Below are 288,358 nucleotides of genomic sequence, written 5' to 3'. Positions count from 1 at the left end.
GGAGACGGCGCGGGTAGCTTAAAATTCACATTTTTAGATTTTTTAGATTATGCAATGAAACTATACTTCAGAAATTGGCTTTCGGTCGCCAGCAGGGTCGCCACTAGAGGAGGTACACCGCAAATTTGAATGGTTGAAAAAATTCAGCCATTTCGGGCTCTTAATAAAGGGGCGACAAGACTTACATTTTCTGCCCCCCTCCCGGGAGAAGCGGTCACGGTACGCCACTGAGCACTGAGAGTGAGACCCACGCACCAAAGAGGTATATCGCGTATGAGGGTCTGCCGATTAAAAAAAATAGATTTGTCTTATGACCCCCGCGCATTAGATTTATGCTGCGCGTTTACTCATGAAAAATTGCAGAAGTTGGAATTTTATTTTTTATTTTATTTTTCATTTAATCTAAAATTTTGCTGAAAATCTGCTATAATATTACTGTTCAGTTTTAAATTTGAAATAGGCGCATCATGGATAGTTTTAACCCATGAAATTGCAGTAGTGTAGAGTGAAATGCCATTTCAATACAATTCTGTAGACCCTACTATATCCTACATGGGGGTATGACAACACTATAGAATTGCATTTGGGTCACTCCATATGAAATCAAGGAGGCTCCCCACCTGACCCCCTCAGATTTGCTTTATATTTTAGTCATATGTTATACCTGTAAAAAAAATAAAAACCTGCAAATTTGAGGTCTGTAGCTCTTACGGATTTTCTGTGGCAGCCATTTAAAGTTGGAGTAAGGAGGTCTAAATTTGGACTAAAAAGTTGCCCTTTAAATAAATTTCATCTTTGAGAGTCTGTGCCTTCTTTATAAAAAAAAGAGAGAGTCTGAAACCTTGTATACACACTAACTGCATGCCCAATTTGTCAAAAAGTAAAAAAAAAAAATCTGTAATTGCGTGTTGTGTCACGGGGTCATTAAATATGCAAGAAAAAATGTAATATTTTGTAAACTGGCAAGTTTAGCCCCCTAAATTCAAATTTTTGTCAAATTAATTATTTTTGTTGTCACTGATGCTATATATAGGATAAATACAATGCATATCAAAAATTGAGGTCACAACTCATTTACATTTCGAACAGCGCCCTCACGAAGATGAAATTTATTGCAAATTCAACATTTTCAGGGGGCCCAAAGTCGATGTGGTCCACCTTCAAAATTTATAAAACATCACTTTTATATGACTACTAGTCTTATATTACAACTTTGCTAAGTCCTAGTAATTGTCTAGGTTGACTTCATATAAAACGACAAGCCCAAAGTTGACCATTTTCTTATGATTGCATGTACTGCAAATGTGCCGAATTTGGAAGGCTTAAAAGTCAAATTGGCCACAATATTGAAAATAAATGATTAGATGAGTAGTTATTGGCCCTATTTACTTTTATTTCCATTTTATTTTCAATATACAGATTTTCTATGGTAGCCATTTAAAGTTGGAGTAGGGGGATCTAAATTTGGACCCAAAAGTTGCCCTTTGAATAAATTTCATCTTTGGGAGCCTGTACCTTCCTAATAAAAAGAGAGAGAGGTCTGAAACCTTGTATACACACTAATTGCATGCCCAATTGATCAAAAAGTAAAAATAAAAAAAAATCTTTAATTGTGTGTTGTGTCACGGGGTCATTAAATATGCAAGAAAAATGTAATGTTTTGTAAACTGGCAAGTTTAGCCCCCCTAAATTCACATTTTTTGTCAGATTAATTGTTTTTTGTTGTCACTAATGCTATATATAGGACAAATACAATGCATATCCAAAAAATTGAGGTCACAATTTATTTACATTTCGAACAGCGCCCTCGCGAAAATGAAATTTATTGCAAATTCAACATTTTCAGGGGGCCCAAAGTCGATGTGGTCAACCTTCAAAATTTATAAAACATCACTTTTATATGACTACTAGTCTTCAATTACAACTTTGCTGAATCCCAGTAATTTTATAGGTTGACTTCATATAAAACAGCAAGCCCAAAGTTGACCATTTTCTTATGATTGCATGTACTCCAAATGTGCCGAATTCGGAAGGCTTAGAAGTCAAAATGGCCACAATATTGAAAATAAATGACAAGATGCGTAGTTATTGGCCCTATTTTACTTTTATTTCCATTTTATTTTCAATATTGGGGCCAATTTGACTTTTAAACCTTCCGAATTCGGCACATTTGCAGTACATGCTATCATAAGAAAATGGTCAACTTTGGGCTTGTCGTTTTATATGAAGCCCGGGGGGGCCACTGGTCATTGACAAGGGGGTATCATGCGTGGCCATGGAGTTTCAAAAAGCACCCTAAACAAGTATGTGCAACGACTGAAAATACACCCCTAAATAAGTATAACAAGTGTAATATCCTACCCTAAACAAGTATTTGCGTTTTTTTACCCCTTAGCAAGTAAAACATATTTTTTCGACAATCTAAGCAAGTAGGCCCTAATAGGCCTACTAGGCCTACTTGAAGCTCCATTTTCAGTGATTTCTTTAATAATAGTAACTCAGAATGGCTGACTGCTACCCAGGGCAGAATATGGCTATTTTAAAATGACAAAATAAACGTTACATTATTTTAAGCAGATTTATAGTAGGCCAATCAGAGAGCCTGCGAGGGTATTAAATGAAAAGAAAATTTACAAAACTCTAAGAAAAAACAACAATGAAGAAAAGAAAATAGAGAAAAAGAATCATCCAAATATTATTATAGACCTACAAATCGTGTTTCAAAGTGAGACAAAAATCATAAAATAGTGGTCAGATTGTTTTATGACCTAGGCCTTTATTGCGAAAAGTGCATTTAATAATTTATTTTAAAAGCTTAAAATAACAACAATTAAGGCCTACTTCTGGAAGGAATCGGATGAATAATAGTGGTATTATTTCATAAGTTGAATAAAGTATTAGGATGAAAACAAGTCGGTAAAATAGCGACTGAGATGCATGGTGCTCAAACAGTTCAGCCAAGACTTGCAGGATTCGTGTATGACTGCAGAATTTGATACCAATCCAAAAACGTATTTTAATTCTGCACCATATCCATCTTACCTTTTAATATTCATTAGATGTTTTCACATTTTATTCAAAAGTTTAAAATTTGTTTTTTAAATAAAATCAAGATCACTTATTGTGACAAAATTCTGACAAAAATCTGATGTTTTTGACGATAATAACATGCATGTTTTTATTTATTTATTCAGGTGATAATAGGTCACAGGTCAAGTCAATCAATCCTCTTCCATAGATATTTGTGGTTAAATAATTGTATACAACATGAAAATTAGCTTGAAAATCTTTATTTTTATCCATAATACAAGATAGAAAATTCAAATATTAAACAGTAAAAATATTTTAAAATGAAATGAGAAACTTTGGACTTTATAAAGGAGAATTGAAACTCTTAAAATCAGAGTATACACGTGCTGTGCATGTACAATGTACATTGTACATGTACTGCATGTGTACATCACCATTGAATGTTGTAGGGTTGTGTAGCATTGAATGGGTTAATGGAAAAAATATTAACAGGGCCAGCTGGGCGAAGTCGGCAATCTTTATGGACTTAAAGAAGAGACTAAACAGAGAACTACACAGTCAAGTCTAGGGATAAACATGAAGGACATGAAACTTATGAAGGACTCGAGTCTGGACGGACCCTAAATACGTAAATCTGTTGTGAAAAAGATACCCTTTTTCTCTGATTTCCATGTTTTTGACCCCCTATTCACGATACGTACGTACAGTGCCTGATCGTGAAAAAAGACCCTTTTTACGTGATTTTTTGGCCACGCATGATACCCCCTTGTCAATGACCAGTGGCCCCCCCGGGATATGAAGTCAACCTAGACAATTACTGGGACTTAACAAAGTTGTAATTTAAGACTAGTAGTCATATAAAAGTGATGTTTTATAAATTTTGAAGGTGGACCACATGACTTCGGGCCCCCTGAAAATGTTGAATTTGCAATAAATTTCATCTTCGTGAGGGCGCTGTTTGAAATGTAAATGAAATGTGAGGTCAATTTTTTGGATATGCATTGTATTTAACCTATTTATAGCATCAGTGACAACAAAAAATAATTAATCTGACAAAAATGTCAATTTAGGGGTCTAAACTTGCCAGTTTACAAAACATTACATTTTTTCTTGCATATTTAATGACCCCGTGACACAACGCGCAATTACAGAAATTTTTATTTTTTTACTTTTTGACAAATTGGGCATGCAGTTAGTGTGTATACAAGGTTTCAGACCTCTCTCTCTTTTTATAAAGAAAGCACAGACTCCCAAAGATGGAATTTATTTAAAGGGCAACTTTTGGGTCCAAATTTAGACCCACCTACTCCAACTTTAAATGACTGCCACAGAAAATCCGTAAGAGCTACAGACCTCAAATTTGCAGGTTTTTAATATTTTTACAGGGACAACCTATAACTAAAATATAAAGCAAATCTGAGGGGGTCAGGTGGGGAGCCTCCTTGATTTCATATGGAGTGACCCATTTGGGATTTAACAATACCACAAATTGATTTCGACGTCGAAATTTCAACCTGATTTCAACGTGATTTCAACGTCAGTTATGCCCACTGGGTTGCGTTTAGCGATAGAAGATTAAAACGATCGTCTTTGACACCTATATTCTTCAAGAACACCCATTCGTCGAAGTTGTGCATAAAAGGAAATTTTTTTTATGGTGCGATGGTAGCCGATAATAGAAATATAAGTCAACCAATGTTCTATTCGCCAACCCACAGATCACTCAGCACATCATCTGAAAAAACAAACAAGGGTAATCCGAAGTTTTATGTTGGTTTCATACTTTCTGCCGCTTGTCGCTAAGTGTGACGTTTCATCATACCGCTTGCACTTGTCTGCAAGCGGGCGGCACACCAATGAGCGGCAGCGACATGACTCTGAAACTCTGAAAGCTCAGCACCGCTCCAAAATTGCATTTTGTTCTCATACGTCAGAGCGGCACCTCTCCGAGTTGACTTGTTTTCAACTCTCACTGCCGCTTGGGAAAAGCGGTAGAGTGATCGATATATCGGCTTGCCGCTGGTCATCGCTAGCGTTTCTGGTGCGACTGCGCAGTGAAGCAAAATCGTTGTCAAAGCGGCAAGCGGCAGGAAAGTATGAAACTAGCATTATACAGAGTTTGTTGCGATTTTGTGTTTAATTAGCTACACCAAGACCCTTGTATGGTCTCTTCTTGCAATCAAATGCTGCATGATATTTGGTTAGGCGTCATTGCGAGTTAGATTGGATTACGAATTTGACGCCACAATTACTTAAGACGTGCATGGCATTCAGGTAAAGACCCATTCAGTGAGCGCAAGTGTAAAAAAAAAAAATTAATTGCTTAAAGGAGCATTTCGTGATCCTAGCATCCTCTTTTTATGGCAGTTTGCAGTACATATTCACGAAAAAAGCATATTCCCAAAATTTCAGTTGATTCCAATATTGCGTTTGCGAGTTATACATGATTATGTGTATTACACTGCTCCATAGACAATACGTTGTAATTTCCTTCTGGTGCACCAGAACGAAATTCAAAGTTCACGATATCTTTGCTAAACGAATTAATCTGCAAGAAATATTTTGTACATAAACATTATGTAGCCAGAGGTTTCCAGTGATATAAAAATCTCAACTTTTTTGAGAAAAGTGGGGGATGAGGCTGTGGATCACGAAATGCTCTTTTAAAAGTGAAGTATAGGCAGAAGTCATTGAAATTGATATTTGGTATTTTTGACATGAAAACAGCAAAAAACGAAGAAAACAGCATTGATGAAGTTGAATCCCCATTCATATACATATAGCTAATTTATATACTGTCAGTATATAAACTACAGATTCATGTAAATGCCTTATTTTGTCTTAAATACACAGCTTGTGGCTGAACCAGGCTATATTAGCACATCTATGACAATCCCAGTGGGCACACGGGTCAGTTTCTGACGTTGTATCGACGTTGTATCAACGTCCGATTTCGACGTTGAAATAAGGTTGAAATCACGTTGTATTTGCAAATGGGCATCAACCTTGATACAACGTTGTATCGACGTTGTATCAACGTCGAAATTCAACCTGATTTCAACCTGATTTCAACCCGATTTCAACCCGATTTCAACCTGATTATATCCCGATTTTAACCCGATTTTGTAAATTATCATTCAAATATAGGGCCTAATTACTAAATAATAGTAATAAATTGATACTTACCCGTGTAGAGTTTCATAATCGGCCGGCCGGTGTATTATATCATGATTATAGGCCTGGTATCGCCCTGGGGAATTGCCACGGGTATATCGCCCGCATCGTAGTCGGTGCAGAATGCGCAGTTGGCACTCATACGCGGGAGCCAGCGGCGGGAGGCAACCCGGCGTGGAGTTGGTAGGTCGTGCGCAGCGGTCATGCGTTGTTGTCGGTGCAGAGGGCCCCCGTGCAGTAGGCACCCATACGCGGCAGGCAACTGGGTGTGGAGTGCCGTGTGCAGCGGTCACATTTTGACCAAAAATCACATTTTGACTAAAAATCACATTTTGACCAAAAATCTAATTTTTGGCCAAAATCTGATCTTTGACCAAAAATCTGATCTTTGACCAAAAATCTCATTTTTGACCAAGAATCATTTTTGACCAAAAATCTCATTTTTGACCAAAAATCTCATTTTTGACCAAAAATCTGATCTTTGACCAAAAATCTGATCTTTGACCAAAAATCTCATTTTTGACGAAAATTCACAATTTTGACCAAAAATCTCATTTTGACCAAAAATCTCATTTTTGACCAAAAATCTCATTTTTGACCAAGAATCATTTTTGACCAAAAATCTCATTTTTGACCAAAAATCTCATTTTTGACCAAAAATCTCATTTTTGACCAAAAATCTCATTTTTGACCAAAAATCTCATTTTGACCAAAAATCTCATTTTTGACCAAAAATCTCACTTTGATCAAAAATCTTATTTTTGACCAAAATCTCATTTTCACCAAAAATCTACTTTTTGACCAAAAATTTACTTTTTTGACCAAAAATCTACTTTTTGACCAAAAATCTCATTTTTGACCAAACATTCACATTTTGTCCAAAATTGACCAATTTGTTTTTTCAAGATGGCCACCACTGAGTAAACCTGCAACCTTGTGCTAAGCCTCAATTTGATGATTGGACCTACTTTTAACCTTCAAATCCTAAATGGCCGCCAAATTTATCAGCTCACATTAATTAAAGCACTGATCATGATGAATTGAGGGTGCAAAATACACGATACCCAGTTAAATTGCACTACATGCAAGCATTAAATATTGATTAAAGTATTTGAACAAAAATACAGCAATTTAATTATTTTCAGAAATTAATCTGTAATGACTTCCACATAGATGTAGGCCACCTTTTAAATCTTTCAGACCGTTTCCGCCGCACCAAATCTGTATTCGCTTCAACAAACACATCTTAAAAACCAAACATTACATTTAATAACTTTTATTTTGTAGCCAAGATGTAAGGGTATAATCATCCCAGCAAACACAAAAACGTTTTAAAAACGTTTTAGATAAGTTATATTTTGGCTTTTGGCTTAGGTAAAAACGTATTTATAACATTAAAATGTCGGGTTATATAAAGGTCATGAAAACGTTTAAAAACGTTTTTGTATAAAAACACACTACAACAATATTTTAACAATGTTTTCAAAATGCTATTGCAAACTATTAATGCAAACATTTTTGCCAAATATTTTGTCAACACTTAAATAACTAATTATGTTAAAATATTTGCATCCAGCAAACACAGAAATGTTCTTAAAATGTTTTTTTAAAAACGTTTTAATAACATTTAAATGTCGGGTTATATAAATGTCATGAAAACGGTTTTAAAACGTTATTGCAAATATTTTAGGCAAACATTTTTAACGTTTTTATACCCTTTATATAACCCGACATTTAAACGTTTCTGTAATACATTTTGTGTTTGCTGGGCAGAAGATTATCAAAAAATGTTTTTTAATGTTATGAAAACGTTTTATACCCTTAATATAACCTTTATAACCCGACATTTAAACGTTTTCTGACAACCTTTTATAACCTTTTGTGAATGATCTCGAAAACATTTTGTGTTTGCTGGGATGTTTAATTTCAATTGCCTGACACGTAAGATAGAGAGGTGACGATGGAGGTAGAACTTTTTGAATGAACCTCGTATTTAATGTTAATAAGGGGTTTCCCTGGCTTGCGCATTTGGAATATCCATTCAATATTAACTTGAAGAAAACGCGTAAAATCTTCTTTTCACGTTACAACTTACTTAAAACTTCTGATACCATGCAAGGTATCTTTAAAATATGGTTTCTAAGTCTTGACTTTTGATACGCTAACTAAACTGGAAATTGTTGACATATTAGGCCAAGTAACAAAAATAACATGTATATCGTCCAGACTTTTTCAAAAAATCTGTGAGGGAGGTCCTTATTATTTGTTATTGTGTTATTTTTTTACCATTCATTTCTGTGTAAAATTGCAATTGCAAAGTGTTTGTCAACACATCATCAAATCGGTGAGGCCACCAGATATTTTTGTTATTTCCCTAAAGCCCTACCTCTAGCTTGAAGTTGTGTTTGCAATGTGTTTATAAATGATAACCAAGAACTTCTGAACATGTCTTTTATTCACAACAATTTTAGAAATAAAGTAAGGGAGCAAATAGGAAAAATAACAGAAATATTTGAAAATCTCCAAAAATCGGTGTTGGTGGGGACGATATACATGTTATTTTTGTTATTTGGCCTTATACAACTAAATACTTTTATTTTTCTCATGGAAGAACTTCACACTAACTTTCTTAGACTGATGATCAGATCATACAGAGAATGTGATCAATAGTTTTGGAACTGTTCTGCGCTTGCACTCCACCCTTCAACACATGTTCAAAGAGCCCCCATGTCACAAGGGAAAACGCGGTAAAATGAACGAAATCGCCCAAAAATGCTAAAGTCGCCAAAGATCATCACAATATCTGGTAAGTAAGCTTAAAGTCTTCAAAATAGTGGAAAAAGAGGAGAGATTCTGCAAATAATGCGCAAATAAGCGCAAATAATGTGCGATTTACCGCGTTTTCCCTTGTGCCATGGGGCCTTTAAAGGATCCTTTTCGTGCTCAGTTTTAGCTGAAGGAGATAAGCATCGAAAACGTCAACCCTATCAGTAGGCTTATTTCGCATTGATGATGTCATCACTACCAATATCAAGAAAATCTAGACCAGAATCTGTATTGCTTGCTTAGTTGTTCACCTTCTTTCTTTGTATGTTAAGACACATATCAAGGCAATAACAGCTGTTATCATTAAGCTGATGGGTTGGCGCCTAGATTTGAAGCTGGTCCGTTTCACAATTCCTGGAATTTGAGGCGGGAGTACATTCCATCTGCGGGATATAGATGGAATGAAGGACCCTTTGACCCTTCATGACTAACAAGGTTAGAACTTAAACTGATGAGTAGTACGTGGCACTAACTGCTCTACGATGGACCCAAAGGCAGAATTTGCAGGAAGAAGGAGGGTTGATCTAGGAGTTGCTCCATGCCATTCTTTTAAACTATAAATGGCTCTCTCAAGTGACCAGTTCATCCGAAATCTTTGGCTGCATCTAACCTTTCTGATGTTAAGTCAATTTTCTTGATGCTTTATACATTGTACATTGTCATGGACTATAGTCTGTCTATTGCATGGCCAATCTTCACTGATCTTGTTTTGATTCCTTTATCATGTGGCGCAACGACACGTCAGCTGTAACGACAAAAATAACAATTTAGGGATTATCATTTAAAATAAAAACACAACTATTTCCATAATTTACACAGAAACATTATATTTGGCATAGATATGCAGTAGGATTAAATATACGTAATGTATATATCAAAAAATCAAAAAACTTGACGGAGTTACAAACCTAGACTCCCCTACCGGTAACGTAAGGTAAATGTCTAAATATAAAATCATTTAATACACGACCTAGCACATCATGCACATGCACATGAGTGACATGAACATGACTAGGACGTAGTCTAGGGTCTAGGGTTCACCTATCTATACTCCCATCAGTACCAAGCAAGACCTTTTACTGTACGAATACAGTACGATATGACTAGTGCTAGGGGCCTAGCATGCCTAGTTTGTTAATTACCGGTACATTTACATTGCTCAGCAAATATTACAAACTGACCGAGTCTTCTACAAAGTAGGCCTACAAGTCAAGGCACTGTCATGACTGTATCGTGTCTGTCTAATGGTGCATTCATCGTATATACAGCATGCAGCAGGCATGTTGCTCGAAAAACACTAGCAACGAATTTGCTCACGGATACCCTCGCATTGCGTTAGAGAATATGCTCGAACAACATGAACAACAGGCATGTATCTTAACTGCTTAGTAAGCTTAACTATTTTAACATATCCTGATGATACAAAATGGAAAAACAAGTTGAAATATACATGCTGCAATATGTCCAAAATTCAAATAGACTTTTAAAGAAAATTTAAATGTTTACTAACCTGTTTTATTTGCAAATTTAGGCCTCAAGTTCATGTACGTAACTCGTACGTGTGTATAAACTCCATTTACTTTCACTGCTGTACATTGGGCAATATCCCATAGTGTTGGGCGAAAGCGATACGTACTTGCAAACACCTGCGCACGCGCGTACCCGAAATAACTTTTGAACGCAGGTGCGTATCCATAAACACTTGCACATGTGCGTGCGTACCCATAAACACCTTCGCACACGCTTGCGTACTTGCAAACACTTGCGAACGTGCATGCGTACGCATAAACACTTGCGAACGGGTGTGTACATGCAAACATTTGCGCACACGTGTACGTACTTTCAAATACTTGCGAACGTGTTTGCGTACTCGCAAACACTTGCGAATGGGCATGCGCATGTATGCAAATAACCTGCGCACGCACGCGAGTACTCATAAACACTTGCGAACGCACATGCAAACACGAAAACACTTGCGAACACTTGCGAACTCGCATGCCAAATGCGTGCCCATAAACACTTGCGAACCTACGTTTGCAGGCCTACTTGCAAGTACTTGTGTACGCGCGTGCGTAGGCTACCCGCAATAACTCGCGAACGCATGTGCGTACCCATAACACTTGAGCATGTGCATGCGTACCCATAAACCGCAATACAGAACAATCAATATATTTTATTAACATTCACCAAACAAACTGGTATAGTTAATATTTACAAATACAAATATTTACAATATTTACAATTATAGAAGAAATATAAATTAGTCTTAATAATAATAGACAATATTAATAGTGGCGCTCAAGTCCATGTTACATTGAGCCTATATAATGAAAATATGACAGGGGGTCGCTGCTCTAAGCCCAAATGGGAACTTTGTTATTATCTATAAGTCCATGTTCGTTCGTGAATCAAAAGCTGATTTGACGAATTTGGTTATTGGTTATCATATAACCACTTGAGATTGCGCATGCGTACTTGCAAACACTTGTGCACGCTCGTGCGTACTTGCAAACACTTGCAAACGTGTGTGCATACCGGTAATGTTCGCAAGCGTACGCATGAAAACTTCCAAACGTGAGTGCGTACTCGCAAACATTTGCGAACCCGCGTGCGTACTCACCAACACTTGCGAACGCGTGTGTGTGTAGGGCCTACCGGCAATGTGCGCGAGCGTACGCACCCACCTACAATAGCTTGTCAAACGTGCGTGTATAGGCCTACCTATAACGCTTGCCGTCCCATGAAAAAATTTGAGAGAGTGCGTTCCCCCTCCCCTGCTTTCGCTGACTATGATCGACAACATAGAGGCCTATGATGCGGCCGGCTCCAGCCAGGGGCTAGGGGCCCGACTACATGACCGCTGCGTACGGCCCACTCACTCCACACGCGGTTGCCTCCCGCGTATGGATGCCGACCTCTGCATCTCTGACGCCGGCGGCGATACCCATTACCCCGGGGCGATATCACGTGTTAGTAAACTGGTTAAAAGAATATGCGAAATAACAATAGGCCTATTAGGGACCGTTCAAAACACTTGTTCAGGGTCTGATGCAAAAAAAATTATCAGTTCTCAAATAGTTCAGGGTCCCCTTTTTGACATAAAAATTATGGGTCAATCCCATCGAAAATCATGTAAACTCAATTTTCACAGGGAAATTGTTAGTTTATTTTTTCAAGGCCACCCCCCTAGAAGGGTCAAAACTTTTAAGCACCCCCCTTTTTTTTTTGCATCCCCAACAAGTGTTTGTCGCACCAACTTCCACCAAGTTGTAGGAATTCCCATATCAACATCAGCCCGCCAATTGAGCGGCGACGGGGCCGTATAGCATACCCCGTACCACCCGGTGTTTTCGCGTAAGTCACAAGTCATTACATGCTTGTTGGAGGTAGTGAACGCCGCGGCGGGCCACTTTTGAAGAAGAGAAACGGAAGTACGGTATAAATCGGGAGATCATGCGGCATGGATATAATTACTTTAATCATGTTAATATACTAAGCATATGCCTATTTCATCCTAATAATATCTTATGTATTAAAAAGGCCATTAAGTTGTGCGTTGAAACATTGGTTGAAATCAGGTTGAAATTTCAACGTTGTATCAACGTTGAAGTTCAACCTGATTTCAACCTTCTTAATTTTTTGCATTGAAAGTTGGTTGAAATCAGGTTGAAATTTCAACGTTGTATCGACGTTGAAATTTCAACCTGATTTCAACCAATCTCTAGGTTGAAATCAGGTTGAAATCTGGTTAGGTTAGATTTCGACGTTGTATCAACGTTGATACAACGTCGAAATCCTAACCTGTGCCCACTGGGAAAGGTACCAAAATCTGAATTTTGAGGATTTTTACGATCATCCGGATGAGCAAATCACTGCCTGAATGGGCCTTTAAGTTTAATCAATCGAAAATCACAGGAATTGTAGTCATTTTATATCATTGTGAGTCCCGACAGTCCGTTTTAAACAGTTCTCAGCATCTAGACAACTGAACCGCATTTGTGTGTATATGCGCCCGGCGAGCGAGTTGAAAATACCAATACACGCATGGCGTTGATACTCTCAACTTGAGACGACATTAAAATATATAAATAAGGAATATCTCAAAGTGGTACGCGCAGCTCGCAGATCCTTCAAGTAAACTCACGTAGTATTTACCTTGCTTCACAAGTTTACACAATCCTTCGTGCCCACCCCCTGCACCGAAAGAGTCATCACCTTGAAACTAAACAAAAAAATGTTTGACGATTTAAACCCAGTTCTGTCACCAGCATCTAGACAACTGAACCGCATTTTATACGCCCGAGCGATTTGAAACTGCCAATACCCGCATGGCGTTGATACTCTCAACTTGAGACGAGACTAAAGCAGAAACAGCTCAAAGCGGTACGCGCAGGCCCTTCAAGGAAACTTATGCTTCACAAGTTTACACAAACCTTCGTGCCGATCCCCATGTCAAAAAGAAATCTACGCCACTGGAAGTTTGCCTACAGACTGCGACCTTGATGTTTGCTTTGTACTTTGTTTGCCAAAACAAAATCATGAAAATAGAAACATGTGATCGAATTCAACCAACGCGTTTTACACCGTGTTATGACTTACCTCAACGACCGTAAGTTTCACCTAAAAAACAAAACAAAAAAGCGGGAAAGTTTGACGATTTAAGATAAGATTTCAAGAGAGTTTGTTTACACAAAATGATACCGTAGAAACAAATTAGTTCGATCTTTCGATCGACCATCGATACTTGGTCGATACTTACATCAAAATCGCTCGAGCAATGAATGAACAACTCCCAATATGAAAACATACTGTTTTACACATGAAACGATTGAACCCACCTTTTGAAGTGGTTCCTGCTGTACGCAATTTCAGATCATTATGCATTAAATGATATGCCTAACAGCTCAATTACGAACCAAAGAAGATTATATCACCATAATTTTGCAAAAGACCATAAAACTGGTTCCTGGTGCATGTAAGTTCCCCGGGTAAGTTCCCATTGAGCATGTACAGTAAGGAAAGCTTTACCATGTTTACAGCAGCAATCATTTAACAAGTCTATTAATGTCAAGGGAAAAATCCCCCGATATTTATGTTTCAATAATGAAAATTAATGGCATTGTCGATTTTAGAACATTTCAAAATCCCGGATGGTTAAAAAGAATGTGAACAAGAATTCTAAAATTAATGTAGTAAGTTCTCAAAACAGAGCAAATTAACCAATAAGGATACTCAGGGACATTTAATTATTTTATTGATTTTTCACCCAGGTAAGATCTAACAATAAATATGGCACTCTCGGCTAATGGCTTAATCTAGACGCACAAGCTGTTTATGGTTATTTCGAAGCTACGAAATTTGACCAAAGTAAGACAAAGGGTCTACTACGGATTGAATAGGACTTGATAGAAAAGGTTACAACTATTATCATCTGAATACATATCTGACAGGTGCAATGTCCTTTATTATGACTGAAATTTCATGGCAGATTTTATATATGAAGAGAGTTGTCGTAGGGTCTCTAGTGTGCTGGTAGGCTATTTGCCTTCAAAGAGAGAAATGCAGGCTGTGAACTAGTCAATTTGCATAGCCAATACGGGGACCCGCGCGAAGCGCGGGCATGGGGCATCCCGCTTATAATACAAAATAAAAGAAACATGTGATCAAATTCGACATCGCTTTTGTGTGCTTACCTTGTCCCGACCATCCTCTTTCACGAAGAACACCGCCTGAAAATAGACAGGAACATAATGATGGCAGATTTGCAGGCTATAATTAATATCTGAGAACATAAATTTCTTTAGCAGCATGTGTGTCGTATAGTATCCACCCAAATGTCCCCCGTGGTTATACCATGGAGCAATTCGGTTATACGTCATCATCCCGCGGGATTATAGACGAATCCAACGAGCCGATTGATGGTTAGAACTTATTTGGCCAATTAATAGTGGGTCCCCTCCGCACCAAACTGGTGTTGTTACTGCCCGATTGGATTGATTAAAGCGTGTATGTCTACGTGTAACACGGGTGGTGGAATGCAGTTTAAAATTCCCGCAAGGCCGCATCATTTTGCATTTTAGGTGGGATGGACACGACAGGGACCCAGCTATGGCTGCCACTGAGGTGTCGGAATGTGTGAAATTGGATTCGTCTATAAGGTAGTCCATTAAAACCCTGATTAATCGTTATATCAGTATGCCATCTGTTTAGTGATTCGATCCTCCCGTTTAGTGTTTTAGTGGTCGAAAATAATTCAATCTCGTATTTTGTTCTTACCTTCTTCATTTACACGAGAAGTCCCAGCTGAAAATAGACAGGAACATAATTAATTTATGACGGTTAGTGTATTTAGGCAGGAACTGCCTTTGTTTAATGACTTTGAATTTGCTCTTGGCACCCAATTTTGAATTTGCATTTGGCTCCCAATTCTATTAGGCAAAAAGGTGATAAAATGAACCTGAATGGACGACAGGTGTAAACATTTATAGGTTAATAAATGAGTATCACTTGTTTGGGAGAGATATTGTACAAAATAATGCACGCGTACTGAGATGTTGATGCGTCTAATGCACGAGCCCCGAAGTGGGAGTGCATTAGACGCATCAACATCTCAGTACAAGTTTTGGCTACATAACGATTCTTTTTTAAACGCATCTATGCACAGTTTCCACCTCGATACACCTGAACACACAATTTCGTCCACTTGAAGAACTTCTAAGCGAGTAGTGCTTTGTCTCTACACACTCTGTGTTTACACTACACGGTTGAGTGCATAGCATCATAGGAGCTGTGTGAGCTTCTAGCTAGTGGAAAATACGCCATCTGCGATTGGTTTTGTCAAAACCCCGAATGTTCCCTTGATCCAATCGAATTTGTTTTATATCGAACTAAATGTGCAAAGGGGGGCGTCAAAGATTTTTTGGCAGGCTGAGAGGGGAGCAAGTATTTTTTGGCACGCCGTTGGAAATTTTAACCCTGGGCCAGTAATTATTGCACAGCCCCTAATGATTTCAAAAGAGAAATGCAACCATTTTATGAAAACAAAACAAAACAAATTATAGTCTTAAACAAAATAGGACCCCTATTGCTTTAATTTTTCTTGCACAACTTTCATGTTAATCAATAAATTAATCAATCAATTAATCAAACAATCAGTATGAATAATCATTCATTTTCGATCAATAGACTTAAGCCATCAAACAATGAATCAATGAACTAGTCGATCAAACTACACCAATCAAGATCTCGATCATATCAATATTAATTTTATGACTTGTGAGAGAGAAATGACTGACAGATTAACTGATTGCTTGCTTGAATGATATTGATTGATTGATTAATTGATTAATCGATTGATCGAATGAAGTGTAAAGGTATAATAGTTAAATGAGTGGATGCCAGAGTGATTTAGAGGAGGGAGTTGATTGATTTACTGATCACATATTATTTTGTGAGATGGATGAGTACTGAATGTATCAATCATTATAGAATAGATCGGTGGTGACGGATAGATTTCTTGGCATTGGGGATGAAATAACTTTTCTGAAACAAATGCGAGTTTGACGTTATACAGGGTGAGTCAAAAAAAGTGCAATAGAGAAAATAATCCATTTTTATTAAAGAACTGATTTGAACCTTTTAGGTTTGAAAACATTTTATATATGATATATTCATTAGCAACCTTGTGTGAAGAAATAAAGGAATTAGCATTTACCGTTTTGTTTTTATGACACATTTTATAGCGATACCCAATTTTAATGTTTGTCCAAGAGACATCTAAAATTTGAATGTCAGCGCACTCTGTGTAAGGTAGATTTGGAACAACTGCCATTTTCTTAACCTCATTGGCATTGAAATTAAATGGAGCACCCAAAGTGTTATTGCCCTTGGTCTTTTTTAAGGAAAAGAAACATTATTTGTTGTTATTTTCATTTTACCTTTACTTTAACGATGTTTATTCTCAATCAAAAACATACCAATTTGTAGGCGGGTTTTTTCAAATGTCAAAATAAAATGCGCGCAAATTTAAGTGGAGTGAATTAAAAAAATATCAAGTAAGTTGGACATATTGGGATTAACACACTGGACTTGGAGTCGAGTGAGGTATGACGGACTTAAAGTAATGTTAGAAAATGTGTTTGAACAGAAAAAAAGAAATTAAAATAACGCAAAAATCAACCTTTTTTAAGCTAATGTCAGTTTCAGAGCTAATGCATTTACCTTTTCATTGTCAGCTCTCATTCAAAATACATGGTATCTCGTGGACAAATAACGAAATTGGGTATCGCAGCAAAAGGACTTATAAAAATTAAACGGTAGTCGCGATTCACTTCATATTTTCACGGAAGTTGACTTTTGAGTGTGGCATTTATAAAAATTTTCAATAATGGGAAAGTTTGACTTGGTTCTTGCATACATATCGATTCTTTGCTCTATTGCACTTTTTTGACTCACCCTGTAGTCTAATATTATTCTAATAATATTTTTAAACTGGAAGAAAATTGTGCGGAATGGGGGAGGGTGATTGCATTGCATCATACCTTCTCCTTCAATATGTAAACTCCGGAACCCTGTATCAGCGCCTATGGAAAAGAGATGGTGTTAATTAATCAGAGTGATCGATCAATTGATTATTGCTCATACTATAATATAATTAATCGGGTTGTTTGGTCATCAGAAGGAGATTAATTTTGAGTGAGTGAGTGAGTAAGAAAGTGAAGTATGTAAGTGACTGAATAATAAATAAATAAATAAATAAATAAATAAATAAATAAATAAATAAATAAATAAATAAATAAATAAATAAATAAATAAATAAATAAATAAATAAATAAATAAATAAATAAATAAATAAATAAATGCCTACACACATACTCGTACACACATAATTAAATAAATAAATAAATAAATACAATACTAAGTAATAAATAAATACATTAATAAATAAGTGCCTACACACATACTCGTACACACATATTTAATAAAATAAATAAATATAGTGAGCAAATAAAAAAAATACATCCTTACCTCCTGCTCCATTTTGCTCCATGCCTAAAAATAAACAGGAGTACGAGCATAATAATTATTATGGGGATGAAATAACTTTTCTGAAACATTATTAAACAATACTTTGATGTGCAAGGGGGGGGCGTCAAAGATTTTTTGGCAGGCTGAGAGGGAAGCAAGCGATTTTTGGCAGGCCGAGAGGAGGGAGCGAGTATTTTTTGGCACGCCGTTGGAAATTTTAACCCGCGGGCCAGTAATTATTGCACAGCCCCTAATGATTTCAAAAGAGAAATGCAACCATTTTATGAAAACAAAACAAAACAAATGTTAGTCTTAAACAAAATAGGACCGCTATTGCTTTAATTTTTTCTTGCACAACTTTCGGGTTAATCAATAAATTAATCAATCAATTAATCAAACAATCAGTATGAATAATTATATAATATTCATATTCGATCAATAGACTTAAGCCATCAAACAATGAATCAATGAACTAATCGATCAAACTACCAATCAAGATCTCGATCATATCAATATTAATTTTATAACTTGTGAGAAAGAAATGACTGACGGATTGACTGATTGCTTGCTTGAATGATATTGATTGATTGATTGATTGATTTTCACATACCCCCCCCGTTTGTCAAAGTGAAAATCACATAACCCCCTACATTTTCCCGGCCCCCCACATTAATTATGAGCGGTCCCTTATCTTACCTGCTCGACGTACAGATTCTGCTGAAATGACCATGGTAACCAAAACAACGAAAAACACCACACGAGCCAACATCATGTAGGAAGAGGCCTGTGGGAAGCACGTGAGATATACCGTATTATTTACGTGGTTTATTTGATGTAGATTAAATTTAACATGTTTGATGATAAACACCCAAGAGCTTTTAAAGGTCATGTATATTGCTCGGACAACATCATATCATTGGTAAGCTAATATTATGACGACAATGAAAATGACTCTTTTTTTTTTGAGAAAATAAGACGTTTAAAATTGATATTCCGCAAAAACCAACTTAAGCGATGAGTTCCTTCGAACGAGACAGATTTGACCTAGAAAAAGTTTGACGTCATGAAATGACTATGCCTGCTTTGCGAGAAGAGACTATAAACATTCCAAATGCACAGAACGTATACTGTTGTTGTTCACAGAAAAAAATCTGAATTAAGTATTACAAATTTCATGGTTTTTAAACATATGGATAAAATCAGCCGCTTCTTTTTTTATGTATTGGTGAATTGTGATATTACAATTCATATGTATATCAATATCAAAAGAAATATTTGTGCTAAAAAATAAAAAAATAATTTGAGCTTAGAATTTCAGCGTGATCAATCTGAGACTAGCATATAAACCGTGTTAAGTCCACAAACTCATGTATCTGATTTCCCTGTGCGATATTGCAATGCTATAGTTATTATAGTTTCAGTTGGATGAAATATTACAAAGCAAACGCATAGTAACAATACTGGTGAGGCTTTGTTTCCCAAATGAGAACAATGGTCTGCATATTGGTATGGTAAATAATAGTACAACTCATTGTTGCTAATGTCAAACTTGTCAAAGTGATTGTGATTGTGTCACACAAGTAAATGAGAGCATGATATAGTGTCCGCTTCATTAGGTCATAGCCCGCTGCCTTAAAAATTAATTTCGCTTCAAACATATCAAACGGGGGAAGAACACGTACGAGCCATAATTAATTTTCTCGGTCAAATGAAAAGCAATATTTTTCATTTCTTCGGTAAATGTCAGAAAAAAACGATAATGCTTGGTACTGTATATTTTTTTCAAACCCTGTGGTGTTAAACTTAGGTGTGAAATTTAGGCTTCTAGTGTAAGATTTTCGATTTTCACAGGCTTCATTTTGCCCCGCGAGCTTTTTCTGGGGTCAACGTTTTTGCTTTTCAAAGTAACATAATTCGCTAACGAAAGATATTTCCCAACTTTCTAAAGAACATCATATAGTGCTATATGTCATAGTTTTGTCAGAATTTCGATTTTGATCGTACCATTTTTCAATTCCGACTACCAATTTTGTGAATGTACCCATGGATGGATGATATTGCAAGCCACAATAGAAATATCGATTATTTCTGCTGTTTATATTGGGAATGAAGTACTGGTTGGACATTTAGTGGAATGTGGAAAAAGGTGAAATCAAAACGGATATTCTGGCAAAACTACAATATATAGACCCACACGATGTGCTTTACAGAGGTTGGAAATATCTTTCTTTACCGAATTATATTAGTTTGAAATGTGGACCATGAATTCCGAGAAAAGCTCGCGGGCGAAGTTAAGGCATATAAAAATCCAAAAATCTTACACTAAAAGACACAATTTCATGCCTAATTTTAACACCAGGATTTAAAAAAAAATCATCAAGCACTATTTTTTTAACTGACATTATTGAAGGAAAAATTATTGCTTTATATATGACCGAGATAATTAATTTCATAGAAAAAAGGTGTATCTCTGAATTGTGCTGATTTCAACATGTATGGATCGACTTTTAGCGCGACTATGCATAACCAAAGAAGCTGGTGACCACCGTTCTGAGTGTGACAAAACAAAGTTAGGCAATATGTCTATAATGAGAGCCCGGGTTCTCTACCTTGGGCAGTTGTTAGGACATTTTTGGGTCATGACAAGTATAATTAGAGAAGATTTTTTCCTATACAAAATACCGGGCAAAATAATGCCTTAGCGAAACAAGATCAAAGATAACCGCTGATGCGTGATCATGGAAGTTAAAGGATTTGTCATTGATGGTGGGGATTAGTTTGTTGCATATTTTGAAGTGTGTCAACACCTTCAAAGTTTCATTTTTTTTTTTTTTATTCTGAGCACAAAGAATCTCTTTTTTCAGCTAACTTCCACTATATTTATAAATACGTATATTTATACGCACGTGACCTATGGGTACGACATACCAAGACCAGCAAGCATGACCAAATCCTCATGCCATTGAAAAGGATAGGAACTCTTTAGATAAATATCATCAAATTTAAGTATTAAAGGAAGTCTCCGGCAATCACAACATTATGCCTAGAAAAATAATTATCAAGCACGAATCACATTGTTTTTTTTGGTAAAACAAGTAAACTTTTTTGAAACAATTTTTGAATATCGCGTGTTGAGAGATGGCTGTTTTTGTTTGTTTTCATGGTCAAATAAAACCACGTGATCCGTGCTTGATAATTATTTTAATTATTTTTCTAATATATGAGGCATAATGTTGTGAATGCCGGAGACTTAATTGAATAACAAAATTATTACACATGAGGGGTCCGCATTTATAATATGTTATCAAAAACAACATTTTGAAAGTATTTGCCGACGGATAAATATTTATCGACGGATAAATATTTATCGACGGAAACATTTACAATATAATCACGAAAAGCTGAACTAAATTGGCAATATTATTTTGCTGCAGGAGACATACTGTCTATTCAAACTGTTATGGCAGCGCGGAGGTGGTCACGTGCGTATTTATAAATATGGTCGAACCATACTTTTTTTCCATTAAACAATATTTCCAAAGATTTAATTTGTTTGTAGCGCGTTCTCTAGGCATACGTATAAGTTGTAACAAAAAAATGTATACAATTTAGAAAATAGTATTAGGCAAACATGTCACATTTTTGTTGTATTACATTTGATTTGGCAGTCAACAATGGTCAAGGTAATAGCTACTACATAAGCTTTGATTCGATAAAATCGGTAGTCTACAAGCGAAGATATGGCAAATTATGTAAAGTAGCCCTAAAACAGCTTGGGCCACTTTTGTGTCTTTCTGTAGCAAAAGCGACTGAATTGAGTCAAAACATGAACCATCTGGTCGTGGTCGGTGTTCTTAAGATGGGCAATTTTATTTGACGTGGTATTTAATCATAGTATTTATTTACTAATGTCAATTAAGTGAAAGAAAAACACGAAAAACCTTTGCTTTTATTTTGAGACCTTTGACGATAAGCATGAGAGTTTATTTTACGCGGTACAAACCGAACTAGTAAAGAAGTCAAGTAAAGTTTTTCCGTTAGCCAAGAAGAGTTGGGCGGGCCATTTTGGACATTTTCGCGCATATTAAGCATGCATTGCGTATAATCAACTGTCATGATCAGCAATTGCATCTTTGCTTTTCAGAAAACAATAAAAGAAGTTATAGCGTAAATGTGATATGCAGTAGAATCAATAATATCTTGACTAAAGTGTCTTTACCATTTCAGGTTCAAACACGACGCCCGATTTTACTTAATAATTGCCCGAGTTGGGCCACTTGTTACCAATTTCACACATCAAGTTTGTACCGCGTAAAATAAACTATAAGTGCCGCCGAGAGCCATTAAAAATGAACGCACGGGCCCTTTTGATCATGACTTCATAAGTGGGTGTGTGTGTGTGTGTGTGGGGGGATTAGGCAACATCAGTGGCGTAAATTTCTTTGTGACATGGTTTTTTTTTAACAACTTCCACGCGAGGTGCAGAAAATCAACTTCAATGCCAATTGCAATTCGAAAGTAGCGACTTTTGCTCCCAGACTGAAAAAATTGTCAAATTTACCCTAAATGTTCAAATAAAAAAGGACACAATGCGGGCGAAGCGCGCAAAAGTTTGCATTTTATGTACCCATGATTAAGCTGCAATCCCCTGATTTCTTGAAGTCTTCATTTTATCGAGGATGGAAATTGTGGCAAAAGCAGATGATTACAAAGTGTGGGTCAATGGCTATCTTGTATTAAGATTAGCTCAATCGATAATGGTGCGTTCGACTATGGTGCGAGAGGTTGCAGGTTCGAACCATGGCGGTGCCTAGTACGCTCTCGTGGAAAAAATGAGTTAGCTTGAAATTCCCCTGGACAAGGAACTTACTGCCAATTTGTCTCGTTGTAACCCGTACGAAACTCGGGGAGCTGATCCTGGTTGTGAAGGTTATTTGTGGAATGCCTAGGGTATGCGCTCTTGGAGCAGCAAAGTCCCTGAATTGTTTAATGGTTTGTGGAATGATGTGGGCCGTAGTGGTCAGCGACAACCCGTGTGCTGAGGCTTGTGGATCAACGTCTTGGCGTTGGGCCTGTGCGTAGCGCACTATAAATCACTGCGCTTTTTTTACTCCTGTAGTATGGATTTACACCCATCCCCCTCCTTGAGTTAGCCGGCACTTTTGGGAGGGTCGTAAGTTCATTTTATTCTAATTAGCTGAAAGAGCCGATATCAACCCTAAATACGTCATCTTCTGTCGTGGTCACGAAAACCATTAATATGCCCTACTAAGTTCTTTTTGTATTGTTAGTTTATTCTGTTTTTCTCTGCAAAATTATTTGAAACTTTTAAACTAATTCACACAAGCAAAATGAAAACTCAATTAGAAATTTTCGTGACTCATCCGAGTTCACTTCTTAAGCTGTTGTGACTGCTAGTTGACGTTAGCGGTACTGGAGTCACGTGATCGATCTTGTGATGTCGATCTATCTTGTATTGTTAATGCATGTCTCTTTTCTTTTTTCTTTTTTACGGGCCCGCTACTTTGTTTGATTTTTTATGGGCCGTAAAAGAGCGAAGAAACCATACCTTAGAATGGACCCGTCAAGGCAACATATCAATCTGTAAGCGCTCTTTTGCAAAGTCTTATTTCATTGAATTTACAACCGTATGACAAAACAGGCGGAAATAGTAAATTGTTGCAGATTTGCAAATAAAAGAGAATTGGCCATTGTCATTCTAATAAGGCTAGCATGTGGACAATATAAGTGTGCTCTTTCATTTGATGACATAAAAATTGAAAAAATATTGTAAGGAACACTGGGGGTTTTGATTTTAAAACCTACATTTTGGTCAAAATTTGTGATGGGATAGGTCGTTTTCAACAGATTTACCACATTCGCCTTGCTATAAACATTGAATTGCGTTATCTGTTGACCTAATGAGAAAAAGTGTTTTTAGGCGGAAGTGTTAGCTTTCGTTCGATATAAAAAAATCTAATTGGATGAAGGGAACACTTGAGGTTATGAAAAAGCTGATCACAGATTTGCACTTCCCACTATATCTCACACAGCTCTTATGATGCTATGCACTCAACCGTGTAGTAAAACACAGTCTGCGTAGAGTCTACTCCTTATTCCAGAAAAATACAGCACTAATTTTTTGGGATAAAAAAAATATTATCCCGTTTTGCCAAATGAAACATAGCTAAATCCCAATCCTTTAGTTAGTCCTAACTGGCAATAAAAGTAAAATTTTAATATTTGGCCAATTTTTGGAAATAAGGGCCAAAAACATGCGTTTTAGGGTGTTTTTCGTATGCTGTGACAATCAAGCTCAAAGACTTGTACTAAGACTAATTTCGGTTTATGCATTCTCGTTATTGGAAAAGACATGTTTCATTTTTATAACCCATTATTTAATTATAGTAACACAAAAAAGTGGGAATTATTGCAAAATTGCGGCATCTACTCAAGATTTTGAATGCTTAGACTTGTTCCAAGTCTTTGATTTTTGTGACTCAATTGTCAGAAAACATGATGCATGTTTTTGGCTCTTTTTCAAGAAATTGGCCAAATATTAAAATTTTACTTTTATTGCCAGTTAGGACTAACTAAAGGATTAGGATTTAGCTATGTTTTATTTTGCAGAACTTGATCATATTTTTTTAATCCCAAAAAATTAGTGCTGTATTTATCTGGAATGGGGAGTAGGCTCTCTGTGCTGGGAAATTTCTCTGTGATCGGGTGTATCGAGGTGGAAACTGTGCGTTGATGCATTTAAAAGAGAATCGTTTGTAGTCAAACCTTTTTTATATGAGAAATAGTTCAAATTCGTGGCCCACAGGCCAAATTACGTGAAATATTACAGTTGCATTGTTCACATTAAAATACATAAAAAACATGTAAAATATACATAAAATCACAATAATAATGGATACAGTTTACAACCTTACATTCTTACCTTAGATACCGTATTCTTAGATAGAAGGATATATTGTAGTAAACACGTAGTCTATACGTTGGAACGAGATTGCTAGGATCACCTACTACTTGACTGTTGTCTCGTCTGATGTAGAGTGGTTTGTCGCAGCTGCTTATTACTCTTTATATACTGTTTTGTTGTGTTTTAATATAATATTATTGCTTTGGTATTCATAATAAAATTAATTATGGACATTTGATTGTTTTTGATATTTTACGTGCTGATATTTGTGAAATTTTTAATAATAAATTTACTATTCATCAAGAAAATGCTTTATAAATTAATATTTTAAAACACGTGTTCATATATCTTTATCAAAAGTTTTTATTTATTTATATTTATTGTACAGGGTTATTGACCGTAAGACCGCGTGTTACTATCCACCTCTCTTTGATTTTTGTTAATCATTTCATTTGTACAAACCTTTCTGTTTTCTTCTATAGACTTGGAGCTGATTCATCATGTACTCCAGTTTCGGGTAGTAAGAGTAATTACAAATTGGCATATTTAACCCGAACAAAATCTCTACCCTTGGTCCTCACAAACCGGCAAATGAACACCCGCATCCGCACACACTTCCCACATACACACCCACCCCACACCCCGTGGCGGAGGAAGCATTTTTGCGCCCGCGAATTTGAATTTCAGACTATTTTAGGCCCAAATGAAGGTGTGTTTTGCTATTTGATGGGCCAGTGCGAGAAAAGCCCGCCAAAATTTTGTAATTTTACCCAATTTTGGTCCATATTCTCATGTTTTCTATTATATTGCTGTGTTTGGGTGCTGTTTTTGGAAATAGGCATGGATGTTTTTAATTCTATGTTTTCTATTATAGTGCTGTGTTTTCGTGCTGCGTTTGGAAATACACAGCATGATTTTTCCAGTTCTTATGTTTTCTATTATATTGCTGAGCTTGCGTGCTGTGTTTAGAAATACAGCATGGATTTGTTAAAATTATGTTTTCTATTATAGTGCTGTGTTTTCGTGCTGCGTTTGGAAATACACAGCATGATTTTTCCAGTTCTTATGTTTTCTATTATATTGCTGTGCTTGCGTGCTGCGTGTTTAGAAATACAGCATGGATTTGTTAAAATTATGTTTTCTATTATAGTGCTGTGTTTTCGTGCTGCGTTTGGAAATACACAGCATGATTTATCCAGTTCTTATGTTTTCTATTATATTGCTGTGTTTGCGTGCGTGCTGTGTGTTTAGAAATACAGCATGGATTTGTTAAAATTATGTTTTCTATGATAGTGCTGTGTTTTCGTGCTGCGTTTGGAAATACACAGCATGATTTTTCCAGTTCTTATGTTTTCTATTATATTGCTGTGCTTGCGTGCTGTGTTTAGAAATACAGCATGGATTTGTTAAAATTATGTTTTCTATGATAGTGCTGTGATATTATGGATTTTTCAATAATATTCTTGTGCTTTATAATATCATAGTGCTGTGTTTTCGTACTGTGTTTGGAAATACCGCATGGATTTTTGAATTCTTATTATAGTGCTGTGTTTTTCTGATGCGTAACACAGCACGCAAACACCACACTATAATATAAAACATAAGAATTTAAAAAAATCCATGCTGTATTTCCAAACACAGCATGTTATGTTTTTTTTTTATGATAGTGCTGTGTTTGGAAATCCATCGTGGATTTTATCAATTCTTATGTTTTCCATTATAGTGCTGTGTTTGCGTGATGTGTTTGGAAATACAGTACGATTTTTTCAATTCTTATTTATTCTATTATAGTGCTGTGTTTGGGTGCTAATGTTTTCTGTTATAGTGCCTTGTTTGGGTGCTGTGTTTGGAAATATTATTTTGTCGCAGTTTACTGCGTATAAGAAGCACTTTGAAACAAATTGCATTGATTTAATAATTGTAATTGTACCCAGAGATGTATTGGACAAAAACACTGTCAATTCATGGGTACAGCTGCGTCTGCAGAAGGATATCTCGCCCAACAAAGTGCTGATGAAATACCAAAACTGTGCTGGTTTATCATGTTTATTTTCACCAGGATACGAGCTGGTAATGAATCACAGTATAATACCCTTTTTGGCTGTTTGCACCACAAGATTTGGGCATTTTTTTGTGGGGGGATGCCATAAAACTTAAATCCATGCTGCATTTCCGAACACAGCACCATAGAAAACATAAGAATTAAACAATCCATGCTGTATTTCCAATCACATCACGTAAACACAGCACCACAGGGTGTCCCAAAAACAGAACCCTCATTGTGCCCACTTTTTCTCCTATTAAAAAAAAAATGCTCAAATATATTTTGGTATGTAAAGAAACCTTTAAGGGAGGGGTCATGGGCAGGAACCTGGTTTGGATTCCAGAGGGAGTGTGGTTGCAAGAGATACAGCAATCAGAAAAGGAATAGCTGAGATCGCGCGCCAAATAAGTTGGCAGTTCAGAAATTGATATTTTTCCCAGCCTTGAAAAAAATTAGGCAGAGCTGGGAATCGAACCCGTGACCTCGCGGTTCTGAAACTCAATAAGTTTGATAGTAGTCCTTGATATTGCTGAATAGAATAAATCAATACTGATATTTATCTAATGTACGATGTCAGTAAATAAATCAATAGACATAGGACCCGTAAATAAATAAATGAATACATAATGCAGAATGCAGTTAGTATTTTAGTTACTAAATTCCAAACATTCTATTATTTATAATTTTCTGCTATACACGCAAAGGAGCTGTGCATTTAATATCCGCGCCTAATCAATAATGGGTATTTCACTACATAGTCAAACAGGTGTGTGCCCTGACGGATTATCCATTGACCAGCTTCTAAACCAATAAGTCTTTTATCTGTATGCTTTATAACCATGATAACAGATTAAGAGTCTGTAACAAGGTCGGTCATTGGCGGCTTGCTAATCGGTTCTGGCATTATACAAAGAGCAGCACCAATCACAGCACCAATCACAGCACATGTTTGATAATGGGCAACCAACGTATCCATAATAGTATAGTTTAGAAGCTGACGCAAGCTTTCATGCGGGAAATATGAACACATTCTCGCTAGTCGTACCCTATTTCGAGATATTGATACGGCGCTAAAGGCCACGGCTTTTCCATGTCACAGCGACGAACCCTATAAACAGAGGTAAGTTATCATCCTGTTACAAGGAATTCAAAGTAATTTTATCATCAATAGATCCACATAGAGGAATACGGCATCTATCGTGAGCCAATCTGCATTCTGTTGCCTGCAAAAGCCGACGATCAGGTAAAAATTCTAAAAGCAGCGTGAGCAGATATTTTTCTTAATTTCATGATAAGCTTAAATTGCATTGAAAACGCCAAATTGCAGACATAAAATATATAATATTACTAAATCACCCAAGCAGATGGTAATGTAGGTATGTGGAAAAGAACTGCAATAACAATAACAAACTATGTGCTCAAAGAGTTGTCTTTGGCATGTCGCTTCTTTGCAATATCCCCACAAATATCAAATTTTGGGAAAACGACACAAAATTTAAAACAAACACGAACCTTCCAAATTAAATATATATTAGCACTCGGCGGCCCACTGACTACCTGCCGCTGTGATTTGGGGTAACTCGTTGCTTCCCCTCTCCAGATACCTGTACTTCAAGTTCGCCCATACCCCACGCCTTAATCATTAGCTTTAATAACCCGAAACAAATATTTCAAGCGGCTCACAACTTTTGAAGATATGCTTTTTTGTAGATATGTACTCGTTTTTCACTCTATCCACGGAGGAGGTTGGCTATCTCAAAAGTTCTAGATTGAAAAGGAGTTTACGTACCATGCATGAATATCAAACATTCCTCAATGATAAATTATTAAAATAGCAACTTTATTTTTGGAATGGGCTTTACCAGTGGATTTATTATGGGCTATGGATTTTGTATGTGTCATTAATTTGTGGGCAAAATGGATGTGGGATGGGACTTCTTTTGCTATATTTATTTGGTTATTTATGCCTTTTTGTTTTATTATGCTTATTACTTTCTTACTTTGTTGTTTCTTGCTTTCTATTATTTACAACATAAGTCATTTCCTTCTTGAGATAAATGGTAGCCCTGAAAAGGGCTGTTTGGTTGGTGAGTTCACTGTGCTGAAATAAAACATCGGTCAATATAAGTGGAAACAGGGGACAACTAGTACAGGGAATCCATACCGTAGTAGTCTGCTTAAATAGGGCAGCACCAATACGAAAATGTCATACGGATAAATAACATTTCTGTTTTGGCCGGTTTTTTAAGTTTGCATTGCGAACTTGGGGACAACTGCAACGCAGGCTGTTTTCCAGAAGAAATTGTGTGAAAGGTGAAATTAGCACCATTTTGGATTTTATGCAAGGATTATGCAAAGGATATAAAAGTCTTCAGTAAACTTCGCTGAACAGTGTGATCTTTGCTTTGCAAAACAAGTGAATCAGGATATATATACACCAAGAACATTGAGAAATAGAGCATTACAATCAACAAAAAGAAGGCGGCTGGCTGGATATGATTGATTGTATATTTGTTATGGTCACCAAAATGACCCAGGCCAAAATCACCTGCTTCGGGTTCACGCAACACCAAACACACAAACACACTGTTTATTACTTAAAACACTTATGATTATTTATTAATTAGTGCAGTATGGCTATCAATCAATCCTTATACAATATTACAACAATTATGTAAGATTATGATAAAGACTTCTTTATGCTATGGTTACTTAGCTAAGCCTGGAGATCTTGATTGGCTGGCTTTCTGATGAGATTCCGTTGATGGTCTCAGTTCTTGATCCAAGATCCGGCAATGTCCGCGATCCTATCTACCACAATCTCAGTCCAAAGTCCTGATGACTATACTTTCACTACCCTAGCTACCCTGCTAGTGTTCTCCAAGTGGTCTTCTATGTTGACCTTAAGCTCCTCTCTCGGAGATCTCTTGAGCAAGCTTTCTGCTCCACTTGACAGACAGATAACACTCTATGCTAGTCCAGCAAAATATCACAGTTCGGTGATGGAGATACTTCAGTCTGTCACTTCTTTGAGTCGAGAAATAATAAAGCACTATTGGCTTTCACTACCGCCTTTGGCGTAAAGAATTCTCTCCAACACGCACACACAAGAACCGCGAACCGAAGTTTGAAGACTTCAATGGTAACTTTGTACCAATACTGGCTAACATAAGCCGGGAACATAAGTTTCACAGAGTTTCCTCTTACACCTCAAGACTGCTGCCTCCCAATCATTCAACCTCCAGGCTTTTATCTAAATTTTACCTATTCTAGAATAATCTGCATAAATTACATCATTTAATCATCCCATATATGGCATATTACATTACCATAAAATAGTGCATGAAATCACCACAAGCCAACCAGGCTCATAACACTGTATAATTAGTTCTAAAATATAGCACGTTACCTCAACACAAACCAATCAGATTTCATTAGTGTATATAGATGGTTACTGTAATAGAATGTTCTAGAAGCTTCTAGGGCACTCATGATTGTTCTACCAATACAAATGCTTCTAGAACTTTCTCCATATTACTAGATGTGAATTTCTTGCTCACTTTAATCATTAGCATTCCAGAACATTCTATGAATCTCCAGAATATTCTAAATTCAAACAAATGGAGTTAAATATCAAAACAAGTGAAAATTAATGTTTGATGACAAAATACATAACTCTTAATGAATATTATGGAATATTTTGGGGCGCACATAACATGTGTTTATGTTGACTCACACAATTTCTTTTGATTATTAAGACTTAGATATTGTTAACTTAATTAATCAGTGTGTTTTGTTGTGCATTCTGAAGTGAATTTGGGAAAAAGGTGGTTTTGGTCCAGAGCACAGCAAAGAAGTAACGTAAACAGCCGTGGATCTCTCAGCAGACCTTAAACCTAGCTGATGACAGGAAGAGAGCAAAGGCAGATGGAGGAAATGAATAATGGGCAAACTTAAACAAAGATGTTTCCAAAAGTGTTAAGGAGGACAAAGGAAACTACATCGAAAGGAAGTGTGTGGAAATGGAAAGATGTCAGGGTGACTCAATCACCGGACCATCAGCCTGATTTGTCATGCAAGTATAAAGTGCTTCTGAAGATCATCATCAAGAGAATGAAGAACAAAATGGAGCAAGAAATATCTGATGAGCAGGCAGGATTTCGTGAAGGAAGGGGGACTAGGGACCAAATTGTCAATATCAGGAATGTGATTGAGAAATGTAGAGAGCATAGACTCCCTCTTTACATGTGCTTCATAGATTACAGTAAAGCTTTTGACTGTGTTAGCCACCTTAGATGTGAGAAACTATGAAAAAGATGGGTTTCCATGTCATCTTGTGGATCTGATCAGCTGCTTATATGAAGACCAAGAATCGGCAGTCAGAACAAGTAGTGGAGACACAGATTGGTTCAAGATTGGAAGAGGCTTGCGAGACGGCTGTGTCCAAACCTATTTAACATCTACTCTGAAGACATAATGAGAACAGGTTTGAAGGTGGAGTGAAGTTTGGCGGTACAAGAATTACTAACCTGAGGTACGCCGATGATACCACTCTTATTTGTAGCAGCAGAGTAGAGCTGATTGATCTTTTGAAGCGCATCAAAGAGGCCAGCGAAGAAAAACACCTTCTCCCAAAAATAATGGTTGTAGACAGAGAGCGGAAAAGTTATGAGTTTGTGATAGATGGAGAGCAGTTTGAGGAGGTGAAACAATTTGAATATCTGGGTTCAATGATTAACAACAGTGGTGACAGCACAACTGAAATTAAGAGAAGACTGGCTATTGCAAAAGGACAACTGTGCAGGGCATGTCAAGCATATGGAAAAGCAGAGGCCTATCCATTGACCTCAAGGTACGCCTACTTCGTGCAACTGTGTTTTCCATTGCGACTTACGGATGCGAGTCTTGGGCTATGACTAAGAATGATAGGGAAAGAGTACATGCTTCTGAGATGTGGTGTTACAGGAGGCTTCTACAAGTGACATGGAAAGACATGAGAACAAATTCCTGGATCGACAAGGTTGGTACAAGTCTAACCATCAGAAACGGCATAATGGAGAGAAAGCTGAAATACTGTGGCCATATTGTCAGGAAACATAGAGGTGTAGAAAAACAGATTTTGCAAGGGGCTATGGAAGGCCGACGATCGAGTGAGATGGTGTACTCTTGTGAATACCACAGCAGCGCCACCTGACACAGAGAGAGGTGGTTTTGGCCTTGAGTCATTAAGCGACTCGTAACATCTATTATAGTGCTGTGCTTGCGGGCTGTGTTTGGAAATACAGTATGGAATTTTAAATTCTTATGTTTTCTATTATAGTGCTGTGTTTGGCTGCTGTATTTAGAATAACAGCATGGATTTGTTTAATTCTGATGCTTTTTATTACAGTGCTGTGTTTGGGTGCTGTGTTGGCAAATAAGGTATGGATTTTTACACAAAATATATGCTGCAAACACAGCACTATGAATAAAACATAAGAATTTTAAAAATCCATTCTGAGCCATTCCATGTCAACTCCAGGGATGTGCACCGCAGCACCTCTTCAATTTTTTCTTTTTCTATGTGGTGGTAGATATTAATGAGAAAGTAAAATCCTGAAAATTTGAGCTTCATACTCCATTTCGTTTTCACGTGGCAAAACGGTGGCATCAATTTGAAATTTAGGGGGGTCAGCGTAAAAATGTATCGCAACGCGAAAGACGATGTTTGGAGGTCCATAAATGTATAAAGGGAACCCCCAACAACTTTGAAAAGTATGAATCCTGGGGTAATTTTTTTGTGTAGAATTCAAATCTGGCATCAGAAAACTTATGACTTCTTTACTTTAAAAGATATGGGCCCTCAAAATGTAACTTCGTCCATCCAGGACCAACTTCAAGGGGGGGGTCAGAACTCCAAAAGTAAAAATAATTTTAATGTCCATTTTTTTGCCAGTCAGAGCCCTTTGGTAGGACATTACTCTTATCCCATATTAAGCCTATTAGAATACTTTTAGCTGAGATATTACCCATGCAAAACTCCAATTGTACATTGTTTGTACATTTTGACCCCCCTGAAAACCAATGTCAGAAATTTTGCCCCACCATCAACTTCAGGTATGTTGAAAATATGTTATTGGACAACATTTCTGAGAGATATTGGTTTGGGACTCGATGACTTTGCTTTAAAAACATCAGTTAGGTTTGCCTACTCACATATATGTCATTCCAACCACATCAACAAAATGGGTTGGTTGGGCAGTGGTCATCCCCTCAAATTTTACTGAAAATCATTTCTAGCATACCTCTATGAGCATAATGAACACATGGAAAAAATGAATGCTCCACTCCAAGCGGTTTTGTGGTTAATGTAATTTGTTAAATTTTAAGATGTATGTCTTTTTTTACAAAAGTTTGATTTTGAGGAAATTAGACAAATTGAGCAACAGACGAACCCAAATAAGGCTAAAAAACGCTCCATTAAGTGACAGAGTGAAGTCGTTTACGTTTTACCAGATCAATTTTAAATTTTACACTTTGGATGGGGGAGGGGGAGTAATGCATTGTGCATACATTGTGGGTCTGCAATCAACCTTGAAGTCAAAACAAAAATGGGAAAATGTAAGCCTCAAACATTGTTACACCTGTAATCATCTCTTCAAAAATGTTTCATCAAATGAGCTCTGGTTTGCTGCAAATGATAGCTAAAAAATGTGGTTTTCAAATAATGTAAACACTATATCGTTATGAATTCGGAAGATGGCCAAATCCGGATTCGGTTTTTGGTAAATTCATTTTATGCATGCATTACTTTTGAATTTGAGAACAAGGGATCAATACTTTACCTATAGAGGGCAGCATATCGACTTTTTAACGGTTATCGTCGTTGACCGTACTGCGATGCACCGTTAGCTTACCCTGTATCCTAAAAAATTGATATGATGCCCTTTATGTACAGCATTAATCCCTTGTTCTCAAATTCAAAAGTAATGCATGCGTAAAATGAATTTACCAAAAGCCGAATGCGGATTCGGCCGTCTGCCGAATTCATAACGATATGATTGTTGAAAACATTATTAAAGTTGCATATTTGAATGCTTTCATACCATTTCCCTTCCGCAACATTGGACGTTTTCGGGGGGTGGGGGTCATTAGGATGACCAGCATCTCCCTTGGCCATGGCTCCCCAAGTCATTTTATTGCCTAATATTAAAATGACATTGTGTTCCAAAACTTGCTAACCCCCCTTGAATTTGACCCACCTTTTTGGCACCCACAACGTTGACTTGCATCCTCATAAGTTGCCCAGGGCACATAAAAATTTGAAAAGTTATTCTTGAAAAGTAATTAATAAAAACACTAAGTTGTTGTTTAATGTAATTTTGTGGAGTGGGTCAATCTTATTACACGTGTTCTTTTTCTTCCTTATCATCCTTATTGTCTAACGGGTTACTTGTAAACGTGCAATCTCTCATACTTATTGTCTACAATCGACATTAATAATCACATCTTGCAATTGTATTCAAGTTTTCTATTTTTCTTTATTATTTGAAGACAATAACATACATTAAATAGAAACGGAGTGAGTAACAGCCATAATATCTCGGCTACACGCGCGACATAATTGTTCTAACTTTACATGCAAACGATACCTACTTGACATGATAACGGGCGCTTTGTCAATTGATATAAAGAAATCATAGAATATTCTTTCATTAATAATATTAATAAATAAGGTTAAAAAAAGGATTTGTCTCAATGCTTTTATAATGAAAGACAAAGATAAAAAGACTAGTTTGCGTCTGACGTCATCTGTCAATCAAACTCCGAGCAGGGTTTGTTTACAAGTGTCGTGATGATATGAGTTGCTGAACACGGCGGTAAAACCGGGCGCCTTATTGTTAATTTTGCACCTTTAAACATACAAACCATCTCAAAAGTTAGGTCTTTATACTAGGAAACTTTCTTTGGTGAAGGCACCATGTCAACAATGCCTAGAAAAGTTGCTTTTTGCCTTGTAAGAGTACGTAATTTTTCGAATTTTTCGCCATTCACTGCTATTCCTTTTCTCCGATTGGCACCAATCAGATGAATCGACCTTCCTTATACGCGCTATTAGCGAATCAAGGATCGTAGAGAATTTGATTGACAGTGACGTCAGACGCAAACTAGTCTTTTTTTATCTTTGTCTTTCATTATAGTCGCCAACAGGGTCGCTGCTAGAGGGGGTGGGGTATTGTGGGGGTAGACACCGCAAAATTTTTATCAATTAAAAAAATGGTTGAAAAATATTTGGATCCTCACCCCCGAAACCAACCCCCACCTCCCCACCCCTCTAACATTTTAGACTTTTGAGCGCGGTGCTGGTTGGAAAAAATGGGTCAACGGCCTTTTGGGCTGTTGATGGAAGGACGTTAGGCGTTTAGCGATAGAAAATTAAACGATCATCTTTGACACCTATTCTTCATTATATGTCACAAAATACACCCATTCGTCGAAGTTGTGGATGAAAGGAAATCTTTTCATGGTGCGACGGTAGCCGGTAATAGAAATATAAGTCAACCAATGTTCTATTCGCAAACCCACAGAAATCATTCAGCACATCATCTGAAAAAAAAAAAAGAGCAATCCGAAATTTTATACAGTTTGTTGACTATGATTTTGTGTTTAAATTAGCCACAACAAGACACTTGTATGTCTATGCTTGATCTCTTTTTCCAATCAAATGCTGCAGGATAATTGATTAGGCGTCATTGCGAGTGAGATTGCGATTTTGACGCCAACAAAATTACTAAAGACGCGCACGCACGGCATGCAGTTTAATCAATTGAAATCACGGAATTGCAGTCATTTGGTATCGTTGTCAGTGCCGACAGGTTCTGCCACCAGCATCTTGCAGAGCCAATGTGGGGTAATCTAGTAATACAAAATAATAAATGTTTAAATAAATATAAAATAAATGTTGGTATTTATACTGCGCCTTTCACATGTGCACATGTACCAAACCGCTTTACATTTATTCCGCTGCCAATTAGAATACGTCAGCTGCCACACAATGCCCAAGGCATGCTCATACCTTTGGGCGGTGCTCAATGGACAATATTCATACCAGCTCCCCGTTTCATCCCTGGGAAGAGAGAGGCAAGTAAGGTAAAGTGCCTTGCCCAAGAGCACAACACGGTTTCACCGCAGAGCCCGTACCGCTACGCCACTGTGCCCTTATTGGACCTCGCGTTTTGTGCTTACCTTAAGCCTCCTCCTCCGCCAAATCCTAGAACACCACCTGAATATAGACAGAAACAAAACGATCGCTGATTTTTAGGCTTAAGTATTTGGCACTCAATTTTATTAGCAAAAGGTGATAAAGGGATAGTGAAGGTATAACATTAAACACTGTCCACCCCATCCTTGACCGAGAGGCATCGTCTGCCATCTGGATGCCCGTTCTGAAACGGAAACGACCCATGCCTGCCCAACGACTTCGTGAAACGGAACTGCCTTTACTAGAAGTGAACATCAGAGGACTATAGGTTCAAACACAGGTGAGCTGTCCAATCTGTGCCATGAATTAAAGCCGTCCATTATTGTCATCGTGGAAAGCTTCTTGGATGCTACTGTGAATGATGGTGCTGACTGCACCACTATACCAGGATACCGTAAACGTTCGCCTAATGGCGCTATGGAGTTTATAGAAATGAGAGAGCGCTCTCCCTGTAAAAGCCCAGTATCATCACTGAAAATTAAGGGCGCGTGTAGTTAAAGCGTGAAATCTATCAACACATTCAATTATGACCTAGGTCAAACAACGATATTCATGATAATGCGGTAATCATTCAGCTATTACGCAGTGGCCCAGTTAGCAGAGCATCAGACGAGGATAGAGGGAACTTTAGATCGTCTCCCATCCAGAAATTTCTGACAGATTTGCTTTAGAATGTCTGTCAATGTTTATTTTTTTCTAATTTGGGGAAATGGTACGGTATCTCTTTTTGTTTAGAAACTGTTAATTTCTATTTGTCTAGGTATTTTTTCTCTATTCTGATGATTTTATCTTTATCGTTTTTGGCTCCAGCGAAGCGTTTGGAGCCATGGGCATCAGAACCGTAGGGTTACACATACGAGGGGCAGTCAGTATGTTTTAAGAGTTGACTCGTGACGTCATTTGTGGATTGTTTTCATGACATTTCTCAATGATTACATAAACACTGTACCTTTGTCTTTCATACAACACATGTAAAAATTATATCATACACATGATTACGTAACAGCATTAGCATAAAATCAATAGTCTAGGGACACTGCCAAATCACGCAAATCCAAATTATCCTTCTTAGCCATAATAATATCCAAAATATCCAAATTATCCAAAATAGCCCTAATAATATCCATAATAATATGAAAAATATCAGAAATATCCAAATTATCCTAATTAGCCATAATAATATCCAAAATATCCAAATTATCCTAAATAGCCCTAATAATATACAAAATATCTAAAATATCAAAATTATCCTAATTAGCCATAATAATATCCAAAATATCTAAATTATCCAAAATAGCCCTAATAATATCCAAATTATCTAAAATATCCAAATAGCTGAAATATCCAAATTATCATAATGACCCATAATAATATGAAACATATCAGAAATATCCAAATTATCCTAATTAGCCATAATAATATTCAAAATATCTAAAATATCCAAATTATCCAAAATAGCCCTAATAATATCCTTAATAATCTGAAAAATACCAGAACTATCCTCATTCTCCTAATTAACCAGAATAATATCCAAAATATCTAAAATATCCTAATTATCCAAAATAGCCCTAATAATATCCAAATTATCTAAAATATCCAAATAGCTGAAATATCCAAATTATCCTAATGACCCATAATAATATGAAAAATATCAGAAATATCCAAATTATCCTAATTAGGCATAATAATATCCAAAATATCTAAAATATCCAAATTATCCAAAATAGCCCCAATAATATCCAAATTATCTAAAAATATCTGAAATATCCAAATTATCCTAATGACCCATAATAATATGAAAAATATCAGAAATATCCAAATTATCCTAATTAGCCATAATAATATCTAAAATATCCAAATTATCCAAAATAGCCCTAATAATATCCAAATTATCTAAAATATCCAAATAGCTGAAATATCCAAATTATCCTAATGACCCATAATATGAAAAATATCAGAAATATCCAAATTATCCTTATTAGCCATAATAATATCCAAAATATCTAAAATATCCAAATTATCCAAAATAGCCCTAATAATATCCAAATTATCTAAAATATCCAAATAGCTGAAATATCCAAATTATCCTAATGACCCATAATAATATGAAAAATATCAGAAATATCCAAATTATCCTAATTAGCCATAATAATATCTAAAATATCCAAATTATCCAAAATAGCCCTAATAATATCCAAATTATCTAAAATATCCAAATAGCTGAAATATCCAAATTATCCTAATGACCCATAATAATATGAAAATATCAGAAATATCCAAATTATCCTAATTAGGCATAATAATATCCAAAATATCTAAAATATCCAAATTATCCAAAATAGCCCTAATAATATCCAAATTATCTAAAAATATCTGAAATATCCAAATTATCCTAATGACCCATAATAATATGAAAAATATCAGAAATATCCAAATTATCCTAATTAGCCATAATAATATCTAAAATATCCAAATTATCCAAAATAGCCCTAATAATATCCAAATTATCTAAAATATCCAAATAGCTGAAATATCCAAATTATCCTAATGACCCATAATATGAAAAATATCAGAAATATCCAAATTATCCTTATTAGCCATAATAATATCCAAAATATCTAAAATATCCAAATTATCCAAAATAGCCCTAATAATATCCAAATTATCTAAAATATCCAAATAGCTGAAATATCCAAATTATCCTAATGACCCATAATAATATGAAAAATATCAGAAATATCCAAATTATCCTAATTAGCCATAATAATATCTAAAATATCCAAATTATCCAAAATAGCCCTAATAATATCCAAATTATCTAAAATATCCAAATAGCTGAAATATCCAAATTATCCTAATGACCCATAATATGAAAAATATCAGAAATATCCAAATTATCCTTATTAGCCATAATAATATCCAAAATATCTAAAATATCCAAATTATCCAAAATAGCCCTAATAATATCCAAATTATCTAAAATATCCAAATAGCTGAAATATCCAAATTATCCTAATGACCCATAATAATATGAAAAATATCAGAAATATCCAAATTATCCTAATTAGCCATAATAATATCCAAAATATCCAAATTATCCAAAATAGCCCTAATAATATCCATAATAATATGAAAAATATCAGAAATATCCAAATTATCCTAATTAGCCATAATAATATCCAAAATATCCAAATTATCCTAAATAGCCCTAATAATATACAAAATATCTAAAATATCAAAATTATCCTAAATAGCCATAATAATATCCAAAATATCTAAAATATCCTAATATCTGAAATATCCTAATTATCCTAATTAGCCACAATAATATCCAAAATATCCAAATTATCCAAAATAGCCCTAATAATAGCCAAATTATCTAAAATATCCAAATATCTGAAATATCCTAATTATCCTCATGACCCATAATAATATGAAAAATATAACAAATATCCAAATTATCCTAATTAGCCATAATAATATCCAAAATATCTAAAATATCTTAATTAGCCATAATATCTAAAATATCCAAATATCTGAAATATATAAATATCCATAATATACTTGATAATATCCAAATTATCTAAAATATCCAAATATCCAAAATATCAGTAGGTGCAACTATTATCCAAATTATCCATAATATCCTTTAATAATATCCAAATATCTTAATAGCTAATAGCTGAAGCTAATTGGATATTTGTCAGGATATTTTAGATAGTTACAATCCCGCACCTTAATGTCATAGTATTACTAGCCACTGAGTGAATTCAATCACCAAACCAAACATCCTTTTTCAAGGCTACAACTTTTGAACATATCAACAACAAAAAAAAGAAAAGATTATTACGACGTCCCAAATATTTTCTCAAACATAAACATAAATGCCCAAAGACAAGTAATAATAATATAATATTGAATAAATTATGCCCACTCCAGAACTCTAGTTTTGAATTTGTACACGTTCTTACGCATTCCATGCTAGAGTGCTTTGCTATCGTTTTTCAGGCAGACAGCGGTGCAATTTTTTGCAGTTTGCACCGGAGGTTCATTCTGTTAATGTTGAAACTAAATTTGGATGAAATCATGAAAGTTATTTCGATGAGTCAACTGCATCTTTTGAGCAAGATTTGCCTTTTTTGCCGAAGAGTGAAGTGTAATTTTAGCAACATTTTTGATGCAATCGCCTGTTGTGATCGGCTGTGTTTACTTCTGAACTTCCATTGCTTTACATGGTGTCATTCTACAGCGAATCCGACTAGATTTTGAATGCAATGGTCTCTAGTCTACAATGTAGAATGTGAAGCTATCGGTGAGTAAATTCTTGGCTGGACTTCTCGAGCAACTGTAGACTGCTTATTTTTTCGGAGACTAGGGGTCGCGTGTTCCTCAAACTTGGTGGGTGGGTGCATCTTGACCCGAGACAGAACAAGTTTGTTTTGGCAAATGGGTCAAGGTCACTCGAGGTCATTTGAGGTCAAATTAGTAAAACTGTCATGGCAAGAATTAGAAACTTAGTGGGTACAGTCAACATTTAGAGCCACATTTTTGGAAGGTCATTTCGGGTCACCAGCTGAGGTCAAATTAGTAAATACTGGTGACCCTAAAAGGTCATTTTAGGGTCACCAGAGGTCACACGAGGTCAAATTAGTAAAAACTTTTGAACGGGCATGAAATTTGGTGGGTACAGTCAATATATAGAGCCAAATTTTTGGAAGGTCATTTCAGGGGTCAACAGAGGTCATCTGAGGTCAAATTAATAAAAACTTGTATGGGCATGAAACTTGGTTGGTACAGTCAACATTTAGAGCCAATTTTTGACAGATCATTTTGGGGTCACCAGCGGTCATCTGAGGTCAAATTAGTAAAAAGTGTTGGATGGGCATGGCAGGTAGTCAACATTTGAGTCAAATTTTTGGAAGGTCATTTTGGGGTCACCAGGGGTCATCTGAGGTCAAATGAGTAAAAAGTGTTGGACGGGTATGAAACTTGGTGGGTACAGTCAACATTTAAAGGCAAATTTTTCGGGTCACCAGAGGTCATCTGAGGTCAAATTAGTAAAAACTGTCATATGGGCATGAACATTGGTGGATACAGTCAACATTTATAGCCAAATTTTGGAAAGGTCATTTCAGGGTCACCAGGGGTCATCTTGAGGTCAAATAAGTAAAACTGTCAATGGGCGTGAAGCTAGGTGGGTATCGTCAACATTTGAAGTCAAATTTTTGGAAAGATATTTGGGGGTCAATAGGGGTCATCTGAGGTCAATGTAGTAAAAACTCTCGGACGGGCATGAAACTTGGTGCTGGTGGGTATGTCAACATTTAGAGCCAGCTTTTTGAAAGGTCATTTCAGGGTCACCTGAGGTCATCCAGTGTCTATCTGAGGTCAAATTAGTAAAAACTGTCATATGGCCATGAAACTTGGTGGGTACAGTCAACATTTTAGAGCCAATTTTTGAAAGGTCATTTTGGGGTCAACAAGGGTCAATTGAGGTCAAATTAGTAAAAACTGTCATATGGGCTTGTAAATAGGTGGATACCGCCAACATTTATAGCCAAAATTTTGGGAAGGTCATATCTGGGTCTCCAGGGGTCATCTGAGGTCAAATAAGTTAGAACTGTCCTATGGGCATGGAACTTGGTGGGTACAGTCAACATTTGGAGTCAAATTTTTGGAAGGTCATTTTGGGGTCACCAGGGGTCATCTGAGGTCAAATTATTAAAAAACTGTCGGATGGGCATGAAACTTGTTAGGTATAGTCACTTTTTAGAGTCAAATTTTGGGAATGTCATTTCAGAGTCACCAGGGTCATCTGAGGTCAAATTAGTATTAACTGTCATGAAACTTGGCGGTACAGTCACCCAACTAGAGCCAAAGCCTTATTCAGACTAACACTATTCTTGACATAGGCCTACTCGCCTGTATATTATATTTTGATCCGTTTTGGCCCATTTGGACTCATTTCCACCCATTTCGATCCATGTCGCTAATTCCCTAAATTGATTGATGTATCATTGTATGCTCTGCAAATGGGATAGCTACCAATCTACCAGATGTACCTGTTGGGGAATGTGATCTGTCACATTATACTCAAATGATTTCACCTGTTGCCCATTCGACTCCAAGAACAATTACTTTCACTGTCACCAAAAAGCGCAGAGCCACAGCGCCATTGGTGCTCTTGTTTATTTGTTTGTGTCTTTTTTCACGATTCTTTGTTTCTCTGTTGGTTTTATCTCTTTTCATTTTGCTTTGTTTCTCTTGTATTTAACAATTGATATGGAGAGTAACTACTATGGTATAATGGGTTCGCCCCTGAAATTATATAAAAGCAACATTAATTATTATTATTGTTGAGTTCGTCGTTTTTTATTAAAATAGTATAAAACCCATAAAACCCTCACATATCAAATTCGTACCGACTTCTCTATACATGTTTGCACCCAGATTCTTTTGCCGCGAGCGACAAGTCTTTCAATTCGCTCAAGTGTCTTTGACTATGCTTCAGTGGTTATGAAGAGATTCAAAAGATAACCTTTGCCCTAATAATCCCAAGCTTTTGTCTGAAACTGCTCCACGGATGATGTTTCATTATAGTTAAGTCTTCGGTTACATGTAAAGCGATTATCATTATGGACTAATCACGCATTAAGTTCTGAACCTGGATCATAAAGCTGGGCATACCTGAGGAAATTTCAATTGCAAGGCCCATTACTTAGTGGGTCAGTTATGTGCTCACTGACCATGAAGCTGTGCAATTGATCAAAATACACGAAGAAATGCTGGGTCTTGCAATTCCTTGAGCGTGATCATAGGTTTGGGGATATACTCAAAACATAAGTAGTGGTTAATGATTTTCGTTCTCTACACAACAGGCGAGTATCAAAAAGTGACAAAATACAGTCATGTGTAAGGGCAGTCATGTATAAAGTGGTACCATTGTTCTCACGAATCCCAAATGTGTGCTTGTGTGGGTCTGAAGTCTATAAAGGAGGCTTTAGCTGTCGATGCAATCATCTTTACCACCCACCTGACTTTAGGCTCTTCATTTAAATAAATTGAATGCTCTAGCTGATCGATTACACATCAGAATGGATTAAGGCTGCCATGTCCACATATCTATATTACTTGATAATAGTAGTCACTATACGTATACAGGTAAATATAAGTATAGGCCTATAAATGTTGTTTTAAACAAATTTCCATTTAACATTACTCGTTGACTGCCGATAAACGTCCCAATAAATCGGACTTAGTCACCGGTCAGTTCTCATGATAGATATCCATGGCTAACGATGGTTAACTATGAAAACATGTTAAAGGACATCAAGAAAATTTTCTAAGTTATTTATTTTGAGCTCTTTCGAGTATCGACGAGTAATGGATATATTCTGTAGATTTAGGTTTTGTCTGTGACTGCTAATGTAAGGCCGTCGTAGGTCGTACGGGGCTCAAACTCGGTGGGTGGGTGTAGCTCTGTCCTGGCAAGAAGAAGTTTATGTTCGTTAAGTCATCCGACCCCGGGGCCCCTCCCAGGGGTCATTTGAGGTCAAATGACTAAAAACTGTCATATGGGCATGAAACTAGGTCGTACGGGACTCAAACTCGGTGGGTGGGTGACGTTCTGTCCTGGCAAGAAGATGTTTATGTTCGTTAAGTCATCCGACCCCGGGGCCCCTCCCAGGGGTCATTTGAGGTCAAATGACTACAAACTGTCATATGGGCATGAAACTAGGTCGTACGGGACTCAAACTCGGTGGGTGGGTGTAGTTCTGTCCTGGCAAGAAGATGTTTATGTTCGTTAAGTCGTCCGACCCCGGGGCTCCTCCCAGGGGTCATTTGAGGTCAAATGACTAAAAACTGTCATATGGGCATGAAACTAGGTCCTACGGGGCTCAAACTCGGTGGGTGGGTGTAGTTCTGTCCTGGCAAGAAGATGTCTATGTTCGTTAAGTCATCCGACCACGGGGTCCCCTCCCAGGGGAAGGTCAAATTACTAAAAAGTGTCGTATGGGCATGAAACTTGGTAGGTACAGTCAACATTTAAAGCAGCATTTTTGAAGGTCATTTTGGGGTCATCCAAGGTCACCACGGGTCATCTGAGGTCAAATTAGTAAAAGCTCATATATGGGCATGAAACTTGGTAGGTACAGTCAACATTTAGAGTTATAAGTTTAGGTCATTTTGGGGTCATCCAATGTCACCCTGGGGTCATCTGAGGTCAAATTAGTAAAAATTGTCATATGGGCATGTCACCATCAGCCTGGTAATCGCGCCCAGCCGAGAACCGCCAAATATGGGTAACCGCCTAGTCTATTTTAAAACTGATGCATCAATGACTATGTTCATCATGTCATATAGAGGCCTTGCATGCGACGTATCATCCCGTAAATATGGCGGACTACTCAAATGCATTCAACAAAAGCATGATTGCAATCTACCGTGACAGTTCGTCTCACACACATAATCCTGCACTACGATCAAATAGGTTGATGACAACATTTGATTGAATGGACTGCACTCCGCCATAACTACGGTGAAGGACACCGGTTGAAAACCTTTGTTTGGAGCCAATCAATAATTTCATGCAGGGCCTCTATTGTATCATTCTCACATAGATATAGAAATACTAAATTCGTTCACTATCTATATTTTTACTTCTAGTAGAGCTCCAATCTAAGGGTTAAAGTTATGTTTTAGGTTAGGTTAGGATTTTTTAAAGTACCCAGTACAGTGAACCTTATGGTACAAATGCGCGCGAAAATTTTAGCATAGGCCTATTGAAACTAAACTGGTGAAATATGGGACAAAAGTGGAATAAATTCGCGCAAAGCGCTAAAAATGGCATTCTGTGGCTATAAAATGGCCAAATATGAGGTTAATTTCGACACAAACCAATACACAGGCGTCAATATTGGGGGGTGATTATATTGACCATCCCCCTGGCAAAATATTGTGGCATTTATCCCCCCGATCTACGCCTATGTAATTTAGAGCCCTGTTACTCCATCGGTCTCCCTCTCCTCTCTCTCCTTCCCCCCCCTCCTTCCTTTTTCTTCCTCCCTTGGCGGAAACTCTAATAGGCACAAAGGACCAATATGCGATACGTAATCTATTTCCTCTTCTTTCTATATCTAACCTCCTTGGGCCTACATATTAGTACTGATATATCATACGCTGGCGAAATTACGTAATTAATCGGATTAATTAACATACTGAGCAATAGGTGAAAACAATTTTGACAAAAGGAGTTGTCCTTGTCAATTTGTAAACATGTACTTTTGATTATTTACATAGCTTCTTCTCCAATCACTGTGTAAAACATCCATCCAAAAATCTGATTGCTATTATTATATGGATGAATGGACATATCACAAAAGGATTGCTTATCTCAATAGGGCATGTACTTAAGCATTTTTTTTAACTGACCGGCGTTATTGGGCGTTTTATCGGAGGTCACCGAGTAATGCCGAAGATCAAAATCGATTTTATGTATTGTGTATGTATCATAGGACGCTCGTATTAATTGTCTCTATGCGCTTGAGAATTCAACAATATAAATAATGGTAGCTCTATTATAATACACATTAATGTTTTAAGCAGATAAAATTCCAAAATATAATACGTTTTCTGCCTTTGCTTGTCACGTGGTAGGCCTATGTTGAAGTTGCGATTATATTTTTAAATAAGTTTCAGCTGAATAACAAGAAGACAAGTGGCCTAGTGGTCTAAGGCGCTAGGCTCATAGAGTACTAAGCGTTGCGCCGTGAGTTCGAACCCCGCCTCTGCCAAACTTTAAAAGAAGTAAATTAAAATTTGACTTTTTTAATTTCATATTTGGGAAATGTGACTGGGAGAATTTATGTATGGTGTGGAGTGGTGTGATAGGGCATGTACTTTAACTGGCCGGCGCGGTCCGGTGACTAAGTCTTTATTGGGCGTTTTATCGGCAGTCAACGAGTAATGATTTATTTTAAGAAGGAGATTGCTATAGAAAAAGTGGCGTGCCCAAAGAGTGGAGGGGGGGGGGGTTGGGGAGGGGCAGATTCACCCCTGTGAGAAGTCTTGCGAGGGGAGGAGGGAAAGAGGGGATATCGATATGGAGAATGAGAGAGGGCTGGAGGAAGGGAGAAAGAGAAAGAAATGCAGAAATATAATAAAGACAAGTAGATAAATTGGAAAATGATGCATGGGAATGAGAGAGGGAGGGTGAGAGGGGACAAGGAGAGCGAGGGAGTGATAAAGCGTAGGCCTAGGAAAGAATAAGTACAGAGAAGGGGAAAGAAAGGAATGATGAATACATTTAATAATAATATTAGGCCTATATAATAACTAAACACATAGCAGCACTGGGCAGCCATTCGATGATGTCAATGCCTTTAATCGTTACGTAATTAAAACGCCCAGTCAGCTGTATTTCACACCTGCCAAACACAAGACACCCAATTTCAAAAACTGGACGTTGAATGTACACTCTCATGGATATTGATTGGCAACATTTTCCAATATGTCAGCGCTCTAATCGGAAACAATAAAACAATAGACCCTGCAGATCGTTGACGGTGACCCAGCTGTGACTGCCACTGAGGTTTCGGAATGCGTGAAATTGGATTCGTCTGGAATATTAAGGCAGTCCATTAAAACCTGAGTGATCGCTATATCAGTATTTCACCTATTTAGTGGTTCGATCCTCCCGTTTGGTGATCGTCCCGTTAACTCAACTAACACCCCGCTAGTACGGTAATACAAAAATAATTCGCATTTTGTTCTTACCTTCTTCATTTACACGAGAATGCCCAGCTGAAAATAGACATTATAGACAGGAATATAATTAATTTATGACGATTAGTATTTTTAGGCAGGAACTGCCTTTAATGACTTTGAATTGGCATTTGGAACCTACTGATTTTGAATTTGCATTTGCCACCCAATTTTATTTGGAAAAAAGGTGACAAAGTGAACCCGAATGGACGACAGATGTAAACATTTATTTTAACCGAGCTGATGAAATAGCAACACAAAAACTTTGTAAGGAAACTTACGACGGATTGACTGCTTGCTTGCTTGAATGATATATTGATTGGTTGATTGATTTACTAATTGATTGATTGATTGATCGAATGAAGTGTAAAGGTATAACAGGTAAATGAGTGGATGCAAGAGTGATTTAGAGGAGGGAGTTGATTGATTTACTGATCACATATTATTTTGTGAGATGGATAAGTACTGAATGTATCTATCATTATAGAATAGATCAGTGGTGACGGATAGATTTCTTGGCATTGGGGATGAAATAACTTTTCTGAAACAAATGCGAGTTTGAAGTTATAGTCTAATATTATTCTAATAATATTTTTAAACTGGAAGAAATGGGGGAGGGTGAGTGCATTGCATCATACCTTCTCCTTCAATATGTAAACTCCGGAACCCTGTATCAGCGCCTATGGAAAAGAGATAGTGTTAATTAATCAGAGTGATCGATCAATTGATTATTGCTCATACTATAATTAATCGGGTTGTTTAGTCATCAGAAGGAGATTAATTTTGAGTGAGTGAGTGAGTAAGTGAAGTATGTAAGTGACTGAATAATAATAAATAAATAAATAAATAAATAAATAAATAAATAAATAAATAAATAAATAAATAAATAAATAAATACATAAATAAATAAATAAATAAATAAATGCCTACACACATACTCGTACACATATATTTAATTAAATAAATAAATACAATACTAAGTAATAAATAAATTAATAAATAAATGGCTACACACATACTCGTACACACATATTTAATAAAATAAATAAATAAATAAATAAATAAAATAAATACGCTAATGCGATCATCAGACAACGCATTTAATAGCGTGAAACTCAGAGTTACAACTTTCGTTCCACAAGTTCTACTAATAAATAAATAAATAAATAAATAAATAAATAAATAAATAAATAAATAAATAAATAAATAAATAAATAAATAAATAAATTAATTAATTAATACACACATATTTAATTAAATAAATAAAGTAAATAAATACATGCTCACCTGCTGCTCCCCTTTCACGCAGGACACTACTGCCTAAAAATAAACAGGAGCATAATAATTATTATGAGGGGATGAAATAACTTTTCTGAAACATTATTATGACTTTGAATTGGCAAGCCCACTTGTTTAGCCAAAATTCCCTTCTATAATTCACCCGGGACACCCACCCAATTATTCAGATTCATCTTTAGTTTTTTTCTGGTGCAGGCAATAATAATTAATATCATATTTATCTTACCTGGTGGGCGTATACCAGATTCGGCTGAAATTACCATGGTAACCAAAGCAACGAAAAACACCACGCGAGCCAACATCATGTAGGAAGAGGCCTGTGGGAAGCACATGAGATACCGTATTATTTACGTGGTTTATTTGATGCAGATTAAATTTAACATGTTTTAGATAAACACCCAAGAGCTTTAAAGGGCAGGTCTAATTCAAAAACAAGTTTATCTCTATTCGAAGAGAATAATTATTACATTACAAGTTGACACTTCGTTGAATAGATTCATCAGGTTTGTTCAGTAAATAAACATTTTGGATTTTTGTTTGACAAAACCAAGTGAATACTCACTACAATATTTCGTCCTACTCATCGGAGGACTTCATCAGGTATGACTGATATGGTCATCTGATCCACTTTCCCGGCAAACAAGTTTGAGTGGTTTCCGGTGTTCCTTAGTCTCTTTTGCAGACTTCAGTAGTGGATCATAGACGTGACTTAGGAGGTATGTGCCCTCCTCCCTGTTTAGGGTCTTGGAAGACAGAACCCAAGAAGAAGAGCGTGTACGTGCAGCCTTAAAAACTTGTGGCTACCCAGATTGGGCAATGGACAGAGTCAAAAACCAAATGCATAATAAAAACAAAGATGCTGAAAAATTAAGATCAAAGATAAGTAAGACCAATGAGGAAAAGAGCAAGGGTATGGTGGTTATCCCGTACGTCAGTGGCCTTTCGGAGCGTATCCAAAGAGTCCTCAAGAAACACAAAGTTGACACGGCTATGAAACCCCACCGCACCCTTAGACAAATCTTAGTCCATCCAAAAGACAAACGGGAAAAAGCAAAAACCGGTAACTGCATATATGAAATTGGTTGCAAAAATTGTGACCTCAGTTATGTCGGAGAAACTTCACGCATGTTAGGTACCAGGTTAGCTGAACACCAAGCAGAAGTGAAAAAGGCGAGTGAGAAAAAGTACACCCGCTCTGAACGAAGGACATCCGAAATGGAACAAACAAAATCAGCAATTTCAGATCACGTTGCACGGGCAAACCACGTTATAGACTGGGAAGAGTCTAAGATCCTTGGACGGGAACACGATAAAAGGGCTAGAGAAGTGCGGAAGCAATGGAAATAAGGAGACGGGGCACCAAGACCCTAAACAGGGAGGAGGGCACATACCTCCTAAGTCACGTCTATGATCCACTACTGAAGTCTGCAAAAGAGACTAAGGAACACCGGAAACCACTCAAACTTGTTTGCCGGGAAAGTGGATCAGATGACCATATCAGTCATACCTGATGAAGTCCTCCGATGAGTAGGACGAAATATTGTAGTGAGTATTCACTTGGTTTTGTCAAACAAAAATCCAAAATGTTTAAGTTGACACTTGTTGCAATTTTTTTATGCGTATTTCTCCTGAAAAAGGAGAAATTGTGTGGGTAAAGTTCAGCCTCGTACGTGTTCTTCCCCCGTTTGAAGCGTACGTGTTCTCCCCCCGTTTGGCTGAGGACGTAGCTAAATGAAGCGGACACTATATCATGCTCTCATCATACAATCACAATCACAAATTTGACATTAGCAACAAGGAGCTGTACTATCATTTACCATAAAAATGCTGCATAACAATATGCAGACTATTGTTCTCATTTAGTAAACAAAGGCCACACAGTGACAGTATTGTTACTATTCGTTTGCTTTGTAATATTTCATCCAACTGAAACTATAATAACTAGATGAGTTTGTGGACTTTTTAAAACACGGTTTATATGCTACTAGTAGTCTCAGATGAAATTCTAAGCTCAAATTATGTATTTATTTTTTAGGCCTAATATTTCTCATGATATTGATATTATACATATGAATTGTAATATCACAATTTACTAATATATAAAAAAGAAGCGGCTGATTTTATCCATATGTTTAAAAACCATTAAATTTGTAATACTTAATTTTGAGGTTTTTCTGTGAACAACAACAGTATACATTCTGTCCATTGAGAGCGTTTACAGTCCCTTTTCACAAAGCGGGCACATCTCATTTGACGTCACCTGTTTTCTAGGCCAAATCTGTCTCGTTCGAAGGAACTCACCGCTTAAGTTGGTTCTCAATAAAGGAGTCATTTTCATTGTCCTCATAATATTAGCTTGCCAATGATATGATGTTTTTTTGTTTTTGTTAATCGATGCCTATTGTTAAACAAGACCCAATCAGTCACTTAATTAGGCGCTCGAAACGATCGAATTCGGTGTTGAAATGAGCAAAAATCTTGGTTACACCTTTTTACTTCATAATAAATTTTCTCGGTCAAATGAAAAGCAATATTTTTCATTTCTTCGGTAAATGTCAGAAAAAACTATAATGCTTGGTACTGTACACTCATAGAAATGACTTGTTCGCCTTGTTGGCGCAATTCAAAAGGAGTAAGTTTGGACAACTCAAAAATAGTGTAAAAGTTGCCAAAACAAAATTCATTTTAGTTATCCGAACTTAAAAAATGCTGAAAAAGCTCAAAAAGTTCCGTCAACTAATCAACTTTGTTGGCATTACTTAAAAAGTTGATGTAAGTCGTTGCATTAACGTTTTAAGTAATGGCAACTTCTGAATTCAAGTTCAGGGAACTTAGAAAAATAAACAAGGTTCAAAGAACCAATTAGTTGAGTTATTGTAACTCAACATGTTCGTTCATATTAAGTTACTGGTACTTATTGTTTTGAGTTATTCCAATTTGGTACTTTGTTACTTAATTCACGTAATTGGATCATTTTCTGCACAATTAGCAGTATTCAAATATTTATTTTTGTAATCAGTGCAAAATTTTGTATACTATAGCACACCTCTAGAAAATTTTGCTAACCTAGTTTCATTTTCTGAGTTGTAACAACTCAATAAAGTAAGTGCAAATGAGTGCGACCAACATAATGATATCGAGTCAGCGTTACTCAAAATTGTACGCGTTGGCATTACTCGGAAAGTTGACGCAACGACTTACATCAACTTACTGAGTAATGCCAACGAACAATTTCTATGAGTGTATATTTTGTTCAAACCCTGAGGTGTTAAATTTTGGCTTCTAGTGTAAGATTTTCGATTTTCACAGGCTTTATTTTGCCCCGCGAGCTTTTTCTGGGGTCAACGTTTTTGCTTTTCAAAGTAACATAATTCGCTAACGAAAGATATTTCCCAACTTTCTAAAGAAAAAAATTGAAAAAGGACGTATTTATAAATATGGTCGAACCATACTGTTTTCCATTAAACAATATTTCCAAAGATTTAATTTGTTTGTAACGCGTTCTCTAGGCATACGTTTAAGGTGGAACAAAAAAGTTATACAATTTAGAAAATAGTATTAGGCAAACATGTCACTTATTTGTTGTATTACATTTTATTTGGTAGTCAAGGTAATTGTTTAAGCTACTACATAAGCTTTGTTTCGATAAAATCTGTAGTCTACAAGCGAAGATATGGCAAATTGTGTAAAGTAGCCCTAAAAGAGCTTGGGCCACTTTTGTTTCTTTCTGTAGCAAAAGCGACTGAATTGAGTTGAAAAATGAACCATCTAGTCGGTGCTCTTAAGATGAGCAATTTTATTTGAAGTGGTATTTAATCATAGTATTTATTTACTAATGTCAATTAAGGGGTGGGGTATAAACGTTTGGACAGTATTTATTGTGGGACATTAGAGCACATCAGACATATCGAATCGCATTCTGAATACGAAGAATTCTGATATCAAATAATTTTGATTTTTGAAATTCGCAATGTAATACACATTTTATGGCAAATGATTAAAATTGATATTTTGATATTTAACAGTACTCGAAGTAAACTTTATAAATCTGATGATTTATACTTAAAGTGTATGTAGGTGGGATGAAAAGCCGACGATCAATTAAAAATTTTGACCTTTCGTATTGAAGATATGTATTTTTTCCCCAAAACACCAAAAAAAAGGTCTTTTGGGGAAAAAATCCATATCTTCGATATGAAAGGTCAAAATTTTCAATTGATCGTCGGCTTTTCCTCCCAGCTACATACACTTTAAGAATATGTCATTAGATTTATACAATTTACTTCGAGGACTGTTATATATCAAAAATGTGAAAAATATCAATTTTTATAATTTGTCATAAAATTTGTATTATATCGTGAATTTCAAAAATTAAAATTATTTGATATCAGAAAGACATTCTTCGTATTCAGAATGCAATTCGATATGTCTGATGTGCTCCCATGTCCCACAAAAAATACTATCGAAACGCTCAAAACGCTCATTCCAGATCCCTTAAGTGAAAGAAAAACACGAAAAACCTTTGCTTTTATTCTGAGACCTTTGACAATAAGCATGAGAGTTTATTTTACGCGGTACAAACCGAACTAGTAAAGAAGTCAAGTAACGTTTTTCCGTTAGCCAAGAAGAGTTGGGCCATTTTGGACATTTTCGCGCATATTAAGCATGCATTGCGTATAATCAACTGTCATGATTAGCAATTGCATCTTTGCTTTTTAGAAAACAATAAAAGAAGTTATAGCGTAAATGTGATATGCAGTAGATTCAATAATATCTTGACTAAAGTGTCTTCACCAGTTCAGGTTCAAACACGACGCCCGATTTTACTTAATAATTGCCCGAGTTGGGCCACTTGTTACCAATTCACACATCAAGTTTGTACCGCGTAAAATGAACTAGTGCCGCCGAGAGCCATTAAAAATGAACGCACGGGCCCATTTGATCAGCGATAACCGTGCATGACTTCATAAGTGTGTGTGTGTGTGTGGGGGGGGGGGGAATTGGGCAACATCAGTGGCGTAAATTTCTTTGTGACATGGTTCTTTTGAACAACTGCCACGCGAAGTGCAGAAAATCAACTTCAATGCCAATTTAACATGTTTAAAGCTCAAATGATCAAGTATGCATATGAACCGTTGAAGTGAACAAATGCGCGCGAAGTGCGAGAAAATTTGCAATTCGAAAGTAGCGACTTTTGCTCCCAGACTGAAAAAAATTGTCAAATTTAACCTAAATGATCAAATAAAAAAGGACACAATGCGGACGAAGCGCGCGAAAGTTTGCAATTTATGACCCATGATTAAGCTGCAATTTTACCCCCGTAGTATGGATTTACACCCATCCCCCCTCCTTGAGTTAGCCGGCACTTTTGGGAGGGGTGTGAGTTCATTTTATTCTAATTAGCTGAAAGAGCCGATATCAACCCTAAATAAGTCCTCTTCTGTCGTGGTCACGAAAACCATTAATATGTCCCTACTAAGTTCTTTTTGTATTGTTAGTTTATTCTGTTTTTCTCTGCAAAATTATTTGAAACTTTTAAACTAATTCACACAAGAAAATTGAAAACTCACTTAGAAATTTTCGTGACTCATCCGAGTTCACTTCTTAAGCTGTTGTGACTGCTGGTTGACGTTAGCGGTGCTGAAGTCACGTGATCGATCTTGTGATGTCGATCTATCTTGTATTGTTAATGCACTTCTCTTTTCTTTTTCTTTTTTTACGGGCCCGCTACTTTGTTTGCTTTTTATGGGCCGTAAAAGAGCAAAGAAACCATACCTTATAATGGACCCGTCAAGGCAACATATCAATCTGTAAGCGCTCTTTTGCAAAGTCTTATTTCATTGAATTTACAACCGTATGACAAAACAGGCGGAAATAGTAAATTGTTGCAGATTTGCAATTAAAAGAGAATTGGCCATTGTCATTTAATAAGGCTAGTATATGGACAATATAAGCGTGCTCTTTCATTTGATGACATAAAATTTGAAAAAATATTGTAAGGAACACTGGGGGTTTTGACTTTTAAAACCTACATTTTGGTCAAAAATTGTGCTGGGATAGGTCGTTTTCAACAGATTTACCACATTCGCCTTGCTATAAACATTGAATTGCGTTATCTGTTGACCTAATGAGAAAAAGTGTTTTTAGGCGGAAGTGTTAGCTTTCGTTCGATATAAAAAAAAATCTAATTGGATGAAGGGAACACTTGAGGTTTTAAAAAGCCAATCACAGATTTCCATTTTCCACTATATATCTCACACAGCTCTTATGATGCTATGCACTCAACCGGTAGTAAAACACAGTCTGCGTAGAGTCTAGGCTCGCTGTGCTGGGAAATTTCTATGTGATTGGGTGTATCGAGGTGGAAACTGTGCGTTGATGCATAAGAGAATCGTTTGTAGTCAAATCTTTTCATATGAGAATATATAATGAGAAATATTTATTTCAAATTCGTGGCCCATAGGCCAAATTACATGAAATATTACATTTGCATTGTTTACATTAAAAGACATAAAAAAACATATAAAATATACATAAAATCACAACACAATAATGGATACAGTTTACAACCTTACATTCTTACCTTAGATACCGTATTCTTAGATAGAATGATATATTGTAGTAAACACGTCGAGTCTATACGTTGGAACGAGATTGCTAGGATCACCTACTACCTGACTGTTGTCTTGTCTGTAGAGTGATTTGTCGCAGCTGCTTATTACTCTTTATATATTGTTTTGTTGTGTTTTAATATAATATTATTGCTTTGGTATTCATAGTAAAATTAATTAATTTAACGATTTTAATATTATGTACTGTAATTATGGACATTTGATTGTTTTTGATATTTTACGTGTTGATATTTGTGAAATTTTTAATAATAAATTTACTATTCATCAAGAAAATGCTTTATAAATTAATATTTTAAAACACGTGTTCATATATCTTTATCAAAAGTTTTAATTTATTTATATTTATTGTACAGGGTTATTGACCGTAAGACCGCGTGTTACTATCCGCCTCTCTTTGATTTTTGTTAATCATTTCATTTGTGCAAACCTTTCTGTTTTCTCTATAGACTTGGAGCTGATTCACCATGTACTCCAGTTTCGGGTAGTAAGAGTAATTACAAATTGGCATATTTAACCCGAACAAAATCTCTACCCTTGGTCCTCACAAACCGGCAAATGAACACCCGCATCCGCACACACCTCCCACATACACACCCACCCCACACCCGTGGCGGAGGAAGCATTTTTTGCGCCCGCGAATTTGAATTTCAGACTATTTTAGGCCCAAATGAAGGTGTGTTTTGCTATTTGATGGGCCAGTGCGATTTTTGTAATTTTACCCAATTTGGGTCCATATTCTCATGTTTTCTATTATATGTTTTTAATTCTATGTTTTCTATTATAGTGCTGTGTTTTCGTGCTGCGTTTGGAAATACACAGCATGATTTTTGCAGTTCTTATGTTTTCTATTATATTGCTGTGTTTGCGTGCTGTGTTTAGAAATACAGCATGGATTTGTTAAAATTATGTTTTCTATGATAGTGCTGTGATATTATGGATTTTTCAATAATATAATATTCTTGTGTTTTCTATATATCATAGCGCTGTGTTTTCGTGCTGTGTTTGGAAATACCGAATGGAAGTTTAGAATTCTTATTATAGTGCTGTGTTTTTCTGATGTATTTCATAAGAAATAATAAAATCTATGCTGTATTTCCAAACACAGCACGCAAACACCACACTATTAATATAAAACATAAGAATTTAAAAAATCCATGCTGTATTTGCAAACACAGCATGTTCTGGTTTTTTTTTTTTAATGATAGTGCTGTGTTGTGATGCTGCGTTTGGAAATCCATCGTGGATTTGATCAATTCTTATGTTTTCCATTATAGTGCTCTTGTTTGCGTGATGTGTTTGGAAACACAGCACGATTTTTTTCAATTCTAGTGCTGTGTTTGGGTGCTATGTTTGGAAACACATCATTGATATTTTAACCCATTTCTTATGTTTTCTATTATAGTGTTGTGTTTGGAAATACATCATGAGTTTTTTAATTATTATGTTTTCTATTATACTTCTGTGCTTACGTGCTGTGTTTGGAAATAAGGTATGGCTTTTTCAATTCCTATGTTTTCTATTAGAGTGCTATGTTTGGCTGCTGTGTTTGGAAATGCATTCTAATGTTTTCTGTTATAGTGCATTGTTTGGGTGCTGTGTTTGGCATGGATTTTGTCGCAGTTTACTGCCGTATGAGAAGCACTTTGAAACAAATTGCATTGATTTAATAATTGCAATTGCATCAAGAGCCGATTGAAAATCCATGCTGTTCCATTTCCTCATAGAGCGTGTTTATAGTGAGCCAGATTATGCGGTATTTAGCTGGACTGCCACGCAGTCTATATTTGTTTATGTTTTACTAACCATTGCAAATCTAGACTACACGGTAGTTTAGCTAAATAACGGAAAGATTGTCTCACTATAAACACGCTCATAGCTTCTCACGTTGTACACACGTCAGTCGAATTTGGCGGTGTTGGTTTGTTAGGCCTCGTATCCATAGGCTGTTCCCTTGTGGCGTGTGCCCTTGTTCCGTGTTTACTTTTTCCTGCCACACAGACAACCTATGGATACGGCCACTAAGCAAAACAAAGGTTCGTTGTCTGTGTGGTAGGTCACATGGGAAAAAGTAAACACGGAACAAGGGAACAGCCTATGGATACGAGGCCTTAGCCCTCCAAGTTATAACATCGTTCACTTTGTGTTGAACATTTTATGTGGGCCGCACTGTAATAACATAAAGATCATTCTGATCAGTGTGATGATATCATTTCAAGAGGTCACTTCCCGATTAACATGATTAAGCTAAACAGCCTATGAGCGTGTTTATAGTGAGACAATCTTTCCGTTATTTAGCTAAACTACCGCGTAGTCTAGATTTGCAATAGCGGAACAATAGAGCTCTCTTACGGGTAAATAAACCTCGTCGCGTTTTGCTAAATTTCACTTCTTCTTTTTCATGAACTAACCGTTATTTCATTAAGTAACCGTTATTTTTAAAACTTGGCAAAACCTCGACGCGAGGTTTTTAATCAACTGAGTTCAACTGAATGCGTTCATCATGATTAATAACATTTTTATTGATCAAAAATCGACTATGGCATAGTCTAAGTCTGTATATGCATATAGGAAATTGTTTGAGGATTTGGAAAAAAAAACATTCAAATTTTGATACGTCTTTTAGTTCTTGATCAAATAATTTGTTCATTTTCCCCTGTAACACCTGCATAAAGAAATATAAAACTTACCGAATTGTTAATGTAATGTGTTAAATTTTATGATGTATGTCTCACTTTTTACAAAAGTTTGATTTTTGAGAAAATTAGACAAATTGAGCAACAGACGAACCCACATAAGGCTAAAAAACTCTCCATTAAGTGACACAGTGAAGTCGTTGTAAAATCACTTGGAGTCTAAATGTCCAGTGACATAGGTCAGAGACAAAAAAAAATCCCGGTGAGCATCATTTGCAAAAATATCCTTCAATTGTACACTATTATTAGCCCAAGCTTGATCAGGTGAATTACCAGGCCAATTTTCGTTTACCAGGTCAATTTTAAATTTTACACTTTTGATGGAGGGGGGGGGGTGAAATTTTCTTTAGTGGGGGAGGGTGAAATTGTCTGCGGGGTTGAGTTAGCAAACCAACTTGAGACACATACATTGTGGGTCTGCAATCAACCTTGAAGTCAAAAGAAAATGGGAAAATGTATGCCTCAAACATTTTTACACCCGAAATCATCTCTTCAAAAATGTTTCATCAAATGAGCTCTGGTTTGCTGTAAATGATAGCTAAAAAATGTGGTTTTCAAATAATGTAAACACTATATCGTTATGAATTCGGCAGATGGCCAAATCCGGATTCGGCTTTTGGTAAATTCATTTTATGCATGTATTACTTTTGAATTTGAGAACAAGGGATCAATACTTTACCTATAGAGGGCAGCATATCGACTTTTTAACGGTTATCGTCGTTGACCGTACTGCGATGCACCGTTAGCTTATCCTGTATACCGCTCTCTTTTGAACACTTACTGTGCTGTTATCATCTGATCTCAGTTAAAATTGATATGCTGCCCTTTATTATGTACAGCATTGATCCCCTGTTCTCAAATTCAAAAGTAATGCATGCGTAAAATGAATTTACCAAAAGCCGAATGCGGATTCGGCCGTCTGCCGAATTCATAACGATATGATTGTTGAAAACATTATTAATGTTGCATATTTGAATGCTTTCATACTATTTCCCCTTTAGCAACATTGGACGTTTTCGGGGGGTCATTAGGATGACCAGCATCTCCCTTGGCCATGGCTCTCCAAGTCATTTTATTGCCTAATATCAAAAGGACATTGTGTTCCAAAACTTGCTAACCCCCCTTGAATTTGACCCACCGTTTTGGCACCCACAACGTTGACTTGCATCCCCATAAGTTGCCCAGGGCACATAAAAATTTGAAAAGTTATTCTTGAAAAGTAAATAATAAAAACACTAAGTTGTTGTCTAATGTAATTTTGTGGAGTGTGTCAATTTTATTACATGTGTTCTTTTTCTTCCTTATCATCCTTATTGTCTAATGGGTTACTTGTAAACGTGCAATCTCTCATACTTATTGTCTACAATCGACATTAATAATCACATCTTGCAATTTTATTTAAGTTTTCTATTTTTCTTTATTATTTGAAGACAATAACATACATTAAACAGAAACGGAGTGAGTAACAGCCATAATTCTTGCAATTTTATTCAAGTTTCCTATTTTTTCAAGTTTTCTATGTTTCTTTATTATTTGAAGACAATAACATACATTAAACAGAAACGGAGTGAGTAACAGCCATAATATCTCGGCTACCCGCGCGACATAATTGTTCTAGCTTTACATGCAAATAAAACGATACCAACTTGACATGATAACGGGTGCTGTCAATTGATATAAAGAAATCATAGCATATTCTTTCATTAATAATATTAATAAATCAGTAAGGTTAAAAAAAAAAGGATTTGTCTCAAGAGAGTGAAACTATACCTCAAAATTTGCTTTTAGTCGCCAACAGGGTCGCTGCTAGAGGGGGGTGGGGTATTGAGGGGGTAGACACGGCAAATTTTTATCAATTAAAAAAATGGTTGAAAAATATTTTGATCATCACCCCCGAAACCAATCCCCCCCACACACCTCCCCCACCCCTCTAACATTTTAGACTCTTGAGCGCCGTGCTGGTTGGAAAAAATGGGTCAACGGCCTTTTTGGGCTGTTGATGGAAGGGACGTTAGGGGTTTGCGATAGAAAATTAAAAACGACCATCTTTGACACCCATTCTTCATTCACAAAATACACCCATTCGTCGAAGTTGTGGATGAAAGGAAATCTTTTCATGGTGCGACGGTAGCCGCTAATAGAAATATAAGTCAACCAATGTTCTATTCGCCAACCCACACAGATCATTCAGCACATCATCTGAAAAAAACAACCCAAGTGCAATCCGAAATTTTATACAGTTTGTTGACTATGATTTTGAGTTTAGATTCGCTACACCAAGACCCTTGTATGGTCTCTTCTTGCAATCAAATGCTGCAGGATAATTGCTTTGGCGTCATTGCGAGTGAGATTGCGATTTTAACGAAAACAAAATTACTTAAGGCGCGCACGGCATGCAGTTTAATCAATTGAAAATCACAGGAATTGTAGTGATTTTGTATCGTTGTTAGTGCCGACAGTGCGTTTTAATCACAGTTCTGTCACCAGCATCTAGAGAACTGAACCGCACTGACAATGTCGAAGTGCTCTGCAGAAAAGAAAAACTATTGCCAAGAATAGTGAGAGAAGCCATTTTCATCAAGAAAGAGACCAACCCCACCCTTAATAGGGGCAGGGGCTGAGAACTTTCCGAAGTCTATGGCACTTTGCTTCTAGAAACACCTGACAAAAGGTCAAAAAAGAAATTGTCAACAAGAAGTAAAGGTCACACAGTCATTCACCAGTATTACACCGCTGATAACGGAGTATGGTTACTCTGAAATTATTCGGACAAAAACGTGAGTGTTGTTGAAAAAAACCCGGGAGTGTTGTTGACTAGTTTTAAACTTTTCTTTGATTTAACAAGTCTATTAATGTCAAGGGGAAAATCCTCCGATATAAGTATAGTGTTGCAATAATGAAAATTTATGGCATTGTCTATTATTAGAACATTTGAAAAACTCCCGGATGGTGTACTATAAAAGAGACCGTAAACAAGAATTCTGAGCAGACCTGTATCAATGTGATTGTAATGTAAAGTTGATGTAGCTAGCTAAAACAGAGCAATGTTAACCAGTCAGGATACTCAATGACATACAATTATTTTATTGTTTTTCACCCGGGTACATTGTAAGATCTAACACTAAATAGGGCGCTTCCGCCTAATGGTTTTATCTACACCGACAAGCTGTTTATGGTTATTTCGAAGCTAAGAAACTTGACCAAAGTAAGACAAAGGGTCTACTGCGGAGTGAGTGGGACTTTGAAGAAAAGGTTGCAATTATTATCATCTGGATACAGATCTGACAGGTGCAATATTCTGCGATTTCGTGGCAGATTTTATATTATGAAGAGAGTTGTCAGCTGTTGTCGTAGGCTCTCTAGTGTGCTGGTAGGCTATTTGCTTTCAAAGAGAAATGCCTGTGATCTAGTCAATTTGCATAGCCAATGCGGGGACCCGCATGAAGCGCGGGCATCCCGCTAGCATAGGCGTAGATCCAGGAGGATGGGATACACCCCAATATTTTGCCGGGGTGGTCCATACATTCATCCCCCATGTTGACGCCTGTACATGTATGTGGGTTTCTGACCAAATTAGCCTCATATTTGGCAATTTATCCCTAAAAGTGCCAATTTTTGCGCTACGCGCGGAATTATTCCACATTTCATTAGTTTAGCTTCAATAGGCACATTTTTTCGCGCGCATTTGTACAATAAACTTATTCAGTCGCCAAAAGGTGCTGGATTCACTATACTTCAAGAATTTTTTTCCACTGCCCGCTAATAATACAAAATAACAGAAGCATGTGATCAAATTGGACCTCGCGATTTGTGCTTACTTCAGGCCGCCGCCTCCGCCAAATCCTCTTTCACGCAGAACACCACCTGAAAATAGACAGGAACATAATGATGGCAGAATTTTAGGCTTATGACTTTTAAGCTTTTAGCATTTGGTACTCAATTCATTTGGCAAAAGGTGATGATAAAAGGCACCTGAATACAAAATTAACTATAGAGCACACTTACCGCCGCGTTCACAAATTTCAATCATCATTACATGACAAATCAAAAACAATTATGATGACAGTGTCAGTGCGGGCCCTACTTTGGACCACATCCACGCCTAGAAAACATATTGTTCTGCTGATATTCCCCTGACTAAAAGAGTTGGACTTTCATGACACTTGATGACAATGATCATGATGGTGCAAGTTCATAACCAGTGCCTCCATGTTAACCACCTTGCCGATGGATTTGCAGTTTAATTTACTGTATTTCTTTTCAATAGTGTCACTGATAAGAACTATTTTAAAACTTTTATAATGAATAACGGAGAACATAAATATCGTATAGTCTCCACCCAGATGTCCCGGTTATACCCGGGGTTATACGTCATCATCGCGCGGGGTTATAGACGAATCCAACGAGCCGAGAGATGGTTAAGTCCCGGTGCTCAATCTCGCCGATTAACTCTGCGTCGTCTCGGAGCATTTCGATGGCTCTCCTGCGCCTTGCAGTTACAAGCCGCAGTACGCCGACGAATTAATATAGTGTAGCCATATGACTGGTTGCGAAATCGCGAGCAGTTATGGGCATCGAGTTCGCAACATCTTGCCATCTTCTTGTTCTGCGGGTTGTCATTCATTACTCGAAACATTTATATTAATGTTTATTGTAGTACCTACTTGAGTTTACTCACTGCACCGTGAGCAATTTGCGGATCAGTCGATATAATCCGGCAAGGAAACAACGCACTCAAGGACACTAATTTGTAAGGCTATTGTTGTTGCGAGAAATGCAGGAGTTGGGCAGATCAAGCCGATGAACGGGTGACTGAACATAAATAAATAATAAATAAATTTTGGATTTATAAAGCGCCTTTCTCCAGATCTTAGAGGACTCAAAGCGCTGTAATTTCGCTGCAATGGTGAATCATCACAATCAGATCGCATCAACTAGGTTGCTGCCTTTTCATCGAGGAGACACACATTTTGTTAGTGCATATCGTAACAGTATTTTGTTTCTCAAAATATGTGCATCGGCGAGGGTCTGCGGCTTAGGTTCCGGGCACGCCGAAGAGTTAATCGGCGAGATTGAGCGCCCAGGCCTTAGAATTCATTTGGCCATTACTAGGGTCCCCTCCGCACCAAACTGGTGTTGTGACTGTCTGATTGGATGGATTAAAGCGTGTACGTCTGCGTGTAACACGTTTGATGGAATGCAGTTTAAAATTTCCGCCAAGGCCGCATCATCATTTCACATTTTAGGTGGGATGGACACGACAGGGACCCAGCTATGTCTGCCACTGAGGTGTCGGAATGTGTGAAATTGGATTCGTCTATAAGGTAGGCCATTAAAACCCTGATTAATCGCTATATCAGTATGTCATCTATTTAGTGATTCGATCCTCCCGTTTAGTGATCGCCCGTTAACTCAACTAGCACCCCGCTAGTAATACAAAAATAATTCGACCTTGCATTTTGTTCTTACCTTCTTCATTTACACGAGAATGCCCAGCTGAAAATAGAGACAGGAACATAATTAATTTATGACGATTAGTATTTTTAGGCAGGAACTGCCTTTAATGACTTTGAATTGGCATTTGGCACCTACTGATTTTGAATTGGCATTTGGTACCCAATTTTATTTGGCAAAAAGGTGACAAAGTGAACCTGCATGGACGACAGATGTAAACATTTATTTTAACCGAGCTGAAGAAATAGCAATACAAAAAACTTTGTAAGGAAATAAGGACCTATAATCGGAGTCAGATAAAAAATACTAGTTTGCGTATGACGATCCACTCCCACAGCCCATAAAAGGAAGGTTAATTCAGCTGGTGCGTTCGTCGGAAAAGGGGAATTTCGGTACTTTACAAAGCAAACAGCAACTTTTCTAGGTATTTTGTTGACATGGTGCCTCCAGGAAAGAAATTTTCCAAGACCTAACTTTTGAGACGGTGTGTATGTTTGAAGGTGCAAACTTAACGATACGGCACGCTGTTACCACTACACAGATATTTTAATCATCACGAGAAATCGTTAACAAATTTCTGAGTTTGATTGACAGATGACGTCAGACGCACTAGTCTCTTTTAATTCAGTCTCATATTATAGTCCTGGAAATGCAGTTTCCTTGGATATAATCTATATAATACGAACACGTCAAGATGTTACTGAAAAATATTTTTTGTTAATGCTACAAGGTGCTTAAACTGAGTCACTAGGCCTATCTTGAACAAAATCGCCATGCGTGGCTGTTGAAGAACTAGTGGATTCGCCCTACTATCACGAAGATATAGGGATGATGACGCTGTGTGGTGTGTCTCATATCGCTTTTCATTATAGTCACCACCCAAATGTCCCGGTTATAACGTAGTCCGTCATTGTGCCTAATGTATGATCGTGATCATGGCATATTTATACGGTATGTCGCCATCATGTCACCTGTTCAGTGATTCCTCCCGTTTTAGTGATCGCTTACGTGCGGAGACCCGCCGAAGATTTATACGGTATATCGGTAGTCCGTTTAAAACCTGATTGGTCGCTTTCAGTATGTGCGGGGTTCCGCGCAAAGCGCGGGCATACCGCTATCGCTAGTGATACAAAGTTATTATGATAAAACTCGACTTCGCTTTTTGTGCTTACCTCCTTCAAGTCCTGCACTTTCACGCAACGGGAAACTAACACCACCTGAAAATAGATAGGAACATAATTTTGATGGGTAAAATTTTTAGGCAGGAACTGCCTTATGACTTTGAATAGGCATTTAGCACCCACATTTAATTCTCGGGCAAAAAATTGATCAAATCCCCGCAAACACAAATGTTCTTTAAAAGTTATAAACGTGAAAACACTGCAACAAGGTTTTTTCTAAATGTCGTCAAAATGTTATTGTAAAATATTTTTGGCCTTTGGAATTGTGAGATTCCACAAGTGGCTAACATTGCCTAACGTATTCCCACAAAAGTGACCAAGGAGACATGCCAATTCTGTTTGGGCTCAAATGATTCGCTAATCTGCAGTATACAGATACACGTCGTCATGCCTAATGTATCATCGTGATCATGACAGAATTAATAAAAATTTCTGCGTGGGGTAGAATTCCATGATATGGAGTAGAAAGGAGTGCACACAGATAGGCCAAATCATTGATTTGAATGTGATGCCCTAAAAAATCGATACGAGAGTCTCCCATAATGGCTAAATCATCGATTTGAGAATCTCTGCACCATCTGGCGTGCCGCGAAGGTAGAGGAGACTGAAGTTGTAGTTGACGAACACGCATACGAATACGTATCTTAAGTCCGCGTCCGTATTGTTGTAACTAATCGACTTGACATTGCCGTTATGGACTCTCACCCTCCTCTTGATGTCACCTGAGATTTCTTCCCTATAGTGATCGCTACCGTCATCGCTGTTTATCGCTTTTACTCAACTGCATGTATTATAGAGTGCCTGCCGCTTTTAATACAAAATAACAGAATTATGTGATCAAATTCGAACTCTTGTGTTGTGCTTACCTCGGGCTACTCCCCTTTCTCGCAGGACATTGCCTAAAAATAAACAGGAACGTAATAATTATTATAAAAGTTTTTAGGCTTGCAAAAACAAGTTTATCTCTATTCGAAGAGAATAATTATTACATTACAAGTTGACACTTGTTGCAATTTTTTTATGCGTATTTCTCCTGAAAAAGGAGAAATTGTGTGGGTAACGTTCAGCCTCGTACGTGTTCTTCACCCGTTTGAAGCGTACGTGTTCTCCCCCGTTTGGCTGATGACGTAGGTAAATGAAGCGGACACTATATCATGCTCTCATCATACAATCACAATCACTTTGACAAGTTTGACATTAGCAACAATGAGTTATACTATCATTTACCATAACAATGCTGCATAACAATATGCAGACTATTGTTCTCATTTCGGAAACAAATCCCACACAGTATATGCGTTTGCTTTGTAATATTTCATCCAACTGAAACTAACTATAATAACTATAGCATTGCAATATACAGGGAAATCAGATACATGAGTTTGTGGACTTAACACGGTTTATATGCTAGTCTCAGATGAAATTATAAGCTCAAATTATGTATTTATTTTTTAGGCCTAATATTTCTCATGATATTGATAAACATATGAATTGTAATATCACAATTTACTAATATATAAGACTTATATAAAAAAAGAAGCGGCTGATTTTATCCATATGTTTAAAAACCATTAAATTTGTAATACTTAATTTGGAGTTTTTTTCTGCGAACAATAACAGTATACGTTCTGTCCATTTCGAGCGTTTATAGTCCCTTTTCTCACAGCGGGCACATCTCATTTCATGACGTCACCTTTTTTCTAGGTCAAATCTGTTTCGTTCGAAGGAACTCACCGCTTGGTTTTTGCGGAATATCAATTTTAAACGTCTTATTTTCTCAAAAAAGGAGTCATTTTCATTGTCCTCATAATATTAGCTTGCCAATGATATGATGTTATTTTTGCAATAGACCTGCCCTTTAAGGTGGTATTTCACCACTGACCAATTTTTTGCCTATTTTTGCATTTTTCTCAAAAATTATAATGCACCGGTGACAAGATATGTATATTTAGGTCATGAACTACAACTACTGCACTGAAAATTTAGCAACTCAAGGCAAGTAGTTATTGATCAAATATTGGTTTCCCTCATTTTTGACTGCAATTCCACAACCATAATTGGCAAAAGGCAAGTGTACCTGATGCCCCTTGTTTTGCAAAAATGCTCCCCTTCAATAATTCACAACCATGACAACGGGAACACCCTCCATTACCCAATTATTCAAATTTATCGGTAATTTCTTCTGGTGCAGGCAATAATATCATATCTTACCTGGTGGGTAAGAGCTATCATGGTCACCCTGAAAGGCAGATTCTGCTGAAATGACCATGGTAACCAAAACAACGAGAAACACCACCACGCGAGCCAACATCATGTAGGAAAAGGCCTGTGGGAAGAACATGAGATACCGTATTATTTATTTCAACGCACTGTAGGGTTTATTGTTCTGTTGCGTCCGATTAGAGCGCTGACATATTGGAACATGTTGCCAATCAATATTCATGAGAGTGTATATTCAACGTCCGACTGGTAGCAGAGGCGGATTTAAGGAAAAGGGCCCTGTCAGCAAAATATTGTAGCGGGGGTTCGAAATTGTCACAAATGTCATAAAAAAGGGAGAAGACAAATCATGTCTGACACCCGTCTAAAGTCACCGCGATGGCGCACTTTACAGTAATCCCACATGTTGACGATTGCGCAGTTGGCTGATAATCGAGATTTGTTATGGTGTGGAATTTTGAAGGGTTGCGAAACAATATTTTTGCGTGTATTTACAGACAGAAATCGAGGTAGAAACGGGAGGTTTCCAGGTAATAGTAAATTTTGATTATGAATCTTAAAAATATAATATGTATGGAATCCAGTGGGACCTGAGGCGAGTGTTTTGGATAGCGTTTTGGCGGTGTAAAATAGGATTTTATGCGAACAATTTTGGTATTCAGATTTACATGTATAAAGGCGATAGTCATTCTTTGCTATGAAATTTAGCAGGCGGAGCTAGAAATCTTCCCAAAATTTCCCTTTTTGTATCACGTAGAGGTGCTGCTTATGGATAAAGGATGTCAGTAATATGTATTGAGTTGGTAATGACCTTGTTTGGATGAAACACGAGCGTATTGACCGTGCATTGGTCATTTTCCAATCAGGTTTCAATGTGAGATTTAACATTTTATAAATTGTGCATGTACAAGTATAGTTGCCGTATAAAGCATAAGGCCATTGTAAATGATGTCTAAAAATAGACCAAGATGTTGTTGACCTGGATTATTTGGATGTTTATAATTAATTAGTTAATTACTTTTTTGTATGTTGTTATGTCAATTCAAGTGACCAAAAATTGCCAAAAGAAGTATATGTCTTACCAATATTAATTTCGGATTAAAAGAAATTAATCAGTTTTCATGTCAATGATGTTACATTTCAATCATGTGAAGTTCTAGTAAAAAAGGTGATAGCGCTGTGTTTTCATATTATGCATTTATCATGTTACATGAACTTATGTGCAGGCGTATAAATGTCAGTTATGCAAAATGGTATCATGTTTGAGCAGAAATGCCATTATTTATTATGGCTCATGATGCGATGCAAGCGAACTGTAGTCATAATCCAGATTTAAATGTGTGTATCAAGGAATGAGTATTATTGTTTCATTAGGTTGTAGGTTGGCGTGAATGAGACAGTATTTAAATCATAACATTTTGGATTACCGTATTCCATTTGCAATTGTTTGGATATGAACATGGTGGTGGACGTGGTAAAGGAACAACATTTGTCTATTTTTGTAGTGTAAAGACATAATTGATTATCTCATGTCTTTTAATATATTATGTGTGATCTTGCAACAAATAATGTATAATGTTCGATAATGACCATGAGTGTGCTTATGCTGAATGGTTTTGTCAGTTGGGAGTTATTATTGGCGAGTATACGGATAAAGGAGTTCCTCGATATACTTTGTCAATTGGCGTCGTGATGATCTCAATACCAATTTGACCTTTATGAGTTCTTTTCATGGGAGTTGGCGAGATGTTTTATAAAAAAAGGGTCACCTGTCAGATTATTCAGTGAGTCACTCCGGTCATGTATGTTGCAATGTCATGTTATATTTTATGTGTAGAAACTAAGCAAATATTTATTTATTTTTGTCTTTATACAGTTTCAAAACTTCGTACCCAAGTTTCGCAATTCACCCGTATACATGGTATACAGTTTCAAAGTTCGGATACAGTTTGAAATTCACCTTTTCGCATTTCACCTGTATACAGTTTCAATTCTCTCAAGAGCTCACAAGTTTCAAAGTTTCAATCTGGTGGCTTCAATTCCAAATGCAACTTTAAACTTAAGTTTTGAATATAGTTCAGGTTGGGCTATATTGTGAGCATAAGCATTCCTTGGTTGACTGAGTTGTAGTCAAACCTCAAGTCCAGTTATGGGCTAGTGTAGTGTAGACGTGTATTCCAAAATGAAGTAAATTGGGATTAACTGTGATGTGGTGATTGTTGTAAGATTATGTAAGGAGCAAGACAAAGTAAGGAGTAAAGATTATCACTAAGTGTGATCTATGTTAACTGAGTAAAGTATGGTGGAGAAATAAAGCAGTAATCATAAAAGGAACCTCTGAGTGTTGTCACCGTGTCCCCTTTCCAGTTGGTCCATCACAACGCCTCAGCGCGCCGCCAGATTCCGGCTCTGGCCGACCCACCCCTTAAACCAGTTGATAACCACGTATAACATCAGCACCAGCCGCTCGGTCCCGTTACATTATCCTGGGGGCCCAATAGTAAAGAGTTGAAATCAGGAACGTACCTGAATTTTTGTCGTAAAGAGAGTAAGAACAAAATTTGATAGTGATCATTAGTTCGGCCCAATGTTACGAGTTACGTGCGCGTATAGTGCGCAAACATTCATTCCATTTCATTGAAGTAAAAGTTGATGTAGGCCTATTATTATTTCGATAAATTTCGCGCGCAGCGCGCGAAAATTTGCAATTTCGCACTATTCTATACCCAATTTGAGGTTTTATCAGATTTGTGAGTGTTTAAACGGTACTAAAGAACAAGGAATATTTCCTTTTATATGTTTTTGCTTGAGAAGCAAGCAAAATCCCAGATTAATGGTCATAATCTGATCTCAAGGAATACGAAGCCAATACGTTGGTACGCGTGAATTTTGACATCAGGGGGGATGGGGTTGGAAAAAAATCTTAAATCCAGTACTTTTTGGCGACAAATTAAGTTTATGACACAAATGCACCCGAAGCGCGCGAAAAATGTTGCCATTTTGAAACTAAACTGTTAAAATACGGTGCAATTTATCCCCCATCCCCACACCCCCGGATCTACGTCTATGCACCTTAGGGCCGGATTTGCCTTTATGGGGCCCTGGGCCCGGCCAAATTTGGAGGGCCCCAAACTCACTGTAAGGAAGGCATTATATGCACTCGCTTAGTTTAATTTGATTTTCGTATAAGATTGCGGCAGAAGCATATATAACAATTGAGAGAGAGTCGGGCATATTTTGTTTTCGATTTTACTATGACATTTGCGGGTGAAGCACGGAAAAAAATGAAGGTGAATTTTGCTATAATATAGGGCCAGTGCGCGCTTCGCGCGGGCAAAATTATCCAATTTTACCCTATTGCCCAAGTGCTGAACCATGAACTGTTATTACTTTTTAAAAACATTTTAGGCCCCAGGGACCTATAATATTTGACCTTTGGAGCTCATGAATAGTAATTGAGAAACTACAGGCCCTTTGTATTGACAGTTGGGGCTCCCGGGAACTCTTGATCTTGGGTATCCGGGCCAAAATTGGCAAAATTCATATCTAAGGGGAAAGACCTTCAGGCTTAAGTGCATCACGGTCCACATACGGGGTCCTTTGTAGTTTTAGAGCCATCGTTGATGATACGCTTATATCCCTGGACCCATACTAGATGACCTACTTGTATTTTGAGAATGTGTAATGCACCAATTCTTAGTCCTGATTCTATAGAAATTATATTCCCAAATATTAAATTTGGGCAGCTAGGGCCCTTGACTTTTGATCTCTTGCTGTGGCCAAAACGGGAAAAATTTCATGAAACTTTTCAAGAATCATAAATGCAGGCATAAATAGAATGTCCTCTTGCATGCACGGACATATATAACCTTTGCAGTACTATTCTACCCACCGGACCTTTGAACCTTGCAGAAAACAATTAGATTAAAGTAAAAAAAAATAAAATAAAAAAAAGCAGGTGGCCCTTTGGCCAAAATAACAGGGGGGCCTTGTCAGCACTTGCTGACTTGCTGACAGCTTAAATCCGCCACTGACTGGTAGACTGGTATGTAATGTGTTGTTTATACTGTTTACCCTGACTGCTCATATCCATAACTACCAGACTTGAATCCTGTTTATTATGGACAGTCTGTGTAGCTCAGTGATTAGATCCCTCGCCCGACAAGCGAGAGGTTTGGGTTTCTAGTCCCCGCACAGGCAGGTATGTCCAGAGTTTTTTTCTGGTACATTTGTAAGGATGCCAAATGACATTGGCTCCACTAATCTAGCAAAAGAAAATCCCAAACCCATAGCGCCCTGTACTAATATGTAATTTTCCTCGTAGTAATAGCTATATTTGTTTCCTGTAGGTGGCTTAAAAACCTAAATGTAAAATGGGTGTTTTTGAAAATTATTTTCCAAGTCAAGATGCAAGTATTATTTATGCCTCAAATCACTTATTTATTGCCAAATCAGCGCAGAGTAGGTTAGTATATGAATATTGAAAGTTAGACCAAAGTAGCATAAAGTACTATACACCTGATTCTTGTTTAAATTACGTTTTGATGATATTGTGACGAAATTAAATATTCATGGGTAACTCATAACTAATGTAATGTTAGGGGACAAGCAGGGATCGGCAACCAAACTCACATGTGGCAATGCGGGGGAATTGAACCCTGGCCGAAGTGGTGAGAAGCGAGTGAGGAGACCACTATAATGCTAACCCGTCCTCCAAATGTGGACCCAACCGTCAGTGCATGCCGCAAGTGGATTTCACCCTCACCAACCGTTTATCATGAAAAAGTGAATGGTCCCTTTGTTCATTTTTCTTTCTTGGGGTACCCCGCACCCCCATGGTTTATACGGGCCTGAGGAAAATATAAATGTGAACAAATTTTAATCTTTCCCAGAGCAGCCCGTCCACATGAACGTTGGAAAAAAACCCCAGTGCATCTGGACGGATTCGAACCGACGACCTTCGTAATATTAGCATGACGGTCTAACCAATTGAGCCACAGAAGCACGCCGGGATAAGAGATATATATCTATATAGGCCTAGGTATAAGGTTCGATTGGTCTCTCAACAAAGGATCGGTTCATACTTTCAGGAGTCTACGAGTCTGTTATCAGGTCAAAAAGATCCCGACCTGATACAGTCACTCACTCGATGATGAAAGATGGAGTACCATCTGAAAATTCCTTGTGTTTGGATCAAAAGTTAAATCAAAATCAGGTTCGAATGATGTTTGTCGCATTCCTAGCGGAAGGCATCAGAACTGCATAGGTCCCATGTTGCCGGTTCCAAAAACGGCCAGATGCACTGGTTTCTTTTTCAACGTGCATTTGCACTGGCTGCTCTGGTGAAAGATTAAAATTTGTTCATCCTATCAACTAAGTATAATAACTTTCCCCAACGTATTATAAGTATACTGCGCCAATAAAGTATCCTTACACTTGGAAAAATAATCACAATTTCCAAACTGAACAATATTGGGGTAATTTTGTTTTTTTAATTACGTACGTTGAATCCAATGTGACTTCAAGAAGCAAAGTTACAAGCATTTGATTAGACGAAAGTCCAGTTTTAAAAGTGACAAACTGGCGCATGATGCAGTCATGTCTACAGTAGAATTCATCTCGACCTTTGCAGGACTTAAACCCCATTAAAAGCTATTAAACCAAGATAACACTCATTGAAGCAGCTCAACTGATTAAATCAGATCTTCTCTGGTTGTGCACAAGTGTCTGTTTTCAATGTGCGACATCGCAATAAAGCTGGTATTATAGCTTCAGTTGGGTAACCGATTATAAAGGAAACGAAAGGAAACAATGGTATGTGTGCCTTTGTTCCCGAAATGAGACAAAGACCTGCTTTTTGTTAACCAGCATTCTTCAAAATGAGCAACATAATGATTGTTGACTTAACACGGTTTGGAAATAATTTCTTCATATTTTTGGTGTTATCTGTCGTTTACATATCCTTCCTAAAACACAAAAGTGCGACCCTCTCCAAACATCTAAATTAGCTAAAAATTTAGGACATGTTACAAAACTATATTTTCTAGAACCTATTTAGAATAGTTTAAATGTAGCTTTTACCGTTTTTTTGTGGCATCCTTCAGAAGTGAGCGGTCCGATACCAATATTTTCGGTCAAATCTCCATTCAATTAACACGGGGAGTTGGCTAGCTATGCCTTGCCCTCACTCATATTTGACAAAAGTGCGACCATTTCTGAACATCTAACCTAGCTGTAATTTTAGGTCATGTTAGAGAAATATATTTGCTAGAAGTTTTGGAGAATAAATAAAATATTGGCTGGTTATTTTTTCACACAGTGATGTTAACTAGGCAAGTGTCCATTCTTCCAACATGCATCATTTGTAGAGGTCACGAGTCAATGGTGAGAGCACTGTGTATTGTGTATAGGAAAACGGACAGTAACTGCAGTATGCCTATTCAAAACTCCACAGACCAGACATCTGGTTTGAGAGTGGTGAATGGCTATTTATGCGTTTGGCTTTAATTTAAAACAAAAGGAACAAAAAAAACTGAAACAAAAGTACTGACAAATAAAATGAAAGTTATGAAAAGTACAGAGAAGTAAAATCTGAAATAAAAACTGCTTTAAATAACGCTTCATTGAAGAAACTGTGTTGTCTCTTTGTTGCGCTTGTTGGAATCTTTTTGCGTATAGGCCAGTCTGTCACTTTTAAAACTGGACCTTCAAACCTGGTCTATTCAATTGCTTGTTACTTTACTTCTTGAGGTCACATTGGATTCAATGTGGTGTCATAATGTGCAAGATTAGATAATGCATCTATCTAAAAAACAAATTTACCCCAATATTGTTCAGTTTTGAAATTGTGACTATTTTTTCAAGTGTAATGATACTTTATTGGCGCAGTATATTATGATAGCAATGATTGTATATTCTTACCATACCGTTAGATAGAAGGATATAATTGTAGTAAACACGTCGAGTCTATACGTTGGAACGAGATTGCTAGGATCACCTACTACTTGACTGTTGTCTTGTCTGTAGAGTGATTTGTCGCAGCTCTATTACTCTTTATATACTGTTTTGGTGTGTTTTAATATAATATTATTGCTTCGCTATTTCATAATAACTAAATTTAACGACTTTAATATTATGTACTATAATGGACATTTTATTGTTTTTGATATTTTATGTTTTGATGTTGAAATTTGTAAAATTTTTGATTATTCACTATTCATCAATAAAATTCTTCATAAATTAATATTTTAAAACACGTGTTCATATATCTTTATCAAAAGTTTTAATTTATTTGTATTTGTTGCACAGGTTATTGACCGTACGACCGCGTGTTATTGTCCCCGGGGTTACTGTCCGCCTCTCTTTGATTTTTGTTAATCATTTCATTTGTGCAAATTGAACCTTGCTGTTTCAGACTTGGAGCCAATCATCATGTTCTCCAGTTTCGGGTAGTAAGAGTAACTATAAATTGGCATATTTGATCGACGAACAAAATCTTTACCCTTGGTCCTCACAAACCGGCAAATGAGGACCTGCATCCGCACGCATTCCCCCACCCCTTCCCTTCAGGCGGAAGCATTTTTTTTCGCGTGCGCGAATTTCAATTTCAGACTATTTTAAGCCCCTGTAAAATGTTTGGTTTGCTGGTGTGCATGTTCTCATCATTGATGGTTTGGTGACCTGTCATGAAACATGATGGATGTAAAGCGTGATCCTAAAAATGCCTTCCATGCACCCAAACTAATTACAAGATCTTTCTACATTGAAGCTGGCTATCCCTTTTAAAGGGAATTCTTATTGTGATATGTTTCATAGTAAAAAACGTAAAAGTAAAACGTAGTGTTAACCTTTTTTGGTACTAAAAATCATTTCCTTGGATAAAGAACATTTTTTTCTGTTCTACTTAGAACCTTTGAGGGTTCTTTATTTAAGATTCCTTAAAGGTTCTCATGCAAGCTTAAGGTTCTACAAAGAACCTTTTTCTTGGTTACAGAACTTTTTTTGGTTCTACAAAGAACCCCATTGGTTAACACTACGTTTTACTTTTACTTTGTGAATGAATGAATTAGAATGTCCCCAGGCCTATTTAAATCTTTAAGGTTCTTTATAGAACTTTTTAAGGTTCTTTATAGGGTGCTACATACAGGACAAAAAAATGTTCTAAGTTGAACCTTTTTTTCTGAGAGTGCGTTAACTTCTTTATACGCTGCCCTCCATCTTCAAGCTCATGTATTTAGAACACGGCGTGGATCCAGCATTGTTTGTGATGGGGGCAATCGAGTGAGTCAGGTATGTGTGATTTTTACAGAGAATGTCTGTTTTTCATAATTTATATTTAACCCGATAATTTATAGAAATATTATTATCTGCCAAAGCACTGTGCTTTTGCTGAATTACTTCGATACACAGGAATAGCATAGGCCTACATTAGCGTACAAAATAGTGATGCATGTCGAGAAAAATCTCACCTGGTCGGTGCTGCGTGCAAAACCACATACCTTTGCAAAATATGATATTTTGCATATGCAAAATTACATACTTTCCAAAAGTATGTAGTTTTGCATATGCAAAATTACATACTTTACGGTCACTATGAAAAAATACAAGTTTTGCTGGGAAACCCCGTGCAGTTCGTGTTTGTGAATAAGGGCGCATGTCACAATGATCTTCTTCTTCTTGGTTGAGTCGGTAGATACAGATTATTAGCTGCAGTACACCAACGTTTTGGGTCATGGTCGCGGATATATGGTGCGTGTCTGACGGTGTCTCTGTCTAATTGTTCTGTTTGGTTGCACTGTTGAGCCGGTTCTTGAAGCTGTCAATTGAGCTTGCCTTGATTGTTTCTTCTCCTGTTGCGTTCCACCCCCTAATTGATCTTGGAAAATAGCTGTACTTGTATGTGTTGATTGGTAACTTATACTTATAATATAGCGGACTGTGTATGTAACACATATGGATTTCTTGTGTTCATATAAGCATCAAGTTACTCTGCAAGGCTGAATGCACAAAATTTGTGTAGTGAGAGATAGGCCGTAATGAGCAATTTTTTCTTCCAACGATCAGCGCTGGAGTTATAAGTAACATATTCAGCTTACAGAAACAGCTTTAGAAAGCTTAGATTTTGCTTTAAATTATCATATATAAATCATATTTTTATTAAATAAATTAAAACCGTAAAATGAGTGATGAACAAAGTATAACAGAGCAGTATGATGACATTTCACACTGCTATTTTGAGAATTTTCATCTAAATTTGCACTATATAGTTTACCAAGCATCATAACTTCGCAACCACACAAGCTATGAAAATTACAGAAAGTCCACTGATAACCTTGTCTTGTGCTGAACAATTCTATATTAACTTTGTGTTGATTGGCTAAAATTTACTACCGTATTTTCCAACTTCCAATCAGCACCTCTGTTTCATTTTCACCCAGATATTGAGTTGCCGACTTCCAAAAAATTTCCATTGAACTGTATACAAAGTAGCTCCAATTTCAGAGACTTCCGGTGCAGTTTAAGCGCTTGTTTTATTGAGATATTTTTCCTCAAATGATAAATAAAATACATAATCATAGACAACAGGTATTCAGAAAAATATTCTGTAATTTTCTTGGCAATAGCTCACATAAAACATAAGGAAATAATGGAATTTAAAACTTTTCGGCAGTTTTTCATCTGCACAAAATGTGTGTGCATGCATGGTAGGGGAGCACAATAGAAATTACACTAACATATAAGTACTTGTGCAAACAAGATAAAAATCAATAGCTGCATAAGACTGTTAGGTTCTATTTAACTGTCTGTGTTAGGTGGACAATAATGGCTCAAGAAATTCATATGAATGAATTAGCAATATCTGTAGGCCTATATCTGTCTCCACAATCCTAAAGTATTAGGCTACATATAATATAAATTATTCTTTGAAAGTAGAGAATATTAGAACAGTGACCGTATGGATCCATTCTGCCCCTAAAGCGGCCGATACCGAACAACACATAGGGCCTACACGGCCTTGACCTGCGGTTGTCTAAATTCTGAGGGATTTGCATGCTGGTCAGGTAGAAGATAAATAACAGAGTGGGCCGAGTGACCTTCAGCTTCTCCGTGTTTAGGCGTAGGCTGCATGGGGTGTATCCTGCATAAATTAGTGTTCTTGGTCAAACCTGAGAGTAGTATACCGCAGGTTCAAACACATGTTTCACACTTAAGTGTAGGCCTACGCTGCATGACTGTATGTTTCTGTTTTCAGGGATGAGTATCCTAATGTCTAATAAATGATGAGGGACATTAATTTGGTGGTATGCACCCTTACAACACACATCGCGCGGTGTTTCTTTATGCAAAACAAAAGTTATGCAAAACATCATACTTTGTTAGTATGTAGATATGAATGCTATACCGGGGCGAAAGTGGACCGGGGCAAAGTGGACAATATAGTCCAACGTGGATGGGGCAAAGACGTGGAAGACCGCTTACACCGGAAACAGACCCCACTCAGAACTATGCAATAGAAATTTATCCCGCCATGTATACCGTGATATATCATACTACACCAAGAGGTAGGCCCTAAGTGGTGTTGACAATGAAGACACACCCCCGGGACACACCTGAAGCGGATACAGTTTCGGTAATGCCCCGCGTTCCCCTCTACCAGCCCAATGAACCTGGGGCAAAGCGGAATGACCTTTTTCAAGTTCACACCATTTAATAAAGCTGCATTTTTGATCATCTTCATTAATGTCATTTGTTAGTTGCAGTCCTAAGGTAAGATTATAGGCCTAAACCTAAAGTTTTGCCTTGCCTTGCTTCGTAATTTGGGCTGGACAAAAAAAATTGGTCCACTTTGCCCCGGTCTCCCCTACTGTTGTAAAATTGGGTAAAATGATTGTCAATGATGTGAAATTTTGGGCGCTCCATACAAAAGGGCCCCATTTTTGACATTGCCAACACCGAATGACCCTTTTTTTCTGAAAATTTCTACACTGATAAACTCCTAGTTTCGTACGCTGGTGGGCGCAGGTGCTTCACTTTCATATTCGAGTGCCCCCCCTGGAGTATTGTGCATTAAAGGGCAGGTCTATTGCAAAAACAAATTTATCGCTATTCGAAGAGAATAATTATTACATTACAAGTTGCCACTTGTTGCAATTTTTTGGTGCGTATTTCTCCTGAAAAAGGAGAAATTGTGTGGGTAAAGTTCAGCCTCGTACGTGTTCTTCCCCCGTTTGAAGCGTACGTGTTCTCCCTCCGTTTGGCTGATGACGTAGGTAAATGAAGCGGGCACTTTATCATGCTCTCATCATACAATAACAATCACTTTGACAAGTTTGACATTAGCAACAATGAGTTGTACTATCACTTAAACAATGCTGCATAACAATATGCACACTATTGTTCTCATTTCGGGAACAAAACTCACACAGTATTCCCAGCAAACACAAAACGTTTTCGACATCATTCGCAAAAGGTTAAAAAAGGTTGTCAGAAAACGTTTAAATGTCGGGTTATATAAAGGGTATATTAAGAGTATAAAACGTTTTCATAACCTTAAAAACATTGTTTGATAATCTACTGCTCAACAAATAAAAATGTTTTACAGAAAACGTTTAAATGTCGGGTAATATAAAGGGTATAAAAACGTTTTAATAACATTCCAATAACATTCTTGAAAACTTGATACAACAAATTCTAAACAGAATGTTATTTTGGGGTTGAAAACATATTTTTCGAAAAATGTTTGCCCAGAATATTTTCAATAACGTTTTAAAAACGTTTTCATGACCTTTATATAACCCGACATTTAAATGTTATTAAAAGGTTTTGAAAAAACCATTTTAAGAACATTTCTGTGTTTGCTGGGTTCAAATATTTTAACGTAATGTTATTTAGGTATTGACACAATATTTGGCAAAAATGTTTGCAAAAATAGTTTACAATAACATTTTTTGAAATATATAAAAAAAAGAAGCGGCTGATTTTATCCATATGTTTAAAAACCATTAAATTTGTAATACTTAATTTGGATTTTTTTTCTGTGAACAACAACAGTATACGTTCTGTCCATTGAGAGCGTTTATAGTCCCTTTTCTCACAGCGGGCACATCTCATTTCATGACGTCACCGGTTTTCTAGGCCAAATCTGTCTCGTTCGAAGGAACTCACCGCTTAAGTTGGTTTTTGCGGAATATCAATTTTAAACATCTTATTTTCTCAAAAAAGGAGTCATTTTCATTGTCCTTATAATATTAGCTTGCCAATAATATGATGTTGTTTTTGCAATAGACCTGCCCTTTAAGCGGCGAGTTCCTTCGAAAAAAAGGAGTCATTTTCATTGTCCTCATAATGCCAATGATATGCTGTTGTTTTTGCAATAGACCTGCCCTTTAATATATCGCGCGCTAAATGGTGACAAGCTGTGTTTATCTTAAGATAGCCACATTAACCAATCAGAAAGCGAGTTCAAAGCCTCTTGCAAATTTCGTTATTGATCGCCCAAGTGTTGACCTCGACCATCATGACCATACAGGGTACCAAATCGGTTCCTCTGGCCATGGTCATAGGTTTGCTGGATAAATGTTTATAAAGCTAGGTGGCCTTTCATTTGCGTCATCAAATGGCTACGGGCTGCTGTTAGTAGTGTTACGTACGTACACGTGTGGGCTTTTTAAAAACCATATAGAAGATTTTAAGATCGATGTTTTAAACCATTTTATAGAATTCTGAGACTGGCTTTAAAACATCAAGAATGCCGAAGTGGCCACCAAAAACACCCGAAACTAGGGCCAAAAGAGCCTGGACAAATCTACAGAAACGAGTAAGACACATTTAAAATTAAAAATTTTTAACATCATGAAATGATGAATCCGGGAACATTCCCCTTCGTCCCCTTTACACAAGCGCCCGCATAGCAACCAGCTCGAGAAAGGGGAACTGAACATACGCATAGTGGTTTTACAAAGCCATTTCCCCTTTGTGATGTCAGCCCGACCAAGAGAATTTAATTTTGCAGTAGGCCTAAACCTTTGACGTGCACGTAAGACGTATGACTATACCGTAATGTTGCAAATTCGGAGCCAACAATGCGTACGCCGCACGGTTCATTCATAATTTTCCACTCGGCAACAGCAGATCACCTCAGCAGCAGATTCAGAGAGTGAGAGACAAGTGCATCCAAATCCAATGAGGTACCCGTACATGTAAATATAATTACGCGATGAATACGCGCTCGTTAAAGGTTTACTGCAATTGACTATATTGGCAGCTGAGGCAATCTGCTGTTGCCAAGTGGATATTTATGAATGAACTGACAACTGCGCCGTACGCATTGTTAGCTCGATCTCAATTTACAACGTCATGGTACATGTAGTCACGGTAGTCAAAGGTTTACTGCAAAATAGTATACAGCGTCGCTACAGCTCGCCTATGTGTGGCTCTTCTGCAACTATGAAGTAATGGTAGTTTTTTACTCTGTTCAAAACGTGACATGTACACCAAATACAGCCCCCAAAATGGTCTGCTATAACTATTAGCGACCCTAATAACTCCGAAACATTTTAGTCAAGGTTAAAAATGCGATCCCCAGCATTTTTTTTAAAAATTACATCATAATACTAATTATGGCATGTCTGTCCGTCCCTATCGCGTGCGCGTGGCTGGCTAATGCATGCTCGCGGTGCGTATCGCGTGCGCGGTGCACTATCGCGTAGTGCGCAGAGTACCGACAGGTGTGCATCGGAAAGCATTATTTACAGTGTGGTTAATCGTGCAGGTGCATCTCATCGGATCAATAGGCCTATACGGTACCTATATGGGTAACGGGTGTTGGGTAATTCGAGATAGTCACAAGAACCACCCAACCCAAGAACCGCGAAATCTAGTACCTAATAATATTTGTAAATACAACAAATTTACACCTGTACATGTATGTACATGTAAGTACATCATCAAGCAATAATCTGGTGAAATTCTACCATACTTAGGCAATGAAATGGATGGAAGTTTGAGTCGTAGTAGGTTTTGTCCATGCAATTGAATTTAGTGATCGTCAATGACATGCATGACTGATGCAAGTTTTAAGCTTACGGTACTCACAATAGTCCAACAATATGGCATGGAAATGTTTGCATTTTTGCCAATTTTATTGAAAAATTGGAGGGGGCATTTATCAGAGGGGGAGTGTTTATTACAAACAATACGGTAGGTCCAGTGGTTCTCCAAAGTCGCCGAAAACTTTGAAAAAAAAATTAAAATGGTTTTTTTTTAAAGATTTTTTTACATACATGTATGTTTACACGCTTAAGCAACCGGATTGTGGTTCGTTTAAATGGTTAGGCATATAACCGTTAATTTAAACCCTTAATATCCACCTCACTAAAAAGAAAAGGAAAGAAAAATTGAAGGTACATGATCCAATGTTTCAAAATTGAGATTTCATTTCATTTGGAATTGGAGAATCATCACTCCAGATGTTTACATTTGGAATTTCAGTTAAATTGGTCAAACCATATTTGAAACAGTGTGCATGTGCAAAAAAAAATCAGGTTATCGGGCAGATAACCAGCTGTCATTAAATCTGGTCATCCGCCAAAATCATGGGTCATCTGCATACTGCTAAAAAGTTTCAGAAATTGAAAAAAAAAAAATTATGGTTTTGGAATGCCGCTGGATCTATAGTGGGAATTCCAATTGAATGAACGCAGCTTTCAATAGCGTGACAAATTTTTGCGTACACTGCGCGATGTACGCTAGCGTGTGCGACTCTGCGTGAGTAACGCGGAAGTGAATCAAACCATGCCAACGCACTCGTGATTGGATAGCATTGTATCCAAGGTCGTATGCGTTAGCGTTGTAGTTTGAAATACGCAATATCTGATCGCTGTTGGATCGAGTGCAGCTGTTAAAAGCTGCGTTCATTCAATTGGAATTCTTACTATAGGGCTAAATACTAGGATTATTTGTGGTTGCCTTAAAAAATTGTTTGTGTTTTAATTTGTGTTCATGTTTAACCGTAAAATGATTTCAAAATGGATACAAATTCAATGCATTTTGAAATCATTAAAAGAGTATGACATGAACACAAATTATCATTTTGCACATACATTGGAACACAAATTTTTAATTTTTTTTGCAAGTAAATCTAAACGATCTTAGCATTCAACCCTAGTAACTTAAATTTTGTTTTTAATTGCCATCCGATGATTAACTGCAGTCAATTTCTGGTCATCCAACAGGATTTTAGAGTTACCTTCACATCTTCACCAATATTTTCCCAACCGTCGCACCGAACACAATTCAGCTGTAGCATTTAATATCCATGGGTTATGAGAAAAAATATGGGTTTACTAATTGATACTGAATTACCGAAATCTCAAAAAGTTGGGGAAAAGGTTGGAAAATGCAAAACAGTCTCCTTTAAAATGACAGTATTGCGGAAGAGACCAATATCATTTGCTAAAAACACAAGCTCTACCAATTTTGATATTATTTTAATTAGAGGGAACACTAGTGTTAGTGACCGGTCATGTAAAAAAAAATTCAGCCACTGTTACTTGGTTTGTCATTATGTGTTCGAGCATGAGAATTTTCCTACTTTTGCAGGATTTCCTGCTTTTTTAATGGTCCAAATTTCCGCACTTTCTCTTTAATTTCAACCCATTTTTGGCTTGTTTAGCATCATTTCACACGCTTTTTCAGGCTTTTTCAAACTTGTTTAGATTTTTTCATGGATGATCATTCTCATGCCTATATAGATGTGTTAGGAAAAGTGTATTTACCACTTTATTATTGTTATTATTTTTTGAACCAGATAAATTCCTTTTCAAGAGCGCATAATGTAAGTGTCGGAACCGTTGCGTACATCTCGGCCGACAAAAGATTTTGCTATGCTGGTAAGTACAATCGATTTCAATTTTCCTACAAATTTGAATTACCGGTATGTTTTGTATTTTGTGTTTGCCACAAGTCACAGCCCTGCAAGGTGCTAACACTTCAAAGTGTTCATAGTTCTGGTCCCTTGGGTTCAACTCCCCACACAGGCATGCTATCCTACGTAATATGGATCATCATCATGTTCGCTTCCATCTAGCGATCACCACCGATCAATAACCAGAATAACCCATTGTGTAATCCAATGCACAAGCTCATACACATGTTGTTCTATACACATACATGTAGCTTCCTTTTCCCCCTGATTTGTTATATTTCTTTTCTTCTTTTATTTTGTTCCCGTTTTCATTTTGATACTGTAACCATAATCTGTACCCGTACCATTTGTGTCTACCTTTTCTTATTTTATATCGGGCATATATCTATAAAGATGCATTAGCTGAAATGTAGGAGATAACGCTGACGAAACTTCGGCCAGGTACAAGTGACCTCAGGGTGAGTGAAAGGGGTCACCGTAGATAGCTGGTCGGGGTATTTTTACAGGACAGGCAAGTGTAGCCGACAATCGGGCGACGGGCATTACCCTGATCGGAACCACCAGCTGTAAATGAGGTCTGATAAAGCTAGTTAAAGTGTCTTTTTAAAGCTGAAAGTGCATTCTTTCCCAATCTGTAATAAACAGAAAATGATCTAGAGCAGACTTTACTCCCACTTCGTGGTGGATGGTCACATTTATTAGAGCCAAATTTTTGGAAGGTCATTTTGGGGACATTTGGGGTCACCAAGGGGGCATCTGAGGTCAAATTATTAAAATTGTTGAATGGACATGAAACTTGATGGCTCCCGTCAATCGAAGGTCACCCAGAGGTCATCTGAGGTCAAATTACTGATAACTGTTGTATGGGCATGAAACTTGGGGGTACAGTCAACATTTACAGCCAAATTTTTGGAAGGGCATTTCAGGGTCATCTGGATTACCAAGGGGTCATCTGAGGTACTAAAATTGTCATATGGGCATAAAACTTGGTGAGTACAGGCGACGTTTAGAGTCAAATTTTTGGAAGGTCACTTTGGTGTCATCCAAGGTCACCCAGGGGTCATCTGAGGTCAAATTACTAATAACTGTCATATGGGCATGAGTTAAATTTTTGGAAGGTCATTTCGGGGTCATCCATCTAGGGGTCATCTGAGGTCAAATTCAGTCTGCCCTAGAAGCTTGATACTTCGTATCAACCTTTGTGTGCCAAATTGCTCCCTTAGGTGGAGGCATCACGGTTGAGGCTTTGTGTCGAAAACCGCGACATCCGAGAACAGCTGTCCATCTAGTTTTATTTGCTTTTTACCGTTATTATATTCCTGTTTTCAATTTGTTACTGTAACCATATGTTGTGCCCGTTTATTTTTGTCCTCTTTTCTTCTTTTTTTCATGTTATACTTTTTAACATGCATTTTAATACTTTCTTTTCCCATATTTATTACATTCTGCTCATAGCATGTCTTGCCTGTCTGATTTCATTGAGCACGTCTTGTGTATCTTGTCCTGCGTATTGTGCCCGCCGTAGTGTACACATATCAGCCGTACATAGTAACCGCTTCCATTTGCCCCGAAAAACTCTTCTTTTTTTTTTTTTTTTTGCAGTTTTTGTAGCCAATTCTTGACAGATTTCAACCAAACATGTGTTAGGTTACTCCCATTAATCTAAGCTTTCTTCTTGTGTCTGTTTCATTTTTTGATCAAATTTATAGAAAAAGTCTTTTGATGGTCAAATAAATAAAGAAACAACATTTCCCTATAAGATTAGTGGGACACAAGTAAAGTAAATTATCACCATTTCCCTTTTTCCCTCTCGCTCCTATCATGTATTATCATTTTCTTTGATTTTTTTACAGGAGCACAGCCTGTGATCTCTGTGCTGAAACAAGTGGAAAATGAGGTAGCTGAGGTAATTCCTCAACATGTGATGTCAAGAATGGGTAAGAAATACATGTATACTAGTGCTGGGACACTGTCACACTGATAAAGGAAATGTTTGACCTGCTGCTCCCACCTGGAACAATCTTGATAGATGATATGTCATCAGATTCTTGTTGGTCTCTCAATATTATTTGGTGGGGATGGAAAGGTATATGATTTGAAGAAATTTTCAAACTATACACACAACAGTAGTTCAGAATCAGGACCTGAAAATGGTACCGTATTTTAAAACTGTAAGAAATACAAGACAAATATTAATCTGAGAATGTTTGGGAGATTTTAGCTTATTATTTGCTTTGAAAGATTGCTTGATTGTTTTAGATCTGATGATCCAAAAGCACCATTTGTTGAATGTTTCTTGATTAATTTCAGTTTATGTGGTATTTTAGACTTCAAAATTGTCTCATGAACCTGCATATTTGCAGTGAATTTTCAAAGGTCTAGATCCAAATTATCTGAGTTCCCAATTTTTTATTTACAGGGTCTATGCACAGTAAATGTATGAGTAGTCAAAGTTCTAAAACTGTCATTGTCCCACTTGGGAGCAATAATCAGGATAAGCATATTTTTCATTATAGAGGTGCCAAGGCATGGAACAAACCTGCATCTAATATACGAAGTACATGTAATTAGGAGTCAGTGAACCTTCATGTTTAAAAATGTATTTGCTCAATGTTCTATTTAACATGTTTTCTTTAAAAGTCTTTAGATATTTGTAAAAAAGTTTTCTTCTAGTATAGATTGATCATAACAAGGTACTTATGAGTGAGTGATGAGTGTACATGTGGGTGTGTGTGTGGGTGTATATTTGATGGCCAAATGTGTACGTGTGAGATGGAATGAAAAGTCAGGGAGAGTCAGAAAGAGAGGGTGACAGAGAGAGAGAGAGTTAAGTCATCAGTCTGAAATTTCCCAATTGGGGATGTGTATTTTCTGATCCAGTTTATGCCACTGTTTATTGTTGTTTGGTTTTGTTTTGATTAATGTTTTCATTAATTCAAACTTTTTAGCTTGACAAATCCAAGTACAAGTTCTGTTTTGATAAGGCTATATCATTTATAAAGTATTGTTTATTGCACATTTGTGCGTGCTTTGTGGGAAATGAACCCAATGTGTATCAACTTAAATATTATTAAACTAAAAATGTTCGCACACTGTGCACGCATGATATCCCAGCAAAATCAGGCCTTTTTGGAGATCAGTATAAGATACTAAAGAGATTAGCCCAAATAAAGAAAGATTAGATAAATAAATAAGCAAGGAAAGTAACCCTTTTTATTATTTTTTGATATTATTTTCAACTATTGAAATATTCTTATTTAATATGTGTGACAGTTTGACTTTTGAAATCAGTTTCATGAGGGGAGAGATTTTTAGACATCAAAATCAACCAGGTTGCATGTTCTGTGCAAAATGAGAAAAAATGTTTGAAAAGAGGCAGAAGTTTTTTATCAACAAATTGGCCACCAAATTTTTGGGGCAATACTGGAATTCTGAAGGCACTTTATTGGGACTTTTGTACATGGAAATGTGCTTTAAATACCCTTTAAACCATCAATAAGCCTGTAACTAACCGGTCTAGTTTAAACCGTCTATGTGCATGCATGTTGATTTTGAATGTTTACCTTACATATTCATTTTGAACTGAACAGACAAAATGTCAATATAGGAGGACCACTGGGGAGTTAAATCTTAAATAAAGTGTTTGTGCTGTTTTGACAGATTAAACACACAATTAATACACAGCTTAATTAATTGCATGCTATCTATCTGTACAGTTGTTACATAAAGGATGGACATGGACACAACTAACTATATATTCCTTGTTGACCTGCTATACCTTGGCCTCTAAATACAGATTAATTTTAATGATTTTGTTTGATTCCTGTAGGCTCTCATCAATCTGCAGACTCTGCACCAGATATTACAGAAGATTTTGAAAGTAATGCATCTACTGTCAAGGACTTGCTCCAAATTCCAACTATAAAGCATTCTGTTCCAATTTTAAGGCATATCATTACGGTCGTTGTGAAAGGAAAAGGTATCAGTATTTTTTCAGTTATTTAGATCATATACTTGTATGCCCAAGGAGTTTTGGCCTGGTCTGGTACAAATGTACATGCCTGCATCCACAAACACTTACTGACATCCGAAACACTGGTCATACAATATCACTTAAAATGTCTTTTATGGCAATTGGTTTTGAATGAAATTGATATTTTACTTATCCTAATCCCCCAACTCATTCAAGTAAGAATTTCTGATAGGAAAATAATATAGTGTTTTAGGAATTTTCACAGTACTACATGTATAAAGAGTCCAATCCAAAGGTGGGTGGGTGTATGGAGAAGCTAGAGTTTGTTGATTTTCTAACCTGCATGCCAAATAATAACAATGTATTTCAGAAAACTTTCAGTCTTTCAATTCACATTTTGTATTGGCCGATCTGTAAGTCTTGTATAGTTTAGATTGCGCATTTAGATTCAGTTTGAATCATTTGGCTTGAATCCAACATTAGCCTATTGTGTCTTTGTTGGTCTTCACTTCAATTCTGAACAAACCTCTTGCAGCATGTTGAAGAGATAAATATTACATTACATCTATGTAAGCATGTTATGTAACTGTTAATAATAGATCCTGCTGTAGCGATTGATATCATTTTGGGCAAGCCAAGAGAGGGGCAAACAATTTTGGGTATACATTCATGTGGTGCCTTTTACATAAAATGCTCTAAAAAGGCTTAAGTAATCGTAATTATGTTTTGTTTGCTGGATTTTATATATCTTTGTTTTTGACAACAAACCAGTATTTTACTGCTAGTCTGACCTTCACCACACATGATTTATTTATGGTATACATATATTTTTTAATCATAAACACTTGAGAATGTTCTTGCAATCTTATTGGTTCTTACCTGTGTGATATGACACGATATCACACACTTTTGCACATGGGTGTCAATGCGATACTCGTATATGTGACATGATTTGGTCCATGGGGACCAAAGGAGGCATTTTTGGAAATTGAATTATTGTAATTATTACATTACACGTACAATAGGCTATCATTTACTGAAAACACCAAAGGTCTAGCATACTTGGTTCTAAAGTTATGAAGTTTTTTCATGCCTATTTTCTTATGTATTTTATTGTTTTTACTCCATATTTTAACCTTTTATCTCAGTTTCATATTTGCCCCTTTGGCCCCCATGGACCAGATCGTGTCACATATGTTGTTTGAACCAATCGGAGGTGCATAGCAACAACAGGACTGATCGATTCTAAAAAGCCTTGTAAAATGTGGGATTTAATTTGATTAAAATTTGGTATACTTACGATTAAATTGAAGTGTTTAACAATGAGGATAAAGATATTATTTTTAGCTGCTGGAGTGCATCTATCGTCTCACATAACACATGACATCATTATTTTAAGTAAAACAACTTGGTCTTGCCTCCTTGTTTTACTTAAAATAATGATGTCACCCGTGTTATATGAGACGATAGATGCACTCCAGTGGCTAAAAACAATATCTTTATTTTTAGATAATCCAAACACAAACTTTGCTTTTACTGTAATAGATGCCCATAACAAGTCATCGTGGAAGGATCTTCCAGTGCCAGGTATCTGGCCATCAGGGGTACCCTTTCATACACCCAATCACCCGTTAGATGGTAAGTATATTATTTGTATAATATTTTTAATATGTCTGTTTGGATTTATTTATGCACAAGTTCTCAAACTGTGGGTTGTAATTCTTTTGTAGTGGATGGCAGCTTCTTCCAGAAAGGGTTGAGTAACTTGGGAATTTTGGGATAGGATATCACGTTAGAGAAATTGTATTAGAATGAGAATTTTACATGCGATATGTTTGGTATTCTTATTGTGAGTTATTGCATGTTGTGTCTTTGTTTTTAGATTCAGATTTATTTTTTGTTTTGTCTTACACACAGAATATACTTTTTTAAACATGTGTTTAACATTGGGAAGAAATTGCATTTTTTCACAAAATCATTCATATGAATCTGTTTTTGAACAGATGGTCTCAGAGAGGTCACATTTGAACGAGTCGGCTCATTTTTCTTGGTCTGGTCTCAAATAGGATCAACTTCAGAACCCTTGGAGTAGCACAAAAGGATACCTGGGTACATGCTATCTCCACCCTCACTCCCTTGGTCCACTTTTGAAATTCAAGGGGCCGTCAAAAAATTTATAGAACTCGGTATGCTACTTTGTCGCACGGTATTGAATTTAGTCTCATTTGAAAGCTTGTTCCTTCAAAACATTATTGCAAAGATATTATATTTTTGCATCACTGTATGTGGGCAGGACACTCTTCAGAGGAAGCCTACCTCCATGAAATCACAGGTACTACCAGAAGTGAATACAGGGTCATTATGGAAATTTCTCCGGAAGAGAGTTCAAGAATGGAATGAGCGTCCCTGAAGATAATCCAATGTCCAAAAGACTTGATGACGTCACCACTAATGATATACGTGCTGGTACAGTGGCATTGTTAATGAATAAAGAGCCAAATAAGAAACATGAGATAGCCATAAAATATTACAACACTGATGAATGTGTTTTCAACATTAATCCATTAACATTGGTCTTAGAATCTTCATGTACAAAATTGATAACAATTGACATATTCAGGTCTGCACCTTCTATACACTTAGAATGAGGACCGAGACAAGTTTAATCTATATATGTGGCTAAAGGTGATAAGACATACATTAATCACTGGAATTACGAGTGCATTTAGTGGAAGCACCTGGATCTCCCAACCTAAGAAGATTATCATTCGGTCACCATATTGCAAGGTCTTCTTTGCTGTTTCTGAGATCCAGGGAGAGTCTTGATGACAGATCATTTGCCACATGAAAGTACAAATATAGGCATATGTCATACAATTTTGATAGCAAAATTGAGGCAGGCCTTCATGTGAAGAAGGTTGATGGTAGGAATGTGACTGTTCTCGGATTGTGTCCTGTACGCTATTTTAGTTTGTCAAGCTGCCATTCACAACAGAAGGGTCAGCAAACTAAAGTAACCACATTGTGCTTCAGGCATGGCCTCCAGTTAGTGAAACCTATTTTAGAATTTTAAGTCCTGCCTTCATAATATCTGGTTTGTTGGTGATCAATGCTGGTGAGCCTTCACTGAAGAGTGGCTCAAGGAGCTATGTGAAGATGTCCATCTTGTTGACATGAAAAGTTTGAAGAAAAATTGTGACGGGTGCATTAATGTTTGTAGTGATCATGCTAAAGAGTGATATAGAAAGAATTCGTCTAGTACTTTTTCAAGTACCTTGTTCTACAAACTTATTGACCGCCCCTTGTATGTTAACAAGAAAATAATTTACGAGCATGTGCTTGCTAGATCATAATTAGTTTTTTAGGCAAAGTGGGGGGGGGGGTGTTGCAAAATTAAAATTATAAATTATTAAGCCAATATTGCATGATCAAATTTTTAGGTTGGCACTTGTGGTTCAGTCTTAAAAAATATCACAAATTTCATAAAAAGACATGCAATAATTAATGCATGCCCTATAAATGAGAAAAAGCACACCAATTTCATCCCCAAACAATGAATTCAACAGCATTAATACTCTAAAAATCCAAATTGATCCTTTTTTATTATTATTAAAAAGAATACATATACATCAAAGATCAAATATCTTTGACATGTTTTAGATGATAATAACGCATTGAGATAAGTGTAGTGTGTAAAAAAATCCCGAGGTATAGTGATTGACCAGGCTCCCAGCATAGCACATGCATGCTTTAAGATTTGGACAGACAACTGAAGTCTTTTTAACTGTCCAAATTTGAATTGAAATTAGACCGGGTCACTTTCTGAGTTGTTACTCTGTATTGGATGTTGACAGTGTTTTTGAACATTTATTTCATCACAAGGAGCAGCAGGAGGCATTTCATCTTGGGATTTGACAGACTTCCAATACTGGATCACTATAGCAGTGAATGTCCAATGCAGGATTGTGCACACATTATCTTACATATTGTTAGACTGGGTCACTGGAAGATTGTTCACAACACATACTCCACATATGTGCTACTGCTCTCGGGCTCTTTTCTGAGTTGATAGCAACTTTTTCCTTCTTCTTCTTCACTTGATGAAACTTGTACTTTTGTACTTTGGGTTTCTCAATCAAACTGCTTCAATCTTTGGCTTGTACTTTCACACAATTGACCAGCTTGTGCTAAAAATGCTGGTTTGGGGGGAAAATGCCAAAAAACATGTATTTTGCAACCCCAAAAAGTTATTTTGTATAGAAACTTTTGGTCAAAATGCTGCAATTTGCTCAAAATTATTTTAAGACCATTCTCTAGCGGCAAATTTGTTTAATTCTTCATTTAAATTCATATTTATAATTTTGGACTTGTTTCCTTTCCAAAATGTATACATTTGTATACATTGGAGCTATACAACAGCAGTTATGATAAATCAAATCACTATACAAAAAGTGGAATGTTCTTGAGAAATATCCACTTACTATTTTTAGAAGTGACATTTCAAGTCAGGATGCTTTCTCAAACTAGACAGACATCTTCCAGACCAGTATAGGTGCCAGTCTATTATGAAACATGATAATAAGTTTCAATACATATTTCTTTTATAAAGGAACACCAAAGTTCACTAAGAGGGTCCTTGTCAAAATAGTGCGCCATTTCAAGACGGTCTTAGGGTTGAATGTAAGTATTTTATTGTTCAATACATTAGACCTAAAAAAAAAGATTTGATTGCCCCTTCCCAACCGACCAAAAAAATAAAAAATCACAGTCACTTTTTTTGGAAATATAGCTTCTTTAACATTTTGGAGTTCTCGTCACTAAATTTTAGTGAAATTTAGATCTTAAAAGGTGTAGACCCAACATATTCACCTATAGATGTCAATGAATGCTGTAGGCTTATATTTAAAACAAATGCATGACTATAAGTTTAACACAACAGCATGTGCCTGCAAATTATCTAGAATTAATAACTGTACATGTTTCTCATTGACCAAATGGTCCATTGCAAGCTGTAAATACTTAAAAAAACTTAGCGATATTTAAAAAAAAATACACCTACCGACCCAAAGAAATTGGAGAAAAATAGAAGAGAGACGCCTGTGTGCATGCGATTTTGATGAAATTAATCTCATGTTTGACCATTTCATCTTTTCAAAAAAGCAAATTTAGGAACTTTCCGTGCAAATTTGTTCCAATTAAAACCATTAAGTTTCGATACTGTATGTTATATTTACACGTTTCATTATAATTTCTTAGCTCACCAAGAAATTCGCACCCAGTTGCTGAAGTTCTGTATATGTGACTGATATGCATAACAGCTACCTTACGTCTTTAGATCAAACAACAGAACACATACCACATGTAGAGTGCTACATATTGCTTGCAAAGCTGGTGTTAAAGGTTATCCATTCTTGGGATATTTTCATAGTCCTATATGCCCAAGGTACCTTTGATATACAAAAATGTAATACTCACATTGTACCTTTGTTTTGTGTGTATCAAACTGAAATTAGGGAGATGATGACAATGAGGGAGGAGAGCAAGATGATCAAAATGAGGTTGAAGTTGATAAGGTAAGCAACAGAGATAGATGTTACAAAATCTCATTCACCAAATGGTCCATAGCAAGCTGTAGATACCATGGAATACTTTGCCTACAGACCCAAATAAATATGTGCTTTACATATAAAAAATTTAATTACTTGTAAAAATATAAAGCTGGTTGGTTACCATATATAATCTCCTGATCAATGTATTTCAATTGGACACAATAATGGGCTTATGACATGCAAGTAAAGACTACACAAAAAGTAACACAGCTGTTATATACGTCTATAGCTTCAAAACTAGTAATTGTTTTCACAATATTTCAACATATGAAGTAGGATGATTTATTTACACACATTTTGATAATATGTCTAATGTTCAATATTAACAGCACAGTAGTCAAATCAATACAAATAGCTACAACTTTTAAATTTGGGTATGTTTCTTTAAAAGCACTACTGTGTTGTTAATAAATCATCCTTCTCTCTATGTTAAAATGCTGTGAAAACTGATTAGTTTTAAAGCTATATGCAGTAGGGTATACAGCCCTTTTGTAAAGTGTGTGTGCTCCCCAGTATTTAAAAAACAGAAGAGAAATTGGAGAAAAATAGAAGAGAAATGCCTGAGTGCATGTGATTTTGATGAAATTAATCTCATATTTTACCATTTCATCTTTTCAAAATAGCAAATTTAGGAACATTTCGTGCAAATTTGTTCCAATTCAATACATGTATGTTATATTTACACATTTCATGATTATTTCTTAGCTCACCAAGAAATTCGCACCCAGTTGCTGAAGTTCTGTATATGTGACTGATATGCATAACAGCTACCTTACGTCTTTAGATCAAACAACAGAACACATACCACATGTAGAGTGCTACATATTGCTTGCAAAACTGGTGTTAAAGGTTATCCGTTCTTGGGATATTTTTATAGTCCTATATGTCCAAGGTACCTTTGATATACAAAAATGTAATACTCACATTGTAACTTTGTTTTGTGTGTATCAAACTGAAATTAGGGAGATGATGGCAATGAGGGAGGAGAGCAAGATGATGAAAATGAGGTTGAAGTTGATAAGGTAAGCAACAGCGATAGATGTTACAAAATCTCATTCACCAAATGGTCCATAGCAAGCTGTAGATACCATGGAATACTTTGCCTACCTACCCAAATAAATATGTGCTAAAGGGCAAACAGACCTTCTTTTTTTTTGGATTTACATATAAAAATTTTAATTACTTGTAAAAATATAAAGCTGGTTAGTTACCATATATAATCTCCTGATCATTGTATTTCAATTGGACACAATAATGGGCTTATGACATGCAAATTAAGACTACACAAAAAGTAACACAGCTGTTATATACGTCTATAGCTTCAAAACTAGTAATTGTTTTCACAATATTTCAACATATGAAGTAGGGTGATTTATTTACACACACTTTGATAATATGTCTAATGTTCAATATTAACAGCACAGTAGTCAAATCAATACAAATAGCTACAACTTTTAAATTTGGGTATGTTTCTTTAAAAGCACTACTGTACTGTGTTGTTAATAAATCATTCTTCTTTCTATGTTAAAATGCTGTGAAAACTGATTAGTTTTGAAGCTATATGCAGTAGGGTATAAATTTGATCATTTCTTAGCTCACCAAGAAATTCACACCCAGTTGCTGAAGTTCTGTATATGTGACTGATATGCATAACAGCTACCTTACGTCTTTAGATCAAACAACAGAACACATACCACATGTAGAGTGCTACATATTGCTTGCAAAGCTGGTGTTAAAGGTTATCCGTTCTTGGGATATTTTCATAGTCCTATATGCCCAAGGTACCTTTGATATACAAAAATGTAATACTCACATTGTAACTTTGTTTTGTGTGTATCAAACTGAAATTAGGGAGATGATGGCAATGAGGGAGGAGAGCAAGATGATCAAAATGAGGTTGAAGTTGATAAGGTAAGCAACAGAGATAGATGTTACAAAATCTCATTCACCAAATGGTCCATAGCAAGCTGTAGATACCATGGAATACTTTGCCTACAGACCCAAATAAATATGTGCTAAAGGGCAAACAGACCTCTTTTTTTTTGGCTTTACATATAAAAATTTTAATTACTTGTAAAAATATAAAGCTGGTTAGTTACCATATATAATCTCCTGATCAATGTATTTCAATTGGACACAATAATGGGCTTATGACATGCAAGTAAAGACTACACAAAAAGTAACACAGCTGTTATATACATCTATATCTTCAAAACTAGTAATTGTTTTCACAATATTTCAACATATGAAGTAGGATGATTTATTTACACACATTTTGATAATATGTCTAATGTTCAATATTAACAGCACAGTAGTCAAATCAATACAAATAGCTACAACTTTTAAATTTGGGTATGTTTCTTTAAAAGCACTACTGTGTTGTTAATAAATCATCCTTCTTTCTATGTTAAAATGCTGTGAAAACTGATTAGTTTTGAAGCTATATGCAGTAGGGTATACAGCCCTTTCTAAAAGTGTGTGTGCACCCCAGTATTTAAAAACCAGATTAGAGAAATTGGAGAAAAATAGAAGAGAAATGTCTGAGTGCATGTGATTTTGATGAAATTAATCTCATATTTGACCATTTCATCTTTTCATAAAAGCAAATTTAGGAACATTTCGCGCAAATTTGTTCCAATTTAAACCATTAAATTTCAATACATGTATGTTATATTTACACATTTCATGATCATTTCTTAGCTCACCAAGAAATTCGCACCCAGTTGCTGAAGTTCTGTATATGTGACTGATATGCATAACAGCTACCTTACGTCTTAAGATCAAATAACAGAACACATACCACATGTAGAGTGCTACATATTGCTTGCAAAGCTGGTGTTAAAGGTTATCCATTCTTGGGATATTTTCATAGTCCTATATGCCTAAGGTACCTTTGATATACAAAAATGTAATACTCACATTGTAACTTTGTTTTGTGTGTATCAAACTGAAATTAGGGAGATGATGACAATGAGGGAGGAGAGCAAGATGATCAAAATGAGGTTGAAGTTGATAAGGTAAGCAACAGATAGATGTTATAAAATTAAAAATGTTGAAAAAAAGTAAGAGTGCCCTCACAAAATGTCTGAATATACCTTTAAATTTAAGTCATGTATATTATAACAATATTGACAAAGATAATTAGAAGTCGTGTTTTCTAACTTCACACTTGTAGTTTATACTGATCACATTGCTGGTCACATTCACCACATTTGACAGTGACATACTGGGAATGTGTAAACGTCACTGAGAAACAAAGTCAAATCAAGTGAAACTCTATATAAATACAATAGAAATAAAGGGTGCAGCATTATCCTTTACACCAAAATAATGTGTCCGTCTCTGAGGCAGTAAAAATGTAAATAATGGGTGAACCCATTTTTTAAACATTTTTATTGCTGAGGACACATTATTTGCGTGTAAAGGATAATGCTGCGCCCTTTATTTCTATTCTATTACCAGAAAATAGTGCAATTTAAAGAGAAAACATAATTTTTGGCACAAATATTTTAAGTTGCTTACTTCAAGGTGGAGCGTGTACGTGTAAGTGACAGCACATATCATGGAAATATTGCACGCGTAGAAAAGCGTAATGCTGTGCGTAGAATGTGTTACGGCGCTTGACCCATTATAGCAGAACAATGGGCTTTCACGTGACGTTTTTTAACAAATCACAGTGCGTGATTTTGAATAATGGGTTGTAAGAGTAATAGAATAATTAAAAAAGGAAATAAAGTCTGTCTTTACACATCCATTTAATTAATATACTGTAAAAGTAGATATTTTTGTGTGCAGATATTTTTTCGCGTTTTAGATTTTTGAGAATGGATTCTTGATTTCCATTTACTCATTCATTGGATATATTACTTTCCATTTTCAGAAGAAAAGGTCATTTGTAGCAAAACAGGCAGTGAGTATATTTATCTGAAGTAAATTATTTCAATTAACAAAACAATATAAAGACTCACCAAAAGTAAGCTTGTTTAAATATGCATATAGTTCCAAAATTGATATATGTATGCCCCCAAAATAGAGCTGGTCACAATGAAAAACTTGATGGATTCAAAAGTTCCTGTAAATTATATTGACTGTATTGATCGACTCCAAGTATCCATTTTTCTTACGTAATTAAAACATTTTGTTTTTATCAAAGGATTGAATGATTGAAAACACAGGTGCTTGTATATTTGTATATTTGAAAATGTGTGAATTTTAGACATAATATATTCAAAACATCTCAAATGAAGGTAAGATCCTGTGCAACAACATTAGGAAGTTGTCCATCAATATGATATGGTGTCAAAATGTTTGTGTTTTACTGTCTTTACAGTATCTCATCAAGTGTAAGTTTTTAATTCTCAAGTTTAGTTTGTTGTGTGATGCTGCTGTATTTCTAATACTGATCGTAATCAATGAAAATATAGTTGTATTTAAAGAAGCTGCTTTACTTTTTTGGTTGGTCTTTATCTTTATAACATGAAAATTCAGAAGTATCGACCTTACAGAATAGATGTCTTGTTAATCTAATTTGCATGCTAAAAGAAGTTATCAAACAAGTGATGTTGGCTGTGACACCATCAATTTAAAATGAGGAATATATATTCCACTATGTCACAAGCCAAACTGTTCTAGAATCTGAAAATGGCTTATATTTGTAAATTTGATATATCTAAAAACCTGAAAGGTCTATTATTGTGTGTGGTCATTTTCCTACTCACCATTCTACAGAAGTTAATATGTGACATGATCAAGTGGAATGAGTAGGATGTTGCTAATATTGATTTTAAGCTGAAAGTAGTGTATGCTGTAAAAGGATTTTATTTTATCACATGAGTGGGGACTTCATTTCGCAAATCCATGATGACAATTACTTGTAGTTTCAATGCAAAATTTCATGGACTCACATGGTTTATTTTTTCCATTAATTTTTGCCGTTTGCAAAATTAAAGCCCATGTGAAATTATGTCCTTATACAGTATTTAAAAAAAATCAAACTTGAATATTGCCAACATGTGAATCATTCATTACCCTTGATTGTGTCATGTGTACAACAGATTTTTCCTTAGTCATTAATCCTAAGATGGATGCAGACGAGTCGCTATTTAATTTCTTTCTGTAGGATCGTTTACCCCAATTTTCAATACTTTTTTGATTGGTTTTATTTTGATCGGACAATATACTGAAAAAAAATTATTATAAAGGTATTTGATTGGTATTTAATTGCAATGGTCATTATTCAAACAAACACTACAGTCTGTCCACATAGAAGTAAAAAACAAGCCTAACCGATTGGAGGTCAATGCTTTGCGTCACATATACTGCGTGTTAAAAAATGTGATGCGTAAAGAGCGTGGTGTGCTCAGCAAGCACAAGTCACACAGCAGTTGGCATGCCAAAGAAGCATCTATGCATGCATTGCACTGAAATAATTATTCACATACCTCCAGTTTTCGAGGTCTATTTACTTTGTACTTCTATTTGGACAGACTGTACTCTCTTTTTTTTTTTTTTTTCTTTTTTTTTTTTTGTCGGCTTTTTATTGTTGAGCAATGATGTCTGGCCACCTCAATGCTCTGAACTGTGATACAATTCAAGAATTTATTGAGAACTGATTCAAATGTCCCATACTAAATGTTTTGCCATTTTAGATGTAGGGGAATGTCAGAAGGTATGTTGACATTTCATCATGCTGTATGTAAAGTTTTTGATTAAAAAATTATGAAAAATATGCTCCGCCTTACCATGCAAAACAATATCCTGAGATGATTTAAGTATAACAGTATGTGACTCATGTGCATTTATCTTGTCTTGATTGTTTATGAGTTAACTTGCCATCAGTTATTTGATGATTATGAAAGTTATGTACACATCCATTTTAACTTGGTCCAACCATAATAATATAGTTTTAAATATTATTTTAACATCATATAATCTTTTAATTTGTTCATGCAGTCAATACCATCATTAATTTTGGATGCTTCATGACCATTCTGCATTGTTCCGAATAAACGCTTTAAGGATTTTAGTGGGCTTATAATGCTCAAAATACTGAAATTAATGCTGGGTAATGTCTTTATACCCATAAAAAATGACAATTTTAACAAATGAAGAGCTTTGTTTCAAAACCCTTACATCCACTTGAGCAATTCTGAGAAAACATCAAAAAATCATTTAAAAAAATCACTGATATAAGGGGGTTTGGCCTACCCAGGCATCCCGCCAAAAACTGCTTTTGTTGCAGGCCCCCTTATAAAATATCAATGATTTTTTTGATGATTTATTAATGTTTTCTCAAAATTTCTGAAGTGGATGTAAGTGGTTTTGAAACAAAGCTCTTCAAATGATTTGTTTTACGTAAAGTAGTATAACAGTTTTGGAGTTTTAATTCCTATTGTAAACACATTGGGAGTAAAGCAATTATTGTGAACAATACAGAAAAATTAACAATTTTTGATCATAATTCACCATTAATGATTTTTCTTCATTCATAATTATAACCCTAACCTGTTCGATGTCACAGAATCTGTCCAAATGATTTGAAAATGCTATATATCTAATGGCTATTTCATGCCCTATTGCATTTGATATTGTTTGCTGAATGCTTGAACCAGTGATACATAACTGATTGAATAGTGAGTGTGTGAATGAGTGCTTGAAGATTACAGACCATTTGCAGATTGATTGTTTCATTAATTGATACAATTATGAATTTATTTACTAACACTTATAATAACACTGACTCATTTTATTATTAGTCAACAGAAATCTGTTGGGAAGTTGAAATGAAATTCCAAGTCAATGGTTTGTTTCAAAATCAACTCATAACAACTGTCTTAACATCAGGTTCATTGTGTTTCTGCTGGTAAGTTTATAAAAAAATGTAGTGCCAATTGACTTTAATTTAATTTATTGTCAAAGTCAATGTGTGATCAATGTGTCAGTAAATCTCTATAAATTTTATTAACAAAATTTAAGCAGGGTATGACATTTTAGTGGACATTTTAATAATAATTTCATATTTTGTCTGTTTTACACAAATAGGTTTTAAGTGATCTAAATATTTACCATATTTAAAAATAAATATTTGTCTTAACTTGGGTCTCATTTGCCCATTTGCCTGTGATTTGGAGATGTTGTGAACTCATCCAGCTCTAAGTGTGCATTACCTTTAATGAAATTTTTGCAAGCTTTAAAGGTAATTGGTCAGATTTATCAAAATTGAGGTTTCAATTTTATTTGGAGGAAGATCACTAAAGATATCTTAATTTGACATTTCAGTTATAAATTGGTCAAACTGTTTGGATGTATGAAATATTTTTGTAACTTTCAGTTGCCCAATACTTTACTATGTAAGCTTAATTATGGTTATCATAATTAGTCACATTTTCCAAATGAAACACATTTCAGCTGAAAATTTATATTTATTATGAGAAAAATTTCTTTCAAGGAGCCTAGTTTTGATGTGGCCTGACAGGCTGACACATTCTTTAAAATATTGAATTGCTCTGCAAAAGTTAACAAGAATGATGAGATCATAGAGGGTATCAGAGACTGGAGTATGTATTAATTATTTATTGTCTTACGCTAGAGTAAGACTATAAGATGAGCTTTGTCTGTTCATCCATCCTTCAGTCTTTCAGTGTGAAATATTGTGTTCTCAATCTGTGTTTGTAGTCACTATTTAAAACAGGAATAAATGTATTAAAGTTGGTATCATTTTGTGACATTTTTGTTCAACATATTATATTATTATATTGGATTATGTTTAACTTTTGATGGTATAATTGTTTTTGTTAATTATTTTAATAATTCTTAAGTTAAAAAAACACTGCCTTATAATTGTCTCAGTCAGCCAGGTCAAGAGTGACTCATTCTTTGTAGGGTCATAAAGATTCATACCTTGAGCGCATGTTACGTGTATAGAGGCAGATATTCTTGAAATTCTCATTATTGCAGGGAATGTAAGCTTGTTATTGGATAAAAAAAGATTTGATAGTAACTAGTAACACTTCATTGATGAAATCAACCAACAATCAAATGTTATCATGATCTAGGAAATTTAAATATAACTGTCAGAGTAAAAGAGTGTAAAATTTGCTGCCCTATGCACTAGTTATTAATAGATCCCTGTAAATATCAGACCTACAAAAGTAAAAGTATCATTCCAGAAACAACAATTTTGCATATTATTTCTTATCAGAAAAGGAAGATTATGTATGTGAAGCTGAAACTATGAATTTTAATTTAACCATGGTTCATGAGAAAGGTGATAAAACTTAAAACTTTAATGCTGAATGTTTCATGTCATAATGTACTTGGTTGAGCAGCATCTATATGTGTACAGTCACACTTGAACGGGAGATGTCCTAGATTTCATTAACATGTTTTTACAGCCCAGAGTACAGGGGTATAAGAAAAGGATTCAGTCAATTGCAATTTGCAAACTTGATTTAGGAAATATTGCAGTAGGATTGAGATGTGATAGGGGTGACCATGACAATAGACATATCAAGCCAGTGGTGGTTTGTAGAAAATACAGGTTTCCAAAATAATACATCAATAAATAACTTCCATTCGCCAAGATAATCACCCAAGACACCCATCTCATTCCAATACAAACCGCGCAACACAAGCATTGCGCAAGCCCGTGATCTGCTTCCAATACAAACCATGTAATGTAGCATAAGGCACGTAAGGTGGTCTACCTTTCATTTTACTTGACAGTCGTTGGGGGCTGTTTAGAACGTTCCAATGAGTCCAATATGGCCCAACTTATGCTAGAGTGAACACAATAATGCATTTAATTTTCTTACATGTAAAAATATGGCCAATTCAGAAAGAAAATCTTGTTTATCGTGTAGGGCTTACTATACACAATTACATTTTCTTGGGACGCTTGACTATTTTGTTTCCACTGATGTAAGCCTATTTTTGCATCTTCCACTTCAACGTAAGCTTTCTTTTCTTTCTCTCTGCATGTCTTTATAGGACCAAGATATTATACTTTGTTCTCAAGAGAATACAATTAATATAGACGATTGTATGAGGATGCAGTTTATTTGTACTATGATTTTATTTTTTAAGTTGTAAACTATTATGTTGTTATAATGAAGTATATTCATACGTAATGGTAAACGTAAATAGAAAGCAAATTTATACTTATACGCTACTCAAATTTGTCACACTCACCGGGTCAATAGGGTCTTCAGCGGATCACTAGCAACAACAATCTTCAGAGCAATAACATCCGCTGAAGACGCCGGTTGACCCGCTGAAAGCACTCCAGTTAGTGTACCAAATTTGAGAAGCATAGAAGTATACATTTGCTTTCTATTATATTATTACCTTGTGCCTAATCTAGAACATGAGAAAATATTGTAAAGGCCGTTAATATTCACCTATACATGCATGATTAAGTGTTATATGTTCCATTCATCTCAATCATTAACCTTCAGAACATTTCACATGCATGCTATTTGTCTCAGTGCCTTCATGGACTGTTTTATGGTAATTCAAATAGTGAAACCGTAGAACGATCTGTTGGTCAGCTAGATATTCAATTTAATTTCATCCCATCACATCAAATCAAAGCTACACCCTTTTTTAAATACTGGTTACCAGTGACTTAATGTATGTACCATAACTCCCCCACTGTTAAGAAAAACCCTCGAAATTGGTTAGAAATACATGTCAGATATTTTGTATACATATTAAGGAATTTCTAGGGAATAATTGAATTCTGGGTTGGTCAGGTAACATCTGAAAAGAGAATCAAGTTTGGTTGGCCTAATATGTATTAGATTTTGCATTGATTAGGATGAATTATACTTAGTCAGTGTCACTTTACATGGCGATAGAGGCCGTCAGTCTTTTTGTGCGAGAACCATTGACTTGTGGGTGTTATCGCTCTGTGTGGTAGCGTCACTGTGACTACGGACATTACATGTGGCGATTATGCTCAAGTCGCAGAGTACCATGCATGTATTCAGTCAATGCGGTAATCTTAGCAACAACTCACTCAGAACCACTGAGGCCACACTGACGACCTCTAATCCCATTAAAGCTGCTTATTTATGTAGGAATCTTGTTTTGCTAATTGGATTATTGCGTTATTTTCATTCAGTAAATGTATTTTTGCATTTCCTAATATTTCTTTTATAATTTAATTCTATATAAGTTAGTCATGTAATTTAAAAACATTAATAATAAAAATAAGCCTAGCTACTGGTTCTGATTTGTGCATATATTGTTGTCATTTCTCATTTTAGGAATACATCTTGCGTGACCTTAAAAAAATTGGTGACATTGAAAAAATAAAGGGAGAACTGGCCAAGCTTGACACATCAATTTTCTTACCGCTGCAGAACACATCTGTCCACACAATCGATGATCTTGGAAAAGTAAACTCAAGGTATGCGGTGTTTGTTTGTCAATATATACACTTCTGTTTACTTGTATTTTGTAGATTAAAGAGCTCCTAAACAGCGAACAAATATTTACTGGTTATGAGGGAAATGGGGCAAAACTCCTGCCCAGGATACTGGAGAATGTGAACCTATTTTCCTTGAGACCGGGCGACAAGGGAAAATAGTTGGGAAAGTATTTTCCACCATCTAACAAATAAGGAACAGAATAACATTTTGTTTTTTATGGCACATGAGAATAGTTGTCATTTAATATTTCTTTTAAAGAAATGACAGCTAGTAAAACCAGCAGGTTTTGTCTTCCTGTATTTTAGTCAGCTATGATTGTTTGTCTCAAAACTCAACAAAGATTGTTTTTTAGGGGGATATTTAAATCATATCTATTGGTCATCTACCTTGAATTCACAACACAGTTCACAATACTGTAAAATTCAACAGCTTCAACGTTGTAAGAAAATCCAACTATTTCATCTATACAGGCATTTTGCTTTAAGACAAACAATTAAATCAGTTTAATTTTTGTATTAGAATACCTTTATATCTATTTATGGATGAGCAAAGCCCTCAAAATCTTCATTGCAAGAACATTTTTATCAACAAAGACAGTGCATCTGTCTGTATGTGTGCATAATCTACTTCATCTTTACATCTGTGCCAGGTGAATGCAATATCACCTTCACATACTGATCTGGAATTTTTATATTTGTTTCCTTGGAAGCCTCTCAAGTCTGACAGCTCTGCAACAACACATCACCAATTGGCTTGTCTGCTTGAAAACATTTCATCCTCATGTATTCTAATTAGAAACTAGTTCTATCTACCAGTTGTGGGACTTCATCACTGATGAGGACCCCAGCATCGCTGGACTCAGATGTTTTGTTGACCATGAGCTCTTTCTCTGTCCAAAGTCCATTGCAGCCTTGGTCTATATGGTGTATTTACAGTCTGTCTCATATTAATAAAAAAAATTAATTATTTAAATAGTAACTTGCAAGTTTTTTTAGAAAGTTCTTGTATCTTCTTGTTCCAGATTTGTACATGCATTTGTGAAAGGAAACAAAAGCCTTCGTGCCATGTTGTCCACAGGCGATGGGAATTGCCTCTTCAATTCGGCTGCATTAATATTATTTGGCAGTGAAGAGCTGTCAGCACTCCTTCGCCTGTATAGTGCATATAACGCTGTGCTGCATTTTGATGAACTTGTTGACCATGTAAGTTATATATGACTATGCTGAATTGTATCCATCACAAGCATGGAATGCCAGGTGTTATCTATCATACTGGTAATAACTGTTTTATTTTTACAAAGTAATAAAAAGACTTTCTGACATAATTTATGTTTCATCACTGATTTTTATGACCACTAGAGAATAGAGCCACCTACGCATTGTAACATGCTCATTCTTAGCATTCATGAGTGATGTACATAATCAAACCAAACTTCCATGAATCCATGTGTTGTGTTTGATCAGGTAAAATCGAAATTTAGGGATTTAATGTAATAGACAACAGAATGTAATGTAATGCTGGAAATTAGTGTCAAATGATGTGCCAATATGGATCAAATTTGTGAGATTTTGACAGCTACAATGCCCAGCTTGAGTCTACTGATAGCACTTGAGAATCATACTTCAACATATGTACATGAGCCCCATAAGTCATATATATTGGGCCCCAGGGCCCCAAATGTTAAAACAAAGGGCCGGCCGTTTCTCATCATATAAAGCAGCTTTATGGCTCAGAGTTGGTACACAGTTTGCACCTGAGAACTGCATTGTTATATGTACATATGAGCCCCATATATCACATAATATTGGCCCCAGGGCCCCAAACGCTAAAACATAGGGCCGGCCGTTACTCAGTAAATAAAGTAGCTACAGTGGCCAGCTTGAGTCTACTGATAGCACTAGGAAATTATACTTCAACATAATTATGTACATGGGACTCATAAGTCAAATATTATGGGCCCCAGTGCCCCAAATGTTAAAACAAAGGGCGGGCCGTTTCTCATCAAATAAGGCAGCTTCCGAGCTCAGAATTTGTACACAGATAGCACCTGAGAATTATATTGTTACTAACACCCACACACCTATCCACCCCACACACGGAGGACTAAACAGACAGATCGTATATCATAATTGGAAATACCAGCGTGATGCGTTAAGGCTGTTCCAGTTAAATTACATACCCATTGGATGTTCCATTTAATTTACATACTCCCTCTGAAATGGCCCCAAAAAAGGCTGTTCCGTTTAATTTACATACTCCCTCTGAAATGGCTGTTCCATTTTATTTACATACTCCCTCTGGAATAGTTTCCCCTGAATCATATTGTAAAAGAGACTGACAACAGCACCCTATGGAGAATAAGAGAGACGACTCCCCTGGGAGTGAACTTTTTACAATATATTTATTTTAAGTGCTACGACAGTGCAACCTACATTCAATTAAAGCTTGTGACTTGAACTTTCACTTTTTACACATACAATTTCTTTATTTTAAGGCCTCAGCAAATAAGGACTGTAAGTTTGGGTACACCGATAACATGCGGGTATAGCCGTATTTGTGTACAAATATATAGCCTTCTAGTCTTGTTTGCCATTGCGTAGTTTGAATGGGGCATCATATTGTGGTCAGCCAAAACTCCTAGCATTAATTTACTAAACTTCTACAGTCAAGCAAAGAATGTACAGACAAGGTCCCCCTGTCAGTCTTTGTAAAGTACAATATTGCATCACTGATGTTTTCAATGAGATAAAATGTACCAGAGTGGTTACAATGCCTCAGAGGTATGTTGTTCTTTAAAGAGGTCAGGTAGATGGAAGAGCTGGACTTTCACACAATTTCAGATAGAAATACAAACTCTATCAACATAATTTAATAATAATAGCTACACATGACATTAGCTAAATAATCACGTGCATTTATTGTGTATTCATCTAGGTCTATGTCTTGTGACTGTTTGACGATGAATGCTATAGTTATACAGAAATGTTTTCAGGTCATTTGGTTAGAATAAGCATGTATCTGGAATGCATTCATCATTTTTTGCCATTGGTTTAAAAGCTGAAACAATAAGATACTTGGAATTGACATTATTTAAACAAGAGTTCCTCTGGTTTGTTAAAAATAACCTGTACCCAATGTTTGCCTTTTTGTTGATTCATGCAGTATTTTTCTTTTTATTTGTAGTTACTGGTGGAAGTTAGTGGCAATGGCCAGAAAGCTGATGTTGGTAAAATGCAAGCCTATGTGATGGAGATTATCTCTAGTGCAAGCAAACTTTCGCAAAGGCCCACAAATAATCCGTCACCAGAGGAACTGATGGTATTCTGTATGAATGACCAACTTGCAGATACCATAAGCCTATACCGAGATTCAGGTAAATTGTGTTTCAAACATACATGCATTCAGACTGAAGTAAAAGCCACCATTCTTTGAAAGATTTCTGTCATGTAATAGTATGTGGGGCATCACAATTTCGACTCACATTGCCCTATGATGGCCGCAACTATGCCTAGCAACAAGCAGCCTTTACCGAATGGCTCAAAGAGTACTGAATGTGAAAGATCGTATTGCTTTTCATCTTGGATGTATAAGCTCTATTGTACTCTCTCGCTTGATAACTTAAGAGCTACCAAAGTGACATCTGCATTCTTGTTTAAGTGTCTGTTAGTAGGCATATCACCTATAAATGCAGCAGAAACATGTTATTTAATGTTTCTACATGAATGAGCTTTATTAAAGCATCAAAATTCAAAAAACAGAATTGAAATCGGTCAATGCATTGTGATGTAGTGTCAATTTTAAGATGCTCGTAAATGGAATTAAAACCTGCCACAAATGGCTATAATGACAAAATTGGCACAATTCGAGATTTTGAAGGTTTATTTGGACGCTTGCTTGAAAAAGCAGCGTTAATTTAAGTATCACAGGTTAAATGCATATCTTTCCTAACTTTGTTAAAGAAAAGAAAATTTAAAAATCTATCATTGAATAATTATAATAAATTAACCATTTAGCAAATTCAGCCAATCTGCAGACAAATTAATTAAAGGTGAAAAAATGACTAAGTTCAGCTAATTAATATGCAAAATTGATGCCAATAGAAATTTGTACACGATATCATGGTGCGTTTTTTTTGCACACATATGTATACAAAGTTATTTCAATTGACAACAAAAAATACACAAAAAGAAATTAATGATGCAAATTAGCTAATTACAGGTAATTATATATTCATGATATTTTTATGTAAATTAGGCATGAGTAATTTTGGTTTTTTTAAAAATATTTAATGAAAGTCTATTGATTCACCATAAATATGTCAAGTATGAAGCTGTTATGATGTTGAATAAAGAAACTGCAGTTAATTACTTGAATATAATACAAAACATACAAAGTTTGACATTTTGACGATCTCTGAATAGAATTTTCATTTTTTCTGTAAACATGGTATGTGTCACCATTGCTCAAAGCCAAATCCAAAAAGTAAAAATCAAAATTCATTTGCAATGAGACTTTAAATGAACATTTTGTTATCTGGATTAACATAAGATGACAAATGGTAAAAGGAACAGACATTCCCACTATACCGCGTATACAAAAATAGTATGGCCTTGGACACACACAATGGCTTAGAGCTATCGTGGTTTGGAAAATTACTCCCTAAAAATATCTTTGATATAATGTTTTGTTTCAACTAGTTTTTCTCAAGTGTTTCATTCGTCATCGACGGAAATAATTTACATGCTAAGAAAGATTAGTATTTCAGCTAAATGGTGGTAGGTCCCTTTATTTCAATAGGCCTATATTTACTGATTTATGAACGATCTTCAAAAATCCATAGAAACAGGCAGCAACTCTTAAACAAAACAATTTTTAATTTTTGGGGACCCGATCGTAGCCTCGGAAAGGCTTCACACACCATATATCAAAAATTCAAACAATTTGGATAAATGAAGCATATGAGGAAATTCATTTAACGACATGGATGTTTTCTAAAATTGGCTAACCTTGAAGCGTGCTCTTTTCAATTCACTGTTATGCTTGCATGCACAGTGTAGCAGAATTATTGTGCAGCCACTGTGACATACATACTGTTAGTAATGTCACCATTTCTCTTGACGAGAATGCTGACGAGATCACTCATAGAATTTATTATTTGTATATGGCTTGCCCATGCTAGGGACTTTACCGAAACACAAGTGGTAAGTGAGTATGCCCATTAGATAATGCCGGAACTTCTCCCCTAACAAAGTGTGCATGTATTTGCGATACAAATAACTGTTCAATTTTCTGAAATATTAAGTAACAATTATAATATTCCAAATATGTTTGATCAGTGTCTTATTATTCATATGTTTTTGTTTGCTTTAGGTATTCATCAACTTTACTTTCTGGCCACAGCATTATGTAGGCCAGTAGTACTCTTTGAAGAAAGTCGCACACGTGATACAAAGGAGTACTTTGAGTACATGCTTGCCAGGCCTCTTGTTGACAACTTTGAAGGTATCCATGTACTGCACACAAGGGCAAGTTCAACAACCATTGTGCCTAACCATTATGTGCCATTGGTAGAAGGCAGAAAAGGTAGGTATCACTAAATCTTTTAAACATTTAGGGCCAAAACATACTCGGTCTTCATAAAATATTTACATCCAACTATTTGATGGTGATGTCAAATTTACGCCACCTACCACGTTCAATTGAAAAAGAGATTAGACATAGTGCTTAATCCATAAATTGCTAGTGATTTTTGAGTAGCATTGTCATTGTTTCAACTTCAGTTAAAATAAAATAGTGGGAACTGACCACATAAATTAGGTTAAAATGTGCACACATTTAAGATATTACACAATATAATTGATAATGTTGGCAAGCTCATGGTTGTTTATTTTTATAATATAAAAGCACATAAACTTTTGCTGAATGTAAATTTGACAATGCTAACAACAATTCTTCTGGCAGAAATATAACTTTAGAAGTCACATGCATAGGCCTTCTCTCATACCCTGGAGAGTTGAACATACATATAGCTATAATTGTCGCATAGTATCTTGTAAAATAAAGTTCATATTTTCAATGATTTTATTTACAATATATATGGTACTAATGGTTTATAGAGAAGCCATTAGATGAATGTGAGACACATTTTACTATTTCCAAATAGTGTCACAACTCTGCTAAAACATTCTCTAACTTGGATCTTAAAACAAATGTAGTAACACTGCAGCATTTTACCAGTATTAATCCCACACCAACAAAAAATTATTGTATTTGTTTCCGGGACACACTTTTTATGTGATGACCTTACCATCAAATATGTGATGCCAAAATGTTTTATGTGAAAGCCTAATAAAATATGTGAAATTTATTGATTTTAAATTTGCTGACCACTAGTTACTATATACCAAAAGCCCGTCACACAAACATAAATTTTGTGCAACACTTGTTGGAACATTTGCATTATTTATTAATCATATATAACAGGTACAGGGTGAGTAAAAAAAAGTGCAATAGAGAAAAGAATCCATTTCTATTTAAGAACCGAGTTGAATCTTTTAGGTTTCAAAACATTTTTCAAATGACATATCCATTAATGATTGTGTGTGAACAAATCAAGGAATTACCATTTACCGTTGGAGTCAAGTGAGGTATGAAGGACTTAAAGTTATAAGTTTGTTTGAACAGAAAAAAATAAAATAAATAAAGTAACGCAAAAATCAACCTTATTTAAGTTAAAGTCAGTTTCAGAGCTGGTACCTTCATCGTGCATTGTGTGCTCATAAAAATTAAACGGTAGTAGCGAGTCACTTCATTTTTTCACAGAAGGTGACTATTGGGTGTGGCATTTATAAAAACTTTCAATAATGGTAAAGTTCAACTTGGTTCTTACATAAATATTGATTCTCTGCTCTATTGCACTTTTTTTTGCCTCACCCTGTATATTTGTGTGAAAAAGATAAAACATGATTCAAGGGAAAATTACAAAATTTGCCTCTCCCTCCCCCACCAAGCAATGTTGGTCTTCACAATAATGTGCCTCATACATTCATCGGTTCAAGGGAGTGGAGAGTTTATATTAATATAATAAGTGTTTTGTGCAAGATTGATGTTGTAGATTTTACATTGGAAACTGCAGATAAACAAAGATTACATTTTGAATCTAGACATTTGTTGATGGGGTACTAAAAGCAAATATACTTAATATTATACCACAAATGATAGTACGAGGGGCAGTCAGTATGTTTTAAGAGTTGACTTGTGACGTCATATGTGGATTGTTTTCGTGGCATTTCTCAATGATTACATAAACAATGTACCTTTGTCTTTCAAACAACACATGTAAAAATTATATCATACACATGATTACATAACAGCATTAGCATAAAATCAATATACTAGGGACACTGCCAAATCACGCAAAAAGGCGGGCCTTTTAAATTACAGAAACAACACGTGTTTACAATGTCCGAAAACAGCAAATGTACAAGCTGCATATGGCTAGTTTTGGGCAGGAATAAACACTAGGTCCTCCGGTAGCATTTGGTAAAATATGAGACTTGCCATTAAACTTTGGTGGAAATGGGACGTCTGGAAACTTCAACAACTTTAGGGCTTGAATGGAAGCAACATTATTCTGCAAAAATGGCGAAAATGAAAAATGAGTTATTACAAATGACATTAATTATCTCCAAAAATGAAACAGACTAAAATATAATGACTGGTTACGTGTGAGAGCTGCGGGTACTCAGTGCGATGATAACTGGTGCAAATGAAACAACAGTCTGCGCATGCACAGGTGGGATGACCGATACAACATGGTGGAATTGCTAAATTCCATGTAAATAGGGCCTAAAATATTACAAAATGCTATGAAAATTTAAATTTAAATATTCATATGAATTTTTATGGATGATTTCAACCTGAAATGAACAGAAAAGTTTTGCAAATAAATTTCTCATTCAAACGATGGCTTCTCTCTTTGTACCACTACTTTTTGTATAAATGTAACAATGGTACAATAACAGTTATATTTTAATCATGGATTCAAATATTTTCTAGGGAGACTTCGTTTAAATGTTTGGAGATTAGTCAACAGAACTGGCAAAAAAATTTGAATTTCCATGTTTGCTATTTTTGGCAATATCAAGATTTTTAAAGAAAGAGAAGCCTTGTTTTTGTCAAAAATAAGACATATTTGACCACGCATTTTAAATAAACCAAAACCTTTACAGCCCAACAAACATGGTTTAATGAACCGGTAGTTTGTGTTCTATTACTGTTCCAAAAGGCAGCTCTCTCCATTCTTTAATTCCCGAGAAAATATAGAAAATACAACAATACCTCATTTCAGCCTCTTATTTCCCTTAACAAAAATGCCTCAATTTCACCAGGTTACTCTAGACCATTGATTTTATGCTAATGCTGTTACACAATCATGTGTGTGATAGAATTTTTACATGTGTTGTTTGAAAGACAAAGGTACAGTGTTTATGTAATCATTGAGAAATGCCATGAAAACAATCCACAAATGACGTCACAAGTCAACTCTTAAAACATACTGACTGCCCTCGTATGAATGTTTAATTATAATGAAGAAAAATAATAAATACAAGGGATAGTCATTATTAATATTCATAAAAAAGCCCAATAAAATTGCGAACTAGCATAAGGTATATTGCTCGACAAGTAAAATTTCTAGCCATACTGTGGAATCATGGCATGTTGCCTGTGGGGATCGACGCTAAGTCAGGTACCTCATGAGCAAACTCAAAAATAGTGCAAATGGCGCAAGCGTACACAAAAGAAACTTTGCGCGTAAGATGAGCGATGTCGCCAGGTCTTAGCACAGGTATGGAATATTCAAGGTTCTAGCAATAGCAATTACTAAAATACTTATACAAAAACTTCTGCTGTGATTTATATCTTTTATAGCAGTTGCTAATTCTTTCTACAAATTGCTTGAAAATTAATTGGCAGTTTTGCTGTCTCCCTGGTGGGTTGCGTCCACCAACATTTATTTACAAAATTTATTTGTACTAACTGTCCCACATTCTCCTATCAACCCTGATACTTTGGCAATTTACCTTGCCCCGGTTATTGTAGTACCTTCATTTTTTTTGTCAAAATGAATGCAAAGGATTAACCCTTAAGTGTGACTGGAGGGTATAGTACAAAAGTGGGTCTGGGGATGTGTTGCAAACATGGGTATATCAAGCCTTCTGGTATGTTAACGGATACTTTTTCTATGCAAATGTGGTATATGTATGGGTTGATTTTTCAACATTTTCCAAAATTTGCACAAATTTTAATATCTGATGTGATTCACCATTAAAAATTGTACAAAGAAGGAAATATTTTCGGAAATGTGGTTAATTTTGGTCAAAATTTGACTCAAAATCATGACAATTGAGTATATAAAGGGTTAACTCTTTCATTTCTTGGGGAAATTGGTATTGGTATGGGTGCTGCTTTGTCCTTTTCAGAGGCACTTCCCTACTCAGCCCTCTCCCTCCCCTCTGGTGATATGATTGCTCAGAATTTGTGATTTATTCATTCTATCTGACATATGTGTAGGGTTAAGAAAATCCAAGAAACGAGGCCGGTCAAAAGAGGTGAAGCTGAATAAGAAACTCAAAGATCTCTGCATTATGGAGAAGCTGGGCTTGTGCAACATTGATGAAACAGCGTACATAGATGGGGGAGTGAGCATGATACAATGCGACAGGTGTTTCAGCTGGCAGCACAATATTTGTGCTGGCATTTACAGCGTGCCAGAAGATAAGGGATACTATTGCTGCAGGGGTGACAGTGACTTTGAGTAAGAACATGTTTTTCTTCTTCGCAACCTAGGTTTTCATAACACTGTGCTCTAAATACTGATTCAGAAGAAAAGTAGATCACTCCTGTTTATGTATAAAACCACTAATAATTATCTATTAAAGTCAACCATTATTAGAATGTCTAAGGTATGTATGCACAAAAGATTTAGACAAGTTCTATAGTTAAATACAGTTAAATTGAGCTCAGCCATAAACATCCCTTAAATTTTTGTTTATTTATTTTTTATTTGGCAAAATTGACAACAATACAGAAAATAACAAATAAGCAATCAATCATCATCACAAGAAACACACAACCAAGTCAATGAGCCAGGATAACCCATAAAGTTTGCTAAATATGCCAACTTATTTCCAATGGGGTCCAAAATGAAAAGGTGCCTGCAAAAGGGAGATGATGTTATTTAAAATAGATTTTTGAGTGTTCTATAATGTATGTACAATCTCTTGTTTTCAAGAGAATGCGGGTCTCCAGTCCCTCAACTGTTCTAAAGTTTTCTGCTAGCTTGGCTCGCCGTATAGCTATTTCCCCAATTTTCCCCTGATTGGGTGCATTTCCCCTGACATTTTGACAAAACTAGGGGGCACGTGCCCCCCACTCATGTACTAGTCAAGTCTAATACCATTATGTAGTATCACGTTGCCTTCGGGTTGAGCTCTGTACCATTTTGGGTGATTTCACTCTAATATGTATTTTCATAGATTAATTTCAATATTTAGGGTTATAGGCAGGTGAGAGAGGGTGGATGTATTCAAGTAATCATAATTAAAAATCAAATGAAAGAAATAAATAAACTTTTGGCTAAAACACTTCTGTGCAATGAATGAGTATAAGACGAATTAAAAATTATGTATTCTTGCAATTACTAACAAATTGAACTATCATACCAATTTCAGAAATAGTCTTGTATTGATACGTCAAAACACAAGCAGTGGCGTGCGCAAAGGATACATAATTGGTATTAGACTTGACTAGTGAAAGAAGGTCGCCCTGGCTTGCTGGGGTGGCCTTTATGAAACAATGTTGTAAAACAAATGCACTAATCAAGTCTAATATCAGTTAAGCAATTTATCTATAAATATGTCAACAGTGATGGTAATTAGTTGCTTTAAAAACAAACTATCTGTCAAATCAATGATTACAGATCAGCAGATGGTGCCGAATTCTGAAGTTTTGTTATAATTATTAGACAATAATTAGAAAACGAAAGAAAATCCATGTTTCTCTGTTATTGAGTTTCTTGACACTAGGTGTACATAACTGTTTACCTGTTGTGTTGTGCATAATACATATTTTTTCACTCGTTCTTGTATTATTTTGATATTATAATACCAACTATTAAACATAAAAGATATATGTCACAATATTAATGTTGTCAATTCTACCTGTCTCATTTCAAACACAAGTTTTCAATTTTACATTATGAATTAAATTCTTAAAGAATTGAAGGTTCATAAAGGCCAAGAGATTTTTTTTTATTACAGCAGTTTTTTGGAATGATTATATTGAATGATGGTTGTAATAAATTGTCATTGCTTTATTTGTTATTTATATTTATTACAGTCTGTTTAGTTGGCCCATACGGGCAAAATCTACACAATCCAAGGATAAAAAGGTGGACATCAAGATGAGTGATGTGTGGTCAACAAATCCAATGTGTGGCTTGTCTGCTACGATTGTGGACTTCTATGTCAGGTAGTACTATTTTTTTTAATTTCATGCAAATTACAAAAGTAGACTAAGTAGGTAATATATAGATGTAAATACAGTGTATACAGTACATAAAATATGCAATCAAAACCACATGACAAAAATACGAGAACAAGTACAAGGATAAGAGAATGGGCTTATAAAAGCCCAAACACAAAAGTGCTCTCTTAATTTACCAGAGTGAGGGAATGAGCGCCCTCTGCCTCCCTAGCTCAGTTGCTGAACATGCCAGCTCTAGGGCAGAGAAAACCATCAGGTTCAACGGCCAGTATGTTCAAATTTCTTGGCCATTTGTTTTTGCTACTGTAACGATGTAGACAGTACAGCCAGCGACAAAATCATGATGAGATATTTCTCTGTTCTTTCCCCTTCTAGTTACTCATATTATGGTGTTCATGGCATTTGTCAGGTTAGGTTTAATACCAGGTCTTTCAAGAGCACTTGTGAGTTATGTTCCGGCCGAACTTTGTCCTTAAACTGCTGGAGAACAGTGCGGTAAGATCGGGTGCTGTTTTTCTGGTAGGGCTAGTTTAGTTCCAAGGTCCCTTGCCATGAACATCAAAACTCCATCTTCATTTTCTTGAGTATTCTAAGTGGTCAGGGACGGTAGTGATTCTCTTATAGCCTATCCCAATGGCTCTAAATGTTCATCATGGGCCAAAGAGCGGAAGAGGAAGTTTTACTTCTCAACGGTCATTAGGCTGGTGTTGAACATGTCATCATTGGTCAACCTTCCAACACTGGCCAACATGTTCCAGATCAGGGGCGAACTACTACATATTGGTAGATCTTGGCTGCTGTGTGTCCAGAAATAAGCTGAAACAGGGCTGATCACCCATAAAGCTGCTGGGACTCACCAAAATAATTCCCAGCAAAATTCATGATTACGAAAACTACAAGCAAATACCGAGGGTAGATGAGCGGCAGTCTACTGTTGACTTCATGACGGACCAGCGGGAACTCGGCACACCATCACGAACTGTTGGCCCTGATTATTGTCGCCTGTCTACCTTCAAACCTCTTGTAATATCTACTTATAATGTCCGTACTGTAAATCAACAAGGAAAATGCATCAGCTATTCATGGGCTGTGCTGATGCAGGTATTGACATTGCCGAATTCAAGAACATCGCCTCATTACACCAAGCCCAACCGATGAACTTTGGTCAGATGATAGGAACTGGGTTTTATTATTCAGTTCTGCTACCAAGCAAAGGCATGGAGGAGTTAGTCTGGTCATGTCCAAGCACATTCACAGATGTCTTAAGAGTGTTGAAGCTGTTTCCGAGAGGATACTATTTGTAATTCCATGGCAACCCTCAGCTCAGCATCACTGTTGTATATGCACCCACTGAGTGTGCAACATCTTCTGACAAGGAGGAATTCTATTCATCTCTATCTGACCAACTGGATGGTATGAAAAGGCACAATATCCATCTCATCATCAGCAATTTAATGCCAAACAGTCATCTTTCCCATCCTTGGGTCATTGGCCCACATTGCTACCATGATTCAACAAATGGTGAGCATTTGGTCAGCACCTGCCAGGAGTACAATCTCAGACCGGCCCAGATGAGATTCTCGCAACCCAGGAACCGTCTCTGGACTTGGACCCATCCAGCGGGATCAACCCATGCACAGTTAGATCACATACTAATAAACAGCAATTGGGTAAATTCTTTCCGCAACTGTTGAGCATACAACTCAGTAGAAGTGGACTCCGATCATTGTATTGTGAGCATCCGTCTAGCTACCAGTCTGCGAACTAGCAAAGGAAAACCTTGCAAGAGACCAAAATTCAACTGGAAGAAGTTGCAAGATCCTGATACAAAGGAGGAATTTCAGCTGGAGCTATCAAACAGATTCCAGGTCTTGAGCATGGATGACACACACCCATCTCTGATAGGTATGAGACCTTCGAAACAGCGGTCCGTGAAGTTGCAGAGGAAGTTATTGGAAAGCAAGAGCCATGCGGACTACCATGTTGGGTATCAGATGCAACCATCAGACTTAAACTTGTAAGGGATGAGGCCAAAAAGCGGTACTCCATTTCAAAGTCTCGCCAATCTAGAGAAAGATGGAGGAACTTGAACACAAGCCTTAACAACTCTTATAAATCTGATGAGCTTGCTACCCTTAATAAGCAGATGGAAGATCTGAAGCTGGCCAACAAGATGGGGAATTATACCACTTTCTGGAAAATTATACAGTCACTTTCTGGGAAGAACTCAAGGAAAGGGGTGAAAGTCAAAAAGAGAGATGGATCAGCTCCAACCAGTGACCATGAACTGCTTGAGGAATGGAAGGAATATGTTAGCTCACTCCTTAACAACGACAGTGGCACAGCAGCTTCAGAACTTCCTGCACCAGCTGTTGAAGATCTTCCTATTATCACTGAGCCCCCAACTCGTGAAGAAGTAGTCAAAGCAATAGCAGCCATGAAGACCAAGAAGGCAGCAGGATTGGACTGTGCTATAACTGCAGAAGCACTTCAGGAAGGAGGGGATAGCATGATTGATATGATTCTCAAATTCTGTATGGAAGTATTCTCAACGCTGACACCGCCACGTCAATGGGTTACGAATGTAATAATTCCTCTACCAAAGAAAGGTGACCTCTCTCTCATGACAAATTACCGTGGTATTTTGGTATTTTTGGTATTTAAAGTGTACAACAAGATCCTTCTGAACAGGATCCGACCCCACCAGGCTGGCTTTAGATCGGGTCGCAGCTGTGCTCGGCAAATATACATTTTGAGGAGGATCATGGAAGGCTTCAAGGAGTACCAACTTCCCTTAACAGTCACATTTGTGGACTTCAAAAAAGCTTTCGACTCCATCAACAGGTCCGTCATGTTTTCAGTGCTGCGGCATTATGGAATACCAAAGGTTGTGGTTAATGCCATCCAGGTGCTCTACAAAGACTCCAATAGTGCCGTTATGGTAGATGGCAGTATCTCATAGCCTTTCCAAGTAACAACTGGAGTGCTTCAGGGTGATGTGTTGGCACCATTCCTGGTAGACTACCTTCTGATGAAATCAACTTCTGGAATTGACGCTGGAATTGTTACCTACCCACGTCGGTCAAGCAGGTATCCTGCCAAGATGCTGAATGACCTGGACTTTGCTGATGATATTGCCCTGCTGGAATCTTCCATAGCCCATGCCCAGTCACAGCTTACTAGGACTGCAACTGCAGCAGCAGATCTAGGCCTTGTCATCAGCGCACCTAAGACAGAATATATGACTGCAAACTGTTACGCCCAACCACCACTTGAAGTCTATGGTAGTACCATCAACCATGTCACAAGTATTTGGGTTCCAAGATGTGCTCTAGTGTTGGAAACCTAAAAAGAAGAAAAGTGCTAGCCTGGGCAGCTTTCTGGAAACTGGAACGCCTTTGGAGAAGCCCGTCCCTGCCAATCGAAACAAAAATCAAGCTGTTTCAGACAATGTGTGTTACTGTCTTTCTGTATGGGTAATTACTGAGGACATGGAAAACAAGATCAATGCATTTGCTACATCTTGCAGAGTCATGTTAAACATCAAGCGTGTGGATCGGATTCCAAATGAAACCATCTACAACCTGACCAACACCACTCCACTGGTTGCCAGAGTCAAGATTCATCAACTCAAATTTCTCGGCCATATACTGCATCTTGAAGATGGCGAGCCTGTGAAAGAATATGAGCTTTATATTCCACCACATGGGAAGAGGAATCCGGGACGGCCGCGCACACTGTACTTACAGTATGTCCAGCACCTCCTGGGAGATACTGAAGGGATGCTGTAGCAAAACAAAATTGTTTCACCTGCCCAAGATCGCATTAGTTGGAGAAAGCTTGTAGTTGCCTGCTCCGCAGCCGACTGATGATGATGATGTGTTGCAGTAAAAATGTTCATGGCAAACAGGCAAATGTGGTATCAGTTTGAAAACTCCACTTTTTCACACTCATGTCATAGTTTCCTCTGTTTATATATTGTTTCACCAATATAGGGCCACAGAATATCGCCATTGATCAGGGCAGGTCTGACCCGATTGCTATAGAAATTCTCGCAATAGTGATATTTTGATAGATGCTGCAAATACATTAACAGCAATGAGCTCATTATAGACCATCTATATGCCGAATGTAGAGCTGGAGCAATGCATAAGGGGGCATGTTTCTTGTACATCTGATGATGAAACCAGACAGTTTGGAAATCTTGCTAGAAATTGCATCAATATGAGAGTCAACAGATACTTACTGAAATTGACAACAAGCAACTTGGAACTCATAAACTTCAAAAAGGTTACTATCACCCATGATATAAGTATCACAATAATTTGGAGATTGGCCGCATGATAGTTTGCTGCATCACTTGGAATCGCAGAAACAACGCACCAGGAAGAAAATGGGGAAAAAGAAGTGACAGAGCCACTAACAAGATTTAGGAAAACATTGGCTTGGTCTTTGGTTTTGGTTTGATGATTTTGAAAGGTGTAGTGGTAGTTAATGTGAAATGTGATAATTGCAAGCTAAATGAGTCGTTGGGATTATTGATATGGAGATCTACACTCAATTATGGTGTCAAATTCCTTTTGTATTTCATTATCTTCAGCAGCACTGAATTGTCCATATCTGTGGAGCCACAAGCCAAATTTGATAGGCCTTTCAGCCAAATTAAAATGAATTACATGCAAATAGCTCATTTGGCTTTTTTTTTTTTTCAATTTAAAATGAAAATTATGGTTAATTTACAAATAGACCATTATAAAACTGGACCCCAGATTTCTTTTCTTTGGGCTTTTGCCTCATCATAGTCTTTATCTTTGATCTGATGTTGTTTGCAGCATTTCATGTTACAAATCGTAGCCATTCTGCTACCAGTGAGTCTGGGGCAGGTCGGAATTAAGTGAATATTTCACGATTGTAGTTTTATCGTAGCATCCATTGGTCCTGCTGAATCAGAAAATATTGGGTAGAGCAGACCATGTTTTCACATATATCTTGTTCCAGCTTCCCATCAGTAAGTATGCTGAGTAATCACCATGCATTTAAACTCATTTGACTACATGTATACTGTGTGTTGTGAGTTGCTGATGTACAATTCCATACTTCTGCAAGTTGTGCTGTTATAATTCAGTTCTGATAAACACTTACTCTAGATCTGTGAACGCATTACAATTGTGATATATTTTTTGCCTTTGTATTAAATGCTGTATGATGAGATCCAGATACGTTGCACATAATATTTTTGGCCAATCAACTCCAATGCTAACATTTTTGTGCATATATGCCTTCCAAATATCCATTTGGTATAACCCACCACCCATTATCAACTTAGAAATTTGACTTTTTCTCATTGTTTCCATTGTAATAACATGTTAATGTTGAGCTATTGTATACTACCAAAAAAAGCGACTATGGGTTTATAATTGTAAGAGTATTGGAGCATTTTTAATCTTACTATAAATAGGCTAATGTTGTGACTGACTGACTGACTATGTGTGTAGGTGGGTTAATGAAAAGGCTCTGTCAGTTTCGATCCAAATGTTGCCAAATTCATACTGAAGATCGAGGAATACACAGGAATGTCCTGTTATTAATTTAGTTGAAAACAGTCAAGAATTGGCCTCAAAATCAGTGAAAATGTGGTCCGTTGCTATCCAAGGTAAACAAAAAATATAGTCAGTTGCTAAGTTAGCCATGCCCGTCGCACTGGTGTATCTAATGCCAAGCCGCTCGCGTAGCTCAGCGATACAGCGCGGGTAACAAGCACTACGCCATCGCATGCGTAAACAACAGGTGTCCCGCTAGTGTAAATAATTGTGAAATGCCAGCGCAATTGACGCGATTCCTGCATTACCAGTGATGAATAGAAATGAACAGAACAGCAATGGTGGTTTTGGTGGATTTTATTTGCGCTAATAAACCTTGCGTCACATTGCTAAATTTCACTTACTTCTTCATCTCATTAACCATCTGTTATTTATCAATGTGTTTTTTTTTTTTACTTGGTAAAACTCGACTGAGTTTTTTAATACCATGTATACATTATTAATATCATTATTATTATTATTATTATTATTCGTAGGTGGATCCAGAATGAACCAAATCCAAACCCTGCTGTGTACATTTTCTCAGCATTGTATGGGCAAGATGTTCAGAATGGTATTTTTAAGCGGCGAACTATAGACCCTAATATGAATGTATTCATATTTCCTGTTACCCTCAGTGAGTTTATCATAGTTCATGCTTATTTATCTATTTATTTATTATCTTTATTTCTTTGATTTTTTTTTTCAATTTGCACTATAAAACAATGAACAGTTAGATTGGAAAGATATGAGGTAAAAAAGGCCAATTGTCAATTGATGCTTATTGTCCAGTAATAATTGATCTAGTAACACTAGAACAAGATTTTGGAGTGTAAATTGTTTTTATTTTTCTTGAGTCTTCTGCACAGACAGTTTGCTGCCATTTTAAGAAAATTGGATGGCATGATCGACGGGAATTATATAAATAAACATAATTCGTCACCAGGTTCGCCGTCGCAAATAATGAAGATATTTTTTACCCTAAACAATTTGTAAACGTACATTTAACCTGTGCATTCAAATGTTACCTTGTGATCACCAGAGTTTATTGCCCCAATTGACCTAAAATGGTACACATACAAAATTAATCACTCCGTGCACATATGTTTTAGATTTTAATAAAAATAATATCATGACATATTCAATGGGGGACATATTTTACACCTCATGTAAACATGTCTTTGCCTTGTTGTATTTGCTTCTTTATTTTAGAAATCATTGGCACTGGATAGCTATCTGTTTTCATTCAGTTGACGGAGTGAAGTAAGTTATTTTCAAAGAGTACAGACAAAAAGTCGCTTTTCTATGAGTTACCATGGAATTCCTCAATTTACAAGATCCAAATAAAAATATGTCAGCACAGCACAACTTGTGACATCTGTAGATCTTCCCCGGGGCACTGTAGTGGTGAAGGGGGGTATCAGGCACGTCCGTGGACTCTCAAAAAGCACCCTAAACAAGTATTTCTGAGACTGAAATTTTCACCCCTAATCAAGTATAGGCCTAAGTAGCACGATTTGCTACCCTAAACAAGTAGTTGTCTTTCACCCAACCCTAAACAAGTAATTTATGCAAGTATTACCCCTAAACAAGTAAACACACAGAAACAGGTACTTTTAACCATAAATAAGAAGTTGCTGCCTTCAGGCGCTTTTTGTCGATGTGCCGGCGGCTCTGCATAGCCAGAGTCTGGTTCAAGAAACATGTTTAAAGCTTACCTTACAGGTCATGCAGTATGTCCAATATTCTCAAGATTTTTGTGCCAATAATTTCCCTTTTAATTGGATCACAGGTCCAACCCTTTGGATTGAAATATTAGAATTTATTTTTTGTGATTGGGATGTACCCAACTCTCCACATTTCCAAGAGAATGATTTTGAACTGCAAGTCCAACGCAAATGACGACCATGGCGATTGCAAACCATACATTATGAAGTTGGAAGACAAACACGGCCAGTCTCACTTGGTCTATTTCCTAATTTTGTCTCCATTTAAAACATCCTAGAGCATTAATTATCATGCTGGATTTAATGGTAAATCCAACCAATCCTGAAACTCATTGATTTATATTAAAGGAAAGCCAGCAAATAGTTCCAAATTATTCAATCGGCGTGTTTGTAAATACCCCGGTAAAATGTAACACATGTCAAAAGTTCGTTCACACAGCTTGTTTACAAAGTTTGTGGTTGCATTGGGCAGGAAGCTTATCAAGACTATCATGAATATTGATGAGTTTAAAGAGGTTTAGCCAATTGGAAAGTCTCTTATATTTTTCCTCATATTGACTCCACAGTTAAGAAAAAGGCATAATGCATGCTGATTGGTTGTATGTTCTGGCCAGGCTGTGACCTTGTCCGGGGACCTTGTGTTTAGCATGCTAGCTGGGCCAGTAGGGATCTGTCATCGCTGACAGCTGAAGGCTGGCTTTTGGGGTGTAGCATTGAAGTACGGAGAAAAGGCCGCAGATTTTTCTTTCACTTTTCAAGAATGAACTTAAAGGTGAAAGCACAAAATCTCAAACTTGGCAAAACTACCTTAAGTACGTAAGAGCTCCAAAAACATACCCTTTTACACGAATTTTACATGAATTTGATACCCTATTCATGTTACATACGTAACATATGCCCCAGTCTGAAAAATACACTTTTATGTGAATTTACAGACGCGCCTGATACCCTGATAGTGCCCCTCTCGCATCTTCACTGGAAGATGCAGTGATTACCAAGTTTACCAAGTTGTTCACCTTCATTAAAATTAGAAAGCAAAAGCCTATTCATCTCTGAGGCCTTCAAAATTTTTTAAACAAACCATTGCTCTATCTCATCATAAGGATTTGGAAAAAGTTACGTTAAGACATACAGATCTGAAGTTGTAGGCAAAAAGGTCAAAAGTCACATTTTGAGGTCCACAGTCATCTACAATTGAAACATGCTACAATTTTAATCTTTCTGGTCTCAAATTGTTTCTTTGGCCAAAATAAAGTGAGAAAAGTTGTATTGTTTTGGATGTTTTGTTATATAGGTAACATCACAAAATAGGTCAAGGTCAACAGGGCTCAATGGATTTTGATATGTTTTTGCTATGTTACCGAGGTAACAAACCATCTGAGATATGGCAAACTATTTTTTTTTATAAATATTTTTGCAAGTGGAGTAATCTGGGACCATTTTTTATCAAAATCAGAATTTTTCAATTTTGTCCCATGTAGAATCCAAATTTTGACAGTTGACCTTTTCCCCTATAACTCAAGAACTGTACATAATTACATCGGGAGGAATACACTAGTATTGTTTTTTCATTTATTTAGATTTGACTAACTTTGAAATTTCACTCCCTGGTTAGGAGAAATGGATTCTGTTGCAATTAGTGGTGGGTAATTTCCTTAATTTGACTTGCTAATCATGTCCCAGTCATGGATAACCTTTATATTTTTTTATATTTTATTAATTATGCACTTTATCATGTATTTTGTTTCTCAAAAGATACAATTCGTTTGTGATGGATTCGCTTCATTGCAACTGGGATCCCCTAGTTGAAATATTTTGGACATACTTGAAGAGCCTTATTCCAGCTGCAGGAACTCATCAGAATGTTGTATGTAATGTAAGTAACAAAACGACAACTCATTGTGTATGAAATTAATGTCTTAATATTGGGATGTGTGTGTGTGTGTTTTAGCTTCTCAACAAGAAATCTGATTGGTTTGCACACAGCCATTATAACATGATAGATGGATAGCAATTATGCAGTGTAGGCAGTGCTGCAAATGATGTAACAAATATTTTTGACAAAGAAATCACTCTTATAATTATAAATACATAAAATTACAAAATACTAAATGAGAATAAACATGTGTTGTTGTTTTGTTTTGTTTTGTTTTGTTTTTGCCCATCTTAGATGGTATCATAATGGATGGGCATCCAATATTTTAATCATTGTGGATACCGGCTATGCCAGCATCCATCTTAAAATATTGGATGCCCATCTAAGATGAGATGACGTGTGCAAAACAAAAAATACCATCTTTTATTCTCTAATTCAAAGAATCGTGTATAAATGGCCATTAGCTACATTTTTCAAATTTAGTTCCAGCTAGTCTTGGAGAGGGGACAATTAAGAGAGTTAATTTACTGTATGTGGCACAATCTGCTCTATGGGGGCAAAAGGAGGCATTTATGAAAATTGAGTTACTATAACTATTATCTTGTAGTAACATTAGGCTATCATATACTTTAAAAGAAAAACACCAAAGGTATAGCATACTTGGTTGTAAAGTTCTAATGTTTTGTGATGTGTATTTTCTTATGCATTTGATTGTTTTTTACTCCATATTTATGCCTTTATCTCAGTTTCAAATTTGCCAACTTTGGCCCCATGGACCAGACCATGTCACATAAGCTGAATATTTTACAGTGGTTTTTTTTCTCATGAATATTGCAGATCAGTATGATATCCATGAAAAGAACATGTCAAATGCCAACAACTGCAAAATTAACATCGCGCAGATTTGTCCAAAGCGCAAAAAATATTGATACAATATTTATTTTATTTGTAAGAATATTTTGTAAACATTTTTTGTGTGTTTTCTTATGTGTTTGTCTGACAATGAAATATTTTAGTAATGCATCGGTACTATCATCATACTCATTTGAGTCCAGGGGAGGGGGCACTCACATGTAAAGGTGGTACGGGTATGTCAAGGGTCCTTTTTTTCTCAGGCTCTCTTGCAGTTCCTTAATTCCCACATTTGGATGTGCTCCAGTTTTATGAGCCTCAAACTCTGACAGTTGTAGCTCTTTAAGCTCAAATTTGGAAAAAATTGGAAATTCTTAGCTCAACAACCTATAATTTGGTCCTAATTTTAGTTCATCAAGCCCCTATTTTGCCCAAAATCAGTTAGTTCCCAAAAATTAAGTTGAGTGCCTCCCCCCCCCCCCCCTCCGTCTTCAGTGTTAATTTCACGTACCAGTTCTGAGAAATGTTTCAAGATATGTATTTTTTTCCCTGGTTTAGGTTGCAAAGCAACAAGGGAATGACTGTGGACTTATGCTTATTCAAAACATACGTGAACTGATGAATATGGTAGGTTATTTGATAGGCCAGAAGTGGTAATCACATTTCATGCAATACACTAACTGGTTTAGTCTAACACAAATTTCTCTGGAAATGATGAGACTTTGACAACTAGTAAGATGTCAAAATTAATAATGCCCCAAATTTAGATTTGATACTTCAAATTAAAATTTCTGTGCAAACACAGGAAGATTTTGCACCCCTCTCTAATTATGAGATATGCCATGTGAGAAAAGTGTCCCATACTCCTTGTAGAGGATCTATAACAAAGAAAAAAGAAATTACCATTCTTTGATATTGGTGATCCTGTTAAAGCCACAATGTGTGATTTGCTCACGCAGCGTCACCCTCATCTTCCTTTAAATTTCTACTCAGTGTTGTACTAAAATACCATGTGAAAGACTAAGCCCGAAGTGCTTTAATTACAGTAAAATGTAAGTTTTTATATTAAAACCGGAGATCTCTGGTCTGCCTATTGAGTGCTTGCTAACACGTCTCGTGGATGTCAGCTCTCCCCTACACACAGCTGCACGATGCTCTGTGTAATAATACATGTAATACGATCGGTAAGCTAATACACGCATTGTAGACACTGATATGAAATCACAATTTTCTTTGTTTTACCTTGTTTGCTTGGCTTAAAATTGAAAGGGGCAATGTGATCAGTGAAAACTAGCATTTAAATAAGAATATAATTATTCTTTATGCAAATAACGCATGGCTTTAAGGGATCAAATTGGATATGACACTGTGCTGTGTAGATGATGTGATATTGTGCAGTGTAGAAATCATTTAGTAGGCAATGTATTCCCAAAATCATTTAACGCATGTGTGTACACCCATAATTGAGTGGCCACACAGGGAGCTACTGTGAGTTTCACTTACATGTATGGTATAAGCTGGTATATTTCGTGGGCACATGGTACTGTTAAAAATCTATACTGGATTTTTCTCCCTTTTTCTCCCTGTAGGTACCTCTTGATGCGGATATATCCACCTTTGATGTCCCTGCACCATTAAGTGGTGATGAAATGAGAAAGGGAATAAGAAAGTTGCTTTATGAAACAGCTTCTGGCTGTATCTAATCTGTAAGTTATGATTCTCTTGCTCTCCCTCTTTAACCTGTACATATTGTTCGCAGTAGTACAGAGGGCACACAGTAGTTTTTTTCTAAACATATGTGACGCTATCAAGAGAAATGAGTAGCATGTTGGCAATATTTGAGTTATCAATATGAGCCACTAGTCCATGTAGAATGCTACATTTTCATTAAAACTCTACTGCAATTGATTACAGAGATATATGAGCAATTCATTTCCCTGAATTTTTAAACAATGTTAAACATATGAATGTGGTAGCTGTGGTAGCCTCTAACTCAATATCAATACTAGCGACATCCGACTCATTCCCCATGAATCATGTTACATATGTGTCCTAATATATTTCTCTATTTCCTAAAGAAAAAGTTCTCTCATATACATCAATATATTGAGGACAGTGTGTTTTCCTTTGCTTTTTGCTCCAAGTAGGGCATCTTGGAATAGTACATACATGTAGACTCATGATCCGAAGGTTTCAAGTTACAGCCCTGCCATGGCCAACATGTTGTAGTATTGAACAAATCATTTTACAGTGATTGCCTTGTTACCTTAAGCATTATTTTGTATGGCTTATGTTGGGAAGGCAACAACCGGTCGTGTGGTGGACTGGTTATCCATTCACAACAGCAATTATTACAATAGAAAAAAAAATCACTAGTGAAAGGCGATGGGCACCACCCAGTTTACCTTTTACCTGTGTTTTGCAGGCAATTTGGATTAGTCCCCATATTCTTAAATTTACACATACCTCAGGCCCAGACCACTCTTTCCTATCACCTAACTTGTGCATGTTCTTCCCTCACTGTAATTTGTTCCTGTTGACAGCAAGATTTTGATTACAAAGTATTGATATATGAGGAGCTTTTTACCAAAAGGCAATAAATCATCTTTTGGTCATTGTTATGTTTTGATGAATCCAAGTGTGTGAATATATTGATCCAAAACATAATAATGATAAAATTGGATGCTTTACGCCAATATTATTGGTCTCGCTATGAGTTTTACGCCTCGGCCCAATAATTTTAAAACGATATAGACCGCATAGCAGCTCGAATGAGCCAGAAATTCCCTAAAAAGTATTCTAAGTTACAGTGTAAAATGTGCATGCAGGTCGTATTCATCGGCATCTTTAGCTGGTGCGACATCTGTCTCATTTTGATAGTCAAACACCAATTAATAATCCTATTATTTCTGCGCATGTCAAAGATGGCGTAAACATCAGCTGTCTTTTCCTGCCACCGAAATTGTTTTTATTTACACCATTATTAGAACCAGAGCAGCATAAACTATTGATATACCTAACAAGATAAGTAATATCAAGATGCCAAGCAACAAAGGACAGAAAACTTCACAAGAAAAAGAAAGAAAACCAGGTGAGAAATATCGGCGTGTTTATTCGACAGAAGGAGGTGCTGAATTGACAACCCAGACACATCGGGCGCTGTGCCGTAGTGGAACTAACGCTGACATTATAAATAGACCTATGAATCCCGCTATGAATACTATGAATATGATGGATAGCTCAGCGCAATTTGACATTATAATAAAGAGATTAGATGTGCTTGATTCGATAAATAATCGGTTGACAAATATAGAGAAAGAACTTATTGATATTAAAGCAGATGTTAGTCAAGTTGAAGAGCGACAGCAATCCCTAGAGGATGACATGGCATCTAAAGCCAGTGTAGAAGACTTCAACAGATTAGTCGACCATGTAGATTCTCTTGAAAACAGGCTACGAGAAATAACCTCATAGTGTTCGGATTGCCAGAAGGTGTAGAGGGTAATCAAGAAGTAGGTAATCAAAACAAGAAATGCAGTGACTTTCTAAAACCTTTTTTCAAAGAGCACCTAGAGCTGGAAGTCGAAGAAATAGAAAGGGCGATCGCACACCAACGCTTGCAAATAAGCAAAAACACAATAAGCCAAGACCAATTCATATCGCTTTTTTTGCGACACGGAGACAGACAACGGGTGCTGAATGCTGCGGTTAAACTTAAAGACAATCCATTCCCTGACGCAACAGTGATAATAGCAGAAGACTTGAGTAAGAAGTTGCAAGCAGAAAGACAGAAGTTATGGAAGAAGCGGTATGAACTATTACAAGAAAATAAGAACAGGAAAGTGTTTGTGAACTTCCCAGCAGTCCTTCGTATTGTTGAACCGGATGGAACAAGCAGAAAGATAAAATCAAGTGAGATCTAAAAAATAAACTTTAGAAATGGCAAACTGCTGCACTCATTCATTTAGTGTTTTTTCGGTGGCATAGGAACTCTATGGACATGTGTTTTTTATTTTTACCAACTTACAGAACCACAATTATGACTATGGTTTTTGCTTAAAACTTGGTCTACCCTATGTAGGCAATTATTTCATTTTCATAGCCTACAAATGGAAGTTAATGTTCAAATTTCAATGTCTTTTTAATTTCTTCAATGTGGCAGCCAGCAATCGATATTCTTGTAAAAATTATACCATAAAGAACTTTACTAATGACTGACTTTAAAATATGTTCTTTAAATGTCAAAGGTCTACGAGACCTAAATAAAAGACATGAACTCTTTTTATGGTTAAGAGATAAAAATTCTCAATGTATTTTCTTCAAGAAACCCATAGCACTTTAAATGATATTAAGTGTTGGACCAATGAATGGGGCTCAAAAGCCTTGTGGAGCCATGGTACTACTTAACAGTAAAGGTACTGGTATTTTGTTTCACAGTAATTTTGCTTACACAATTGAACACAGTGTTATTGACAATGATGGACGGTATATTATTGTTGATGTTAAAATTGCAGATAAAATATTTACATGTGTTAATATATATGTTCAATGATGATTGCCCTCAATTTTTTCGTGAAATTGATACTAATCTAAACCATTTCCAATGTGATCGAATAATTTACGGTGGCGATTTTAATTTTGTTTTTAATTTGGCTCTTGACAAAAAAGGTGGTAGAAAGCAAACAAATTTTAAGGCAAGATCGGAGGTATTGAAATTTATGGAGAAAAGATGCCTTATTGATATTTGGCGTGATATGAATCCAAATACAAAATGTTTTACATGGAAATCTAATGGTGACCCACCAATACTTTGTCGTTTGGATTATTTCATAATTACAAAGACACTAAAAGCATGTGTTGAGAATTGTACTATATCCCATGGTTATCGAACAGATCACTCATTAATTTCTACTGTGTTTAATGACAATTATGAAAAGCCAGGTAAAGGGTACTGGAAATTAAATGTTTCGTTATTGAATGATATTAATTATGTAAACATGGTAAAAGCAGACATTGACAATATTGTAAAGGAGAATAGTGAAGCCGATCCTAGTATTTTTATGGGAGACTATAAAATGTGTTGTAAGAGGTAATACTATAAGATATTCTGTTAAAAAAGCTAAAGAGCGAAATAACTTGCAAAAATCTCTTGAGAATGAAATTACAAATTTGGAAATGTTGTATGCACAAAATTCTAACCCAGATGTACTGGCATCTATTGAAGTTAAACAAAGGGAATTGGAATCTATGTATAATTATAGGGCCAAAGGGGCCATGATACGCAGTAGAGCCAGGTGGGTCAAGAAGGTGAAAAGAATTCCAAATACTTCTTAAACTTAGAAAACGGCACTTCACAAAGAAGAGTGTTTGTAAGTTAAATGATAAGCATGGTAATGTTATTACTGGTAGTGCTGCAATTCTGGATGAAGAAGTTGATTTCTACTCTGCACTTTATACAAGTACAATTGATAATCAGGATAGTAAAAGTATTCTCAATAAACTAGGCATTACTTTAAATGATATTCCCAAGGTGTCAAATGAACAGGCCAACTCATGTGAGGGAATTATGACAATTGGTGAGTGTCTCAATGCTGTAAAATCTATGCCAAATGGCAAAAGTCCAGGGTCTGATGGCTATCCCAGAATTCTTCAAAATTTTCTGGAACCAAATTGGGCCTATTTTGGTGAAATCTTTTAATTATTCTTTCAATAAAGGTTGTTTGTCAGTGAGTCAACGTAGAGGTGTTATTACATTGATTCCCAAAGAAGGGAAAGATGAAGAATTTTTAAAAACTGGAGGCCGATCTCCTTTTGAATGTTGACTACAAAATAGCTGCCAAAGTGATTGCCAATCGAATGAAAAAGAATTTGAATTCTATTATATCATGTGATCAAACAGGTTTTTTGCCAAATAGATATATTGGTGAAAATGCTAGGCTAGTACTTGATATCATTGAGTATACAGAAGAGTATAATGTACCGGTACCCTTTTCTTTATTGACTTTGAAAAAGCATATGACAAACTTGAATGGGATTTTGTGCAAAAGAGTCTAGAATTATTTGGTTTTGGAAGAGATCTGAAAAATGGGTCAAAGTATTTTATACAGAAATAAGTAGTTGTGTTGTAAATAATGGTTATATGTCAAATTTTTTTAAATTATCTCGAGGTGTGCGTCAAGGCTGCCCTTTAAGTTGTTATATTTTCATATTATGTGCAGAACTTATGGGTATCTCTATTCGTAAAAATAAAAAGGTGAAAGGTATTGTAATTAATGATAACCATGTTAAAATCACTCAATTTGCAGATGATACCACACTTATTTTAGATGGATCCAGAGAATCAATTTTGAATGCAGTTGATATCATACAAAATTTTGGTACAGTTTCTGGTTTGAAGTTAAATATCGATAAATCCACTTTTCTCAAAATTGGCTCTTTAAAAGATAATGTTGATAATCCAATTCCAGAGGAAAATTATCAGTGGTCAAAGGGCCCGGTTAAATTTCTTGGGATAAATGTCTCTTTGGATAAGACTAAGCTGTTTGAGCTAAATTTTGATCCTCAATTAAAGAAGTTAAAAACTGTTTTAGACATCTGGTCGCAGAGGGACCTGACCCCAATAGGCAGAATTACAATTGTTAAATCACTGGCTCTTTCACAATTAACTTATTTATTTTCTGTTTTACCTACCCCCTCCTCAAAATACATGAAACAAGTGGAGCAAATTATTTTCAAATTTATTTGGAATAGTAAACCAGATAAGGTCAAGAGAGATGTAATGTACTGTAACAAAGAAAATGGAGGTTTAAAAATGACAAATATTTCTCATTTTTGTAATGCCTTAAAAGTGACATGGGTAAAGAGATATTTAGATGATGATAATAAAGGAAAATGGAAAAGCCTTTTCTACAAGGAACTTTCCAAAGTTGGTGGTGAATGGGTTTGGTATTGTAAACCAAGGTCAGTCAATGATTTTAAGTATAAGAATATTCATAACTCCTTTTTGTGTGAGGTTATGAAGTCATGGTTTAATTTGAGAAATATTTGTGTTGAAAATAATGATGATATTTTATGGCATAATTCTCATGTTAAGATAAACAGAGAAACAATTTATTATAAATCATGGTGTGAAAAAGGTGTGAACTTTGTTGGAGACTTAATTTTTGAAAATCATTTTATGACATATGAAGAATTTCAAGCAAAGTACAATATTAAGTGTAACTTTTAAAGTATTTCAGTGTAATTAATGCAGTCTCCAAACATTATAAACATCAGTTGACCCCTACTAGCATGCTAGACCGTGAGATACAGTTGATTAACCAACTCAGAGCTGCCAAAAAGGTTTGCTCATTTGCATATCAATTGCTGTGTCAGCAAAGCGCAATCATCCCAACAGCTAAGCATAAATGGGAGATTGAATTTAATTGTGAGAGGGGCATGATGGATGTTGATTGGAAGCAGGTGTTTTCAATGCCATACAGGTGTACAATTGAAACTAAAGATCACTATTTTCAATTTAGGTTCATCCATAGGATTCTTCCAACAAATGAATTCTTGTTTAAAATTGGAAAAATTGAAAGTGACAGATGCTCATTTTGTAAGAAAGCTAAGGAAACAATGAGACATTTAATGTGGGATTGTCACAGTGTATCAAGGTTTTGGGACAATATTATGAAATGGCTGAAAGATGTAAATATCAATGTGCAGCTAACATATTTTGACATTTGTCTTGGATGCTATAAAGATGATATAAATATGGTTTTCATAAATATGATTATACTTTTTGCAAAAAGATACATTTACAAGTGTAGAGTTCAAGAATTAAAACTGAATTTCTCTGATTTCAAGGTGTGGTTATACTTTATGGAAAAAGTTGAGAAAAATATTGCCTTCAGTAAAGATAAATATGGTGTTCATGTCAAGAAATGGGAACCAATGTATTGATAATACCATTTTAGAAAAGTTTTTTGTCATATATTATGTAAAAATCATTGCTGGCTGATGTAATTTTTGTGTGTGTTTTTGTTAATATACATGTTTGTATATTGTTGTTTTTGTGTCACTTTAATAAAGACCCTCACGGGCTAGAAAGATAAAAAAAATAATCCTATTATTGAAGAGGATAATAAGCTTCTACCTTAGATGGCAATAGAATTTAATAGCTCTGGTCTTTGTTTGCTTTGGCTAAATCCTGTTCAAGTGATGGGTTACCAGGCATTGTATTTTGTATAGGTATATATGTATAACCAACAATTAATAATGAGAGAACTTTCTTGAACCTTGTTGACTTGGGGATGAATTTATATGACTGCCAATTATGACTGTTTGACCAACAAAATATGACATCAACATGCGAAAAGACACATAGACAAAAGAATGATGAAAGTTTACAATACAATAGAATTCCCTTTGCCAAAACACACAGCTTCTACATGGTCTATTGCCTTTTACGTGTGGTACAAAAAAATAAAGTCCTACACCAATACCCCCATCCATTTGAAATAGTGTTTGACTTTGATATGGTGGCACCATATCAAAGTCAAATGCTACTTCAAATGGATGTCTAGTACTTGCAAACAAAAGGTTTCTGTTTGAGTAGATGCGACTGGACTACCTGCGGAATTATCTCTATTGTATATATTATTCTTTTAACCCTCCTCGTCCTTACATCTTCTTTAGGTGTTATGCACCTTTTATTCGCACGATTGGGCGGTCATAACACCAGTTTGGTGCAGCGGGGACCCAGTAATGGCCGACCAAATCCTGACCATGACTTAGCTCGTGAGATTTGTCTATAGTGCTATGTGCAGTGGATTATAGTATGTGCAGTGAATGCTGCAGTGGTCAATAGGAACTTCCACACACAACAACAACCACCAGAAAATAAACAAACAAATAAATAAATAGATGACCACTTGGGCAGTTATATGTGACCATCCACCACAAAGTTGTAGTAAAGTCGGCTCTAGATCATTTTCTGTTTATTACAGATTGGGAAAGAATGCACTTTCAGCTTTAAAATGACACCTCAACTAGCTTTATCGGACATCTGGAAGTGAAGTTATGGTTCATCAAAGGTCAAATTCCTAATATATTATAGAAATCCATATACTGTTTTTGATCAAAATGGAAAATGCCAACTTTACGACCAATTTGTGGTGGATGGGCACATATATCATAAAAACAGTTCAGTTGCAAAATATCCACTTGCACTACAATTAACTACAAAGATCATAAAATCTATTCATGCTTTATTGCAATAATATATTTAACTGAATACCTGGAAAGCTTGCCACCTGATCTGTTTTGGTATTCAAGAGAAGAGAGAACGGGGAGAAGATATACTAATTGTGAAACTTTGTAAATCATCATTAATTCTGTAAAAGTGATGTGAAACTTTTGACCCCTCTTGCCTATCTATGCTTATCTATTGTTACCTTTTACACACAGTTAAATTTCCTACCTGGTATTATGTAAATGTGCTAACAATATTTTGTCATTCTTGCTTCAGGTGAACAAGTCATTCTTCAACGCAGTTATATGAAAAGCAAGACTCCTGCACAACTCTCCTGCCATGTTCTTGTTGTTACTGAAGCCATTTCTATACAACACTAATCAAATAGAGTTTATCATCTGAACATATAGTATTACAAAGGTAAATCATTTCATCAATCAGGAAACTAAATATCACCAATACTCTGTTATGCTCATTTATTGTCAAGACTGCTCCATTAAGGGATCTAAAATGAGCGTGTATTGCGTTTCGACAGTATTTTTTGTGGGACATGAGAGCACCTCAGACCTATCGAATTGCATTCTGAATACGAAGCATGTCTTTCTGATATCAAATAATTTTCATTTTTCGAAAATCACAATATAATACAAATTTTATGACAAAATATAAAAATTTGAGATTTTTCAAATTTTTGATATATAAGTCCTCAAAGTAAATTATATAAATCTATAATGATATATTCTTAAAGTGTATGTAGCAGGGAGGAAAAGCCGACGGTCAATTGAAAATTTTGACCTTTCATATATGGACTTTTTTCCCAAAAAGGCCTATTTTTTTTTGTGTGTGTTTTGGGGAAAAAATCCATATCTTCAATACGAAAGGTCAAAATTTTCAATTGATCGTCAGCTTTTCATCCCACCTACATACACTTTAAGTATAAATAATCAGATTTATAAAGTTTACTTCAAGTACTGTTAAATATCAAAAATATCAATTTTTAATGATTTGCCATAAAATGTGTATTAAATTGCGAATTTCAAAAATCAAAATATCTGATATCAGAATGACATTCTTCATACCGTATTGTTTGTAATAAACGCCCCGGGGGCGTTGCATTTTTCCAAAAGGGGGGCGTTTATTGGAAGTGAATTGTCAGTGAAAAAAGCTTAAAAATCGTGTTCAATTTCCCGATGGTGCTCCTATTAAAAGGAGAGATTTACGACTATACATGACGGCGGCGCCCACGGAAAATGATATTTTCGTTGGAAATACAATAAAATACACCTGTAAGTGCATGGAATTTGTGAAATTCTACCATAATTAGGCAATGAAATGGATGGGAGTTGAATCATAATAGGTTTTGTCCATTCAATTTAGCGATCTTGACTGACATGACATGATGGAAGTTTTAAGCTTACCTACATGATATGTCATGCAAATGTTCACGTTTTTGTCAATTTTTCACAGAAAAATGGGAGGGGGGCGTTTATTAGAGGGGGAGCGTTTATTACAAACAATACGGTATTCAGAATGCAATTCGATATGTCTGATGTGCTCTAATGTCCCAAAATAAATACTGTCCAAACGTTCATACCCCACCCCTTAACTAATAAATGTAAATTAACTTAGTGACAGTGGAACATTGGTAGGCGAACCAGACAAGTATTTTGCATAATGTTATGGTAATAATTGTCTTGTAAGTTGTATCACTCCTACATATATTCTGGAACATCTTAAAAAATTAAGGGGGTACTACACCCCTGGCCAATTTTGTGCCTATTTTTGCATTCTTCTTAAAAATTATAGCGCATTGGTGGAAGTAAGCTTTGTATATTATAGGGGCAAGGACTACAGCTACTGCCCTGAAAATTCAGCAACTCAAGGCAAGCAGTTATTGATTTATTGATCAAATATCGGTTTTCCCTCATTTTTTACTGTAACTCCACAACTGTTGTCTGTGCTGAAATAACATTTCCAGTGCAGTAGTCACAGTCCTTGCCCCTATAATATTCATATCTTTAATACTTGCTTGTAACCAATGCGTTATAATATTTGAGAAAAAAACAAAAATAGGCACGAAATTGGGCAGGGGTGTAGTACCCCCTTAATTGAAGTTTGCTAACAACATGTTTTGATTTGTTGCAAGATACATGTTGATCTATAAAAGTTTACATATTTAGATAAAATATTAGAGTCTTGGGCTCACGTACATGTGTATAATGCAGCATCTTACGCAATGTGCTATGTCAAATATTTATCTCACTGATAAAGGTGGTAATAAATTGATTTATATCCTTCATTAACATATTCTCGTTCATTAATTAGTTAAACGCTCATTCATTAATTGGTTAAACAAGTATCATGTGACCAAAATTTTGCAAAGCAGTCAAAAAGCCAAAAGTACTATTTCCTCGGGAAATGGTTTTATATCTCCCTCTGAGCGCATATGACCTCATTGCCGCGTTGCAGTTCCTAGTGGTCGGTGCAACTTGCCACATACGCGGGATTTTAGTATTAACGTGTAGTAATTCATATTGTCTTACGAAGCACACAAGCAGCTCAGAACTGCAGCTAAAATACAATGGTTTCATGGCATAATCTGAGTTCAGGATCAGTAATTTGATATTGATGGTGAAATAATGGAACATGGTTACTCGCCCGGGTTACTTGTTTCACGTCGGTAAGCGTTAGCCATTCAACCATGTGCGTGTTGCATGTGCATCAAAGCAAAGCAAGGCCCGAGCTTAGCCTTGACTAGGCCTAGCCTACATGTGTGCGTTTCACAAATCAATGAACGAAGGATATAAAGCAAATATTTACTGCTCTAGATTCGGGATCTGGTGGAATCTATTGGTCCCCTCGGTGAACTGCAGACTGAGCCTATTACTGTCCCTCGACCTGGCGGTCTCGGGAAAATAGTAGGCTCACAGTCTCCAGTTCACCTCGTGGACCAATAGATTCCACCAGATCCCTCATGAGCAGTAAATATTTGTATAATGTATATAATAGATTGCTTAACCAACTGACTGTCTAGAATTTATGTAGGAGCTATGTGTATTTTCAAAGGTAATGCAGTGATTGATGAATAGGCAAATTTAAGGCATGAACATTTGTTTGTGCCCGAGGCATAGCCAGTGGTATTAAAAATGTTCTACTTATAATCTCATTCATGAACCCCATTCATAGATACGTACATGTGATCTTCAAACTATTTTCATTGATGAGATAAACAAGCAAATTTATCCATTGAAAAAATTGCTCTCGGCAAATCATTTGTTGTTTTATGCTGGGTATTATGTGAATATGGAGTCTTACTATCACTTTCACCCCACATAATTGTATTTCCAATACGTTGACTCTTGATTAGAGACTACAGATTTTAGAAAAGAACCACCATGTCAAAGGGGGATTCAAGTCCTTGTTGCCACTAAGCTGCACAAACTACTATCACTATTAGTACATGGAAGTAAACTGCACATGCTCATGAGGGCAAATTGCATTTTACTTGTGTTACAAATTACAAACATATAATATAGTGATAACAGTGGATGCAGAAGAAACACACTGCTGAAGCGTAGTTATACCCCATTTGTAGCTACATGCCAGTACAAAAATAATAGGAGATCGGGTTTACCCTTTATGTGACTCCAACCAGGCCCGTAGCCAGGGATGTGATATGCTACCTTCCACAAAAAGTTGCCAAATGGTGTACTTTTTTAGTTTTACCTCATAATGGGTACAAATTTTGATTCTTTAAAGGCTCAGATGGCAACGTTTGCACAGTATTTTTTGTGGGACATGAGAGCACATCAGACATCAAATGGTATTCTGAATACAAGAAATGTCCTTCTGATATCAAATAATTTTGATTTTTTTTTTTAATTGGGGATATAATACAAATTTTATGGTAAATTATTAAAAATTAATATTTTTTTAACAGTCCTTAAGTAAAATCTATAAATCTAATGATATATACTTAAAGTGCATGTAGCTGGTAGGAAAGGCCGACGATCATTTGAAAATTTTGATATTTTGTATTGAAGATGCACATTTTCTCCCCTAAAGACTTATTGAGAAGGACATTCTATGCATTCAGAATGTAATTTGATATGTCTGATATCCTCTTATGTCTCACAAAAATATACTGTGCAAACGTTGCTACCGGAGCCCTTAAGGGGAGGTAATTAGGTCCAAAGGGTCCATTTTTGTGTGCCGTGCACAATACCACATTTGACACCAACCGATGTGGGCAAAGGTCATCTAGGTGTAATTTGGTGTTTAATGCAGAGGTTTAATGAGTACATATTTCTAAACTGTGGTGGCAGCAGCACTATTGGTTTTAGTGACTGTCTTTCATTATTGAAGCTGAATTGCAAAGAAATGTACTGGGACCATTTTTAACATTGGCAATATTTTGTTATTATAAGCTTGCAAACGTTCAACCACTCCCGTAGGTTGAAACAGGGACTGTGTATGAAGGGACTGGAAACGACTTTCACTCATTATACTATGCGAGTTGCTGGTTGACAAATTAAATTATCTCCAGTTGAGCAAGCACACAAATCCCAGCACAGTTATATTGGTGCATGGCTTGTCTTGCACAATGCGATCATGCGAAAGAAGCCTACATGTTTGCCTATAATGAGAGACTCTAGAAATGCCGACATAACTCATCAATATTTTAAGAATTATTTCAGTATCAAAATCAATATGAACAGAAAGAGTATAGTGTACATATTCCAGGAAAATGTTTAATTTGTTATAGCATTCTATATTTCTCTAAAATTATCACATTTTGTCTTCGTAATTCTATGCAATTGATTCTCAACGCCACACAAAAATTGCGAAAAATCATAGTGATTCTGTACAATGTGACATAACTGTAGAAATTATTGGAATATCGTGATGATTTTTCGGCATTTTGAAGGGCAACATTAAGTATAAATATTAAGAAATCAAATATGCGCCCTCGGCGCAACTTGCATGTAATCAAAGGTTGTAAAAGATAATCCGATAACAATAGCCATCAATAAGTCTTTTCCTGTCCTTTCATACATGGTCCATGGTAGAAAGAAGAAAAAGAAACGAAGCTTTGTGAGCAGTTCTGCATGTTTTTATTGCTGTGTGCAGCCGTTGCTCTCGAGGTGGCAGCAGTGTTCAAGTGAAAATTCAGGTATATTTGGCTCTTCCTAGCGTTACATGGGAATGGTAATGTCTAAATTGATATAGTTCTTATGTAATAGTATGTACACAGTATAAAGGATATTCAAATACACTGAAAAAAATTGTGTCAATCTGAAGCACACTGTAAAGTAAACTTAAGGTGTTGCTCTATATCTATGGTCTGGCGAAATCTGTGATCATCCTTGATTTGGGGCTTTTGTGTAGATATTACTGCTTCTAAGGCTGTAGACTTTACATTTGATTTATAAGTTATAAATAGTCACCCCTGTAATATTTAGTAAAAACTAGAGGATTTTAAAGCAGAAATAATAATATTGGCTTATATTTTGCGTATTATTTTTGGAATTTCATGAGACCGCACTCACATTGTTAAGCCATAGCAATATCATGTGGGCAATATTTGTTTTTGTATTGGTATCGCTGGATCGAAAACAGATTGCTATCCATTGGTATCAAGTATAATAGTATAGGACATTTAATTTAGAAAATTTAGGAGCGCCATTGATTTGGTGGAGATGTGCGCATTAGAAATTCACATTATTATTATTATTATTATTATTTCCAGCTATACAATGCTATAGACCAACCTGACTTGTACAGCAAAGTATACGATTCGTCTTTTGGTCAAATTAATTAACTCAGGTGCGTTTTGTCCAAATCAAAATGTTGGTATCTAAATCTAAGATTTACCATTAATTTTTGGTGGAAATAAAAGATCGCTAAGCATACAATAACTCAATTTACTCAAAATTCTTGATTCGTCACTCTGCCAAATTCATAATGATATGTGACATGATCAAGGGGGATAAGTAGGTTGTCACTAATATTAATTTTGTGAGCTATGGGCTAAAAATATGACACATTCTTATGCTTCACATCGTTTAGAAATTCACAGAATTGCTCATATCTCTGCACCCAATTGTAGTGGGATTTGATCAAAGTGTAGTATTTCACATGGAATATGGGCTCATATTGAAAACTCAAAATGGAATATTGCCAGCATACAACTCATTCCCCTTTATCACATCACATATGCAAATTAGAATTGGTGGTTACAAATGATAAAAATAATTGTATTTGTATAGTGCTTTCTGCCATAGAAAACAAAGTGCTGTAATTTTGCTGCTGATGAATTATTTCAATTGTTTTGCAATTGTGACGCACCAATCCTATCAGCACATAGACTGTAACGTTTCACCAATACAATTAATTCACTAGAAGTTCACCAATTCCCATGATGGGGGAACTTTTTTATAACAAACCATACCACAGATTCATGGAGACACTAGAAACCATTGGAGGCAATAGGCTGAAAAATACAGAGAATGTTTATACATAAAAGTTTATTGAAATATTTGTAAAATGTACATATTCATAAGCAATTTTAGACATTCTCTTGCAATTTCTCAATAATTGTTTGTCTGATTGGGCTTAAATTAGAGAATTGGGCTCAGTGTACCAATATCCGGGTGGGGGTGGACACCATGCTCGTGTACAAAAACAAGTAAAAAGGGTTGTTTTTCAGCATTGGGCAAGTACAACGCTGTACATGGTTAGGGTGTCAAAAACACCAAATATCAGGCAAAACGGTAAACTTTTCCAAGCAAAGTACGTGCTTAGGGTACCAAAGTTTAATGGCAAAATAAAAAGAGAGTGAAATAGGCTATGTTTGACTTTTATCCGAACACATCGTAGGGTAAAATATTAAGAAACATGAATTTTTACTTTCTTAGTGTTAAAAAAAAAAAGGCAAAATACTTGTTTAAGGTATTTTTGGATGCGCTGAGTAATACTTGTTTAAGGTATTTTTTGCATGCGCTGAGTAATACTTGTTTAAGGTATTTTTTGCATGCGCTGAGTAATACTCGTTTAGGGCACTGTGACGTTTCAAGAGTCCATACATGAGCATGGTGTCCATCACGTAATGTAAGTGCCACCCCCGGCCAATATCTCTACAGTAAAATAATTAAATAGCCTTCGAAATCATGTTCAACATATGTATTTTAGCAAGCTATGAATAAAATGTGCACTTGTATAACTTCTCAATTATTGTAAGCTTTAATTTATTTGTGTTGCAAAAATATGTTGTGAATCAGGGCCGTAGCAAGCGGGGGACAAGGTGGACGGAGTCCATGGGTCCCGAAGGTTCAGGGGCCCCAAGCAAAAATACAAAAATTAAATAAGGTGTGATATTGGAGGGCAGGGCTGGATTTACAATTTGGCCAGATGGACCTGGATTCAAGGGGGGCCCATAAGTGCACTATGCATCTTTCTGTTAACTCCAACAGCATGTTTTGGGGCGAAATAGTAAAAACTTTGCGTGCAAATTCATATTAATCTGGGGCTAAAATAGTCTGGAATTGATTTTGTTTTTGTTCGCTGTGCGCATAAATGTCCTAGTCACATTGAAACAAAATATATTATACATAAACCAAAACTTGGCCTTGCCTTCCTCTGCACGTGAGTTCGGGGCCTCCAAATTTTGGCCTGGCCTAGGGCCCCCACGATCCAGCCCCGGTTAAAAGGGCATGTACAGCTCCTAGTCCATGGGCCCCTGAAGCTCTTGCTGCGCCCCTGTTGTGAATCCTCATAAACCTTGTGTCTTCTATATTATGCTGGGGTGCACTGCTCAGTCTGACACGCCACTAGTCCGACAAGACAAATTCCCTCAGTCCGAAAAGGAAAAGCACGACGCTAGTCCAAAAAAAAGCATGCGCTAGTTCGAAAATGAAAACCACTACAACAGTCTGACATGCCGCTAGTCCAAATCTGAAACAAAGTTTTCAGTCCGACACACTGCTAGTCCGAATTCGAAATACACTACGTAAGTCCGAATTTGGAAAACACTTCCTCAGTCCAACACTGCGCTAGTCCCAAACTGAAAACCATGGTGCTAGATCGAAACTGAAAACTACAGCGCTAGTCCAAATCGGAAAAACACTGGGCTAGTCCGAATCGGAAAAACACTGCGCTAGTCCAAATATCAGGCTAGCACCCCGGACTAGCACAGTGTTTCCCCCAATTCAAATTCAGACTAGCGCAGTGTTTTTCAAATTCGGACTAGTGCAATGGTTTCCAGATTCCGACTAGCGCAGTGGTTTTCAATCTCAGACTAGCGCAATGGTTTTATTGTCGGAGTAGCGGCGTGTCAGACGTACTGGCAGAGTATAGTTTGGATATTTTGGCGTGTCCGACTAACGCCCTGTACCCATAATACTAATGGTGGCAAATTTTAACTGTGCCCCTCCCAATCATTTCTTTCAGCTGACTCAACAACAGCTGGAAGAGTTTCCTATAACTGGGAATATTGTTGAATCTACAAAGGTTACAACTTTATATTGCAGATAATGCTTCCAAAGTGGACAATGAAATGGTGGAAAAAAAAGAGGTTTAGTAATGTTAAAATTCTTTGGACGAGCACAATTATTAATATCAACATCAATCAAAAGTCTTTTTTTTTCAGGTCAAAAATAGGGATGCAAAGAGCCGTATAATTTCTAGGCCTGAAGTGTTGCATGTTGATTGGCGACTTGAGCAATGATGGTCACAGGGACCAATTTGGTACCACATTTGACCATGCTACAAAATAAGATAGGGGTTAAAGTACTGATGGCCACAGTGACCCAATTTGGTACCACACTTGATCAGCTACAGAATTACACTAGTTAAAGTGCTGCAGGGACTAATTTGGTACCACATTTGACCATGCTACATAATTACATAGGGGTTAAGGTACTGATGGTCACATGGACCAAATTGGTACCACACTTGACCATGCTACAGAATAAGATCGGGGTTAAAGTACTGATGGCCACAGTGACCAATTTGGTACCACACTTGATCAGCTACAGAATTACACTAGTTAAAGTGCTGCAGGGACTAATTTGGTACCACATTTGACCATGCTACATAATTACATAGGGGTTAAGGTACTGATGGTCACATGGACCAAATTGGTACCACACTTGACCATGCTACAGAATAAGATAGGGGTTAAAGTACTGATGGACACAGTGACCAATTTGGTACCACACTTGATCAGCTACAGAATTACACTAGTTAAAGTGCTGATGATCACAGGGACTAATTTGGTACCACATTTGACCATGCTACATAATTACATAGGGGTTAAGGTACTGATGGTCACATGGACCAAATTGGTACCACACTTGACCATGCTACAGAATAAGATAGGGGTTAAAGTACTGATGGCCACAGTGACCAATTTGGTACCACACTTGATCAGCTACAGAATTACACTAGTTAAAGTGCTGCAGGGACTAATTTGGTACCACATTTGACCATGCTACATAATTACATAGGGGTTAAGGTACTGATGGTCACATGGACCAAATTGGTACCACACTTGACCATGCTACAGAATAAGATAGGGGTTAAAGTACTGATGGCCACAGTGACCAATTTGGTACCACACTTGATCAGCTACAGAATTACACTAGTTAAAGTGCTGATGGTCACAGGGACTAATTTGGTACCACATTTGACCATGCTACAAAATACTGAAGATACAGGTTCTGATACAAGTTCTGATGGTCACATACAGTTACCAATTTGGTACCACGCTTGACCAGCTACAAAATTACACTACGAAGGGCGGTCAAAAGTTCGTAGAACTCGGTATGCTACTTTGTCGCACGGTATTGAATTTGGTCTCATTTGAAAACTTGTTCCTTCAAAACATTACTGCAAAGATATTAGATTTTTGCATCACGGTATGTGGGCAGTGAACTCTGCAGAGGAAGCCTACCTCCATGAATTCACAGGCACTACCAGAAGTGAATACGGGGTCATTATGGAAATTTTTCCGAACGGCGGTGAAAACTCAAATGAAATTTAACAATGTACAGTTGCTGTAAATGGTAATAAAGTCCTTGATATTCAACAGCAACGAAATGGTTCTTTGAGTTCAAGAATGGAATGAGCGTCCTTGAAGATCATCCAAGGTCCAAAAGGCTTGCTGAAGTCACCACTAACGATATATGTGCTGGTACAGTGGCATTGATAATGGATAAAGAACCAAAAAAAGAAAGATGAGATACTCAAAATGTGACAACATTGGGTATTCCAGGGTGTCTTCTAGATGGGGTCCCAGAATCTTAATGTACAAATTTGATACCAATTGAGATATTCAGGTCCACACCTTCTATACACTTAGAATGATGACCGAGGCAAGTTTAATGTAGTGGCTAAAGGTGATAAAACATACATTAATCACCGGAAATTACGAGAGCATATAGTGGAAGCACATGGATCTCCCACACCTAAGAAGATCATCATTCGGTCACCATAGTGCAAAGTCTTCATCGCTGGTTCTGAGATCTAGGGAGAGTCTTGATGACAGATCATTTGCCAAATGAAAATGAGTAGGCCTACAATCATAGGCATATATCATACAATTTTGATATTGAGGCAGGCCATCATGTGAAGAAGGTTGATAATATCCCTGTCCCGTCATATCCGGATGGCGTCCCTTAAATTTAGTAGCCTCTGAGCACTATTGGGATTAGCCTGGCTTCGGCCGAATGTTATAAATAAATAAAAAAATAAAATAATAGGAATGTGACTGTTCTCGGATTGTGTCCTGTTCGCTATTCTTAGTTTGTCAAGCTGCCATTCACGACAGAGGGGCAGTGGCGTAGATTTCTTTTTGACATTGGGGGGGATGAAGTTGGAAGTATAGTCAATCCAGCACCCTTTGGCGACAGAATTAGTTTATGATATAAATGTGTGCGAAGCGCGCGAAAATTTTTGCTATTTTGAAGCTAAACTGATGAAATATGGTGTAAAAGTACGGTAGTATAAATGCGCGCGAAGCGAGCGAAAATTTGCTCTTTTGGGGCTAATATGAGCAAATATGAGGTTAATTTGGTCAGAAACCCATTATCAGGCGTCAACATTGGGGGATGATTGTATGGACCATTCCCCTGGCAAAATATTGGGGGATAAATCCCCCATCCCCGGGATTTACGCCTATGCAGAGGGCCAGTTAACTAAAGTAACCATATTGTGGTTCAGGCATGGCCTCCAGTTAGTGAAACCTATTTTAGAATTTTAAGTCCTTGCTTCATAATATCAGGTTTGCTGGTGATCAATGCTGGTGAGCCTTCACTGAAGAGTGGCTCAAGGAGCTATCGGAAGACTTCCATTTGACATAGAAGGTTTCAAGAAAAATTGCGCCGGATGCATTAAGGTTTGTAGTGACCATGCTAAAGAGTGAGATAGAAAGAATTGCTAGAACTCTTTCAAGTACCTTGTTCTATGAACTTATTGACCGCCCATCGTAGTTAAAGTACTGAATGATGGTCACATGGACCAATTTGTTACCACATTTTGACCATGCTACAGATTTACATATTAGGGTAGGCCTACTAATGGTCAAATGGACCATTTTGGTACCATCTGGTACCACTCTTGACGGTGCTGCAGAATTACACTAGTCGAGGTACTGATGGTCACAGGGGCCATTTGGTACCATATTTGACCATGCTACATAGGGCCTACATAAGGGTTAAGGTATTGGTGGTCACATGGACTTACTTTTCATAATAGGCCTAGGACATGATTTCTGTCATGTTAGCATGGGCCTAGTCGGCCCTAGACAATGCCATAATAGAGATTGTATGTTCCATTTTTAGAAGAAGAAAAAGCTCTGTCACCAAAAATGGACCAAGTTGCCAATGTCAAAAAGTTAGGCATTTTAGACCTAAGTTATATAGCTATGCCTGCCAGATTTATTTTTCTACGGTGAACAAATATAGGTCTACTAACATAGGGCCTACTAGTCTAGGTGGTCTTAAAATTCAGCTGAGCAAAATGTAGCTGATGAAATTAATTTAAACAAAAATCAACTATAAGTCTTGATCACCATTAATCGAAACGCGTCCTACGATAGCTTTCTATAGTTTCTCAAAAATAGAGAAACTCAAGTGCCCTTTTTTCTATTACGGAATAAATGGCCTTTTGGTTGGAATTTTTTCCACAACCACCCATATTACAACCTCTATTGTAGTCTGTCCGCATAGAAGTACAAACCAAATTATGTGGCATCGGGGGGTCGACGCTTCGCGTCACACGCACAGTGTGTTAAAAAGCACACGCACTGTGTGTTAAAAAACGCGACTCGTAAAGAGCGTGGACTCGTACCAATCGCGCAGTCGCGCAGCAGCCTGGCGCGCCAAAGAAGCATTTACACACGCATTGCAATTCTCGTACCTCCAGTTTCCGAGTATTTTGAGTGAGTACTTCATTTCTTTTGGATCTGTTAGGGAACAACCCAAAGGTTCGATGAAGCCCTATAAACGAAAGTCCTTTCGTTAGGGAGGTAAAAAGTCCGACTACGTTTGCAAAAAAAGTAGTTCAAACATCGGTCAAGGTTGATCTTTTTTAAGGGTTTAATATATAGGCCTAAATTGTAGTATTTTCTGAAGTACGATATTGGCATTTTACAGTGGTTACTTCGAAATAATTTCAAATCAATATAGAGTGCAGTAGGCCTACTCGCAACCTGCAATTTGTAAGTTCATTTTTAATCAGCTGTATGCCCTACCGCACCTTGATTCTTTTTTATTTGAAAATCCAGCAAGTCATAATTTTTTCGTGCCCAAAAAGGTATGAAGAAAAATAGGCCTATTTTAAAATAGATTATTGGTTTCTTCCATAAAGTGATCAATAGGCCTATCATTGCAAAGTTGCACTCCTCCACATCCCCATCCACCATAGCGATGGTCCTGTATCCTATGAATCCGGGTTGGAATTGTCGATATTTGAAAACTTACGTTATAAGGGAGGGGGAGGGAGTTAGCCTTGTAACGAAAGGACTTTCGTTTATAGGGCTTCATCGAACTTTTGGGTTGTTCCCTTAACAGAATCTCATTTAATTAATTGACTTTTGAACGATCCAGATGAATCTCATCAATAATATCCTAATTAGCCTTAATATCCATATTATCCGAAATAGCCATAATAATATCCAAATTATCTAAAATATCCAAATTATCTCAATTATCCTAACCATGCCTATGAATATTCAAAATATCTTAAATATCTCCTGAACAACATAAAATTTGAGACAACTTTGAGCGAAATCGAAGTATTTTTGATTTTTTACCCCTGTATGCCTACATAATGATCGAGACCAAAATTTGACATTTGACCTTTATGCCTAAAATTCAAGAACTAATCATCGGAGATAGGTCAAACTATACTTTTCAAAATCCTAATGATGATTGATGAGATCAATACAATTATATGATTTTTATCCGCATTTCCCCAATTTGGAAATTTTGAGGCCTGCATTATTGGCGGCCATTTTGGAAATATGCAAATTAATATTTTCCCTGTCGACCTTTTTGCTCTCTTTTGATAGACCATATACGTTGTTCAGGAGGGTATTTAGAGTCACCGTCAAGCAAAAAATTGGTGTTTCATTTTTGTCTATCTCACACGTAAATGAACTCGTCTATAGGCCTACAGCTAACCGTCGTAACTGATTAACCTTAAATGGGGCCTATTGTTCATTCAGGGCTGTCGCCATAGGGGTGCGACACCCTCTTGCGATCCCTAAAAAAGGGAAAAGAGAAAGTGGCGTAGGGGCAGGCAGGGCCGTTCCGACCATTAGGCCTGGTATGGCGGTCGCCTATAGGGTAGCAAACGCAGAGGGGCGCAAAAAATGGAATGGGGAAAGAAACAAAAAGTGGGATAAAAATACAGAAAACAAGAAATCGTGGGCAGTATACAAATAGTTCAAGTTTTCAGGGGGTAACCTCCTAAACACTTTTTGGTATGCTTTGGTGGGGCGACAAGGAGAGGCTTTGCCTAGGGCGCCAAAATCTAAACGGCCCTGGGAGCAGGGAGGAACACCCCCCCTACACAAAAGAACTGGGAAGAAGATCAAAAAATAGGGAAGGCAGAATTTAGGGAAAGGGAGAAGAGAGAGAAAATGGGGAAGGGGAAGGGAGAAGAAAAAAGGAGAAACGAAAGAAGAGGAAAGGGGAAGGAAGAAGAGAAAAGGAAAGAAAAAGAGGGAAGAAACGAAAAAAAGGAAAAAACTTAAATCTGTAGGCCTAATATTTTCATTTTTACATAAAGACCACATAGGCCAGTGTTCACCATATTGTATAAATTTTAGTTTAAATTTTGCACATTATTCATTTATGATAAGAATGAAAATGGAAATCTTAACTCATGGATAACTGTAACAAATTTTAGTGCAGCTTTAAGCAAATCTATACTACTTTCATTTGTACTCTGTAGGCCTAACACTGCTTTAGCTTTTAGCTTCTAATATGCCAAAAGCCAGGAGCTTCCGGGAGCTTCACCCATCCCCGCCTGGGACTTTGCCCCTGGACCCCGCCATGGGCTCTAAAGCGGGTCCCTGGACCCCACCTGTCGTTCGCGGAAATACTTCAACTTTTGATCAGAAATTGGGACATTTTTAAATCTTGCACCCCGGAAGGTCAGGTCTAGTCTGGTTACGCCCCTGGAGAGAAGGCCACGGAGAGAGAGGGGGAGGGGAGGGAGATAAAGATCAGTGGCGTAGCTGGGATTTTTTTCATGGGGGCAAGTTTGTATGGGGCGGGGCCCAAATCCACCAAACAAAAATTGGGGATAGGTGCGGGTGGTGCGATGCACCCCCATCGAATAATGGACTTTCTGAGTAAAAACATCAAAGAAAAACGAAGGAAATATGTTTAGATTTTTCAATACAGTGCCCGAAGACAGAAAATGGCAAACTGAGTTATTATTTTTTTAAGCAATTGCGCGTTCGCACGAGGAAAATTAGCTTTTAATTGTCTTAATAAAAATTAATTTGGGCCATAATTCGTACTAATGTCGTGGTTAAAATGCGCGATAAATATTTCCAATTTCAGGCAAGTTTAGCCTCAAATGAAGGTGGATTTTGCTATGTAAAGACCATTTCCCGGGGGCACTTCAATTTGAAATGGATATAGGTGTAGGGCTGGCACTTTCGCACTAAGGGGCATTCGGTGAGAGCAAAATGTAAAAAACATGGGGTCATTGGGTGAGAGCATAATTTTTGGCGTTCGGTGAGAGCAAAATGTAAACAATATGGGGTCATTTGGGTGAGAACATGACTTTTTTTAAATGGAATCTTTGGGTGAGAACCGAAACGCGCAAACAACCTCGAAAATTGAATTTCTAGTTCTAAACGGCTTCAAATTTCTTTGTTTTTTCAAAATAAGTAACAAAATGAGTGATAAAGTTGCTGTTCAAATTGAACTTGTACATGTTGTATTATAAGGGTCTTTGGGCGACAGATCAAATGGAAAAATAAGGGGTCTTTGGGTGACAGAGCATGTGTTTGTAAAAAAATATGGGGTCTTTGGGTTGGAGTGCCCCCGGGCCCAGTGCTCACGAAGAGCGCAAGTGTTTTCGGACTAAAAGGGAACATACCGTACATTAGGCAAGTTGGGGGCACCGGGCCCTTGCCCATCTGGCCCAATGGTAAACTGACCGGCCCTGCGTTTGAAATAGCTCAATGATATGGTATAATGACTAAATCCAATTTTGCCAATTTTGTAACGATACTGACAATTTTCGGTTCGGGCACTCAATACAAGAAACGTGTCGCACACAGCCTCTCGGCATCTATTTGGACTTTTCTTTTTTGGTTATCGGGTTGGCCCTTTTATTGTTTTATCTTTACTAGTTATCTTTACTAATTAGTGCTCCCTATAATAGCTTTTTGTGTAATAAGCATTTCAACAGCTTTCCCTGCACTACGGGGGGGGTCAAATAGACAATTTATGCTAGGGGGTAATTGCGACCTCCCCCCCCGTCCCCTTCTTGCCGCTACGCCACTGTTTCAGCACCTTTTTCTTTGCCTTCGAGTGGTCAAAATGATCATGGGATACGGGCTAATAAAATGTGATATTGATAATAATCGTATGGAACTGCATCGTATGAACCCCCCCTATCCCTTCCTCCCTCTTCCCTCTCTCTCGCTCTCTCCCCCCTCTCTCTCTCTCTTTCTCTCCCTTTTCTCTTTTCCTTTGGATGTTTGGGCCATAAGTTCTCTCACCTTTCTATTTTTTCCTTGCACTAGCGGGCCCATTGACAATTTTGGCCAGTGGGAAAATTGATGGAGGTGCATGGAAGAGGGTGAGAGTACCGGTATGAGATGTGTCTATATCACATGACAGATATTAAGTGCAATAAGAAAAAGTCCAAAGGAGAGCTAAGTTGGTCCCAGATATCTTGAATCATTTTGAGAGAGTGGACCAAGACAGATTCTTCAAGCTAGCAAACACTGAGGACACAGTCAGAAGCTGTTCAAACCAAGGCTATACACAAAGCGCTCAGGAGCAGACAAGATTTCAACTCACAAAGAGTTGTCAATCAGTGGAACTCCTTGCCATCATACGTAGTGAATGCCAAGACAAACTCCTTCAAATCACAACTAGACAGACATTTGAAAGATATGGGGTACTAGTGTATATTTCATCAATTTAGCTTCAAAATGGCAGGGCAAAATTTTTTCGCGCCAATTTGTACAGTAAACATATTCTGTCGCCAAAAAGTGCTGGATTTACTCTAAAATTTTCCGACCCCATCCCCAATGTCAAAAAGAAATCTACACCACTGGCAAATTTGACAATCTTTTTTCATTAAAGGGGTACTACACCCCTGGCCAATTTTGTGCCTATTTTTGCATTTTTCTCCAAAATTATAGCACATTGGTGACAAGAAAGATATGTATAATATAGGGGCAAAGACTTGGGTCTGCTTGTTTCTGTTGACAAGGGGCAGTCTTCAGCAAACGGCTCTTCAGAGCCACTAAAACTTACAAAAATTCAGCAGATAGGCGAGGTCTGCTTGTTTCTGTTGACAAGGGGCAGTCTTCAGCAAACAAACGGCTCTTTTCAGAGCCACCTAAACCTTTATATTAGCAGATAGGCGAGATCTGCTTGTTTCTGTTGACAAGGGGCAGTCTTCAGCAAACGGCTCTTTTCAGAGCCACCAAAACCTTTATATTAGCAGATAGGCGAGATCTGCTTGTTCTCTGTTGACAAGGGGCAGTCTTCAGTGAACGGCTCTTTTCAGAGTCATCAGTAGACAAGGGGCGGTCTACATGTATCAATCTTAGGCACTTTGTCCTGAAGAAGTCGGAGCTACTCCTGACGAAAGCTTGACAGTTCTAAACTTGTCCGACGGCGAACCCACTAAAAACCCACTAATTGTTATGAATTCCCGTCGTAAAAGCCTATCCCACAATCAGTAGGAAAGGTCGGACTGAGAATGAATGCTGGCAAAATGAAGTTCATGGCATTTCACCACAACAAAGGTCTCACACTCAAGACAAACAGTAGAACACAGATTGAGGAGGTCACAAATTTCAAGTACCTGGGGGCATGGATGCAGAGCTCAGAAAAGGATGTTAAAATCCGAAAATCAGCAGTCTAGAGAGCTTGTAATGGGATGGCTAAGATCTGGAAGTCATCTCTCTCAACAAGGTTCAAGCAATGCCTATTTACGGCAACAGTTGAATCAGTACTGCTCTATGGGTGTGAGGCATGGACAGTCACTTCCAAACTGGCAAAGGAGCTGGATGGCTGTTACACCAGACTGTTGAGGGCAATGCGTAATGTCCACTGGAAGCAGCATATGACAAACAAAGAGCTGTATGGTGACCTCCCAAAGTTATCAGACAAGATCGGGGAAAGAAGGACACGGTTTGCTGGCCACTGCTACAGAAGCAAGACAGAACCTGTATCTAAATTGGTGCACTGGATTCCAAAGCACGGGAAAAGAAAACAAGGAAGACCCGCCCTAACATTTGTCGACATCCTAAGACAAGACACAGGACTTGAATCGACTGACATGGTAACAGCAATGCAAGACAGGAAGATATGGAGGGCCATCACAGTTCGAGGACAACACTCGACTTAAGCAAGCAAGTAAGCAGTCACCAAATCATGTAATTGGATGTGAATAATCAGAAATCAGAGACAGAACAGAACAGAAAGAGAAGACATATAAAGGAAGCCATCTAGATAAGAAAGAGGGCAAAACACTCAACAGAGATGAGGGGAACTATATACTTTCTTCTGCATATTTATGACCAACTCATAACAGTGCCACCTACGTCAGCCCCAACCGGAAGCAGCCTTTGAGGTGCAGGAATTGGTCAGTCAGTTCGAGAAAATGCCAAGTGTTAGCATGAAACTGTCATTGAGTTACGTAACATCAACCCAAAATATTGGATTTGTTCGCAAGAATCTTTCAAATATGTTTTATTGACAATATTGATTAACTTATTTGCGGATACTTCAATTAAAAATATCCACTTGTGATGTTCTTCACCTGCACAGGTATACCAAAGGTTTGTCAAGACTTGCTCTTGAAAGGTATATCACATGGGAAATGGGGTTTTTATTCTTTCTTTCTTTGTAAGACTCCTGTGGCGTAGCCAAGGGGGGGGGCAAGGGGCAGCTCTCCCCCCTGTGAGAAGTCTTGCCCCCCTGTGAAATGCTGGCCGCCCTGATATAGCCCATTTTCGTCAAAGTTTTCCCCCTGGAAATATGCATTGCCCCCCCCCCCTCTGAAAATGTCTTGGCTACGCCACTGCCAGACTCCGGAACTGTCTGATTGGCAAGAATCAAAACACAATGACTGAAACAAATACCTTTATATGGAGTACACAATAAAATCACAACTACAATTAGGTAATTTTAAACTTGTGCTGTATTTATCTTTTCATGTCTCAAGCAACACAGTAATGTTTAATCATACAGGGTGACCCAAAAATAAAGGCCCCTCATTGGGCCCTCTTTTTCTCCTATTTCAGAAAAGTTGATAAGTATATGTGAAGAAGCCTTTACCTGTCAGCTTTAACCCTTACACCCGAAAATACCACAGAATACCACGATGAAAAATTCTGCGCATGCATGCATCCCAGGGTCAGCAATGACGCAATCACCCTAAGTGTCAAATGCTCACGGAATTGCTGGCCGGGCAGCAATAACTTGTGTAGCTCCCGGTCCGCGATTGTGTGGTTGGCATGCGGTGGGTCAAAAGGTCGAATCCCAGGGATGCCAAGTCAAAAATTCTTCTTCTTCTTGACTTTTTGGGATCTGCTGTGACTTCCGATAGCAAAAAAACCTGGGTCAGTGTTAGGGTTAGTTAAAATGTATTTTTCCAGATTAGAGCCTATGTTAACCCTTACACCCGAAAATACCACAGAATACCACAATGAAAAATTCTGCGCATGCATGCATCCCAGGGTCTGCGATGATGTAATCACCCCAAGTGTCAAATGCTCACGGAATTGCTGGCCGGGCAGCAATAACCCGTGTAGCTCCTGGTACGCGATCGTGTGGTTGGCATGCGGGAGGTCAAAGGTTCAAATCCTGGGGGTGCCAAGTCAAAAATTCTTCTTTTGACTTCTCTTGACTTTTTCGGATCTTCTGTGACTTCCGATAGCAAAAAACCTGGGTCAGTGTTAGGGTTAATAAACCAAAACAATTATTTAAACCGACTAATAACTTTTTTTAAAGAAATGTATCCGTTTTTCACTGTCTACGGAGGAGGCTTGGCTACTTCAAAGATTGAAAAGTGCATATACCATGCATGAATATAAAACATTCCTCGATGACAACTTTATAAAATAACAACTTTATTTTAGGGAATGGGCTTTACCGGTGGGCTTATGGGTTATGAATTTTGTGAAGTGGCATTAATTTGGGCGAAATTGATGTGGGATGGGACTTCTTTTGCTATACTTGCAATTACTTATGTTTTTCTCGGTTATTTTATGCCTTTTGTTTTATGTTTCTTACTTTATTGTTTCTTGCTTTCTTTTCATTGACAAATTTATAAGTTATTCTTTCTTTAAGAGCTAGCTCACATTCAATACGCCTATTTACAGGATTTTGTGGAGTCTCAAACATAGTGGGGTGTTAAAGGAAAGAAGCAATTGAATGTAAGCATCGATTGACTCATTTGTAACATCTCCTATGACCCACCCTTGAAAGTCTAATTCTGTTAAATATACCAATTAAATTACGTTTATCACACCAGTGAATGTGTTCCAAGGCCTTATCTTTCCATGTCATTAACCTTTTTTTTTTTTTTTTTTTCATTTAATCTTTGATGTAGCCAAACCTCATCTGTGGACAAAGTGAAAAACAGTTAAATTTCTTCAAAAGGACATATCTTTAAAAGTTATGAGCCTATTGAAAGAATTGTTTCGGTTTATTAAAGCTATTGGGTAAAGACTTCTTTACATACCAACATATACTTGATCAACCTTTCTGAAATAGGAGAATAAGAGGGCACAATGAGGGGCATCTTTTTTGGGACACCCTGTACATGTAGAGAAACCGTCATCTATTCAGAAAAAAAAACCCATGCAAGTCAAGCAAGACTGTTTATGCTATCAAATGAGGACACATACATGAAGTTTGTGTGTGATCATGTTATTTTATACATACCCCCACACCCTTGTGTGTATTGCTATCTAACCATGAACGCGTGTATCATGTTTTCATCACTTTATCATGGACTAAAATGGCAGATTTTTTTTGTTTATGATACAAAACAGAATTTTATCCATCAACTGCTGACTTTAGTTTTTTACACATGCATTTGAGGTCTTTTGCAGCAGTTTGAGACTGAGGACTGTCCTCGGGTGGAGGCAAGTCCGCAGTAAGGTGAAAAATCCTGTGTGTGTCCATGTTTGCCAGCAAACATGTATGCACAAATCACCATTTTGTCCTTGGTAAGCTGGAGAAAACCAAATTTGTGAGTCCTCAATTGGATAACAAATACATGGTCCTTGTTTGATATCATAAACATGTATACTATATGAGATACACATAATGCAACAATAATTATCAATTTAAACATCATGTGACTTCTTACAAGTATAGTACCAAGGTGAAACAATCAATCAGTATGAAGGTACAGTGACATTTCTGCAGTAGCAGGTCCATGTTAGTGCTACAAATTTAATTATTTTTTGAGTTATCTAAACGATCGCCTCCCTTTTAAATCTTCAACAGTATAATAGTTACAAGGTGTCAAATTTTATTTTCTAATTATAATAACCCTTTACACAAGAAGCATTTTCGTCTTTTTTGCAAAAATTTACATATCCATTCATTGAAATTGGTAACTTTTATTTAATATTACGTACAAAAAGAGTATCACAAGAAGCGTCAAACATTGATCATTATTCCGTAAATCAATAATTCCATGCTTTCAAATTGGAGATATATTCTAAAACAGTACCAGGTAAACCAAGGTTTACCCAGGTTTACTTGTTTGCACCACATGTCTCCAGATTTCAGACAGGGTCCAAAATGCTCTGTCTTTATGCAAATCCCATTGTGCAAAATGTGTACTATGCAATTGTTCTGCATAGTCTAAAAGATGACAGTAAGACAGTTCATACTTATTATTATGCTATTAGGCCGTATACAGACTTAAAGTATTCGCCGTAGAATATTTGATGTAACATATCTATGTTATTTAATTCTCGTTCAGTTTACAGTAATGTTAGAGTTCTAAAGAATGTTTGATGATATAAAATCGATAATATGTTACCAGTGTTAAAAATATGACTCAGAGTTCTATATAGTGGCACATCCCTGTCAAAATGTAACTTCCCCCGGATCGTAACTTCTTCTTCCATATCATCATAATCCACATTACTGATGTCAGTCAGAGTTCGACTCAGGCTGTTCAAAACGGGCATCGCGGTTAATGCTTCGAATCGGGTATGCTAAATATGTTAGTACTAAACATTGCATAGAATAGGTCCCTATATAGAACTTTGGCTGGTCAAAGCATAGGTTGGACTGTTGAAATGTTTCTGGGAAGATCAAGAATTTTGATACCATGCTTCGTGAGTGATTTAATAAATAATCACAGATTGATGACGCATTCATGAATCATGAATATTTAAAAACTAATACTTTGAGCTTTAAAAAGTAACTGGCCAGCTGGGCCGGCAACTTGATTGCTAGCCAGGAAAGTTACCAGCCCGGCCAAAAAGTTACAGGCCAATGGCCAGGCCAAATGCTGTATGCTACATAGAATATCTGGAAGAAATATATTATCAATTTTACGTCATCAAACATTTGTTAGAACTTAAACATCACTGGAAACAGAATGGGAATACATTAAATAACCTAGATATGTTACGTCAAATATTCTACATCGAATAATAAGTCTGTAATGTAGCCATGAGTAGAGATAAACATGTGTTGCAGGGAGAGATATGCTACGGACACACACTGCACAGACAAGTGACTACTACGGTACTAAGTCTCATCCTGAACATAGTTCATGCGAGACAAAATAGTACTATACAACTTTCATAAACACAACATTTTTCACATGCAGCCCACTATATTGTCAGCCTATTTCGACATTTGCCTGAGTCATTCCTACATGTTACATTTGATTTATTGAGTATTAAATGACCTCACAATCTGCCTAAAATTTTGATGTGTTTTGTAATTCAAATGATAGAAATATACAATAATTGAATGGGAAAAGTAGTAGCAATAACCATATAGTTTGATCAGCTCGTAATTGGCAGGCTTTATAACATCATGGATTAATATCAATAAATTTTGTTTGGAGATTGTTATGTAACATCTCCCCAGAAGTATCACAAATTATTAATCGAAGTCGTATATACTATGTGTACTTCCTTTAACAGGCAAAATATAGATGAGGCAAATCAACTACCGTAAAAACTCGATAGTTAGCATGTGTGCTTACTATCAAGTACTTTTAAAACATGCAAACATGAAGTGACCCATCAACAAAAGTGCAAAGGGTTTTGAGCAAATTATCGATACACATAGTTATATACGAACAAGTAAACATGCAAATTTGTATCTCAACCCCATTAGCTCAACTGGTAAAGCGACAGACCTTAAGTACAATTTCATGTTTTCACACACGCTCCATAGTAAGTACATATGTTAACAATATCGTGTTTTTACAGTATATGTGACACGATCTGGTCCATGGGGGCCAAAGGTGGCATTTGAAACTGAGATAAAGGTAAAAAACAGTAAGATACATAAGAAAATAGACATCAAAAAACTTCATAACTTAAGAACCAAGTATGCTATACCTTTGATAGTTTTCAGTAAATGATAGCCTATTGTAAATTTTATGTAATAATTACAGTTACTCAATTTTCAAAAATGCCTCCTTTAACTCCCATGAATCAGATCATGTCACATATCACTCTTAAAGTGGGTCTACTTTTCAGTGTAGTAGTAAAAGCCTAATAATTCCTGCCGATTATGAGCTGATCAAAGTGTAGGTAATATCTCATTATACCTGACAAAAATTTAAAAAACCCATAGAGTAACATGTAAACATGATTTCAGCAAATAATGCAGCAGCCAGATGATATACAAGAAAAAACATACTGTAAACAGGTCAAAATACTGTTTGATATATGAAACATGTTTGCTTGTAAACATTTTTATATTTACAGATTAATCTATACCATAATTTAGAGGTTTAAACCTTTGATCACAACACAAAAATTTGCGTACCTGGAATTTTCAGTTGACACTTCGACTTTCATCAGCAGACTGGCAACCCAATTCAGAGATCAGCGACCTTTCTGACACTTGACCCCAACACATATGAACTTTCATTCTAATATACCAGTTGGTTGCAAATGAAGAGCATGTGAAATTTGACAAAATACACTTAAGTGCAGTCACAATGGCCGTGCCTTCAGAAAAAAGCATGGTATCAAAACAGTTTATTGACCTTTTTGATCATTTACATCTCCACAAATTTAAGTCAAATGTAAAATTAAAAAGCATGTGTTTACAGAGGAGACTGCCAGAATTATTTCAGTACCAAACTTGAACTGTTTTATTATAATGGGATTTTACAACCCTTTTACACCTACCTTTTACACCTAATGTGTAGGTTTGGTTATTATTTTCACCATCATTACTCATTGATTTATAATTGAAAGCTTAGCTCTTGTGATAATAAGTTAATACCTAACCCACAAGGCATATATCTTGCTATTGTATTTATTATTATTCTAAAATTTTGTTTATTATAATTATTTAATACTAACTTTTGTAAACGGTGCCACAACAACACCCTATGCGTTCAGTGGCATCCTCATCATTTTCACCATATTATACGATGTTTGTAAAAGCTTTTTTATATTGTAATAATTTAATGGATGAATTTGATGAAATAAAACTGAACTGAACTGAACTTGGTACCAGTGTGCAATTCTGTTGGCAAATAACACATGCTAAAACAATTGGCAACATACCACAGAGTTCTATAAATTTTTACATTTTGGATGCCCGGTGAACCTACCCTTACAACTGTCGAGTTGTGCAATGTATCATTTATTTTTTGTAATCATCCCATTGCCATGTCATAATTTAATGTACAGAAATTGAAAATGTAAGTTATTGTGTATTGCGTCACCATTCATTTTAGCTATAAGTTTTGTATCAAACTAATTGTACAAGTCTCTTCTATCCAAATATGTTTCCAGTGTGGCAGTGCAAATTATATCTTTTGAAATATAAACTTTTAAAGCAGTTAAGAAACTTTTTGGACACCCTGTAAAAATGTACGGTATTTCATGTTTATGACCAATTCCTTTGGGCCCTATTTTATATCAAGGTATCCCAAATAGGCTAAGTTTGGTACTAAAATAATTCTGCGAGTGTCCTCTATCTACATATATGCACAGTTTCATATTACAGATGATAATATTGAATACCATATACAAAACTTTAAAAATGGCTTGTACTGAATACTTATATCATGTTACTTATTTATTTAAGGTTGTACATATGTGGCTTGATACCACATATAATGTAAGATAATTGCATGGGTTTTTACATGGTAGGTCATTATTTGGTCAAAGTGGATGGATTTTAACTCGAGCTTTACTTTGATGTACAATTTAGCACATATGACCTGAAATAAAAGTCAGTCCGATTGATTGAACATCAAATGTTACGCCTGAACAGTTAGCTTTATAAGAATAAACAGATTTTCTGAATATAAAAACATATTCTAAATTTGCATTTTATTGCTTGAAAAACATCTATAGAAAACATTTGAGATTGTTTTTTGAAGACAGAAATTAGACAAATTACATAAAAACTAGCTTTGAAACTTATGATCAGAATAATACATAAGTTGGCAGAATAACCCCACTGACAATGGATTTATTGTTGAAAATTACTTCATTTTCGGGTTATTCCATTGAATGGTTTATCATTACAAACATGCAAAAATTATGGAAAGTGTGAACATGAAGACATGCCTCACATGCAATTTTCAGACATCTCTGTGTCTCCCTTTAATTTACATTCACATATTTTGGTCATTTTACATTCAGAACAGGTCAGATTTGGCTACATCTTACAACAAAATGATAAACTAATTCCCAAACCATGTGTCTTAGTTAGTAGCTGAGTAGCAATACATATCGCAATCAGTTAGACAACTTGCTTTGGGGATATGACCACCATCACATGTTATTTTTTATGACTGCTTTACTCTTTACTGCATCTACAAATTTGATTAAGACCAAACTTGGACATTTTAAGCATGTTTTACTACTCAGACATGCAACATTTTATATTATGAATGTTCTTCTTGCATCTACCGCTCAAGATTAATAACATACATGTAACTATACATTTGTATTTCAAACAGGCAACCTTTTTCACCACAATACCTGAGTAACTGCCATTTGGATGACCAAAATGTTGAATTGCAAAATTAGTTTACGCCACAAGAATCTGTTAACAGTCACTAGCAATACATCATAATAGAAATATTTATATTACTGTATTGACTTACATTATATTGATTTAATCGTAACTACTTGATTATACTATTGATTCTTGATTGTATTTAATATTCTAGATTCATATATTTTGTATTACTTTGTTGGCTTTTATGTATTACATGCATTTTGATGATTGATGAAAATAAAATATGAATGAATGAATGAATGAAAATATGAAACTGGTACTGCCATCTCATTGACAGTCAACATAGAGCTCATTGTCCCTGCTATGTTTCATATTCATATCTAGATCTTTACTATGCCATAATTTTGTTCTAACAAAACTTACTCCACATGTGTCAGATTTGTGAATTTGAATTCATGGATATAATAATATCAGGAACTGAACAGTCTTTAATATGTGACCCATCACATCAAAACTGACCACTTTGCGGCTGGCTTCATTAGCAGATAGCAATGAAAGAAGATGAGACAATATGAAGGATATTCCAGCTTGTTTTGCCTCATAAAACATTTTTAAACAAGTAAGGTCTCATTTTAAAGCTAAAAACAGCAGTTCATCCAAAGTGGTTGGTTTTGATGTGATGGGCCACATACCATCTTTTCACAAAATTGTTGACAAGCTTGTTTTATTACAATTCATGTTTTGATCATTTCATTCAAGTGTCGCTCTGTCAATTCCATTGTATTGAATGTAATAAGCCATGTGTCAAATATGCAAAATATAATTTGACATCTAATGATATCGCTCATTTTCGAACAAGTTTCTTGATCTGGAACAAGGCAACAAGGGATAATGCGATGCATAAAATATGTAGTATCAAACAGTTAGATTAATCATTGTGTCCAACTCCTATGAGATGTGCAGCAATCTTTAATGTATGTATAACCTTTGACCACTCTCTATTGGGATACATGTGTAACTCAATCCAAGTATGAATGTGTCTCATGAAATGCCATCACATAATGTGAATATCCAGCAACCAATTATGCATACCTTGACCACTTATGGGCAATGACCTCAAATTACCCATAATATCATAAATTTTGTTCAGTTTTTACAAAAGAGAATCTTAATGAATTTCAGGCACTAGACTCCTTTTATCCCTGACATAATTTGCTAATCTTAAAATGAGATTGAATGGGTACAAAAACTGTTGGATTCACTACAGCCCAAGAAAGCATCACACCCTAACAATTGCAAGTATCAGCCAGAAATATGTGGATGCGGATGAATGCTGTGACGAATGACAGAATGCAAATGCAGTTCCATGCTCTTTGAGTTGCTGACACCTATAGCGTGCTACGGGTCTGTATGCTGCAATAACCGACTCAGTGCAACACACCACAGATTGATGCATATCTTGTATATGTACAGTGTGGCTGGGCTGTCCGAGTGTGGCGCAAGGGGACCTCAACATTGCATGTGTACGGTCAACAGGGTTGATTCCATACTCTTGTTTTGATAAGGAATGCAACTTTTAAGTGCCATGGATTGCTCCTACGTGGACCACCATTTATGTGACTATCTGAACCACAGAACACTGCACACATACAGCACGATAACTACATGTCTGGAACACTGTGAGTGGAGGAAGAGGAGAAATTTTATAATGATAATCGTGACATTCCTGATAGGAAACATTTTTCAGGTGAACAACGAAACCGGTGTTAGCAGTGTTTGAACCCAAAACATCATGGTCGCCAGCACAGCACTCCATCTCTACTTCTAGCTCTACCTGGTAAATGCCAAACGTAGTTTCATCTAGGGTTTACCTCTGCATTATCACCCTTTATAACCCAACCCATTGTGACCCATGCGATGAGACATTTCCATTGGCATCTGTCAACTGCAATGAGATCTTAGCTTAGGTCTTCCTTTTCTATATGTTCCTTCAAAAGATGCATTGAATGATGATTTTTTCAAGGTTATCTCCTAGCCTTTTAGCACACATAACCAAGGTATTTAAGTTTGTGCTGATCAATCTTGGTAGTTTGTGATGTTTCATTGCCAATGATAGACTGCACATATTCATTGGTAATGTGATCGCTCCATGATATTTCTATTCTCTTTCTTCAGCACTGTATCTCTGCTTTGCAAGGATTTTCCTTACGAAATGCAGGAAAATAGTACTAGTTGGCATGTCTGCTCTCCCGGTTTAAAATAATGATGAAAAAAATTAAGGGATTGTATTTTGGGAACATATTTTTGAACAACAGTATGCAGCACAGCATGTACTGATGGGTTATCAGTATTTCACATTTAGTCACTAGACCTAAGTTCCACAGTGTGATAACAATCTTTCATGGTTTAGATGCACTTTGGTTCCTCACAATGATGTTCTTGCTAAACAAGTAAAACATACAGTGTTTCATGAAGTTCTCTTCTGTCATGTATGATAATTGAGCCTGAATCCTCTTCAGGCCAGCATTTGACTGCTCCACCACTTGTGAATTCAGGCTTCGTAAGTTGGGGTATAAATCCATATTATACGCTCTTGAACATGCTGTATATGAGAGGAAATAGAATAATGTAACACAATCAATATAAAAGTTAAATGAACAGATCAAAAAATTTTTATACTAACTAAACTCTTTTTCATAATTGTTCAGACCCAAAGCGTACAGTGGGCGGAGCGGCGCAGACAGATTTATTGATCATGCGTGGCACAGCCAATCAGCGCGAGTGTTTACCACTTCTGTGTTTTCGTATATTATGTGATACACACGGTTCAAATCTCTGAACATTATGAGAAAGGGTTTACACTCACTTAATGAAATGTGAGAACACAGCTTAACACCACTAGTCAGTAAATTAACATAGGTAATTTGATACCTGACCAACATCTTAAGTTTGATCAATATCCGTCCATACATACTACGATAAAGGTTGTCTATTAATTAATATTACAAACTTTCACAGCACAAAATCACCTGCAAAAGTACATTCACACACAACTGAAAAACTTATACTGGAATCCATTACCATAAACAGTGTGCTGTATGTCCCTTTTGCAAATCCCTATTACTTAAAATGTAAATCAAATATACCTTTGTGTGGCTTGCATGTGGGGTGGGGTGGGTGTGTGTGTGGGTGTGATATATGAATTTTAAAATAAATTGTACATTATGACAGATATGAGTGAAGGTAAAAAAAAGGAATCATGTAGTTTATTCAGCTGATTGCACCACTACTAAATCATGTTTACTTACCCTTGTGATTTTTCCAGTGAAATCTATCTACAAAGAACTTGGTGTGCTGGAAATACAGTGGATCACGATTCAAACAGTATGCATGAAGTGAACACGCAAAATCGTATATGACCACCTTGGGTGCTGAAAAATAAAGACATTACAAATGAATTATGGTAAATAAAACATTGATTAATTGCAACTATTCAGTGGAGTCCCTTTCACTCACAGCCTGTATGGCAAAATGATACAGTTTGTGTTATTGGTTAGTTTAAGTTCATACAAAATTCATGCAATGACCTGAAAGTTAGTTTACCATGGTTTTTTACTGAAGGAATTATACTGTACATAAACATGATCAAATGAGTAAAGGCTGTGTCACACATTGTTGAATTGGCCCTCTGAACAAGAAACAAATGGTATTTTAGTTAACCCGTCATTGTTCATCATTGTGTTTTATGGCCTGTTATCATCTGCCAATATGTGTTACATGTACGTGATGTTCGTTAAGTCAGTCGAACTGAGCATACCCTGTTGTTGTCCTGTAAATATATAAAAGGATGAAGCGCACACACACCGGATGTTTACCGGACACAGTGAACTCAGGAAATATACAAGACAAAACGAACACAAGAGCCTCGGGAGCCCATGGATAAGAAAGAGAGCGGGCCCTTATAGCAGGGCCGGATTTACCATTGGGCCAGAGGGCCCCCAAAATCGCCCTGTGCATGTTCCTTTAAGCCCAACAACAACATGTTTTGGACCAAAATATGGTAAATTGCATATGGTAAATTTTGCGCGCTTCGTGCATATCATACTAGCCCTTTACATAGCAAAATTCACCTTCATTTTAGGTTAAAACAGTCTGAAATTGAAAATTGATTTTGCGTGCAAATGTCCTAGTAAGATCGGAACAAGATATGCTTATCTCCCTCTAATATGCAATGCTTCTGCCACCAAAGTCGATCTATAGTAGGCCCCACATGCTTTCCTAACGGTGAGTTTGGGGTCTCCAATTTTTGGCCTGGCCCAGGTAAATTTGGCCCTGACTTTTAGCATCTCTTTAATCAGCGCTTATTCATTTTTTCTTTTGCTTGGGGCCCCTGAACCCTCGGGGCACATGGACTTCGTCCACCATGTCCCCCTGCTTGCTACTCCCCTACAACGGATAATGGTGAATTCAGTGCAGTCTGTCTGCAAGTTTTGTACATGCACAAAACTTGCAGACAGACTGTGCCGAATACGCATTGTTTGGAAGTTGTCCGATATGTATTCATATTGTTTCCTGACTTTGTTCGCTGTGTCTGGTAAACATACGGTATGTGTCTCGTCCATTCAACATTCAAACAACACAATATACAGGACAATATGAACACACATCAAACAACTACCAAACATGATCAGTTCGTCACAGTCTGTTTACTTGCCGACGGACTTAACCAAAGTATTGGTATAGGCTCAAATAATGTTTTACTAAAAAAAAATGTTTGTTGTTTAACCCTAGAACTACAAAGATTTTTTATCCGTCATAAAAAAATGTGTGTGTTTACGCCCAAATGACCTAAGCTAATCGTAGATTCATCCTTCACACTCATTAGTGATAACTTATCTGGGAGTTGGACCTGCCATCAAAAAATGACTAGGGGGGGAGTTGGTGAGACTTTCATTTCGCTCTTGCAAAATTATTCCAATAGCTACTGACTTTTTTACTTGTTAGTTCGGTTGAAATAGTCATTTCCTTTTATATTTAAGAGAAATGTAGTGAAAATCGCATGTTCGTAGAATCAATTTTACCTATACTTTATCACGGGCGCCATCACATTATGACGTCATAGTGGCATCACTGGATTAAGAGACCCATAACTATACATTGGTACTAAATATAATGGTATATGACATTCATATTTGAAAATTAGGGGGTTCCCTCTTTGTAGTCCGTATTACAAAATATGGCTCAGTAATTCTAGGGTTGAGATGTCTTATACTGAAATCATGAATCTAGGCAGAACAGAAATCTTGTCAACATGTACAGTAACAGATGAACATATTAAGTACATGTAAACTTATTTAGATGACATTGATGTGCAAACTGCTAATATAAATGTGCTGGCAGTAACTTTGCATGCGGCGATGAGTATTATAGTCATGATAATCCAAATATGGAAATGTTTCACCTCTATCATCATATCATCAATCAGTTTTGAGAAAATCAACATTTGCTTGAAATAACCATTTTATGTTATTATTTATATGATCACTAAGGTAGCATTTATCATTTGTTGCACTCAAAACATGATTAATGATACCTTAGTGATTTTAATATGAACAGTGTTACCTCGTAAAAATATACGAATTTTGCAAATTTAAATATCGACTCGTTATTATACAAGGTTGATCAATTATGACTCTTTATAGTAACATAGTTCATATTGCGGCTATCTGTGAATCAAAACTTGATGAGCCAACATAACATGATTTCTATCAATGATAATTTATCTTATTCCACTTTGAGATTATCCTAGTTTGTGTTCTTGGAATTAAAACTAGGTAAAAAAAATATAACAAACAAATAAACAAACCTACGCAAGCAGTGATGCTGTTGGTGAAAACCACTACATCTCTGAAATCAATATAGAGCAGGAGTACATTATATAATTGAATAAGTTCACTGCTACTTACCATTCTGGAAACGAGTCTTCAAAACAGTGAATGGGATGTTCGGAGACTCATGAGATTCCATTACCTCAAAGCCCAGGCAAACACCTACACAAATGTAAAAAGAAAACAAACTCTTAAACCAGGTGGTTCTCAAACCATGAGTCTCGCTTGCTTTCACAACCGCCTGGTTCTGCGATTGCTTTTGGCAACAGAGGTACAACTTGAATTTTGCAGTTCTCGACCTGCACAGTTCTTGACGCAAAGCGTTGGCCGCAATGCCTCCACCTTGACACCCATCATTTTAACCGGTGCAATTTCACTTGACCCCAAAATGACCTTCACATTATTTGCCTCGCTAAGGTGGCCGTTTCCACCAAATTTCATGCAGCAGTCTATGGCGATTTGACCCCAGATGACCCGATTGACCCCAAAATGACCTTGCCATTTTTTGTCTTGTTTCAGTGGTCGTCCCCACAAAATTTCATGAACCTGTGACAATCTATGGCGATTTGACCTTGGATGACACCCAAAATGACCTTGACATTTTTTTCTTCCTTCAGTAGTTGTTCCAACCAAATTTCATGAACCTGCAACAATATATGGCGATTTGACCCCGGATGACCCCAAATGACCTTGCGATTATACAAATTTTGTGCTGAAAAGCAAATCAGGTGAAGAATCTCTGGCTCATGGTGCTACTCCGCCAAGTTTCATCACTGTAACTTGTACAGATCTCCAGATAATCTGTGCACAAGGTTATTTTGCTTGATATGCATAAAGTATGCAAATTAGGTACTCAATTAGCATATTTTGCGACGAAAACTTGCTAAAATTTGGAGAAAACCAATTGCCACCACTCCACCAAATTGCATTGCTATACGCCTTACCAGTTCCGAGAAATTGCACTAGCAACTAGCACCCAGAACAATGCTAATAATATGCCATATTAATAATATTGATAGCTAAGATTATACCAGTCAGTTGACAGGAATTTGTAGATGAGGTATATAATTGAAACTAAAAGATGATGGAAGGTCAGACATCAAAAATCATTTTATCATTAAATTTCTACATGGATGTCATTTGCTTGCACAAATAAACATGAAACTTTTGAGTTTTGAATACATATTGTATTTAGGGACAGGTCTACTCCAAATTGGTGTTTTTTCATTAAATGTTGTGAGGAAATACAATCATGGCAAAATCTGAAAGTTGACCAAACTTGAATATGATATAATATATTAATATTTTGTGATGAACATTTTAATTCACGTGTACAAGGGAAGTTGGTAACCATTTTAAATCTACAATGCTCAAACTAGAGATAATGCCACTCAAAAGGAGTCTCATCATGTGTGCCATTGCACATAACACATTTTTTTAATAGAGAGCTGTCTTTTGACCACAAGTGACATCACATACTTTCTTAGTGTCAGAATCCAGCAATCCTTTTAAACCAGTGACAACAGATAAAAGTTAGAAGACTAAACAGAAAGTATTATATATATCGCGCTATTTGAATCACCCCACAATGCACTATACACGATGATACCAAAAATCTTAAATGATAAATTATAATTACCATGTTTGCAAAAAATGGTGAAAACACCGGGAAGCAGGGTAGGATGACCTCTGAAGTCTTTCCGGCAGTCAGAGGACTTCTTCTTTGATTCAATTTCATATGCACCCCTTCTTCTGACAACAGGCAATGATGGAAAACATGCCAAAGAATGTAGAGCTGAGACGTTACCATCATCTGATGCTGAAATTTGATCATCTGCTACATGCTTCTTCCCAGTAAACGGCTCTCTGGCCTTTTTTTGAAGAGCCAGGAGAAGGGCTTTCCATGGGTTTTTTAAAGGGAGAAGCTGTCCAGTCACCAGAATAGAGAACAGAATGGGTGATTCCTGGTGTAGCAAATCGAGCTTGTCTGGATGGTCGGTGATTGTACCTCCTCCCATGATATCCGACAACAAAGTGGACATTGCATGGGAAAGTGGCAGTAAAGTCGAAAGTGGCGAATCAGATGCCAGTGAAATAAAAAAGTCCTTGAAGTTAGGATCACAAAACCTCTCTCCAACATCTGTCTCTCGTATGAGGGATGCCAATTCCTGACATTCTGTATCCAACAAAGATAATAGGGTGTCTAACTCAGTAGATGACAACTGCCCTTTCTTGCTCTGACCACCTCTGGCATACCTCTCCAAAAGTCTCCTACATTTTGAGGACAGTAAACATCTTTCTGCATGAGAAGTAAAAGAGAAAAAGAGGCAAAATCATTATAAATCTATTAATCTATTAAGGAAATTATATGTACTTTATCTAAACAACTTGGTGAAAGTGCATACACATACATACATACATCCTATGTGTTTTCGTCATCAAACGAAGACCATAAGTATATAAGTATTATACAAAGGACACCTGTGTAAAAAAGTTAATCGCCACATTGTGAACGTAATATGGTTTAGAACTACCAACCGGAAGACTAACCCTATACCTACCAAATGAGAATGTGCACTTTGCAACCTCCTGCACCCATCCTCGAAATGAGGATGGTCCACGATGTGACGAGCATCCACATTTGCAGCATAAACTAGAATTACGCGGTTCGTAATTAAGAAAGCCCCCACACAAAGATGTGTAAATAACAAAGGTTTGCAAATACAAGTAATATGCAATATGCAAATAAGCTCGTTAATATTCATAAATATGCAAATGACATGACACAAAACTATACAGCACATCAGGCCAGCATATCCAATCATCAAACCAAGTTTGAAGTAGATCAGTTATTGTGTTTAACCTGCAGAGTGGATTAATGAATGGCCCCACACAAAGGTGTGTAAATAACAAAGGTTTGTAAATACAAATAATATGCAATATGCAAATAAACTCATTAATATTCATAAATATGCAAATTACATGACACAAAACTACAAACTGTATACAGCACATCAGGCCAGCATATCCAATCACCAAACTAAGTTTGATATAATATTGGATGGCTGAGCATGATACCATAACCCGTCATAAAAATATCGGATGAGCCAACGGCGAGTTCGATATTTGTATGACGAATCCGATATGTTATGGTATCATGTGAAATAAGCCATCCAATATTATCATTATTAGGTTTTCTTAACTCCTAATAACCCTGAAAACATAATAATGAAGTTGATCGGTTATTACATTTAACATGCAGAGTGGATTAATGAAAATGTAGGCAAATATGCAAATAAGCTCATTAATATTCATAAATATGCAAAAAATATGTCACAAAATTAAACTATACAGCACATCAGGCTACCATATCCTATCACCATACCAAGTTTAAGGTTAATCTTTTCTTGCGTTGGGGTTGCACAGTGGATTAAAGAATTTGCTTCCGCCCGGACAGCCAAAGAAACAAACAACCACACAACTATCTGGATGATAACATAAGCCCCACACATGTGTGGGGCCAAAAATCAAACAAACATCCTCAGTTGACGGTGTTTGTACATGCATTCATACAAACATTCCTACACACTCACATGCTTTTACCTCAAATCAAGGACCTCGTATGACTGAATTTATCTAACAGAGGACACACACCGATCTTAATCGGTGGATTGCAGACCTACCACCCATAGCAGACAAGTTACTATCCGACTGCTATCAACCTGACCCACCTCGCTCGGACGTGAAAACAAGCGTACAAATAGAATACTGGGGGATACAGACAATTATTTACAGCCAGATGCAATCGCCCCTCTATCTATACATATCGCAATGCTTAGACAAAATTTGTAGTCACCTGCTCCGCAGCCGAACGATGATTATGACAAGATGTATGTTCTGCTGGTTCATTAGTACATTAATCAGTTTACTCTATTATACTTATCTGCCTTGCAATGTTTCACATCCTTTATTAGTCTCTTCCTTTGTTGGTGTGATGAGGAACTTTCTTCTAAATGAAAGTGATGTGCCATCGCAGATGACCACATCTACTTCATGTTTGCATATGCTGCAATTAAAACCATCACTGTAGTCTATGTCCAGTAGATCCAAATAGGCATACCATCCATATTTAAATCGGCTGTAGGTCATCAACTTTGGAAATGACGTATTGCCGTAATCTTGCTGAACATCACACCATGTGGTGTAAAATGTGTACATGGGACGTCTGGTACAATAAAAGAAACATAATAATAAAACAAATAAATAATCTTCAACCAAACATTCTGGGAGCATTTTAAAATGTGAAGAGATATACTGCAAAAACCATGTGGTTTGGTGAGGCAAATTTGACACATTTGATTGATTTTTGGTATACAATATTAAAAATAGGCAGTTCATAACCACAATATCCCCCTGGCCAACACACTGTACCTAAATATGAGATTCTAACCCAAATGAAACTATGTTGACCTCACATGACTTTTGGGGACCTGGAAATAACCCCAAATTGTGCTACACATAATTATTAGCAACAACTTCAACTGAGTTACATGTACACTGCAATAGGACAATTGTGTGAGAAAATATTGCAATAATGCATAACCTAAACCAAATAAAACTAAATTGACCTCACATGACCTTTGGTGAACTGGAAACGACCCCTAAATGTGCAACATATTGACAACAACTTCAACTGAGTTACACTGCAATAGGACAAATGTGTGAGAAAATATTGCAAAAAAGCATAACCTAACCAAAATGGAACATACACACCCCTACATACATCCCCCACATACATACACACAGGATACACTATCGCAGGATTCCCCTCCATGGCTAAAGCCAATGGGATAAAAATACACAAGGTGGAGTGTGAAAGCGTAGTGACTGCGCGTATCGTGGCAATATTGTATGCATAACCAAATGTAATGCTATGCCTAGAATATAATAGTTACGGCACTTAACCCATTATTGCGGCCCATTTATTTTGAATAATGGGTTGTGAGGGTAATAGAATTCATAATATCAAAGTAAAAACTTCCTCATGTACTTTCCCGTGCTCACAGCAGAAATATAGGTTATTACTCAATGCTGTAGAATTTTCCATAAAAAATATCTCAACATTTGCCCAATTAATTATTCATGAGCTCAACATGCGATGAATTTTCCCATACAAAATGTAGCGGGGGTGAATCCCTTGGTATAATAGTAGGCATGTCACAGTGGCTGCACAATACTTCTGCCACACTGCATGCAAGCATAACAGTAAATTGAAAAGCGCGCGCATCAAAGTTGTTCAATTTTGGCAAAAATCCATGTCAAAAAATTAATTTCCTCATATGTGCTATTTATCACAATTGTTTGAATTTTCGATATATGGTTTGTGAAACCTTTCTGTGACTACCATCGGTTTAAAAATAAATAAATATTGCTTCGTTTAAGAGCTACTACCTGTTTTTATGGATTGTTGAAGATCCCTCATAAATCAATAAATATAGGCCTTTTGAAAAATCAAGACCTACCACCATTTAGCTGAAATACTTATCTTTCTAAGCATGTAAATTATTTCCGTCGACAACGAATGGCACACTTGAGGAAAATGATTTGAAACAAAACATTTTTTAAGTGAGTTTAAAGGGAGTAGTATTCCTAACCACAATTATAGCTCTAAGCCATTGTGTGTGTCCAAGGCCACACCATTTTTGTATACGCGATATAGTAAAGTGGCTATTCCTTTTACCGTTTGTCTTCCCATGTTAATTCAGATAACAAAATGTTAATTTAAAGTCTCATTACAAATGAATTTTTATTCTACTTTTCGGATTTGGCTTTGAGCAATGGTGACACATACCATATTTACAGAAAAAAATGAAAATTCTATTCCAGACACCATCAAAATGTCAAAGTTTGTATTTTTTGTATTATATGAAAGTAATTAATTGCAGATTCTTTACTCAACATCATAACAGGTTCATGCTTGACAAATTTATGATGAATGAAAAGACTTTCATTAAATATTGAAAAAAAATACTCATGCCTTATTTACATAATAATATCATGAATACATAATTAGCTGTAATAAGCCAATTTGCATAATTGATTACTTTTTGTGTATTTTTTTGTTATCAATTGATAGAACTTTGTATACATGTGTGCGAAAAAAACCGCACCCTGATATCGTGTACGGTTTTCTTTTGGCATCAATTTTGCATATTAATTAGCTTAACTTAGTCATTTTTTCAACTTTAATTTGTCTGCAGATTGGCCGCAATTGCTAAAATAGTATATTTGGTTAATTTATTATAATTATTCAATGATAGCTTTTTAAATTTGGTTTTCTTTGACGAAGTTAGAAAAGATAGGCAATTAACCTGTGATACTTAAATTAACATTGCTTTTTCAAGCAAGTGTCCAAATAAACCTTCAAAATCTCCAAATGTGCCAATTTTGTCATTATAGCAATTTGTGGCAGATTTGCATTCCATTTATGAGCATCTTAAAATTGACACTACATCACAATGCATTGGCCGATTTCAATTTGGTTTTTTGATTTTTGATGCTTTAATAAAGGTCATTCATGTAGAAACATTAAATAATGTGTTTCTGCTGCCCTTATTTTTTGAGGTGATATACCTAATAATAGCTTACCTGTTTTAAATGGAAATATTCAACATTGTTCATCAAAAACATGCACTTACAATCAATTTTTCATTAGAGATGTAAATTTGTAAAATTTATCAGCTCACTTTACTTTTGACATAATTTTTATTTTGAATTACTACTCAGTGCATTCTGTAAAAAATGTGATATGCCTGTTTGTTAACAAAGCATATACAAATCAAATATTGCAGTTAAAAGTGGTTTGGTTGTGTTAAATGTTTCCAGAAGTGTCCTTTTAGTTTTAGCTGCAGAGATTAAATAAAATTGAATAAAATAGATGAAATGTGTAGTAGACAGCAAAAATGAAAAAAAAATTAAATTGCAAATAAACTTACTAAATTACCTTAAAGAGGCAAATTTCAAAATCTATCAAGAGATTTCAGAGAAGTCAAGAAAAATTGCATAATTACCGTCCCCTCAGGAAGCTGTGAAGATAGTGACGCAACACATCATGACCTATTAAATATGTGGCCATGTTAAGAAGTCCATGTTCATTTCCATCATATTCAATCTCAGCATCACAATGTCCACAACACCTGTAGCATACTATGAAAATACAGAATATAAAAGGCATTTGATACTGTAAATCATGATATTCTGATTAGGAAACTTAAACAATATGGGGTATATGGGGATGAATTATTATGGTTTAAATCATACTTAAACAACAGAGAACAAACTGTTAATGTTAACTCAACTCTTTCTGACTTTAGGCCAATTGATATTGGTATTCCTCAGGGCTCAATTTTAGGTCCTTTACTGTTTATCATTTTTGTTAACTGTTTACCTAATGCTGTGTCTGAATGTAAAACTGTAATGTATGCTGATGATACCTCTTTAATGTGTAAAGCTAAAAATGAATCTGATCTTAAAATTCAAATGGAGTCATGTCTAAGTAGGGTAGCTGAATGGTTCAAAGTAAACAAACTCACTTTAAATGTTGAAAAGACTAAGTTTATGATCTTTGGTACAAACAAAATGCTTGAAAAGTTCAACAATGTACATTTATTATATAACAACAATGATATTGAAAGAGTAGATGAGTTTAAATATCTAGGTGTAAAATTTGATAGCAAGATGTCTTGGTCAGCTCACGTTGATAATGTTAGTAAAACTATTTCCAAAAGAACTGGCATAATAAAACGTATAAAATATTTCCTTCCACACAAAACCACTGTAATGTTATCCAATGCTCTTGTTATTCCCCACTTTGATTATGGCAGCATGGTCTGGTCAAATTTTAGTGTAGAGTACCATAATAGGCTTCAGGTACTTCATAATAATTTAGCTAGAATAATTCTCTCAGCAGATATAAGGACACCAACTAATGATTTAATGAATACATTGCAGTGGGTTAAACTTGATCAAAGATGGCATAATACTCTATTAATGACTGTTTTCAAATGTTTAAAGAATGAATATCCATCATACTTATCTTCTCAATTTGATTTTGTTCATGATAACCATAATCACATAACTAGAAATCATACTTCTAATACATTGATTGTTCCAAAATTTAAATCAAATTCAGGTCAACGTACTTTTCACGTCAGGGCAGCCTATGCATGGAATTCTTTGCCACCGACAGTAAGAGCGCAGATGGAAAATATGACTTTAGGCCAATTTCAGTCAAAAATTAAAGAAATTTAGGCTTGTCTTTATCTACATTTTGTTCATTTGCTTGCTTATTTTTTGTACAAATATAATTATTGTATTTCTGTATTTTGAATCATGGTATTTATAATTTTCTTGAATTTGATGATACCATTATACTTATTTGTAATACTAGTATATTATGTATGCTATTTTTGTAAATATTGTGTATCGTAATATATTTTGTTGCTTTAACATGTATACAATGAGGGCCTGCTTGAAAAGCAGTGCTTGTCACTGAAGCAGTATTACCCTCAATAAAGAAAGAATAAATAATAATAATAATAATAATAATAATAATAATAAGACCTCAAAGATGAAATAGAGTGATATCCATGTTGAATTGCAATATTTAAAAATACTAAGATATTGTTCACTTCAATTTAGGTGTGTATTTGGTTACATATCACTAATAGGCCTGGGCGATATATGGAAAGAGTAACTATTTGTTTGCATGCCATCTGAAAATACTGCATTAAAATCACTCTAATTGATCAAGTTATATATAGCCAAAAAAGTACTTTTTAGGGTTTGATGCTTTAAAATGGTATATTTTCTCTCATTATATGACATTTTTGTTGTAATAGTACCAAAATTCATATGCACAGCCTCAGTTTTTAGTAAATATTTGCCCTACCATATTGTAACATTCAGATTCGAGGGTGCACTGCCATTTTAAGGTGCTTACGGTTCAGTGCGTTAAAACAAGAAAAGTCTCAGGTCAACCTATGTTGAGTTTTTGATCATTTGGCATCTAAATCATATAGTTTCACCTGGTATTAGTGGCATTTAACTGTGAGAGTTCTGAATATTAGAAAATTCCACCCGAAATTAGCCATTTTCCCATTGAAACCTGTGTAATACATAATTAGTGGTATTTAACCATTTAGTAGATCTGATTGTATCTATAAAAGTTTGAATCCTTCAACAAACATGTCAATCATGCCAAACTACTTGCAATATGTAAGATGTTACCATAGTACATTAAATAATTAATGCGCGTCTATAGCATAAACTGTTTGATACTTTTAGTTGATTCTCTATTCACTACTGTTAAGTGAAAATCATTCAGACACACTGACAAACTATTAATATTCTCTGCATTTGTTTTAAATTGAAAAGGTGACAAAACAAACTTCAAGTACAACTGAAAGACTGAAAATCAAAAAATAAATGATGATATCAAATTACCTGTTGCAAACCACAATGTTGAATGATGAAACACTGGACATTTCTTTCTTCTGATCCAACCTTCCTCGACTGGGTCTCTGGTATCAAGGGACGTGCTACAATTTGGGCATGGTCCAAGAGGAGGTACCAGCAATGTACATCCAGATTCATCTTGAGGCAGCAACTCCTGTAAATTCATTTTTAATGTGGTAGTCAAATGTCCAGTCCTTTCAAAGCTTATGGGCTTGCGCGATATTACTGCTGGAGCATAGATAACACTCGACTGGTCTTTCTGTTCTTGTCCTTCTATCTCTCCAATCATTTCTTGTATGACCTCCGGATACCTGTCCCTGTACTGTACATCGTTTTTCATGGCCGTGCACACCGATGTATGGCTACAAGTGTTTTTTTTGCAGGTGGAGCAGAAGAAACGCTTGTCTGCTACAACAACAACTCCGTATGATTTGGAGATCTTATCCAAACAGCAGACTGTAAGCCATGGGGCCATTGGAAATAAGCACTGAAAAAAATAACAATAGTGTATTAGATCAGCTATAATTTGCCTTATCTTGTAACTCTGTTTGTAGAAGCTTTCTCGGAATTTGATCCAAACATCACCAAATTTCCAGATTTTTTCTTAGAAATTTAGAAGTTGTAATAATATTTGAATGAATTTTAAAATTTTTGAATGAAATTCAAAGATACTGCTGAGAAAGGATATTTCCTTAAAATGTAATATTGTATTTCTTTCCATGTTTTCTAATTAAGTTTGTTTCTACTTTATTCAACAATTCAAAGATTATTGGGATGAGTTTTGAACTAGGATTTACATGCTCAATACACTCATCATTGTCTTTCATTGTGGAGTAATTGATAATGTTTCTTCAAAATGTGGTGGTCTTGAGCCGCTGTTGACAGCTGTTTGTAATTTAGCAGGCTGCCATATCCCACACGAGACACTGGACATTTTGTGGAAGAATGTCTGTTGCCTTCTAGATCTTTCCATTTTGAGGATCATATTGTTGACTTTACGAGCAATAGACAAAAGTGATGTGCTTCCACATTTTGTCAGACAAGAAGGTCCATTTTTTGGGGCAATGAAATAATGATGATGGTGATCCATTGGTGTGGAAGAGAATGTGATGTACAGGTGATTTACTGGTGTAGGACCTATTTTCCAAGTTAACAGAATACATGCTCAGCTCAGACTATGATCACTATCTCACATGGCGCAAGAAAGACGAATCGCAAAAGTCCAGTGACCGTACCACGCCGCCCGAAATTTTTTCTTGAGTATATAAACGGTTCCAAAAAAATAAGCCCCACCTAAGAATTTTTAGCATAATCCAAAAACAGCTTGATCAATTCTCTTGTTTTAAAGTTGGGAACAAAGGCTGATTAGTTGTGCATCAAGTGAACAGGGTTTTGTTGTTATCTTTTATCATCTTCACTGAGAAAGACAGCCATTTATAAAATTTTCGGCCAAAACAAGGTTGCACTGTTGCACGGTCTACATAGGCTTTTTATGCATGACTTCTGGTTTCAGACCTCTTTCACTTGAAGAAAATTAATCAATAAGGAATGTTTCTATATATCTTTTTTTTTATTATAATAACTTTAGTTAAGATGTTCATGAATTAATTTTTACACATTTCAAACATGTTTTATGGTTCAGTGAGTAATCATATAGCCATTTATATTGTATTCATCAACAAAAGTTGCACTTTTCTAAATTGGCTTTTTGTATGCATTAAAATGTGTGAATTAAAAAAGTTTTTCATTCTAATTAAATTTATTAGGAAGGAAGGAACAACTGTAACTTCAATGATAAATCATGTGTTCATTGATTAATTTAACCAATGGACCAAAAGATTGCTGGTTAGATCTTTTATTTATGGATCCCTATACATTTGTCATTCCTTGAATGGTTCAAAAAACATTTATATGGGTGGCCGTTATCAAGACTCAACTTGTTACAAGCGGACAAGTGAGGGACTTTGCAGCAAATCCTGCAGAATGCGGGTAACCAGCTTGACCAATAGCAGAGAAGAACGATGCTTTGAAGCCATCTCAAATGAAGAAAGACCTAGTCATTATTGAAAGACATAAATAAGCTGCAGCATTCATTTTAATTTATTCACTGAACCATAAAAACTGTTTTTAAATGTGTAACACCTAAATCAGGAAAAACTTAGATTAAATTAAATTAAGTTATGCTTCTTTTTGATTAAATTACTCACTTAAAGGAAAAAAAATAGAAACACAAATTGAAGCATAAAAAGCCTATGAAGAAAAATGCAACTTTTTGGGCCAAAAATTTCATAAATGGCTGCATTTTGCAATGAAGATGATAAAAAGTATGACCATGTTTTGTTGACATCAATATTGTAACATAATATTTGCATGATACAAAAAAAAAATTATGCAACCTCTTATACAGTTCCCCATGCACTGCTGATCAAATATCATTCTGTGCATAAAATAACGGTGGGGTGTGCCACACTGTGTATTATGTTGCAGCAATTTTAGTAATTGTCTGTAATTTATAAATGAAAAGTTGTTAAAAGAATATGCTGTGAGCCGACTGAGCCGAGTTACAGCACAATGACGATCTATGATATTGATAATATTTACTATTTTCTTGGATGGGATTTTTTCCGGGTACAAGCACAGTCTACTGGACCCATGCAGGTGACATGATCTTACTTTTTCTGGGTCCTCTTTTGCCAACAGCTTCTTCAGCAACCTCTTTTTCTGTTGTCTAAAAGGATTCATATTACTCTGTAATGTTTACAGAGTCATCAGTCAGTGTGAGTGCGTGGAATTTGATAAATCCAAGTGAAATTTCTCCCTTGTCTCTGTAACTCATCAGACACTTTTCTGTTCATTTCAGTAGTGGTCGCGACCCACACTTTAAGAAGCTTCTAATAAATTGAACCTACCTCTTCAAGCGTCATAGAAGAATATGTGTGGTCACTCAAACCTGCAATGACATTTTTACATGGTTATATGACATCCATTTTATATATCATTCAACTTATAACAATATACAAAATGTTATCTGCTCCTAGAAACCTCGTGATACCAACAATCTGTGGTTTTAATTGGTTTCATTTTAAAAAAAACGTAACATACCATATTCTCTTTTGCAACACAAATGTTTGAAATGCTAGAAATGGCATACACTGCATATTGTTCCAATTATTGGTGTTGGGTCTAAAAATGTTTAAAACTGGAAAATTTATACATTTTAAGGGCTCATGTGCACCTGGTTTATCCTGATTCCATGCTCGCTCACACAGGTTTTCTCCAGGTTCTCCGGTTTCCTCCTGCTTTCAAAATATCTTTGATTCGTTGCTTGGTTATCAAAAAGTATGGAATTTGGGGATCTGCACAGATAAGTTGATATTACAATCTAAGTGCGGATAGGTTTGTGCCAGGCTCAGCTGCAACCAGCCTAGTTGATGCGATCTGATTGTAATGATTCACAATGGCAGGGAAATTACAGCACTTTGAACCCACTGAGATCTGGCAAAAGGAACTATATAAAATCCAAAATTTATTTATTAAATATTTTGTACTTTTTCTACCCAATTGGCATCATTTTCGCAAGAAATTGCCATAAACAAACCCTAATAGAGAATTGTATTGTGATTATAAAAATAATAACTTTGTAATAATAATGAAGACATTATTTTGTATAAAACAGAATTTTTTATTACACAAAGTTATTTTGCAAACAGACTATGTATTTCCACTATAACTTCATCAAAAATAACTTCATACACAATGTATGAACATGCAGGCTGAACAGAACACAAAAAATATACAAATACAATATTATTACATTAAATCAGCATCAAATTTACTCAACTGTTTTCTTTGAATATATCCTCCAATGCTATATCTAGGTCTTTGTCAAGCTGCTTGAAGGCATGTATGGCCACTTTAATATGCAAACAATGTGATGGCATATGACCTTGTTGATAATCTAGAATATTACAAATAAAAATACACATAGAACACAATAACACATAATACGCTAAAGTAGCATAATGATAAATAGAGAAGAGAAAATAACAAAACAGGAATCCTCAATTTCTTTGGCTCAAGTGCCAAGAAGATGGCATATACAGTATTGGAAGTGCCCCAAAGTATCACAGGAGTACATATTTCTTGTCATTTTATTTTGTTCAACCATTCAAAGTGACACATGTGGCACCAATGCCACTATCTGATGAAGCATGCAATAAAGATTGTGCTGTGGTAGAAATAGTTAGTGTGTGTCCCAAAAAGAATTCCAAAGAAATTTGGATGGGCAATAACATAAGAATATACCCTGACATTCTCCATTGGCATGCAAAAGGGATAATGCTACCATACCTTGATAAGACATCTGGATGTGATTACTAAGAGATCGTACTCTTTCTGCATGGACTTTATCACAGGAGCAAAAGTGTACCCATTCCAACTGGTCATTAGTGAAGCACAACGGACGTCTCTCAATTATGTGGTAAGTATTCTATAAATATGAATAGTATGCATCATAGCACCAGTTTTTATATCAATGCTTGTAGTTTTCAAAATATAATTATGAAAGCCATTCTTAAACATAAGAAATAGCAGGTGAAGAATAATTATTTGTTTTAATGGTTGTGTGAAAACATAACTGATGTCCTTAACAACCGGTAAAACCTTGGTAAACATGTTTTAATAGTATGCATTTAAATATTGCCAGCATGGTCAGCAGCAAAGGTCATGGCTTATTAATTTTGTTGTAAATATCAGTTTTGCAGTCCCACTTGACCTAAAGGAGCAGAAGTCACAGTGGTATTACAAATAAACTAAACTGTCTATTACATATGTATGAAAAATAAATTTTGACAACACACATGAGAGCAAGGAATAAACATGTGTGAAAACAACCCAACTATAATTGAAGCCCGAATTAAAAAGACTAGTAATTTTGTGTCTGACATCAGGGCAAAGGTGCAATGTGATTGGTTGCTGATCTGCATAGTATGGCATTTTTGGTCTGATTGACAGGACATCATACGCAAACTAGATTCGGTCTTCAATTATATATACACCTGTCTATAACTTGAACAAATCTAATTTCTTCATATCTAGAGATTATTTTTAAAGTTTGACTCAAACTCAAACTCAAATTTATGAATGCAACCCAATTCCCCCTACCCAAGCTTGAAATCTGGCATTTCGAATGAGAGCAATTTGCCTCTAAGTGTCAGGACAAAATTGTTCTTCTTTAACTGTTGAAAAAAATGTGCTGAGTGGTAAATTGACAAAATGGCTGGTGTCCTTGATTTAATACTTTTATGCCAAAGTAACTTCTTTAAACATTGTTTACGCTTACACAAAACTGTGGCCATTTAGAAATTTGGCATTTAGTCTCTTTTAAAGATAAAAATCATATTTCAAAATACCGGTACCGTAGCTGTTTGAGTCTTTTCCACATTTCTATTTACCCACTGCATGGGCGTTAAATCCCCCCACCTTTTGGCAAAATTACATTATGCATTTTTTGTTCTTTACAGCCACTTTTTGACAATCCATGGCAATTGTGCCCCCAAATATCAAGCTGGATTGGCGCTTACGACTAACTGTATGCATGATATAGTATAATAATCTCAATACAAATGCCTACAATCTCATGTTGAATTAATGAGTAAATTGTTAATTTCTCAAAATATGAAACATGTCGTTAATTTCTCTTACATTTAAAACTAGACATTTTTACAGTTTAAAATGTGCATCTTATAACATTCCACATGTGTGGCTTTATATTAATTTAAAATTCCCATCAATTTTTTAGATTTCAAAGCACTTGAACATCATTGTTTTCATTCTGAAGTGTCATGTCCTAACATTAAATTAATTAAAGGGCAGGTCTATTACAAAAACAAGTTTATCTCTATAGAATTGCAGATTCATACGTAGTGGTAATAACAATGAAACTTATTAATTTAGACTTCAACACTACTTGTTTATTTCGCTTACCGGGAGCGCTTTCAAGGAACTTCCTCATCATCAGCCGATGTTATTTGCTCTAATGTTTTCTTGGAAACGGCTAGAGACCAACCTGATCAGGTGACATCACACTTGATGAAGTCACAGAAGTCGGAAGTTTCCTGCCCCTGGTGCCACTGGGTTTGATCAGGTTGTCCCACACAGGATCTAGTTCCAATCCTGTGTCTCGATTCAATGAAGAGATTGGACCTTTTTATGTGCTCGTGAAAAGAAGGATAAATCAAACCCACAGGAATCTGTTTCCGAGTCCGCAAGTAGGGCCTTCACTGTCACCTTGCCTTACATTGAAGGCACCTCTGAATGTCTACGTAGAGCGTTCAACACAGCAGGTGTGCCTACCACATTTAAACCCCATCAGACATTACGTCAGACCTTGGTCTCCCCAAAAGACAAGGTAGACAAGTTGAAACAGTCGGGAACAGTCTACAAACTTGCATGAGCTGATTGTCATGCCACATACATCGGAGAGTCGGCAGGAAGCTAGAAAAGCGACTTGCAGAACATAAGTTGAAAGCGGCTGGCTCTAAATCGGCTGTACAAGAACATGTAAAAGCGAGCAAGAACACGCACCAAATAGACTGGGACAACGTAAAAGTACTGGAGAAAGAAACAAAAGAATTTCCTAGGAGGGTCCTGGAAGCTATCCAGATCAAGCAGAAGGGACCTTCATTGAACCGAGACACAGGATTGGAACTAGGTTCTGTGTGGGACAACCTGATCAAACCCAGCGGCACCAGGGGCAGGAAACTTCTGACTTCGGTGAAGTCATCAAGTGTGATGTCACCTGATCAGGTTAGTCCTTAGCCGTTCCCAAGAAAACATCAGAGCTAACAACATCGGCTGATGATGAGGAAGCTCCTCAAAAGTGCTCCCGGTAAGCGAAATAAACAAGTAGTGTTGAAGTCTAAATTAATAATTTTCAAGTTTATCTCTATTCGAGGAGAATAATTATTACATTAAAAGTTGACACTCATTGCAATTTTTTATGCATATTTCTCCTAAAAAAAACGAAATTAATTTTCAAGGCAGCCGACTGATGACGTAAGTAAATGAAGCGGATACTATATCACGCTCTCATTTGCTTGTGTGACACAATCACAATCACTTTGACAAGTTTGACATTAGCAACAATGAGTTGTACTATTATTTTCCATAACAATGCTGCATAACAATATGCAGACTATTGTTCTCATTTCAGAAACAAAGCCTCACACAGTATTGTTACTATGTGTTTGCTTTGTAATATTTCATCCAACTGAAACTATAATAACTATAGCATTGCAATATCGCACTGGGAAATCAGATACACAAGTTTGTCGACTTAACACGGTTTATATGCTAGTCTAAGATTGATCACGCTGAAATTCTAAGCTCAAATTATTTTTTAAATTTTTAGCCCAAATATTTCTCATGATATTGATATACATATAATTGTAATATCACACTTCACCAATACCGTATTTCGTCAAAAAATAGCGTCAATAATTGGCAAAAATCTGGATCAGAAACCCAGAAGTGAGCCAGAAGTCGGTGTTTCTAGTTCATAGTTCGTCATTTTAGCGAGTGTTTTTAGTTTACCTAATGATTTTAACAGGAATTATCGCTCTAAAATTGACCTTGAATAAACGCCCCTTTCAATTTCAAGTAAAAACCAAAAACAAACAAGGCCTAAATGCAAAAGATTGTTATTCATTTCACTGTTGATGACTGGAGATACAGCGTGCAAGACTGTTTTCACCAAAAACATGTTCTTCTCTAATGACCATCTTCCTTTATTTGTTACCACTAAGAATCAAGAAGCTCTAGAACTGATTTATTTTTAGTGTACAATACTTAATTTTTCAATTTTTTTCTTGTGCAATAAGTTCAACAATGAAAAATAAGAGAAACTTAAAAAGCAGGCATGAGAATACACATTCATAAAAAAATCTGGAAAGACTGGAAAAGTGCGTAAAATTGGACAAAAATGCCTGAAAATGGGCTGAAAATAACTAAAATCAAGTGAATTTTGACATCACAAAAAGCTGGTTCCAGCTTTTTGGTTCCAGCTTTTTGACTGGACATTCTCATGCCTGAAAAAGTAATAAAGAAAAAATCTGAAAACAATGGCATGTGTGTGTTCAACTTTCGTTGTGCGATATTTTGATGGTTAGCCACTCTTGACAACCAGTCATCTTGGGCTCATAAGTTAAGTTGATTTTAAGATAGGGAATTGAAAATCAACAGTTACAAGAAGGATCTATAAATAATATCTGAAAAAATGATATTGTTTTAGTTGTACTGTCACAAAGTTTTTCTACATGAAACCTTTCAATGGGACACCTTGTACTTACAGTAAATCTATACATGTCTGAAGATATGTCACAAACAGCTATGATAATTGGTTTGGTACCATAAATGACATGGATCTCTTCATTATCAATAAGCTTTTGCATGTACTGAAACAAATTGAACACAAAAATAAATGTTAAAAATAATCAAAACAATGCAGTCTGTGATCAAAGATGGCCAACTTTTCTACAAAGATGAGAGGAATACAATGATGCTAATGAGTCATTGGTAAAGCCACGATTTCTCAGCGATACGGAAAGATAGAAAAATTAACAGAATTCAGGGTTTGCTCACATACATTTTGAAAATGCCACAAAATAGAGAAAACTGTGTAAAATGTCTTTGTGTTGATTTGCAAGATAAAACAAAGAAAAGTGATTATTTAGCAGTAGTCAACCATTAAGCAATCCATTCTATCATTAATTCTAGGCCTATGATGCAGGATTCTGGCCATACTACAGTAAAAGGTAAGACAAAACACACCTTTAAAACACGTTTGCTTTAACTTTTCAGTGATATATTGTGGAAAATGGAAAATCACGGAAAATGTCCAATTTGCAACACAATTTTAAATTTTGTAACACGGAGAAATTGTGGCTTTAATCATTGGCATGGTGAAAGGAAACATCAGTGGAGAAGATGTGATTAGGGGGAGGGGGAGGGGGGGTTACCCCCCAATATTTTGATAGGGGGATGGTCCATACAATCACCCCCCCCCCATGTTGACGCCTGTATATGGGTTTCTCATCAAAATTAACTCCATATTTGGTCATTCTAAACTAAAAAGTGCCAAAATTTGTTTCCGCGCTTTGCGCGCATTTGTACAATATACTTATTTTGTCGGCAAAAGGTGCTGGATTCACTGGACTTCAAGAAATTTTCTCTAACTCCAAAGTTAAAATGAAATCTATGCCGCTGTTAATGATGTATATTTTTGGTTTCTTTTTTAGGACATGAAGGGGGAGAGATCAAGAATTGTTTAGATCATAAAAAGGGGGATCAAAAAAATCCACCTTTTTTAGGAGGATCAAAACAATTTTGACGTCCATGATTCCAACTTTTCCAACCCCCCCACCAAAGTATTTATGAACACTCCCTTATTAATGCTTTTACACAAATGACTGTGAGGTCATACACATAACAGTGACTTCTTACAATGACCCATGTCCATGCTATCATTTCGCCAACCCAAACACACATAGTGCATCCTTTACACAAGCACATGTCATTGTGCAACAAATGTTTCATCTGGATAGACAGATCATCCTAATGCATGGCCCCTTTCCTCAAAACAACAGGCAATGTTATCAAATGACACCCTGAATTACACATGGTGTTTTCCCTTTACAACCAATTTCAAATACTCACTGCTAATAACTTATTTCTATCCATGCTCTCAGATGCTTTTGATTCATCTTGATCCATTGGATTTGGTTCTTTAGGCTGTTGCTGTTGGAGTAGAGGTGTATCACCAATGCCACCGGTTTCATCGTTCTGATCTTCATATAAAAAGTTTGCACATAAATTCACATACAATCCTGCATACATTTGGGTGATATACATGAGTAAGTTAAGTATTGCAACATATCACATGAAATGATTTTTTATTGCACTTTGCAACCACTTACTGGCTAAACATGACTCTATAAGCTATGCTGCCTTGACATACCTTTACAATTATTTAATTTGAAGCTAGACACAAGGATACTCGACCAGCGAGTCCTTGGCAAGAGAAATAATGAGTACATGGAGCGCTAAGACATCAGGACTCAGAGGATGGAGCACTGAAGACTTGAAAGCAGAAAAGATAGATCAAGCACACTCAACCCCTCCGTGCCACGACCACAAACGCACCTGATGTTCATGGGCTCCAGGCACTCGGTTGGTTAAAATACAATGTGAAGCTGTGGAAAAGCATCTAAAAGGCAAAAATATGATTTCAATTAAAAAATATCTGGTTCCTGCCAGGTGGGTTCGAATTTAGAAAAGAATATGCTAATCAGAGCCCGAAGTAAAGAGTTTTGCAGCATTGTACAATTTACAATAAGAGATTTGGGAGCATTAATCTTCCACGTGGGTTGTGAGGAGTGTCTGTCGATGTAGGTGGTACAATGGTGCTCAAAAGTATCAAATTGGAATGTTATTTATGCAATACTAAATGTCCCTAACAACAGCAGATAGGTAAAACAACTGTAAAAACATGTTGTAATTAACCTTTATAAATGAAAACAACAACAACAACAAAAATAACAATCACAACTAGATCTGAGTACAGATATGAAACCTAGCCGGGCAGTGCACTGTGTAACATGTGTCACGACAATCGCTTAATGACCTTTGACCCCTTATCTGTGTACACCATATAACTTTATATCACAAAACTAACACCACTTTCAGTCTTCCTTGTGAAATTTGCCACATTTTGGTACCAAGGTCGATATACTTTGGACAATGTTTGACATTTTTAAAGATTTTAACCGGAAATTACCCATTAATTAATAATTTATTTCAACAAAAAATGTACAGCAAATTAGACCAGCAAGCAAGGGCTGACAGGGTCCAACAAAAGTGGCAAATTAAGCACTGACATCTAAGAGATGAGTGGACCCCACCCTTGTAAGCTGGTCATGAAAGCAAACAATTAAAGTATTGCACTATAAATACACATAAAAATTACAAAGATTATTAACACATTAAAAGTACAAACATTTTTAAAAACAGCACTATGTTAAATGCATGAAGCCCAAAAATACAAGGGACACAATATATTGCACTTAGCCAAGCAAGATAAAACACACTACAACATAATGAGATACATGTAGTGCCCCTCCCTCCCACCCTACCCATGACAAAACACAGATGGCACAAAGGATTAAATGTCTTGAATGAACTGAAAGAAGTCTCTCAAGTGGGATTTGAAGCAGTTAAAACTATTACACAATAAATATCAGTGATGTGACAGGGAGGTCAGACCATTTTTTAGGGAAGCGTTGGATGAGGTGATAAAGAAAAGCATCAGTTTTGGCTTTGAGATGGTGAAAAATAAAGTGATCAGAATGCCTACTATTCGGACTGATCTTATTTAAAGCATTGCAGCAGTCAACATTGAGGCATTTGGATACAAGCGCAATGGACATGCATTCACGTCTTTGGGACAAATAACTGAGATCAAGACGCTCCAAACGAACATTGTACTCCTCCTCGTGACACTTCTGATGGAGAATAGCCCTGGTGGCTGTCTTTGAACACGTTCAAGAGGCTTTTTAAGAATGCTTTGTGTGGGGCATCCAGACAGGGGAGCATTAATCGAGGATGGGAAAGACCATGGTCCAATATAATTGGAGAAGAACCTCTGGGGGAGATTCCCGGCCACATGGTGAATGAGTTTGTTGCTTCTTGCTATAACATCCTTAACATGAGCATCCCAATTAAGCTTATCTGAGATGATGACACCCAAGAGGGGAAGATTATTTACCTGATCAAGATTGTTGATGTTGTTAATACTGTACACTGATGGATATGAAGTACGTTTACGAGTGATAGATATAAATTTTCATTTGGTGGGATACTATTGAAGTGAATTACGAGACGACCATACTGAAAGCTTGTCAAGATCCATTTGTAAATCCCTTACATCATTAGCATTGTAAATTGCACGATAAAGAAATGTATCATCAGCAAATTGCCCGATACCAGAGATCAAGTGCTGGCCTAGATCATTGGCATAAATGGTGATGAGCAGGGGGCCAAGAACAGAGCCCTGAGGAATGCCAGAAAGGACCGAAACCCAATCAGCATTCTGCCCTCCAAAAGTTACTCTCTGAACACCACCCAAGACAAAGTATATGATCCAGGCAAGCAGTTGACCTCTGATACCATAAGTTTTTTCAAGTTTAGAAATCAGAATGTTATGTGATATACAGTCAAATGCTTTGCTGTAGTCTAGAGAAATGAGGTCTACTTGAGTAGATTTTCTGTCCATTAATTCCAAGAGTTCATTTGTTTTATCAAGTAATAGTGTACAGCATGATAAACCAGGCTTAAAGCCATGTCGACTTAATGATAAAAGATTGTCGTTACCTATATGGACATGAATGTTGTCAGCCACGATGCTTTCAAGCATTTTACATACAATACTATTCAGAGCGATGGGCCTTTAATTAGCGACATTTGAGCGGTCGCCCTCTTTATAAACAGGGACAATGTTGGCTTGTTTCCAGCCACTAGGAAGGTGACCAGAGCTAAGAGAAAGATTAAATAATTTGGTGAGAATTGGAGCAACCTGGTACATGCAGAACTGAGCATCCTCGCTGACTAACCATCAGGAACAACAGCACCATCAGTTATGTTTTTTGATGCGGTTTATAACTTGGTCTGTGGTTATGAACCAATTAATACGACTTTAACCAACAAGTGCTCACCTGATCGAAGTCAACAACTTATTAAAAAGGGTCAATATGAAGGATATTCTGAACAATTAAATGAATCGCATTTGCATCAAATTACTTTACTTGTAGCCAAGGTTTAAGAGTATAAGCATGGGTAACTTCAATATCCGCGCACGTAACAAAGATGTGACGACTGAGGTAGAACTTTTTGAATAACCCTCGTATATCAAAATCAAAATATATGGATGAAGTGACCAATTAAAGTCAACATAAACTTTAGCAGAGTACATCAAAAATGGCTCAAAATCATGACCTTGTGTGCCATTTTGATTCTGTCTTTCAAAATTTCTCAATATCTCAGGTGCAAAATGTCCACAAAGTTTTCCAATGGAATTGCAAAAGGGAGATTTTGTTCCTAATCTACATTGTGGTGAATATGACCCAAAGTTGGCTATTGTTCTGTCATTCACCCTTGCCATCCACCACAAGACCCAGCTATGAGATTTGTGGTCCAATAGTGATTTAATTTAGTATAAAGCCCTGACGTAGAAAGCGTGACTTACTTGAACATTAGATCTACAGACCTTCAAAAGAGCTTACCTTCACTACTGTGAGCTGTCTTTCTGACATTCAATGACGGTAACTTTGATGGATGAACTCGATCCACTTGAAGTGTGGCCTTGCGTTTATTGCTGTTAACATATGCAGCAATTCTGCCATAATCTAGAAGATGTATTATTAAGTTATGAGTTACCATGGTTACACAGATTATTCAATTCCTATTATGTTAATGTTCTCTGATTCTATTTATCACATTCAAATCTTAAAAGGTTCTTATGTCCATTTCATTATTGGAAGTTGTGAGTGTACATTTTTCAGATTTAACTTAGTCACCGATTGATCAATCACATACTTTTACCAAGCTCAATCAGAACTAGCTAACACCAAGACACTGGCAGATAAAATGAAGAAAGTGTAAGAAACAGCAGCTCCCTTTGTAGCTAGAAATTAGAGGCATGAAACCAGTGATATTAATCTTTTTCACCAACTTGAATGGGAAAGACTGGTTGTTAGTTCAAATGCTATAAAGAGTTCATGCATCATCTACAATGTACCATCTTCTTCAACCAGACAAATCAGAAATGATCACCCAACCATATGCATGATGATCTATGAGTTTAGAAGGTTTATCCAGGTTGTTTTATGCAGTACAAACAATGTTGAAAAGGAAAAGTAACATTTTCATGAATTATTGAAAAATTAGCATATAGCAAACCACAATTTCACAGATATTGGATTATATGCTTGCTGTATTCATCTAGAACATTGGTGGCTTTAATGTGACTAACTCAGATACTTCACTATTTCTCAGAAAAAAAAGCAACAACATCAAAATATATTTTGTGTATATTCTCAGTCATCCAGGTATATAAAATATCAAGTTGATAATTAAAATCGCCGCCAAAAAATCAGACGGCTTGAGGAAGCATCCAGGATAGGATGTGAAATGTCGCCAATCAAAAATAGTAAGTCCAGTTGACTAGATTTTAATTATCAACTTGATATAACAACATCAAAAGATTTTTGTCCTTTCATTTTTTACTGAAAAAACTGAAAAGATAGGGCTTTGGTTTACCTATTCTATAAGTTTAAATTTAATAGTGACATTTCTTATGTATTTTTGTATATTTTGAAAATTTCCAAAATTATTGGCCATTTGAATTTTTGTAGCCAAGTAGAAACTGCTTAAAATGCATAATATTTAAATTCTCTTGTCCGTGTTTGTAAATAAAGTGTTTACTTTTTGAAAAATTTAATTTTTAGGGAATTCTTTTAAGAGGAACATTCATAAGGACACAAAAAGACAAGTTACAATTAAATGGAAAAACCTGGCGAGAGAATTTTTTTAATTTAATTACCTTTCATACGACACCATGTTCTCTACAGATATTCCAAGTTTGACAATTTAGAGTTTTCAGAGAAAATACAAAAAAGTATTAAAAGTACTAACATTCCTGCTCCACTCAATCCATATCACAATTTAATTTGTGGAAATATACATTAAATATTAAAAATTCAAAAAATTCAAAGAACAGACCTTCCAGAATAGGTAGTCATTACTCTGAGTTTCATGCCTAAAAGGCAATCGTCAGACGACACGATATTAAATATTATACATTTTACATATTTTGACAAACATATGAAGAGTTTGTTTCCAAAAGGTAATATAACCATTTTGCATAGTTTTGGAAAAAATAGGTTGTTTTTTTCATTCGACATTTTACAATTACATGATTGTGTTTATTTTTTTGCCAGGTGAAAGTATACGTATGTAGAAGCTTAAAAATGAGGTCATTTGATATTTATGAATTTTGTTGCTTTTTCTATAGCTTTCTTTATTTCCTATAATGAGTGATTTATTGCCTTTTGAACTAAAACAATTTCTAGTTATCCCCTTTACAAGAAAAGTGGATCTTATAGATAAGAATCAAGTAAAAGCCCTTGTCATATGACTCTAAAAACAGAAAACCAAAAACATTTCACATCAATAGCTAATTTTAGAAACTGTAAAGGCCAATTTCTTAAGTAATGTGATGAATAATATCCCTATTGACACTAAACCACTTAAAAAAGGCCAGCATTTTTACCTGTATAATCAAAATAGTCAATATTATTCAAAATTTCAGATCATTTCTTGAGATCCGAACATGCTAAGAATGTCAAACTAGTATCAAAATATGAGTTTTAAAGCCAAAATTTCAGAAAAAATATCCATTTTAACCATTGGGCTCTTCATATACCACAAAAAAACAATTTCATCTGACAGTTACAAAAGGTTTTAAAAATCACGGATACATGCAATGTGTTTTCAGAAAAGCTGCAGTTTAGGGAATTTGCAGGCCAAAAACCTAAAAAAAAGCAGTAAGTTTATGAGAGTTTTGAAGACAAAAAATGGTGGAAAAAATAGAAATACACATCATAACATTTTGAAGCAAATCTGAGGATGATGCCATAGCCGAGTCAGCTACCTTAAATGCTTGAATGTTCATGAAACCCTGGAACACAACCAGGACTTGGATTCCAGACTGATGGACTCTGAAAACATCACAGCATCCTATGCAAACATAAAGTGACCGGAGCATGTGCCCGGTCTACACTCTGTGGACTCAATGGACCCCATGAGACATAAAAATATGACGCTCCTCATGCAGTCCAAAATAAATACAGCCCTTACAAAAATGTTAGCAAACATTTTCGCTTGCACAATCATAGACATGCTTGCAGCGAGCTAGAAGACTCATCAAGAGCAGACATGCACGTAATGAGCTCGTAGAAAGCTCATACACGCCAGGCAAAAAAAAAAAACATGCTCCAAAATTCTCATAACTCAAATTTGGTACACTCACCAGAGCACTTTCACCGGGTCAGCCAACGTCTTCAGTGGATGTTATTGCTCTAAAGATTTGTTGTTGCTAGTGATATTGTTGAGACACCAAATGACGTCACAGATGTTTGTTTGACATCATCTACATCTGTGACGTCATCGGAGATGTCTTAACAACATCACTAGCAACAACAAATCTTCAGAGCAATAACATCCACTGAAGACGTTGGTTGACCTGGTGAAAGTGCTCTGGTGAGTGTACCAAATTTGAGTAGCGTAGAAGTCTTAATTTTGCTTTCCAGTTGTACATTGTAAAATAGGGCTGCATCTACGAGGAGCAGAACATATATCAACTTGTGGTGGAATTATAAAGAGAAATTCTGGTGTTGTACATAAGCGTTATTGCTGATGCAATGATTATCACTTTTTAATGCATTGTGGGATTCCAAAGGGAAAATTACAGATTTGTCCCTTTTTGAGTCCCACATTGCATCAGAAAGTGCATGACAAGCAATTGCTTGAATTAAATCAACAAGGCAGCTTGTGGAGCAACATTTGTCAAGGTATGTTATTTGGTGCAGAACTTCAGCTGGTGATATACTAGGATTGTATAATTAGTGTACTCTTTGCGAGCTAGTTACTAACTTGTTGCAAGCTACCACCAAAGTTGCGATCTTGTTGCATATTTGTCACAAGCTTGCAGCAAACTTGGTTTACACATATGTTATAAACATCTCAAAAAAGTAACTGACCCCCTTAAATATTGATTATTATTCAAAAACGGGTGATTGCATTACAAATCTGAAAAATGTGTTGGAAGCAGAATTTATTTTTGCACATTTTGACACCTCATTTGTAACATTTGACGTCACAGCGTACATTTAAATCAATGTAACCCAAGATTTGAAAGTTGCAGAAAATTGTATTGATTTTGTATTCAGAGTAATAGAAGGAAATCTGTGTAATGATATCCGAGTGTTTTTGTATAGTAAAAATTTGTATGTAAGTGCAACTTTCAAATCTGGACCTCACTACATTAAATTGACCAGTGTTTTATTGTTTTCTGGGCTATCGTATCAAATGAGGTGTCAAAATGCGCAGAAATAAAATCTGCTTCCAACACATTTTACAGATTTGTAATACAATAGCCTGTTTTTGAATAATGGCCATTATTTAAGGGGGGTTAGTTACTCTGTTTTTATCCATACACACAAACATCCTATACCCATACAACCATATAAATCAAAGGTAACCCAATAGTTACTGTTTTTTTCAGCTTGCAGGCACAAAGAACCCAAGTGGGGATGGGGCACATTTGAACCTTGTCCCCTCCACCCCTATGAGGTACAATTGACAATGTCAAATACATATTTTGTACTCACTGGCAATGAACTTATTCGCACAAAATATTTGCCTTATAATTATATCTATTACCTTCATGCATATGTCAACAAAATTAGTCAATTTTGTTAAAATCATATGATTACTCAAATTAAGTCAAATACATGTACATACCTACTGTGCCTGAAACATCCTTAAAGTCCTTCAAGTTGACAGGCCTCTGAGTTACTTTGCGACCCAGAACTTCACTTATCCACTCTTCTGAAGGTTGCTCTAAAACATAATTTTATAACAAATAGCAATTGAAAGATTTAATAATGAAATATGAAACATTTCCCAGATAAAGGATGTACATGTTGGGCCAACAGATTGCTGGCTTCATGAACTATATAATAAACAATGTCGTCCTACTTGCCATGATTGGCATATTATGATCATCTCTTTCAGTTATCTTTTGTGTGCAGCAGACTGAGGCTTATAATAAATAATAATAATAATAATAACAGCACTTAATATAGCGCTTTTCCAGAACCTGATCAAAGCACTTTACAAAAATACAAAATATATACAAAAACATATAATTCCTAAGGCCTAAAAAAAGCAACAATCAGTACAAGTGAGTTTTCAGGTTACTCTTGAAACTATCTCCAGTGGGGAGAAACTCTATGTTTAAAGGGATGTTGTTCCACAGTTTGGGTCCCTGTACACTGAAAGACATATCACCAAAGATAAATTGATCCATGATTTACTGGGAATAATATGTAGACATTCTTTTCCATTACGTTGAATCTATATTTGTGGATTAGGTTAGTTGTGAAAATACTAACTTGACTGACAAAATAAGAGATAAATCTGACTGATATGAACATCCTTTAGCTGCAGAGTCATATACGCAATCAAGAGAGAGGAATACGTTGGATGTCGAAAAAATTCATTTTGAGATAAGGGCTAAAATAGGTTACCCATTTCTTTATTTTACATTGTTTTTTGATAAAAAATTGCTCATATCTTAGGCCTAAAAGAATTAGTTAATTGGCATAACATGAAAGAGTAAGGGGCCGTCCATAATTTTCGCCATTTTCACTTACGTTACAAAACGTGACGTAACTTTTTACCCCCTCCCTCCCTCGAAAGTTACGTACAAATAAAATGGCGAAGGATTTCCGTAGGCCTATTACTATTAAAAGCAAAATTGAGACGATGTGTTGGGGTTGTGGTTAGAGTTTAGATTAAAGGTTAGGGTTATATTATTAGTGTTCCAGGAGGACATTGGTTCTGGATTAATGTTTTTACAGATAAGTTGAGAAATGCTGAAAAAACCTTCCTTTTTAAACAATATTTTCATGAAAACAAAAGCTATCAATAAATAAACATATAGCTTAAAATGCAGCCCGAATCTAAAATGACCAATGCACTCCAAAATCGCTGAACATCCTATAGGCCTAGGCCTATATACTCTCTTTTCCACTGAGAACCCCTGGAATCGCATAATATATAGGGGGACCAGGGGGACATCCCTTTGGCATGTTTGGTGTATGTTCATGCAATTAAACTATGACTTTCATGTCATTTGTCGCAACAGTGACAATCCACACTAGACCCCCATTGATAGCGCAGATAGAAAATACCTTTTTTAAGTATTTTGGTATGAAGTAAATTAAATGGGCTCATCCAGTCGTAAAAATCATCAAAATTCAGATTTTAGTACCATTGTCATCATTATCATAGATGTGCTAACATAGCCTGCGAGTGGTTCAGCCGACAGCCGTGTATTTAAGATAAAATAAGACATTTTACACGAATCTGGAATTTAGATACTGACAGTATCTAAATTAGCTACATGTATTTGAATGGGGCTTCAACTTTGTCAGTGCTGCTGTTTTCTTCATTTTTTGCAAAGTTTGTAATTTCAAAAATACCAAACAATTTTAACGACTTGTCCTTCACATTTAAGCAATTTATAAACAATTTTTTTTTTTTTTACACTTGCGCTGGGATCACTGAATGGGTCTTTAAGCACATTAATGTAAAATAGGACCACTGTGTATTTTAGACTCAAAATTAAAGGGAAAATCATTGTTTTCATTGCATGTTATAGAAATTATTAAAACAAATTGAACAATTTTAGGTCAACTGGTTATAACTTATGAATAAAATATGTGAAAATACCATCATTTTTCACTTTCATATTTTTTTTATTGCTCAAACAAATCGCCATTTTCTTACGTACACATGCCCATGATTTTTACCCCCTCCCTCCCTCTTACGTACGCTTTGTACGTAAGTGAAAATGGCGAAAATCATGGACGACCCCTAAGTACCGTATTCATTCCAATAAGCGCCCAGGGCGCTTAACAAAGTCATTTTGGGTGGGCGCTTATTTTTTTACCTGGTTTACCTAATTTTTTTGTGAGGGCGATTATTAGAGATGAATTTATGTATGTTATAAAAGGGTCCTGAGACATTCTAGTAGACATTCTAACATCTATCTGTCACTTCAACATTAATGGTACCCTTTACCAAATTGAATTATACCCTGGGTGGGCGCTTATTGGGGCATGGGCGCTTATTGGAATGAATACGGTAATAATAAATAATAATACACAGACTTAAGGCAGCTGTGTACTCTCAGACATGCATGTAGTAAAAGTGCCATAACTTCGTAATTATTCATGCAAGGCATATACATGTAAAAGCATACGTTTTTATAAAGGCAAGACATCAATGAATCTCAATATAAATATAGATTTGGTGTAAAAACTATGAAGAAAATCACAAAAAAGTGAATTTTTGGCAATTCCAGTTCAGTTATCTTTTGTGTGCAGCAGACTGAGGCTTTTCTTTTTTTTTTTTTTTTTTAAAAATTAAATTAAAAAAAGCTCAATTTCGCGAAAGAAACAATGTCTTGAGTACACAGCCATGTTAAAGAGCGTCTTTCGAAATGAAGAAACAAAGCGCTATGGAAAAAGAAAAAATGCAAGAGGGAGGAAACATTAGGTGAATTTTCAGGTTCTTTTGAAGGTTTGGACATTGTATGGGCGAGTTACAAATGTGGGAAGGCAAGCCATTCCATAGAACAGTGGCAATGATGGAAAATGCTCTGTCACCAGCCAACTTGTAGGATCTCAGAATGGAAAGGCAAGTGGCAGCAATAGAGCGCATGAGTACCCAGAATGATGGGTGTGAAGGATGGAGGATAGATATTCAGATGTAGATGAAGCAAAAACCTTATAAACATGGTCGAGAATGTGAAACTGGACACGTTTAGCAACTGGAAGCCAGTGCAGACCATGAAGCAAAGGAGAAGTATGAGTAAATTTTGGTTCTTTGAAAACGAGTCTGGCGCACTTGTTCTGGAGAAGCTGCAGTTTTTCCTGGGAGATGCCATTAAGCAAGGAGGAGCAGTAATCAATCTGGGACAGGACAAGAGTCCTAACCGCATTGGTACACGCATCAAGACTGAGGAACCGCCTAATCCTCCAAATATTGACAATCTGCCAGTTAAGGGGGGGGGGGGGTACTACACCCCTCGATAAATTTGTGTCTTTTTTTGTATTTTTTTCAAAAACTAATAACACAGTGGTAACAAAAGTTGTATATATTATAGGGGCAAGGAATCCAATTACTACACTGGAATTTCAGTGACCCAATACAAGCGGTTCGTTATTTATGATAAGAAATAAGGTACCGCTAGCATGTACCTATTTCCTATCATATATACTGAACCGCTTGTCTTGAGTCACTAAAATTTCAGTGTAGTAATTGGATTCCTTGCCCCAATAATATACATAACTTTTGTTACCAGTGTGTAATTATTTTTTGAGAAAAATGTAAAAATAGTCACAAATTTACCACAGGGGTGTAGTACCCCCTTAAGTGTACCACATATGGGCCCCAGGGCCTTTGTAGTTTTAGCACTAGCCTTGACAGAATGATGTGTTTGATGAAGGAAGAAGAAGAAGAATGGCAATATACTTCGCATGCAGGTATAATCAGCTGGACATCATCAGCATAGAGGTGATATTTGAGGCTGTGATTATGAATAATGTTCCTGATGGCATGAGTGTAATAGGTGAACAATATAGGGCAAATGACTGATCCCTGTGGACACCATCTTATCAGAATAGCATCCCTTCACAAAGACCTGACTACTGCGATTTTTAAGGTAGGACTGAACACTCTATTGGCATCAACAATGATGCCAAATTCTTGGCTCAACCGCTGCAACAAAATACGAATGCGGCAGTCAAGTCAAGTAACACCACAAAGACAGCCCTGCTGTCATCAATAGCTCTGAGAATGGTATTATGAACAGCCAGAAGTGCTGTCTCGGTGCTGTGAGCAGCCCTGATACACTGATTGCAAGGCTCAGCCAGTCTATTACACTCTACATACTTGGTGACCTGAGCAGAGACAACCTTCTCAATCAGTTTACCAACAAAGGCCAAATTGGAGACAGGCTGGTAGTTAGGGGGCTGCTGTTTGTCAAGGGACACCTTTTTTAGCACAGGCGTGATGGTAGCCCTACACAGCTCAGCAGGAAAGCAGCCAGAGAGTTGTTGATGATCTTGGTAAGAATAGGGAGAAAGATATGGAGATGTTTCTTTAACAACCAGGTCAGGAGGGGTCTAGGTCACATGACTTGGAGGTCCATTGCATTATTATTTTTGATACCTCTTCTTCAGACACAGCTTCAAATTTGTCAATCTGACAAATCAACATCAAATTATCCATTTCTTTCATTAAATAGCTTCCAATTGCTTTGTATTTTATTTCCCTTTATTTCATTCACTCAAAATTGTGATGTAAGGCAATCTTAGAATGAATTGTCAAATTTAAAGCCAAATATAGTATAACTTACTTGGACAACTTTTACAGACAAGGTGTCACATGAATATGAAAGGATGTGGCTACAAAACATATATTTTGAATGTTTCAGAATTGCCATAAATGAGCAAAAATTGATTTAAAATATGCACATTTTCTTTTTGTATGAGGTGCATTTAAAGGTATTCATGAGACAATATAAGGCATTTTTCCTTCAGAATAACATTTCCTTTTCCATGCATAAAATTGGTATTTATTAAAGTTACACATAAAATTGTAATATTGCTTGTCAGTCACACTGATATCAAGTCAACACTTTTGCATTTACCATTTAGTATTAGCAATTAGTACTGATAAAAATACCTGATCCTGATGATGAATCAATTGATCCAGATGCTTCATCCATACTGGCAGATACAGTCCCGGGCTACAGTCTAAACATCAACTACTTCCGTTTCTTAAAGTCGCAAATCGTTTAAAAACCAAATTGTCTCAGCAACAGGGGAGCATAAGCTGTCATGTGCATCTAAGTGTAGAGGCTTATCCTCTCATTCCCAATTGAGCCCCCTTTTTTTTTTTTTTTTTTTTTCAATTCAGTTTTACTTTAGGGTTGCTGTTATGTTGTTATTGCAACAAGCTAAGCTTTTCTGCCCATTCAACTGTCACTTTAGTGGAGTGCAGCCAATCATGTCTCCCATTTTATATTTTCATTTCTTTGTTATGTCCATACATGTAGTTCTCCTAGTGATGCACTTGCAATTGTTCCTTCGATCTTGATGGACCAAAAAATTGGTACTTGAGATAAATCTGTTCAAAGTTATAATAAAAAGACACATATAATCCCTTTAGTTATGGGCGGTTTCAAAGTTTTACCTCTTACTAGATTGAAATGAGATCTACCATGGTATCAAAGACACTAGTTACTGTTCATTGTTAAATGTCGCTATGTTGAGAATTTCTATAGTTTCAAATCTCCAATCTACTCATTAGAACAGGAAATTGCAAATTCTAAATCAGGGTCTTTTGTGGCACAAAATCGCTTCGTAATTCTGTAGCTAGTCAATTGTGGCAATTAATGTCAAAGTCACTTTGTAAACCAGGGAGGGGTCACTCCCATTGTGGCCTGTACATCATCCGCAAGAATAAACTTTTGAAAAGCACCCTAAATAAGAATTTAACACTTGGCTAAAACGATGCCCTAAACAGGTAACATGTGCTTGTTTTCACACCCTAAACATGGATATTATTCCTTTCATACCCTAAAGAAGGATTCCGCGTATTAGCATGTTGCAATTTTGCTACCCTTTTTCTAATTTTTCATGTTTTTGACACCCTAACATATCATGCCTACCCACAAAAAAATACCCTTTTAACATGTTTTTTCCTAGTGGATGGTGTACAGGTCACAATGGGAGTGCTCCCCGCACTTTGTCATTCTGTATTTATTTATTCTTTCTTTAGCATGGTCAACTATGGTTACTACATAGATCTCTGTGTACCAAATAGGTCCCTGCGACTATCAATATCAAAACACCTTTGTAATTCTGCAGCATGGTCAACATTGGTACAAACTTGGTCCCTGTGACCATTATTGTCAAAAAAGCTAGCTACGCCCCTGGTACTCGGGTACCCGATTGAATTTTCTGGCGGTAATCCGGGTACCAAAAAAATCCTCCTGAGCCTAGTAATAGAACTTTGTTGGCGATTCATAGATAATGATAATTATGACAGAATGTTTGATTTTAACAGTGTTGTTATAGAAAGTTATGGTCCACATCATAAATACCCCTTCAAATACACAAACCACCTCAAAAGTTGCCTAAAAAAGTTGCTTCTTGCCTTGTAAAAGTACCGTAATTTTTTTTCCATTCCTTTTCTCTGATGAAGGCACCAGATGAATCAACCTTACTTTTACACCCTAATAACCTATCAAGGGTAGTGGGGAGTTTAATTGACAGTGGCATCAGATGTAAAACAGTCATTTTAATTCAGTCTATGATTATAGGATCAGTTCATCTGGTTTACTTACTTTGAGAACTTTCACAGTTTGTGATCCAGAGTAGTCAAATTTTACCAGCCTGTTCAATAGATAATCCTCCAGAGCCTAGTACTAGAACTTTGTTTGCCTACAGGAAGAGAGGGAGAACGATTCAGAGATAATGATAATTTTTAAAGAAATAGAAACCGTTCGGATTCGAACCAGCGTGCACTAACGATTACATGTCATTGGCTCACCACCACACGCCATAACAGCTCATGGCGGATCAGCCGGTTCGAATCTGAACGGTTCTGATTTTTTCTCTCCTTTATTATAATGCCAGTTTGTCTGAGCTCCATTTCTTTAATTATTATATATTTTCTCAGGCATGTATCCTCTGGATCCTCGCATTTAATATTCAATGTCTCATAATGATAATTTTGACAGAATGTTTGATTTTAACAGTGTTGCTATAGAAAGTTATGGTCCACATCATAAATATCTCTTCAAATACACAAACCACCTCAAAAGTTAGGTCTTAGTATTAAGAAAAGTCTTTCCTGGAGGCATCAATCAAGAATGCCTAGAAAAGTTGCTTCTTGCCTTGTAAAAGTACCGTAATTTTTTTTCCATTCCTTTTCTCTGATGAAGGCACCAGATGAATCAACCTTACTTTTACACCCTAATAACCTATCAAGGGTAGTGGGGAGTTTAATTGACAGTGGCATCAGATGTAAAACAGTCATTTTAATTCAGTCTATGATTATAGGATCAGTTCATCTGGTTTACTTACTTTGAGAACTTTCACAGTTTGTGATCCAGAGTAGTCAAATTTTACCAGCCTGTTCAATAGATAATCCTCCAGAGCCTAGTACTAGAACTTTGTTTGCCTACAGGAAGAGAGAGAGAACGATTCAGAGATAATGATAATTACAACAGAACGTTTAATTTTTACCAGTGTTGCTATAGAAATTTATGGTCAGGGCCTGAGACTCGTTGGAGGTAAGGAGAATCAAAGTTAATTCTCCTGAATATATTTTGCGAGAATCAATTGATTCTCATTCAAATAGAGAATAGAATATGTGTGCGAAGCGCACATAATGAGCGCGTAGCGCGAAGTCCCTACGGCCAGGTTGCAGGGCCCACTTAAGGGCCCTGGAAGCTCTGGGGTTCTAGAAGCTGTCTGGTGCAATCTGAGCCTTATTTGAAGCTTCCATTCATTTTCATAAAATTTATGACAAATATTTCATTTACAAGGCTTATATTAAGCAGGCACTCAGGCTTTTTTACCCCATGGTTATCCAGTTTTGGCTCCTGGTGTGTCCAATATTTTACACAACAAACTAGCCCATTTTAGCTTCTGGTCCTGGCATACTGGTAATTCCAAACATCTCCAAATTGAGGCAGAATTGTGTCAAATTCAGCTGGATTTGATATCACTTTCACCTTGTATTTAACATTAAACTGACACCAAATTCCAGCTGGATTGAACATATCTGGCAAAACTAAAATTGAAATAACAGTCTAACTTTTCAAAAGGGTGTGTTGATTTTCAAACACATGGAGCATTGTCAATTCTGAAGCATGGTCAACTGTGGTACAAAATAAATGTAGGCTCCTGCAACCATCAATATCAAAACACCTTTGTATTTCTGCATCATGGTCAACTGTGGAACCAAATAGGTCCATGTGACCATCAATATCAAAACACCTTTGCAATTCTGAAGCATGATCAACTGTGGTACTAAATAGGTCCCCGTGACCATCAATATCAAAACACCTAATTCAGTAGCATTGTCAAATCGTTGGATGTATTCCATAGTGGCGTATAATGGGGGCAGCCAAATGAACAGCTTTTCAAGAAAATTGGGTTTGAAGAAATGCTTATATAAAATCGAGTTGTGTAAATCAGACATTCATTATATTCAGAAAACTAAAAATATTTTATTTTTATATACTTTTCAAAAGAAATAAAGACATAATATTGCTGGCAAACTGAGGTCAATAGGAACAAAACTAATAAACTTTATATACTTCATTAATATATTCTTGTTCATTGATTGGTTAAAAGTGGATCACATGACCAAAAATAGTTCTACCATCAGTACTCCTATCCGTAAATAGTACCTCTAAGCCGTAAATAGTAATTTGCAATGTCCCGGATGAGCCGTAAATAGTACCTCCAAGCCGTAAATAGTACTTTTCACCATGCCTTCCGCGTGCGCGCATTTGATGCGATGGTACAGTTCACGCACGCGAAACTGACATAGCGTGATTTCGCGCTGCTGTAATTGGTTAGCCCGATTTTAGCCTATTCGATTTTTTTGAAGGGCAAAATATAGGTTGTGCTTAAATTGGTCGTGGTGTTCACAGTCAAAACGTCAAATAATTTTCAATATCAAAAGACCTTTTAATTCTGTAGCATGGTCAACTGTGGAACCAAATAGGTCCCTGTGACCATCAATATCAAAACACTTCTGTATTTCTGTAGCATGGTCAACCAAATATAACCAATAGTTACATGGTGTGGTGTTGCACCCAATTGGTCCATGTGATCATCAGTAACAAACTCACTTGGTAGCATGGACAGGTGTGGTATAAAATTGGTACCCTGGGTGAGTTTGGTGACAAAATCACTTATTAGTTTTTGTAGCACTCACACACATTGCTATATACCGTAAAACCCTGTCTACAAGCATATATAGTGTTTTTATAAAAGCTTAATTAATTCAAGCAAGCGTTAATATACCAATACAATAGATCGGTCTTAAAATAATACTTGTTTGTATATGCTTGGATCCGTAATTTATTTGCTCAAACTCCATAAATGGCGACTGGATTAATGTAGCTTTCATCAGAAGCACACTATATGCTTGTAGACGGGTTTTACGGTATTGTAGATAACAATTAAATACACATTGCTATTTACTGTAGAAAACAGGTTCTCAACACTTAACCACACATTGCTATCTGCTGTTGATAACAGATAAATTTGGTATATTGATGGGACCACTTGCAAATTATCAGCGGCACACCCCTACCAAAACCAAACTTGAATACGCCCCCCTAACACCCCCTCCCTCTGGTGGTCAGGTTTGGTACCAAATTGGTCTCTTTTTCCATCAATGATAAACTCACTTCATAGTTGCAGCATGGTCACCTGTGGTAGCAAATTGGTCCTTATCAGTGACAATTCAATAACTTGCATACTTTCACTTATGGTCATATGTGGTACCAAATTGGTCCCTATGGCCATCAGTGACTATTCAATAACTTATGTAGTTTCACTTATGGTCAGGTGTGGTACCCAATTGGTCCCTATTGACTGTCGGTAACAAACTCAATTTTGTCGTTTTGTAGTATCCTCAGGTGTGAATCTAGAATGGTCCCTATGACCATCAGTGGCAAACTTGCTTTATAGTAGGCCTATGGTCAATTGTAGTACCAAATTGGCCCAATAATTATCACTTTTGCAGTGATATGGTCAAATGTGGTAGAGTATTTAATAGCTCCTGTGACTACCAGTGGCCAAATCACTTTACCGTATTCAGCATGGTCAGGTGTAGTACCAAATTGGTCCCTTTGATCATCAGTGACAAAATCACTTTGTAATTTCCCTTATGCTCATATGTGGTACCAAATAATTGGTCCCTATGACCATCAGTGACAAACTCACTTTGTAATTTCCCTTATGGTCATATGTGGTACCAAATTGGTCCCTATGACCATCAGTGACAAGCTCACTTTGTAATTTCCCTTATGGTCATATGTGGTAACAAATTTGGTCCCTGTGACAATCAGTGACAAACTCACTTTGTAATTTCCCTTGTGGTCATATGTGGTACCAAATTGGTCCCTATGACCATCAGTGGCAAACTTGCTTTATAGTTTAAGTATGGTCAATTGTAGTACCAAATTGGCCCAATAACTATCACTTTTTACAGTGATATGGTCAAATGTGGTAGAGTATTTAATAGCTCCTGTGACTACCAGTGGCCAAATCACTTTACCATATTCAGCATGGTCAGGTGTAGTACCAAATTGGTCCCTTTGATCATCAGAGACAAAATCACTTTGTAATTTCCCTATAAATGGTCAGATGTGGTAACAAATTTGGTCCCTAAGACCATCAGTGACAAACTCACTTTCTAATTTCCCTTATGCTCATATGTGGTACCAAATAATTGGTCCCTATGACCATCAGTGACAAACTCACTTTGTAATTTCCCTTATGGTCATAGGTGGTACCAAATTGGTCCCTATGACCATCAGTGACAAATTCACTTTGTAATTTCCCTTATGGTCATATGTGGTACCAAATTGGTCCCTATGACCATCAGTGACAAACTCACTTTGTAATTTCCCTTATGGTCATAGGTGGTTCCAAATTGGTCCCTATGGCCATCAGTGACTATTCAATAAGTTGCGTAGTTTCACTTATGGTCAGGTGTGGTACCCAATTGGTCCCTATGACCATCAGTGGCAAACTTGCTTTATAGTTTAAGTATGGTCAATTGTAGTACCAAATTGGCCCAATAACTATCACTTTTTACAGTGATATGGTCAAATGTGGTAGAGTATTTAATAGCTCCTGTGACTACCAGTGGCCAAATCACTTTACCATATTCAGCATGGTCAGGTGTAGTACCAAATTGGTCCCTTTGATCATCAGAGACAAAATCACTTTGTAATTTCCCTATAAATGGTCAGATGTGGTAACAAATTTGGTCCCTAAGACCATCAGTGACAAACTCACTTTCTAATTTACCTTATGCTCATATGTGGTACCAAATAATTGGTCCCTATGACCATCAGTGACAAATTGACTTTGTAATTTCCCTTATGGTCATATGTGGTACCAAATTGGTCCCTATGACCATCAGTGACAAGCTCACTTTGTAATTTCCCTTATGGTCATATGTGGTACCAAATTGGTCCCTATGGCCATCAGTGACAAATTCACTTTGTAATTTCCCTTATGGTCATATGTGGTACCAAATTGGTCCCTATGACCATCAGTGACAAACTCACTTTGTAATTTCCCTTATGGTCATAGGTGGTTCCAAATTGGTCCCTATGGCCATCAGTGACTATTCAATAACTTATGTAGTTTCACTTATGGTCAGGTGTGGTACCCAATTGGTCCCTATGACCATCAGTGGCAAACTTGCTTTATAGTTTAAGTATGGTCAATTGTAGTACCAAATTGGCCCAATAACTATCACTTTTTACAGTGATATGGTCAAATGTGGTAGCGTATAATAGCTCCTGTGACTACCAGTGGCCAAATCACTTTACCATATTCAGCATGGTCAGGTGTAGTACCAAATTGGTCCCTTTGATCATCAGAGACAAAATCACTTTGTAATTTCCCTATAAATGGTCAGATGTGGTAACAAATTTGGTCCCTAAGACCATCAGTGACAAACTCACTTTCTAATTTCCCTTATGCTCATATGTGGTACTAAATAATTGGTCCCTATGACCATCAGTGACAAACTCACTTTGTAATTTCCCTTATGGTCATATGTGGTACCAAATTGGTCCCTATGACCATCAGTGACAAGCTCACTTTGTAATTTCCCTTATGGTCATATGTGGTACCAAATTGGTCCCTATGACCATCAGTGACAAGCGCTCACTTTGTAATTTCCCTTATGGTCATATCATGTGGTACCAAATTAGTCCCTATGACCATCAGTGACAAACTCACTTTGTAATTTCCCTTATGGTCATATGTGGTACCAAATTGGTCGTGATGACCATTAGTAATAAACTCACTTTGTAGTTGTACATGGTCGACCTGTGGCACCAAATTGGTCCCTACAACTATCAGTGTCAATTCAATAACTTAAAGCGTAGTTTCATTTATGGTCAGATGATGGTGGCTGTGATATCGTCATTTTTGACGTTGCCATTGGATTAACACATAATCATGAAATCTTCACAAACAATTCTAAATTTGTTATGTGGTGTCAAAGCAAAATTATCTTACTCTAAAACCTTGGGGTACAACAATGTACCCCACTGCAAGTATGTTGTTTTTCAATTTATAACTGCTGACCGTCTATTTTGAATGGGGCTGTCAGCCTTGTATTTTCGCCAGCCTTGTATTTCCGCCAGCCTCGAACGTCACATGTTGCGTGTAATATGCCGCCTGGGTGTGGTAGCAAATTGGTCCCTACAACCATTTGAAAATTTGTAGCATGGCCAGTTGCCGTACTAAATTGGTCCCTGTGACCATTAGTAACAAACTCACTTTGTCATTTTGTAGTATGGTCAGGTGTGGTACCTATTTGGTCCTTATGACCATCAGTGACAAAATCAATTGATTAGTTTCATTAAATGGTCTGTGTGGTAACAAAATGGTCCCTATAACCATGAATGATGCCTTAGTTTAGACGCCAGCACTTTGGTGCTGTGTTTGTCAATTTAGTATCTAATTCATTGCTCTGATGAAGTGACTTACACTATAATGTTCAGTTTTTTCAAACTATGACCATCAGTGACAAACTCACTTTGTAATTTCCCTTATGGTCATATGTGGTACCAAATTGGTCCCTATGACCATCAGTGACAAACTCACTTTGTAATTTCCCTTATGGTCATATGTGGTACCAAATTGGTCCCTATGACCATCAGTGACAAACTCACTTTGTAATTTCCCTTATGGTCATATGTGGTACCAAATTGGTCCCTATGACCATCACTCAGTGACAAACTCACTTTGTAATTTCCCTTACGGTCATATGTGATATCAAATTGGTCGCTATGACCATCAGTGACAAAATCACTTTATAATTTCTTTAATGGTCATAGGTGGTTCCAAATTGGTCCCTAATTGATCAAATTTATGATTCGGAACAATCTCTAAAAAAAAGTTTAAGCTTACACATACATGTACCAACAAACACTTTAATTTGAAAGCTGAAACACGCAGCTTTTAACTGAAGTTATTCTCTCGGTCGGGGCCACATCGCATCAATTCATACATTGGCTTGAAAACAATTTATCGCATATTTTTATTTGTAGAGAGTTGAACCTGGCACAATAAAATAGTGTGATAGCTTGCGATACACTCCAGAGAGAGTTCAGTGAATGCGAATGTTGTTTTCACTCCAGTGCTATTGTTAAGCTGGTTCAGCCCGGATGTCCGACCAACAGAATAGAAAAATTATTTAATATGTGTACGTCATCGTGGAACATCCAACTATGCTTGTTACTCCGTGAATAATCGTGCTTATACACGAGCGCATAACGCTACTCTACTGACTACGACTACGAGGTTATCTGCGCACAACAGAATGTTCCACAATGTACACAAATTAAATATATTTTCTGTAGTGTATGTAATTGTAGCAGAGCATGAGAGTGTCACTCACTGTACTGTCAGCAATCAAAAAAGTCAGTCTAACAAAAATTGTCAAATTGTGAGCGCAGTATTTCGTAGGTTGGACCTTGTCCTTTCCAGTCGGGTAGTTAATGTAGCCTTTGATAGTTTGAAGCTTTGACTGAATTTGAGCAGACTGAATAGAATTTGAATAAGCTTTTCCAAATTTCTTCTTGATAAAATTTAGGATAAACAGAGCATGTGTGCATCTCGAATTTCTATTAGCTTGGGTAGTCTACTGGTCGTCTCTTACACAATATACCATTATTTTGCATGGTAGCCCATGAGAAAAACACACTTCACAGGAAGTAGTACCTGTAGCGGAGATGGCTATGACCATGGTCATAGGAGCCGATTTGGTCCCATAATATAGTTGCCATAGGATAATAAACAAACAAGTCACTTGCTTTGATCATAGACTACAGTCAGCCCAGGAAAGTTGAAAAAGAAGGAGAGAGCTCGCTGTCCACTTCAAACGGACTATCTGTGTTGCCGACCATTCATTGATAAAGAGATTACGCTAATGCGGTAATTGGCTTTGCAAGGTCGTGGTACACTGATCATATACTGCGCAAGCGCGAGGCAATTATGGGTGACGTCATTGATCCATTGATCTACACTGCATGTTGTTTACAATCGTTACCGCTGCATACGAAAATGGCGACCTGTGCAATGAGCGACTTTTACGTCGAAGAAGATTTTGAAAATTTAGAATTTGAAGAGGATTCACCAGCCCCAGATTCACCAAACGTTGCAATAGAGTCACCTGCATCATTTCATGAGATTTCGGCAACTTTGAATGATGATGAAAGCAGCGACGAGTCCGGCGGTGAAGCCATTGAACATGTTGAAGAAAGTATCGGTAAGCTTAAAAATTCTGTTTTAATCATCGCTGCACGCATAGAATCATATATTTTTCGCCTTTCGCAAAACTATATTCATGTAGAAGACTCGTGCAGATGTTTATTGAAGAAAACTTTAGTCTTGTAACAAAAATACGAAAGTAAAACCTAAACATTATGGGCGCCTGTGGTGCAGAATTCGGCACCAAATCCATCGACCGTACGGTAGCTCTGCTGTATAAAATTCTGTTAAAATGTTGTTTTATTTTCCAATGCTGCTCGTACCAGGAAAGTTAGGCGAACCAGGAAAGTTGAAAAAGTCTTTTTCAACTTTCCTGGGCTAACAAGCAACATCCAACTGATTATTTTAATAAACTTGCCTTATTTAATTTTTGTTTTCAGGTCAAGAGCATCAAGAAACAACAACAGTACCAGTACATGAGCCACCAAAGAAAAACAACAGAACACGAAGAGGTATGTTTACATCCTTTTATATCTTTTATTTACAAATAAATAGCAATAAAATCATGAAATTACAAAAAAAATGGGAACAAGATTGAATTTCAAATCGCATGCATTCAAAAAATGGAAACACTGAAGATAAAATTTAAAAAAATGGAAACAAGATTGAATTTCAAATTTTAAAAAAAAATGGAAACAAGATTGAATTTCAACAATTGGTGGAGTTTAGCGGGTTCACTGTCTGACAAATTTCTAAACTTGTCCGACGGCGAACCCGCTAAAAACCCACTAATTGTTATGAATTCCTGTCGTAAAAGCCTATCCCACAAATTAAATTTCAAATTTCCAAAAATGGGAACAAGATTGAATTTCAAATTTAAAAAAATGGGAACAAGATTGAATTTCAAATCACATGCATTGCCGTACCATTGTGCAAAATGGAAATAATTTTTATTTAAACAAAATTTATATTAACCATATAAATATTAACAATACATGATGTACACTAAACAATTATGATAAAATAGGGTTTTTTATAAAGAAGTTCTTCAGGCAAACAGACCTTTCTAATGACTGTAAAAAACATTTAAAATTTGAAACATGGACAACGAAAAAAGAATAAACCCCTTTGTTTTGGGCCCTACCGAGCAAGGTTTTCTATTTTCGTATTTTGATTTTTTTTTTCTAATCTGCTGTATGCTTATAAATAAAATCAGCTGTGACCAAAACTGGATTGACTTTCACTGAACAAAAAAAAATTTTTTTTAGTCATTTGCTTAATTTTTGTCATTTGTCAAACCAGGAAAGTTGAGGTCAAACTTCTACAAGTACTTGAAAGGTCCGTCTGCCCGTCCATCTTTAATTACGTATCGGTACATACATTTTGCCTAAATTGTATTTCTTTGATAATGTACAACATGCATAGGAACTAATTTCTTTTCATCTTTCCATTTCAGTACGAACGAAGAGAACTAAACGATTCACTCTGGAAGATGCTACCAACAAGTCATTTGAATATGTGGCCTCAGTTCTACAGAAATTACCCACCGAGCCATTGTTCACAAAGCCATTCAAGAATGTAAAGCTTGCGTTAGCTCTGTCTGCGGTTCTTCTAACTTTTGTAGCTGATGTACGATTTGCAGAATTTTGCACTTATCTTGTTACACATCTTTGGCATGTAGTTACGGCAGGGGACAACAAGCCGCTATCTTACGCGCAAACTCTTGTTACACACTTCCACAGTTTATGTACAAATGAAGAGCTATTTCATACTTGGGACTCTTTGTTAGACTCATTCGGCATCACACGAGGGCAATTGGAAAGTGACATCATTTTACAGCATACCCTGGATTCTGTTCTAGAGTTGCTCCTCTCGGACAGAAATGCAGTGGATCTGCCAACTATGCAGTCCGAGATTAATTTCGCCAAATTAAGCAAGCATGAGGAGCAAGTACTCAACTATGTTGGCGGATACATCCCAAGTGCATTGCGCAAACACTATAAAAAATCGCAGAATCTCACATCACAGAAGTATGTTGACATCTTAAACACGTGGTGTACTGATGGACACTATGAGGGTCAATATTCATTTCTTCAGTACACCCAAGAGTGGATTAATGCACAAAACAGGGGAAAACTCTTTAAACCAAATGCAGAACTGTATCTATTTTTTAGAGCTTTAGAAAATGAAACTAGAAAGCATCTTAACACAGCACTTCTTGGAAAATACAGAGACATTAATCTTCGTGAATTTCTTATCCAAAAACTGACAACTAAATACCTAGTGCAGAGTTACTGGTCCAGGCTTGTTAATGGTAAATGTCTTTCCAGCACTGAAAGTAAACATCTGTTCTATGTAATTGTGAACTACTTTGTGAACATTAGAATAAAAGCATTTGTTGTTGTGTTTATAGATCTCAAAAAAGTTCAAGACAAAACTCTGTCAAGAAAAGGTTCCAAAAGTTTGCGCAAGCAACTTGATCAAAATAAAGAATCATAAGGTTGACTAAACCATAAATCAAAGCTTTTGTGACTACAATTTAGTCTTGTCATTTTATCACAAAAACGCACTCAAAGACCATCCTCCATAACTTAATTAGCAATGTTATTTAAATGCTAAATTAAAACAATAACTAGCAGCACTGCAGCATGCATCTCTCCATTCATCTATCTTGGAACTTCGTACATGTTACATTTTTATGATGATTGATTCATTAAGGCCAAAAAAAAAAAAGTTTGTCTCTGATCACTCATGCATGTTCTTATAATCTTGCAGAAAATCATTTTTGCTCCTTTTTTTCTCATTGGTTTTTTTTTTAGAAATGATCAAAAAGCCCAAAAATAATTGAATAATCATTCAGGGGGAAACCCTGCATACCGCATTACATTTCCAAACTGCTTGGAGACCAGAGACAAACCCTTTTTTTCATAACCATTAGGCGAAAATAAAACCCTGTTCTACGGGCCAGACTGACCTGATTTTTCAAGAATTGGGAACAAATTTTTCCTGTACAAATTTCAAAAATATTAGGAACAAACCTTTTTTGACATGTCCCCAAATTGCAAAATAATTTACAGATTTTTCGGGCAATTTTGGGGAAAAAATTTGACCGCCACTACTTGAAAGGTCGGTCCGCCTGCAGAACAGGGTTTTTTATGTCGCCATAAGGATTGTCTTTTAAAAATAAAAAAAGATGATTCTTTGTAGTTTAAATGAACAAAAAGAATTTGTAAAAAAGAATTATTCAAGAAAACAGCTTTGTTTGTTAACTTTGTTAAATCTTTTCTTTGAAAAGTTAACTACCATATGTACATGTAGTTCTTAAATTTAAAGTCTCTTCATTCATCTTGGAACTTCATAAAATTCTTATGACATGTATGATAATATGATTAACCATGTTCACCGTCTTGTTCAACATTAAATGTTTTCAATTAAAGAGTTGTGTTCGTTTAGTCTTTTTCTTTGGAAGCGGGGTGTCATCCAGATTGGCAGAACGCTTCTGGGTGCGGCAGTTTCCTCTTGTTGATGCAACAGCATTGCTCCCGGCCACAAGCAAATTCAAGTGTATATCTCCCAGTTCTTTAACAGTGGGATTGCTGTTTGCTCCTCCTGCACCTCTTACTAGACTAAACCATTCTTCCAAGGGGTCCTGGTTGAGTTTATCACTGCATAAGAAGGTTACCCCTGGTATGTTCAGCAAATCCTTAGCAAGTTCCACAAAAGACATGACTGGAAAAAAAAAGTTAAACAAAAAATCAGTATTGGGAAAACAATGGACCATTTCCATAAATCCCATAATTCTTTGCGGTTCGAAGACTTATGGGATTTACCGTAAAGGTCAATCAAACAATAGAAAGCAAAAATACCATATTGTCTTTTTCCATGAAAAACTGGCACAAATGCAAACATTTCCATGCCATATCGTTTTCTTTTCACTGAAAATCAATTCAAATAAACGTCCCTTTTGGAAAAAGGCGTTGATTACAGACAATAAGGGATGCACCATTAGATTTGGGGGGTTGGGGTGTCAAAGTTTTTGAAAAAACAACAACAAGAGGTTTACATGTGATTCGGGGCGGGGGGGGGGGTGCTGATTAAGTATCTTTTATGTGTATTTCAGAATTGACCAAGAACCCCTTTCAAACCTTTAGTGGCTCTATTATGTAGACTCACAAATTTGATCACCAATGGGCCACCTTTTAACGAGAATCTCATCAATATTCTAGCCCTGATGAAATCTTAAAAAGTAATTCCTCACCTGTGATTCTCAATCCTTGAAGTGTTTGGTCACTCAAGCACAGCTTCTTCTGCTCTGTAGCTGACAGATTGGGAGTAGACATGGCTTCTTGTTGCCAACCATCTAAGAATGGAAGGAATTCCTGAAGTAGCCACTGAAATAGAAAAATTATGACAAATAAACAGAAAAGCTCATAAGGCATTTATAATATTTTGCAGTAACCCTTTGATGAAAGTGTATTTGAACAGTAGCGTGCGCAAGGGGGGGGGGGGGCACATTCCCCCACTTTTGTTGGCAATTCACCTGCTGCTGTTGCTGAGTGGAAATTTATGTGCAACATCACGGTAGTACGGCACACGCTCGTCAAATGTTTACTGCAAAATATTTTAATAGATTAAAAAAAGAACAAAAAATAAAAGGTATACTATTTTGTCATCCTAACCCCAGTGGACAGAGACAAATTTTGTTTGTTAATTTTTTAAAATTTAAAGTAGCATTTTCTTGGTCCACTTCCATAACCTCATTGCCCACTTACCACAAACAACTGAATTTTTTATATCCATCAAAATCCTTGAATTACAAAATGGCTAGACATTTCATGCAGACTCTTTTAATTTTGCAGAGCAAATGTGACGTGTCATGTCAAAAGGAGACACTTTTGGGATAAATGGAGAAATAGCCAAAAATCTACCCCGGGGGTGATTTTTTCACAAATTGGGTTTGTTGCGAATTTGTGATGTTATTAATGTTAAAAACATTGTCTGAGAGTTTAGACCGGAATATAACTGGCATCTTGTATTTTTTTAGACATTTTTCGAGATAATTCCTACTCTCAACATTGTCAATGATATTTTTAAAGACCGATACCTCAATTTCCAATTTTATGATACCATAACTTACTAACTCAATATCTTCGCTTAAGAATGTCCGATTTCATTGGGGAAAACGGCCCTGTGTGAAAACCTGAATATTGATAACCTGCCCAAAAGTGTCTCCTTTTGACATGACACGTCACAAAACAAAGCAAATCTTGATTCTTTAAAATTTACCTTAAATCGTTCATCATTCACATCAGTGTATGGTTTCAGGACTGGTTTGTTACCGTGTACCCACTGGTAAGGAGTCTTCACATTCAGACAGTCAAAAAAGCGATCCATCATACGAATGAAGTGTTGTGTGGACTTTGTCTCTGGTCTACCATGTAAAGCGAAGCAGTTTGCTACTGTACTGCTAAGGACCTGCAGAATGTTGATAGTACAAAATATAGGTTAAAAAATCTTCTCTGGTTGTTTTAAACACTACATTGTTTCAAATGGGAAAGTTCCAGTCTTGTCTCAGTTTTCAAGGCAGTTAAGGGGATGTGCAATAATTATGAACCCCGGGGAGGGTAAAATGAGGGGGGTAGGCAAGCGATTTTTGGTGAGCCATTTGGAAATTTTACCCCCCCCCCCGGCTCATAATTATTGCACAGCCCTAAAGTGTCCTAAAATAGCACATCAGTTTCATGATCCCTCCTCAATCATTCATCCCAGTCTCGTTTTTATTTTATTTTTTATATTGTTTTCTTTCTAAACAGCTCTTTTTGACAGCTTCTTGGAACATCCAAAAAAATGATCATCTTTTGCAAAAATTCCTATTTTAACATCGGAGACACCGTAATTGGGTTCAAACTGATTTTTTTCATACATTTTTTGTACCCATGTGTCCTTTCCCACATTGCTTTCGTAAATATTAAAGACGGTCCTGATATTTCAAAAACTCAAAAGGTATAGTCTTTTGTAGCATATCATTAAAGAAATTGCATGGATCCAGATAAAGTAACTAATCAAAATATAGATTATATTAAAGGCAGAGTAGAACCTTACCTGTGCTGCAAGTGAAACTCGCATTCTCAAGGATGGAGTAAGGTACATGTGAGCCTCGCTAACTTTCTTAAGAAGCCTGAAGCCTGGTGATGTTCGATTTTCTCCACGGTCCCACTTCCAGAGGTCAAGCAGGTGTGTCCACTTTATGTCAAGATTGTTGAACTAGAAATGAAGGGGAAAAAACATAAAGAGTTCTTTAATATTTTGACACTTTAGTACTTTAAGTTTAATACCATGCAATGTCACAGAGAAACTATAAAACATTAATTTTGCACCGCTTCAGATGCCCTGTCTGACACAACTCACTTTGTGCATAAACTTACACAATATACGCCTACTCAGTGTATGTACTCGCTTTCTCGCACCATGTACAAACAGGGTATGAAGAAGTACAAGGTATATTTTAAAATAATTGGCATAGTACTAAAGATTTATTTTGTTGTTGGGCAAATAGACCCTGTTTTTGGCCCCTGAACTTGTTTAAATCAAAACTGCCAACCAGTAACATTTGGGGGTTTTGCTTTAAACATGTTCAGGGCCCAGGGTTTTTTGATTTGTTTCAAAAAGAGACTGGCAAAGCCGAATAAAACTGAAAAAAAAAACCCAAAAGTAAAACCCACTCTTTTTTTAATCTAATTTAGCACAATATAACAACATTATTTATATTAATTATTCCGCAGGGTCTATATATCATACTGAAACACAAGCATTGCATTATTACAGAGCATATTCTCTTTTTCAACTTCCCTTGTTGATACCCCGGTATTTACATTCCTGCATGCAATTACACATCAACATGAGAAGTTGAGAAAGCCACAGCTTTAAGATGGCTCAGCAATATATATTACTTACCCGTAGCTTTCTAGACTTCAGATGCCAACCAGAATTTTCAAAGTTGTTCCTTGTCGTCTTGATTAAATGGGGTACGTCACATATGAAATACAGTCTCTCATTTCTTAGATATCTATTCTGAGTATAATAGACTATGTGTCCTTGCTGATGTGGTAGGGATTGATGTCCCGAAAAAAACTTCCTGTTCCATGAGGCACCGTCAGCAACAAATGCCCGGACAGTCAATCCCATGAGTGCCAGTGACTTTACTGTTGGCCAAATGCAATGGTAGAGCTCACTACTGGATGCGTTTTTCGTTGGATAGTATGCCACTGGTATACGTAGGGATGAGAAAATTCCTCTTGCCATTAGTACGAGCATCTGCGTTGCTATTTCTGGTTCTGCTGAATTATCATTCTCCATCAAACGTTTGTCAAATTGTTGCATTTCATTTGTTATTGGCCCCAAGTCTGTATACCCAACGAGTTTTCCAGTTGATTTGGTGTAAACAAGTCCCGATTTGAGTTTTACTTCATCAAATACAAGAGTTACATTTTTTTGGTATTCTGGCAAATTGTCTATATCACGATCCTTGGCAATAAATTCAAGGACATCGGCATTGATTCCAGCTTGTGGTGTTGTGAATTTCATATATTTCTGCAGTGTTGATTGGTGAGGAAGTTGTAAAAATGGAGAATTTCTAATCAAATTATACGCTGATTTTGACTTATTGTACAATGCTATGGAAAACCTGATAATGGCTGGATGCCAGCGAACTTGACGTTTGTCTTTGACAGTTATGGCTTTGAGTTGTTCTTCGTATAATAGCTTAAATGCTTCATTGTCACTAGAGTTGATGATATCATGTGTGTCGTTTAATGCTTCTTGCAAAAAATCATTCTGTTCTTCTGACACATCTACTGATTCACAGTCGTGTATTTGTTTAATTTGTTCTTGCAGTGATTTGTTCTGATTCTGCAACTTTCTGTTATCCTTTTTGAGATAGTTCAACTTGTCTTTTAACTGATCAGAATTTAGATAGTCATTTCTTGTATGTACATGTACTGTGTCACTGCTGGCATTTTTTTGTTTATTTATGTTGCTTCTCATAGCATTTAACGTAGTTCTGTATGCCCAACATGTTGAACACGTCTCTACAGAAGAGTCAATGAACAAATGACACTTTGTGTGTCTGACAGTTTTTTTACCAAGATGGTTGGGTGTGAATGGTGCGTCCATTACCAGACCATTAATTTCACCTCGTACACCTTTGAATGTTGTCCGGTTACCAATTACATCCTCATACTCGAGATTCCCTCTGCAAAGCTTTCTCCCAAACAGTTCTGTCACAAGCTTACAAGAATCTGCTGCTGTTTCAAGAACACTTGGAATATCTTGAAAAACAGTGTTTTCTAACTGTTGTCCATAAACACAAGCTTCCCATGTGTTATTAGCATTTATGACCAAACTCCGCTCCACACACACACCCCACCATTTCTTGCACTCTTTGCTACCAATGTTGCGCCATTGTCTTCCCACGATACTAGTCCAAACATATTTGCCGTCTCCCTTGCTGCAAGTGCTGGTGTCTGTACACACGGAGGCTGAGAGTCGGGGCAAATCTTGCAACCATCTTCATGTGGAAACCAACTTGCAACATCAATGTTTATTGGCTTGCGTTTCTTCGTATTGTTTTTTGTCGTTCGCCATCGGTCAAGTTTTAAGCGACATCTTGTACACATATATGGTGGATGGATTAGTGGCTGATCATTGGCAATATCAATATTCAGCCCAAGTTTGATGTTCAATGCAAGTTTTTTGTCAATTTTGTTGACCTTTTTTTCAATCGTCTGACCGCAAAGTCTGCACAGTATTTTTAATGCATCTATATGTGATTGTTGCGACTGAGCCATGTTGACTGCAGATCCTGGTAAGAATGCCTATAAATAAGAAAAGAAAAAAATCATTACAATCTCTTTATAATAAAGAAGTTTAATGACAACAGTTAAAAAAAAAAAAAAAAAAAACACATGCTCATTTCATTAATATTGCAAATATTATAAAAAGTAACCGATATGCAAATCCAAAAAGGAAGCCTCTGGGAAAAACAATTTGAAAGTCATTTTGAAAAAAAAATTGTTCAGATAAAAAAAATAAACCGAAAAAATATGCAAATTATTCCAGAAATTGTAAAAAAAAAAAACCTTAAAAAAAAAATTGCATGTTTTGTGTTTTTAATAAGGCCAAAAAAAAAAAGGTTTATCTCAAAGCTCACAAGAAATTTAAAAACAAATGCGAAATGCGATTTTTTGTTTTTTTTTTTTTTATTCCTGACTTTGATAAAAAATTCTTATTTTCGCCGATTTTTTCTGGAAATTTTTTTTTTTTAAATAAAAAAATTTCCGCATTTGTTTTGTGTCAAATCGTGGGATTTTACAAACGCGAGCTTTGAGACGAACCTTTTTTTTTTTTGCCTAAGAAAATTGATAATTTGTATTCATGTCATACTCTATTTTAAAATGATTTCTAAATGCATTTTGAAATCATGAGTATGACATGAGTACAAATTATCAATTTTCATGTTAAAAACACAAAACATGCAATTTTTTTAGGTCAACAATGAATGATCCTAGCATTTAGGTCTAGGTCCAAATTTTTTTAATTCGAGTATAATCCCACCCCCAATTTTGAAAAATGTTCACCTAAAACGGGTGGGACTATACTCGGACGAATACGGTATATGCAAATTAGTTATTATAAATAATAATTGCATGCAAATTAGACCCCCCAAAAAAAAAAGTAGCCAGGAGAAAAAAACAGTTTAAAAGAAAAAAATGCAAATCATTATAAGAATCTAAACAAAAACAAAACCACCGATGACAACAATTAAAAATACAGAAAAAACATGGTCATTAAATGATTAATAATGCAAATTAGACTCACAATAATCTCATTATAAAAAGTAACTGATCTACAAATTAGACCCCTCTAGAAAAAATAGCCCCTGGGCAAAACAATTTGAAAGTAATTTTGAAAAAAAAAAAATTCAGATAAAAAAAATAAATAAATAGAAAAATATGCAAATAATCTCATTACGGTATAATATTACGAATGTGAATATTTAAGACACAACAACAGAAGAAAGGAAAATTTTAGAGAAAAAAAATAAAAAAAAAAAAAGTATAGGCTCAAATTAGTCATTATAATATAAAATGCATATGCAAATTAGACCCTCCCAACAAAAAAAGTAGCCAGGAGAAAAAACGTAATCGATATCCCCGAAAAAAAATAGCCCTGGGCCTGGGAAAAACAATTTGAAAGTTATTTTGGAAACAAATCAGTAATGCAGTTTATGCAAATTAGACCCAACAAAAAAGTAGTCTGGAGAAAAAACATTTCAAAAGAAAAAATGTAAATCATTGGAAATAGAATAATAAAGAAACAAAACAAAACCACCGAACAATTAAAAAACCAGAAAAAACAACAACATGCTCATCAATAACATAATTAATGCAAATTAGACTCACAATTATTTCATTAATTATAGACCCCATAAAAAGAAGCCAAGAAAAAAAATTGCAACTTATTTGGAAAGAAAAAAATGCTCAGAATTTGCAAAATAAACAGACGGCTGGAGGAACAGACGGACATAGCAAAAACAAATTTATAAAATATACATCTGCAGGCCTTGCCGTTTGAGGCGAGCGGTCGCTCTCGCTCGACGCCGCTCGCCCAAACTTGATTTCTAGTGAGCGATTTTCCACTCGCCATGGACACTGAATATCACTCGCTACGATTACGAATCTCCAAAAATCAGCCATCGAATCAGCCATTTCAGCATTTAATCGATTCTGGGCCCCTACCAATCGTAGAAAGTCAAAAAAATTAGCGTGCTTTACGCGCATTTCAAAATAAATATAAATACCCTTTAAAGACCAAAGTACTGTACTAAATACCCAAATAAGTGATATTTGTGAAAACTCAACCACTCGCCTAGAACCATGCTAGCTAGCGAGTGATTAACCACTCGACTAAAATCTAGACGGCAAGGCCTACATCAGGTCAAGTTTCCTGATCGGGTAAAAATAAGAAAACGCTTTCTTGCAATTAAAGATATTAATTAAAAAATAACAAATTAAAAAAAATAAATTCAATTTCAAGAATTAAAATACACAAATGTAAAATTAATTTAATCAGTTAAATCAAATAAACAGGGAATAATTATATAATTACATATTCAAACTAATTTTAAATCTAACACAGGCTAGACACAGATAACATAATTAATATGCAACAAATAAAAAAAATGGAATTTTATCGACTCAACCTGCTTGTAAAAAAAAAAAAGTTGTATACTTCATGCCTTGTTGCTATGACACGACAGCCATATTGACAAACATAAGTAAACAAACCCACCAAGTGATTATTTCAAAGCCACGCACTCGCAATCTCGCTCCTAAAACGTAAGCCTCGAGCATTCATGACCTCAAAAAAATGCGATTTTCAACATCAAATATCTAAAAAGTACGCGAAGTTACGCTAAAAACAAGTCCTGATAATTTACAATATGACATTCAATTCCAAATTCGTGTATCTCGCAAGTTCAGGAAGTCACAGGAAAGTACAAAACAATATTTTTAACAAAATACTACAATTTGACCCCTAAAAAATGCTTAAATGACGACTTAAAACTATTCCTTACATCAAAATGTTATAACTTACCGAAAATTCGGTCGATTTTCATGAACTTTTCGCTGAAAAATAGCGCAGGTTTTCAACCTCCTTCGACTCCAAAACAGAATAAAATTCGGTCAAAGGTCACCCTGGTTAATACTGGCCAAAGGAGGGCTCTGTTGAGGAAGCTGCAGACAGGTCCCGTTCGGAGTACTTCCGTTTTACACAATTTTCTCCACTGGTGAACTCGGTAAATCGATCGATCGAAATTGCGGCAAGCCAGTTCTGCAAACAGGGCAACTGAAGAGGTATTTGAAGTGGGTTCAAGTGGACTATTGAAAGGCATTATCAATGCCAACTCTTAAACGGGATGAGATTAAAATTGGGAGCTCTCTCCTTCTTTTTCAACTTTCCTGGTCAGCCTATACGTCTATGCTTTGATAGATTCGTATCGGCAGGACTATCAAATTCTTCTTTTATGCAACAGTAGATGCAGTCATAACTTGATCTGGTATGTAGACATACAAATACAATACATGTACATAAAAAATGTATGTGATGATCAGGCATGCAGGGCAGCCGGCAGGCCTGTAACGTGCAGCTAGTGTAAGCTTTAGTGTAATCTAATCTAATGATGATGTGCTAATCTATTTTAACTAAACAATGCTATTTATACAGAAACATGGAAATGCAATAAAATAAAATATGTCATGAATCCCCATGTCCATGTAGACCTAGCCCGAAACATCATGGCCCTGTTCCTTCCTCACTAGACAGTAGACTATAGGGCCATGAATGCCAGGGCAGCGAAAAATAATTTCCTTTCTGGGAACGTGAACTGTTGTTTGAAATATTTTCTGCGAGCGTGGAGCCGGAGCGCGAGTATGAACAAATATTGAACAGGTGGGGTCCAGGGGCGAAGCCCCCAGCGCCGTCCAGCAGGCAGGGGTTAGTGGATTTTTTTATGGGCAGAAATCAGCATTCTGAAGAGTGGAGACTATTTACATTTTCAATTCCTTAAACAGTTAGCTCCTGTTATAAAATATTAAGTATTGGTGTTTGCTACAGTACTATTAATTGAAATAATAAAAATTGAATGAATTGGTTGACCATCCCAATGTGAACATTTTCATGTAAATAAAAAAACTACAAAAGCTACAAAACTCACAATCTCTCTTTGTTGCAGTTCACTTTCGTTTACTTTTTGACAACATTTATGTCACATTGTGGGTAAAAATCTTCAGATAATATATTTTAACTATGATTTACGTAAGTTGAGTGACCATTTATATGTGGTGTGATCAAGCAAAATCAGTCTGAAGTCGGGCATATTTAATTTTCAGTTTTCTATATGATTCCAGCAATCATTTGTAAAGCTACATTTTGCAGAGAACCCCATCGAAATTGAACATTGATTTAGTCCCAAAGATATGAACAGTTGCAGTTTTTCCAAAACAATATGAACACATCAGCTGTCGGAGCCAACAATATGACAATTCGAAGACGTAATGAAAGACTAAGATTTCTACCACGGGGGAACTTACCTTCCGACAGTCAATGAAAAACCTGCTTTTCTGGGGAACGAATCCCAGTTAGGCTCTGCCGCATGTTGAAAAACCTGCTTTTCGGGGGAATCTCAGTTATACCGCATGTTACTTTCTGGGATCCCAGCGGTGTGTACGATAGTCTGGTTTGGAGTTCATGTTGACGCAGCAGCATTAGAGACTACAGTGAATCGAGTCATACGCAAATAAAATCAACACACGGTATATGTTTTACTTTGTTTACATATTCATTCCCCATGCATGTTCCTGTCACTGGCCTTTAGTTTTATTTACCAATTTCGCAGAAAATATTTCACGAGTGGTAGTGTTCACAGAATATTTTCAGAGCTTCAGAAAAATTATATTAAAGATTAGGATGTTTTAAATTATTTTGCCCGTCTTGATTTTTTCCTGGGATTTTTTTCTGGGAACGCCGGTACCACGATACCGGTGATTTCGTAGCCCTGATGAATACCCTAGGCTATGTACAGGGCACCGTGAACTCACGTCGCGGTGATGACGTCACACTGACGGCATCTATTTATAGGGAGAATTCAAAACATGGTGACAATAACAGTCACAAGTCTGGTCTTTTACATCCTCAATGTGCTCAAAATTTACGAACATGCACCAAATATGTTTTGTTTAAGTCTCATCTTCACGTGAGGAATGGTAGGAAGTGGTATTTATGAGAAAAAGTGGAATTTTATGTGTACCCTGGACCAGATAGGCTCAGGAGTCTCAGACCTTCGTACGGAGAAGGATAGTGGAAATCGTAGCTATCGGGCTAATGTAGACCTGTACATGTATGTGCTACCCAGGGCTGTCAACTCTCACACATTTGATCACTTTCTAACGGTCTCACGCCAAGGTAGTATAATCTCACGCCTAGGTACCCTGGAAGTAAATCTCATGCAAAAAGCTGGAAAGTGAATCGAAATAATTTGTTGTCCCTTCACCCCCGCTCGAGAAGTAGAGCCACAAATTTACTCACCGATAGTTTCCCCCTGTAAGATTAGAATGGCTGTGTACAAGTAGACTTAGCTTCACATTCCAATGCGTACAAAATGTAACTAATAAGTTTATGGTACAATTGCGCGTGAAGCTATTTTTTGCTATTTTAATTTGAAGCTTAACTGATGAAATATGGTGTAAAAGTAGAATGAATGCGTGCAAAAAGTTGTACTTTGGGGGCTAAAATGGGCAAGTATGAGGTTAATTTGGTCAAAAACCCACTATCAGGCGTCAACTTGGGGGGGGGGTTGTATCAGATCAATTGATTGTATGGACCATCCCCCTGGCAAAATATTGGGGGGATTTATCCCCCCCCATCCACCCGGAGATCTACGCCTATGCTTTTTATGACATTTTTCAGTAGATATCCATGAAAAAAGCATATTCACAAAATTTCACTTGATTCCGATTATAAATGCATTTGCGAGTTATGCATGATTATTATATTCATGTGTATTAACACTGCTAGGCCACTATGACACCAGGTCAAAGTGTGTCAAAATATTGGATCCAACACATAATATTAAAATTTGATGCTTTACGCCCAATACTTATTGGTCTCGCTATGAGTTTTAAAATATTGGACTTGCAGAGACTGGCTTTTGGAATTTGCAGGAGAGCATTAAATAGCTCTTCTGTGCGCCTTCAAGCTAGAGAGCTGTTTAATTTAGAGCATTTACAATAATGTAAGGAGAGAATGGTCAACTAAAGAGAGCTAAAACTCACTCTCTTATAATGGTCATGTTTTTTGAGGTGGGCACCTAAAAAAAAAAAAGGTGGAGCTGTCACATTTTCCAAAATTTTTTCTCTTCTTATTCCTATATTTTTGCTCAAATCCATCATGAAGAAATGGTTTTGGTCTTATTTTGAAGATAAACTATTAATTTAATGAAATAATAACAAATACAGTTGAACAAATGTATTAATTAATTACAACAGCTTTAAAATTAAGTTAATTAGTCAGGGGTGGAGCAGGAAGTGGAAGAGCAGGAAGCGGAGGAGCTCTGTGTAATTCCAATGGGGAGTTGGCGTTTGTTTATTATTGAAATTTATGCATTTTGGTGCCTAGTAGAAGTACAAAATGCATTTGCATATAAATGTTAATCTTGTTTTTAACTTTCTATTTCTATAATTGCCTAGTTAATCTTAATAGAATTAGTAATTAACAATTTAACAAGCTTTTAAATAATGCAGTGGAATGTGTGTCATGCAATACAATGGGCTTTAAATTTTGCATTCATGAAAAAAGGAATGAAAATAAATTTCATCTGTCATAAATAGATCTTTTAAATTGTTTTATCTTTGAAATATCTTTAAGTCAAAGGATTTAATCTGATGACATATTGATCTATGGTTATTGTTAAATAGTTTATTGATGTAGGCTAATTGTGCATGTATATGCCTACATGTACATGTACCATTGTTACAAATTATTCACTGTATATTGATTTTTGGAACGCCATATGGGAATTGGATATTTAAATGTGATATTATAGCAATTCTTGAATATATTTCCCAAATTTAAAGTGCATTTGCTAATTTTTCACACCCTGTATAACACAACGGGCTTAACAAATATAGAACAAACTATATATTTTTAAATGAAAGGAATAACCATGGTAGGTATTATAGAAGGAGGTTCCACAGAATAATCCTAATCCACTCAATAGGGTTAAGCCGATTACGCTATTCAACGCGAGTCATCACTTGAATGGATTTAATCAGTGCAGTCCCTCAAACACGGCCTTTGATGTTTATGATCGTTATGCGACAATATCGATCATCTATTTTAAAATTTAATTTAAACAGACCCCCAGGTGACCCGTGCGAAATGGATGGTATTAGTGCCCTTTTGCATCGGTCACATGATCTTCGATTGCGTCATTGTGTTTCCGAGTTCAAGTTGATTTACTAGCGAAAACCTGATCGAATTCCCTCATTTCCTTCCAAAGTTACGGTGAATTTATGTATTTTTTCTGATCATGATTAGTAATACTGGCGGGTGTCTGCGGAACATTTAAACCAGTGGAAATGATTTGGAAAGGTTTTCCAAGACTGGCAATGTTGTTTCTATGATCCGCCAAGCTTGGCCATAAGAAATATTAGCGTTATAAAATTACGGAAGTAAATTGTTTTCCTTTGTTTATGGTCACGGCCACAATGCTTTGTGGGTAAAATTTACGTCATTCTGCTTAGAAGTTGCGATAACGGTGGTTCATATATATAACCGGCCAAGCTCAATAGATAAGAAGCTTAGCAAATCAATAGTGCACCATTCATACCTGATTGCTCAGTATCGACTCATAACGATCATAGTACAAAGGGAACTGGGTTCGTGAATTCTCCTTCTATAATACCTACCATGGAATAACTGTGTACATTCCAAATATCAAGTTCATTTTCCAATTTAATATACTATGTAGAAATATTGGAGTGGTAAAGAAATATAATTTTTAGGTATTTTTCAGTGGAATCACCCTGTATATTTTTTTTGGTACACCCTGTACATCCACTCAAACTTTACAGATTTGCAATCCTGACAATATATGCTTTCTAAAAATGTTACATAGTTTGGGTGAAAACTTTCTGAATTATAATCAATTATACAAAAAAAGAGTTGATTTTTGACAAATTGCAAGATGTGACACAATTGGGTCCCACCTCAAAAAACATGACCTTATACATGTATCAGATGTAAAGCGAGCAGTAGTCTAGAGATCGATTGCTCTCACTCTCCCCAAAAGGCAGTCCCTGGACTTGACTACGCCTTGTCCAATATTTTAAAACACATAGCTTGACCAATAAATATGTGCTTAATCAATCCAATTTTATATCAAACATGGGTTTATTTATTTTATTTATATGTGTACCTTCATGCACTGATGGTCAACGGTCATTTCATGTTATGTTTGTTTGTTTACCACTCATACATACAGTTTGACATTTAATAGCTGTTATAATATCTTTTCAAATTTAAATCGCCCCATGGTGGAGGCATCCCCATCGACGCCTTTGTGTCGAAAACCACGACGCTTGCAGGGTATGTAGTATGTACATGCCTAGATAACAATTTGGTAAAAAATTGGAATTTTGGAAAAAAATCTGAGGATATCCTCCTCAGGAAAGGTTACAACATTGCTTCAATATATCCCATACCATGGACATTTACAACTTGTCATACAATGTTCAGACCAAATCACTTTTGAAACCCCATTTGTGGCAATCTTTTATTATTTTATCATACCCTTTATTTTACAGTGAGTTCAAGATGGATAGCAGTATTGGAATAGCTTCATTGTTTGACACAGAATGTTCAGTCTGGGATGGTACTGCAGTACCTTCCTGGATACCAGGCAGCGTATTCAGCCACCCAAATCACAGAGCAAACCTTCAGCAACTCTTCAGTGCTTTCCAAGGAATGCACGAGTTGCAGAAGAAGAAGACTTTCTGCGATATCATCATCAAAGTTGATGACGTAACCTTCCATGCACATAAGGCTGTCCTCGCTGCCACCAGCAAGTATTTCCAGGCCATGCTGACATCTGAGTTTCAAGAGAGTCAACAGTCGGAGGCAACAATAACCGTGATGCAGATACTTTCAAGGTTCTATTAGATTTTGCTTACTCAGGTGTAATGGAGGTTACCATGGCAACAGTTTTTGGTATCATGGATATGGCACATTATCTTCAGTTTGACTATGCCATGGATAGTTGTGTCTGCTTTTTGGAGAACGAGTTGGATCATTCAAGTCAAGGACTCAACTCTCTGAATACTGAAGTAGCACTGAAGGTTCTCACCAGGGCTGATTTGTTTGGTCTGGATACACTCAAGAAGGAATGTAAAGATTATTTAGCCAAGAATTTCAAGGTGTCTGACGAGTTTGTGGCACATATGACTGCTGGGCTTATGGAAGAGATGTTGGAGAGGGTCGACCTAACAGATGAAAAAGAGGTACTACATGTACATGTATTTTTTGCACATAAATTTGCTATCATAAGCTTCCTTATATGTGACTCATTTTTGAAATGCAAAATTTGGCAAAAAAACGAAGAAAATAGCAGTTATTGACGAAGTTGAAGGCCCATTCAAATATAACTTACAGATTCTTATTTTGTCTTTAAATTCCGGCTTTTGGCTGAACCACTTGCAAGCTATGTTAGCACATCTATACTTTGATCAGCTCGTAATCGGCTGGCCTTATAACATCGCAGATTAATATAAAATTATTTTATTTTGAGAATTGTCTTGTGACATCTCCCCAGAAGCATCAAGAATTATTAATTCAAGTCCTGTACATATGTACTTTGTCTACTTTCTTTAACACACAAAATATAGACAGCTTAACTAATGGCACTCTGAACGTGGGTCTACTTTTCGGCGTAGTGGTAAAAGCCTAACATTTCCCGCCTATTGAGAGCTGAGCAAATTATATGACAATGACAAAGGTACCAAAATTTGAATTTTGATGATTTTGACGATTGGCTGGAGTGGATGAGCAAATCACTGAATGGGTCTTTAATAATAGTATCAATAGCTGTTAGATACCCGAATTTATTGTTTCATCCTCCTTCACCTTGTTCCCAAAAAGTTCATCATATTCAAAGTTCTTTTTGAGTTTGATCTTGAGTACTTAAAAACAATCAAAACTATTTGCTGGCGATTAAAAGCTTCAACAGTTGGTCACCATTAATTGGAGACAGGGTTTGAAGGTTTAGTCGCATCAGAAAAAATCTAGTCGCCAATGTGACTAAAATGGTTGTACTGTACAGCACTACGTATTTCCCAACATTAGCCTGAGTGGGCTAAATCGAGTCGCATATTTACCTACACAAAAGGAATATATTCACTTGTTCTTGGTTTCTGCTTGGGAAGTGGAAAGTGTGAAAATAAATATTGAGGGGAAATAAAAAACTTGTTTGCATCTGGCGATTCTATCAGTCAAATTCTCAACGGCCAGTGATTAATGAAGGCACCACCTATGCACAACCTCACAAATTGTTATTTCAGACTTTTATTATAAACTGGCCTCAAAAAGGTCATATCTTAAAATCCTGTCTATAAAAATGAACAAAAATTACACACAGGATTACTTCAATACTCTACTCTAAACACATGTCAATAACCAAGCAGTTGTCCAATTGACACAACAGCAAAATGCACTGACAATTGGGTTCCAATTATTTGCCTGTGAATGTGGTCCCGGAAGCTGTTCCGTGTCAGTGTATTTTACTGTTGTGTCAGTTGGACAACTGCTTGGTTATTGACATGTGTTTAGAGTAGAGTATTGAAGTAATCCTGTGTGTAATTTTTGTTTATGTACAGGCGAATAATTGGAACCCAGCAAAAGAAATCTGTTGGGCTGTGAATGTGGTCCAGGAAGGTGTTCCATGTGTTTAGAGTAGAGTATTGAAGTAATCCTGTGTACAATTTTTGTTCATTTTTATGGACAGAATTTTAAGATATGACCTTGTGAAAAATTATAAGTTTCTTTTTGAGGCCAGTTTAGTTTTACCTTTTTGTTTGTTTGTACTTTATAGGTGTTTGATGCAACAGTGGCATGGTTGAATCACAGTTGGGAAAGCCGTAAAACATATGCACCATCTTTCTTGAGTAAAATCAGGCTAGGGATTGTACCATTAGGTCATCTGTCTATGACAGTGTTCAAATCACCTGATTTATATGCCATTCCAGAATGCAAGGAGCTGATAGAGAAAGCTTTGAAGATGTTTGACTCCAAACAACCAAATGATCCACCTCTGCACACCAAAGAGCCTAATTTATTTGCAACAAGGACAACAGTCAATGTAAGTAAATCAAGCAACCCAATGATCCACCTCTGCACACCAAAGAGCCTAGTTTGTTTGCTACAAGGACAACAGTCAATGTAAGTAAATCAAGCAACCCAATGATCCACCTCTGCACACCAAAGAGCCTAGTTTGTTTGCTACAAGGACAACAGTCAATGTAAGTAAATCAGGCAACCCAATGATCCACCTCTGCACACTAAAGAGCCTAGTTTGTTTGCTACAAGAACAACAGGCAATGTAAGTAAATCAAACAACCCAATGATCCACCTCTGCACACCAAAGAGCCTAGTTTGTTTGCTACAAGGACAACAGTCAATGTAAGTAAATCAGGCAACCCAATGATCCACCTCTGAACACTAAAGAGCCTAGTTTGTTTGCTACAAGGCCAACAGTCAATGTAAGTAAATCAGGCAACCCAGTGATCCACCCCTGCACACCAAAGAGCCTAGTTTGATTGCTACAAGGACAACAGGCAATGTAAGTAAATCAGGCAACCCAATGATCCACCTGCACATCAAAGAGCCTAGTTTGTTTGTTCCAAGTACAGCTGTCAAAGTTAGTAAATAATGCAACCCAATGACCTACCCACCATTGCATACCAAAGAGCCTCTAGTTTGTTTGTTACAAGGACAACAGTCAATGCAAGTAAATCACCTAATCAAGGAAGCCAGTGATCCACAAGTTTCTGATGATAGGTCATAATGTGAAATAGTGATATTCACAAAGAAAACCCACAAATACAGCAACAGAGAAGTCTTTATGCAAAATGACATTATGACAGACACTTGTAGAAAAATTATGTTTAGCACATATACATGTACCTGTTATGTGAAATGAACAATTTGAAATAAAGACATTTTGGGGGCAAGGTTTGATCACCACCATTTCAGTCATTTTGTAGGATACAAAATTTCTGTTGCTATAAATTTTGGGACCAGAAGGTTTCCTGAAAAAAACCCAACAACATACATGTAGAAAGCTTATAGGAAGAGCAAATCTGATGAATCTACAATGTATTCACCAAAATATTCTTTCTAAATGTACCATGGGGGATGTATAAATATAGATTATATGTTACAAATATCACTTACATTTTATTTGATTTACATGTACCGTATAGGCAAGTATGTTTTCATGTTCATACAAGCAACCTACAATGTATGCTTTTGTTTCTTTTTTCCTTGGAAGGCTGTTCTATGCATTGGAAAAGGTAGAAAAGTTCCCTCATACTATGATGTTGACAAATCTTGCTGGATATCTCTGCCAAAATTCCCAGCTCTACCACTAAAGGACTGTTTAGGGGCGGTAGGCAGCTGCTGCAATGCCGATGGAAATCTCTTTGTTGCACGAGGAATGACACGATTGCCTATCAAGCTGAGGTATCCGCAGTTCATCAAGTTTGATTATGCCAATAGCAGGTGGCAGACTCTAGCTCCTATGCAGCAAAGACGAAAGAAGCCTCTACTTGTTCACATGAAGGGTCCTGAGAATGGTAAGACATGTGTCTATGTTGGACTATTCCAGTTACAATCCATACACCCTCTATTGAAGATGTGACCTTTATCTTCCACACAGGGAGTATGAATTTCAAATGGGGTTACCTAAATGGATGACTCCATTTGAAATCTACACCTCCTTTGTGGGAGATTAAGGTCATGTGTTCCATACGGGGTGTATGGATTTCAACAGAAATGTCCCATTAAATTGTCAAAGGTTGTACATTACTATAGACAAATCCATCGAGCCAAGTGATGGTCAGAATTCAGTCGGCCATTACTGGGCCCCGTCTGCAACAAACTGGTGTTGTTACTGCCCAATTGGGTGGATTAAATCTGCTTAAAAATTGATGTTGAATTATATTGTGTTGTAAACTTTCATCATTCTTTTGTCTGTGTGTAACACAGGTGATGGAATGCAGTTTAATATCCCCGCCAAGGCCACATCATTTCACTTTTTAGGTGGAATAGACCAAAGGGGGGACCCAGTAATGGCTGAAAACCGTGCATATATATATGACTTAGGTGATTGCATCATCGCATCAGATGAGACGTATGCATGCGCAGTGGTTTAGTAGACTCAGTACACCGGTCGATCTTACCGTTTCCGATGTTGATTAAGATACTTCTTGCATCGATCCCGAGATGCGGAAAAACCAATAGTCATTTTGTCCCACATAAATGAATAAATAACAAAAACCCCGATCCCCGGTGGACTCACCCAAAAGGTGACGTCACCATATGATCGCCCCTTATCCTCCTTGGTCTCCGACTGACACAGACGTGCCTATCGATTGTTCATGGCACTGTGTATCAATTTCTCGACCAAGGCGAGATATACGGTTGTAGTTTCACACCTTAGGTAAAACCAAACCGGTATTGTTCGACTGAGGATAGTTTTGACGGCATTTTCTGACGAAAAAGTGACAAAAACGATCCAAAACTTAGCTACATATCGTGCCTCCGTTTGTATCACGGGACACACGAGCAATTCAAAATGGCCGCTTCGTTGGCGCCATTCATTTTGTTTCCCACGTAAACAACCATTGCAGCCTGTAAGTTACAATAGATGTTTGTACATACACATTGTATTTCATGTACGGTAGGTTATTGTTGCTATGTTAGGGTGATTACTCTATCGTTATGTCTTCATTACCGTCCAATAAAGACGAGTTAATCAGATATTCATACGGTGGGGATTGGTAGGGACCCGTCTGACATTTTAGTAATAAAGTTAGCCAGTCCTTACTTTACCACTAACGTTAGCGACCAGCCTCCGTGCTCAGGTTTGCTTACTGGGCTTGAGTCGCGTGTTGGGGGGGGGGGGGGAGTGCCCCCCTCCCTTTTCTCCTCGCTCGCCGCGGCCCTGTCGGGCTTGCCCTTCCCTGGTGACGGAGCGGGACCCACACCCGCTCTGTTTCACCCACAGGGAGTGCTCACGATCTTCTAGATGTCTTTCTTTTGCTTAGGACTCTCCGAGTTCCAGCTTGACGATTTGGATAGGCTCCGTCATCGCCATAAGACGAAGAAGAAATCTACCAAGGGCACTGGTAAGGTCGATCACGGTGGATTCTGCTGTGACAGCCCCTATGGGTCATGGCAGGTCTGCTTAAGGGGCTCCGGTCCCGGACAAGCAGGCGGTTCCTTCGGGACTGCTAAGCGCGTCCAAAGGCTCAGCAGCCAGCGAAAGCACTGACTATACGTCGGAGCAAAGTAGCAGGCAGCAGAGCGGTAACCACCAGCGAAAACCCTAGCGGGTTTTGCAGCAGGAGGATACCAGTCGATACGGTAGATTCTGCTGTGACAGCCCCTATGGGTCATGGCAGGTCTGCTTAAGGGGCTCCGGTCCCGGACAAGCAGGCGGTTCCTTCGGGACTGCTAAGCGCGTCCAAAGGCTCAGCAGCCAGCGAAAGCACTGACTATACGTCGGAGCAAAGTAGCAGGCAGCAGAGCGGTAACCACCAGCGAAAACCCTAGCGGGTTTGTAGCAGGAGGATACCAGTCCTCTAGCGAAAATCCTCACGGGTTTTAGCAGGAGGACACCCGCCTGTTGCAGGCATATCTACAGGCTCAAACAGCCACAGTAGTAGCCAGCGACGGGCAGCATGAAAGGGTACGCCGGGCTTGCCTGGGTTGAACCCTAGCATGCATGGGTTCAGCAGAGACGATACCGCGGCTAACGCTGTGGGTGTAGTCTTAGCAGAACCAACTGGGGTTGTCACACGGCAGCGTTCCATGGCGGGACCGCCGAGTGATACCCTGGGCCCTAGAATAGCTGCTGGCTGTCCACAGGGACTGGCTGGCGATTATTCAGGGGTTGGGCTCGCAGTCTCTCACGGGACAGCGACCCAGGTGCATTCGGTGGCAGCTACAAAGACGAGCTACGGCTTGACTTCAGTGGTAGCCGCTATGCACCCGCCCATAGCTGCCGTGAGTGGTCCGCCACACACAGCGACCTTGGCGAGGCTCTAGAGGGTACAGTAAGTAGCTTGAACAGCCTAGCTGATCAACAACCCACTTATGTCCTCGAGAGCCAGCGGAGCGTGGTGATCCATTACCGTCAATGGGTCAATTACCCTCTCTTGATCGATCACTGTCAAATCAACAGGGCATAGCTCCATTGATTGACGCTGCCTATTCAGGTGGCGAGGTGATTGATCGGGGGTATGCACGCTCAGCTACCCGTGGTACTAGGCAAGCTCCCTCTAGCCAAGGGACAGCCGGTATAAGGGTACCCATACACATGCGGCTTGATCCCTTGCGGGGAACGCAGTGAGGCATGGGTACAGTGGTACACAGCCGGGAGCCCTCACGGGCACCTACGCTAGTACCGCACCGGTACCACGCCAGCACACAGCTTGATCCCCCAAACAGGGAACGCAGTGTGGCGAGGGTACAGCGGTCCACAGTTGGGAACCCTCACGGGTACCCACGCTGATACCGCACCGGTACCGCAGCACCGCTTTAGTCGCCACAGTCTCTGTGGCAACACGGGGGGAGGCGGTGCTGGTACTGCAGTACCATGGGGTTACCCTGGTGGCGGATCCTTTCAGGGTCAGCTGCCGGCTGGGTATGCCCGTGGTACCCGCCGCAGGGTGTTTCTTCCACGGCCTAGCACCGTGGCAAGTGTCGCCTAGCGATGGCCACGCAGTACCAACATCAGCTGTTGACCAGGCCAGCCGGCATGGAGCTAACCCAGATCTTGATCAGGGTAGGCCCCGTGCTGCTAGCGCTAGGACGACGGCTGCGAGAGCATGCGGACCCAGTGGTGCCATGGCGGATACCTCAGGGTCTTGCGGGAGTACTCCCTCTTCTGCTGGCAGGTAGTCGGCGAGCCACACAGTGGTTATGCCTTCTTACCCGCTTTCAGATGCCCGTCCTCAGTTACCGTCATCATCGGAGCATGATCACGGATACTGTGGGCGAGGGAAAGGAGTCGGAAGCTGAGTCCGGTAGTGACATCACTACAGTCTCCTTCCCCGCTGCCCCGCGAGGGGAGCAACAGCACTGATCTTCCTCCGGACACCCCCTAAGGGGAGTCCATGGAGGAGGACCAGGGATCCTTTCAGTAGGATGCTCAGCTGCTGCTTCCTCACTGGGGACGCCTGCACTCTCATTCCCGGCAAACCTCACGGGTAGATATCGTGGGGCTGTCGAGCTCAGTAGAGCTATGACGCCGCGCGTGCTTGCACGCTTCCTCTGCGTGTAACGCGGGAGGACCACGGACCTACCTGAGGGGATCCGAGAGGGACCCAGATGTCGTCAAGCGTATCACGCTCAGACAACATCTGAGCTCTTCCGCGAGGTGAGCCTATTAGCGGTGCTAACAGCTAGCCTCAACGAGAGCTCCATGGGCCTAGCCCATAGGGTGTCCACTCAGCGCCGGGGAGGGGCCTGCCACTCCAATCGCTCAACGCGATGGAAAGGCAGGGTCCTTTTTCTCTTTGGATGCTTCTGCGCCACGGTGGAGGACCGTGCAAATAAGCTACCAACGGGAGCACTCTGAAGAGGTCGGAAACTGCCCTTACCATGGGTAGGAGCTCCGACTTCAGCAGGCCGTGCACCACCAACAGTACCCGAGCCCACTACCTCTGCAGCACCCATTTCTGGGAGGCGCAAGGGTAGCACAGGATCAGCTGGCAAGCCCGAAGAAGAGCAAGCGCTCTTCCAAGGGAAGCTAGGCAGAGCATTCCTGGGGGCTCAGCGGTTTTTCCACAGGGGATCTCCCAGTGGACGACCGCTATGGCTTTCACCCAGAGGTGGGAAACCATCTCTCTGAGCGCCTGGGTATGGTCAGTGGTGAGTGCGGGTTACAGCCTGGCAACCCAGGCTCCCCACATTCGTCTACACATTTCAGAGGTCCACAGGAGTGCCGTCAGACGGCCCCCAGCGTCGGGCACTACTGACAGGGATCACACAGCTTCTCACGAAGCGGGCGATTGTCCCGGTCTACCCCCGTTCTACGGGTGATCTTGGAGCCATTGGCTCCAAGGAAGACCGGCGACGGAGCCCCATCCGGAACCGCAGGCTGTTGAACACGCTTCTTCAGGCCCAAAAGGTTCAGAATGGGGACTCTCGCCTCGGTGCTAGCCTGCCCCATCAGGGGCATGGGAACAGCATCGCTAGATCTCTCGGACGCCTATCTGCATATGCCAATCGCCTCTCAAGATCGGAGGCAGCTGCGCTTCTAGGTACGGGATCAAAATTACCAGTTTTGATACCGGCCATCCGGCCTGTCCATCTCTCCCAGGGTGTTTAACACTCTTGGTCAGAGCGGTGGCAGCGTACCTGAAGCACAGGGGTGTCAACATCAGTTGCTACCTGGACGTTTGGCTCATATCTGGACGCACTCCACTGAAGACTACGGGTCTCATGGGGTTGATAGTCCGTGGGTGCGGGACCCTGGATTTTTGATCAGCTCAAAAAGTCCAGCGTGGTCCCGACGCAGACACCACTATTTGTAGGGGCCCGGATCACCCTCACGGAGGGGTTCGCGTGCTCTCACCCGAGCGGGTGACGAACATGGTGCGGTGTGCCTGACTCTTGGCCGAGTCTCGGGCAAAACCCGCTGTGGCATGGATGAAGGTGGTAGGCCTAATGGCCAGTATGGTAGACCTCGTACTGTACTGCCGCTTTCACGTTAGGCTTACCCAACTACACCTTCTAGCCTGCTTGCAGGCCCAGTCGTCACCAATATCCCTCGCGGTTCCGTTGTCGGAGATCGCGCGAGAGGAACTCTGGTGGTGGACCCATCAGCCCAATTTGACCCAGGGTGTCAGGTTTCCTGCACCCCGGTATGTCACGTAGTGACAACCATAGCGCCAAAAGCGGGCTGGGGGTCCACATCCACGGAGACTCCGTCCTCGGGCCTATGGGGGCCATAGAGACAGAGTTTCACATCAACCTCCCTCGCTTACGAGGAGGTGATCGTGGAATCACATACCGTTGTCCTGACGGATAGCACAACCGTGGTAGCCTACCCCAACAGACAAGGGGACTCCGGGCCACCACGATTGAGCCTGCATGCACGACACCTGATAGGGTGGTGCAAGTTCAGGCAGATTACGATGAGAGCGATACACATCGCGGGCGTCACCAGCATCCTCGCGCACTATCTGTCACGAGGAAGGGTGTCGGGACCAGCAGAATGGTCCCTTGCTCGCAGGAGTCGCTCAGACGATCTTCAAGGGGATGTACCACCCTCGAAAGATCTGTTCGCATCTCATCGCAATCATCCACTGCCGGTGTACTGCTCAAGGGTCGCGGACCGCCAAGCATTCACCGTGGACGCTCTGTCCATAGACTGGGGAGGGATGACAGCTTATGCAGTCCCTCCGATCTCACTACTCATGAGGGTGGTGGCCAAGATCGGGTGGGAAGACTGCATTGTCATTCTGCTAGCGGCAAGGCCGCTGGCACTCCCCGAGGTACCAGATCTACTCCGGATGCCCGGAGCGGAGGTACCCAGTCTATCACTAGAGCACCTGCAGTTAGCTGCATGGCCCTTACCAGGGAACACGCAGCGGAGGGATACTTTTCATCAGAAGCTGTTTTTCTCATCGCCGGGCTAGACGGAAGTCTACCCTCCGTGCGTATAGCCAGAGTCTGGCTCCATACTACGCTTGGTGCAATGAGACAAATAGCTCTCCCGCTAGAGCCTCTGTGCTGCTAGTTCCGGAGTTTCTGACAGAAAAGTTCCAAGCAAGACTTCAGCGGGCCACTGGGGCCAGCTATAAGTCAGCTGTCCTCTCCATTCACCGAGGTTTCGAGACGGGTCGACTATCATAGCCGATGGTTACCTTATTAGTCTACGCCTCGACGGTATGTTCAACGAGTGTCTACCAAAAGGAAAGTGATCCTCCTAAGGGATCCCAACACAGTCTTAGATTACCTTAAGGGTCACCCTTTTGACCTTCCGTCAAAAGCGACGCTTAAATACGTAACTCTCAAGATGGCTTTCCGGTTTGGCGTTGGCTTCGGACGGCGGTGCTGAGTTGCACACGGTCTCGAGGTTAGCTTCCGTGTTCACAAACACTGGAGCGACACTGTTTCGGCGCTCTGTTCTCGTGACTACTGAACGGGCGCGCGGTGCATACCGACATTCGTCCCTCTCCAATCCCCAGGGTTGGGCAAGGTTCGGCTGAAGCCAAAGATAGGCTGGGGTGTCCGATAAGGCGCTGCAGCACTATTTCTTCCGAACACAAGCCTTGCGAGGGACTCACGACCGCATTCATCACCCTTACAGAGCCTTTCGGTCCAGCCGCTGTCGCAATGGCTGGTCCAGGTGTTGGTGGGGTCCGGGGGATCGCGAAGGTTTTGCGTCCCACGACCCACTCGACACGAGCTATCTCATCATCTTGGGTATACCGTTCGGTTGTCCCTTGAGGAGATCTAGCAGGCGGTGTCCCGGAAGCCACCTTCGCCCTTCTCTACGTTACTTCCGTTTCGTTAGTAATCAGAGACGGGCGGGAGGTTTACCGGACATTGTTCGGCGATCATAATACGGTGGTGTACGGGTACCAGGTTTTCAGACTATACAGAATACTCAGCATGGTAAGAACCAGTGTCGCTATTCTTAACCACCAAACTTATTAAGTAAGGAGGTTTATGTCTGTGATCGTGTGGTCTTTTTTGTTTCCCGACCGTTGGGGGAAAATATTTTCTGACCTCGCGAAAACCATCGTTACCGCCCCGATCCCTGATCAGATGCTGACCAATCTTGTACCTCCATCCGTCGGTTACTTGCTAGATCGAGCTGTCAGATGTTGATGCAAGAAGTATCTTAATCAACATCGGAACGGTAAGATCGACCGGTGTACTGAGTCTAGTCCCAAACAAAATGTTTGGTAGACTCATAACCGTGCGATCTTACCTTTCCGATGTTGATTATCCCGACCCCGCCACCCCCTACAAGTTTGGTCCGGTAGGGGATCCCAAGTCGGATAAGGGCGATCATATGGTGACGTCACCTTTTGGGTGAGTCCACCGGGGATCGGGGTTTTGTTATTTATTCATTTATGTGGGACAAAATGACTATTGGTTTTTCCGCATCTCGGGATCGATGCAAGAAGTATCTTAATCAACATCGGAAAGGTAAGATCGCACCGGTTATGAGTCTACCAAACATTTTTGTTTGGGACTATTTTGTAGTATGCGGGAGGGTTAGAGTTAATACAACAAATCTCCTAGCTTTAAAAAGAGATGTTTGTGTTTCTTGATAGGTGAGATATATGTTATAGGTGACCATGGAGATGAGTCGTATGTGCACTCAACATGCGAGGTGTATAGCATCAGTACCAACAAGTGGCAGCCCATACCCAGTATGCCCACAAACATTTCAACTGCAGTGGTAAGTGTTCATATTAAAGGGACATTGCCAAATTTACACCCTCAATTATCTTGGAATTTTTTGTTTTTTACACATACGAATTGGTTGTCCATATACAGTGCGCAAAAGAATTATGGTACCAGTTATGTTCACCCCTGTATATCCTAAATAAAGACAAGTATGTCAGAATTAAAACAAGCAGCCAATACCTGTTCTATTAGCTTTGACTTACAGACCTTGTTTGTTGAAATTTAATTTTAAAAAAAGGAGAAAAAAAGTTCCAAGGCCTTTACCAAACACAATTTACAGCTTTTTATATATTTTAGGCCTAAACTGGCATTCCTCATGAAATATTTGTGTGATTATATGATATTTAGATTGTTTTCATTGTTGAAAGGGATTCAATCATGTGCCAGTGTTGTTCATCACCGTTTTCAACTCTCGTCTGGCGTGTCTGCATGGTTTACTTCGCTCGGACAGCTAAAGCAGCTCTTGTGAAGTAAACCATGCAGACGACGTAGACGCATCATTGTAAAATGACAACGGTGAAATATGATTGAATCTCTAATTAACCTAGATATGTATATTGCTATTGTTTATAAAGTAACAATTTTCTATTATTTTACAGTTCAAAGCAAATCCAGCATCCTGTGTTGCTTGCAATGGGGTGATTCTTATCTATGCACCTGTTTACCATGGAACAGTGGGCACCGTGAATTCATACCACCTTGTGATGTATAATCCAGCCACAAGATCATGGTCAATTCTCACAACAGTCTTTCACCCAGCACCATGGCGTATATGCGGATTAGTAGTGCATGATGACAAGTGTTATAGAGTTGTTGGTGGGAACTGCAAGTGCAAGGATCCTCTGTGTGGATGGCATGAAATCAACGTTCATGAGCTTGTGATTGATGTACGCAATGGGAACGCGTTGATTGGCGAGATGCAGGACCAGTCCGCGATCACTGCTGAACCAGAATTTTCCAAGTACAAGAACAGTGCTTTCTTAATCAATAGTGAGCTGTTTGCGATTGCCAAGAAGCGCTTCCACAAGATTGGAGTCTCTAACCAAGATGACAGTAATCAACTTTATGAGTTACATAAATACTTTTTGATGAAAAGCGGGCCAGATAATACCTATCATTCTAGTCTCATAACCAGCTTTATGTTTGACAAATCCATGTGGCTTTAAATTCTGAACACTCCAAGATAATATGCTTGTCTAGCATCATTTACTCTATACGCAGCGGCAGCGGCGGAACAATTTTGAAAGTGTGTGCAAGTTGGTGGCAGATGTAGATAATGCAAATAATAGCCGCACGATGTGACATGGTCCTCATGAGAAACTTTTGTAATATGAAGGCCCCAATTGAAGCCATTTGGTGGACCATTTTGGTGCTATTACTGTGTACAAGCCATTTGAAACAATTTGGTGCATCATTTTTACACATACTCTCGAAGTCTATAATGGAGAATCGATTATTTATGTTCACCCCTGACACCCAGACATGTGATACACAGCACATTATTGGTCTGATTAAAGTGGGAGCAAAAACTGAGGGACCACTTGCCCCCGATCCACTGCCATTGTATACTATCCATATAAGCTTTTCTGGAATGGCCCAAAAATATTACTACAATATCTGACATTTCCTAACTGCTGGTCTCCTGTTTTTGAGACACACATTTAATTAAAATGAATAGTAAGAAGTAGAGAATGTGTATGAACATGAAAATTGTGATATACAGATAGCTTACATTGTAGATAGATAGATAGATAAACAGTTCCAAAAAAGTAAGTCCCCCCCCTAAGAATTTTTGGTATAATCCAAAAACGTCTTGACCAATTCTCTTGTTTTAAAGTTTGGAACATAGGCTGATTAGTTATGCATCAAGTGAACAGGGTTTTGTTGTTATCCTTTATCATCTTCACTAAGAAATACAACCATTTATAAAATTTTCGGCCAAAGCTGCACTTTTCTACATACATGTAGGCTTTTTATGCATGACTTTTGGTTTCAGTCCTCTTTCACAGAAAATTAATCAAAAAGGAATGTTTCTATATATATTTTTTGTTTTTTATTATAACTTTAGTTAAGATGTTCATGAATTAAATGTGTATGAACATGAAAATTGTGATATATAGATAGCTTACATTGTAGATAGGTAGATAGATAAACGGTTCCAAAAAAATAAGTCCCCCCTAAGAATGTTTGGTATAATCCAAAAAGCGTCTTGACCAATTCTCTTGTTTTAAAGTTTGGAACATAGGCTGATTAGTTATGCATCAAGTGAACAGGGTTTTGTTGTTATCCTTTATCATCTTCACTAAGAAATACAGCCATTTATAAAATTTTCGGCCAAAGCTGCACTTTTCTACATACATGTAGGCTTTTTATGCATGACTTTTGGTTTCAGTCCTCTTTCACAGAAAATTAATCAAAAAGGAATGTTTCTATATATATTTTTTGTTTTTATTATAACTTTAGTTAAGATGTTCATGAATTAAATGTGTATGAACATGAAAATTGTGATATATAGATAGCTTACATTGTAGATAGGTAGATAGATAAACGGTTCCAAAAGAAATAAGTCCCCCCCCCCTAAGAATGTTTGGTATAATCCAAAAACGTCTTGACCAATTCTCTTGTTTTAAAGTTTGGAACATAGGCTGATTAGTTATGCATCAAGTGAACAGGGTTTTGTTGTTATCCTTTATCATCTTCACTAAGAAATACAGCCATTTATAAAATTTTCGGCCAAAGCTGCACTTTTCTACATAGGCTTTTTATGCATGACTTTTGGTTTCAGTCCTCTTTCACTTGAAGAAAATTAATCAAAAAGGAATGTTTCTATATATATTTTTTGTTTTTTATTAAAATAACTTTAGTTAAGATGTTCATGAATTAAATTTTACACATTTCAAACATGTTTTATGGTTCAGTGAGTAAATCATATAGCCATTTATGAAATTTTATTCATCAACAAAAGTTGCACCTTTTCTAAATTGGCTTTTTGTATGCATTAAAATGTGTAAATTTAACAAGTGTTTCATTCTAATTAAATTTATTAGGAAGGAACAACTGTAACTTCAATGACAAATCTTGTGTTCATTGATTAGTTTAAGCAATGGAACAACAGATTCCTGGTTAGATCTTTTATGCTGGATCCCTATACACATGTTTCATTGGTCATTCATTCAATGGTTCAAAAACATTTATATGGGTGGCCGTTATCAAGACTCAACTTGTTACAAGCGGACAACACTACCAGTAAAGGACTTTGCAGCAAATCTGGCAGCATGCAGGGTACCAGCTTGACCAACAGCAAAGAAGAGCGAAACTTGGAAGCCATCTCACATGAAGGAAGGCATATTCATTATTAAAAGCTGCAGCATTAATTTTATTCACTGAACCATAAAAACTGTTTTTGAATGTGTGACACCTAAATCTTAAAGCTTAAATTTAATTAAATTCAATTATGTTTCTTTTTGATTAAATTACTCACTTAAAGGGGAATAATTGTCAAACACAAATTTAAGCATAAAAAGTCTATGTAGAAAACTTTTTTTGGCCGTTTTTGGATTATACTAAAATGTCTTAGGGGGGACTTACTTTTTTGGAACCGTTTAGTAGATAGATAGATGAAGCCTTATTGAACATTGAACCAAGAGCTTGAGGACATCCTACAAATGAAAGGCCTTTTCATTAGGCAGAGGTCCTATTTAACATTTGCTTTGGACATTTAAATATTTTATTGTTTTTCCACCCGAGTAAGTCAGGTGGAAAATAATTAAAATATCCTAAACTAATGCTAAATAAGGCACCTATGTCTAATGTGTTAGAGGGGAGGGGTCAAAAAGTCTGATAACGTTTGTAAAAACTACTTAAAATATTGGTCAAAGTTGGTCTTTTGAGGTTGGAATTTTTGTTATTTCACATTTACATTACAGGGAGGGAGGGGGGGGGGGGGTCAACGACCTTTTGTTTATAGGGTGTCATCAAGCTTTTGGGTTGTTCCCTTAGAAATGTGGTCATATAGCTTTAATAGTAAATATTAACTCTCTATAGGTCTGTTCATACTGTGCTGCAATTGCTGATGGTCGAAGTATAATGAGGCCATCTTAATTTAATAGGTTATCTCACAGCACCCCGCACGCATCAGTTAAATTGGTTATTCAGGTTTTTTCTGCCGTTTTATTTTTTTGGAAATCCACCACACAAAAAACTCAAGTCTGACATTGCCAGACGTCATAGCTTAAATCGTAAATCTCAATAGAATTCTTCATCTTGACCACAGTGAAACCTGCTTTAGAGATGAAAAGGTGGTCTATTCTTGACAAAAAGTTTGTCCCGCAGATAAAAAAAAATCTGAAAAAAAGAACACATTCTGCCTTAGGTTTTTAACAAGAGCTGTGAGACATACTATTAAATTAAGATGGCCTTATTTGATGAATTGTTCCATTCCAAGATCCAGAATGCAAGTTGAATGTATCCATGGAACAATACATTTCACCAAGTGATTTCAATTCGACAAATGTAACACAAATTATATTACAATACTATTGAAGGTAGGAAGTAATTCTTTTCATCAGCATAACACCATGTTTTGCTGTGACATACTCAACATTCTGGGGTCCACGCTATAGTCAAGTCTTTGAGTCAGTGCATGGCCTGGTAGAACACATGTGACGGTAAAAAATCCGAGGGTAAAAACTATCGCAGTGAGAGGCTAATGGTAAATACAATAACTGGCTATTAACCAATGAACTGTCTAGAATTAATGTACGAGTGATATAATTCTCTGTGTTTATGTTAAAAGGGCATTTCGTGATCCACAGCCTCATCCCCCACTTTTCTCAAAAAAGTTGAGATTTTTCACTGAAACCTCTGGCTACATAATGTTTATGTACAAAATATTTCTTGCAGATTAATTAGTTTAGCAAAGTTATCGTGAAATTTGAATTTCGTTCTGGTGCACCAGAACGAAATTACAACGTATTGTCTATGGAGCAGTGTAATACACATAATCATGCATAACTCGCAAACGCAAAATCGGAATCAACTGAAATTTTGGGAATATGCTTTTTTCGTGGATATGTACTGAAAAATGTCATAAAAAGAGGATGCTAGGATCACGAAATACTCCTTTAAATATTATTTACTACAAACAATTTTCATAGTAACTTCAAAATTATGTTTTCATATAATAGCTTCATATTAGCTAGCTCTTTTAATATTTGTAATTATGCATGTTAAATTAATTACATTGTTACAACAATTTTGTACTGAAGTATTTTTATACTAAATTGGACAGTGTTACTAGCTCTCTATCATCATGGGGCACAGAGGTCACAATTTTCAAAAGTGCTCAAATTTTGCCAAATTATTCCAAAATATCATCCTTATGTCATGAGGATCAAGGAAAAAAAGGTATACTGTGATGAACCCTTCTGGAGTTATAACAATCAAAAACTGACAAGTTAGCTCTGGGCATAAGCACTTTTTTATTTATTTATAACATTCGGCCGAAGCCAGGCTAAACCCAATAGTGCTCAGAGGCTACTAAATTCAAGGGATGCCTCCAGATATGACGGGACTATTTTAGAAGCAGGAGGAAAACTGGAGCACCTGGAGAAAACCTGCGAGGGGCGAGCATGGATCGGCAACCAAACTCACATGTGGCACATGAGGGAATTGAACCCGGGCCACAGTGGTGAGAAGCGAGTGAGAAGACCACTACACGTCACTAACCCGCTCTCCAAAGTCAATTGATTGGTTTAATAAGTGCTGCTGGAAAGGGATTTACTTAAATAAGTGCCCAGGGATCAAATATTTTAGGTTTTAACCCTGTGGAAACCAATTGTGACCTCTGACTTTTCTGAAAAATGCTTCAATTTTCATGAAAATAGTTTCAAATTGTTTCTCCTTTATTAGAAGCAATTAAGCAATTCAAATCAAGTTTATGATGTTTTCTTATAAGAGTGATCTTAACCCTGGAATAATGGAATTTTTTGGCCTCATAACTGCTTAAGTTTTGGTCTAAAGTATATAAAAGTATGCATATTTAGAATGGCAAAGACTTCATGAATTCATCTGTTAGGTAAAATTTGAGCAAAATTGCTCATTTTTGGAGAAAATCCAAACTTTTTTCAGAACAAAAAAGTTCTTGAGTAAAAAACTATTTTTAAAAACTAGATAAAAATATCTAGGACATTTTTTTGTATTTCTTTTAAAAATTTCAAATTTCTCAAAATTCAAAAAATAAAAAAACATGTTATTTTTATCTAGTTTTTTAAATTTAATACAAACAATTTTTCTCCAAAAATGAGCATTTTGGTCCATATCTCTGCATAAGCACATGCGATTTTACACTGGGTTCAAGTTAATGATGGTCACAATTATGTATCTTTAAAAGTAATTATATTGTAACAATTTTGGAATGATGTATTTTTACACATAATTGAATTTTATGAAATTATGGGAATTGCTGAAATTACAAAAAAAAATTCTTGTCTGAGAATAGCTTGTTTGTTTGTTTTATTTCTTCTTTAACCTGGGACACTCAATCAGTTGAAAACACACTTTTAAAATCATCTGTTCTTCTTTAAGGCCCAGGGAAAATAGCACAAGAAACTTGATATTTAAATCATCAACAGTTTTTGGAATGGGGGAAGAATATGGAAGTGGAATTTCCTTGTGAGATAAACTTGATATTCTTATTTTTAGGTCGTCAAATGTTTGGAAGGTCATTTTGGGGTCATCCAGGGTCACCCAGAGTCATCTGAGGTCAAATTACTAAAAACTGTTGTATGGGCATGAAACTTAGTGGGCAGAGTCAACAGTTAGAGCTTAATTTTTGGAAGGTCATTTTGGGGTTATCTGGGGTCACTCAGGGGTCATCTGAGGTTAAACTAATAAAAATTGTCGTATGGGCATGAAACTTGATGGGCACAGTCAACAGTTAGAGTCAAATTTTTGGAAGGTCATCCAAGGTCACCCAGGGGTCATCTGAGGTCAAATTACTAAATCCTCATCTGGGCTTGAAACTTGGTGAGTACAGTCAACATTTAGAGTCAAAATTTTAGGTCATTTCAGGGTCATCCAAGGCCACCCATGGGTCATCTGAGGTCAAATTACTTAAAACTATCACATTATCCCAGTGTCGAGGAGCTTAAAACTACCTTTTGCCAGCATTTTGGCACTTGTGCCAACTCTTTCTATCTATGCTGGATTTTCTCCAATTGGGTACTTACACCTTGTCCCATTTTGGATGCTCCTACCTACACTACTCTATATTTCATCCTTTTCTATTTTTTCATCCTTCTATCTGTCTACCTTCTCTACCTTAAAACTTCCTTTCAACACAGCTGGTTAGGAAAGGTGAGCCAATTTAGTTGGCTTGGTAGTTTGTTTTTTGTCTGGTGTTGTTTTTTGTTTTGTTCTTTTGTCCTAAGTTTTGTAGAGGATGGGAGTTCTTATTCCACATACTAGGGTAAAGGCGCTGAATTCCAGTACTGATGGGCACACAACCCATATCACACTGGAGGTACAGGATACAGATCCCCAGAGTGAAGGTGACAGCGCAACCCCACACGGGCATCAGGAAATGGGCGATACTGTCAAATTAAATCCGGACTGTGGACTAAAAGGTTGTCCACAGACGGACAACATCATCCATTTCCTTTTGTCGGGTAAAAGCTAGTGTGGGTGCCAGCTTGTGTTGTGACTTTTACTTCCTCTCTTCATCTTTCTTTCTTGCTGTCCCAATCATAGTGTTTTGTGTAGGATGTGGATTCTCAGGGGCGCTGAGACCCCTGTCAGTATAACAGCAAGAGCTGACTTCAAGAACTCCTCTCTTCCAACTCGGAGCTCATCCAGCCTCTACCATGTTACCTCGCCAGTGTGGTATGAGTAGGCAGAAGGAAGGGACACTTTTGTAGGGTGAACCTTCTGTAACCCAGCTATGGGTAAATAGCGAATACCAGCTATGGTTTAAATAGTCGTCAATGGTCAACAGCATTGATGTATGTGTTGCGCCGGAGGAATCAACCGTATGGTCAACGACAAAACACAATTACACAAAGCTCACATCTGGCATCCAGGGAGATGGGTTGTGTCAAGAGGAGGCTAGTACTGTAAGAACTCAGGAATGGCCCTCTACTGTTGATACGGAAGGACCTGGCCACCCACCATACTATTTGGCCTTGAATGTAAGCATGAGAGTACAAAGTCAAAAGAAAACGATGGTATCGGAAGGTGCGACCCGCAGGCCGGAAGATACGTCAATGGCTACTGGGGAAGAGAGAGATGCTGCTCAGAGTACACCTGTTGGTGATGACAGATCAGGATTAAAGCCTGCTACAGGAAGTCCTGTTCTTGACGGTCCCAGGAAGGAAAGGAACAGCACCCCTTTAAGGAAGCCAATAAATATTGCCACATGGAATGTACGCAGTATGTCAGGAGGAAAGATTGAAGTTGTGGAGAAGGAGATGTTTGCAAACAATATTAAGATCCTAGGAGTAACAGAGTTGTGGTGGCTTGGACAAGGGAGGTTCACTACATATGATGGAAGTATGTTTATCTATTCTGGAAAAGATACTGGAAGGAAACGAGGAGGTGTGGGTTTCATAATAGAAAGAACCACAGCCAAGTGTGTTTTGGGATATAATCCAATAAATGAAAGAGTGATGACTGTAAGACTGCAAGGACATCCGTTAAATATATCTATCATACAAGTGTATGCACCAACATCAGATGCATCAGAGAGCGAGATGACAGACTTCTATGAGATGGTACAAGGAGTTATGGATAGTATACCTAGAAGAGACTTACTCATCGTACTGGGGGATTGGAATGCTAAGATTGGCAAAATGAAGGAGAAAACTGGGTGTATTATAATAGGCCAATATGGACTTGGGATCAGAAATTACCAAGAAATGGACCCCCAGGATGGATGTTATAAATGATGAGAAAGGTAACACTCTTACCGAAAGTGTAGACATCAAAAGGCGATGGGTTCAGTATAGTTCCCAGCTGTTTGAGGCACAAGATGACAAGGTGTATGTACAGTGTGAAACGAGTGAGGAAGAACCTCCACCATTGAGATCTGAAGTTGAGCTTGCCATGGAACAAATGAAAATGCTAAGTCACCTGGCATTGATAATGTAGCTTCTGAGTTGTGGAAGGCAACTGGGAAAGAAGGATAGACCTAATGTGGCGTCTATGTGGTATCATCTGGAAAAAGAAGAAATGGCCGAGAGACTGGTGCAGGGCAGTATTTATTCCACTGCCAAAGAAGGGAAATTTGAAAGAGTGTGCCAATCACCGGACCATCAGCCTGATTTGTCATGCAAGTAAAGTGCTTCTGAAGATCATCATCAAGAGAATGAAGAACAAAATGGAGCAAGAAATATCTGATGAGCAGGCAGGATTTCGTGAAGGAAGGGGTACTAGGGACCAAATTGTCAATATCAGGAATGTGATTGAGAAATGCAGAGAGCATAGACTTCCTCTTTACATGTGCTTCATAGATTACAGTAAAGCTTTTGACTGTTAGCCACCCTCAGATGTGGGAAACTATGAAAAAGATGGGTTTCCCAAGTCATCTTGTGGATCTGATCAGCTGCTTATATGAGGACCAAGAATCGGCAGTCAGAACAAGTAGTGGAGACACAGATTGGTTCAAGATTGGAAGAGGCTTACGACAAGGCTGTGTGCTATCACCAAACCTATTTAACATCTACTCTGAAGACATAATGAGAACAGCTTTGGAGGGGTTTGAAGGTGGAGTGATGTTTGGCGGTACAAGAATTACTAACCTGAGGTACGCCGATGATACCACTCTTATTTGTAGCAGCAGAGTAGAGCTGATTGATCTTTTGAAGCGCATCAAAGAGGCCAGCGAAGAAAAACACCTTCTCTTGAACACAAAGAAGACAAAAATAATGGTTGTAGACAGAGAGCGGAAAAGTGATGAGTTTGTGATAGATGGACAGCAGATTGAGGAGGTGAAGCAATTTGAATATCTGGGTTCAATGATTAACAACAGTGGTGACAGCACAACTAAAATTAAGAGAAGACTGGCTATTGCAAGGACAACTGTGCAGGGCATGTCAAGCATATGGAAAAGCAGAGGCCTATCCATTGACCTCAAGGTGCGCCTACTTCGTGCAACTGTGTTTTCCATTGCCACTTACCATGCTATACTCCTACACATGTTGGTAGCTCGCGGGTAGTAATCAGTTTTCCAGTCTGTAACACAGACTAACTCTTGTGAAGACCACAGCAGCGCTACACAGCGCCACCTGACGCAGAGAGAGAGATCACATGGGCATGAAACTTGGTGGGTACAGTCATCATTTAGAGCTAAATTTTTAGACAGTCATTGCAAGGTCATTTGAGGTCACTCAAGGGTCATCTGAGGCCAAATTATGAAACTTGATGGGTACAGTTACATTTAGAGCCTAATTTTTTTAAAGGTTATTTCGGCAGGTCACCAGAGGTCATCTGAGGTCAAATTAGTAAAAACTGTCGTATGAGACTTGGTGGGTACAGTCACCATGATAATAAAGAAAAAAATACGTTTGGGTGTAATTTTTTTGTATTGGCTGCAGTTCGATGAACACGTCCCTATATGTCGCGTAGCTAATATGAGAAGTTTATATTGATCTATGTCACCTAATTTTGCCATCACCAAATTCCCCGATAGCCGTAATGCTGAGAAACAAGGGGTGGAAGAAGCTGCCCCTAGGGCGAACACTCCCCGCTCTCCCCTACAGAGGATATATCTTCCTCATGGATCGTCCGCAGTCAATTTTAATCTTCTCCGTTACGTAGCTGTGGGTTTGCCAATATAGAGGCCCTACCGGGGGTACATGAAATTATCGATTTGAGCCGGTGTCCTTCACAGTAGTTATGGCGAAGTGCAGTCCATTCAATCAAATGTTGTTATCAACCTATTTGATCGTAGTGCAGGTTATATGTGTGAGACGAACTGTCACAGTAGATTGCAATCATGCTTTTGTTGAATGCATTTGAGTAGTCCGCCATATTTACGGGATGATACGACACATGCAAGGCCTCTATACTGTGGACATGAATACATGCTGTGACACTATGGACGAACCTTCTCTGTACGATCCATCTCTGCCGGCATTTCAAATGATGAAACTCGCACACCTCAATAATTGTCTTCAAAACTGCCGCTAAAGAAAGAATAGTTTAAGGTCACTCAAGCGTAACAAATCCTTTATTCCATTCAAGGATTGCTTTGACATATCATAAATACTAGTAATCGATAGATATCGACTATTTAGTAGATGTAAGAACAGGACACCTGCATAACATTTTCCAAATAACTTTGTGCTGAAGGGTTAGTAATTTTACAAGTTTTCAAAATAGGTAGTTTTGTCAAAACTTAGAATTCACCATTTTTACGCAATATCCTGTAACTTCTAATTCAGACTTGTAGTATTGGGACCCATCATGAGTACGGGTACGGGTCCGAGCCATGAGTACGGGTACAGGTACGGGTACAGAGCCATGAGTACGGGTACGGGTACGGAAGTTGGGACTCGAGTACAGGTATGGGTACGGGTCCCAGAGTGGGTACGGGTACGGGCAATGGGTACGGGTACAGATATTGGGACAAGAAACATTGTATGAGTCCCATTATGGGTACATGGGTATAAACAAAGCTATTGTTATTCAGGGGCAGATTTAGGGGCGCGCCGCGCGCCCTCTATTTTTTACTAGCAGCGGGCGCCGCCTAACTTAAAATACAAAAATGAAAGAAATTAAAAAAAAAAATGAACAAATTCGTGATGAACAGCAAACAATGGGCCAAAACTGTTGAGTTTTCGAGGGGGTAACCCCCTTAACACCATTTTTTCTTCGTCGACCAAAAGGCGCCCCCTCTATCAAAAATTCCTGGATCCGGCCCTGTTATTGATTATTGACATTAACTTATTGGCTATTATACTTAAATACACTCTTTGATGTCATTTATACCACAACAGAAGAACTGTGGCAAAACATCAAGAAAGCAGTGACAGAAACAGCTCAAGGGACTCTTCCCAGATGTAAGAGCAAGAAAAAACCCTGGCTCACAGAAGAGGTCTTCAAATTGGCTGATCAAAGAAGAAAGGTTAAAGCAAATGGTTTGAAGAACAAAGAACAACGTGGAGAGTATCGTGAGTTGAACAGGAAAATCCAGCAACAAATCAGAAGAGATAAAACTTCTTTCATCACCAAGAAATGTGCTGAAGTGGAAAAGGGTAGTGTATCAGGCAACACCAAAGATATGTATAAAAATATCAAAGCACTGACTTCCAAACCTGTTCCAAGACTCAACGTACTGAAGGATGAAAATGGAACCATCCTAACGGAGGTTGAAGAAATTAAATCAAGATGGAAACAATACTGTGAAAAATTATATGCATCTCAAGAAGACAATGCAGAGGAGGAAGATGGGGTTGAAAGCGAAGACACTGACAGTGAACCAGAGATCCTGTTGAGTGAGGTTAACCAAGCAATGAAGAGGCTCAAGAATGGTAAATCACCAGGAATTGACAACATCCAGGCAGAACTGTTGAAAGAGAGTGAAGGGGAGGTGTTGCAATAATTCACAGACTATGTAACAAGATTTGGCACAGTAAAGAATGGCCAGAGGACTGGAAAAAGGCTGTATTCCTACCTATACCAAAGAAGGGAGACACAAGGAATGTGCTAACAACCGCACCATCGCCTTAATTTCACATGCTAGTAAAGTCCTCCTCCATATCATTGCTGAGAGAATTAGAAATCATCTTGAGAATGAATTACCACCAGAGCAGGCTGGCTTTAGAAGGGGAAGAGAGACAAGAAACCAAATTGGCAATTTGAGGAATTTAATGGAGAAAAATAGGGAATTCCAGCAACCATTATACCTTTGCTTCATTGACTACTCAAAGGCATTTGATTGTGTAAAAGTGACATAGGCAGCTGTGGAGAATAATGAAAGAAATGGGGTTCTCCGAGCATGTGACTGACCTGATTTGCTCATTATATCACAACCAAGAAGCCACCGTTAGAACAGAGAGTGGAGACAGTGAGTGGTTCACTATTGGCCAAGGCGTCGTCAAGGATGCATTCTGTCACCGTACCTTTTCAACATATATGCAGAGTACATCATGAGGAGAGCATTTGTTGGTGTTACAGGTCAGGTGTCAGTCGGAGGACGAAAGATTAACAACCTCAGATACGCTGACGACACCACCCTTATTGCAAAGTCATCAGATGAGCTTCAGGACCTTATAGACAGAGTAAAAGCAAATAGTGAGGAATTTGGGCTGCATCTCAATGTCAAGAAAACAAAGATAATGATCTGTGGAGGAGATACAAATCAGCAAGTGAAGGTGAATGGAGAAGATGTGGAACAAGTTGACACTTTCAACTTTCTGGGATCACTAATAGACAATGCAGGGGGCAGTTCCCAGGAAATCAGAAGACGCCTAGCCATGGCAAGATCATCGGCAATTGCGTTGACAGATATATGGAAAGACAGAGGTATTTCTAAAGCTACCAAGATTCATATTATGGATGCTCTGGTTTTCCGATTGCCTTGTATGGCTGTGAAACGTGGGCGGTTGGAATGACAGATAAGAAAAAGATCATGGCGTTTGAAATGTGGTGCTGGCGGAAGATGCTGAGAATATCTTGGAAAGAACATAAGACCAACGAATTTGTAAGAAACCAAATTGGAGACCATGCTTCCGTGTCCCAGAAAATAGATCGTTTTAAACTGGCGTATTTTGGCCACATTTCTAGAAGAGATGGTGACAGCATTGAGAAGATAATTATGCAAGGTCACATAGAAGGCAGTCGTAGAAGAGGTAGACAGAAGCTTAGATGGACTGATGGAATTAAACAATTAACAGGCCTTTCTCACGTCGCCGCCCACCGTCTGGCTCAAGACAGAAGCTGCTGGAATACCATCATCAACAGGGTCACAAAGGGTCAGTCATGACCCATAGGACCACGACGACGATACCACAACAAATGAATTAAACTACATTTCGCACCAACAGAATAAGAGAAATTAATTTTGTCATAAGCATAACACATTTTAATTTTTTGTGTGTGCCATGAGTTGCTGAGACATTTCTATTTGCTAAGAATAAGAAGTACTTCCATTTACAGAAAATTGTAGAACTGGGTTTGTGGAATTAATCAAGTACAAAAAGAGATAGGTGATGGTCTTAAGGGATCTAGAATGAGCTTTTATGGCGTTTTAGACAGTAGTTTTGTGGGACATGAGAGCACCTCAGGCGTGTCGAATTGCATTCTGAATATGAAGCATGTCTTTCTGATAACAAATAATTTTCATTTTTGAAATTCACGATATAATACAAATTTTATGACAAATTACTCAAATTTGACATTTTTCAAATTTTTGATATATAACAGTCCTCGAAATAAATTTTATAAATCTAATGACATATTCTTAAATTGTATGTAGCTGGGAGGAAAAGCCGATGATCAATTGAAAATTTTGACCTTTTATATTGAAGATATGGATTTCTTTCCCAAAAAGACCTTTTTTTTTTGTGTTTTGGGGAAAAAAATCCATATCTTCAATACGAAACGTCAAAATTTTCAATTGATTGTCGGCTTTCATCCCACCTACATACACTTTAAGTATAAATCATCAGATTTATAAAGTTTACTTTAAGTACTGTTAAATATCAAAAATATCAATTTTTAATGATTTACCATAAAATGTGTATTATAAGCTATTACATTGCAAATTTCAAAAATCAAAATTATTTGATATCAGAAGGACATTCTTCAATATTCAGAATGCAATTCGATATGTCTGATGTGCTCTAATGTCCCACAATAAATACTGTCCAAACGTTCATACCCCTTCCCTTAATGAATCTAGCTTAAATATTTTGGGATGCAAAAATCATGCAAACTATTATGTCTGTGTATTGACACACAGACTGTACAATACTAATTTCAACATACATTTAGCAGTGATATAGCATTTAAGTTATTATTCACCTCAAAACATCAACTGGATTTCAAATTTGATCCAAAATTTGTAGACTTAATTGTCAATATCAAATTTAGTGAAGCCTTTCATGCACATCCACACATCCCAGCACACATCCACCATATTATCCATTAGCTAAATATAATTATTATCATTAATTATGCACATCTGGATAATTATTAATGTTTTGCCTACATGTATAAGCTCCAATAAATCATACATTTCTGTAAACATGGTATGGCAAAGGAACTCTGTACATCATTTGACTCAAATGCACACACTGCCCAAGTACATGTGGTGGGAAAATGTAGTTTTTATGTGTGCACCTGTGCTAGGGGAGTGTATTTGGATGGGGAATATTAAAATAATGCTGTAATAATGATATCAAAACATGATAACTTGAAATTCACCACAAACAACAATTTCTTGAAATATTTTACTTCCAGTTTGTTATTTTTTTCTGTATCAGTCAGAGTGTGAATGCTACATGTAGTATACATTATATGAGTGGCATACAGTGTGCATAGGCTGGAGGCTGTCACAACCCCATTAAAGGGGGGTAACCCTATTGGTTTTGGATATGGATTGTCTTTAAAATTACATAATAATATCAAATATCGCCTCCTTTATGCTGCTTTGTGAAAAAAGCGAGAGCATTTTCAGCGTAAATGTAAATAAATAGCCAAATTTGCAATCCAATACCTTGGTATACGTGAATTGCATTCTGGGCAGGCAATGACGAATGCTGACATGCTGTACAATGCCCGGCCCGTATTGAACGGCAAAATGGGTTTTTTTTCGTAAAAAAAAAAAAAAAAAGGAAACAAAATATATTTCCCTTGCAATATGTACATTTCAAATGAATATAAAAAAGTTTGGGTAAAATGGAGAGGAAAAAACCTTCCGATACGGGTTTTGAACCGGTACCTCTCGGGTAAAAAGAAACGCGCTAATCAATTGAGCTATTTAGCACACCACGATAACTGATGTCGTTTTCATAACTATATACGGCGCACCGTCTCCTCAGCAGTTAGTGTGGTTCGCTTTTTTCACAGAATGTGTATGACGCGCAACCAAAGTACCGCTGTTGCGGAGACTGATATTTCGTTCATAATTCCCTCCCAGAAATCCAAAGTATTTACCATTGTTTACAAACTGGTTACCTGTAAAAACCGCTGTGATTCATGATTTCTCCGAAATACATCGACTTGGAGCGTCAAATTTCAGGATAGTAATGAGAAAAATAGTATCTATTATGTGATACCAAAACCTCATCAACAATGAAAAAAAATCGGGGGCTGATGCTGTCGATCGGGTTACGATTACGGACTTTTAAGGTGCGGATTGTAACTATCTACAATATCTGACAAATATCCAATTAGCTTCAGCTATTAGCTATTAAGATATTTGGATATTATTAAAGGATATTATGGATAATTTGGATAATAGTTGCACCTACTGATATTTTGGATATTTGGATATTTTAGGCTAATTAGGATAATTTGGATATTTCTGATATTTTGGATATTATTATGGGTCTTTAGGATAATTTGGATATTTCAGATATTTGGATATTTTAGATAATTTGGATATTATTAGGGCTATTTTGGATAATTTGGATATTTTAGATATTTTGGATATTATTATGGCTAATTAGGATATTTTGAATATTATTATGGCTATTTAGGATAATTTTGATATTTTTGATATTTTGCATATTATTAGGGCTATTTAGGATATTTTGGATATTATTAGGCTTATTTAGGATAATTTGGATATTATTAGGGCTATTTTGGATATTTTAGATATTTTGGATATTATTATGGCTAATTAGGATAATTTGGATATTTCTGATATTTTACATATTATTATGGGTCTTTAGGATAATTTGGATATTTCAGATATTTGGATATTTTAGATAATTTGGATATTATTAGGGCTATTTTGGATAATTTGGATATTTTAGATATTTTGGATATTATTATGGCTAATTAGGATATTTTGGATATTATTATGGCTATTTAGGATAATTTTGATATTTTGCATATTATTAGGGCTATTTAGGATAATTTGGATATTTTGGATATTATTAGGCTTATTTAGGATAATTTGGATATTATTAGGGCTATTTTGGATATTTTAGATATTTTGGATATTATTATGGCTAATTAGGATAATTTGGATATTTCTGATATTTTTCATATTATTATGGGTCTTTAGGATAATTTGGATATTTCAGATATTTGGATATTTTAGATAATTTGGATATTATTAGGGCTATTTTGGATATTTTAGATATTTTGGATATTATTATGGCTAATTAGGATAATTTGGATATTTCTGATATTTTTCATATTATTATGGGTCTTTATGATAATTTGCATATTTCAGATATTTGGATATTTTAGATAATTTGGATATTATTAGGGCTATTTTGGATAATTTGGATATTTTGGATATTATTATGGCTAATTAGGATATTTTGGATCTTTTTCCTATTATTATGGGTCATTAGGATAATTTGGATATTTCAGATATTTGGATATTTTAGATAATTTGGATATTATTAGGGCTATTTTGGATAATTTGGATATTTTAGATAATTTGGATATTATTAGGGCTATTTTGGATAATTTTAGATATTTTGGATATTATTATGGCTAATTAGGATATTTTGGATATTTATGATATTTTGGATATTATTATGGGTCTTTAGGATAATTTGGATATTTCAGATATTTGGATATTTTAGATAATTTGGATATTATTAGGGCTATTTTGGATATTTTAGATATTTTGGATATTATTATGGCTAATTAGGATATTTTGGATATTATTATGGCTATTTAGGATAATTTGGATATTTTTGATATTTTGCATATTATTAGGGCTATTCAGGATAATTTTGATATTTTGGATATTATTATGGCTAATTAGGATATTTTGGATATTATTATGGCTAATTAGGATAATTTGGATATTTCTGATATTTTGGATATTATTATGGGTCTTTAGGATGTTACGAGTCGTACTTGACTCAAGGCCAAAATCACCTTTTACCCGAACTCACACGAATGCACAACACAAATACACTGTTCGTTTAAGCTAACAAAATCTAAGTCTTTAATTGAAAGCAAGTTTCGTTTGGTACAATATAATGACTACAAATGCACATATACATTAATCAAATATAATCACTCTTTATCTATTTTGTACTTAGCCAGCATTCTTCTTCTTGGTGATCATAAAGTTCTTGTAATGTTCTGGACGACTGATGTAATATATCCCTATTCACTTGTCCTGCGACAATCAGCGAAGTCCTTTGTACACTTGCCTTGATAACTCCTTGCGTATAAAATCCTTACACGAAAATGGTGTTCTCCAAACACGTTTACAACTCCTTGCAATTCTCCTATACTAAACTCCTTGCGCCGTCCTCCTATGCTAAACTCCTTGCGCCGTTCTCCTATGCTAAACTCCTTGCGCCGTTCTCCAGTTCTTGCGCAGTTCTCCAAATTTACCTCCTTGCGCTGCTTTCTCCAAACTTGGTGCTATTTCCACCTTTCACACAATATCTTCAGGAAGCAGGACTGCGATGCAGTTGTCCCCACTTATTTTGACAGTTGCGTTGAATCAAAATACCAGACTTCAGCAAGTCGACAGAAGAATATATTTCCTTTCTTGGAAGAATAACGTTCTTTGACGTATTCTAGATCTTCTCCGACAACACTGGTAAATAGTAACACTTTGACTACATAAAATATTTCTGGTTTGTAATTTCCTTTCTTTCAAGGAATTGGACTGTAAGCATAGCCCAGATCAACACTATCAACTGTGAATCATTGTTTACATTTTCTTATTATATACCAAGCTTGGGAAAAACCCCATTCTATTCTGGGCCATTTACTGCCTTCACATTATGCTCAATCTGGGGAATTCCAAAGTCTTAATTATAACATTAACCTTTCACATGACATCACTTCCTGAGGGAAATCCCATTACATCACTTCCTGAGGGGAATCCCATATATGATGTCATCTCTTTACAATCTGAAGGGGGGTTTCCAAATATTCCAAATTAGATATGATTCAACTTGTTTTGCTCAATTTGAGAGGGGAATTCCCCTAAAATGTCATCACTCATGTAACTTTGTAAACAAAGATAAATCATCAAATTAAATTACTCAGGGCACATCACACCCTCCCCTTAAAAGAAGAAAGTTTGAATGTAATGAAAACTTTCTTAAATGTTTTCTTCTGTTACATCAACTTCAACATAATATTAACTTCGAGTGCTTAACTCAACATACACAGTGACTACTTGTCACACGAGTTCCTTTTTAAAAGGAATTTTTTGTTTGTCAGTTTGTATGCAATTCTGGACAAGGCATCAGCCATTACATTGTCTTTTCCCTTAATATGTTTGATGTCCAGATTGTACTCTTGCAAGGTCAAACTCCACCTCGCCAGTCTTTGGTTTTTGTTCTTCATCCTGTTGATGAAGGTGAGGGATTGTGATCTGTGAAAACAAGCACAGGGTATACTGTGGTACCCAAATACACATCAAAATGTAGCAATGCTAATAGCAATGCTAGACACTCCTTCTCAATTGTGGAGTAATTTCTCTGGTGCTTGTTGAATTTCCTTGAAAAGTAACAAATGGGGTGATCTATTTGATCTTCACCCTCTTGCATCACAACACCTCCACAGCCTATGTCACTGGCATCAACAGTCAACTTGAACTGCTTCTGAAAATCAGGTGCAGTAAGTACTGGTGAACTCATGAGTATTGATTTGACTTTGTGAAAAGCATTTTCACACTGTTCTGACCAAATGAATTTTGCATCCTTCTTCAACAAGTCAGTCAAAGGACTTGCTATCTCTGAAAAGTTTGGACAGAACTTTCTATAATAGCCAACCATTCCTAGAAATCTCATGAGTGCCTTCTTGTTTACAGGTGTGGGGTATTGCTCAATTGCTTCAACTTTGGCTTTGATAGGTTTCACCTGACCTTGACCTACAACATATCCTAAGTATGTGACTGTGGCATGGCAAAACTCACTTTTTACCAGATTGACTGTCAATTGTACTTCAGACAGCTTCTTAAACAATTGTTGGAGTTGTTCCATGTGTTGTTCCCAAGTTTGACTGTAAACAATCAAATCATCTACATACGCTTCACATCCCTCTATGCCTGCCACAATTTGGTTCACCATTCTCTGAAATGTCGCTGGCTGCGTTTTCAACCCGAATGGCATAACTTTGTATTGGTAAAGACCAAATGGTGTACAAAAAGCAGAAATCTCTTTGGCACGGTCTGTGAGTGGAACCTGCCAGTACCCTTTCAAAAGATCAAATTTGCTAACAAATTTTGCATTCCCAATTTTGTCTATGCAATCATCCATTCTTGGAATTGGGTACGAGTCTGTCTTTGAATGAACATTTGCAGCTCTCATGTCTGCGACCAATCGGTATGAACCATCAGGCTTGGGAACAAGAATACATGGTGAACTCCATTCACTACTACTTGGTTCTATGATATCATTGTCTAGCATATAATTAATCTCATTTTTGAGATGTTCCATTTTCAATGGATTGACTCTGTAAGGATGCTGCTTGATTGGTTTTGTATCACCAACATCTACATCATGAAATGCAGCATTTGTTCTACTTGGCGTATCAGGAAATATATTGTCAAATTTGTGAATCAAATTTGCAATTTGACTTTGTTGATCTTGAGAAAGATGACCTAACTTTGTGTCCAAATTAGTGAGCACATCAGAATTGTTCAATTTTACATTATACTCTTTGTGCTCCAGCTCTTTATCCTGGTCAAATGTGACATCAGAATTGTCATCTTTACTCTTGCCTACATTGGCGATTTCGTATACATCGGCATGTTTGTCTACATTATCAGTATGTTTTACTGTACACACAGGTTTTGGAATGCCACTGTCACTTCTTTCAACATACTCTTTGAGCATATTTATGTGGCATAACTGCCTGCTCTTGCGTCTACCAGGAGTCTTGATAATATAATCTACTTCACCCACTTTTGACTCTACCTCACATGGGCCATGATATCTGGCTTGTAATGGGTGTCCTGGAATTGGAAACAGTACTAGAACTTTGTCACCTGGTTTGAACACTCTCTCTTTGGCATGTTGATCATACCATTGTTTCATTTTGGCCTGACCCTGTTTCAAGTTTTCTTTGGCTATATCAGTTGCTCTGTTAAGCCTATGCTTAAAATTGGAGACATAATCCAATAAATTGATATCTGATTTCTCATTGAGCCACTTTTCTTTCAACAACTTTAAGGGCCCGCGCACTGTGTGTCCAAACACTAACTCAAAAGGACTAAATCCTAAAGTTTCCTGAACAGCTTCCCTAGCAGCAAACAACAACAAGTGTACTCCTCATCCCAGTCCCTCTGAAATTCCAAACACTATGTCCTGATCATGTTTTTCAATGTTTGGTGGAACCTTTCTAGTGCACCTTGTGATTCTGGATGGTATGCACTTGAGGTATACTGTTCTATACCTAATTGATACATGACCTGCTGGAATACTCCAGAAGTAAAGGTTGATCCTTGATCTGACTGTATGGACTTGGGGAGCCCCACAAATGTGAAGAACTTGGTTAAAGCTTTCACTATAGTCACTGCTTTAATATTTCTCAAGGGTATGGCTTCAGGAAAGCGTGTTGACGCGCACATGATTGTCAGAAGGTATTGATTACCTGACTTAGTCTTTGGTAGGGGGCCTACACAATCAATAATAACCCTACTAAATGGTTCATCAAAGGCTGGAATTGGCTTCAATGGAGCAGGAGGTATTTTCTGATTTGGCTTCCCTACAACTTGGCATATGTGACATGTTTTGCAATATTCATAAACATCTTTTCTGAGAGTGGGCCACCAGAAATGTCTCAGAATTCTTTCATGAGTTTTCTTAACACCCAAATGCCCTGCCATGGGACTATCATGTGCTATGTTAATAACTTCAGTGTGGTAGACTTTTGGTACCACAATTTGGTGCACTACCTTCCACTCTTCATCGGCAGGTGCATCAGGCGGGCGCCACTTTCTCATTAGCACATCATCTTGTTTGTAAAAACAGACAGAATTTTGTTCTGCTTCTTCTAGGGTCAATGCCCTTTGATTGATCTCTTTGAGTTCTGGGTCATTTTGTTGGTCCAGAATTAGCTTGTCATGACTTAATGGGTCTCTCAATGTTTCCCCAATTTGTTCATGCTCAGAGGCTGTGTCATTTTGAGGGGTCTTTTTATCCCCTGGAGAAGGAAGTTTATCTTCTTTCTCATTCAACTTTGACACAAATGTGTCTTCCAAACTGTAGCCTATGTCATCAATTTGGTTGTCCTCAATTGTTTCTACAGAGGCCTTCTTACTCATTGCCCGTGTCACTGCACATGCAGGAAATATCTCCTTTTCCTCACTACTATCATCCTGTAAACAGGGCTTATCTGTGACTATTGGGTCAGGAAAAACCTTCCCCCCTGCCAAATCATTTCCTAGCAACATGGACACTCCCTTGACTGGCAATTCATGTCTAACTCCTATGGTTACAGGACCAGAAACCAAGTCAGATGTCAAGTTAATTGTGTGGAGAGGTACACTAATTATTTCCATCCCAATACCCTGGATCAAAGCATTACCAGCTGAACTATCCTCATTAAAGGGCAAAGTTCCTTCCAGAATCATAGACCGTGCACAACACGTATCTCGCACAATCTTAATGGGCTTTGGACTACCATTATCACCAAGTGATACTACTCCCTCTAACACAAATGGTTCAAATTCTTCACACACCTTGTCTGTTTCACCTCCCTTTTGTGGGAATTCTTGTTTTTTGATTTGACTGACTTGTTTCTTTGACTCAAGTGACACTGCACATCCTACAGTATTACTAGCTGTTTGCTGCTGTTTTTGTGCATCTTGTTTGGCTTTTAAGCTCCGACACATGGTCACTGTATGTCCTGGTTTCTTACAGAAATTGCAAACTAATTGGGATTTAAATTCAGTCCCACCTGTTGGTCTGGTACCTGAACTCCATGGGGTCCCTCTACCACCAGCACTATGCTGTGAATTAGACCAGGATCTGTGATTAGACTGAGCTCTCCCTTCTTGTGTACCACCCTGCTTTGCCCTAGGTTGGTTATGGCTGAACCTGTTTGAATAACTTCTGTTATGACTACTGCATTCAATTTGTGAGTTAAGCCATAGTCGCTCTGCCATTGTCGCCGCGTCACTTAGCGTCTTAATTTTGCTAGCGCTTTCATCCAAGTGGGTGTTAATGTCAACGTGGGCGCAGTTCTGGAACGCTTCTCTAGGAACCAATTGCTTAAGTTGGCGAAATCATCTTTGACTTCTTTTGAACCAAGCCACCTGTCAAACATGTGTTCTTTTACTCTAGCAAATTCTACATGGGTTTGATCTGCTTGCTTTCTTGAATCTCTGAACTTTTGTCTGTATGCTTCAGGCACCAGTTCATAGGCCTTAAGGACTGCCTGTTTGACTTCTTCATAATTGTTACACTTCTCTATTGGTAGAGCTGAGTAAGTTTCCTGGCCTTCCCACAAAACTACTTTGTAACAGTAGGGTCCAATGCTCTGGAGGCCATTTCAAATTTGTAGCTACCTTTTCAAAATGTTGAAAATACTCGTCAACTTCTTTCTCTTTGAATTTAGGCACAAGCTTTACATACATTGTAACATCAAAGCCTGACTTTGACTTTGAGGAGAAATTTGATGAGTATTTGTCACCTAGCTTAGCCAACTTCTCTTGTTCAAACTTGTACTTTTCTTCAATTTCTTTTTGTTTCAAATTTTCTTCCATTTCCAACTTTTGTTTTTCAAGTTCCAATTTTGCTACCTTTTCCTTTTCTTCTGTTTCTAATTTGTGGTGCTCAAGCGCCATCTTTTCTTGGCGTGCTTTTTCTTCCATTTCTAATTTCTTGTTTTCCATGTCTTATCTTTCTTGTTTTTCTTTATGTTGCATATCTAGCTTTTGCATGTCCAACTGCAATTGCATTTTCATTTTTTCCATTTCCACCTGAACTTCTAGTTCTTTCAACTTAATTGCATCCCCGATTTCAGTTTTGACCTCTTTTCTCTTGTCCAAAATGGATTCCTCAAAATACTCTTCATCAACCAAAACATCAATTAAGGCATTCTTGATTATTTGTTTTCTGTTGGCTTGCTTTACATCCAATTCATAGTATTTTGCAAATGCTAATAAATCAGGTTTCTTCAACTTATCAAACTTCTCCCAATCTATAGTTTCAAGAAACTCTTCTGCTTTGAACTCTTCCATACTGTACTTTCACTTTCAAGACTCAGTATATTAATGTCAACTTTTTTACAGTGTATCTCCCGGACGACGAGCCCCCAATTTTGTTACGAGTCGTACTTGACTCAAGGCCAAAATCACCTTTTACCCGAACTCACACGAATGCACAACACAAATACACTGTTCGTTTAAGCTAACAAAATCTAAGTCTTTAATTGAAAGCAAGTTTCGTTTGGTACAATATAATGACTACAAATGCACATATACATTAATCAAATATAATCACTCTTTATCTATTTTGTACTTAGCCAGCATTCTTCTTCTTGGTGATCATAAAGTTCTTGTAATGTTCTGGACGACTGATGTAATATATCCCTATTCACTTGTCCTGCGACAATCAGCGAAGTCCTTTGTACACTTGCCTTGATAACTCCTTGCGTATAAAATCCTTACACGAAAATGGTGTTCTCCAAACACGTTTACAACTCCTTGCGCAATTCTCCTATACTAAACTCCTTGCGCCGCCCTCCTATGCTAAACCCCTTGCGCCGTTTTCCTATGCTAACTCCTTGCGCCGTTCTCCTATGCTAAACTCCTTGCGCCGTTCTCCTATGCTAAGCTCCTTGCGCAGTTCTCCTAATTTACCTCCTTGCGCTGCTTTCTCCAAACTTGGTGCTATTTCCACCTTTCACACAATATCTTCAGGAAGCAGGACTGCGATGCAGTTGTCCCCACTTATTTTGACAGTTGCGTTGAATCAAAATACCAGACTTCAGCAAGTCGACAGAAGAATATATTTCCTTTCTTGGAAGAATAACGTTCTTTGACGTATTCTAGATCTTCTCCGACAACACTGGTAAATAGTAACACTTTGACTACATAAAATATTTCTGGTTTGTAATTTCCTTTCTTTCAAGGAATTGGACTGTAAGCATAGCCCAGATCAACACTATCAACTGTGAATCATTGTTTACATTTTCTTATTATATACCAAGCTTGGGAAAAACCCCATTCTATTCTGGGCCATTTACTGCCTTCACATTATGCTCAATCTGGGGAATTCCAAAGTCTTAATTATAACATTAACCTTTCACATGACATCACTTCCTGAGGGAAATCCCATTACATCACTTCCTGAGGGAATCCCATATATGATGTCATCTCTTTACAATCTGAAGGGGGTTTCCAAATATTCCAAATTAGATATGATTCAACTTGTTTTGCTCAATTTGAGAGGGAATTCCCTAAAATGTCATCACTCATGTAACTTTGTAAACAAAGATAAATCATCAAATTAAATTACTCAGGGCACATCACAAGGATAATTTGGATATTTCAGATATTTGGATATTTTAGATAATTTGGATATTATTAGGGCTATTTTGGATAATTTGGATATTTTAGATATTTTGGATATTATTATGGCTAATTAGGATATTATTAGGGCTATTTAGGATATTTTGGATATTATTAGGCTTATTTAGGATAATTTGGATATTATTAGGGCTATTTTGGATATTTTGGATATTATTATGGCTAATTAGGATAATTTGGATATTTCTGATATTTGGATATTTTAGATAATTTGGATATTATTAGGGCTATTTTGGATAATTTGGATATTTTAGATATTTTGGATATTATTATGGCTAATTAGGATATTTTGGATATTATTAGGCTTATTTAGGATAGTTTGGATATTATTAGGGCTATTTTGGATATTTTGGATATTATTATGGCTAATTAGGATAATTTGGATATTTCTGATATTTTTCATATTATTATGGGTCTTTAGGATAATTTGGATATTTCAGATATTTGGATATTTTAGATAATTTGGATATTATTAGGGCTATTTTGGATAATTTGGATATTTTGGATATTATTATGGCTAATTAGGATATTTTGGATATTTATGATATTTTGGATATTATTATGGGTCTTTAGGATAATTTGGATATTTCAGATATTTGGATATTTTGCATATTATTATGGCTAATTAGGATAATGTGATATTTTTCATATTATTATGGGTCATTAGGATAATTTGGATATTTCAGATATTTGGATATTTTAGATAATTTGGATATTATTAGGGCTATTTTGGATAATTTGGATATTTTAGATAATTTGGATATTATTAGGGCTATTTTTGATAATTTGGATATTTTTGATATTATTAGGGCTAATTAGGATATTTTGGATATTTCTCCTATTATTATGTGTCATTAGGATAATTTGGATATTTCGGGTATTTTAGATAATTTGGATATTATTAGGGCTATTTTGGATAATTTAGATATTTTGGATATTATTATGGCTAATTAGGATATTTTGGATATTTTTCCTATTATTATGGATAATTTGGATATTTCAGAAATTTGGATATTTTAGATAATTTGGATATTATTAGGCCTATTTTGGATAATTTGGATATTTTAGATATTTTGGATATTATTATGGCTAATTAGGATATTTTCGATATTTATTATGGGTCTTTAGGATAATTTGGATAGTTCAGATATTTGGATATTTTAGATAATTTGGATATTATTAGGGCTATTAGGGCTATTTTGGATATTTCTGATATTTTGTATATTATTATGGCTAATTAGGATAATTTGGATATTTCTGATATTTTTCATATTATTATGGGTCATTAGGATAATTTGGATATTTCAGATATTTGGATATTTAAGATAATTTGGATATTCCCAGCAAACACAAAACGTTTTCGACATCATTCGCAAAAGGTTATAAAAGGTTGTCAGAAAACGTTTAAATGTCGGGTTATATAAAGGGTATATTAAAAGAATAAAACGTTTTCATAACCTTAAAAAACATTTTTTGATAATCTACTGCTCAGCAAATAAAAATGTTTTATAGAAATCGTTTAAATGTCGGGTTATATAAAGGGTACAAAAACGTTTTAATAACATTCCAAAAACATTCTTGAAAACTTGATACAAAACATTCTAAACAGAATGTTATTTTTGGGGTTGAAAAAATATTTTTCGAAAAATGTTTGCCCAAAATATTTTCAATAACGTTTTAAAAACATTTTCATGACCTTTATATAACCCGACATTTAAATGTTATTAAAAGGTTTTGAAAAAACATTTTAAGAACATTTCTGTGTTTGCTAGGTTCAAATATTTTAACATAATGTTATTTAAGTATTGACACAATATTTGGCAAAAATAGTTTGCGATAACATTTTTTGAAAACATTTAAAATATTGTTGTGTTTTTCACAAAACGTTTTAAAACGTTATCATGACCTTTATATAACCCGACATTTTAATGTTATTAAAACGTTTTTTACCTAAACCAAAAGCCAAAATATAACTTATTTAAAACGTTTTAAAAACGTTTTTGTGTTTGCTGGGTTATTAGGGCTATTTTGGATAATTTGCATATTTAGATATTTTGGATATTATTATGGCTAATTAGGATAATTTGCATATTTTTAATATTATTATGGGTCCTTAGGATAATTTGGATATTTCAGATATTTGGATATTTTACATAATTTGGATATTATTACGGCTATTTTGGATCATTTGGATATTTTAGATATTATTAGCCCTATTTTGGATAATTAGGATATTTTTGATATTATTATGGCCAATTAGGATTATTTGAATATTATTAGGGCTATTTTGGATAATTTGCATATTTTGGATATTATTATGCCTAATTTGGATAATTTGCATATTTCAAATATTTTGATATTTTACATAATTTGGATATTTCTGATCTTTTTCATCAGTATTATTATGGGTCATTAGGATAATTTGGATATTTCAATATTTTAGATAATTTGCATATTATTATGCCCAATTAGGATAATTTGGATATATCTGATATTTGGATCTTTTACATAATTCTCATATTATGAGGGCTAATTAGGATCATTTGGATTTTTTAAAGATATTATTATGGCTATACCTACCTACTTCACAACGTTTACAAATATGAGTCTTCAAATGATACATGTTTCTCTCATAGTTTTTGAAAATTTAATGTACAATATTACACAACGTTTACAAATATGAGTCTTCAAATGATACATGTTTCTGTCATAGTTTTGGTAACTTTAATCTACAATATTATCATCATCACCATAAATACACCGACATGTAAAATACAATATGCGTCGTTCTTTAAAAGTCTTTTCCAACTATACATGCTTTACCAAACTTTATGCATATGCAACTTTAATGTACAATATAGTATGCGTCGTTCTTTCAAAGTCTTTTCCAACTTTTATGCAGTGTTTCTGCACATCTCATGTCTTTTGCTTACATCCAAAACTCTTGCATACACATACATCAACAACTTTGATTATAAAACAACATGCATAATCATTAATATAATTATCATATTTTACCCACACTGGTATAATCAATTTTCAGCTGGACCTATCAATCTTTCAGTATTAATATCATTTTATCTACTTCCGAAACTTATCAAATGTTACATGATTGTCATGCATACACATAGCTCAACTAATATGCAATAACACATCTGTCAATTACTATCATGGATGACAATATACATGATGAAGGCACTACAACATTTCCTGGAATATGCATCATCTATTATGCATAAGTGTATCTTTAATGCAGTGTTTCTGCACATCTCATGTCTTTTGTTTACATCCAAAACTCTTGCATACACATTTACATGTCAGTGTATTTATGGTGATGATGATAATTAAAGTTGCATATGTATAAAGTTTCCTAAAGCATGTATACTTGGAAAAGGCTTTTAAAGAACGACGCATATTGTATTGTACATGTCAGTGTATTTATGGTGCTGATGATAATATTGTACATCAAAGTAAACTTTATGCATATGCAACTTTAATTATCATCATCACCCTAAATACACTGACATGTCAAATACAATATGCGTCGTTCTTTAAAAGTCTTTTCCAACTATGCTTTAGGAAACTTTATGCACATGCAACTTTCATGTCTACTATAATATCATGCGTCGTTCATCATACAACTATATATAACTACATTAACACTGTTCGATCATCAACATACAATTACCATACTAAAATACTATTATGAAATATAAGGGGGCATGTATGATATAGACTGTTCATTAAATGTTACATGCTTCACAGGCATATAAATTTACAGTGTTTCTTAAATGCAAATGCAGATTTAGTGTACTTCTCTTGCATACAGATCCAAAACTTATCAAATGTTACACGATTGTCATGCATACACATAGCTCAACTATTGTGCAATAACACATCTGTCCATTATTATGAAGCATGACAATATACATGATGAAGACACTACTCAATTTTTTTAAATATTCATCAACTATTATGCATAAGTGTATCTTTAATGCAGTGTCTGTGTACATCTCATGTCTTTTGTTTACATCCAAAACTCTTGCATACAGATACATCAACACTTTGATTGTAAAACAACATGCATAATGATTAATATCATTATCATATTTTCACCCCACTGGTATAATCAATGTTCAGCTGGAGCTATGAATCTTTCACGCCACATCGCCATTGCAAGTTTGCAATGCATTGTGGGACAGTTTTTGCAGTTCTGGGACACTTTGCCCTGTCACCTTTTGTTAAAATTTTCAAAAATTGTTCTTCTCTTTGTAATTTATATAATAACTAAATATATGATAATATCTTGGGGCTGTATACCTAAAGTTCCTAATATCCAAATATCTCATATAGCGGATATTTTTGATTATATCTAAATTAGCAGATATTTTGGCTAATTTACATAATAGCTAAATTGCTGATAATATATTCATATCCATCACTTACTAAGTAAAAAAATTCAATCAAAATTTTATAAGTTCCTAATATACAAATATGTGATATATCGGATATTTTAGGTAATATCCAAATTACCTGATATTTTGGCTAATTTAGATAATACCTAAATAGCTGATAATATCTTGATATCCATCACTTACTACGTCAACAAATTCAATACAAATTGTATAAGTCCCTAATATACAAATATCTGATATAACTGATATTTTAGATATTATCTAAATTAGCAGATATTTTGGCTAATTTAGATAATACCTAAAGTTCCCAATATCCAAATATCTGATATAGCGGATATTTTGTATAATATATATTTTACCACATATTTTGCCTAATTTAGATAATAGCTAAATAGCTGATAATATCTTAATATCCATCCTTACTACGTAAAAAAAATTTCAATACAAATTTTTTTAAGTTCCTAATATCCAAATCTGATATAGCGGATATTTTAGCTAATATCCAAATTAGCAGATATTTTGGCTAATTTAGATAATAGCTAAATAGTAAGTCAAAAAATTCCAATTAAAATTTTATAAGTTCCTAATATACAAATATCTGATATAGCGGATATTTTAGCTAATATCCAAATTAGCAGATATTTTGGCTAATTTAGATAATAGCTAAATAGCCGCTAATATCTTAATATCCATCACTTACTAAGTACAAAAATTTCAACATTTTTCTTTTATAAGTCCCTAATATACAAATATCTGATATAGCGGATATTTAAGCTAATATCCAAATTAGCAGATATTTTGGCTAATTTAGATAATAGCTAAATATCCGATAATATCTTAATATCCATCACTTACTAAGTCAAAAAATTTAAATTTAAATTTTATAAGTTCCTAATATACAAATATCTGATATAGCGGATATTTTAGCTAATATCCAAATTAGCAGATATTTTGGCTAATTTAGATAATAGCTAAATAGCTGCTAATATCTTAATATCCATCACTTACTAAGTCAAAAAAATTCAATTAAAATTTTATAAGTCCCTAATATACAAATATCTGATATAGCGGATATTGTAGCTAATATCCAAATTAGCAGATATTTTGGCTAATTTAGATAATAGCTAAATAGCCGATAATATCTTAATATCCATCACTTACTAAGTAGAAAAATTCAATTATAATTTTATAAGTTCCTAATATACAAATATCTGAAATATCGGATATTGTAGCTAATATCCAAATTAGCCGATATTTTGGCTAATTTAGATAATAGCTAAATAGCCGATAATATCTTAATATCCATCACTTACTAAGTAAATGATTGGACAAAAAATTTGCTAAGTCCCTAATATACAAATATCAGATATTTTAGATAATATGAGATATTATGATCCACAAAAATAGCAAAAAACAACCTTGTAACTATCTAAAATAGCAGATTTTTCACCCTATACTACAACACACAAATTATCCAAATTATCTAAAAATAAAAAATAAAGTTACAATCCCGCACCTAACTCCCCCTCACTTAACCAATGTGGCCTGTACACCATCCGCGATAATCAACTTTTAAAAAAGCACCCTAAACAAGGATACTCTAAACAGGTAACACGCGCCTGTTTTCACACCCTAAACAGGGATTTTATTCCTTGCATCCAATTTCGTACCCTAAAGAAGGATTGCTGTGCTATTTCACACCCTAAACATGGATCACTTTTTTAATCTTCAAAACAAGGATGCATGGCTAAATTCAGAGTGGGCTAAATTCATGAACTTCAATCACTTGGCCTAGCGCACACCGGATGAGCCGAATGGAAAATTGTGAAGCTGCGATATTTTTGAAAAACCACATACTTTTTGAAGATCATTTCCCCTTTCATATTTATCTCTCCATCTGTCCAATTTACATAGGCCTACTCTTTCCGCATATTAGCACATTGCAATTTTGCTGCCCTTTTTTCCAATTTTTCATATTTTTAACACCCTAATACGCGCTTATCGTGACCCACAAATAACTACCCTTTTTACGCGTTTTTATTATCGCGGATGGTGTGCAGGGCACAATGGGAGTGACCCCCCTCCCCGGATGTCGATCTCCATTCATCAGTAGCTAAATTCCTACCCACAAAATACCATTTCCTAACATCCCTACCCCAATAAGTTAGCAAGTGACAATTTATGGAAGATACTTCTTTCTCTTGAACCTTGGGATGACATGCATATCTCTGACATCATTATGGTTAAGTAGCCAGCATAGATAACGCTCGGTTCCCATGCCCCAACCACTGGTTTTCATTGGCTTCTCTGTGCGCATATCGGTGTACCACTTGTAAGAGTCGCGAGGTACCGCATGGTGGTCCAGGGCTTGCTCAACTTCAGCTGCTGTGGCGTGACGTTCTCCAAGACCAAGGGTTTCTCCTAGACCAATCAAAAGATCAGCAGCCAGGGATTTCTGTCGAGTTGCATCCGTGTAACTTTGATAAAATGGAACTGCCAGGTGGTCCATCTCTGTGAGCCAAACAGCTCCTCCATACATGTCAATCAAAAAACCTCTCACCTTTTCTGGTTACAGTGTATCCCATATCAGCCTGACCAGGAACCACCTCTCGTAGCAGTCTTCAGATGGAAACATTGCAATGGCATCATCCACTGTGACTCGAGGTAAAGGTTTTCCATCCTGCATACTAGCAATGAGCTGCTCTACATGCTTTGTTGTCCCTGCTGCGGAAAGAATGATATGTCTATGAGATTTCAGCATGCTCTTGGTTAAGTGGTAGAGGTAACCTTCAGCAATTCGGATTCCATCGTCCATCTTACCAAGTAACTCGCACTCTACATGGTAGAATTGGTTCAGATGGGTAGCATCTGGATCTTCGCCACGAAAACTTGGAGATATGTAGTATGTTCCAGAGAGGTCTTCCTGGAGGCGCAGAAAGTATTCCAGGACGAATTGCATGGAATCGGCGATGTAGATCTTTTGCCCGAGGAGATCTACTTGAACTGGTAGTGAATCGGATCCCAATCCCATTGGAGAAGAGATGCAGTCTGTGGTCAAGGGAGTCAGGACGTATTTGTATTTGCATTGTTGATTGAAGTAATCCACTGTGGCATGGAACAGTGTATTCTGTATCTGGAAGACATTGTGGTACCAAGGACTGCGGATGGCGGCAATTGAATGCGTCTTGGGGTCTTCCCATGATCTGGGTGCATTGATCGGATCTGTTGTTAAGAGAGAATGCAATCTTTGGAGCTCACTGTCATCAGCTTTGTGACCATCTACAGATGAGACGAAACCAGTATAGGTCTTACTTACATCCCTACCCTAATAAGTTAGCAAGTGACAATTTATGGAAGATACTTCTTTCCCTTGAACCTTGGGATGACATGCATATCTCTGACATCATTATGGTTAAGTAGCCAGCATAGATAACGCTCGGTTCCCATGCCCCAACCACTGGTTTTCATTGGCTTCTCTGTGCGCATATCGGTGTACCACTTGTAAGAGTCGCGAGGTACCGCATGGTGGTCCAGGGCTTGCTCAACTTCAGCTGCTGTGGCGTGACGTTCTCCAAGACCAAGGGTTTCTCCTAGACCAATCAAAAGATCAGCAGCCAGGGATTTCTGTCGAGTTGCATCCGTGTAACTTTGATAAAATGGAACTGCCAGGTGGTCCATCTCTGTGAGCCAAACAGCTCCTCCATACATGTCAATCAAAAACCTCTCACCTTTTCTGGTTACAGTGTATCCCATATCAGCCTGACCAGGAACCACCTCTGCGTAGCAGTCTTCAGATGGAAACATTGCAATGGCATCATCCACTGTGACTCGAGGTAAAGGTTTTCCATCCTGCATACTAGCAATGAGCTGCTCTACATGCTTTGTTGTCCCTGCTGCGGAAAGAATGATATGTCTATGAGATTTCAGCATGCTCTTGGTTAAGTGGTAGAGGTAACCTTCAGCAATTCGGATTCCATCGTCCATCTTACCAAGTAACTCGCACTCTACATGGTAGAATTGGTTCAGATGGGTAGCATCTGGATCTTCGCCACGAAAACTTGGAGATATGTAGTATGTTCCAGAGAGGTCTTCCTGGAGGCGCAGAAAGTATTCCAGGACGAATTGCATGGAATCGGCGATGTAGATCTTTTGCCCGAGGAGATCTACTTGAACTGGTAGTGAATCGGATCCCAATCCCATTGGAGAAGAGATGCAGTCTGTGGTCAAGGGAGTCAGGACGTATTTGTATTTGCATTGTTGATTGAAGTAATCCACTGTGGCATGGAACAGTGTATTCTGTATCTGGAAGACATTGTGGTACCAAGGACTGCGGATGGCGGCAATTGAATGCGTCTTGGGGTCTTCTGGGTGCATTGATCGGATCTGTTGTTAAGAGAGAATGCAATCTTTGGAGCTCACTGTCATCAGCTTTGTGACCATCTACAGATGAGACGAAACCAGTATAGGTCTTACTGTATTCTGCCTTGGAGGTCGCCATCTGAGATCTGATGTCAGAACCAAATACTGGTATAAGCTTTACATGTGCATAATCAATCTCACAGCCTTCGAAGATCACTGCACAATGTTGAGCTTCAAGACTTGTCTTGAGTAAGTTGGCCACTTCACGGGCAGCAGTGATAAGCTTCTTGTAGTCTTCACTTTCAAGGGCAAATATGTCGCTTGAAATATGTCTTCTTGGGACCAGTACTGTAAACCCAGGGGTGTTTGGGAAGGGGGTTAGGAAGGCAACATGGTCATCATCTTCCCATACTCTCCAATGATCCTCTTCATTACGCACAATTTTGGCAAATAGGTTGTTGTTCGAATCCGCACCATGGAAGACATTGCTTACAGCTTCTTTTGATGATGATGATACAATGGTTTTCTTGATTCGATCAAGTTTCTCGTTGGAAAGTCGTGGGCCATTTTTTGAGGACACATAACCTGGGTACTCTTCATTGTATTCTTCCTCTGCTGATGTTACAGGTTCCCAGACTTGGTCCAGACCATGGAGAGGCACAATCTTCAACTGCGCAGCAAGGGTCGAAGGCTCAGAAACCATGGCACATCTCTGCACTTGGAGTTTCTGTTGCAACACAGGGGCGATGTCACGGGCTTCCATCATCAGGGCTTCATAATCTTCTAGGGGAAGTTGAAACAAGTCAGCACATTTCCTGTCTGATTTTGATGTGACAACAGTGACTCCTGGAGTTGAAGGATATTCATGAAGATGAACACTGCATCGCTCACCCTCTTTGATTTTCCAGTGATGTTCCTCTCTTTTCAGCATCACATCTGAGGCAATGACCCCATTTTTGTCCACCGAAGCAACGAACATGACTTTAGCGTTGAACTCAACTGCAACATTGCCATGTTTGTCAACTGCCACGATGCCACCTTTGTGATTCTGTAGATTTTTCTCAAGTGAATACTGACAGGCTTCTGTGATTGAGAGACCTTTGTAGTCAACCAGCTTGGCAACATCATGAGCAATGACATTTCTTAGAAAAGCCTCTCCATCTCCTGAACAAGCTACAGCAACCCTCTCATCGGCAAAGCAGCCTGCGCCAGGAATTCCTGTGTCTCCAACTCTGCCTTCCATCTTATTCATGACCCCGCCAGTGGATGTAGCAACTGCAAGATTGCCTTGAATGTCTACAGCAACCGCACCTACAGTTTGGGGATGGTTGCCATTTGCTTTGGAGGATGCTACTTGCTTCAACAGCTCTTCCCGCAGGAATGTTCTAAAGTACTTGTTTGGTACTAGAGTTAGATCATTTTCTTTGCAAAAGGATTCAGCTCCTTCTCCGATCAGTAGAACATGTTTGCAGTTGTCTAATACTAGCCTAGCAGCCTTTATTGGGTTCTGGACATTTTTCAAGCATGCTACAGCTCCAACCTTGCCTGTTTTCCCGTCCATGATGCACGCTTCAAGCTCATGCTCGCCAGATACATTTAGCACTGCTCCTTTACCGGCATTGAATAGGAAACAGTTCTCCAAACTGGCAACAGTAGCCTGGACAGCATCAAGGCTAGATTCCCCATCAGCCAACTTCTTGGAACCAACGGAAAGTGCAGCCTGCATGGCAAACTCGATCAAACGCTTGGCTTTGTCGTCTTCCTTGAAATCTTCACCAGCACCCGCATGAAGGACAAGGGAGAATGGGCGATCACTGGGGTTGGGCACCTGTAGGCTTTCCAGGGCACCCATCTGACAGGCCATAGCAAAAGGCACCACGACCTGCATGACTGCATCTATACTTTGCCTCAGAGTATCTAGAAACATTGAAATACGTTGTTGGTAAAATCCCTTGGCTGCGATCTGGATGGCGAGTTTGTCAGGTTTAACATAGTAGTTCAGAATAAGTTGATCTGGAGCATACACATTACCAACAGCTGTTTCAAAGCCTTTGCCATCAACACCTGAGAAATACACCTCTGGTACTTGTAACTTCTTCAGGTAGGAAACGAGGGTTGCGTCGGCATTGGCATCGGCCATTAGGAGGCTACGCAAGGCTGCAATGTGCGGTCCAAATGCCTTCCCTTGCTTGGTTTCTGTTATCAGGTTCTTGTGATTCTGAAAAGCAGCTGCAAACTTTGGAAATAAGACACCATGCGGTTCTTTGGCGATAAGGGATTCGAGGAAGGCGCGTGACTGTTCAGTAATTGGCATGGTTGGATCACTTCTACCATCTATAAAACGGCGAACGTGGGTAGGCTCTACCATCAAAAGGTTCAGGTTGCCTTTGGTTATCTGAAGTGCCAGTTGTGTAGATAGGCACATCCAAATGTCGATAAGTCGCTTTTCCCTTGTTAGTTTCACTATGTCAGGAAATACATGTACGTCAAGCTCACTCACAACACGACCAGCATCATTGCCCTGGGCCTCCATATTCTTCTGATCTTCAGGAGATATCTGGAAGTCTAGTGCACATGCTGGAATGGGTGTCATCGAGTTTTCATCAAATGACAGATCTTTTGGAAGGTATGTCAGTAAATACATCAATGCAGTACCTACTAACCCATCTAGACTCGTGTCAATCAATCAATCAATCAATCTTTATTTTCATCAATCTCATTACAAACATTATAGCATTATTATATACAATTATTGTGTATTAACAAGATTTGATGAAGGTAGGTACATCACAAAGCCGAGGCCTGATAACGATGTACCACCTTTTAATTAACAAATAATTATAATTTAATCAAAACAACGAATATACACATAAACATAAATAAATAAACAAAGAACCCATCTTAATTTACCATAATACAATTTTAAGCAAACAAATATTTTAGCAGTAGTATAGTATCAAGTAGTATAGTGAATAACATAGAGTCAGCACAATATGAATTATAAGAACCCATTTTAATTTACCATAATACAATGTTAAGTAGGCAAATATTATAGCAGTAGTGTAGTATCAAATAGTATAGTGAATAACATAGATTCAGCACAATATGAATTGTGACATCATTTTTTTATCTTTTAGATACCTTAACATACTATTTTTGAATTCATTTACCAGTTTAGCTTCTTTAATTTCACTTGGCAAACTATTCCACAGCCTAGGACCAAGTGTTAAAACATCAGTGACTTTATGGATGTCAGTTCGATAATTCTCTTTCTTTCTGGTATTATAATTGTGAATAGACTTCATGTTTATGAACAAGTTGTCAAATGAACTTGGTAATAGACCCTTATGATATTTGTACATAAATATACCCAGTTCTTTATTATACAGTTGGCATATATTAAGTAAATTGTACTTTTCGAACAATGGTTTGGTGTGGCAAAGATACGAACTATTATTTATAATTCTTACTGCTCTTTTCTGGAGCTTCACAAGTCTGTTTAAATTATACTTATTAGCAGAACCCCACAATATTATACCGTAGCTTAAATATGGTAAGATTAGCGTACAATACAACTGATACAGGCTTGTTTTTGGTAAAAAAAGTTTAAGTTTGTTTAGGACACCAATATTTCTAGAACATGTTTTACTAATGTTGTTAATATGTGACCTCCAAGTTAGGTTGTCATCAAGTGTAATGCCCAGAAATTTAACGTCATATACACGTGAAAGTTTGCATCCATCTAGAAATACACTGTGGACATCAGTTATATTCTTTGTTTGATGAGGTGTTCCAATAAACATAAGATTTGTTTTACTAGCATTCAGGGATAACTTGTTACACTTAAACCAGTTAACAATCTCCTTCAATTCTTTATTCATATTGTCACAAAGCCTTTGAATATTATTATCAGAAAGAAAAACAGTTGTGTCATCTGCAAATAATATAAACGATAGAAGTTTGGATGTTCTGCTAATGTCATTCATATATATAATAAATAGTAGTGGCCCCAAGATGGAGCCCTGTGGCACCCCACACTTCACACTGGTACAAGATGATTTTGCAGAATTAAAAGATACATATTGTTTACGGTTTGACAGATAGTTTTCAAACCAGTTATACGGTACACCACGAAAACCATAATGGTACAACTTTTGTAATAAGATGTCATGATCAATAGTATCAAAGGCCTTTGAAAGGTCCATGAAGACACTTGCAGTATACATATTTTCATCAATAGCCTTGTTTGTATCTTTAATCAAGTCTAATACAGCCATATACGTAGAATGTTTATGACGAAACCCATATTGCCTATTGTACAGTAATTCTTTGGCATTTAAAAAGTTACTACATCTTTCATGAACAATTAAATTTATCAATAAACTTGTTGTATGATACATTGGCATCATGATTTTCACACACATTGTCCCAGTCAACCTTGCTAAGTTTATCTTTAAGTGCATCAATGTTTTGTACACTCATATCCCTAATTTCGATGACAAAATCTTTGGTATTTTTACCATAAACACTTAAGTTTGTAGATACAAATATAGGAAGATGGTCACTTATATCAGTTAGAATAATGCCAGATGTTTGATTTGCATAATTGTTGGTAAAAAGTTATCAATCAGAGTTGCTGATTTTCTAGTTATCCGAGTCGGTTTAGTTATACTAGGGTATAGAGAATATGATGTTATAACATCTACAAATTCACCAGTTGGTTTATGAACATCATCATTGAGTAGGTTTATATTAAAATCACCCATTATATATAGGAGCTTATTTTCCTGACCTGTTATTTTACATAATACAACATCAATATATTTATTAAATTCATCAATAGTTTGGTCAGGTGGTCTATATACTACACCAACTACAATGTTTTGCGAATTACTTTTTTCAATTTCTATAAACAACGATTCAGTATACTTCAACTGATTTAGATCATTAATATCATGTCTAACATTATAAGCAATATTCTCATCAACATACATAGAAACACCACCGCCTCTCTTGTCATTTCTATTACACAATTCGAGGTTATATCCTCTTAGATGATAGTAATCATGAGGCTTTTCTTTCAACCAAGTTTCAACCAGTCCAATGATTTGAAAGTTTACATCAATTTCTGAGAGTAATTCCTTTAATGCATCAAAGTTTTTAGTCAGACTTCTTATAGGCCAGTAAAATCAGCTGAAAAGGTCAAAAAAATTGCAACATGGAATTTTTTTGCGGAAAACATTTCTATTAGGTGCCCTTATCAATATACTAAAAGTCTACCAAAATCAACCACTGCGAAATATGGATAAATCGATTTTTTTCAAAATGGCCTCCAAAATGATTTAAATGGTGGACAAAATATAGAAAACAGACTCACTATGTCACTTATTAGTAATAGTAACACGATTCGTATGTTTCAAGCCATGCTTCGAGGGTCTGAAATAAGAATAATCACTTTTTCTCACTTGTAAGTTTTCAAAATGGCCGCCAAAACACCTGGAACGGTCATTATTCCATCACTAAATATGGAATTAAATAATTAGCCCTTGTAAACACAAACTGATAGTTTGGGACCACAAGAAACCCTCTGTACCACAGAAAAAGGTTTTGACAACCCCAGAGGAACGGGGATGCCCGGTATCACCAAACCCTAATGACATATCGCCCCACCAACGCACGTTTCTTGTGACCCTCTACGTATGAACGTATGACAATCTTGAGGGGTGGAACGCCTAAAACGCGGGTCAGTCTCAGTTCGTGAGAGGTAAGTATTATGCGCTTGCCTATCTCTCTCTCACTTCTGAGTGGGGTAAACAACTCTATTTACCTCCCACGATCTCTTTGATACGCGCAATGTACCCTCTCAGAGCCTTGGCTCGGTCGCAGCCGGTTTGTGTTCCTCCGTCACTAAACAAACCGGTTGTTTAGTGACGAAGGAGCACAAACCGGCTGGGACCGAGACTACTCAGAGCCGTGACGGTTTCATCGCATATACCCAGCAATGAGAACCAGATCAGGGAGGCACATCGGGTAACGAGTAGGTCAGGGCATGGTCTGGTTCTTGTCCAGGAACCCAGCCTGGGGAAGGATAGAGACTACCCCAGTGGTGAAGCGTAGGTGGTGCTCGTCTATAGACAGAACATGTACATAACTGAACAATGTCGACCGCAGGCTACTGCCATCAAGAACACAGTCTTGAGTGTCAAGTCTTGCAACGAGAGAGGTCCTCCGTGGGTTCGAAGGCCTTGGGTAGATACTGCAACACCAACATGAAGTCCCATTCCGGAACCAGGGAGCGAACTAGAGGTCTTTCTGTCACCATGCTCTTAATGAGGTCCGCAAGTGCTGGACTCGATAAGACCGTCATAACCCCCCCCCAGTCATGATGAATCGCTAAAATGACAGTATTGTATGCTTAAGTGGTACGAGGCATACAGTCCCCGTGGTAAGGAAATCTGTGACTTGTAGAATCGGCGAAGTCGCGAATCGTAATTCTGTATAGTTGACTGTTACCTTGCCTTTCAGCAACCGAATATTAATGGCCCGCTAGTACGCCAAACAGTCAGGTGGAGGTTATTAATCACCTCCATATGTACCTGGTGCCGGTGGCGTGGCGGAACTGTGAAAAGATCTACGCGGCATAGACGACTGACTGGTTCTCCCACGAGAAGATCCAGGAGGCGGGAGAACAATCCACTGCTTGGGCCAGAGAAAGCGGCTAAAAGGAGTGATCAGTTCCAAGAATTGGCTACCTTTAGCAGAACCAGAAGGATCATGGCAATGGGAGGGAAGGCATTATACCGAATATGCCCTCCCAACTCTCCTGCATGGTGTCCCGGCCTACCTCCCTTAATCCCGGGTGAAGTAAGGCGGAAGCTAATGGTTCTGATGGGACGATCTAACTTCTGAAAGATGGACCGATACATGCATACTATTGAGTGAGGTGCTACTCAATTAGACAAGAGAGATCAGGACTGACCCACCCCGACAAGCAATCGGCGAGTCAACCCCGTCCGAAGCTCCGTACCACCTCCACTGACACTACAGAAGAAGGGACACTGTCTCCCTGCAAATGCTGATAGCTGGAACTTTTGGTGCCCCCTCCCTGTTGATGTAAAACGCAACGGTCATGCTGTCATACTGAGTTGATTTATCCACCAGGAGAGGCAGGAGTGGAGCTGCCGAGGGACCGGAATTATGAGACTCTGAGGATGCCGCCACGCTTGCAACTGTCCGAGGAAGTATAGCTGTATCTCCCTCGTACGCAAGTGGCAGCTCCGAACGCTGGCCACCAGCCCTAATAGGCGAAGCCACACCCGAGCCTGAACCGATGCCGCCTGCCTGATAATCAGAGCGCATAATCAAACATCAGCGATCCTCAAGCCTATGGGAGAGACCCGGACCCTGGCGAAGTATATCGTCGCCCCCAGAATTATTCAAATGGAACAGTAAAAATAAGTTAGTCATATTGCAGTCATGCTGACAATTAAATCACCTTTTCGAATCACCCCTGATTTATAGGTCTTTAGAATCGACCCTGTAGCTCTTTGTGGGAGAAATGTTTGACGACGCTGTATTGAATGTTATATTAGGACCGTGCATCCAATTACCATTCAAATATTTATTCTAAAGTATCCGATACACATAATATGTGGATCATAACTTACATGTACTATTTTAATACTGATTCAGCTTCTATGGTGAAAAGTTGATTGCCCTGTCTGTATTCACAGCCCATAATGAACGTATTTGGCGGCCATTTTGACATTTTGAACAAAACCTACGCAGACAAATAAATATTTATGAAACGGTAAGAGAATAAGAGCATTTGAAGGTCAAAATGTCACCCAATTCCCACATGGACACTCATATAATATTGATATCACAACTGTCTATTTTTTACGACATTTTGGCTGCCATTTTGAAAAAGCCAATTTTACACATCTTTTGTAGAGGTTGATTTTGGTAGACTTTGAGTATGTTAAAATAGAGACTTAAGAGCAACATTTTCATAACTAACATGTACTATTTTAATACTGATTCAGCTTCTATGGTGAAAAGTTGATTGCCCTGTCTGTATTCACAACCCATAATGAACGCATTTGGCGGCCATTTTGAAATTGTGAACAAAAACTACGCAGACAAATAAATATTTATGAAACGGTTAGGGCATAAGAGCCTTTATGGGTCAAAATGTCACCCAATTCCCACATGGACACTCATATAATATTGAAATCACAACTGTCTATTTTTTACGACATTTTGGCTGCCATTTTGAAAAAGTCAACTTTACACATCTTTCGCAGAGGTTGATTTTGGTAGACTTTGAGTATGTTAAAATAGAGACTTAAGAGCAACATTTTCCGAAAATAGAATTCATGTTGCAATTATTTTGACCTTTGGAGATTTTGGGGCTGATTTTTACTGGCCTATTACATTGCTACAAAGTAATGATAAATTGCTGTTTTTTATACCGGCTGTTTCTTTTAGATTGTCTGTGGAAAAATATTGTGTGTTATTATTACAATCATTTACTTCAAATGCATCATCATTATCAAAAGGATTGTATTTCATGTTATCGAAATGGGATTTCATATATTCAGTATCAGCCGACATGTCCTCAAAACACCTATACAATTCAAGTTGAAATTCACGTTCATCAGTAAAATGATTAAAAGGCAGTGTCAAATTTTCATTACAACTGGAGCAATGCCAATATTTTGTATAGTCATTGCTTCTGAATTCCTTTGCAGATAGGTCACTGCAACATTTGTGAACATATTTCTTACATAAATTGCAAATTAACTTTCTATGATTTCTTTTTACAAGATGGGAGCATATAGCACATAAACAAGACATAAATAAATAAAACAACAAACAAATAAAGTAAAAATAATATATAAAGCAATATCGTGTGCTCCATTAAAATACCTGCTTTGCCATCCTTAAATACTACGAGGTTGATAGTTTTATCATAGTAGCGAGCTTGCTGGGGCACATTATTCCCAAGACGGGTGGCCTCTATAACTTCACTTCTGGTGTCTGGAGCGGTTCTTTCCTCCAAGCTGAGGGCAAGGATTGCGCTCTCCATGACATTGATGGATTCACTTGCGCCTCTTTGGATTAGAGACTCACGCATACTTGCCCAGGTTGGACGATCAAGTGCTGTGAATGGAGCAATGCTGGGCGAGGCATCTTCGCGTCTAGCCATAGTCACTGCTCGTAGTTGTTGGTAGATCTCCTCTGCCGATAATGGCTGCCCATTTGCTTGGATGACATCGACCTAATAATATACAAATTATAAAAAATACACTTTATAATAAATTGCAAATGTAATTTTAATGTTAACAAACATCACAACATCTGAGAAACTAGTAATTTTAATCAATACAAAGGAAATAGACAAAGAAACATACCTTATAAGCAGACCCTTTATGTAACACGACAACGTGTCGCGACTCTGAGAAAGTAGATAAAGTGTCCGTCTCAAGTCCGGGAACTCTGCATGACGACAGAGTGTTCTTGGCCTGGGTGGTTTCCAACAGTTCGCCCCGTTCCATGCCAATAATCTTGGTCATAAGTTCCGGTGTTGTCTGTTGTGTGGAAAATAATATGTATACTCTTTATCATATACGGCAGTTTAGGATACCTTAAGATTCTTGTGATTCTAAATTAGCCCCGATAGAGGGCAGGGTCTGAAGAATGGGTCATAGTAGATATTTAAGCGGAAGCGAAGGAGCGTTGCGATTTCAATAGAATGGGCGAAATTAAATGATAAAAATAATAACCCTTACGTGACCTTTGACCCCTTTCTGTGTAGAAGTTATTTTAAGCTTGGGTCAGTGCCTAGTGGCCTAGTTTGATATAAAATTGGTCAAACTGCATGAACTGTGAGTTTTAAAAGATATCGTGCTAGATAGCCAAGCACGATATCTTTTAAACTCAAAGCGAGACCTATCTACTACATATGCTTTGAGAATCTAAATTTTGGTGAAAAATGATTTTTTTGTGTCTAAAATGCTTCTTTAGGTCAAAATGGGATTTTAAGTCAAAAATGTGATTTTTGGTCAAAAATGTGATTTTTGGTCAAAAATGTGATTTTCTCGATTACATTTTGTAACCGTTTAAGGTGGGTCGCTTAACAGTGTTACGATATCTACATGCATCATGTACGGTGATCGTGCAGAGACCTTCGATATCGGGTTTGAGAGCGTTTAAGATCAAGCGGGTGTCAGATATCCAGAATAATTTGTTTTTAAATGTGTATAAAGTATAGAATGGAAGATTCTCAAAGCATAATAATGGTCAAAATTGGTGCAAACATCTGGCACTAGTAGCATTTTTAATTCTATTAAAGAAGAAAGAAAGAAAGAAAGAAAGAAAGAAAGAAAAAAAAGAAAGAAAGAAAGAAAGAAAGAAAGAAAGAAAGAAAGAAAGAAAGAAAGAAAGAAAGAAAGAAAGAAAGAAAGAAAGAAAGAAAGAAAGAAAGAAAGAAAGAAAGAAAGAAAGAAAGAAAGAAAGAAAGAAAAAGAAAGAAAAGAAAGAAAGAAAGAAAGAAAGAAAGAAAGAAAGAGAGACACACATCATCATCCCTATATCTTCGTGTTAAAAATTGCCGTGGTAGTACGATAAATCCTCACGTTTTTCAACAACTACGCATGGTGATTTTGTTCGAGATAGGCCGTGCGACTCAGGCTATGCATACATTTGAGATTTTGAGAGCCGGCCACACTGTTTCTATTCTATGTTTTACGATTTTCGCATGATCAGTATATGGCTGGCCGTAACCGCCACAACGTGGAGCTTACTTTTCGCTTCGCGGAGCTAAATTGACCAATCATGTTAGATCTTTTCATTACGCGGAGCCAGTTGATGCATCATCGTTCCAGAGAGAAAAACTCTTGCCAAAATTAATGTTTACTATGTGGATTTTAAATGAATCGAATGTAAATAAACCACAAACAGTTGTACAGGATCAATACCATTGTTTGATTAGTGTATAGTCAATGTTACCTTGCATGTGTGTGGCGTGTTTGTTTGTTTGTCTACTGTGTCAGGCCAGGATCACTGACACCCACGGTACTGATACTGTCATACTATCACGGTGATCATATTGTTGAATGTTGTTGACTTTAAAATAATCATGATGCAGTCATGTCTACAGTAGAATTCACCACGACCTTTGAAGGACTTAAACCCCATTAAAAGCTATTAAACCAAGATAACACTCAATGAAAACAGCTGAAAATGAAAATCTTCTCTGGTTAAATACACACTGCACTTGTGTCTGTTTTACCTGTGCAATGAACAATGAGCTGGTATTATAGTTTCAGTTGGGTGAATGATTATAAAGCGAACGCAAGGTAACAATACTGTCTGGGCTTTTGTTTACGAAATGAGACAATAGTCTGCTTATTGTTAACCAGCGTTCTTGAAAATGAGAAGCATAATGGTTTGCAGACTTAACACGGTTTAGAAATAATTTGTTCATATTTTTTGGTGTTATCTGTCGTTTACATATCCTTCCTAAAACACAAAAGTACCAATATTTCCAAACACCTAAATTAGCTAAAAATTTAGGAAATATTACAAAACTATATTTTCTAGAATTTCAGAGAATACTTTAAATATTGACTGGTTATTTTTTACACAGTGACGTCATATAGGCAATGGCATAATACTTCTAACATACACTAGGTCACGCGTCAATGGTGAGCGCACTGAGTATTGTGTATAGGAAAACGGGCAGTACCGTAACTACAGTATGTATGGCCTACTACTAGTATATAAAGTAAATCCGAACTGGTTTGCTGAAGGTCGAATTCCGCAGGCCACGCCGCGCAAGATGTACAAATCAGCTCCCGGCGATACACTGCAGATCGCAGAATTGTGTGCATGGTTTACCACCACTCTGCCTAGCTATATAGTTGTGTACAATACTGTATGAGTTTCTTGTGAGTGCATGTCCATCTTAATAATAAGTCGGTTCGTACTTTTCATAAATTACTTTTTGAATCATAACTATCGTGACCGTGGATATCTTGCAACTACGTGAAGCTCGTCTGGCAAATTCTTAATGACTAAATTCGCTTCACGTAATGAGTAAGTCGTACTTGATTGGTCAGTTTTACCTCCGAGTAATGAAAAACTCTAACATGATTGGTCAATTTGGCTCCACGGAACAAAAAGTCAGCTACGCGTAGCAGCAGGGGGATGACACTCTATTCACGTGGATTCTTTTCCAACGCTAAAAGATTACGAATTTTGGTGGTTTGTAAATGAAAAGTGTCCGCACTATCGATTGATTACGTAACTGTTATGAATAATTTATTAGTTTTTCAATGCAATCGCCTCGACCCATTAATACATATTATCTGTATTTATCAAAGTACTTGGAATAGCAATCTGGTGAGTTCACTGAACTACGCCCAAATACTGATGGAGTTTTAATGGCGCTAATCCTCTCCATACACAGATGAACAAATACAATAGGAGAAGGTCAACACATATGACCTCCTATATGACATGTTATATGAGATGTACAACAACCTGAATATCATAAAGATCAGTGTTCGTTTGTGCATATGAACTGCATATTTACAATACTAAATATTACTCGTTATATATTATGTCAAATATTGGTATTATGACAACACGGTATATACATTGTATATAAAACGACTAATAGATCCTACTATCATGGCGTCAGGTCATTGGTTCATCATATCCCGTATGTTTCTTAAAATTCATTCATATTTGAGACAAATTTCTGTGCCCATTTTATAGGCGTACAGGTGGATCCGGTTTTTTTTTTCATTTTCATTTCTTTTTGATGAAAGAATTAAGGTTTTCCACTGCACGGAGGCCACTATGTGATACTAATTTAATGCTATTTGTAAATGAATGCGGATTCCCGGTTGTTGTTTTTCCACAGTGTGACAACTGTCCACCCATCCAGACAACATCATCACATAATAAAACGTCTGTATTTTTACGATGAGTAAATATTAAACTGAACTTTGCCTTGGAACATTGTGTAAGACGGTGTAAGATTTTGTGGGCGCCCTCAACATTATTATCCTCTTTGTATCCGTAAATGACATGGCATAGACTGTGTGAATTCTATGAAGACTAGGGGCCTACTTATACATGGGGTCATATCCATGGACACAAGTAACGATAATTGACAACACGATACGCGACTGTATTTAGGGAGGCTAACCACTAATAATTAATAATGCCGGGTAGGGCCTTTCCTGGGCGACTCGTGTGGGCAAGGACGCTTAGGACGGTGACCAAATGAGTCTCAAATTTCACCGGGGAGGGGCACTCAAGTATGATAATGTAGGCCTATACGCATGTGTGGCCAACTTTTTAAACACCCCCTAAAACGAGTTTTACCCTACCAGCAAATTTAGGATCAATAGGCCTAAGCTAACTTAATACACTAAAGGAAGTTTTGGATGAGAAAACGGACATTTTGATGAGAAACGGCCAAAATGGTGAGAATTTAAATTTTCTCATTCTTTTGGATGAGAAACTTCCTGGTGTGTGTGTCAATCTTTATTGTCTTATTAACATCCGGGACTTTGGTTGACCTGTGCTAGACTCCAGCACATGTTAATGACGCAAAGACAGTTGTGGTAACACCATGGTCGCAGACCTGCAAAAAAGCTCAAAAACAGATAGTAATGAAACCAGTTTTATTATTTTCCTTGCTCTAGCGAGTTCACAGAGAAGGTGTTTCTAGTACAATGCAGCGTCGGACTCTAGCTGAGAGCGTAGCCTGAGTCCAAACGGACTCCAAGAAGGGCTCTCCATACACAAATGAACAAACACAAGGAAAGTAGTCTCCTCCGTGACCAGCTTGATTTCGATGGAGCGAAACCAAATTGGCTGCAGAGGAGACGGGTAATTTTGCCATGCAAATGAGGTGAGTGCCCTCTCAAGAATAACTACTCTCTGGTAGCAGCTCCACGTTGTGGCGGTTGCGGCCTACCATATCAGTATCCCATATGATATTTCTATTGTAAGAAAATTTTATTTGTTGTCACGTAAATCACAGGTTTCGTTTAAATGTACTAACTGGAAATTAAATGTACTAATTAGTGAGGACCGGTATTTTGCTGTGGATATGTTTAACTGCAATTTTGATGTAAAACATTTGAAATCCGCTGTAAAAATTTTGATAATATTCAACTCTTTGAGAAAATTATTTTATAAAGGAATGCTGGTAAAACCAGGTGCAATACAATGTACATTATTGACACACTATCACGCTCTTTATCTTCGTCAATAATAGAATAATCGATTTCAATCGAATTGAATGCATGAGTTTGTAGTTGACTACTGAGCGACCTAAGCGATCGATTGCTAGCCAATCAGATAGAACTCCTTTTCTTGCGTTCAGTGAAATACCACTCGCCTGTCGCTCACTACCACTCGCCCGTCGCTCACCAACGGAGTATTAAATTTATATTTATCGTATAGGACGTCGTCACTGTGAGAGAGAGAGAGAGAGAGAGAGAAAGAAGAGAGAGAGAGAGAGAAAGAAAGAATAAACAAATTTGTGCACAATCTTTAGTTATGCATTCAAAATTATCGCGCGCTCCGCGAGTATTCTTTACACGTACGATCAATGTTTTTAAATAGTTTTAGAATTTTGACCCCTGTTTGACCTTAATTGACCTCTACCTACAATTGGCCTTTTCGGTAAATCCCATAAGCCTTTGCGAGTACACCCTGAGACGTCACGCCGACTTGCAATGCGCAGTAACTATGTTCGCTAAACGATGTGCGCATCGACGCAGCGTGATCGGCGTGACGTAAAATGACAAGTTCTCAGGTATACGCGCAAAGGCTTATGGGATTTACCGAAAAGGTCAATTGCCAGAACTTTGAAGAGAACAGCCCAAGCAATTCAGTATCGAAGTTACGTAATGTTACTATGTCAACGGGATCACGCGCTAGAGTAATGAACCACGATCGAAATGATCACCACATAAAGTATATGGCACTCGAAGGCATACCAAAGTAGCGTGATCCGGTAACCAAGAGAATTACGTAACCACTTCGATGCTGAATTCTGTTCAGTAGTACCCTTCAGGCAAGTCACAAACACTTTCAAAACCTTTGTTACAATGATTTGGTCACGGACCATTAGCTCTGTTCTTGTACTAAATAGGGTAGCTGCAGGTAATATGGGACAGCAGGTAATATGGGACACCTGTTTTCATTTTAACAAAAAGTAGCTTAGAGAAGGTAAACACTTTAAGTGTTTAGAGACATCAATTGTGCTTCTAGAAATGCAGTTTTGGAGTCTGTGTATCAAACTCTTGGAAATCAATGCCAAAAGAGTGAAATTGCCAAAAAAATTATGTCGTTTTTTGGCCTGATATAAAATCAATGACGTCACATTTTATGATTGTGTATCCAAAAACTCTGGTACTGAGGGGCATTTGTCATTTTTATGATCTTTAGGTGATGGGTTAAGCTTATCAGCAGGTAAAATTCCACTGACAAGTGGCACTTTCCTTTATAAATGATTATTTTCTCTGATTTTCAACTGAATGGGTGCAGGTAATATGGGACACATAGGAAATTGTGTGCATTGTCAATGCGAAAAGCAAAACTATTTAGAAAATTGAATTTTCTTGTAGAAATTTGCATTTAACATTCAAAATCATGTAACAAAAATGTTTTTAGAAAAACAGAGTGATTTGCAGAACTTTTTGATTTTCACCATAGAGATAACACAGTGTCCCATATTACCTGCACATGCAGGTAATATGGGACACTTGACGATGACGTCATTTTGACGTCATAGCGTCCAAACAAACATAAAAACAAGGTAACATTGCCTGTTTTATTATTCTTAAAGGACAGGTTGTTCATCATAACAATCTCTTGTGGGCATATCTTTAATTTTTATGCAAATAAGCTAAACGTCCTTAATGGTCCCATATTCCTGCAGGTACCCTACATGATTTTTGTAGACGTATGACGTAGTAATATTAATTTTAATGATGTTAATATAACGACTTCTTCAGGAGTTGGTCATATAACGCCTTCTTGAAGTACAAAGTGACAACTCGCGCGTATACAGCGCGTAAACAGTGCGAAGTACTGCATCTCTGCTGCAGGTATGCGTGCAGTGGGGCTAGGGGGGCATCTGCCCCGGATATTTTTCTTGCCCCCACCCAGTTTGACCCCCACCCCACTTTTGAAGGAAAAAACACAAAATTACTTAAATTTCCACTTTTTGCGGCAATTTTGCGCAAAATTTGTCGCTTTTGCCCCCCCCCCCCGAAATTCACTTTGCCGCCCCCGAATAAAATCAGGGTGCCGCCACTGTATGCGTGCTTTCAAAGTCGGCACAATGTGTGCGTTCGCGTCGGTACTTTGTACTTCAGAGTAGACTGACTGTAGGTAAAGTGTCTTACCTTGAGGGGGCGCAACACTAAATCACTACGCATTTTATGTAAGAACGAAATTCGGCTAATATAGTCCATAGTGAGTATGAGATTGTAGCGACCATATCTACCGACATGTTCACTTTAAATCACTCAATATCAGCTCATATGAATTCGACAAGTGTCTTCAATGATAACATGCAGAAAAAACCGGACATTTTATCTCAAAAGCAATTCTCTGTGGCGGATGAAGACAACTTCCGATTTTGAAATGTGAGTGGTGAATTTAGTATATTTTTAGGCCATATTTTTTGCACCGCGAAATAGCGAAAAAAGTCAACGGTCATCGATATATGCCGACAAATGTTTTGGAATCTACAGAAACAGAGCTTTAATTTGATACCAAATTTATTTTTCCAAGTATTGCAGGGACGCCAGGAATGGCGCTCGAAGTAGGCCAAAATCACACGTTATCCTATGGGACGCTTATTTAGTGTTGCGCCCCTTGTAACGGCCGTCGTTATGAACGCGTTCTTTTTACATTCTTCGCGTAAAATAAGAAATGCGCGTCATGAAATGTGTTCTATTTCAATCATGATGATAAACAAGGATTACGAAAAGTCACCCTGATGAATTATTATTGGGAAAAATGCTTTATTGGCCGAGCAGGCGCCTGCAAAGTCTAGAAATTGTATCCAAAAATCTTCAAAAGGCTCAAAAATGGGTTTTAAAGTTAATAGGCATTGTTAATCTGCATGAAGCCGTTTTGCTGCATATTCAGTAGGCCTATACAAAAGACCATAATTGTTACTACTGAAACAGGGGGGGTGTTTATACTTCACACTCATTAACAAGTGCTTTCCAAAACAAAATGGCAAGACAGATAATCTAGAAATGAAATTAAACTTGGTTCAAGGACGTGCTTAAATTGTTGTCTGTCACTAGTTTAGTGAGTTTTGTGCAAACTCTCGCATATTGGAGGAAAAGTCGAAATATGCGATTTTCCGTGTTTCGGCACTGATCTTTAAAACAACATTTCTCTTGAACGAAATGTCGCAGAGACATGACATTTTCGGTGTTGAGCTACAAATTTTCTCTAATTTAATTTA

At 37.0% G+C, this 288,358-nt stretch overlaps 11 protein-coding genes and 3 long non-coding RNA genes across 15 annotated transcripts; 7 read left to right on the top strand and 7 right to left on the bottom strand.

Annotated features, from left to right (window-relative positions):
• Positions 1 to 59,604: 59,604 nt before the first annotated feature.
• Positions 59,605 to 63,153, bottom strand: LOC140142529 (uncharacterized). Its single transcript, XR_011857535.1, has 3 exons — positions 63,125 to 63,153; positions 61,474 to 61,519; positions 59,605 to 59,854 (listed from the first exon to the last, which is right to left on the bottom strand). It is a non-coding gene; the product is annotated as an uncharacterized lncRNA (long non-coding RNA).
• Positions 63,154 to 74,476: 11,323 nt separating this feature from the next.
• On the top strand, positions 74,477 to 237,885 carry LOC140143081 (kelch-like protein 14). 2 transcript variants are annotated; one of them, XM_072165131.1, is made up of 6 exons: positions 74,477 to 74,799; positions 224,466 to 225,158; positions 226,745 to 227,011; positions 228,203 to 228,506; positions 236,232 to 236,359; positions 236,967 to 237,885. In XM_072165131.1, the coding sequence occupies exons 2-6, from the start codon at positions 224,841 to 224,843 to the stop codon at positions 237,531 to 237,533; spliced, it is 1,584 nt and encodes a 527-aa protein (XP_072021232.1). In that variant the 5' UTR covers positions 74,477 to 74,799; positions 224,466 to 224,840; the 3' UTR covers positions 237,534 to 237,885. The 2 variants fall into 2 exon arrangements, with proteins under 2 accessions (XP_072021232.1, XP_072021231.1); XM_072165130.1 differs by lacking the exon at positions 74,477 to 74,799 and adding an exon at positions 219,066 to 219,160.
• LOC140142883 (uncharacterized) lies at positions 93,864 to 95,034 on the top strand. The gene is made up of 2 exons (XR_011857600.1): positions 93,864 to 93,928; positions 94,975 to 95,034. It is a non-coding gene; the product is annotated as an uncharacterized lncRNA (long non-coding RNA).
• Positions 98,773 to 105,754, top strand: LOC140142693 (uncharacterized). Its single transcript, XR_011857561.1, has 4 exons — positions 98,773 to 98,879; positions 102,286 to 102,428; positions 103,472 to 103,652; positions 105,634 to 105,754. It is a non-coding gene; the product is annotated as an uncharacterized lncRNA (long non-coding RNA).
• LOC140142328 (uncharacterized) lies at positions 105,766 to 133,908 on the top strand. Its single transcript, XM_072164297.1, has 10 exons — positions 105,766 to 105,823; positions 107,821 to 108,033; positions 112,024 to 112,267; positions 113,851 to 113,982; positions 120,074 to 120,217; positions 120,789 to 120,839; positions 123,059 to 123,179; positions 124,590 to 124,658; positions 125,621 to 125,737; positions 133,543 to 133,908. The coding sequence occupies exons 1-9, from the start codon at positions 105,766 to 105,768 to the stop codon at positions 125,732 to 125,734; spliced, it is 1,146 nt and encodes a 381-aa protein (XP_072020398.1). The 3' UTR covers positions 125,735 to 125,737; positions 133,543 to 133,908.
• On the top strand, positions 150,910 to 151,380 carry LOC140142327 (uncharacterized). The gene has a single exon (XM_072164296.1). The coding sequence runs from the start codon at positions 150,910 to 150,912 to the stop codon at positions 151,378 to 151,380; it is 471 nt and encodes a 156-aa protein (XP_072020397.1).
• Positions 158,819 to 177,325, bottom strand: LOC140142326 (uncharacterized). The gene is made up of 8 exons (XM_072164295.1): positions 177,257 to 177,325; positions 174,572 to 175,070; positions 172,138 to 172,273; positions 169,015 to 169,292; positions 166,707 to 167,378; positions 165,146 to 165,229; positions 162,488 to 162,610; positions 158,819 to 161,781 (listed from the first exon to the last, which is right to left on the bottom strand). Exons 1-8 carry the CDS (start codon positions 177,323 to 177,325, stop codon positions 161,579 to 161,581), a joined length of 2,064 nt encoding a protein of 687 aa, XP_072020396.1. The 3' UTR covers positions 158,819 to 161,578.
• On the bottom strand, positions 184,286 to 197,412 carry LOC140142325 (uncharacterized). Its single transcript, XM_072164294.1, has 4 exons — positions 197,234 to 197,412; positions 192,218 to 192,316; positions 187,918 to 188,040; positions 184,286 to 184,467 (listed from the first exon to the last, which is right to left on the bottom strand). Exons 1-4 carry the CDS (start codon positions 197,274 to 197,276, stop codon positions 184,286 to 184,288), a joined length of 447 nt encoding a protein of 148 aa, XP_072020395.1. The 5' UTR covers positions 197,277 to 197,412.
• On the top strand, positions 206,686 to 209,541 carry LOC140143083 (uncharacterized). The gene is made up of 3 exons (XM_072165132.1): positions 206,686 to 207,100; positions 207,483 to 207,554; positions 208,499 to 209,541. Exons 1-3 carry the CDS (start codon positions 206,827 to 206,829, stop codon positions 209,539 to 209,541), a joined length of 1,389 nt encoding a protein of 462 aa, XP_072021233.1. The 5' UTR covers positions 206,686 to 206,826.
• Positions 210,290 to 218,854, bottom strand: LOC140143084 (uncharacterized). Its single transcript, XM_072165133.1, is given in 7 exon segments — positions 210,290 to 210,771; positions 211,301 to 211,433; positions 212,329 to 212,517; positions 213,145 to 213,306; positions 213,997 to 215,427; positions 215,430 to 215,915; positions 218,698 to 218,854. Coding segments are annotated over 6 exon segments (2,676 nt in total). The 5' UTR covers positions 215,889 to 215,915; positions 218,698 to 218,854; the 3' UTR covers positions 210,290 to 210,469.
• A 10,130-nt stretch (positions 237,886 to 248,015) lies between the features above and the next one.
• Positions 248,016 to 248,965, top strand: LOC140142324 (uncharacterized). Its single transcript, XM_072164293.1, has 2 exons — positions 248,016 to 248,019; positions 248,361 to 248,965. Exons 1-2 carry the CDS (start codon positions 248,016 to 248,018, stop codon positions 248,963 to 248,965), a joined length of 609 nt encoding a protein of 202 aa, XP_072020394.1.
• A 19,692-nt stretch (positions 248,966 to 268,657) lies between these two features.
• LOC140142323 (asparagine--tRNA ligase-like) lies at positions 268,658 to 269,017 on the bottom strand. Its single transcript, XM_072164292.1, has one exon. It carries the CDS (start codon positions 269,015 to 269,017, stop codon positions 268,658 to 268,660), a length of 360 nt encoding a protein of 119 aa, XP_072020393.1.
• A 1,446-nt stretch (positions 269,018 to 270,463) lies between these two features.
• LOC140142322 (uncharacterized) lies at positions 270,464 to 273,430 on the bottom strand. Its single transcript, XM_072164291.1, has one exon. The coding sequence runs from the start codon at positions 273,428 to 273,430 to the stop codon at positions 270,464 to 270,466; it is 2,967 nt and encodes a 988-aa protein (XP_072020392.1).
• A 6,216-nt stretch (positions 273,431 to 279,646) lies between these two features.
• Positions 279,647 to 280,426, bottom strand: LOC140142321 (carnitine O-acetyltransferase-like). Its single transcript, XM_072164290.1, has 2 exons — positions 280,254 to 280,426; positions 279,647 to 280,120 (listed from the first exon to the last, which is right to left on the bottom strand). The coding sequence occupies exons 1-2, from the start codon at positions 280,413 to 280,415 to the stop codon at positions 279,647 to 279,649; spliced, it is 636 nt and encodes a 211-aa protein (XP_072020391.1). The 5' UTR covers positions 280,416 to 280,426.
• Positions 280,427 to 288,358: the final 7,932 nt, after the last annotated feature.

This window comes from Amphiura filiformis, chromosome 20, assembly GCF_039555335.1.
Source record: "Amphiura filiformis chromosome 20, Afil_fr2py, whole genome shotgun sequence".
Classification (NCBI taxonomy): domain Eukaryota; kingdom Metazoa; phylum Echinodermata; class Ophiuroidea; order Amphilepidida; family Amphiuridae; genus Amphiura; species Amphiura filiformis.
This window is presented reverse-complemented; position numbering and strand designations above follow the sequence as displayed.

Bases quoted from the DNA above. Each gene is read 5' to 3' on its own strand.
- LOC140142328 (XM_072164297.1), top strand. From the start codon at position 105,766: ATGGTATTCTGTATGAATGACCAACTTGCAGATACCATAAGCCTATAC. The intron at 108,034-112,023 runs GTAGGTATCACT...ACATATGTGTAG, and splicing joins ATTGGTAGAAGGCAGAAAAG to GGTTAAGAAAATCCAAGAAA. The intron at 124,659-125,620 runs GTAGGTTATTTG...TTCTCCCTGTAG, and splicing joins TACGTGAACTGATGAATATG to GTACCTCTTGATGCGGATAT.
- LOC140142327 (XM_072164296.1), top strand. From the start codon at position 150,910: ATGGCTAAGATCTGGAAGTCATCTCTCTCAACAAGGTTCAAGCAATGC.
- LOC140142326 (XM_072164295.1), bottom strand. From the start codon at position 177,325: ATGAATCCTTTTAGACAACAGAAAAAGAGGTTGCTGAAGAAGCTGTTG. The intron at 172,274-174,571 runs GTAATTTGATAT...GTATTTTCATAG, and splicing joins AACATTGTGGTTTGCAACAG to TATGCTACAGGTGTTGTGGA. The intron at 165,230-166,706 runs GTAATTATAATT...ACATTTGTGTAG, and splicing joins CACCATTTTTTGCAAACATG to GTGTTTGCCTGGGCTTTGAG.
- LOC140142325 (XM_072164294.1), bottom strand. From the start codon at position 197,276: ATGGATGAAGCATCTGGATCAATTGATTCATCATCAGGATCAG. The intron at 192,317-197,233 runs GTATTTTTATCA...ATTATGTTTTAG, and splicing joins TGATTCATCATCAGGATCAG to AGCAACCTTCAGAAGAGTGG. The intron at 188,041-192,217 runs GTATGTACATGT...TACATCTTCTAG, and splicing joins GGATGTTTCAGGCACAGTAG to ATTATGGCAGAATTGCTGCA.
- LOC140143083 (XM_072165132.1), top strand. From the start codon at position 206,827: ATGGGTGACGTCATTGATCCATTGATCTACACTGCATGTTGTTTACAA. The intron at 207,101-207,482 runs GTAAGCTTAAAA...TTTTGTTTTCAG, and splicing joins ACATGTTGAAGAAAGTATCG to GTCAAGAGCATCAAGAAACA. The intron at 207,555-208,498 runs GTATGTTTACAT...TTTCCATTTCAG, and splicing joins AAACAACAGAACACGAAGAG to TACGAACGAAGAGAACTAAA.
- LOC140143081 (XM_072165131.1), top strand. From the start codon at position 224,841: ATGGAGGTTACCATGGCAACAGTTTTTGGTATCATGGATATGGCACAT. The intron at 225,159-226,744 runs GTACTACATGTA...TGTACTTTATAG, and splicing joins ACCTAACAGATGAAAAAGAG to GTGTTTGATGCAACAGTGGC. The intron at 236,360-236,966 runs GTAAGTGTTCAT...ATTATTTTACAG, and splicing joins CAAACATTTCAACTGCAGTG to TTCAAAGCAAATCCAGCATC.
- LOC140142323 (XM_072164292.1), bottom strand. From the start codon at position 269,017: ATGTATGGAGGAGCTGTTTGGCTCACAGAGATGGACCACCTGGCAGTT.
- LOC140142322 (XM_072164291.1), bottom strand. From the start codon at position 273,430: ATGACACCCATTCCAGCATGTGCACTAGACTTCCAGATATCTCCTGAA.
- LOC140142321 (XM_072164290.1), bottom strand. From the start codon at position 280,415: ATGACCAAGATTATTGGCATGGAACGGGGCGAACTGTTGGAAACCACC. The intron at 280,121-280,253 runs GTATGTTTCTTT...GTATATTATTAG, and splicing joins ATAAAGGGTCTGCTTATAAG to GTCGATGTCATCCAAGCAAA.